Here is a 246,859-nt window from a genome sequence, read left to right on the forward strand (position 1 = left end):
AATGTTTTGACAGCCATACAAAACTGTACTTTATCATTTGCTTTATTTAATAATGATCATAACTTAATTGCATTTGTGAAATCCACTTTAAAAAGTCAAAGAATTTAACTCTAGAATTTATATTCTCTTTAAGTAGCTATTGGTACACTGGCTTTACTCCCTTAGAGAATCCCAAACAGCTCTCATTTTAACCATGTGAGGTGCATTCTACTATGGGCATACACTGAATATCACTTCATAGTATCACATTTTATTAATTACTGCATCAAAGAATTGAAAAGAATCAGCCTTTCATAACCATACTACATTTCAATTAATCATCAAAACTGGCCACATGGCTGATCGGAATTATGTAAAGTAGGAGATGCACCACATTCTGCGTAGTTCTGAACAGCAGTAATTTATACATCTCTTAATTTGTAAATTCATTTTATGATACTTTCAAAGTACTTCTAAACACAATGCTTGCATTTTAAATTAACCTTTCTCAGAAAATGATAAAACTGATTTCTCGAAGGTGTTGACGGTATTGCCTTGTAAAATGGCTCAAACAGGCACAGACAGCAGTGTTAAAAGTATAAAATGCAGATGCTTAAGATCTGAAAACATTTAGATGTCAGCGCCTCTGAAGAGAAAAGGAGTTAAGATTTCAGACGATTAACCTTTCATCAGAAAAGCGGTAGTGAAGAAAAAGGAAATTTTTCAATTGGAATCCAAAAATTCTGGCAATGCTCAGGTCAAGCAGCATTTGGGAAAAGACAAAGATCAACCCAAATTATTAAGTGTTTCTCTCTCCCCATATGCTATCTGATCTGCTGAATATTTTTAGCATTTGCACTATTTTCTCTACACAATCCCATATGATGCACGTTCAAAAGTGAAAAGCACTTCCATATCTATATGAAAGAAATCATAACCTGCATAAATCCTACATTTTTGTTTAAATGAATGATATTTACATATCATTCATGAATTCAAGACATATTGAAGTGTTTAGTGTCAAAAGATATCTTCAAAATGTAGTCAAATGATGTAATATGAAACTGGACAACCACTTGGTTTGTTATTTTTTGTAAAATATTAACTTCTTTAAGAGATTTCCAGGAGACACAAATACCAACTGTTTTTATACGAGTAATTCAAGATAAATTATAGTTTAAAAACAAACTTATTTCACAATTTTATTTTAAAAAGGCTACAGAATGCATTCATTGAGACATAATTAAATAAGTAAGGAAATGTGTACAGAATTATGGCTCCAAATTTATTTAAACTGATAGAAAACTCCCAATGTTCATAATGGTTTTGCATCACACAAATGTTGAATGTCTCCACAATCATGAGAAACAATATTTAAGATCATAAATTTTTTAAAATGACAGCTTCGCAGCTTTGAGTCTGGAGCTAAAATGCTTGCAGTTTTGTTTGTTGTCAACAGTAATTCTCTGAAATGACAATTACTGCAAAATGATAAAATTAATGAAGAAAAATTGATGTTGTTATTTTCTCATTTTCAAGGACAGAAATGAAGTCAGTGAAATTTATTTTGTCTGTACGTTGACTTGCTGTGTGTGAAATTAAACAGCTAAGTGGTTTTTGTCTAGCTTTGTCTGATTAAATATTTCTCAGTTGAAATAAACTAAGGAACTGCAAATGGGTCAAAATAAGTGATTTCTTGTTGAGATTGTGCTGTCACGTTAGATATTAATACCACCAGCACATCCTTTATCACCAAATGCTCCTATAGGAAAAGAGAATACAAAATGAATACAAAACTTGCATTTATTAACATAAAAAAATTTCAAAACTTTTTTCTCATTGCTCAACCAAGGAAGTTGCATAAAAGTCTAAATAAAAGCTTCACAATGAATGAGGAACAATATTAGTAATAGTACTTTATGAAAATAATCAACTTTTAAAAAAACATACTTTTGTATCCAGTTCTGTTGAAGGGTTTTCGACCTGAAATGTAATTCCATTTCTTTCCACAGATGCTGTCTGGCCTGCAATTTCTAGCAATTTTGTTTTTATTCCAGTATTTTTAGATTTCCAAATTTTCCTCCTGTATTTCATTCATTTTAGAAACACCTCTTCAATATGTGCATAGAAATGGTAAACTGGAAATCTGGATGACACCAATAACTTTTCACTGAAAAGTTCACCGGCACAGTTGGCGTAGCAGTTAGCACAACGTCTTTACATTGCCAATGATCGGGACCGGGGTTCAAATCCTGTGCTGCCTGTAAGGAGTTTGTGCATGTCTCCCTGTATCTGTGTTGGTTTTCCCTGGGGGCTCCAGTTTCCTCCCACCATTTGTAACATACTGGGGGTGTAGATTATTTGGGTGTAAATTAGGCGGCACGGACTCATGTGTTACCATGCTGTATGTCCAAATTTTAAAAAAAATTATATTAAAAAATTTTCTGCTTAGGGAAATTATTAGATTTTTTGCCAATTAATTAATTCTCTAATTTTACTATAGATATTTAGCTTTATGATAACTTTCAACTTGCTCTTTTCCACTAAAATAAATTTTAAAAATATTGTAAGCGTCAGATAGGAAAGAAATTGAATTTATGAGTATTTTGAACAGTGAAAATTAAAGTATCAAATTAATGGGATATAAAGATCAGAGCCATGTAGTCATACATCATGGAAACAGGCCCTGCTGGTTAAGTTACCTACCTGAGTTAACATATATTTTGGCATACAAGTCGAGTCGTGAAACCCAAAGAATCTCTCAAAAAAAATGGGGGACAACTTATCCACCAGATATACTTTTGAGACTTTAAATTCAGCTCAAAATCCAAACCATGGTTATCTGGTGTATAAGACCACCCTTGAAAAACTAACTGCAACAGATTTTCATTGAGATTTTTATTGAAAACAACACAATTAGCACCCTTCAAAATTGCTATAATTATCTGAAAACAACAACACATTTAGAACCCTTCAAATTCACTCTCAATATCATCGTCTGAAGCAAAGAGAGTGGCAAACACACCCATAGTTTAAACCAGTGGTTCTCAACCTTTTTCTTTCCACTCACATTCTTCTTCTTTCTTCTTTGGCTTGGCTTTGCGGACGAAGATTTATGGAGGGGTAATGTCTATGTCAGCTGCAGGCTCGTTTGTGGCTGACAAGTCCGATGCGGGACAGGCAGTCACGGTTGCAGTGGTTGCAAGGGAAAATTGGTTGGTTGGGGTTGGGTGTTGGGTTTTTCCTCCTTTGTCAGTGAGGTGGGCTCTGCGGTCTTCTTCAAAGGGGGTTGCTGCCCGCCGAATTGTGAGGCGCCAAGATGCACGGTTTGAGGCGATATCAGCCCACTGGCGGTGGTCAATGTGGCAGGCACCAAGAGATTTCTTTAGGCACTCACACTCACATACCACTTTAAGTAATCCCATTGGCATAGGTGCTCTGTGATTAGCAAGGGATTGCTTAAGGTGATATGTGGGTGTGTTACAGAGTTCTGTGTTGTGCATTGGCCTACGAGTTGTGTGGATTTGTGTTGGAAAGTGACAGTTTGCCTTAGAGAGCCAACGTGAAGGTGGAGGTAGACTGCTGAGAGAGTGGGAGACGGACTGGGCATGTGCAGAAAATGATCTAAAAAATTCTGGACTTAGAAGACAAACCACCACTGGATGGTGCTGTGGAGTGGAAGAAGGCTGCCCAAAACATGAATCATTGTCTGGAAGACAGTTTAGAATGTTGGGCATTTTAAAAGGGATGAACATTCCAAAGGCAGCCAGAAGGATCCGGACCAAGCCATTGTTCCTCTCTCTGCAAGCAACACAAGAAGACAACTTCGAATTTTGTGCTCTCTCTCAAAGATCTTTTGGCTTCAGTTTATCAAACAAACTGAATTTTGTTTATGATCTTTGCTTCGGTTGAGATCGAAATTTTGTGAGTCTTGTGTGTTTTGTGTTTGTTTTGTGTCTAAGTTTTTCTGTGGGCTGGTTGGAAATATAACTTAGTCTTTAATTACATGTTATATTTAGGCTGGGGAATTTATTAGTTTTATATTGTTATAGAAATTTGCTTAGTAACCAGTGGCCATTGTTATGAAAGGGGGGATTTTGAATTAAAGTTTGAAGGTGAATTTTTGTTAATAAAGTAATTGTTCATCTTTACCCCTGTGTGATATGCCTTCTTTGTGGTTGCTGGTTTGATCTTGTAACAGGGTGGAAAGAAAATGTTTGAAAACCACTGTTTTAATCATACCTAATTGACTCATTATGTGCAGTTTCATAACTCCAAAGGAAATAGGCCAATGACAATATTTTTCAAGTAAAATATTTCAGTAACAATTGGGTCTAGAGCAATGATTCTCAACCTTCCCTTCCCACTTACATACCACCTTAAGAAATCCCTTACTAATCACAGAGCACTTATGATATAGGGATTACTTAAAGTGGCATGTGAGTGAAAAATGTTGAGAACCACTTGTTTAAACAGTCATCATATGGATCCCAGTTTGTATCTGTAAGTGTCAGACTGTGGTTTCAGCTTCATCGTCAGTGTCCCACAATAAATCATTTTCCGTGCCATCAATTGCACAAAGATATCATACTTTTTAAATTATTTTATCACAGTCTCTACTTTAACTTTGTCCCATGCCTTGAGCATGAAGTTACTCACCATATCAAGTGATGCAGCATGCATTGCCCTGCCTTTTGTAAACGACTTTTCTGCACTCGACATCCATGTATTCCATTCCTCGGGCACACGGTCTTTGAATGGCTTAATCAAGCAGACATTGACGTCAAACTACCCGGGATAACCACCATGTAAGTATTATGTAGTGCTAATCTACTTTTAGAGTTCTCAGTGTACTGGCTACAAAACATATGCCAGATCAGCAAACTCCGTTCTTTACATAAAACCACCTGATTGCCTGCTCCACACATTGTCTATCCATAGCTTTACACCATTTTCATCCATCCATCCTTTTTCATGAAAATGTACAAAATATCCGCAGGAAATTTTATTTTTGGTTTAATTTTGTGTTTGAAGATTACCATGGGTCTTAACTTTAACCCGTCAGCCATGCATGATAATACTATAGTAAACCTGGTCCTTTCGTGGCCTGTACTTCTGGTTTGCACAGCTTTAACACCTTTCCATTCCATTGTTCCATTGCCTATCACGTTGAAATTCATGGGGGTTTTTGATATTTGCCAATGCAAACTGGTGTTTCTGCTGGTTCTATATAAACTGGTAAAAACTTACAACTTTATGATCAAGATCTTTTGGTAGTTTCTGTGCAATTTTTGTTTTTTGGCATAAAATACCAGATTTTTCCTGTTCATGAAACAATTGTTCCAGCTTACTGTGGCCTCAAAATCATCACTGAGGACTGGATGTGACTTGGCCCATTGCAGTGCAAATATTTCGGGAGATTATGTAGCAATCTTGCCTCTGTTCACGTACCCATTCTGCAACATAATTTTCCTTTCCAACTCTGGCCAACAAGTGATTCCTTTTCTCAAAGAAGATTGCCTTTTTGGTATTTTTCTTAAAGTCTCTTCTTTCTTCCTCCAATCTCTCACCAACTTCTCATGAACATCAAATTTTCTTGCAGAAGTGCAGTTGTTGGCTTCCTTGGCCATTTTTATCATTTTCAACTTAAAGCTCGCTTCGTAATTTTGTCACTTGCTGCATTGTGTTGCTGGATGCTCCATGATGGCAATTACCTTCAGCAGATCAATCTGCACGATCTATGGGGGTCAACATATACCCTGGTCAACGGGCCATCACAGGCATTGCAAGTTTTGGGGGATGGATATACTATAAAACCCTTAAAATGAGGGTGTAAAAGGGGAGTTGACTTATACACCAGTCGACTTATATGTCAAAATACATGGTCATTACATTTGCCTGTGTTTGGCCCTTCTCCCTCTAAAAACCATTCTTATCCAGATACTTGTATATATGTCTTTTAAAAGCTGCAAATGGTACCACATGCCAGACACTTATCACTCTTTGTGTGGAAAAAGTTACGTCTTAGGTTCCTTTTAAATCTTTCCCCTATTTCTTTAAACCAGTGCCCTCCAGTTTTAGTCTCCCCCATGTATATCTGATCATATACACTTCATGATTTTATGAACTTCAGGGCTTGCAGGTCATCATATCCTACAAGGTAATTCTCAACATCATAAATGGCTGGGGGGGGTGGGGGGGGGGGGAAAAAAAAAAAAGTAAAAAAAAAAAATAAAAAAAAAATAAATAAATGGCTGTGATGCTTCACTCCCTGATGAGCTAAACACTTTTTATGATAATTTTGAAAAAGAGAATTGAGAGGAGTCACGTGATGGAGTAGTGGCCGGTCGGGGAACTCCAGCCCTCTCCGGAAAAGTTTTAAAAAAACACCGAAAACACAAAGGCACAAACACAAAAATTAAAATAAAGTGAAAGTAAAGGAGGGAAGAAAATGGCAGCGAAGAACGAAAAGTCGAAAGCAACGGGAAGAAGAGAAGAAGAAAAGACATCGTAAGAAGAAGGTGAAGGCCTTACCTGTCCGAGGAGGCCCGCCATGGAGAGAGAAGCCCGCTCCCTCAGGTCAGTCGAAGTCCCGAGCTCGGGACTACAAAAATGGCTCGCAGAGCCAAGCAAAAGTGCGCGATGCGCATGACAAAAAAAACACTGACAGGAGGGGGGACCAGCTGAGGAGTTGATCTCCACAGCTGAGAATGACAGCTACAACACAACAAGAAGAGAACATAGAAAACAACGAGAACAAGAAAGAAGAGAGTAAAAAGAAATCAAGGAAACAACAGATGACCAACCCAGAGGAAGAAGAAGAACATAGAGAAATGGAAGAAGAAGGGAAGGGCAAGACAATGGATATTTTTTTTTAAAGAATATATGGAATCAGTAAAAGAATGGCAATCACAAGAATTTAGTGAAATAAAAAGAAGAATTAAAAGTACAGAATAAAAAATGAATAGATTAGAGATGGTCATGTCAGATATAGGAAAAAGAGTGGACAAGGTGGAAGAATGAGAAACAGCCGTAGAAATTGAAGTAGAGGACTTAAAAAAGAAATTAGAAGAATCTAATAAAAAAGTTCAAGAGACACAAGAGCTGTTAGCTCAGAAGATAGGTATAATGGAAAATTATAATAGAAGAAATAATATAAAGATAGTGGGCCTTAAGGAAGATGAAGGCAAGAATATGAGAGAATTTATAAAAGATTGGATCCCCAGGGTCCTAGGAAGACCAGAATTACAGGAAGAAATGGAAATAGAAAGGGCACATAGAACATTAGCCCCTAAACCACAGCCACAACAAAAACCAAGATCTATTTTAGTAAAATTCCTAAGATATACAACAAGAGAAAATATATTGGAGAAAGCAATGAAGAAAATAAGAGAAGACAAAAAGCCACTGGAATACAAAGGTCAAAAATTTTTTTTCTATCCAGACATAAGTTTTGAACTCCTGAAGAAGAGAAAGGAGTTTAATACAGCAAAAACGATCCTATGGAAAAAAGGATATAAATTTATGCTAAAGTACACAGCGGTACTTAAAATAGTTATTCCAGGGCAGCAAAACAGACTATTCTCGGATCCGGAGGAAGCATGAAAATTTGCAGAACAACTACAAAACAGACAGAGAGATGAAGACGTGTAACGAGAGCAAAAATGACCATGAACTATATGTATGTGTGTATATGGGTATATATATATATACATATGTGTGTATGTATATATGTGTGTATGTATATATGTGTGTATGTATATATGTGTGTACATGAGTGTATCCGTATTTAAAAGAAAATATATAGAGTATAGATAAGAATTAATAAGGGAAAGAAAGGGAAGAGAGGAAGTAAGGATGGAATTAAGAGAGTGACCTTTATTATATATGAAAATTAAAATCTTTTCTTGGGGGGGCTGGGTGGGGAGCAGTTACAGTCACTGCGAAATCAGTTGACGCTTGCGAGTGAATTTGCAAATCCAAATGGAGAGGGGAGATGTGGTTGCCCGACAAGGGATAAAGGGCAACTCAGGAAGGGGAGGGGATAAGTGGGGTTAAAGAAATTTTAGATAGGAGAATAAGGGAAATGTTTGATGTTTTAGAAATGTTGTCTTGTAAAGTGTTCAAAACAAGAAAGCAGAAATGGATAAGAAGGAAAGGTGATGATGAGGAAACGGAAAGGAAAGATAAACAAAGTATGAAATGGCTATGTTTAACTATATGACTTTAAATATTAACAGAATACATAATCAAATCAAAAGGAAGAAACTGCTAAATTTACTGAAAAAAGAAAAAATTGATATAGCATTCGTGCAAGAAACACACTTAACTGAAATGGAGCACAAGAAATTAAAGAGAGATTGGATAGGTCATGTAACAGCAGCGTCATATAATTCAAAAGCTAGAGGAGTAGCTATATTAATCAGTAAAAATGTACCAATTAAAATAGAAGAGGAAATAATAGATCCAACAGGGAGATATATAATGATAAAATGTCAGATATATTCGGAGTTTTGGAATTTACTCAATGTTTATTCAGAAGAAATTAAAAATTTATGCAAGATATTTTTTTGAAGATAGCAGACACGCAAGGGAACATACTAATAGGAGGGGATTTCAACCTTAATTTGGATTCACACATGGATAAAACTGGGGGAAAAAATTAACAGAAAGAACAAAGTAACCAAATTTATAATTAAATCGATGCACGAAATGCAACTTTTGGATATATGGAGGAAACAACACCCAAAGGAAAAGGAATATTCATATTATTCGGGTAGACATAAAACATACTCAAGAATAGACCTATTCCTTAAGCAGGTCAACGCGGCAGGGATGCCCACTATCACCATTATTGTTTGCGCTAGCTATAGAACCACTAGCAGAATCGATAAGAAGAGATAATAATATAAAAGGAATAAAAATAAAAGACAGGGAATATAAAATCAGTCTGTTTGCGGATGATGTGATAGTGTACTTAACAGAACCAGAACTATCAATAAAAGAACTATATAAGAAATTGAAGGAATATGGAGAAGTGTCGGGATACAAGATAAACGTAAATAAAAGTGAAGCAATGCCTATGAATAACGCGGATTTCTCAAAATTTAAGGAGGAATCCCCATTCAGATGGCAAACGCAGGCAATAAGATACCTAGGTGTGCAAATAAACAAAAATCTAGGCCAATTATATAAACTCAATTACAATCCACTAATGAAAAAATTACAGGACGATTTAGAGCATTGGAAAGAGCTACCACTAACACTGATAGGAAGGATAAACTGTATTAAAATGAACATTTTTCCAAGGATACTATACTTATTTCAGGCATTGCCAATACAACTGACAGAAAAATTCTTCAAAGAGTTAAAGAAAATAATAAGGAGATTTTTATGGAGAGGGGGGAAACCGAGGATAGCACTAGACAAATTAACAGAATGGTATAAACAAGGAGGCTTACAATTGCCAAACTTCAAAAATTATTATAGAGCCGCACAATTAAGGTACCTATCAGATTTTTATCAAACAAGGGAAAAACCAGACTGGACGAGACTAGAATTAGATAAAATAGGGGAAAAGATACCTGAACACATATTATATAAATGGGACGAAAAATTGGTACAACATAGAACTTCTCCAGTATTACACCATCTCCTCAATATATGGAAGAAGATTCATGTAGAAAGAAATAAAATAAATTACCAAATACCAAAACTAATATTGACGCAAAATAAGCTACTCCCTTTTACAATAGACAACCTTGCCTTTAGAAAATGGGAAAAAAAAGGGATTAAAAGAATAGAAAATTGTTTTTCAGGAAGTAGATTCTTATCCTTTGAACAAATGAGAGATAAGTACAATATAACGGGAGATACAGCGCTGGCATATTACCAACTGAGATCCTACTTGAAAGATAAATTAGGAAGCAACTTGAGTTTACCAGAGGGAAGTAACCTTGAATATGTGATTACAGATACAATGTTAATCAAAAGATTTATAAAAAATATGTATATTAAACTGCAAGAAAAGGAAAATGAGGAAACAAATGGTAAAACTAAACAAAAATGGGAACAAGATTTAAATATAAAGATAAAAAAGGAAACATGGGAGAAGTTATGCTCTGGAACGATGAGAAATAAAATAAATACGAGGCTGCGTATGATACAATATAATTGGTTACACAGACTATACATTACACCGCAAAAGTTAAATAAATGGGACCCAACAGTATCTGATGGATGTTTTCGATGTAAAAAAGAAAGGGGAACAACAATTCATGCAATCTGGACATGTGAGAGAGTAGAAAAATTTTGGGATGATCTCAATCAGATATTAAATAAAATAACAGAAAACAATATACCAAAGAATCCAGAGATCTTTCTCCTAAGTAACATAAAAAATAAAGAATTTGGAATTGACTTGGAAGATGCACAAAAAAGATTTGTCAAGATAGCCCTAGCCGTAGCAAAAAAATGTATTATGTCAACCTGGAAATTGGAAGATAATTTGAAAATACAACAATGGTATGTAGAAATGTATAAATGTATTCCATTAGAAAAAATAACATATAGTTTAAGAGATAATATTGAAATGTTCGAACAAGTATGGGAGCCTTACATTAAATACAATAGCGAAAACCTACCGGGAACAAACATTACCTAGGTTGATGGAAGGAGAAGAAAAGAAAAGAATGGACTCAGTAGAATTTCTGGTGTATTTTTGTTGAATGACAACATTGTCTAACTGAATTAATGCAACCTAGATTGTATACCTAAAATGGATGAGAGGGGGGGTGGGTGGGGGGGTGGCTTGGGAGGAGGGAGGGGGGAGGGAGAAAAAGTCACTGTAAATGTGTGGAAAAGAAAAAGTGTATATCATGGCTATTGTGATTTATGGTGTGAAAAATAAAAAATTTAAAAAAAAATAAAAAAAAAAGAATAGACCTATTCCTGTTATCAGCTCGCATGCAAGACAGAGTAAGAAAAACAGAATATAAAGCTAGAATATTATCGGACCACTCACCCCTGATATTGACAATAGAGTTAGAGGACATCCGTCCAAGAATGTATAGATAGAGATTAAACTCCATGCTACTTAAAAGGCAGGATTTTAGAGAATTCATTGAAAGACAAATTAAAATATACTTTGAAATAAATACGGAATCAGTCAAATATAAGTTTATACTATGGGACGCAATGAAAGCGTTCATCAGAGGGCAAATAATAAGTTATGTAACCAAGATGAAGAAGGACTACAATCAGGAAACAGAGCAGTTGGAAAGGGAGATAGCAAATATAGAAAAAGAATTAGCAATGAAGGAAGACACAACTAAAAGAAGAGAATTGGCAGATAAAAAAATAAAATATGAAACACTACAAACATATAAGGTGGAGAAGAACATAATGAAGACAAAACAGAAATATTATGAACTAGGAGAAAAAACGCACAAAATTCTAGCATGGCAGCTTAAGACAGAACGAACTAAGAGAATGGTATTGGCATCAAGGAAAAAAGAAACAAATCACATATAATCCAACGGAGATTAATGAAAATTTCAAAGAATTCTACAAACAATTATACCAAACTGAAAACGAAGGGAAAGAAGACAAAATAGATGAATTTTGAACTACCAAAATTGAACTACCTAAATTACAAATAGAGGAACAAAATAAATTAACAGAACCATTTGAAATAGTAGAAATACAAGAGATAATAAAAAAACTACTGAATAATAAAACACCAGGAGAGGATGGATTCCCAATAGAATTCTATAAAACATTTAAAGATTTATTAATTCCTTCCCTCCTGGAAGTAATCAACCAGATTGATAAAACACAAAGCTTACCAGATTCATGCAAAACAGCAATAATTACAGTAATACCAAAGACAGGGAAAGATCCACTCGCACCAGCGTCATATAGACCAATATCTTTACTTAACACAGATTGTAAGATAATAGCTAAACTATTAGCAAACAGATTAGCTGACTATGTACCAAAAATAGTAAATCTAGACCAAACTGGATTTATTAAAAAAAGACGAACAACAGTCAATATTTGTAAATTTATTAACTTAATTCATGCAGTAGAAGGAAATAAAGCTCCAACAGTAGCGGTTGCTTTAGACGCAGAGAAGGCCTTTGACAGAGTAGAATGGAATTATTTATTCAAAGTACTACAAAAATTCAGTTTACCAGAGAAATATATTAATTGGATTAAAGCATTATATAAGGGGCCATTGGCGAAAGTGACAGTAAATTGATATGTATCAAAACAATTTAACTTAAGCAGATCAACAAGGCAGGGATGCCCACTATCGCCCTTATTGTTCGCGTTAGCCATAGAACCACTAGCAGAATTGATAAGAACAGAAAATAAAATAAAAGGGATAAAAATAAAAGACAAGGAATATAAAATCAGTTTATTTGCAGATGACGTTATAGTATACTTAACAGAACCAGAAATATCAATAAAAGAATTACATCAGAAATTGAAGGAATATGGAGAAGTGTCGAGATACAAGATTAACGCAAATAAAAGTGAAGCAATGCCAATGAATAATGCGGATTTCTCAAAATTTAAGAAAGAATCACCATTCAGATGGCAAATGCAAGCAATGCGATACCTAGGTATACAAATAAATAAAAACTTCGGCCATCTATATAAACTCAATTATTATCCACTAATGAAAAAATTACTGGACGACTTAGAGCATTGGAAAGACTTACCACTAACACTAATAGGAAGGATAAACTGTATTAAAATGAACATTTTCCCAAGGATACAATACCTATTTCAGGCATTGCCAATACACTTGACGGAGAAATTCTTCAAGGAGTTAAAGAAAATAATAAGGAAATTTTTATGGAAAGGGGGGAAACTGAGGATAGCACTAGATAAATTAACAGAATGGTATAAACAAGGAGGCTTACAACTGCCAAACTTTAAAAATTATTATAGAGCTGCACAATTAAGATACCTATCAGATTTTTATCAAACCAGGGAAAAGCCAGATTGGACTAGATTAGAAATAGATAAAATAGGGGAGAAGATACCCGAACATATATTATATAAATGGGATGAAAAATTGGTACAACGTAGGAATTCTCCAGTATTACATCATCTGCTCAATATTCGGAAGAAGATTCATGCAGAAAGGAATAAAACAAATTACCAACTACCAAAACTAATACTGATGCAAAATCAGCTAATCCCTTTTACAATAGATAACCTTTCCTTTAGAGAATGGGAGAAAAAAGGGATCAAAAGAATAGAAAATTGCTTTTCAGGAAATAAATTATTATCCTTTGAACAAATTAAGGATAAATATAATACAACTCACGATACAGTGTTGGCATACAACCAACTGAAATCCTACTTGAAGGACAAATTGGGAAGCAGTCTGAGGTTATCAGAGGGAAGTAATTTTGAATATGTGATTACAGACACAATGATAATCAAAAAATTTATAACAAACATGTATATTAAACTGCAAGAAAAGGAGAATGAGGAAACAAATGGTAAAACTAAACAAAAATGGGAACAAGATCTAAACATAAAGATAAAGAAGGAAACATGGGAGAAGTTATGCTCAGGAACTATGAGAAATACAATAAATACCAGGTTATGTATGATACAATATAACTGGATACACAGGCTATATATTACACCTCAAAAGTAAATAAATGGGACCCAACAGTATCTGACAGATGTTTTCGCTGTAAAAAGGAAATGGAAACAACAATTCATGCAATCTGGACATGTGAGAAAGTGAAAAAATTTTGGGAAGATCTAAACCAGATATTAAATAAAATCACAAAAAGCAATATACCAAAAAACCCAGAGATCTTCCTCCTAAGTAACATAAAAAACAAAGAATTTGGACTTGATTTGGATGGTGCACAAAAAAGATTTGTTAGGATAGCCCTAGCTGTAGCAAAAAAATGTATTATGTCAGCCTGAAAATTAGAAGATAACTGGAGAATACAACAATGGTATATAGAAATGAATAAATGTATTACATTAGAAAAAATAACATATAATTTAAGAAATAATATTACAATATTTGAACAAATATGGGAGCCAAACATGAAACACAATAGAGAAAACCTACCGGAGACATCTACCACCTAAAATGACAGAAGGAGAAGGGAATGAAAAGAATTGACTCAGTGGAATTTCTTGTTTATTTTTATTGAGTGACGACATTGTTTGACGGGTTTAATGTATCTTAGATTCTGAACTTTAAATGAATGGGAGGGGAGGTAGGGAGGGTGGGATGGGAAGAGGGAGGGGGGGTAAGAAAACGACACTGTATATATTTGAAAAGGAAAATGTATGTATCTTGATCAATGTGGTTGATAGTGTGAAAAATAAAAAATTATAAAAAAAGAAAAAGCGAATTCAACTGTATCAATGAGAATCCCTGCAGAAGCTAGTGACCCTGTGATATCTGTTTCAGAGGCCAAAGTCAGGGCATCTCAAGAGAGTGAACCCTTGCAAGGTGTAAGGACCTGATGGTGTTCCTGAAAATCTGTGTCAACCAGATGGAATGTTCTCGGACATTTTCAATCTCTTACTACTGCCATTGGAGGTTCCCACCTGCTTCAAAAGAGTCTCAATCATATCAGTGCCCAAGAGCAGGGTGACGTGCTTCAATGACTATTGTCCCAGTAGCACTCACATCAACTGTGATGAAATGCTTTGAGATTAACCTCATGACCAGAATTCTGGTCATGACCAGAATTAATATAAGACCTAGACCCACTGGAATTCATCTTTTGCTACATTTATTCCACAGCAGATGTAATCTCACTGGCTCTTCACTCAGCTTCTATACTTTCATCTGCAACTGGATCCTTGACTTCCTCATTGGCAGACCAGAGTCAGAGTAGATCAATAAAACATCTCCTCCTCACTGACAATCAGAGGCGTATCTCAACGAGGCACGGTTAGCCCACTTCTCTACTCTCTCTACACCTATGGCTGTAGGGCTAGGCACAATTCAAATGCCATCTACAAATTTGCTGATGACACCATGGTTGTCGAGAGATTCACAGATGGCAATGAAGAAGTAAACAGAAGTGAGATAGATCACTTGGTTGATTAGTTTCCCAAGAACCTTGCACTCAACATCAGTAAAACTACAAAATTGTGGAGTGCAGAAAGGGGAATCCAGGAAGAACACAAAACAGTCTTCATGGAGAAGTCAACAGTGGAAAGGGCAATAAACTTCAAATTCCTAGGTGTCAACTTTACTGAAGATCTATCCTGGGTCCATCATGTTAATGTATTCACAAAGAAGGCTCACCAGCAGCTATATTTCGTTTGGACTTTGAAAGGATTTGGTATGCCATCAAAGACGGTTTCAAATTTCTACAGATGTTTCGTGGAATGAATTCTGCAGATTGCATCACTGTCTGGTTTGGAGGTGCCAATGCACAGGACAGGAACAGGCTACAGGGGGTTGCAAACTCAGCCAGTGCCATCACAGGCATTAGTCTTCACTCATTCAGGACTTCTTTAAGAGGTGGTGCCTCAAGAAAGCAACTTCTATCATCAAGGACCCACACCACCCAGGCCATGCCCTTTTCTCACTGCTACCATCAGGAAGGAGGTACAGGAGCCTGAAGACATGCACTCAATGTTACAGAAACAGCTTCTTCCCTTCTACTATCAGATTTCTGAACTTGCACTAGTCTTTTTTTTAAATCTTGTATTTATGGAATTGTAAGTTATTGTAATTTTGCACCTTGTTCTGCACAATATTGCTGCCACACAACAAATACCATGATACATGTTCATGACAATAAACCTGATTCTGATTTGTAATAGGCTCTGATAGCTTAGTGATGAGAGCACTGGTCTTGTAAACCAAGGGCCGTGAGTTTGTTTCTCATTTCTGTGAGGGGCATTCAACAAAGTGGCAACTCTCTGTCTTCCTTACATTAGACAAAATGAAAGAATTTAATGTATGTTACATTCTGAATGAAGTATTACGTGACAATAATGGAAGCTTTACCTTTATATATATTTCAAGATATCACTATTCCTTAAGTCCTTTACTTCCATGATTTTCTACAGAGTAAATACAGATTAGAAATATTCATTTATTCTTGCCCATTACCCTTTTGCATTTAATATACTTTGATAGCATCTCGGAGGATTCTCCCTTAGCTTATGTGCCAAAGTATTCTCATGTCCTCATGATCCCTTCTAAGAGTGCTACTCCATCACTTCTGCTGCTCAAGGGATTCATCTGATTCAAGCTATGTATAGCTGATATACATCTATTATATTTCCTGATAAGAGCCTCTATATCCCTCGACAACCAGGGATCCCTAATCCTTCCAGATTTGCCTTTAGCAGATACATCCTATCCCTGAACTCTCACCATCTCACTTTTAAAAGTCTCCTTTATCACATCTCTTTATCTGCAAACAGCCTCACCCAATCAACCTTTGCAATTTCCTTTCTAAACCCAACAAAATAAGCCTTTCCTCAATTTAGCACTTAAATTGTTGACCAATCCTACCTTTTCCCATAACTACATTAAAACTAATAAAATTGTGGTCACTGCTCTCAAAGTGCTCCCTTCACTGACAGTTCAGTCACTTGCCATTCCTCATTTTCCAAGAGGAAGCTGAGTGTTGCCCCCACTGTCGTAGTGAACCTCAGATACTCCTGGACACACATAAATTCTGCTCCATTCAGGGCCTTAGCACCACGGCAGTTTTCAGAAGACCACAATCAAGCCCAACTTGAAAAATAGCACATTTTTAAAAAGGAACTAATGAAAAGACAACAAATCAATCTTTAATTAGTGTACCTTACATTAGAATATTTTTGTAAAACTGGCAAAACTACACCAATTCAATCAAGAAAAATATACACATTATGAAGGCCAGTGATATTTTCTGATTTCATCCTGTGTATTGTATTCCTACATAGCATTGATTTTCTTTCTAAAATGTTATATGAAGTGATTTTCTTGTCAGCGGTGAGCCTCCACAGTAAATCCAAACATACTTTTTTTTGGATCCAACAGTGAGGTTTGGCCCAGTATCCTACAAAATTACTATTCAAGCAGATCCTTTGTAAATACCATCAATAAAGGATGTTTGGGCATAGAACTGACCCCATCCAGCAAATAGCCTCAAACTATTTTGACAACTTGTTTAGTCTGTTATCAAATCCATCAAAAGTTTTGAATAGCAAAATAATGAGAAACACAACTGCAGATGCTAGAATCTTGATCCAACAAGGAGAAGTTGGACTCAGGTCAGGCAGCATCCTGAGGGACTGATCCAGAATAACCCCTGTAACTCATTCAAGTTGCCAAATGCAAGGCTCAATAGAATACCAACAGTCAAACTATCTGACCTTATTTGCATTTAGTGAATCTGCATCACTGAATACAATCAAGAGCAAGAATCCGTGGGTATTACTTCTAATCATTCAAACAGAATTGCTGATGCAATTGTACCTTACATCAGTCAATACCAAATCTGGTGCCCTGTTGAATTTTCCAAGAATTTAGACTTCACTGATAACTTATCCATTGAGAAACTTAAAGAACATCACTAATGGGTTAGAAATAGCAATCCCCACAATTAAAGAAGCAAATTTGTGTTTTTGAGGCATTGACCTCCACAATGTTATAACTACATGTATATAATACTCTAAATCACAATGAGAAGCAACACATTTTCTGTACTGTGTACAAATTAGAATTCTGAAAATTCTACAAAGCTTTAATCATGTTTCTTTGTAAATAAAATTTGCTTGAAAATTCATTGATTATTGGAATGCATATTATGTGATGTCAGCTATTATCAAGGAAAGTGATGCCACAAATGAGGCAAACCCTGTTTCTTTATACATATTTACAGTGTTAATTTGGCAGTTTTGAAAATACCGATTAAAGAATTTAAAAATCACATTTTTTGTGCTAATTTATGGCTAAGTTTTGAAAAAGAGTCCACAAGAGTATTAGAGTTATTTTAGGTGGCAAAATATTGAAGTATTTCAACAAGAATTTTGTGAGCAACAACTTTTGGCACACGTTCAACACATTCATTTTCAGACGAATTCGCTACCATCTATACGAACAATCTGTAACTGCACCCAAATGATTGGCCTGGATCACACTGAGCTACAACTGACAGTGAGCTACACTCACATCAACATGTTCTTGACTTTTTCATATTGAAAGACTTCTCAACCAGTGTGGTTCTGTCTACAAAAGATCTTAGAAGATGGACCATTTTAGAATTGACAAAGCAAGAAATTTAATTTTACAAGGTTGGTGTATCAATGTTCTCCTTCCTCCATTTACATTGCAACTATAAATGAAAATCAGGAAACCAAAACAGAAATGGTGTAAACACTCAGCTGGTTAGTTAGTATTAACTAGACCACATAATTTTCAAGGTTGAAACAAATTTTAAATATATCTCTATTTTAATTTGTAACAAGATTCTACCAAATGTATTCATAAGAGATGACCCACTTGATTTTAGATTAACTTACAGATTTTCAGAAATAGGTCTTCAGTGAAAGAATAAAATGCTTTTTGCTTTTAAAAGTGTCCCATTCTGTTCCTCCAATTCTTAAAGGTTGATTTAATAAATATAACCGTATGCCAACAATCATGACCATTCCTCCTGGGACTTGCGTGCTTTGCCCTTCACCCAGGTCAAAAAACTAGTTCCCACAACACTTTTAGCAGTCTCTGATGCATTTGCTACATTACGAGTTAGAACTAGATATGTAGCAAGTTATTTATATGTGCATTTCAATGTGAATCCCCAACTTTAAGCCAAGGCTAAAAGATAGGAATTTTTGATTTTGAACCATTCCTAAATATTGAGATTGCTTAATTGAAAGTCATATACCATAGGGAAAAAAAGAGTCTTTTTTATTTATTTCCAATCATTTATTTTACTCTATTAAATCACAGATGAAGTTCTCTGGTTTTTACAGATAATAGAGGATTGTATTGATATAAATAAATCTTTTCACAACTTCAGGATCTTCAGCCAATCAACTGCTTTCAAGTCACTTTTTCAAGTAAAGCCATTGTGTTCCTGCAGTCCCACAAAAATACCAGCATGCTCTGATTTATACAAGGTAATTATTTGATTGCAGGATCAATGTTTGTTTGGACAGTGATTATTCCCAATGAATAGTCTCATGATATTGTTTACATAACCAGAAGGGTCTCACTTTAACATGTTATCCACAACAGGTCATCTTTCACAGCAGTGTACCAAATTGGAGTAACAGCCTAGGCTACATGTTCAAGTCGAATGAGCATCATGTTCGGAGACAAACATGACCACCAAGCAATATCTAGTCTCCAGGACATTTTTCCATCATCGAATTTCTATTATATCTTGGCTGGTTGGTACTCCCAAGCGATCTCACAGATCAAGCCTCAGGAAAGCATCCAGGGAGATTTATGTCAGCCTCACTGGATTACTGAACGTAACACACACAGCTAAAGGTGGCTGCTATGGCAGGCTTGGGCTCGGTGGCTGAAGGCCTCACTCCAGCAACTGGTTTTTGAACGGGGAATCGCGTCCAGGATTCATGAAGGCATTTTTCATTTTAATTGTGGTGAGCTGGCCTCTTGAAAGACCTTGAGCATCAATAGCTTTGGGGAATCAGAACCAGGGATCAAGGTGGGTGCAATTGGGATGCCTCGAGCTTGGGTTCATGACTAAACCACAGGAGGTTCAGCTGTTGTGATAATATTGGAGGCGGCACCACGATCCCACAGCCTCTTGATGTCTTTGAAGGGACTCTGTTGCTTCTCTTTCTTGCTTTAAAAATGGTATAAATATTAGCTGACAACATTTTCTTTTATTAATGAATATTTAAAGTTTTTGTCCATACATGGCGTTAGTAACGAAGTTGAAGAGATACAAATATAAAAAATAAATCCATTATACATTCCATGATGGTTAAATCCCCTACTTCCTCCACCCCAGAAACCTCAAAAAAGAAAAGAACAGAAAAAGAGAAAAGGAAAACAGAAAGGATCACCAAGAAAGTGTGCCCCACCACATGGATCTCCAACAAATATTCTAATTAATTTCTTTGGATAAAGTTAACGTAAATCCTAGAAGTAGGAAAATGTCTAAAAATTTATACCTGAAATTTGTAAATACGGGCACCAAATATGCAAAAATGTCATATTTATTTCTTAAATTGTAAGTAATCTTCTCAAGGGGAATACAACTATGCATCTTGGCATTCCATCGTGCCATACCTAAATATGGCCCAGATTTCCAAGTAACTGAACTGACAACTCCTGAGCATGGTTTGATTAGTGGCTAGGTTTTGCTGAGCACAGTTACTTTATCTGCTGAGGAATTGTAATGTACAATACTTAAATGTCAACTATTTTCAACTGTTGTGAATTTGCATCTCCACATTCTGGATGTTCCAAAGATTACTATCAAACAGAAATTAAAAAGTCAATATAAGTTATAACAACCACACTGGTAATAGAGACAGAACTTTGAACTTCACACAACTTTTAAGATGTCCAATTTAACAATGACCATATGCTAGTAACAAATGATTGAGGATTAAAATTATAGTTCAATATAATTTCTTGCATCAGTTTTATCTCGAATAGACTGAAATCAGATTTATCAGATCAATGCTTTATGTATGGTGAAAATGTAGGAAGTTTCTTGCACTCTGGTCTTATCCCAATGTCAGGTCCTTTTGAGCATATTTACAACATTTTTTGGAACAAGTTACAGGAATTGTTTTTCCGCAAAGTCCAGATTTATTTTTATTAGGAAATATTGAAGGAAAAAGACCTTAATTAAAACTATCAATATACCAACTGGAATTTGTTAAATTAGCACTAGCGGTGACAAGGAAATGTTTTGCAGTTACTTTGAAATCTGATACATCTTGAGGTGTGCCAAGGTGGCATGCAGAAATTCAAAGTTATATTCCTTTGGAAAAATATTACATACAACTTAAGAAATAAATATACTATGCTTTTGCAAAATTGGCACACATATGTCCAAATATTAGGATTTAATTTGTAATAATGTTCTCTCTATGCCTCTAGACCTGTGAGATTCTCCTCTGAGTTGTAATGAAAAATTCTTATATATGTGTGTTAGACATCTCTTGGTTCAATCCTAAAAATGTCTTTTCTTCTTTTCCATGTTTATATAGCTATATTATATTTTATATGTTAACTGTTTTGAGAGAGGGATTTGGAAGGGTGGGGGGATTTGTGGTAGGGGTAAATACCATCACGTATGTAACTTTAATTTGTTTTTCCTGGAACTTGTATAACCATATGAATTTTAATTACTGCATGTATGGAAAAATTTTACATAAAATAATCAAAAAAAGAATTAAAGTTATAAACATGCCTCTTTTGCTCTAATACTAACTGTAGTTTTAAAAAAATAATTTCATGTTACACAATTTAGGCTTAGTGGCAAGTTAAACTTCATCTGAAAATACAAAAAGCATAATATTTTAACCTCCACTGTAATTTGACCCAAATTCCTATCCTTACTCTTTTATCTAAAATTTCCCTCCTTGGCCATGCCTTGATCTTTACCTCTCCATAATGATTTTAATCACTGGCAAGGTCATATGATTGCTGATTCAATACATTTTTCTCTCCATACTCAAAAAAATTCACCTTCCTTCATGAATAGACAATATTTCTGATGCAGGCCTTAGATGTGAGTTATGGAATTTTAAAAAAAGTACTCTAGCAATGAGGAGGTATTTAGAAGTCTATGCCAAAGGCAGCATTAAACCACATATTGCAAAACTTACCACACAACAGAGTTCTAGCTGCTACCACACACATCTCCAATAAACTTTGTTAAATCTTAAGATTTGGTGCAGTTTGCATATTTTCTCTGCGACTGCATGGGTTTCTTCTACTTCTCAAAAATGTACTGGCATGTAAATTTGCAACTGCAGATCGACCCTAATGTGATGGTTGACAGGAGAATTCGGGGAGTTGATGAGCACAGACTACAATGAAAAAGGTAGGATAATGGGATCAATAGAAATGCTCTGAGAACTCTCAAACATTCAAAGAGACAAATTGCCTCCTATATTGTTTGTGAATATATAAAAAAAATGAAGGATTGTTAAATCAAAAGTAATTAGAATTCCCTCGACACAAGTAAATAAGGATTTTAACCCACATCTGGCCTCCTATAATTTGAACCCCCTATTGGTCAAAGTTGCCAATATCCTTCAATAACGGATGTTAAATACATGTAATATACATGTTCAAAGCTTTCTCCCTCCAACCAATCGTCTTTTTAAGCAAATAATTATCCTTAACCCATGCATAATCTATGGGAAATTAACTCCCTTTCATACGAGATGATCCACTTGAACATGAACGTTTGTTCATGCTGACCAAAAAATATGTACCTGAAGCTCTGGCTTTGTTGATTACTGAACTTATTCTTTTAAAAGTGCACCACAAAATGACAAAAGTTTGACAGCAAAGAGTTATAACTGAAGTTAAAGCATGAATATACAAATTAAGTTATATCAAAATTATGTAAGTTAATCAAATTCTCAAGTTATTTCTAATACAATGCTGCATACATTATGGAGATGGATATTTCAGTAAGTCTAGTTCAGTGGTTTTCTAACAATAAACTCACTCAATTACTGCTCCAACTCTTAAAAAAAAAACAATGAATATAATGTTGGAAGAGAACAATGGTCAAAGGGACAAGTGATCTGTCAGCCAGTTAAATCCAACATTCCACAACATTCACACTTGGAGATCATAGATTTCAACAAAACTCAAGCTGTTCAAACCACTAGTATCAACTGCAGATCCCCCTTCTGTAGTGCCTATATATTGTACACATTAGAACAAAGAACACTACAGCACAGTACAGGCCCTTTGGTCCTCAATGTTGTAAGTTCATGGCAAAAATAAAATCCGAAACAGAAACAGTGCAAATTTGATTTCTGCCAAGAAGTAAAGCTTGAGGAGAAAAAATATTATGAAAAATGCATTGACATTCTGAAAAACATACGAAATACACACCAATCTGAACACAACTCTCATGCGTAATCCAACACACATTTTTAAACATGCATTTGTGCAATCCTTAACACAACACCCGAATAGTTTTCTCTTAATACACCAGGATCCCAACTTTGCAACTGCGTCAAATAATGAAAACCAAGTGCTGATTTTTATTTTAATGTGAGCATTCCCTAATGGCGACTTTTTCGTCTGATGTGCAAAACATGAATGTCTTCACTTCTGTATTCCTCATCTTGCCTGTCCAATGGAATCTCTTCTATTTCAAAATCATTCTGCAAAAGCTGATATGAAACAAGGGATGCTAGAAGTTAACATAGCACAATTCAAGCACAAGAGGTTATTATTTTACCACAAATCTTATTTCACGCTTTCAGACATATCAGTCAAACCTGCGTAAAGAAGCCACCTATCCTACACATTCCTGGTGACCAGACAAAATAATGTTGTTGGCAGCAAATCACCCAGCAGTTTACATTCAAAATTAAGCCATCAGATCCAGCCACGATGGGAAACCAACAAATTAGAAATAGAGAAGGCATCCAATCCAATCATCTCTAAAAGAAATTTCACTTTTGACATTTTACAAGTGATTTTTGCAAGGTTGCATCTCAGAAACAAGTAATTTTCCTCCCAAAATCATCTAATTGTTCCCAACCTTTAAATATTTCCATTTTAATAAAATGCAATTTCCATCCATATTTTTGAAATAGGCTTGCAGTGACTTCTATGTTTTAATCTCACTTCAAGGATTTCATTCCACTTTATCCCTTTGATTGTATTGATCATCTTACATTATACCCAATTTCTCCTTTCAAGGAGCCCATATGAAATAATGTCTTCACTTTCTTGAAAACCTTTATCAAATCACTGCTGAACATGTATACCTCAAGTGGAAAATATAGTTTCTCCAAGTCTACTTTCCATATTTCAACAAATCTATTTTGCATCTTATCAAAGCTTTCAAATTATTTCTAATGTTACTACAGAACACCTTTTTTTCCTGGTAAATGTTAAATTAGGTAAAGCCTTAATCTGGTTCTGAATTTGAACCTTTAGGAATTAGAGGGTTCAGGCTGATTTTGAAGTAACAAACATGAACCATAACCACATGATCAGTTGCTCTCAAGTTCCTCAGATTTAACTTCATTTTTAGTTCATACAATCGGACTTTCATTTTAAAAACACTGGTTAGGACAATAATCAGATTAGAAAAACTAAAATATCCTCATAAAACTGTTGATTTTTAATCAAAAGTTTCAAGTTTCTTCACAAGTTCAAGGCTGTCAATAACCCAATCTACTTAAGATACAATAAGATAATCATTATCCGATTAAAGAAATGCAACAGTTCTGAAGTAAAACATACCTCAAAAAATCTTCTCTCTATTTTAGGGTTGTTTCCCATTGTCCTCTCTTCATAGCATAATATGATGCAGGTCATTTTTCCTGATAGATCTTTCATAGTCCTTAGCAATGGCTCTAAAGACTGCAGGGCCATTATATTGTTTAAACAATAATTAGAACAACACAAATTTCATTTGACAAAATCTAACATTATACAAATAGGATGGCCTGAAAGCTACTGCAAGGAATAATAATTTTTAAAAATAGAGAACGAAGAACGATTGTGAGAGACTTGATTTGGGCTGTTCTAGCCCCCTAACATTGGGCAAATAATTTCATTCTTTGTCTGAAGTATCTGTAGCTCTTTCAAATAAACACAAAAAAATGCACGACTTGCATATTCAATGACACATTGAAATTTAAACTTTAAGGTATTTCATAAATTATGTTTAAAATTTCTCAACACCTAAATTTAGAACATAAGAAAATAGGAATAGCAGTAAGCCAATAGGCCCTTTAGGTTTGTCCCTTTATTTAATATGATCCTGGCTGATCTACACTGGCATCGACTCCTCTTCTGTGCCATTTCTCCATACTCCTCAATCTACCAAATATTTACCCACCTCAACTCTAAGTACTTCTCCCACCAGTGAAACATTCCTACATTTACCTCCAGGATCTTACATCTTTAAATAAGGTCAAACCTTATTCTTTTTAATTCCAAGGGCTACATGTGCAAACAATTTAGTCTCTCTTGGCAGGATAACCCTCTCATCCCACGAATTAGCCTGGTGAATCTCCTTTGTATTGCCTCCAATGTTACTATAGTACACCTTTTTTTCCTGGTAAAGTATTTAATGTTGTATTTACACTCATAAAACAGTATTATTAAATATATGACAAGTAAAATATTCATGGTACCACCTAACTTTTATAAGAACCAGTGCAACATGTTTTCTGTAATTTTTTTTACTGCAAAACAAAAAAGCACGGAGCAATCCATTTAGACATTAGTTGAGAGAAGCATCTATACATACCTGTTCATAATAAATACAATCTGCTACAAGGATGTAATCTGGGTCAGATGGAAGATCTTTCACAGTTTCACCCCTGAAAAACACACACTGAAATATTAGTATGGATATTAGAAGAAAAATACATCACTCAAACCTGATATGCATCTCTCCTCTTTTCCACCTTGATGCTTCTCAACTACTGATACTTTAAAAAAAATCAGTCTCCTGATAATATACACATGTTATAAGCAGCAATAACTTTATCTCCAAAATAAAATAATGGTTGATCTGACTGTAATCTCAACTCTACATTCCCATCAACCTGCAGTAACGTTTCATCCATTCAATTACCTATCTACCTTTGCCTTGAAAATATTCAAAGTTCTGCTTCCACCATTCTTTGTGGATAGCATCTCTGAGAAAAATATTTGTCCTAAATGAGTGAACCCTTACACTGGATTTTCCTCACATTCACTTTCAGATCCCTCAGTACCTTCTATGTTTTAATCATCACCTTTCACTCCTTTAAACTCCAGCAGACTCAATCTCAGAGTCAAATTCAATGATGAAAACACAAGGAAATACATGTTCAATTGACCATCATGCAGTCTTATGAAGCAGCACATTTCAGATTTTGTCTTTGAAAACCACATTTTACATGCAAAAGTCCTTTTTGATTTTACCACTATATTTTCTCCAGGAGAGACCAAACTAAGTTCTTAGCTCCTGACTCTACTCACTAGATACCTATGACTGTGAGGATTGGTACAAAATCTACAAATTCGTCAACAATGCTACAGTAGTAGGTTGTATAAAAAGGGGCAATGAGTCAGCTTACAGGAGGGAGAGTGAAAATTTGGCTGAATGGTTCACCAACTACAACCTTTCACTCAATGTCACCAAAACCAGGAAGGGAAAACCAGAGGTGTATGATCCAGGGATCATTCAGGCGATCAGAAGTGGAGAGGGTGAGCAAATTTAAGTTCTTAGGAGTCACCATCACAGAGGATCTTTCCTGGACCCAACACACAAGCGGCCTCGTGAAGAAAGCATGTCAGTGCCTCTACTTCCTCAGGAGTTTGTGGAGGTTTGGCATGAGATCAGAAATCCTGGCAAATTTCTACAGGTGTGTAGTAGAAAGTATGATGCCCGACTGCATTACGGTCTGGTATGGGGACACCAATACCTGAATGTAGAGCCCTGCAAAAAGGTAGTGGTCACAACCCAGGACATCAAGGGTAAAAACATCTACAGGTAACGCTGATGTCAGAGCAGCAGCAGCAAGCATTAAAGATCCACATCACCCAGCACACACCTAATTCTCACTGCTACCATCAGCAAAAAGGTGTAGGTGTCGCAAGATTTGCACCACCAGTTCAGCAACAGCATTACATTCAACAGCAACAAACTTAATCAGGGACTTATTTAAGGACTCTTTTGCACTTTTTTTTCTTCTCTCTGTATTGCAGTTTGCTTAAATGATTTATTTATTTACATGTGTACACCGTCATTTTTTTTTTTGCATTGCCAATAAGTGGTAATTCTGCCTGGCCTGAAGGAGAAAGAATCTCATGGTTGTATGTGATGTCATGCATGTATTCTGACAATAAATCTGAAATCTATTTAAACCTTCATAGTAGTTTAGAACTTCTTCTCAGAGGTTCAAAATCAAATACCCAGACACATTCCACAATGGATATAACCAACAATGTGCAATTAAACTCTTGTTTTAATTTACCAGTTCTTTGAAACAAAGCCAAGATTTTGATTTTATTTTTCCAATTCATATCACAACTATAAGTTGTAACAGTAGGAATCATTAATAGTTCGAAAAGTCCCTTAGAAACAGGAATTCCTCCACTGATGTTGACCATCTTATTTCCAGCATTTTCTCCTTTCACAAATTTGAAACAGTCTATAAAGATCCATTTATATTTGAGCTACTATAGAGGTATGTTTAAATAATTCAATAAGACAATTGTTTCATGTACCCACAATATTAAATATGAATACCTTATTTGCAAAGTGTAGAATACATGAACACTTAAAATCTGACTTGGATCCAACAAAAGGAAGAATAACATTTTAACTCAAGATTGCCATCCAATAACAAAACCAGTGACACTGGCATTTTGTCATATCAAATACTTTATTTAAAAGCAATAGCATAATAGCAAAGTTGACGAATCAGTTATTAATGAATGGGTTCATTTTTACAGTTCTTAATTTCAACCACTTTAATTTGACGGACAAAAATTTGCTAGCAAATACTTGCTCTTTGTTGCCTACAATCGTCACTGACATAGCACCCCATCAGCATTAAAACAAGCAAAATATAAAAATCCATGAGAAATACTTTGATTCGGAGGAGTCACGTGATGGAGTAGTGGCCGGACGGTGAACTCCAGCCCTCTCCAGAAAAATCGGGAAAAACAAAGAAAAACACAAAGGCACAGAAATACAAGTTAAAGAAAAGTGAGTATAAAGGTGGAAAGAAGATGGAGACAAAAGGAGAAAAATCAAAATCAACGGAAAGAAGAGAGGAAGAGAAGACAACGGAGGAAAAAGGTGAAGGCCTTACCTGTCCGAAGAGGCCCGCTGTGGAGAGAGGACCCCACTACCTCAGGTCGGTAGAAAAAGAACTACAACAATGGCTCACAGAGCCGAGTAAAAGTGCGCAACCGCGCATGCAAAAAAACACACCGACGGGAGGGGGGACCAGCTGGGGAGTCGATCTCCACAGCCGGCAACGACAGCTGCAGAACACCTGCAGCAAGAAGAGACCACAGAAGACAATGGAAATAAGAAAGAAGAAGAGGAAAGGGCATCAAAGAAACAACAGATGGCCAACCCAGAGAAAGAAGAAGAGGAAGAATACAGTGAAATAGATAAAGGGAAAGGCAAGGTAAAGGATATACTTGATCTTGTTAGAGGATACATGGAGTCATTTAAAGAATGGCAAACACAGGAATTCAATGATTTAAGAAAAAGAATAAACAACACAGAAAAGAAAATAAATAAAATGGATATGACCTTAACAGAAATGGGGAAAAAAATGGACAAGATGGAAGAACGGGCAATAGCAGCAGAAATGGAGGTAGAAGACTTAAAAAAGAAATTGGAGGAATCTAATAAAAAAACTAAAGAGACACAAGAATTACTAGCCCAAAAAATAGATATAATGGAAAATTATAACAGAAGAAATAACATAAAGATAGTGGGCCTTAAGGAAGATGAAGAAGGCAAGAATATGAGGGAGTTTATAAAAGAATGGATCCCTAAGGCCCTAGGATGTCCAGAACTACAGCAAGAAATGGAAATAGAAAGGGCACATAGAGCATTGGCCCCTAAACCACAACCACAACAAAAACCAAGATCTATTGTAGTAAAATTCCTAAGATATACTACAAGAGAAAAGGTACTGGAGAAGACAATGGCAATACAGCAAAGGCGATTTTATGGAAGAAAGGGTATAAATTTATACTAAAGCATCCAGCGGTATTGAAAATATTTATTCCAGGACAACAAAACAGACTATTCTCGGATCCAGAAGAAGCACGAAAATTTGCAGAACAATTACAAAAATAGACTGAGGGAGGAAGACGGGTAATGAGAGTTAAAATGATCACGACTGATATGTATGTGGGTAAAGACAAAAATAGACTGAGGGATGAAGACGGGTAATGAGAGTAAAAATGATCACGATTGATATGTATGCGGGTAAAGAGGTATAAGAGTGAATAGAGACAATGAGCATACATGAATGTATCTGTACTTAGAGGAAAATATAGATAGTATAGACAAGAATTAATAAGGGAAGGTAATGGAATAGAGAGAATAAGGAGGGAATTAAAAGAGGGACCTTTGTGACATATGAAAAGTGAAATCTTTTCTGGGGGAGGCGGGGTGGGGGGAAATAGCGGTCACTGCAAAATCAGTTGACGCTTGCGAGTGGATTCGCAAATCCAAAAGGAGAGGGGAGATGTGGTTGTCCGACAAGGGATAAAGGACAACTCAGGAGGTGAAGGGGAGATTGGGGATAAATAAGATAGAAATAGGAGAATAAGGAAAATGTTAGATGTTGTAGGAATGTTGTCTTATAAAGAGTTGAAAATAAGAAAACAGAAATGGAAAAGGAGGAAAGGTAATGATGGAAAAACGGAAAGAGAAGATAAACAAAATATAAAAGGGCTACGCTGAACTATATGTCTTTAAATATTAATGGAATACATAACCAAATTAAAAGGAAGAAACTACCAAATTTAAATGAATAAATGTATTCCATTAGAAAAAATAACATATTGGTTAAGAAATAATATTGAAATATTCGAACAAGTATAGGAGCCTTACATTAAATACAATAGCGAAAACCTACCGGGGACAAACATTACCTAAGTTGATGGAAGGAGAAGGAAAGAAAAGAATGGACTCAGTAGAATTTCTGGTGTAATTTTGTTGAATGACAACATTGTCTGACTGGCTTAATGCAACCTAGATTGTATACCTAAAATGGATGAGAGGGGGGGGTGGGGGGGTGGTTTGGGAGGAAAGGGGGGGGGGGGGGGAGAAAAAGTCACTGTATATGTGTGAAAAAGAAATAGTGTATATCATGGCTAATGTGATTTAGGGTGTGAAAAATAAAAAAAATTTAAAAAAAAAAAGAAAAATACTTTGATTCCCTGTCCTTTTCAGTATTTAGTTTGATTATTCAATAGAATCAAAACACTTGAGGAATCTCATTAGGCAAAACAAAGTAGATTGAAGGCCTATTCTTGGACATGATTGAGGTTAACACTGCAGTGCATTTGAATGAAAGTTTTAATTAGCCTCTACCCGAGCAACTTCAATGCAAGATTCCACATATTAATAAAGAGCAAGATGTTCTTCCTTTGTCCCAGCCACATTTAATAACTTTTAATTTATTATTTGTTGAATCCTTGTGGACGCAAGTAACAGCACCAAACTTTAAAAATGTTAATTATGTTCTTTGGTAAACACAAAAATCAAAAGATATTATGCAAATTAAAAATGAATTCTCCGACTGCCTACCCTAATAATTCCCATTTTTCAGATCAATATGCATGAAATTACCAGAGTAAAAGAATGGCTATACCTGAATACTATCTGCAAACCCCACACATGTCTAGTGTAATCGAACATGGTGCTGATCAACATATTGCTCTTTGACCATCAATCAGAACACCAATAAACCTAAATCACTTTTCATAAATCATGCCCTTGTACAAAACATCAGGGGAAGTTGCAGTCATTTCAGAAGCTCTGTTTAACTACTTACAAGGTGAAAAACCCTTTTCAAGAATGGCATTCATGGTGATTTATGAGTTAAGTTCATTTTCAGAAGAAAATAATTAAAGCATAAAAGATGGAGAAAGAAAACATTCAACTCTATCTCTAAAATATTAGTGTAAGAAAAACTATAAATGCTTAACAGCCACCTATTAAAATTATAGTACAAAATGGTACAAGTTACAGAAAGATCAGCGTGGACAGAGTCGTTGTCATACCCACGCTCCTGTTCGGCTCCGAATCATGGGTCCTCTACCAGCATCACCTACGGCTCCTAGAACGCTTCCATCAGCGCTGTCTCCGCTCTATCATCAACATTCATTGGAATGACTTCATCACCCACATCGAAGTACTCGAGCTGGCAGAGTCTGCAAGCATCGAATCCATGCTGCTGAAGATCCAACTGCGCTGGGTGGGTCACGTCTCCAGAATGGAGGACCATCGCCTTCCCAAGATCGTGTTCTATGGCGAGCTCTCCACTGGCCACCGAGACAGAGGTGCACCAAAGAAGAGGTACAAGGATTGCTTAAAGAAATCTCTTGGTGCCTGCCACATTGACCACCGCCAGTGGGCTGATCTCGCCTCCAACCGTGCATCTTGGCGCCTCACAGTTCGGCGGGCAGCAACATCCTTTGAAGAAGACCACAGAGCCCACCTCACTGACAAAAGACAAAGGAGGAAAAACCCAACACCCAACCCCAACACACCAATTTTCCCTTCCAATCGCTGCAACCATGCCTGCCTGTCCCGCATCGGACTTGTCAGTCACCAACGAGCCTGCAGCAAATGTGGACATACCCCTCCATAAATCTTCGTCCGCGAAGCCAAGCCAAAGAAAGAAGAGGTCATGTTTAATCTGCTGGCTGTGGAGTTTGCAGTTTGGCAAAGAGTATAACTTGAAATAGTAAATATAGAAAAAGAATTAGCAATGAAGGAAGATACAACTAAAAGAAGAGAATTGGCAGATAAAAAAATAAAATATGAAACACTACAAACATATAAGGTGGAGAAGAATATAATGAAGATAAAACAGAAATATTATGAACTAGGTGAAAAAACGCACAAAATCCTAGCATGGCAGCTTAAGACAGAACAAGCTAAGAAAATGGTATTGGCATCAAGGAAAAAAGACAAACAAATTACATATAATCCAAAAGAAATTAAGGAAAACTTTAGAGAATTCTATGAACAATTATACCGAACTGAAAACGAAGGGAAAGAAAGGAAAATAGATAAATTTCTAACTAAAATTGAACTACCAAAACTACAAATAGAGGAACAAAATAAATTAACAGAGCCATTTGGAATAGTAGAAATACAAGAGATAATAAAAAAAATTACCAAATAATAAGACACCAGGAGAGGATGGATTCCCAATAGAATTCTATAAAACATTTAAAGACTTATTAATTCCACCCCTCCTGGAAGTAATCAACCAGATTGATAAAACACAAAGCTTACCAGATTCATGTAAAACAGCAATAATTACAGTAATACTAAAGCAAGGGAAAGATCCACTCACACCAGCGTCATATAGACCAATATCTTTACACAGATTATAAGATAATAGCTAAACTATTAGCAAACAGATTAGCAGAGTATGTACCGAAAATGGTAAATCTAGACCAAACTGGATTTATCTAAAAAAGACGCACAACAGACAATATTTGTAAATTTATTAACTTAATTCATGCAGTAGAAGGGAATAAAGCACCAACAGTAGCAGTTGCTTTAGACGCAGAGAAGGCCTTTGACAGAGTAGAATGGAATTATTTGTTCAAAGTATTGCAAAAATTCAGTTTACCGGAGAAGTATATTAATTGGATTAAAGCATTATATAAGGGACCATTAGCGAAAGTGACAGTAAATGGACATGTATCAAAGCAATTTAACTTAAGCAGGTCAACACGGCAGGGATGCCCACTATCACCTTTATTGTTTGCGTTAGCTATAGAACCACTAGCAGAATTGATAAGAACAGAAAATAATATAAAAGGGATAAAAATAAAAGGCAAGGAATATAAAATCAGTTTATTTGCGGATGATGTTATAGTATACTTAACAGAACCAGAACTATCAATAAAAGAATTATATAAGAAATTGAAGGAATATGGAGAAGTGTCGGGTTACAAGATCAACGTAAATAAAAGTGAAGCAATGCCTATGAATAATGCGGATTTTTCAAAATTTAAGAAGGAATCACCATTTAGATGGCAAATGCAAGCAATAAGATACCTAGGTGTACAAATAAACAAAAATCTCGGCCAACTATATTAACTCAATTATTATCCACTAATGAAAAAATTACAGGACGATTTAGAGCATTGGAAAGATTTACCACTAACACTAATAGGAAGGATAAACTGTATTAAAATGAAAATTTTTCCAAGGATATTATACCTATTTCAGGCATTGCCAATACAACTGACAGAAATTCTTCAAGGAGTTAAAGAAAATAATAAGGAAATTTTTATGGAAAGGGGGGAAACCGAGGATAGCACTAGATAAATTAACAGAATGGTATAAACAAGGAGGCTTACAACTGCCAAACTTTAAAAATTATTATAGAGCCGCACAATTAAGATACCTATCAGATTTTTATCAAACAGGGGAAAAGCCAGATTGGACTAGATTAGAATTAGATAAAATAGGGGAAAAGATACCTGAACACATATTATATAAAGGGGATGAAAAATTGGTACAACATAGAAGTTCTCCAGTATTACATCATCTGCTCAATATTTGGAAGAAGATTCATGTAGAAAGAAATAAAACAAATTATCAATTACCAAAACTAATATTGACGCAAAACAAGTTACTCCCTTTTACAATAGATAACCTTTCCTTTAGAGGATGGGAGAAAAAAGGGATTAAAAGAATAGAAAATTGTTTTTCAGGAAATAGATTCTTATCCTTTGAACAAATGAAAGATAAATACAATATAACTCAAGATACAGCACTGGCATATTACCAATTGAGATCCTACTTGAAGGATAAATTAGGAAGCAGTTTGAGTTTGCCAGAGGGAAGTAACTTTGAATATGTGATTACAGATACAATGATAATCAAAAGATTTATAACAAATATGTATATTAAACTGCAAGAAAAGGAGAATGAGGAAACAAATGGTAAAACTAAACAAAAATGGGAACAGGATTTAAATATAAAGATATAAAAGGAAACATGGGAGAAGTTATGCTCTGGAACGATGAGAAATACAATAAATACGAGGTTACGTATGATACAATATAACTGGTTACACAGGCTATACATTATACCTCAAAAGTTAAATAAATGGGACCCAACAGTATCTGATAGATGTTTTCGATGTAAAAAAGAAATGGGAACAACAATTCATGCAATCTGGACATGTGAAAAAGTAGAAAAATTTTGGGAAGATCTCAATCAGATATTAAATAAAATAACAGAAAACAATATACCAAAGAATCCAGAGATCTTTCTCCTAAGTAACATAAAAAACAAAGAATTTGGAATTGATTTGGAGTTTGCACAAAAAAGATTTGTTAAGATAGCTCTAGCCGTAGCAAAAAAATGTATTATGTCAACCTGGAAATTGGAAGATAATTTGAAAATACAACAATGGTATATAGAAATGAATAAATGTATTCCATTAGAAAAAATAACATATAGTTTAAGAAATAATATTGAAATATTTGAACAAATATGGGAGCCTTATATTAAACACAATAGCGAAAACCTACCGGGGACAATCACTACCTAAGTTAACGGAAGGAAAAGGAAATGAAAAGAATGGACTCAGTGGAATTTCTGGTGTATTTTTATTGAATGACAACATTGTCTGACTGGTTTAATGTATCCTAGATGTTGTACCTTAAATGGACGGGAGGGGGGAGGTAGGGAGGGTGGGATGGGAGGGGGGGGGGGGGGAGAAAATGGCACTGTATATGTGTGAAAAGGAAAAAGTGTGTATCATGGTTAATGTGATTTATGGTGTGAAAAATAAAAAATTTTAAAAAAGAGTATAACTTGAGATAAGTATGAAATCTATGTCTACATTGACACAAACAGAGAAGGAACTAATGAAAGTATCAAAGAAAGAAATTCTATATTATACCAACAAAATGAGAAATATAAAATATCACGGCAGGTTGCTGTGGTAATTTTACCTGTGCTTTGTTTTCCCTTATTTTGATAAGTAGATGATACATCTTCTCATGAAGAATTGTGAATCTAATAATAATGACTTCAGTGAAGCAAAGAGTAACCTAAACTTTTATTTTGAATGTGCAAAAATTTGTCAAATAACAGAAAGCTTTATAAAGTTGTAAGTTAGATACATACAAACCATTTAAGTACCTTGGCTTGGACAGAACCAGTGACCAAGTGCTTATTAGCATTGATGTTAATCTCGAGCAAATCTTGCAACTCCTCAAGATCTGTGACAATGACATTTGCCCTGGAAAACAGAAATAAAATATCAGTTAATATTTCAAAATTTTCAAGATATAATTTTCAACTTTGCACAACCATAAAGTAACAATAAGATTCCAGGAATTCTGCCACAACATATTTACCTGGCAGGGGAGAATCAGTGGTCAGGATGGCCGATCTCCCAGGATGAGCCTATCCCATTACACTTCGTGATGTTCTCAAATGCGGGATATTAGACTACAAAATTCGTCTTAGTGAGGGACTGCGCTTGTGCTCAAAAAATATTTTCCTCTTTTGATTTTTCCGGATTTGAGTGAGACACTGCGAGAGCTGGCTGCTTTAAATTGGTGAGTAAAGCGCTGAACAAGTCTTTTGAGTATTTGGGATTTGAGCGAGAGTCTGCAATACCTGGCTGTTTTAAATTGATGAATAAAGTGCTGAGCAAGTCTTTTGAGTGTTCGGGATTTGAGCGAGAGTCTGCGAGACTTGGCTGCTTTAAATTGATGGGCGGTACAAGTGGAGGGGCATCGTGTGAGTGGGGCAGAGTAGGAGGGGGGGAGTTAAAGCTTTGGGTCAAGAGGCTTAGGTGAGCAGAGTCTGAGGTGAGTATCTGGTATATTTGTTCTTTCCCAAGTGAGGGCATAAAGCGTTTAAAATGACTCCTGAGACAGTGATGTGCCTCTCATTTGAGATGTGGCAGTCCTAAGAGAACTTCCCTCTCCTGGAAAGCCATATCTGCCAAAAGTGCATGCAGATGGAAGACCGTGTTAGGAATATGGAGCAGCAGCTGGAAGACCTTTCGTTCATAAGGGAGAATGAAGGAATCATAGATCTGACCTTGGCTGCCAGAAGCAGGTTGTTGGGTGACAGTCAGAGAGGAGAAAGTAAAGGTGCACACCTGTGGACATTCCTCTGGAATAATGTATAGATCTTGGATACTGTTGAGGAGGATGACCTACCAGGAGGGAGTCACGGTGGCAGGCCCTCCAGTACTGAGCCTGGCCCTGTGGTGCAGAAGGGTGGGACAGAGAAGAGGAGAGCTGTAGTCATAGGGGACTCTATAGTTAGGGGGGCAAACAAAAAGTTCTGTAGGTGGGAGAAAGACACCCGCATGGTATGTTGCCTCCCAAGTGTTAGGGTCCAGGATGTCTCTGATTGGGTCTATGGCATTCTGGTGCGAGAGGAATATCAGCTAGAAGTCGTGGTACATTTTGTTACCAACCACATAGGTAGGAAAAGGGGCATGGTCCTGAAGAGTGAATTAAGGGAGCTAGGCTGAAGAACAGGACCTCAAGGGTAGCATTCTCAGGATTGCTACCAGTGGCACGTGATAGTTGGCAGATGAATGTGTGGCTGAGGAATTTTGGTGCAGGAGTCAGGGTTTTAGATTTTTGGATCATTGGGATCTCTTCTGAGGAAGGTGGGACCTGTACAGATTGGATGGCTCATACCTGAACTCAAGGGGAAGCAATATTCTTGCGAGCAGGTTTGCTAGTGTGGTTCGGTACGGTTTAAACTAGTTTGCAAGGGGGGTACTTGTAGTACTCGGAGCGATAGGTCAGCGGAAGAAGTGCATGGAGTTAAACCAAATTTAGAGAGGCTTTGGGGAAGGAGAAGCAGAATATAGGGTATAGAGGTAGAAAGGTAGAAGAGCTAAAGTGCATATACTTGAATGCAAAAAGCTAGGAATAAGGGTGATGAATTGCAAGCTTGAATACATACACAGAACAATAATGTAGTGGCCATTACAGATTTGGCTGGCACCAGGGCAGGAATGTATAATGAATATTCCTGGAGTTCAGTGTTTTTAAAAGGGATGGGGAGGGAGGGGCGTGGGGAAAGAAGGGGTGGCATTACAGGTTAGGAATACTATTGCACCTGCGGAAAGAGTGGGTAATGTAGCAGGATCCTCCAATGAGCAGTATGGGTGGGAGTTAGGAACAGGAAGGGAGCAGTTACCCTATTGCAGGGCTTCCCAAACTTTTTAGCTCGCGGAACCCTTTTGGAGAGTACTTAGAAATCTCTGAACCCAGTAGTTACGAACCAGAAGCCAACCAGAAGTAGAATGGCATCAATTTCTGGTTTGTGAGTGGTTGAGTTTAATTTAATTTAAATTAATTTTCTTAAATAGTAAACAATCTGACACAGTAATTGCAAAATCCCATTTCTTCAAAATTTAATTATTTTGTTTCAACTGAATATTAACCAAATTCCAAATACAAATATCACCAAACTCCCGGATCTCAAATATCCACCATCATGAACTTTCCAGAAGCAGGTTTCCAACCCGTCCCCAGCCACCCACAGGCAAAATCTCCCAAATCCTTTGATGCAGGTACCCAGCTTCCCACAGGTGGAGCTCATGATGACTCCGACGTGGGTTTGCATCCCAGCCCCTGTTGCCCAAAGGCCTGAGGTTCCAACACCTCCATCACTAACTGCAAACCCTGCCAACCAGGTGCTGGAGCCACTGTCGCCTCTGCCAGTGAACCCGACTGCAAACATACCATACCCCTGACACCTCTATCGATGCAGGTCCCAGTCCTGACCAAAACCATTCCAGTGCCCACGCCAACTCCATCACCAGTTCCCACACCAACGTCAGCGGAAAGTGGGGTGAGGGAGCAAGCGAATGAGCCAGGGGTGGTGGGGAAGGGAGCGAGTGAATGAGCAGGGGTGGAGGGAGGGAGCAAGCAAATGAGCCAGGGGTGGGGGGGAGGAAGAGTAAGCAAATGAGCCAAGGATGGAGGAGGGATTGGGGGAGGGAGTGAGCGAATAAGCCGGGGGTTGGGTTGGGGGTGGAGAAAGCAGTTAATATTTTTAAAATGTGGCCAGCCTCGCGCCAAAAGAAATATGAGTCTCTTTGGTTGAAAATGACTGCTCTGCTGATGTCAGGCCTCAAGACGCCATTTTGTTCTGTTAGCTTCCGAGACAACTGTTTAGAAACACAGGTAAAAAATCATTTAAATTTAAATTAAGTATAAAGTTATAACTACCCATTTCTTATGCAGAACCTATTTTGGGAAACACTGCTCTATTAGAAGTATTCTATAGGCCCCCTGATAGCAGCAGGGTTACCGAGGAGCAGATTAGGAGGCAGATTTTGGAAAGGTACAAAAATAACAGGGTTGTTATCATGAGTGATTGCAACTTCCCTAATATTGACTGGCACCTGCTTAGTACCAAAGGTTTAGATGGGGCAGAGTTTGTTAAGTGCATCCAGTACAGATTCATGTCCGTATGTTGACAGGCTGACTAGAGGGAATGCCATAATAGATCTAATATTAGGTAATGAACAGGGTCAGATCACAGATCTCTCAGTGGGTGAACATTTGGGGGACAGTGTCCACTGCTCCCTAGCCTTTAACAAGGATAGTGTCAGAGAGGTCAGGAAAACATTTAATTGGGGAAGGGCTAATTATGAAGCTATCAGGCTAGAACTTGCAGTTGTGAATTGAGATGACATTGGGAAATGTACTATGGAGATGTGGTCGATGTTTAGGAGTCTCTTGCAGGTTATTGGGGATAAATTTGTCCCGGTGAAGCAGAGAAAGAATGGTAGCGTGAATAGAGTGAAGGAACCATAGTTGAGAAGGGAGGTGTAAAATCTAGTCAGGTGGCAGAAGGCAGCATAATTAGGTTTAGGCAGCAAGGATCAGGTAGGTTGCTTGAGGAATATAGGGTAGCAAGAAAGGAGCTTAAGAGGGGGCTGAGGAGAGCAAGAATGGGACATGAGATGGTCTTGACGAGTAGGGTTAAGGAAAACCCCAAGGCATTCTTCACATATCTGAAGAACAGAATGATCTCAGGAATAAAAGTAGGACTGATTAGAGATAAAGGTGGGAAGATGTGCCTGGAGGCTTTGGAAGTGGGTCAGGTCCTCAATGAATACTTCTCTTCAGTATTCACTAAGGAGAGGGACCTTGATGACGGAGAGGACAATATAGGTGGGGTCAATGTTCTAGAACAGGGATTTCCAACGTTATCGATATCAACCCCCGGGGGGGGGGGGGGGGGTGTCGATGCGCCAGGGTAGAGGTGGGAGGGGTCGACTGAACTTTTGCAGAATAACACCTATGGCAGTGATGGCAATCCTCTCACAAGAACAAGCCTTGGTCACTGCTATATTGTATTTGGCTTCAGCCTTTGAATGTTGAGAGTGAATGGAGGAAGGACTGAGAACAGAAGAAAGATGTATGAGTTCTTTGTACCTTTGGTAGTGCCCCACCACCACCATCCCCCCACCCCCACCCCTCCCCAGTCCAGCACCTAATGGTACTGGAGGATGGGAGTCTGGTAAATGTTGTCTTGTTCAAAAAAAGATAATAGGGAAAGTCCAGGTAATTATAGACCAGAGAGCCTTATGTCTGTGGTGGGCAAGCTATTGGAAAGGATTCTTTGGATTGGGCATTTAGAGAATCATGGTCTGATCAGGAACAGTCAGCATGACTTTGTGAAGGGCAGATCGGAGGAGTCACGTGATGGAGTAGTGGCCGGACGGTGAACTCCAGCCCTCTCCAGAAAAGTCGGGAAAAACAAGAGAAAATACAAAGGCACAGAAATAAAAGTTAAAGAAAAGTGAGTATAAAGGTGGAAAGAAGATGGAGACAAAAGGAGAAAAATCAAAATCAACGGAAAGAAGAGAGGAAGAGAAGACAACGGAGGAAAAAGGTGAAGGCCTTACCTGTCCGAAGAGGCCCGCTGTGGAGAGAAGACCCCACTACCTCAGGTCGGTAGAAAGAGAACTACAACAATGGCTCACAGAGCCGAGTAAAAGTGCGCAACCGCGCATGCGCGACTCCTCGCGCATGCGCGATGCGCATGAAAAAAAACACACCGACGGGAGGGGGGACCAGCTGGGGAGTCGATCTCCACAGCCGGCAACGACAGCTGCAGAACACCTGCAGCAAGAAGAGACCACAGAAGACAATGGAAACAAGAAAGAAGAGGAGGAAAGGGCAGCAAAGAAACAACAGATGGTCAACCTAGAGGAAGAAGAAGAGGAAGAGGAAGAGTACAGGGAAATAGAAGAAGAAAAGAAAGGCAAGGTAAAGGAGGTACTTGCTCTTGTTAGAGGATACATGGAGTCATTTAAAGAATGGCAAACACAGGAATTCAATGATTTAAGAAGAAGAATAAACAACACAGAAAAGAAAATAAATAAAATGGATATGACCTTAACAGAAATGGGGAAAAAAATGGACAAGATGGAAGAACGGGCAATAGCAGCAGAAATGGAGGTAGAAGACTTAAAAAAGAAATTGGAGGAATCTAATAAAAAAACTAAAGAGACACAAGAATTACTAGCCCAAAAAATAGATATAATGGAAAATTATAACAGAAGAAATAACATAAAGATAGTGGGCCTTAAGGAAGATGAAGAAGGCAAGAATATGAGGGAGTTTATAAAAGAATGGATCCCTAAGGCCCTAGGATGTCCAGAACTACAGCAAGAAATGGAAATAGAAAGGGCACATAGAGCATTGGCCCCTAAACCACAACCACAACAAAAACCAAGATCTATTGTGAAGGGCAGATCAAGTCTCCCAAGCCTGATAGAGTTGTTTGAGGTGACCAGTCATTTTGATGAGGGCAGTGTAGTGGATGTGGTCAACGTGGATTTTAGTAAGGCATTTGACAAGGTTCCACATAGTAGGGATCCAGGGAAGCTTGGCCATGTGGCTTGTCTGTAGAAAGCAGAGGGTTATGGTGGAGGGAGTAAATTTGGATTGGAGGGTTCTATCTAGTGGAGTCCCTCAAGGATTGGTTTGTGATTTTTCTTAATGACTTGGATGAGGGGGGGGGGTGGGGGGTAGAAAGATGGGCTGGCAAGATTGCAGATGACACAAAGGTTGGTGGTGGTGTGGATAGTGTAGAGGATTGTAGAAGATTGCAGAAGGACATTGATAAACTGCAGAGCTGAGGTGAGAAGTAGCAGGTGGAGTTCAATCCGGAGAAGTGGTACACTTTGGAAGGACAAACTCCAAGGCAGAGCATAAAGTTAATGACAGGATTCTTGGGAGTGTGGAAAAGCAAAAGGATTGGGGGAGGGGGGGGGTTTCACAGATCCCCTGAAAGTTGCCTCACAGGTAGACAGGGTAGTTAAGAAAGCTTAAGGAGTGTTAGCTTTCATAAATCTAGGGTATGAGTTTGTGAAGAAGGGATTTACCAGAATGCTTCCTAGTTTAGAGTATGCATTATGAGCAAAGATTAAGGCCTTTACTCTTTGGAGAGGATGAGAGGAGACAATGATAGAGGTATTCAAGATATTAAGAGGAATAGATAGAGTGTTCAGCTGCACCTCGGTAGTAAACAGCAGCATAACCCACCATGACTACCAGCCCCCCCACATCTCCATCGGGCACACAAAACTCAAGTCTGAGAAGCAATCATCTGAGGCGCCTGCAAGCTCACACCAAGACACAAGAGCAACTTGTCCGTGAACTACTCTTTGCAGACGATGCCGCTTTAGTTGCCCATTCAGAGCCAGCTCTTCAGCGCTTGACGTCCTGCTTTGCGGAAACTGCCAAAATGTTTGGCCTGGAAGTCAGCCTGAAGAAAACTGAGGTCCTCCATCAGCCAGCTCCCCACCATGACTACCAGCCCCCACACATCTCCATCGGGCACACAAAACTCAAAACGGTCAACCAGTTTACCTATCTCGGCTGCACCATTTCATCAGATGCAAGGATCGACAACGAGATAGACAACAGACTCGCCAAGGCAAATAGCGCCTTTGGAAGACTACACAAAAGAGTCTGGAAAAACAACCAACTGAAAAACCTGACAAAGATAAGAGTATACAGAGCCGTTGTCATACCCACACTCCTGTTCGGCTCCGAATCATGGGTCCTCTACCGGCATCACCTACGGCTCCTAGAACGCTTCCACCAGCGTTGTCTCCGCTCCATCCTCAACATTCATTGGAGCGCCTTCATCCCTAACATCGAAGTACTCGAGATGGCAGAGGCCGACAGCATCGAGTCCACGCTGCTGAAGATCCAGCTGCGCTGGGTGGGTCACATCTCCAGAATGGAGGACCATCGCCTTCCCAAGATCGTGTTATATGGCGAGCTCTCCACCGGCCACCGAGACAGAGGTGCACCAAAGAAGAGGTACAAGGACTGCCTAAAGAAATCTCTTGGTGCCTGCCACATTGACCACCGCCAGTGGGCTGATATCGCCTCAAACCGTGCATCTTGGTGCCTCACAGTTCGGCGGGCAGCAACCTCCTTTGAAGAAGACCGCAGAGCTCACCTCACTGACAAAAGACAAAGGAGAAAAAAACCAACACCCAACCCCAACCCACCAATTTTCCCTTGCAACCGCTGCCACCGTGTCTGCCTGTCCCGTATCGGACTTGTCAGCCACAAACGAGCCTGCAGCTGACGTGGACATTACCCCTCTATAAATCTTTGTCCGCGAAGCCAAGCCAAAGAAGAAAGAACATACTGTAACACGTCCTTTAACACAGCGAACCAGCACAGTTGAAAGCTGGAGCAGTATTAGACCAGCAGCCCTAAAATGGTGCTGGCCAAGCAGCACAGCTAACAGATCAATAACAGGCTGGGTAAGAAGAGTATTCAAGAATGTTCTCACCCACTATTGTTATACATGCGGCTGATGACAACCAATCAAACAAACAGCAGGAACTCCAACTGTATAAAAGGAGCCTTTCCAGCCTCAATAAATCTCAGAGGTTATCCTTCAACACTGGGAGTGTGTTTGTGTTTCTTTGTAGCAATCAGCTACAACTTTATCTTAAATGGTATTGAGCTTTGAGGACTGTTGCAGTTGCACTCAACCAAAACATTAAGTATTCTATCACCCTTCAGACTTGTCGATGGTCTAAAGGCTTTAGGGCATTATGATATATGCATGTCACTTGCTACAAGATATCCTATTTGAATTCTTTGGCAGCTATAGTACGTGCATAGACTAGAGCACTGAAACAGGCCCTTTAGACCTTCTAATCTGTTTCAAACTATTATTTTACTTATCCCATCCATGAACCTATCTAATTTTTTTCTTAAAGGTCGAAATTGAGACTGCACTCACTAATTCAGTGCAGCTTGTTCCTCATTCCTACCACACTGCGTGGAAAAAGTTCCCCATAATGATCGCTTTAAACCTTTACCCTTTCATTCTTTACCTGTGTCCTCTAGTTTTTATCTCACCCAACCTCTGTGGAAAAAGCCTGTTTGCATCGGACTTGTCAGCCACAAACGAGCCTGCAGCTGACGTGGACTTTTACCCCCTCCATAAATCTTCGTCCGCGAAGCCAAGCTAAAGAAAAAGATCTATATCAAGCATCATTTTGTACACCTCTATCAGATCTCCCCTCATTCTTCAACACTCCAGGGAATAGAGTCCTAACCTGTTTAACCCTGTAATTCCTTCAGTAAGTATATCACTAGTTCTATTGAGTTTCTGGTCAATATTGATTCCCAAAACCTAGTGAAGACTTAGTGTGAATGTGGCTAAAGGCATTATACTCTCTCATATGAATGTGGCCCTAATGTTATACACCACTTATCAGCTGTTGTCAAGTTCTTGTAGATGGCACATGCACATTGGCACTGATGCACCTCAGAAAGTCTTGTGTAAATTCTTTGTTTCAGAATCTGTCTTTATTTTAGCTGACAACTAATATGTTATAACAAAAAAAAGTACCAGAAATACTGTACTTATCAGGTCAGGTTGCACCTGTGGACAGAGGGGCAGAAATGATATTTGGCCAGTGACAAAAGAAAGTAACCAAAAATATTAACTATTTTGCTCACTGCTAATTGTTTTTATTTCAAAATTACAGGATTTAATTTTTTTAAATTTTATGTAACTAATTTACACTTTAGAAAAAGGGAAGAATTATATTTGAGTGAAAACCCCAGAATGCTGGAGGAACTCAGCAGGTCTCGCAGCAGCCATAGAAGGTAAAGATAAATAAGCAAAGTTTTCAGCTTATAACATCAGCACCTAGGATGTATACTGACAAGCCACATTACACTTTTTAAAATATAATTTTAAGGCAAACCAGCAAAGTTTACATAAGACTTTGGAAGATATTGAACTAAAGAGGATTAAAATTTATTTTGAGCTGAAAACACTATCTTCTTTGATGAAAATCTTAGAGCTTTAACAGAGCTGAACCTATTCTCTATTTTCCAATGGATACATCTTTCAATCTAAATAACTGTGTTTGCTCCCACACATATATATGGAAGACTATGAGCTCTACTCATCACTAAACACAACAAACTATTACAGTGTTACCTCAATTGCCAGCTATGTTGGTATAGCAGTTAGCACAACACCTTTACAGTGCCAGTGATAGGGACCAGACCAGGGTTTGATTACCACACTGTCTGCAAGGAGTTTGTACGTTCTCCCTGTGTCTGCGGTTTCCTCCCACTGTTCAAAAACATACCAGAGGTGTAGATTAATGGGGTGTAAATTGTGTGGTACGGTTTTGTGGGCTGAAATGGTCTGTTATCGTAAGTCTGTATGTCTAAATTTAAAATTTCCAATCTTCCATACCAATCCCTTTGACTACAAGGCCATCAGGTAGTGGTCAGCATGGAAGGTCCTGCATCGCCAGTGCTCACAAACAAGCACCAGGACTTCGCATGGCTAGCAGTGAGAGGAGCTCTCCCTGTCAAATCCTTCCTGTATAACCACATCACCACTGTCCATTTATGTTGTCTTCAAGGGGACTGGTGGAGTGAAGACAGTCGCCCACCTCTTTGCAGAACACAGATTCGCCAAGAGTGTATGTGAAGTATGCAAAGCTCATCACTGTTCATCCGCAGCAGTGTGGCAGAGGACTCTCTGATGTACAGGCTGTTCCCAGGGACACACACAGAGTCAGACACACACAGAGTCAGACACACAGAACGACTGGAAGACCATCAACTCCGTGAAAGATGCACTTTGGTCTGCCCAAAACCTGTTAGTCTTTCAGCACATGCAGATGTTACATTACAGCTAAGAGACTTTGTGCAGACAACGTGAAGAAGCTGTGAGGAAGGACCACAGTCTGGAGATCTCATCACTAGGCATTGAGATTGAGGGGAAATCCCTGACATCTGAGCGGGGGGGGGGGGGGGGGGGGAGCGACAAGGTGCCTCAGGGTTGGTAATGGTGTGGTATTTAGAGAAGAGATGTAACTGTATATTTTTGGGAATGTATAGACATGATTGACGTGAAAAGACTTTGAACAGTTTTCTCTACTGTAAATAATTTATAGTGAATAAATTCTATTTTGGGGGGGAAAAAACAAACCTTAACCAATCTGGCCTAGTCTAATTTGTTTCTCATGTTCTAGGAACGGAAGTAAATGCTAAAAGTGGCCAAATTCTTGCCACTCCTCCGTAAACATTGAGCAGCATGGGCTAACGTTGGAGGTTTTGTCATGAATGATACAGGCAAAGTGGACATTACCCCAGGGTGGAGGCCATCAGCCCCACGACTCCGGTCCCAGAGCCGAGTTCCACCACGTTCTTCCCGCTAAAGACATGATGGTTGCCCTGGTAGAAGGAACTCGTTTCCAAATATTTCGCCAACACCAGCGCGGCGTCCCACACCACGAAGCCCACGCCGCCGGCGCCGCGCTGTTCAATCCAGAGGCCGGGCCCGCCGCGCCGCTCCACGGCCCGCACGAAGGACTCGGCGCCCGCCATCTCCACGAGGCCAAATATGAGGCTCACTCGATTTTGTGGGTCCTCCACAGCAGGGGAGCGAAACCCCGCTTTCAATCACGGTGACAGCCCGTTCGCCATCGGAGGAGCTCGATTCCCCCCCCCCCGCCGCCTCCGTTGCCAAGCGACGGAGGCAAGGCCTGGTCGTCGCTGTCGATCAAAAGGCCTTTGAGTGGGACCAGCGCAGGCGCGGTGGGAGATCCGCTGAGAAAGGGCAGGCGCTGAGGCTGTTCTGCCAGCTCCTCTCGTTCATGGGCAGACCGTCCGAATCGACCATTTGTTTCCAGCTCTGCCCGTTCTGAACTGGCGAGTGAGGCTGATGTGGAGACCGCCGATCCGTTCACAGATGGGCCAGAGGCTGATGGAGTCGGTCGGTGGGAGTTGGAGAGGCGGTGGGCTTCTTGCTCTCCAGCTCACGACTCAAGGCTCTCAACATCATCCCAAATACTCTTACCCTGCTTGAGGCGATGAAGGGTTTGGGTTTCACCAGAGCTTAGAGTGAAGCACAAACCTTTCAGCCTATCCTGTCCATGTCCCAACATCTACTAATCCCATTCTCCAGCATCTGTGACTGTTTGCCATACAATGGTATTTACAAGATCCAACTGCGCTGGGCAGGTCACGTCTCCAGAATGGAGGTCCATCGCCTTCCCAAGATCGTGTTATATGGCGAGCTCTCCACTGGCCACCGTGACAGAGGTGCATCAAAGAAGGACTGCCTAAAGAAATCTCTTGGTGCCTGCCACATTGACCACTGCGAGTGGGCTGATATCGCCTCAAACCGTGCATCTTGGCACTTCACAGTTCGGCGGGCAGCAACCTCCTTTGAAGAAGACCGCAGAGCCCACCTCACTGACAAAAGACAAAGGAGGAAAAACCCAACACCCAACACCAACCCACCAATTTTCCCCTGCAACCGCTGCCACCGTGTCTGCCTGTCCCGCATCGGACTTGTCAGCCACAAATGAGCCTGCAGCTGACGTGGACATTACCCCTCCATAAATCTTTGTCCGCGAAGCCAAGCCAAAGAAAAAGAAAAAACAATTATTGTAAAGGGTGGGGCCAGTATTGTGCACACTGCATTCCACCTAAAAGCTCCTTTGCGCAGGCCCGAGGACAGGTCCACGTCCTCCCCCTCAAAAGATGCACACAAACTCAAGCTAGCATGTTGGAACTTCAGAACCATGCTAGACAAGGGTGACAGCCACCGACCTGAACGTTGGTCTGCCCTCATCGCACATGAACTCCTCAGACTCGACATCGACATCGCCGCTCTCAGCGAAGTCCGCCTTGCAGATGTAGGCAGCCTCCAAGAACACGGCGCGGGCTTCACACTCTACTGGTCTGGCAAGCCTCAGGCTGAACGACACCTATATGGTGTTGGCTTCATGGTCAAGAACTCCATTGCCTCCAAACTCGAAAACCTCCCAACAGGCCACTCTAACTGGATCATGACCATGCGACTCCCCCTTCAAAACAAGCGACGTATCACTCTCATCAGTGTCTATGCTCCAACCCTTCAGGCAGAACCAGCAGAAAAGAACAAGTTCTACACTGATCTGCCAAACGTCATCCAACGCACCCCTACAGCTGACAAGGTTGTCATCCTTGGCGACTTCAACGCTCGCGTCGGCAAAGACTCAGAAACCTGGCCAGGAATCCTTGGCAAGCATGGTGTCGGCAAGTGCAACGACAACAGGCGCCTCCTGTTGGAACTCTGCGCAGAACAGTGGCTTGTCATTACTAACACCCTTTTCCAGCAGAGAGACAGCCTGAAGACTACCTGGATGCATCCCCAATCCAAACACTGGCACCTCCTGGACTACATTCTGGTGCGAGGAAGAGACAAACGAGATGTGCTTCACACCAGGGTCATGCCCAGCATGTAATGCCACACTGACCACCGGCTTGTTCGCTGCAAGCTCAACCTTCACTTCAAGCCAAAGTTCAAGAACAGTGGAGCCCTTCAGCCTGAAGAAAACTGAGGTCCTCCATCAGCCAGCTCCCCACCATGGCCACCAGCCCCCCCCACATCTCCATCGGGCACACTGAATTCAAAACGGTCAACCAGTTTACCTACGTCGGCTGCACCATTTCATCTGATGCAAGGATCGACAAAGAGATAGACAACAGACTCGCCAAGGCAAATAGCGCCTTTGGAAGACTACATAAAAGAGTGTGGCAAAACAACCACCTGAAGAAACACACAAAGATCAGCGTGTACAGAGCCGTTGTCATACCCACACTCCTGTTCACCTCCGAATCATGGGTCCTCTACCAGCATCACCTACGGCTCCTAGAACGCTTCCATCATCGCTGTCTCCGCTCTATCCTCAACATTCATTGGAATGACTTCATCACCAACATCGAAGTACTCGAGCTGGCAGAGTCCGCAAGCATCGAATCCATGCTGCTGAAGACCCAACTGCACTGGGTGGGTCACGTCTCCAGAATGGAGGACCATCGCCTTCCTAAGATCGTGTTCTATGGCGAGCTCTCCACTGGCCACTGAGACAGAGGTGCACCAAAGAAGAGGTACAAGGACTGCTTAAACAAATCTCTTGATGCCTGCCACATTGACCACTGCCAGTGGGCTGATCTCGCCTCAAACCGTGCATCTTGGCGCCTCACAGTTCGGCGGGCAGCAACCTCCTTTGAAGAAGACCGCAGAGCCCACCTCACTGACAAAAGACAAAGGAGGAAAAACCCAACACCCAACCCCAACCCACCAATTTTCACTTGTAACCGCTGCAACCGTGCCTGCCTGTCCCGCATCGGACTTGTCAGCCACAAACGAGCCTGCAGCAGACGTGGACATACCCCTCCATAAATCTTCGTCCGCAAAGCCAAGCCAAATAAGACAATTATTTCTGCTGTGTATGCACTTACACCATTAGGACTCAGAGATGTGGTGCTTTCTTATTCTTTAATGCCATCAGACTACATGGCTATTGACATCCATATACATGGGTTGACATCATTACATGGGCATCATGCTGTACAGCAGGGAGGACTTGCACCCAACACTCTTCCCCATCGTGCAATAAATGTTGAATAGGCCCTCACTACCATTACTACATTGGCCTCATGACCACTAGTGAGAATTAGGGTACTTATACTAAGTTATTATAATACAGAAAGGCACTTAACAGTAATTATGGGACATAATCCTTAAAGCGCTTGGGTAGTGGTCTTTCTCGGACTGCCTCGGTGTGGTATGCTGTACTGGTATTTGCTCCAGGCTGTTCTGGATGGGACCCATAGATAGTCGGGTCGATAGCATCTCTTCCGGCTTTCATTGGCCTCCGGGGTTTTACTTGCTGGGCTGCTTGTCGCAGTTACTAACCTACCCGTCTCTCTCCCCCCCCCCCACCCCACCCCCCCACGGCAGATCTGGTTCTACTTCCCTCCAGGTTATGAGGTAGTTTGTGGACTTTAGTGTCAGACAATGTTTGCAATTTCCACAGTCTGTCCCCCACTAGAAGAGTATGAGCCTGGGCTCAACTTTGTAGGATCACTCCTACCACCCATGGGTCTTTGTATTGTCTGTAATCTTATGCCAGTACTCTCTCGCCCACCCTCAGTGCTCTATGTAACGTTTGTGGCGATGTGGACTTTTCTAAACGGAGGCCCAGATCCGGGTGGACAGCCTTCTCCACAGGTTGCGGCCAAACATCAATTCTGCTGGAAGAATGCAGTGTGTTTCTGTACCTCAAAAGGAAATCTGCAATCTTATGAGTCCAGGAGGCATTTAGATGTTTCTTGGTTTTCATCGCCTTCTTGAATGTTTGCACAGAGCATTTTGCCTCCCCATTAGTACTTGGGTGCCGACAAAATATGTCTGATATTATTGTTGCACATAAATCTCTTAAAAGGTTCTGATGTAGAGTCCATTGTCCGTGACCAATTCATGAGGTAATCCATTTGTGGCAAACGGCCCGTAGACGTTCAATTCTAGAATCGGCTTTGATGTTTTTCATATGCAACATTACTGACCATTTGGAATGTGCTTCCACCCCTATAAGGAAAGTCTCTCCTGTGAATTGCCCCACAAAGTCTACGTGAATCCGATGCCAATGTCTGGTAGGCCATTTCCATGGGTTAGCCTCTGCCTGCGGCATTTTGGGCTGCATTGTCTGGTATATTTTTCATTCTCTGTCTATTGATGGCTACCAAATATGCATCCAGGCCGGTGTTTTAATTTGTACCATTCATGGATGGATGTGGTGCAGCTCTGGTAATATGGTGGGTTGCCATTTGGCCCGGATAATGGTACAGGTACCTCATAATAAATATTCTTCTTCAACTGATCGTTCATTGCAGCATGTGAAGTAAGTTTCCAGGTCTTATGGTATGACCTCAGATTCTGGCCATCCATTAAGGGTGAAGTATAAGACATTGCTTAATGTTGCCTTCTTTGCCAATCATCTGAGCTGTAATGGGCAATTACAATTACAATTGGTTGATACCTGCTGTTTCTGCTGTCCATTTAATAATTTCTTTTTGTTCAATTTCAGGTAGTGGGAAGCATGATAAGGCATATGCCACTGGTTGCTCACCCTTCTCTGTGATTTGGGACAATATTGCTGCCAGTCCAACTGATGAAGCATCAACAGCTAGAAGTCACTTCTTTGTTCGGGACATAGTGGATCAGAACCTCATTTGTTGACATCAATATTTCCTTTAGTCAATCAACTGTGTTTTAGTCTCCATATTCCAGTACCATTTTTGATCTTTCTTGAGTAAGCAGTTTAGGGGGCTACCTAGTGTAGACAGTTTAGGGCTATGTTTCGAATAGTGATTTATAAACCCTATAAAGGACCTGTTGGTTGGATATGGGGCTTTGCGAATGGCTTTTGTGGCCACCAGATCCATTCGTGCCCTCTCCTTGTCGATTGTAAATCCCATATTACTGAGGGCAGCATGAAGACACAGTTATCCTGTCGTAATCGTACATTAGCCTGTTGTATTGTGCTTAAGACCTCTTCAAGCTTCTTTAAGTGTTCCATGTCGTTTTGGCTCATGATGATGGTATCATCCAGGTAGCCTCCCACTGCTATTCTGTGTAGTAATTTGTTAATTGTAGCTTGAAAAATCACAGGTGTTGCTGAAATTCCGTATGGCAGGTGAACAGTCCCAGGTGGGCATTGATTGTCACATATTTTCTTGATTCTTTGTCCAACTCTATTTGTTGGTATGCCTGTGTGACATATCTAATTTTGTGTACGTTTGCCCTCAATTTAGTGCTTGGAATAGTTCTGCTTTGGGTATGAGGTGTTCTGGTACTTTTAGTGACTGATTGATGATGACTTTGATTGCCGCAAATACAAATCTCACCGTTTGTTTTCCGTATAGGTGCGATGGGCATTGCTCAATTGATGTATTCTATTGGTTCTAATATGCCTTCATCTTTTAGTTTATTTAACTCAGCTTCAAATTTTATTTTCAATGCAAATGGAAGTGTTCTGGCTTTGATGAACTTTGGTTCCACATTCTCTTTTAATTGCAGTTTGGCTTGAACCCATTTGATCTTTCCCAACTCTTGTTGGAAAACTACCGCGTAGTTATTTGACTTCTGGCTGGATGTTGCCTTCGTGGTTTATATTTAGTATTGAACCAATTTTCAGCCAGTCTAGGGGAATGTATTAGTCAGTTTCTTCCAGAAAGTGCTGGTCCCTGGGTATCTACGACGTAGTGAGATAGTGTTTTTGGTTGTTGTTGTTGCTTGTATTGTACTTTGACCGTACATTTTCCAAACACTTTGACTTTGTCTCCACTAACAAATCTCAGTATTACTCCAGTTGTTTTCACTGGAAGGTGTGGTAGCAAGTGTTGCTTTAAATGAAATGGCATTAGAGACACTTCAGCCCCTATGTCGAGCTCCATTTTCAGAGGTTCGTTTATTTTCAGCTGAATATAGACCGCTGTGTTTTTTCTGTTTAGCTCTCGGATGTGTAAGACTTTAGCTGTTCCCATCCTTGTTGCTAGGATTGCTCTCTCTCTCTCTCTCTGTCAGTGCTTGGACTTCGGCTGGGAGGTTATCATGATTTGGAGTCCACCTGTGTTTTACTGTTCCTTTAATTGGTAGACATCTAGTTTTGATATGTCTTTCTTTGTTGCAAAAGTGGCATTTGGAATTTTTGAGGAAAGTTTTCTGGGTGATGGTTGTACTTCCCATAATGGAAGGTCTGTTGGCAGAAAGACCTTGCAACCAGAAGGTCTTGATGCCCCACATCCAAATTTTTGTCTGCATTTCTGAGCTGTTACTTCGCCATCTATTACCAGTAATTTCTACTTTGCCTGGCAATCTGCCAACCCCATCACCAATCTGCTTGGACAGTTACACAACATTGCCAGGTATTCACTTACTGCCTACCCTGGCATTTGTTTCCTTTCATAGCATCATTGGCTCTCTGCCATAATTGGTGGATTGGGGCTTAAATGGTTCCCCAGAGCTGTGCATAAATCAATGTACGTCTTTGTCCCTGGGTCCTCCAGGGTCAATAGGGTTTTAAGGAGATTGAATATTATACTGAGGAAGAGGGCAAGTTTTTGGTTTACCAGAGCTTTATTAATATTATGGGCTGTGCAGTAGCGGTTAAATTGTTCTACATAATTACTCCAACTTTCAATTGCTTCGTTCAATTCTCTGAACTTTCCCTCTGCCATCTTGGCACGCTTTCGCTTTGTTCCTTTGGCAGGAACTCGTGGAGCTAATTAGGTAATCATCTTTTACCTTTATTCTTTTGTTTCCTTCCCCTGATTGGTGCATAGAGCACACGTAGGATTTGTTTCATTCCTCGTCGCCACTGTTGTGTATGCACTTAATACTATTAGGACTCAGAGACGTGGTGCTTTCTCATTCTTTAATACCATTAGATTAACATGGCTACTGACATACAGAGATATATATACATGGGTTAACATCATGACGTGGGCGTCATGCTGTACAGCAGGGAGAGCTTATATTTCAACAGTGGGAGAATTCATTCTTTCACTATCCTTTGACTATTCCTAACAGTAAATGTGGACCAATACTATATTGACAATCTTAGTGACAATATCATAAACAATCAAAGTTAGGCATATCTTAAGAATTTTAATATTTCAAAACATGGAAAAGATTTTATTGAATGTACTTGATTGAAGCTTAAGAACACAAGAAGAAAAAGACAGACAACTTTAGCAAAGATGTGTCATGGTGATTTCTCTGAAAATATTCCCTACAAACAATTTTTTTTTAATTCCAAAAGAACTTCAGGTAGAGGATGGTTCATCATTTCATTAACAAAATGCAGTCTTCAGTGTTATGTAAGAAATTCAAAGGAAATAGAAGCAGTAAGTGCCAGTTGATCTTAACTGAATATACTCTGCGACAGTTTCCACACCTCTTAATCTGGCAATACAACGTGAAAATGGGTTTATTGCCAAATCTCCCACAATCCACACCATATCCAATACTAATGTGATCTCACGTCTACTTTCCATTGGGCAACGAATGTTGCATTGTCAGCAGCAAAAATCTTGAGCATTAAAGCCTCCTTGAATGTGTTTTACTCTCTTCCAGAAGAACTTTAAAAAAAATACTGATCAGATTTTTGATGGCACCTTATTCTGCAGTTCAACAATTTTTGAATAAACTGCCATCAAAACAATGTTATATCCATTGCTTTAACAACTTCCAGAGAAAAGATACTTTGAACAATATTTTGATTAGGTTTGCAGTGGGGCAAATTCATATGGGTGCTACTGTAAGAAAAAAAACACATAACAATATGCCCAGATATATAGCTGTAAAAACCTCTAAAATGTGCAATTAAAAAAAGAGTTAAGCAACATTTCAGCAAATTACATCATTTGTGTTTAAAACACTGAACTCATCTTTTCAAAGTCCATTTTTGGAAATAGGGAAATTTAATATATAGTTTAGAAATAGAAAATTATAAATCAAGAAGTTTCTCGCTATTTTCCTTAGCTTTGCTTTCTTGGTACCATATTCTCCATATTTAGGTTTTTATTCCATGAGAAAAATCCACAGAAACATAAAATCATTCCTTTCACCTCAACAGGGGTAATTATAACAATTTAATCATATAAAAATGCTCAATCATAAAGGGAACAGTCATATAATGATTTCATTACTGGACTTGTAATTCACAGATGTGAAGTACTGTATTTCTCTAGACATAGGAAGATACTTGCAGCTGGGGAATTTGAATGTACAAATTTGAAATAAAAATAATTGACATTAAACCACTAGAATGTTATCAAAACCCATTTGATTCACCAAATGTCTTCAAGGAAATCTGTCTTTGTCGTTTGCTCTCAACTAAAATGTCCTACTTCAGATTAGAGATAGTAAAGGAATGACAAATAATACCCATCTTGCCAGCTATATCCACCTCCAATGAGCTAACCTCAGCAGAGTGGTCTAATATTTTCAGGATCAAAAATTGACCAACATAAATTTTGGTTGGATCTCTTGAATTACTTTTTACTTTTCCAAATCAAGCCAAGATATGTCCTGGCTCTGGCATTTATCTTCAGTACAACAGGACTTCCCTCAGATCTTGTGTTAATTGAAGTACATTCTGAGAGAATAACAAATAAAAGTAATTCAGAGTTACTTTAAAATGTTTGAAATACATTCTCATTCTATTAGTTTATCTTCTTAAAGATGACACATGATTGTGAATGTTTAAGTAAAAATTAAGACTGGGTAATTTATTGATCTTATTAAAGACACAGATATAAAGTACAGTTGAAAGGCCACATAACATTACATGAAAAGACCATCATTACTGCCACTTCAATAAAGCAGCTACAATGGAACTGATAAACAACAAATTCCTTCACCCTTTCATAAAACACCTGTTATTATGGCAAGTAGGCAAATTTAAGTTATAGTAACTATATATTTTTCTTAGTAAAGCTTGGAAGTGTGTGCTGGTTGAAATGCAATACTGAAAGAATTCCCTAGAAGATTTAACAAAAGGCTACAGCCGAGCCAGTTGAGTACTGAGATTTGCATCAGAAGGATTTTTTGTTGTTGATCCACAGCAGTTAAGATTCTAACTTTACATACAGGTAGAAGACTGTTCACAAAATTCACTTCAGTCTAAATAAAATAGCTGTCATTATCTGTATGTATAACATGAAAAAAACTGTACATTCACCCATCTTATTTTTGTTCTAACTCTGAGTGCTTAGATGACTTTGATCATTGAAGTTACTCATTTGCAAATTAAATCAAAAGGCACATCTGTAAAACATATGCTTACAATATTTAGTGAAAAATTCTCATTATTTTTAGTTATTACTGCTCATTTTTCACAACCTGGCTACAGTATCCTACATTCTAGTGGAGGTTAGACAACTTTTCCCATTCAAGAATTCCAAATTAGTGTTATAGTCTTTTCCCTAATATTTGGAGCAGTCAACCAATAGAACACAAGATACAAAAATCAACAATTTGAAAGAGAGGCCATATTTTATAAACTCAGTCCTTAGGTAATCTGCACCAAATATTCACTGCATTGGTAAAATAACTATAGCTCATACCATTAACTAAAATAGGTCACAAATGATCAGCATTATAACCTTCCTGATGTCTGCAAAGTTTCAGCACTTAACAAGGCCACTAGAGCTCAAATAAGTCTCAAGGATTTATCTTGTTGGCTCAGTGCAATGATTAATTCAAATAATTTAATTCAATTGTACAGTGCAAATGCAAACTTTCATTACACTTCAAGGTAATAATGATGGCACTGCAAGTCTGAGGAAAGAAAATATTACTGATCACCTGAGAGAAGATCACAACAGTAATCTGTGCTGTTGGCTGAAAGAAACAAGATGATTCAGTTTTGCTCCAATATTAGGTTCTCAATTACAGTCTCCTTGAGTGTACAGCTACTAACAATTAGAAGACAAAAAAAGCTTAAAAACAGCAAAACATTTTCTTGCCTCAGTGCCTTAATACAGTTGCCCAATTTTCCCACAGTGCTGGCAAGGACATTTAGTGTCAGTGAGGAATTTCTGCATTTTCCAGCAATGGCAGTCCACCTCTGTGCAAAGGAGGATGTGACAACTCTCGTTTGTAAGTCTTTGGTGGAAGTTTTGGCAGCTGTGGACTAGAGTTCTGTCTGGGAGGTACAGGTGGAGCAGAAGGATAAGTTGGGTTGCTGTGGTTGGAACAACGTCGCATAACCCTGGGAGAAGGTGTTGGAGGAGGAGTATTGGGGGAATTAAAGTTAGTGCTACATTCTCTGTACCAATCTTGATCCCGATGAAGGCGGCCCTTTGGTGGCGGCTGAAGATTAAATGGATCATTCATAAAGATCTCAGGAGGTCTTGTTGGTATGGGTGGAGGTGTATCAGGTAATGGATCCCTTGGAGGAGGTGGAGGTGGACTGTTCAATGACCCATCAGCGGGACCACGTAAGATAGGAATCCGAGGCAGTCGTGGTGGAATAGCAGGAGGACTATCCGGAATATTTGAACCTAGCTGTAAATAAATGAACAAAATTCATGTCAGAGATTCTTCTAATTAATTGAGAATGTTTAAATTTAAAATATTAAAATTTATACTGAAGTGATAGCTTCAATCTGGAAAGGTTCCAATGGTAACTCTGTTTTATTCCATAATGCCCAGTCCACTTCATGCAATTACCACAATTAAGTCATGTGCAGCTACAGTAAAAGCCGTAAAATCCAGATTGCTCGGGGATTGGGTCAGTCTGGATTTTCTGGGTTCTTGGGCAGCACTTTTATAATTCAAATTTAAGTTGAACAAAGAGATGAACAGGTAAAATTTTGATTGTATTATATGTAAAAAATGTTCTGTAATAAATTGTATAGAAAAAGCAAATAAATATTTAATCATCCATTTCCATGACTCTGTACATCAGTGATGCTTACACAAGCATACAAAAGCCCCCTAATTTAAAAAGTTTGAGCACTCCGGATTCTCGGGTAGTCCAGATTTCTGGACTTTTACTTTATATTTCTTTTGCAAATCATTTAACAGAACAGTAGACACAAGAGACTGCAGATACTAGAATGTAGAGTACATAACAATCTGTTGGAGAAACTCAGCTGGTTGAGCAGCATCAGTGAAGAAAGGGATTGTTAACATTTCTGGTTGACACTCTAAAATTGTGAGGGATACATATACAGAACACTGCAGAAAACATTTCCTGATGCCAGAGGTAGATAAAACTAGAGGACATAAAGTTAGGGTTAGGGACGAGATATTTACAGGGAATCTAAAGGAGAAGTTTTTCACCCTACAATGGCAAGCACCTGGAATACAATGCCCAAGGGAAACAGTTGCTTACAGCATTGAAGTATCTAGACAACTACTTTAATAGCCTAGGCAGATGGTTGAATATACATCTTGAGTAACCTCTTTAGTATTCTCTGCAAATCAAAAAAAAACCCTCGTATCCTTTTTTATCCTTTACTTTTTTTTAATATATTCTTATTCCTAATATTATCAACTAATGCATTATCTACAACATCAACTTGAGACCAAATGTATCCTGTTTCACTCACAGGCTTAACAACAGGATGGTCACTGAAAAACTTCTCTGGCATCCACAATCCCTGGCACTCTCTCCATTACTTCACCACTCTGCCCACAGTTCATTCTCATGCTTGGTGCCACATTTTAAGGATGTCAGATATAGGCATGACTTTGTCCATTGGAAAATCTGAGCCACAAAATGGATATCACAATCTAGCAGGCTGGATAAAACAAATGATGGAGTAAGGCTTCGGAGTTGAGGAAGATAGCAATATCAGAAAAGTTGCAAGATAATGAAATCAAAACGCAAGCTCAGATTGTACGACAGCTCTTCCCTTACCTTGAAATTTGCCAGGTCCAGATCGGGCTTCCTTCGTTGTGGAACAGGAGGTGGTGCAGGTAAATCTTCACCTGGCCTATGAAGACTTGAAACGGAGTGAGATTCTGGAAGTGGTTTAAAGAGCATTAAAGTGAAATCACACATCTGAAATTTTCAATTTAGCTTCCCAACATAATCCAGTAGTAACTTACATTTATAAAGCCCTTTCAGTTTTATACAAGACCTGCTTACTACAATGCAAACCCTTTGTCTTGTCCATGCCAGTTCTCAGGCAATCCTATTGGTCCCCCTCCTCTCACTTCCTGTAGTCCTAAATTTGTTCTCTAACTTTTGTTCTCTCTTTCTCACTCCTTGTGCCTCCCCAACTTGCCTTTGATTGTGTTTTTACTATGTACATACACTAAGAGGTACCTTATATTAGTTAATTAACTTACTGGAAAGTCTGAAATTTGACAGGAAACCCACAGTCAGAGTTCAAAAATGTACAAGCTCTACTTGGAAAACCATCATTGAATAATGCAGTATATGGGTCCTGGAGCTCTGAGGTAGCAATGCTAACTTTTGTGCAACTTCAATCTGAACAAGTGCTCCAAAGTAGTTTCACTGAAAGAATATTCCACCACCCTTCCAGAAATCAACTACCAGTTCCTTAGTCTTGCTGATCATGTGAAACCAAATGGGAGCAGATGGAAGAGGAATGTATTCAATTATGTCAAAAGATCTAAAACAGGATGATTGGTAACACACCATAGTCAACAAGTAATTTCTGATTTTAGTTGGATTATTTAACTTTTGTAGCTGGGAATGTAAACAAGAGAAAAAATCAATACAATGTTGTGGGAAAGGAGAGCATCGATTTGCACAAGGATATAATCAACATGGAAAAACAATTGGAAATATTATTGGGATTTTCCCTCCACTCCCCAAAAATGTGGCAAACTCGCATCGATTTTGAAAAGGGAAAAGAACCTTTTGCATTTCAGCTTGCGCAGGAGGCGGTTAAAGACACTGGGAGGTCAGCAATTTCATGAGAATGGGATACAAAGAGTGGTATTTGATCTGAATGAACACAATAGTTATAAAGTAACAGGGAACATGTGAGGGAAGATAGAGAAAGGTTCATGGAAAGGCAGGGTAGAGAGTGTGTTTACTGGCCAAGGGAAATGGAAAATAGGGGAAGCATACTTAATGGCAAAGAAATTCACAACATTCATGAAACTGGATTACTACCATTTTTTGGTTTTAATAGATTAACAAAAGGGAAACAAAACCCTCAAAATTAAGATAAGAGGAAGGCAACAATCTGCAGATGCTATTAATTTGAAATAAAAGTAGAAAATGCTGGTAAAACTCAGTGGGCCGCGCAACATCTATGGAAAGAAAAATTGAGTTAACATTCCAGATTAATATCCTTTCATCAAATCAGAGCATTTCGTAGGCATGATTTAAGATGAAGAAAAAGGGAAAGTGAAGAAAAACAGGAAAAAACTGTTATGTTGGAGATAAGGAGAAAATAGACAACTGAGATTGGTACCAAACTGAGATTGGTACCAAACTGAGATTGGTACCAAACTGAGATTGGTACCAAACTGAGATTGGTACCAAACTGAGATTGGTACCAAACTGAGATTGGTACCAAACTGAGATTGGTACCAAACTGAGATTGGTACCAAACTGAGATTGGTACCAACTGAGATTGGTACCAACTGAGTAAGGGTAGCTTATCAAAAGTGGAGGAAATAAATATATATTCTGAAATTGCAAAATAGAAAATATGATGGGCTTTCCCAGATTTTGGCATTTTCTGCTTTTGTCTCAAAATGAAGTAAATGCTCTCAACTTACTTGATGGTGGCAACAGGACTGGTGCAAAAATACTGTTGTTACCTATAAAGGGGAAATGAGAATAGTTTAGAAATGTGATCTAATAATCAAAACATGATAGCATACAAATGTTATGAGAATTGTGACCAATGCTTGGTTGGATTTCAAAACAGTGATTTAAAGAAATGTAAGGTGTTATCCTTGGAATTCTCTCTTTCAGATTCAACAAAATCCTTTAGTAAATAATAATTTGTCTACTTTTCACATGCAAATTATGTCAAGTTTATCTTGTTGAACGCAAAATGCTTTTTCATCAAACCACAAAGACATTTTACAATTGTGGACTATTTCCCACCATATTGCTAACACACAGCAGAAAGTCACCATTGGTTCCATTCTGAACTAAAAAGATTATTACATCAGCATATGATGAACAGGAAGTTAATTTCATATTTATCCATTAGTAAATACTACAACTTGAGAGAATTAACTATTTATTTAATAATCTCAAAATGGTATCAATTTTTTAAAAAACATTTAACATTTTCAATGTTTTGATAATCCTTACAAAAACCTATTTATTCATGTTTATACAAAATTGGTCAAAAATCAATAAACTAATTTTCACCAAGGAAAAGGTCACGAGGATAATAATAAAGAACATAGTAAAAATAATGCAAATGTGTTAGGACAATTGAGATCAAGAAAGAGGTAGTTGAAGAGCACTGGTGTTGAAATGGAATGCCCCAGGGCCTGATGGAATATATCCCAGGCTTTGGAAATGGCAAATGAGGAGACTGATGGGACTGGCAAAGATCTTTAGCAAAAGGTGAGGTTTTGGAGGACTGGAGAGTAGCCAATTTTGAAACTTTGTTAATGGAAATAGGGATAATCCAGGAAATGATAGGTCATATGCCTCATAGCAGTGATAGGGAAACTTATTAGAAAGTATAGGTTCTATGTATTGTTGGTAATGAATGATCAGGTGAGGAAATACCAGCATGGCTTAATGAAGGGCAGATATCTCACAAATCTGATTTTAGTTTTTTTTTCCATGTGATGAAGGTGGTTGATTGGGATCGAGCAGTGGATATTGTCTACATGGACTTCACTAAGGTATTTGAAAAGGTCCCTCACAGAAAGCTGATCCAGAAGTTACAGATCCACAGCATCCATGGTGAATTAATGATTCGGATTCGGCTAGCCATAGAAGAGATGATGGAAGTGTGTTACTCTAACAGGAAGTCCGTACGCAGTGGTGTTCCGCAGAGATCATCATTGTTTGTGATAGATACTATCCAAGTGACTTGGATGACAAACTACATGAATGATTACTTTTGCAGTTGACACCAAGATTGGTAGAAATGTGGACAGTGGGTTATCAAAGAATATAGATCAGTCATAGATAAGAGCAGGGATATGCCAACTGTTGTTTAATCCAGACAAGTCAGAGGTTTTGCAGTTTGGGAGGTCAAATGCAAGGGAAATGGCAAGGTTCCTAAAAGTATTAATGTGTTGAGAATTCATAGATTCTTAGAAGTGGCCATTATTATGTGTTCCCAGTTCATTTTCATTTGAGTGGAACTGTCAGTTTAAGACAGTCATTCCCAAAGTGGGAGGTGCCGCCCCCTGGGGGCTGTGAAAAGATCCAAAGAGTGGTGAGGGAAAAGGGGCTGAGTGAACGTTTCTGGCAAACTCAGCCCACAACACCCATCCTGCGCTATCCGTCAGGTGAGGAGGGTGGGGGTGACTGCCTGGGACGGCGACCACTTGGGACGTAAATTTACCTTTTCATATTGCTAAATAGATTGGTTTAATTTGTGAAATACATACGCTTATTTATAGCGTTAGAGTAGTTGTTATTTTAAATTTGCAGTAGATTTGCAATACCAAGAAAGAAGTAGGGATGTGTGTGCACGTGGTTGGGGGGGGGGGGGGGGGGGGGAGTGGAGAAGAAGCAGTGGCTAGGAATGTGGTCTGGAAACCACAGCTTTAAGAAAACAAATCAAGCTGCAAGCTTTGGAGATTGACTGGGCTGGCAGGCTGGGGACAGCATGTACTCAAATTCGCTATTTCTAAAGAGAGAAGAAGCGGCCCTGGAAAACACAGGTGCCGAGACCATGTGACCAACACGTTAACGAAACAGTACTTGGTTTGATCTGGGGCTAATTTAAGGATGCAGCACTTGGAGAAGCTTCTCTTTGAAGTGATACTGTACTGGTGGCCTTGGGTGGTAATATATAATTTGTCTGATTTCTCTCTGCAAGGCCAAAGGAACGGTCACTTTTGAAGGGGGATTAGGATACCATTCCGTGTGGCCAAAGGAAAGGTCACTTGTTGATGCCCATTGTGGCCAAAGGGGATGCTTAATCCTATTGTGGCAAAAGAAAAGTCACTTCTGAAGGGAACTGTTGAACTCCACTGTGGCTGAAAGAAAAGTTCACTTGAAGTAACCTGTATTTGGGTTCTGGAAGCAGAAGAAATACTGTGTTTGGATCATAACCATTGTGAAGGTCACTTTGGACAGACTCACGAAAGGGTTCTGGAGGCTTTGTGAACACCATACTTAGTTTCCCCTACATCAAGAAAAGGGGAGTTTTGACTACCACTTGTCTGAAAGGATATTTCTCAGGAAGCAACTCAACAAGTATTTTGTGAGTTTACAACAGTCTGTAACCCTGGTCTCTCCCACCTCATTCGTAATAACTTCTTTGCATTAATTTAAGAGTCTTCGAGTCAACACTGGATTTCGAACCGACTCCAGAATTGAGCCTAAGCTGTAATGGCTTGGGTACATACACACACATCTATTTCCACATAGTTGGGAGTTAAGTTAGATACCTTTAGATAAGGTGTTATATTATTGGTAATTAATAATGAAAATATTTTAAATTTAACACTGTCTTGGTAATTTTTATTGCTACTGTCTGAGTACGTAACAAAATTGGGAGCATGTCTGGGATCACATCAAATTGGGTGCTGGGTGATCAATTAATTTTCAATTTGATTGATTAGTTTTTTTTTGGAGCCAATTAAAAGGATTATGTGTGGATCAACAGCAGTGATTGACATTAATAAGTTTGCAGAATTGCAAGGGGCAAGAAAAAGTGAGTCGTTGACTATCACACAAAAGTTGAAACTGGTGGTGGTAAAAACCATTGATGAAAAAGCCAGAGATCCTGAAAGTTATAGGTGATAATAATGTAATGAAAGGGAAGTTTGGAGAGGAGGTAAAACAATTTCTCCAGAGTGAATCCTGTGAGCAGCAGTCACTAGTAGAATAAATTGAGTTGGAAAAACTTAATTGAGAGAGAAACTTTTAGATTTGAAAGTGAACAAAGAAGATTTAATGCAGAGGAAGCCAAGAAACACAATCAGTTTGAGCTAGAATTAGAAAGACTGGAGAGGGAGGAAGCGAGAAGCAAAATCGGTTTGAGCTAGAATTAGAAAAAACTTAGAAGTGAGAAGGCCATGAGGCAAAGACAGTCTGAGAAGAAATGGAAACTTGGCAGGAACCTGCTAAAATAACCCACAGGATTAAATTTGTACCAAGTAAAACCTTCCAGAGGGGTAATGTAAAATATCCATGCAAGTTAGAAAACAAATTGGGAAATGACCTTGCAGAGGATCAAGTTATCCGTGTGGTGAGGTTGACTGCCAGGCCAGTCATTGATGAAACAAATATAAATTCAGATATATATCCAGCTGTACAGTGACACGAGCTATGTCTAAAAAGAAACTTGACAGTGTAGACTGTTTGGACTAGAGTTCTGATGTTAAACCCGAGAGTAAAGATTTGTTGTTATCCCAAAAAGAGTTTATAGCGCGGCAGAACAGAGATCCTGATCTTACTGAGGTGAGAGAAAAGGCTCTTTTTGAGGAGGAAATTAAGAAGATGCCAGTTGGATATTATTTTAAGGAAGGGGTGCTAATGAGGAAGTGGAGACCACAATATTCCCTTCAATGAAGAATGGGCAATTGTTCACAAGGCTGTAGCTCCTAAAACCTATAGGGATGAAATTTTAACTTTGGCCATAGCATACCCTGTAAAGAAAACTAAAGATTATGAAGCAATTCTACTGGCCTAGTCTGAGAAAAGATGTGGTGACATTTTGCTGTCCTGTCACTTATTAGGTCTACCAGTAACTCCTTTAAAACATATTCCTGCTTTTGGCAAACCTTTTCTAAAGTTATTGTGGATTGTTTTGGCCCATTGCCCATAAAACTGGGAATAAGTATTTGCTAATTTGCTAATTGTCATGTGTATAGCTTCCAGGTTTCCAGAAGTAATATCACTTTAAAATATTAAAGCTAAAAACGTGTCAAGAGCTCTTGAGATTTTTCATTTTAGTTGGTTTACCTAAAGAGATCCAATCAGTCCAGGAAAGTAATTTTATGTAAGGACTGATTCAGCAGATCGTTTATGAATCAGGAGCTAACCAAATCACATCATCTGTGTATCATCTAGAATCTCAAGGGTCCTTAGAGATTCCACGCTACCCTCAAAACCATGATGAAGACCTATTGTGTTGAGAATAAAAAGAACTGGGATGAGGGTGTCCATTTGCTCTTGTTTGCAGTAAGAAAGTCTGTGCAAGGATCATTAGGCTTTAGCCCTTTTGAGTTGGTGTTTGGACATCAAGTTACAGGACTTTTAGTGTTGTTGAAGGAACAATGAGGTTAATGAGGATGTGCAATTGAACTTGTTAGATTATGTCTCAAAATTTAAAGATTGTTTGCAGAAAGTCTGAATTGGCCCAAGAGAATTTGAAAATGGCTCAAGGTAAAATGAAGGTCAGGTGTGATAAAAAGGCTTGAGTGAGAACTTTTAAACCGGGGATAAAGTATAAATTCTTTTCCCAACAAATTCTAATCCTCTTAGGGAAAAATTTTCAGGCCCTTATGAGGTGAATTAAGTTAACTATGTAGTTAAAACATCTGATCAGAGGCATAAAATTCAGAGTTGCTATGTCAACCTGTTAAAACCTCATTTTGAGAACTTGGCAGGTAGCAAAGTACAGCTTCACCAAAGGTGTTGGTTGTTGATAAAATTGAGTTTAGAGACCCTGAGACAGCACAAGCAAACTTTCGCGAGGGTCACTTCAAACAAAATATTGTTCTAGTTCGTCTAATTCAAGTATTTGACAGAATTTGGATAAGTTGGCTCATCTTCAGTCCAAGGAAAAGGAACAAATGAAACAGCTATTTTTAAAATTTAGGAACCCGTTTCCAGATGTGCCTAGAGAACCCCAATAACTTGACATGAAGTGGATGTCGGAGATGCCAACCTATCAAACAACATCCATATCGAATGAATGTTGAAAAGTGTAAACTGGTAGATCAAGAGAATGAATATATGTTAAAGAATGATTTTACTAGATGTTCTACCTCAAATTGTTCACCTTATATTCTGGCGCCTAAATCAGATGGGACAGTTAGATTTTGCACTGATTATAGGAAAGTTAATGCAGTAACAAAGACAGATGTTTATCCTATCTCTAGGGTGGATGATTGTGTGGACAAGGTTGGAAAGACCAAGTTTCTTACAAAGATGGACTTATTAAAAGGTTACTGGTGTGTTCCCTTATCAGACAGAAGTAGGGAAATTTCTGCGTGTGTGACCTCGTCAGGGTTATATGAATACAATATTTTGCCATTTGGAAAACTGCTCCAGGGACATTCCAAAGAATTATTAATTCTGTAACTCGCGGTTTAGATTCTAAGCAATAAATGAAAAATTTTACATCCGACTCCAAATTGTTCAAGGAAAAGCAGATAAAAGCATTGTTAGTAACTCTCATGCAAATTGTCAATGAAAAGGCCAGCCAATTAAATGAAAAGCAAAAGGAAACCCATAGGAGTGATGAAGATATTGGAAAAGCCACATGAAAAGACATACTACCAGAAATAGGAACAGGAGCAAAGACCGTAGAGCAAATTGAACTTGAACTACCTGCAGAAAGCACAAAGTGGAACAATATGCAACAAAGCCAACATGTTAGTCTCAATCTGCATGTCTACCATTTACCACATGCATCCGTACTCTAAATGTTTGCTAACATGTAAAATGCAAATTTAGAGCCCAGACAATTTACCAATTTTAGTCGAAATGCAGTTAATGAGGCATCGTTACCTTCAAATTTATTGCTGGTTAAGTGGCACCAAATATGAGAGTAAAATCAGCACATCGTTCTCTTGCCCTCTAAAATTCATTCCACTGACTCAATGAAAATTAGTTTTAGAGGCAGTGGACCAGGTGTGAAAAGTAAAAAGGCTTAACTGATCAGGGAAGAATTTCTATTCACACTAATCTTCCATTCCTACTTTCTTACAAGACGAAGTTCAGCATATTCACCTTGTTCCTCAACAACTTTTACAGGTGCACCATCAAAAGCATCAGAGTGGTAGGGAGCTCAGAAAAAGGTAGTGAATGCAGCTTAGAACATCCTATCCACAGACTCTATCTACATCTCCTGACGCCTAAGAAAGACAGCCAACATACTGAAAGACCCATCACAGCCCAGACACACTTTCTTCTATCCGGGAGAAGGCACAAGAGTGTGAAAAAGTGCAACAAGCTTAAAGAGAGTTTTTTCCTCTGCCTCTGACCCATCAGGTTCCTGAATGAATCTAGTTAGTGCCATCATACTACCCTTGCTTGATGCTAATTTATTATTTATTTCATTGTAATCCTATACTCTGTAATTTGTGCTCTATACATGGCTGTATGAATGTTAGCAATAATTTGTTAATCTGTTTGCAGAAGAACCCTTCTCAATGAACTAAGTATTTTGTGACAAATAAACAAAACACCCACATCAACTATATTTGTGAACAGATTATGGTAACAATGAAAACTAATATTTCCACTTCGGTACTGCCAAACTAAGACCTCCTGCAAATCGGAGGAACAACAGCTCATTCCATCTGGGTATCCTCCAACCAGATGGCATCAATATGACCTCCTGTTTCCATTACCCCCACCCTCATCCCTCTCTTCCCCTACATTTCCTTTCCTCCAGATCCCCACCCCAACTCTCTCTCCTGATCCCCCTGTATCCTTTCCTCCAGCTCTGCATTCAGAGCTACTTACCTTCCCCTGATAATTCCCTGCTTTTCTTCCCTGCCCTCCTATCCATATCCACCCATGGCCTCTTGGGTGTTGGCCTGTACCCCTTCTTCCCTCCCCCCCCCCCCCCCCCCGCCCAACCACCACCCCAGCCTTTATATTCAGGCACCTGCCTGCTTTTTGCTCATACCATGACAAAGGGCTCAGCCGTGAAACATTGGTAATATATCTTTTCCTCCTTGAGGTTCTGCGGGACCTGCTGAGTTTCTCCAGCACTTTTGTGTATTTTCTAGATCACAGCTTCTGCAGACTTTCTTCTTTACACCTACTTCTGAACCTACCTTCCACCAAATATTTATAGCGATCATGTTACAATTTTATTTTTTCTCCTCCATTCCAAGGTGTCTACCATTTTTCCCCAACCAAAGTGAACAAACTCAGGAAGCATTACTGCTCATTAAACTTGGGCAATCTTACGAATCAAATGTCCTATTACTAAACGACTCAGTGACAAGCCTTTTAGATGACTGGAGAGCTTAAAACGAGAAGAAACCACACAAGGATTCCAAATATCTTAGGAAAAACAAAATATAAAACACTTGAAAACTAATACCTTTATTGGAATAGGATAGAGATATTAATTAACCTCATTTTAATTTGAGGGATATTATCAAGTGGAGAAATACACTCACTCCCAGAGCTGGGCAACTCCACATCACCGAAGACACTGAGATCAGAAGATGCAGACACAGGTGGGGTTGATGGCGTATTTGGAGAGTTTGGAACAGATATTGTTGATTCATTATCAGTTTCAGGAATTCTACTAAAACTGATCTTGCGAGGCTCACGTTCTAATGGCATAGGATTTCTTAAGGTTCCAGAGGTAGAAGTATGTCTTGCAGGATTAGATCTTATTCCTGGAGATTTTAAGGAATATGAAGATTTTCTTGGCTGAAGAGAAAGGAAAAAAAGGAATATTTATCATTGAATTCTTACTCAACAATAAAATGTAATCAATTCAATAATCCTAATATTTTAATTTACTTGAAATGATGATAATGTTCATTTAATTTAGTCATTTCAGTCTTCTTCCTTACTGTTTAAGATGGTGCTTGTTTGAGTTGTATTTACTTAGTTCATTAATTTTTAAATAGTAAGAATGATACAAGATTCTAAAGATATTGCTCATCTGTTAACACTTTTTCCCCCTCATCATCTTCATTTTAATTTCAAAATTCATTTTTTAAGTACAACAACTTCAAAGATAATGTATTTGACAAAAAGGGTTGGGCAGCCTTCCTTAGGTATTCATGAGAATTATGCCGTCATAAGACAGCAGGATACATTTTTGACTTTAATTCATGGGTGGAAGTGTGGCTACGGATTACAAGCCCCATGTAGAGCAGATGTTTATGGCATGAGTTCCACTGCAGACAAATTATTAACTTCTCTAATCTAGCTATTGGTTTTAATAACATTCTCTTTGGCCCGCATTGCCACATACAAAAAAAGTGGAACTGTCTTTTAAGCTTGCACAAAATACAAAGAAATTATATTTTTGGCTAATTAGCAAACCCAAATTTCTTGTATATTCATTATGGGTAACAAGAACACTTTTTCTTACATAGACAGCATTGGAAACATTACAGAAATTGCTGGAGGTACTCAGCAGATCAAGTCACATCTGGAATTAAAACCGTTTCAAGTCTCATCCTAAATCTGCAATATCATTTTTTGTTTGATAAAGGATTAAGTTTTAGCATTCCTTGGACTAAAGTTTTATAGTTCAAAACCAACATATTTTGGCAAAGGAATCAATATCTTATAGAAAGCATACTTATGTTTTATAGTTATTGAAGTAATATGGATGAATAGTGTTGTTAAGTTTCAACTTCACAGGATTTTATGCTAACTGAAGAAATAATGATTTACTAAAATATAAGTTGTAAATAAATTCATTATGTAGTTAAATATTGTTAATGTGGAGCAAGGCAGCTCCACCTTTTATAATCAGCTCGGCCACGTCACCACTGGGGGTGTAGTTTGAGCAGGCTGGCTGCCGATTGGTTACCTCGGACGCCTGGGACCCCTGTGATCTACTGGCAGTGATTGGCCAGTTTCACCACTCTGCCAGCAGCCTATGGAAACGAGCGTTTCAGCCCACATGATGCTTTGCCGGTTGCCGCATTCAACGGTCATTTCCTATGTCGGCCTGAGCCGCGGGCCACTACAAAAGCTTATTAAAAATTGGCTTGCCATTTAAAATTTTAAGGCGAATAAATTACACAGCAATAATTCTAAAGTTTTGACAAAAAAAATGATTTTAAACTACACGATTTCTCAATAATACTTATTAACTTTGAATTTTAGGAATACTTACAAATCGTGGTGGCTGTTTGCAGTTACGTGGTTCGATTTCCAAGGATTTGTTGAACAAATAGTCTGTAAACTCCTTTTCATTCATATTTCCCATTGGATTCAGATTTTCAAAGAACTTCTATGCATCAACACAAACAACCTTCGATGTAACTTTTAGAGAACTATAGTTTAAAAAAGACTGATTTTCAAATGGCTAGAATAATCTATGATTTAAATATTTGATACTACATTAGCTACCTTTATATCTGTTTCCACTTGTAGGCAGTAGGGCTGATTTTGATACTGTTGGATTTCTCCTGTAATTTCTGCAACTTTCCTTCGTTTGCTAAAATTTATTAATTCTTTCCCACATCTTTTTAGGAAATCTGGGTTCCCTACTTCTGTCTTCAGAATGTTTGTCAAATAAATACCTTTGAATGGAATAGAAATACTTTTAAAAATCAATTTAAAATTACATTATATACTTAATAATAAAGAAAAACAAATTCACATGTACAATTGTACTAATTGTTTAAGAACTAGAGATAAAAAGAGAGCAAACCATGATTAATGCATTGTTGAATTCATTGTTGAATTCACTGTTACAGCTGGTGTAGCAGTTAGCACGACACCTTTACAGTGCCAGCTATCAGGACTTGGGTTCGAATCCTGAACTGAAAGGAGTTTGTACGTTCTCCCCATGTCTGCATGGTTTTTCCCCAGGGACTCAGCTTTCTTCCCACTATTCGAAAAGTAGCTGAGGTGTGTTGGTTAATTGGGTAGCACAGTCTCGTTTGTGAAATGGCCTGTTACCGTGCTGTATGTCTAATTTTTTTTTAAACTAGAACCAGAGATAAATAAATTGCCTACCAAAGAAAGGCACACAAGGTGGGTTTATTGACTTAAGCTTGGTTAGGTACTTCTTGAAATGATCTTGACTTAGGTCTACAGCTTCTTCTAAAACCTTTTTCTTTCTTTCAGGTAATGCCTGTGTAAAATGTAGAAAAAATACGCTGTAAACAAATATAAAAAAGTACATGCTCCTGGACCAAAAAATAAATCCTTAAAAATCAAGTCAATAATAGAAATAAATGAATGATATTCAACATGTAAATGTTATTAATTTTGCAATCTGCAGGTCAATTCCCTAGTATAAAGAGAAAAACAAATAACATTTGCATTACTGCTGGCACTAAGTACAAAGTTCAAAACCATCATCCCAATCCGCAGAATTGTGAAATGGAATGTCACAGGTGGAAATTCGGTTTGTTGCTATTTATTATTGTAAGTTATAAATAAAACTTTTAGGTGACAAGTTTAAATTTTAATTATCAAATTAATCCACATTGAGGGAGCGTCTTATTGGCCAGATTTTGCTGAGCAAGGTTTGTCTTTCATGACTGTGAATAACAAATAGAAAGTCCTGTTCAAATAAAGGTTCTTTAGTTGCACATGGAACACAAACAACTAGCACGAACCACAGGTCAAAAACGTGAGTTTACAATATGAATTAAGGAGAACAACAATTTCAATTTAAGTTGACAAGTTTTGAAAGTAAATCCTTCATTCATTATCACCCAATCCTAGTTGTAAATAAAAAGGTTCTCTTGATCAATGCTCAAGAGGGTAGGCGAAGGTTTGAAGAGAATAAAATATTGCATATTTAAATAAAACAATTTTACAGATGCAATGAGAACTCAAATCTTTCAAATCACAATTTATACTTAATGTTGGGTAACCTAAAAAAAAAATGCACAATTTTCTGAATAGTGCATTTTTCCTTTTGTTACTGTTTATTATTGCAGGTTACAGTTAGAAGAAGTTACTTGTTTACATTTTAATTGTCAAATTGAAGCTCATTGAGAGAAAGTCTCACCATCCAGATCTTGCCAAGGCTTTCTTCCATCCTTACTCTGTCCAAATTTATCAGGTCCAGGTGGAGAGAGTATATTTAGATGACCTGGACTTCAGTGATAGAGCCTAAGCAGCAAAGGGGGCTCCAAAGGGATGCTGTGGAAGCCCCAACAACAAAATTCCTCAAGGATTTCAACAGCTGGCAAAGACCCACAAACCAGCTTTGCCTCCTATCAGAGTCATTAGGGTTTCCAAGTATCTCTGACATTCAGGAACACTTCAAACAATTCAAATTAAAATAATTAAAAAATAATTAAATTAAACCTCCCACCATAAAAAAAAATAGAAATTTGCCAGCTATCACATTTCTTCCTTGCAGTCTTACAATTCTCATTCTGTCACAGATTCTTCAGGATCTTGTGAAGGATCTGACAGTCTTCAATGTCAATCTAGGATATCAAAACCAAGTCTGAGCTCCACTGCTGGACTCTATTTTGAGACTATCACGAGAATAATCCCAAATCTGCTTGCACCTACATGGGTAAATACATGTACTTCTATTTGGAAGCAGCAGCACTTTTAAAAACTGAACTGGTTCAACACAAATACAGCCACTCGATCTGTAACAAATGCACTACAGTATTCAACTGACTGCAAATAACAAATTAATTTAAAATGCATTTAGCTAAGAACAGCAGGTTTCAATTCAATGACATAAAAGTAGACAAACAATAATTCAGCAGCAAGAGATGCAAAGCAAACTAAACATTATCAATATACATTGTTCACCTCAAAAGTGTGATCCAGCCTATAAACTGGCACAGAGTTCACTGTACTGACTATCTCGAGCACACCGTTAAAATTGTTCAGCTCTTGGAATACTTGTAGAATCTCTATAATTCGACTTAACACAGCCACTCTTTCCTCAAAATTTTCTGCCTCCACTAGACACCTGAGGGGATAAGTAAAAAAAAACTCAACAAGCAGAACATCACACAAGAAACATTTTAAACTTTCAAAAGGTTCAAAGATTCCTTTTATTGTCACATAATATCAAAGGTTCCTTTTATTATCACCGAATAATACATTAAAAATGTAATATATTGATGTCTAGTTCTTCAATTTTTGTCTGCCATAAGGCGAACAAAAAGTTGCCATGAGCATTATCTGGCGCCCTTAACAATTGGAGAAAGAGAAGCAAAAGAGAGTCCCTTCAGAATCAGAGTGTCTGTGGATTCGCCTCCAGTTCAAATCACTGGCAACAGAAGCTCCAGATCCAAACCTCCATTGCAACACAGAAAGCCTTCAGCGCCTGAGGTTATTTGGAAGCCCTCCTTGCCCTCAGCATCCCAGTTCCGATACATAGTTCCCATAAGCCAGTCTCCAGTAAGCCACAGCATGTGTGGGTCCTTTGACTATGTCACCAGTAGCTCTCAACCTGTGTGAGTCCTTCAACTACAAGTTGCCAACAGCCTGTGCATGTCCTTCAGCTGCAGAGCCTCTCAATGGTCCACTGCTGTGGTGACGTTTCTGGTGTCCTGTGCCAGTCTGCTGCTCTCCTGGAGTCTGCAACCCCTCATGGTACATTGCTGAGCACAGGCAGCACCATCTTGGGCACAGATCCTGTGGTTGCAAAATTTTTTTAAAAAAACTATTAGTTCCTTTAACAGGCTGTATGGAACCATTGGCAATAGAACTGGGCAGCAGGACAGTGTGGAGCAGTGGTGTGTCGCTGCTCTCCTGGGTGCTACAGTACCACTATCATTTTTTAGTGAGATATCTTTTTGTTTTAAATTTTTTTCTCCCCAAATGCATTTTTTTTTAAATTGTATTGCAGTGGCAATTAGTAAACAAAATGAAATAATGCAGCAAGTTAAATGCTACATAGGTGCCCAATTAAGCTGTTATGCATAAAATCCTCATGTTCACATGGAACAGTTCTTTGAATACTTGAATTCTTGGAATTCAATTAAATTTTCAATAAAATTAAGATTAATAGATTATCATTGTTACCTTTAAGAAAACTATTTGTACCAGCATACCAAATCAGATATTGTATGGTAGTTTCCTTCAAGGAAGGCATTGCTCAAGGAGTTGAGGTAAATAAATCTTTGAAAGAGCTATGGTAACCTGGCCCAAAGGAGTCAAAGCCTGGGGCAGATCAGTTCTGATCATGCTGAATGGTTATATTGTCGTTCTCAATGGTGTTCTTTAGGTTAATATATAAATGGAATTAAAGTCTGACAGTTGATAATAACAGTAGGAGATCCAATAAGTACTCCAAGTCCCAAATTGTCCTAAAGTTAAAAGCTAAAGCATGTTTTCCTCCCCCCATAAAACAAATCACACAGCAACCATGGTTGACCATCACTATAATCTTGAAATGCTCAGTTAGTACTTCCAACTCATAGACTTTAAGGACAGCCACAAATTATAGTACAACAGAAATAATTCCAGAGTGGGAGAAGGGTCTTAAGCCCCAATAGAAGCCCACTCTGCTGAACGGAGAAAGATTGTGAAGAGATGTACAAAGTTCCACATACATTTGGCAAGTTATTCACAATTTTTCAAAACAATAAAATTTCCATGGTTTTCTTTCCCTGTTGAGAACAATATTTGAGTTTAGAGGTACTATTTCCAACAGATGACATGTACAATTTTCCCATGAAACAGCAGCAAAATCAAACACAGTAGTGAAGCATAACCAGACCAATACAATTATAAACAGATGTAACCACTTCAGTAGAACTTTTACAGCTGTATCGTTTGGAGGGAGTTATGCTGAGCATAGCTATGGACAGAATCTGATGCCCAGTATCGTCATTGCTTCTCCTGTTTACATGCTGCATATTGTAGTATGTATCTAGCAGTCACATGCTGCATTAAATAAAAACATCTCATCAAATAATTCATAATAATCTAATCTTTTCTGCAGCAAGAATTGAAGAATAAATGTAGCCTCAAGTTCAGCACTTGGTTTAGAAAGTCTACTGAATTATAGAACTCAAACCAAAAAGGAAATCTAGAATGCTTTTCCATAAAGTTCAGAAAATCATGAGGCTTGGGATCCATGGAATCTTGACTGTGTGGATTAAAAAAAATTGGCTTGCTGATAGAAATCAGAGCAGCAGTGAAAGAAAAGTATTCTGCCTGGAGGTCAGTGACTAGTGGAGTGCTGCAAGTATCTGATCCGAGCTGAAACTCCTGCACTTGGTGATTTTTATAAATAACCTGGATGAAGAGGCAGAAGGATAAGGTCAGTAAGTTTGCGGATGACACAAAGTTTGGAGGAGTTGATGGATGGAACTTAAGGTTGGCGAAGGTTACAAGAGGATATAGAGTTGGCAGAGTTGGGCAGGAAAGTGGCAAATGGAGCTCATTCCAGATAAACATGAGGTGCTGCATTTTGGAAGGACAAACCAGAAGGTTGAGTACAGGGTTAATGGTTGGTTATTAAAGAGTGTGGATGAACAGAGGGTCCTTGGGGTCCAAATCCATACATCCCACAAGGTCGTTGCACAGATTAATAAGAGAATTAAGGTCTATGGGATGTTGGGCTTCATTAAAAGGGGAATTGATTTTAAGAGGTCATGTTGCCACTCCTCAAATCTCTGGTGAAATTACACTTAAGAGTAATGTGTTCAGTTCTGGTCACCTCATTATAGAAAGGATGTGGACGCTATGGAGAGGGTGCAGAGGAAATTTACCAGGATGTTACCTGGATTGGAAAATAAGTCTTATGAGGCAAGGTTAGCAGAGCTGGGACTTTTCTCTTTGGAGTGTAGAAGGATGAGAGGAGACAATGGACTTCCCGACTTTTCTACTCAATGTCCCAAATGACAAAGGCAAGCATGCCAAACCCTGAATGTACCACCTTATCCACTTCTGTTGCAACTGAGAGATATGGACCTCTACCCCAAAATCTTTCTGTACATCATTGCCAAGGTTCCTGCCATTTACTGAATACCTTCCCTCTGGCGTTTGACCTCCCAAAATGCTTTCACCTCACACCTGTCTAGATTAACCTCCATTGCCATTTCTTCACCCAAATTTCTAACTATCTACATCCTGCTCTATTATTTGACTTTCTGCATCATCCATAACTCTACCAATTTTCCTGTCAACTGAAAGTTACTCATCAAACCACTCACATTTTTATCAAAATCATTTACATGCACTACAATCATATCAACTTACTTTTCAAACCATAGTGTAAGATTTGTTGTGTGACGAATCATTTTCAATAAATTAGGAGAATTCACTTCTTTGTTTTCTTTTGTCCAGACACTTCCTACAAGTTCAGATGGCTGAACAGCCCTATGAAAAAATGTAAAAAATGCCACGTAGATTTCTTAAAAGTCCACAAATACAAGAACAAGGTCAATCAAGGATTGAAAACAGTTCAGTCGATCAAACTCTTCTTTGAAATTTGTATCACTGATGTTTTGGTTATTAATAGCCTTATTAAATCAATATATTACAATTTATTTTCATTTTCTTAAAAAATAAATGAAAATATATGCAGGATGGGATAAAAATATTTTTAGTGTAATCTTTTAGCCCATTTTAATAATTCAAGTTGTGTTTACATGAATTTCCTATGACAATTCTCCTGTCTAACTGTAAATGGAACTACATTGGTACCTGGTTTAGTCCTTTCTTGGTTGCCCAATCTCAACATTCACAGGCATGTATCCCTTTGTGATTTAAATAAATATCTTCTTGGATTGCATGCTGTTGTTCTGGGATCTAACACAAACCCCTGTCATCCTCAAGTTTATGTCTCCAAGGACAGCATTGTGGCCCAGCTGGTAGAGCTGTGATTTCATAGCTCCAGCCACCCAAGTTCAACACAGAGCTCGTGTTGACAGTGAACTATGCACACTCTCCCTGTAGGTTTCCCCTGAATTCTTTCTATGGCCAAAAAATAACTAGGTTTTAAGCTAAATTGGTCATTGTAAATTGCCTGTAGTGTGAACAAGTGGTGAAGTCTAGGAGAGTTGATGGAAATGTGGTTTCATTTAATATTTTATTTGTATCAATATTATATTTTATATTTCATTATTTTATTTTAATTAGTCAATATGTTAGAGGATAAATTAGTGAGGAGTAGAACTGCTGCAAGGTGGCATGGACGTGATTAGCCAAAAATGGTCTCCATCATCATGTGGAAATAGAGTGACAGAAACCTGGTTTAAAGGTCTAGCCACTACTGGCCCACCTCCTCCAAGTGGAGAGGAGTGGGATGAGCAGTCTGATCAGTGGCACTTGGGACTGCATCCTGGCTGGCATGTTGAGAGCTGCCATTGGTGTGGATAGGCAGTAGCTGTTCCATGTGTTGGCAGGATGCCTGGAGCCTAGTCTCATTACTTACTACTGGATACGATGAAAGCTGCTGCTCTCTTCATTTGGCTCCCAGCCCCGTGAGCTAGTAACAGAAACAACTTCAGACGAAAGAGAGCCATCACATCCAAAACAGGATGATAACAGAGATAACAGGATTTCAGCACAATTGACAACATGTGAAGCAGGAGCTGCTAGTTCCCAGCAATGGCGGATTCTCACTGTGCTCTGTGCATCCCTGATCTCCATAGCTTATCACTAGCTTAGCCCTAACAGACAACTGCTCCACATCAAGCCATATGGATTGCAGGCAGATCCCATCAGATTGGAAGACAGCAAATGTCATATGATTTAAAAAAAAGAATAGGAGTAGGTAAAAGGCAGGTAACTCGTGGCCAGTTTAGCTCAACATTTGTATTGAGAAAATGCTTAAAGCTAATCATTAAGGAAGAGACAGCAATACAACTGGACATAAATTGTTACATCAGATAGATACAGCATGGATTCAGGAACAGTAGCTTACATTTAACTAACTTTCGGGAGTTATTTGCAGTGGATAGAGGGGAGCGGATGGATACGACATACTTAGATTTCCAGAAGGCATTCGTTAAGGTGCCAAAGGACTTCTGAATAAGGAGGCACATTATTGGGGTTAATGTTCTGGCATGGATTGAACCAAGAGAAGGCAGTTGTGAATAAATAATTTTTTTTTTGGGATGACAGTGATTTGTGGGGTGCCACTGAGTTTGCTGCTGGGGCTGCAATATACTGTTCACAATATACACAAATGATTTGGAGGAGGGGACCACGTGTGGCATATCCAAGTTAATTAATGACACTAAAGTGAGTAATCATGTCAATAGTCTGCAGAGAGATAAATTTAGATTAAATGAGTGGGCAAAAATCTGGAGTACAACTACAGTAAATTCTTGTACTTCACTTTTATATGTCACCTTGTGAAGACAACATGAAAATGTATAATTACCCATCTTGGTGCGATGCTCTGTTATGCATAGGGTTACACTAAAAAATCTTGTATCATTGTTAAGTCACTCACCACCTGCACATAACCTCCACCCCTCAACTTTACTAATGTATCCACAATCCTTCTAGAACTGACTGCTTGACCACTTTACAGATTCTTAACAAAATGTATCCCTATTTTTCATTGTGGAGGAAGTTATCTCAAATAATCCTGAACATATGCTGGAAATATTTAACTTTTAGGTTTTAGATTGAACCACAAAAAACTGATAGCATTAAATCTTACGTACCTAACTACTTACTATAAAAAGTATCCATTATTTTACCTGTAAAGGTCAGACTCTAAGAGCGTAAGCTGCCGTGCTATTTCAATTGGATGAAGGGTCATGAGATCAAATGTTTCGGTCTGTCCAGATCGACTAATATGCCATTCAATTTGAGGTGGTGGGTTCTCAAAAGTAATAGCGTGGCTAATTCCATTTACTTGAGTTTGTCTCTTGCGATTAATTATTTTTGTAATTGATTCTACCCACTTCTTCATGGCTTTCCCTGCAAAGATCAATTAACTTGTGTTATTCTCAGTATAACTTACCAAATAATTTCAGTTTGTATACAATTTAGCCAGGGTTGAATGCTAACTACAATGTTTAAACATTCATTAACTTCATGGATTACGATTCTGGTCTTTGTGAAATCAGGCCACTGGGAGTTTTTGAGATAATGTACTCAATATCTTATCAACAGTTACATCTTATTCACCACAGTCAACTTTATGATTCTCACAATGATAGTGAGTCCAATATTTAAATAAGCAAATCCACAGTTGTACTTCATTTCTGAACATCAGGAATACATCAAGGCATGGCTACACACAAAACTAAGTACAGTACAACTCCAATTATCCTGATTTTTTTTTTCAAAGCCGAACTGACCTCACAGGTTGAAAAAATATCCACTCGACATGAAATTAAAACGACGATAGTTCTTGTGTCAGGTAACTCCCTCATCTTGCTTTCCATTTCTTCTCTACCTTCCCCTATTGACTTTTCTCTCCAACCCTCCCTCTCAAACTGCACGCTACTGTCTCCCAGCTGCAAGCAGTTGGAAGAATCCCTTGTCCCTGCATCATCAAGGAGAGCAGGTTCTCAGGCTCAGTGGCATTCCCTCCCCTTCTCGGCGCACCAGAGCTCCCAACGCCGACTCCGAACCCTCCCCTCGGCCTACTACTGCACACACACTGGACTCTCCAGCTCCTGTGACTGGGGAGACAGGAGCCTGCCGACTCACCAGTGAGTGTTCCACCAGCCCAGGAAGCCAACGCAGGGATCAGTGGCATCGGTTGGGAGGTCTCAGTGATCGGGGATGGTATTGTAGCCAGCATTTTTTTTTGGTGAGAATTAAACATTATTTTAATGCTAAAAAAGCCTTCCCTTCTTGTTGTTTAAACATTGATACAAGTGACTTGCTGTTGCTACTGTGCTTTTTTTAAAAAAAATGACCAATTATCTGGAAAATTTTTTTATCCGAAATAGGCCAGGTCCTGACCATTTTAGATAATCAGAGTTGTAACTGTGCATGAAAAACACAAGTTAAAAGTAACAAAATCTTTTGCAGAGATTTATATTGGCAACAACTTGAGAGGAAATGGAAGTTTTAATATTACTCATTTTAAATTTGAATACTACTTCTAAATGTGTGATGTGCAACTTAAACAAAGTGGTCAACTTCCAACGCAACAACCTTGGTTTTCAGCCATACCTCGCACACTTGAAATAAATGCTTCCAGCTTATTAAGTAGCATGTTGTCTCTCTCAAAGTCATAGAAATGATGTTCTACCCAATGCCGAAAAACATTTAGCACCCTAAAAAAAATTTAAACAGAAACGCTTTAAGAACCTTGTATTCTATCCATCACAACTTTCACATGGATTTCATATTAATAGTTAAAATGCAAAACAAATTTAAGGAGAAAACCTTAGACAATGAGATTTAGAATTAGAACTGTTCTGACAAGTTTCCAAGGAACTGAACTTTGTTCACACCTTGGAGTAGCTGCTCCAAAATTCATTTGCATCACATTTTAAAAGTGGTGGTGAGAATTAATATTTGCAAATACACACATTCTAATTTAATTGTAGATCAGATCAATACTGGTTTTGAAAAACTTTCACTTCCCTCAAAAGAACTGTGCACTTTTACATTTTTGGGATATAAAGGGATCAATGCAGACTACCAAACATTAGAAAACAAATTCTTCTGCTGAATATTTATTGAAATGACTTTCAAGTTAAAATTATAGCTCAGACAAGTTTATTTTTCCTTTTGACACTTCCAGTCTACTTTTTCTGGAACTGTTCTTGGAATAAATCCTCTCCATTCAAATTGAAATCAAATCTCTGCAGATTGAACACATTAACTGCTAAATCTGAACATGCATGAAATTTCTAGATACAATTCTCAAATGCCTACAGAAGGATCATATCTTGCCTTAATATTCCATCTGCCAAATCAAACCAACTTCATCAGTAAACTTTGAGTGATTAATGCAATAGTCTAAACTTTACCCTAACTGTAATAATGATGCAGGTAACAATGCTATTAACTTGACTACATTTCATTTGAATATGCAAACACACCTGAGTTGTACTGGCTGGATATACTCCTTACGAAACCGTTTCAAATCTGCACTGACTGGCTGTTCACCTTTTTCCCTGGCGAGTCTATCTGCTTCAGTGGGCTCCGGATCAGGTATTTCAAACCTATACAAAAATCACGATTCCAGAGTTCATAAAAAATATTTAATAAAATGTATTACACGAAAGATCGTACATTTCTCTTATACAATTTAGTCAATTTACCTTTCCATTAACAAGCTCAGTAATTCTTGGGGCTTGCAGAATGAACGATAGGTCGTCAGAAAAGTGCGCACAAAATTAGGATCTGTAAATAAAGGTCAAATTGCTTAAAAGCTGCTGTGAGGTTTGCAGTGCGTGCCAAAAACATTTAGAACAAAATAATGACTCATGACAAACAGAAACTATAACAGATAACTTCAGAGGAATTGGTGGGATGCAGGATTAATTCTAACTTTAAAAATGGTGAAAACAGTACGAATGCAACCAAAACTAATTTAGCCTCTTCCCTCAAACACCCATAAATATCCATTTTGCTTGGGAAGGGGAAGTGGCAGGGTAGTGGCGACTCATTGCAGCTGAAAGCATTACAGCACAATCGTCAATCTGAATGATCAAAACATGTCACCAGTAAAATATTGCAAAATGTGTTTCTAAACGAGTTCAACGGTACAAAAATAAATAAATTTCCAATAATCACTGCTTACTGATGACCACTAGCTAAAGTGAATATTTCAATTTAACTAATGCTGTATCGGATTATAAAAGGGATTATAAACTTTGCAACTTTTCAGACCACTGCTTCCATCTGCAAATAGCTGGTGGAGAGTGCAGAGTTCCTGAACTACACCAGATAAGGATCAGAGCAGAGTTCACCATTGATGCACAAGACTGTCCCAGGACAGAAAGCTACTGATTACAAAAATGTAAGTAGTCAAGGCACGACAGAGAGGTGATGATGACCGCAAAGGAGGGTGATGTGGTGGGTGGAGGAGGGGTAAGGGGGTAGGGGTAGAAAGGCAGGAGGTTATTATCCCAAACAAAAGTGGGCCTCAGAAAAGGGTCAGTTCTTGCCATAGTCCTCACTCGATCTCTGAGGAGAGCTTTCCTTGCGCTGCTCCTTTACCATTGACCACAAATTCTAGCCCAAGAGTTATTTTTTCTCCGAGCACATCTTGATTATTTTGTCACCTGCCTCTGATTATTACAGGAAGTAAAAATAGAGAATTTAAGATTGTAGACCTTTAGACAGGTGTAAAGATTCTATTTTACTTTCACATTCCTGAAACATTTTTTTTAATGCTTTCAAGATCTCTTCAGACCAAAAAAAAACTCACTGGGATTAAAATGTGCGCCAAATTAGATACAGAAATGAACTCAAGCAGAACATGCATAGCAAAATTCACTAAATAAACAATTCTTCCAGCTAGTGTTCCCTCTTTGGATAACTAAATATCCTATTTATAAATTTAAACACATATTTGTCCAGAAACTCAGTTGAGTAAAATGTCTTTAAAAAGAGAGGGTGCACACCATCTCTGAAATTCAATTTCACTGGCTTCAATGAATTACATTTCAAAGGTCGAGTACATGTACTGTTGCCACCACACAGCTTATTTATCCGTCCCAACCAATGATGTATTTGCAGGCACGAACAGACAGTGAAAAAGGTATACTATATTTATGGTTAACTAGAATCCATCCAAAAATGTCAAGCTACATAACAACTCTACTATGCTTACCTGCATACATGTGGTATGTCAGCCTCTCGATTAACTTTAACACAGTACCTCCTTTGATAATTGGTATTCCAGACTTAGTTTGGACATTCTCTTCAAATACAATGTTCTCTTCAGAATCTTCTTCTGCAAAGTTATAAACATCTGCGCTGGGCAATCTAAGTGGCTGCTCTTTCTCCTCACATAGAAGAACCGTATCCAACATGCGTTCCAGAGTACTCCGATACTGAAGTGAAATCAAAGCAGCCATCCAATTGTTTTTATCTTCCGCAGATTTGGCAGCAAATATTGTACTGTTCTCGTCCTTTGAAAGAATTTCAAAGGCATGCTTGTACTCACAAGAATCATCTTTGTCAACAATTTGCACTTTACGCATTAAAAGTTTTTCTTTCAGCCTATACTCAACATTGCTGCAGCCAGGTAGTCTGGACTGCCCATGACTGATCCTGCAACTGATCATTAAGCCATCAAACAGAAAAATGTGTCGCTCATGCTTTGCCCCTATTCGTATTAATGTTCCTTCCATTATAAATTCATTGCAGCACTGTCCAATATCCTTCCCTTCCCATCCATCAATGTTTTTTTGTATTTCATTCATTTTCTTGATAGCAAGGTGTTTACTTTTTATCTGATGGTTGTAGAGGCGAGGTAAAGGTTCTCTATAGGACAGAAGTTTAAATGTTAGACTTTGTTATATATCACATGGATCACGGGGAAAATAGGTGGAAGCTGACATCATCAGTTTAATATGAGATAAATGTCATCAGGCTAAGTCAGAAGCAGAAGAATTCAATTAAATTGCTATCAACATCGAAGAAATTATTCACCGAAAAAGCAGCAGAAAGTAACATTTCAAAAAGCTGTTAAAATCATCACCCCTAAATGTAGTTTAGGGCAAATATATTTGTTAACGTGCAATATGCAATCTTATAAATCATACATTATCATGAACAGAATATATTTACTGGCCATATTTGTCTTTATTATGAATTTCTGGTAAATCTAAAAAGGGTGTGTCTAAATATGTCAAATGCCTACTGCTACACACAAAGTAAAATGCCAAAGTATTTATCTTACCCCGCCCTGCGTTTAGGTAGGTGCTTATTGCAGATACGCTCCATACTGCACTGAAGATTCAGCAAGGTTGTAATGGCTTGTTTCAAACACTCCCTGTCCTCTCCATCTTTACTTTTCTCCTGCAGTTGCTATTGTTTTAAAAGACAAAACAATAAAATACTTACATATAAAATGATCACCAAAGAGCCAAGCTCAGGTTTGCCAATGTGGACCTGGAAATAATCCTGTCAAGGTATTTTAAGAGACTGACACCATTTACCCATTTCATGAGAAAAAGTACAAATTAAATTTAAATTTAGATATCGAGCATGGTAACAGGCCTTTCTGACCCATTAACCTACAACCCCCATACATTTTTTGAAGGGTAGGAGGAAACCTGAGCACCCAGAAGAAACTCACGCAGACACATGGAAAACGAACAAACTATTTACATCCAGGGTCAGATTCAACTCCGGTCGCTGTAATAGCTAACCATTATGCTAACTGTGCCACATTCTTGAACTAATATCAGTTTTTATGAAAGCGAGGTAGAAAGAGACATGAAAACTCAAGTTCTAGTTACAGTGAAACCCAGCAGTATCTTCACTTGCAAACAATGAATTCTTTCACGTTTATGGAGATGGACTGTCTCAGATTTGTCACGTAAAAGCAAAAGTCACTGCAAAATGGTGGGCACTCAAAAATAGAGCATGACAGTCTTCAATATAACAGTTCCTGCTTGCTTGCTGTATTTTATATCTTAAACTGTGGGGCACAAGTTCTTTGCGAGCAGGGATTATTTTAATTAAGTTTCTCCATAGCCAAGGAGCATAAAATGTAAAGCACATGTTATAAATCATTTCAAAACTGTGACGAGTTAAAATGGGACAGAATACTAAACTTATTAGAATGGATGACTTGCACAGCCTTCACTTTTTGACTCCTGTTCTTCCTTAACCTGTCCACTCAGAAGTCAACATGGGAACCTTTCTCCTTTGATGATGAATTTACTATTACAGAATCTCAACTACTACAACGGCAGTGTGATTCCAAATATCAAGTTAAGCTTTGTCTATTCCAAAGCTCCTTTGGCACTTTTTCCTTATTTATGCTCCTCGCCTTGGTCTACCCGCTTGCCTCTCTTTTCAAGTTCTAAATATAATAATATTTTCTCACTGCTTCCAACTTTAATTTCTTTTAAATTTAGATATACAGCACAGTTACAGGCCATTTCAGCCCACAAGTCTGTGCTGCCCAATTTAAACGCAATTAACCTCCATTTCAAATGTTAGAAGGAAACAGAAGCCCCAAGACACAGACATGGGAAGAATACACAAACTCCTCACAGACAGTGTGGGATTTGAACCCCGGTCCCGATTGCTAACCATACACCAACCGTGCCGTCAATAACTTCTCCATCATGATTTTTTTCATTCTCACTAATATGGTCATTTAAATTTATTCTGCCCTCACTCTCTCTCTCTCTCTCTCTCTCTACATCCACCCTTAATTGCTTCCTCCCATAGAAACTTGCCAAACTAATTTCCAAACCATTTCCTTGGCCTCGCCATCTTGCCTTGTTTCACTCTTCCCACTTTCTCAATCATGGATGGTACCAAGTGTGGCAATGAATTCTAACCACCTTTGTCCTCTTAACCAATCTTCATTTACTGATCACACCATCCTCTTATGAAGTTTTTTGAAATTCATCTGGTTTATTCTTACCAGAGAAAGAATCATGTGTTAATGGCTTCAATTCCTGCTCCCATATCATTAAGCTAGGAACCTCATCCTTGGTCCCCTATCACCAACATCATCAGACTTGCCCTCTCTGAAATTAAGCAGAAAGAGCTTCTGAACATATATTTATGCAATTGCTATGCTACTTCTACTCCTTGACACCAACTCTACCCCTGCCATTATTCATATACTGTTGAAATCCACATCTAAGTTATCACATTGCTGTATCAGTTATTAAATCTGACACAAGAGATGGCTAAATGTAGTTAAAAGCCTATGATGCTGACCAGTCGTCTATTGTTGGCCCTCTCCTGAAGTAACTATTTAGTGAATAATCAAAATAAAATAAATAAATTAATGAATAATGAGCATCTGTGCCTGTGAATTGGCTGCACATATCAGTTGCTGAAAAAGAAATATATTACTCTATATTTGTAAGATAGACGATGACTAACCTCCAGCAATTTAGCAAGTGACTACTATTCATGGGTAACCTGACTTCACACAAAACTATGATCATCTGGATGTAGACAGCTGAGGCAAAACATCAACCTTCCCAGGTTACTCCCCCCAATACCACCTCAAACCATAATATCGGATTCACAATGTTTCCTGTATTTAGAAGCAGCTTTAGGGAAACAAATCAACACTCAATACTAGTGGAAATGGAAAAATAACAAATCAGACACTTGTGGGTTTAATATTGTAAAACAAAGTGAAACTTGCAAAGCAGAGGGATTTAATGACTAACTGCACACCAGGGCTCTTACAATAAAGGCAGGCTGGTGGAAGATTTTTTAAAGTATACAGAATGCCTATTGTATCAGCTGCAACACACAGAAAACACCACTAGACTTGGTGGGGTTTCCAGTAGAACTGTTTATTTGAATTTCGCACGCGCCCCTTTAAGGCCAACGGGAGTGCTGCCCCGCGCAGCGGAGATGTCATCATGTGGCCCGGGGCACGAGCTGTGGCCTAAGCCATGAGGCAATGAGCAAGCCCTGATGGCACCATCTTCTGCAGCTGCCCGCCAGTGCGGTGGTACAAACGGGGCCAGTTCGCTCAGAGAGATGTGCGCCGCCACAGTCTCTTATTAACAATTACTCTCTATCAACAGTCAATCTGTCAAAGTGAGCTCCACTGGATATGGATGATAAAGAATACTGATTCTTCTTGGAGACGTGTTAAACCAGTTTAGCTTCCCCCCGCACCTCTACCCACCCTACACAAATGGAAAGATGACAGAAAATATAGGATTTCAATAGGGGCAGAACATAAATAGAGTGCCATGTGTATCTGATAAGTAAAGGGCAGCTTCCATAAGAATAATGACTTGGCAACCATCCATATTAATAAACATTATAGCTCTCTGCCAGAAATACAAAGCAGTTAACTCTTCCCCACTCTTCTCAGGTAGAATGCTGATAAAAGATCCATTTTACTAAGTGTTTTGAGGCTCATTTTCTTTATCTAGCACCCTCATTCTAAATCAATCTGTTTACCTCATCGAGCTGGGTGCTTCTGTGGCCACTACAATATATTTTTCCTCCCAAAGTAAGCATTATGTGAGTGAAAGATCGATGAAAGGTCAATGTCAAATGAATACCAGTTGGAAATGCAAAAGGTTTGCATTGTTATAAGCAAGATAAACAAAGATTATTCTAAAAACCTTAAAGAGTTCTTTATCAAACCCCAGCCCAACATTTGTTACTATTAATGTTTTCTTTTCCATTTTCTTTGGCTTGGCTTCGCGGACGAAGATTTATGGAAGGGTATTGGTGTGTTAAATATACAACTGGAAGGTTACTCAACATCCGAGAAATCCCTGACTGGGATGCTTGGTGCAACTTGAGATGGCCTACTAAAGGGCCTCTGATATGCATCTGAATGTCAGCTCCAGAGATTTCTTTTGAATAGGAAAAGAGAATTCCTTTGCAAACTCAAGCAAATAAATTAATGGAAAAGGAAGCAGAATGAGCATTGTATTAGCTGGGAGGGCATAGAGTGCAGGGTGTTGGGGGAAAGGGTGGGGGGGAAGGCAAGAGTGAAGATGTTTTCTGCTCCATTTCAAAAATGGATAAATACCAAGCCCAAACATATGAGCTGTTTTATTAAGAGTTGACTCATGCAGAGAATTCAAACACTGAAGCTACTTTACAAGATGGCTTATTTATTTAGTTTTACAATTTCCACAATTAATATTTACATCAGCCCACAAAATAGGAAAGTTAGAGAATTACTAAGTTTCAAAAGATCTATAACACATCTATTATTGGAATATATTTTATGGACTTCTTTTATTCAGTGACTTAACAAAAAGAATTCACATACACAAAAATAACAGGGTAGTATGTTTCAGAGATTATTCTTTACTGGTAGCTCCCACAGTCCTTCCTTTTTGGGGCCAAAAGTTAAATCCAGCCCCAGAACAAATTTCCAGTGCCTTATCACATTTCCAGCAACTTCTGCCAAGTGATTATCAAAATAATTCCAAAACTATTTTTCATAATTTTCCATGCTTTCAATTTTGCTGTCACCAGTACAAACACCCTTCATATACTAGAGCACACATGTCAAACTCTGGCCCGCGGGCCAAATATAATTATATTTGGCCCGCAAGATCATTTCAAAAATGTATTAGAGGTGGACCGCCCTGCAGCGAGAGCCGATGCTGTTTTTTGGTAATGTCACCCCCACCATCCTCCCCCTTCATTGCACATCCTTCCCCATTGTAACACGAGAAATTGTAACGAGAAGTCTGTCGATGTCATCAGCCGGCAAGCCAGTTGGAAGGCTCCCCGCACAACCAGTCACTTCTCCCACCTGTCGAGCGGTGCGGCGGATGGGCGAGCGCCTGTGATTTCCTGTCGGCGCGACGGGCATGGCAGGCTATGCACGGCCCCCGGGCTGCGCGAGCCCCGCGCGATTGGCACCAGACGGCCTTCTACAGCGTGAGCGCACTTCTCCCGCTCGCCACGGCCTTCAATGCTTGCAGCCGCGCGGACCCCAGGGACGGCTGGTTCAGCCCTGCACGTGAAGAGAGAGATGGTGGCTGTCCGCAAAGGCTGATCGGCACCGCGCTGGGCTTGAGTGGGTGGGTAAGCAGGGGTGGGCAGAGGGTGTAGGTGAGGAGTAATGGGCAGGGGAAGTTATGGTGGTGCGAGGGGCAGTTAGAGGGAGGAATGAGTAGAAGGAGGGGTGGATAGGGAAGAGGTAAAAGGGGAGGGGCAGGGCGAGTAGGGGAGGGGTGATTAGAGGGTGAGAGACGGGTAGAGGGAGGAACAGGTTGAGGGGAGAGGCAGAGCACACATGTCAAATTTAAATTTGACATAGATTTAAATATAGGGGCGTGTATAGGATGGGGTGGGTAGAGGCAGAGCAAGTGGAGTGAGGGGTGAGTAGAGGTTGGGTAAAGGACTGGTCAGATAGAGGGATGGTGGGTCGAGGGTGAATAGAGGCCTAGAGCTACCTACTCCTGACCTGTAACATTATCCTCCTAAAGTTATATCCTAAAGTTTAACATTACATATGTTGAAAGAAGAGAAAACATGCAGATGTTGTTGAAAATTTTCTATAAATATTTAGTTCGGCCCTCGACTTAGTCCAAGTTTTTAATTTTGGCCCTCCATGAATTTGAGTTTGACACGCCTGTACTAGAAAATTCCAATCAGATTTCCCATCATATCTTGACAAGAGGCATTTTATACTTAAAAAAAAAACAATTTCTACTTTAAGACCATAAGGCATAGGGGCAGAAACAGGATACTCAACCAATCAAGTCATTCATTCATGAATTGATCCATTTTCCCACTCAGCCCCACTGGCCAGCCTTCTCCCCACTCAGCCCCACTGGCCAGCCTTCTCCCCACTCAGCCTCACTGGCCAGCCTTCTCCCCACTCAGCCCCACTGCCCAGCCTTCTCCCCACTCAGCCCCACTGCCCAGCCTTCTCCCCACTCAGCCCCACTGGCCAGCCTTCTCCCCACTCAGCCCCACTGGCCAGCCTTCTCCCCACTCAGCCCCACTGGCTAGCCTTCTCCCCACTCAGCCCCACTGCCCAGCCTTCTCCCCACTCAGCCCCACTGGCCAGCCTTCTCCCCACACAGCCCCACTGGCCAGCCTTCTCCCCACTCAGCCCCACTGCCCAGCCTTCTCCCCACTCAGCCCCACTGCCCAGCCTTCTCCCCACTCAGCCCCACTGCCCAGCCTTCTCCCAATAAGCTTTGATGCCCTGGCTAATCAAGAACCTATTAATCTGGGTCTTAAATACACCCAATGACCGACAAATGCCTGTGGCAACAAATTCCACTGACCTACCATCCTGAAGAAATTCCTGTGCATTTCTTTCTCAGTGGATGCCTTTCAGTCCTGAAGTTGTGCCCTCTTGTCCTAGACACTCCAACCTTGGGAAACAACCTTCATCATCTACATTGCCCATGTGTTTCAACATTTGAAATGTTTCAATGAGATTCACCCCCCATCCCCCTAAATTACAAGTATAGGCCAAGAGCTGCAAATGCTCCTTATATGATAATCCTTTCATTCCCAGAAACATCCAGTGAACCTCCTTTGAACCCTTTTCAACATCAGCACATCCTTTCTTAAATGAGCTTAAAACTGCTCACAATACTCCAAGTGAGGTCTCACCAGTGCCTTATAAAGTCTCATCATCACATCCCTACTCTTGTATTCTATTTCATTTACCTTTTTCACCACCGTCTCAGCATGCAAGTTTGCCTTCAGGCTATTCTGCACAACGACTCCTAGGTCCCTTTGCATTGGGCATTTTCAATTTTCTCTACATTTAAAAAATAGTCTGCCTATTTATTTTTTTTCCACCAAAGTGCATGACCGTACACTTCCCAACATTATATTTTATTTGCCACTTTTCTGCCTGTTCTCCTAATCCAAGTCCTTATGCAGCCTCCACGTTTCCTCCACACTATCTACTCCTCCACCTACCTTTTGCATCATTTGCAAACTTGGCCACAAAACCATAATCCAAATCATTAATACGCAATACAAAAAGAAGCAGCCCTTACACTGACTCCTGTGGAACACCACGTGCAACTGGCCAATCTAAATATGATCCTTGTATTCTAACTCTCTGCTTCCTGCCAATCAGCCAATGCCCTTATTTTGTTAAATAGCCTCATGTGCATTACCTTGTCAAATGCCTTTTGAAAATCCAAATACATAACATCCACTGCATCTCTCTTATGCAGCCTGCTTATCACTTCCTCAAAAAAATTCCAATAGGTTTGTCAAACAAGGTTTTTCTTGAATGCCATCTATTTTGCTTTCACGCAGGGTTTGACTTCCCCAGTCAGCAGTGCAGCATTTTTCCATTCAAAGATGTCCTCCTTCTTTTGGTATGTATTTATCCTGTACCTTCCCCATTTCTTGCAGAAACTCCATCCATTGTTGCTCTGCCCTTCCCTACTAGTGCCCCTTCCAATCTACTTTAGGCAGTTCCTCTCTCATACCACTGTAATTCCCTTTACTCCATTTAAATACCAACACTCATGATTTTATTTTCTCCTTAACCCTCAAATTGAACTCAATCATATTACGACCACTGCCCCCTAATGGTTTCTTTACCCTAAACCAGTGGTTTTCAAACTGCCCCCTAAACTCATATTCCACCTTATGCAATCCCTATTCCATAAATGCACTGTAATTAGTCTTCTTCTTTGGCTTGGCTTCGCGGACGAAGATTTATGGAGGGGGTAAATTAGTAAGGGATTGCTTAAGGTGGTATGTGAGTAGAAAGAAAGTTTGAAAAGCACTTTTTAATCGTACCTAATTGACTTATGTGCACGGTTTCAGAACTCCAAAGGGAATGGGCCAATGACAATTTTTCTCAAGCAAAATATTTCAGTAACAATTGGGTCTAACCTTTTTCCCCCACTCACATACCACCTTAAGCAATCCCTTACTAATCACAGAACGCCTATGAAATAGGGATTGCTTAAAGTGGAATATGAGTTTACGGGGGGCAGTTTTCAAACCACTGCCCTAAACTCTCAAATCACCTTGGCTGCATTACACACCACCCAATCCTGATCCCTTTGTGGGTTCATCAACAAGCTACACTAAAAAGCCATCTCGTAGGCTTTCTGCAAAATTTCATCTTTAGAGATCCAGCCCCAACCTGGTTTTCCCAGTCTACTTGGATGTTTAAATCTCCCATGACTATTATAACATTGCCCTTCTGATGTGCCTTTTCTATCTGCTGTTGCATCCCAGAAACTGTTTGAGTTCTAATATGTAACTGGCAACAGTGTCTTTTTACCCTTTCTATTTCTTCTCAACCCACAATCATTCTATATCTTCTGATCCTACATCACCTCTAATGATTTAATATTGTTCCTTACCAACAGACTCACGTCCATCCCCCCCCCCTCCCCCACCCGCTTATCTGCCTATCCTTTCAATTCATTCTGTACCCTGGGACATTCAGATTCCAATAATGTCCCTTCTTTAGCCACCACTCATGTCAGTCATTACATCATACCTGCCAATCAGTAGCTGTACAAGGTCACAGCTTTATTTCTTAAGTTACGTGCATTTAAATGCAAAACATTAAGCCCTTTATTTGTTGCATTTGACTATGTCCATTGCATTGCAACACATCCCCATATTTCCCTGTCCTTTCATACAAACTCCCTACCTGCTGTCCCTACCTATGCGCCAACCACCCCTTTCTCTACTTTGGTTCCCACCTCCCGTGAATCAAGTTTAAGCGTGCCCTTCCCCACCAACCTCAAGAGCATTCTACTCATAAGAGCAACAGTGAAGATGTTGTAAGTTTGAAATAAAATCATAAACAGAAAAATATTCAACATCTTAGACAGCAGGAATAGCAAGAGAAAAAGTGAATGTTTCAGATCAATGACATTATCAGAAGGCGAAAATGGGAAAAAAAAATCAATTTTAAAATACAGGAATGGGGAGGAGAAAAGGAAAGGGCAAGGCAAGAAAAATTATTCACAAGGGATTATATTGCAATACACATAACATTTTCTTCTCACTCTTTCCACTATCAGCATTCACGTGTTCACAAATTTAGCTCCTTTTCAATTGTACCTGGTGCTTCCCCTGGCACACTTTTCCACATACCTTCCTGAAGCAGAATTGGTCTCTTAGCTCGATGGTAATAACATTAAGATAGATATGCAATGTCAAGAGATTTTACCGATGTTACAACAGCAGTGTTACAAAGCATGATGGACAGCTCAAGGACAGGTCTTCATTTCTGGAGGGCTATGTATTTTGATTAGTAAGATTTTATCCTTATATAGCTTTGCCCACTGATTTGGGCTCAGTCTGTCAGCCAGTCCGCCAGGAGATGCCCAGCTACGTCAGTGGTGATGCCACACACCACTCTTGATGGGCAATATCCATTGCATTATTTATCTTAAAGATTAATTTTTTACAAAATTATATGCACATAAATAATTAAATAGGATGCAATTTCATCTTAAACATTTATACCAAGGCTGAAATAGTGGGCTGTCAGGAGATGGCAGCATTGGTCAGTGACCTTTGGAGGTCATTTTAAAAAAAGCCCGGAACAATAACTATTCATAATAAGCAAAACATTATATTACAATGATCTACTATAGTGGCTGGTTAAAAGGAGAAATATTTCCATTTAATTAAAGATCTTAGTGACAAGAAATTGTTCAATTTGCAATGACTCATTTAATTTTAATAATGGAAACATCTTACCTGCAACAGTTCAAAGTAATGCAAACAATGATAAATTGGGACTAAAAGTAGTTGCGGAAGCACATATTGAACAGCTTCTTTAAATCCTTCAGCAATCGACTAGAAAGCAAGATATACAATTTATTAGAAATAGACTGCTCCAAGTTGCTTAATGAGATGTAAACATAATGAAAGAACCTTGAAGACACAATAAGCCTAAATACATACATGAATGCACTCAAAAGAGGTTATAAATTCATTGACAGGTTAATACACCTTTAATACAAATGTAATTAAATATTTAAAATCATCCTTTTATATTTATACCCTTGAGCCACTTACTGAATCGGAAAATTATTCAGGTAATTTCACTACAACAGAAGGTCAATCCTCATGAAGAGCATAGCAGTTAAGTGAAGCAAAATATGAAGTTAATGCATCACTTATAATGCGGGCCTTCCATAAGAGACAGTGAATCAATAAATTATTTTTGCTTGCAGGTATACAGCAACCAAATTTTTAAAATGCAAGCAAAAAGGTATCAAAGTACATTGATCACTTGTCATCGCCAATGCACAAAACCAATTAAACTTTGCTCTTTTGGAATCTAAGACGCAAACAGGGATCATTTTTAAAAGAACATTTTGGAATTGTTTTGCAATACAAAGGCAAAAAACAACTTTTCAGGAAAACCTGGTTTTAGGATTATTTTGAGCATGTAGTAACAGTTTTAATCTACAGATTATGTTGTGGAGGAGACACTTCTTAGATGACTTCTGGTTAAGTATTTTTCTGTTGATATTGAATAAATCTCAATCTTGAAGATAAATTTCTGCAACCATTTCTCAACTTTATTAAAAAGGCCTGTACAATTTAGTGGTTGAATACTTGTAATATGAGATTTGTTCATTGATAATAGTTTATTTGAAATATTAATAGTGTAAATTTAGTTATTTGCACTACTATCTGCTTTATCTTAAGGATTAACTCTAACTCATCCTGTGTAAATGTTGCAAACAAAAATCACATGAATTGATCCCGTTTGAAACATTCAAAATTGCACCCCACAAAGTGTGGTGTGCACAAAAGTGAAAGAATGGTCAAAGGAACAAATGCCAAATTAGATGTCAGCAGTACAACAATAAAAGGTCTTTGGAATCTCAAAACAAACACAGGTATATCTCAGGAGAAAAAGAAAACCATACTCTCTCAGAATGGAACACAGAATCAAGACTCAAAAATTAATTTAACAAAATAAGAAACTTTACACAGTATCAAACTAACTCAAAGAAAAACCTGCATAATAGCTTTTGCCAACATCAGAATGCCCTAAAGCCCTCAAAAGCCAAATATTTGTAAAGACTTTCACCACTAATGTAGGGTGCACAATAGCCACTTTGCAAACAGCAAAATCTCACTAATAGCAATGTGATATTGACTAAATAAGCAACTAATGATGTCATGTTTAAAGTCAAATATTGTTCTGGAGACATAAGATATTTTGTTGCTGAGCTCCAAAATAATGCTATGGGATTGCTTTCAAGTCATGCCATTAGGTTATGGTGTACAGAAATTTAACCTTTCACCCAAAAATTACATCCCTGACTATGTGGTAAAAATCTCTATATGAAACATTCCAGCCATAACAAGTATCTCACTGGATCTCTTAAAAGTAGGAGGCTTAACTTTAATAAAACAATGACTGACATGGGGTAGGCAGGCACCTTTCTTTGCCGATGCTTAGTTTGAGGCACTAATAGAAGAGATTGGATATTTGATACCAGCTCTCTGAAGGACACCAGTTCTGTTATAGAGCATTCAGATGATCCATCCTACAAATGAAGGCTGATGCACATGCTTGGAAAAAAAGCAAGTATAGATGCATGGGAGAAGGCAGAGATGGAAAGGGTGGTTGGAATTCCCAGTTCTAACTTTGCATGTAGATCTGCAATAATCCGATAGCAAAAAGTAAAGGCCAAGTCCACAATAAAATTAATAACAGTGAAGCTTTGGCAGCAGACTGAAGCTATGCAATATATAAGGTCAAAGTTCTATTATCCAGGTCAAGCCTGACATGTAGTTGCTATCGTGGCGGCGATCGAGCCGGTGCTCCGGGCAACAAGCGCAACTAAAGGCTAGTAGCTCGCGCAGCGGCACTGGCCCCAATAAGCAAACAGGTGGGTTAACGGCAAGAGCAGCTTTAAGGCCAGTGACCCCAAAATGGCGCGGGCCTTGCTGCGCAGCCAACAGATGGGGACAGCGCTCAGGGAAGGGCATTGTTATGCAGGAAAGTACCCAGGCACGGGAAACCCACTTTTGTTATGCATGTTGTGACATCAGCCAAGGGGGGCCACAGCAGGAACAGTGCGAGTATAAAAGTCACGCCTGACCCCTAATAAAACCGAGAGCTTAACCTGACTACACTAGTGTGCGTCTTCTTTCAAGTAGCACGCGCGTGGCTACACCACTACTTTTCACCATCTCCCCTCCTGAAAATTCCCAGGATTGTTGATATTCTGCCTTGTTGTTAAGACAATGAAAGGGGCTTTTAGTTCACTTAATATTTCAGAGATTTCTAAATGAGATTCCAGGAAGCTCCACAAATAGTTACAAGATTTCCAACATTGTTCCAGTACAAGGACTAAGATCAGGTTGTGTAATACTGGATTGTGCAACATTTAGGTTTCTTCAGGTCCTGGACACATGAATGTCAGTTCCAAATAATTTCAACTTAAGGTGGTCTGCTGAACACAGTGACAAATCATTCATCATAAAATCATGAGGCCATTTGGCCCTTCAAGACTGTTAGCTCTGAACAAAAGTTGGTTAGTCCTTCTTCTCTACTTCAAATACTTAATTTCCTTTTTAAATACAACATTAATCTGCTTTCCCTTCCCTTTCCCACCCAGTTCATTCCAGATTATAACATTGTTCTTGCTAAATAAAAAAAATGTTTTTTTTTTAAATAAAATTATGCAAAGCATACACGGAACCCTTTTCCCCCAGGATAAAAAAAAGTCACATACTAGAGGACATGCATTTAAAAATGCAGAAAATTATTGAGAGTTTATAGTCAGATATGGTTTTTACACAGCCACTTCATTTGTGGCTTTTTAAGCACTACAGCTGGTGTGTAAAACACACTGACACAGAATTTGGGGGGGGCGGGGGTGTTTATTCCAGACCTGGCTTTTTTTCTGGCAGCAGAGGTAGTAATAGCACCAGAATGCTGTCTGTGTAAAAGGATAATTCGGCATTCCAGGATCAACTTAGGTAAGGATGTGGTTTTTTTTGTGTGTATTTATGGCAGCAGGGTTGGCATAGCAGTTAGCGCAACGCCTTTACAGCACCAGTAATCAGGACCAGACTGGGGTCCGAATCCTGCACTGTCTGCATGGGTTTTCTCCATGGGCTCCAGTTTCCTTCCTCCTTTCAAAATCGGAACAGGGAGTGTAGGTTAATGGGGTACAAATTGGGCAGCATGGACTCGTGGGCCGAAATGGCCCATTACCATGCTGTATGTCTAGATAAATAAACATAAATAAATAAATAGATGGATACAGTCAAAACATGCAAGTAGGACAACACGAAAAATATTTTTAATAACAATACCGCTGTCATGCTCTCTCCTGGTGGCCCACAATTATACAGCAAAGGCAGAGTCGATCTGGCTGACAGTGATTAGTTCGCTAGAGAATACCTGACCAGCAGGCACTTGGGGTTGAGCCCATCCCGGATGTCTATGCCTGCTCCCATAAATGTAAAGTCTGAAATAAGCTGGAGATGAAATGAGGTGGTGGTGAAAGTGATGCATCCTCTACTAGACTCAGTTTCATTAGGTGAGTGAAGCACTGATGTGTTGACGGGAGGAGAATGAGAGGTGATTTAATTCATAAGTACATAATTCATGGTTTTGACAGGATAGATGTGGAGTGGCTGTTAGACTTTCAAAATAGGGGTTGATCATTCATGAATAAGGTAAAAAGCATGTATCCAAGAGTACTGAATCTGGGATACTACAGAAGGAGGGTCTGAATGCTCATTTACTGAATGTATTCAAGACCGTCACTGACAGACCTTCGGATATTAAGGGAGAGATTAGAGTTAGGGAGTGGCATTATGATAGAAGACCAGCCCCTACACTGAACCCACCGTCTCAGCTGTCCCCAGGTGTCTCTAGTCACCTTGTGCTGTGGGCAAGCTGGTTTGTGGGTTTGTTCTCAGTTTGAACAACCTGAAGTCCCGCTTCCCCCAACAGTCCACCACCAGCCCCCAACAATAAATAGCAGTGATTAGAAAGAGATGGCTTAAGGTAGTATGTGAATGGAAAGAAAAAGTTTGTAAACCATTTTAATCATACCTAATTGCCTCATTATGTGCACAGTTTCATATCTCCAAAGGCAATGGGACAATTATATTATTTCTCAAGCAAAATATTCAGTAATAATTGGGTCTAGAGCAGACGTTCTCGCTCCCCCCAACTCACATACCACCTGAAGTAATCCCTTATTAATCACAGAACACCTATGTTACTTCAGGTGGTACGTGAGTGGAAAGAAGTTTGAAATCCACTGCTATAGATTAATACCTGCAGATTTTTCCACACTCTTATAAATTGTGCATGTATCTTCCCATGGTCTTTCATAAATTGTGCATGTATCTTCCCATGGTCTTTCATAAATTGTGCGCGTATTTTCCCAAGGTCTTTCATAAATTGTGTATGTGTGTGTTTTATTCCTGCTACGATTTTCCCACACTCTTCTATTCATTTTTGTGTGTTAATAAAAGTAGCGTTTGATTGCAAACCCTTGTGTCCAGACTCATCTCTCTAAACACAACAATGACCAGTGTGGGGACCGAAAGCTACACAGTGAAGATGATCACTATCAGCGTTACTCACCAATATCACCCGAATTTTAACTGGGCATACAAGACCGGGGGAATATTTTTGAGGGGGAAAAAAAGCAGGTCTAACATGCCATCAAATGTGGCATGTTATACATGACACTAGTCACAGATGCTGTGTTACACATCCCACCTCTTTTGCTCCCAGAATGCCAGCTTGCTGTGTAAAACGACACACTGACCCAGCATTATGCCGACTTTGTTCAGTTCAGTGTAAACAACCAAAGCCAGCTTAATGCAGGGTCTTTACGGCAATATCACTGGATTTCTGTGAAAAAACTAAATACTGTGTACACAAGTAGAAATGCATCTAAATTCTTACTTGCTTCAACCATATTAGGTAAACAAGATACACAATTACAATTGTACAAATTAAATTATCACAATATGCCATGGACAGAAAAAAGATAAATATAAAAGGATAGATAAATATTCACAGATGCAGAAAGTACAAAAAAAATGACATTTCAATAGTGCAGACAGATCTTTTGGTGATTGCCAAGTAATTTATGATAATGGCTGGGGTAATAGAGGGACATAGATTCAAGAGCCTTTTTCCAATTAGTATCGGAAATCATTTGGAACTGAAATTGATTTGTACAGGAGCTGAAGAAACCAGTGTTGCACAATCTAGTATTACACAACCTGATCTTAGTCCTTGTACTGGAAACCTTGTAACTATTTGTGGATCTTGATAAGTGCCTGGAATGGGTTGCGAGGGAAAGTGGTGGAAGCAGACATGATAGGAGTGTTTAAGAGACTGCCAACAGGCAGAAAGAAATTTAGTTGAATTTGGCATCATGTTTTAGCACAGACTTCATGTGCTAAAGAGCCAGTGTTGCGCTGTTCCATTTTCTATGCTCATGTCACTTATGGCTCTTTTGCCAATTACATTTATTCTATAGTCTTGGGTTCTTGATGAATCCATAAATGGTTAGTTTCTGATATGATTGTTCAAGATTCTAAATACCTTGGTCAGAAGCTATCTTGGCAACCAAGAACAATCCCAGATTTTCTATTCTATCCACATAACTGAAGTCCTTCCTCTCTGGAAGCATTACACAAAATATTTTTTCCCACCCTCTCCAAACCCTTGACATCTATCCCAAGTTGTGGAACCATAAAGTGTTCCTGTTGCAAGCGAACACATTTTATAAAAGGTGCATCATAACTTTTCATGCTCTTGAACCTTATTCATCTATTGATAAAGACCATAACTGTGAGATTGTGCATTTCTGCTTTCTCAGTTTGTCTTGTCAACTTCAACATATTGTGCACAAATGTTTCAATTCTGTTCCTGTACCCCTTTAAAATTTTATTCTTCAGTATAGGAGCAAAAGCAGATCACTTAACAACTCAAATTAACGATCGCCTCTATCCCTCCACGTTTGAAGCAGCACAGCCCTGTTCATTTCCAATTTTTCCCAATTTCTGTAAAATTGCAGTGACCTTTTCACTCTTCAACAAGATCAACAGAAGTGAGCGTTTTCCCTAAATCTGACAAATTTTATCTTTTAGAATATAAAGTTTATTAATTATTTCCAAATTCTTTGTACGGCAAAACATTTAATAATTAGGTTCAAAATAATTCAACATTTCATAAACATCCAAACTTATCCAAACATTGGATACTGCAGACAAAACTGCAGTTACACTAATCTATATTTCTCCAATATGCAAAAGCAGCTCATCATTTCATCATCTCAGTTTTGCACCTTGCTTTTTATCCCATTGTACAATTATACATTAGTACAGGTACATAACCTTTTATCCAAAATTCTGAAAACCGAAACCTCTAAAAACACGAACATTTTCTCACGGACGTTATCTGCACACCAAAGCTCGCATTTGGCACCAAAGCTCGCGTTTGGCACCAAACATGACCTGACTCGACCCACCCCCATCCAGCACCTTGTCTCAGATGTCCTACCAGTCAGACGCTCCTGCCCAGGAGCCCGAGGTCCACGCTCCTGCCCAGGAGCCCGAGGTCCACGCTCCTGCCCAGGAGCCCGAGGTCCACGCTCCTGCCCAGGAGCCCGAGGTCCACGCTCCCGCCCAGGAGCCCGAGGTCCACGCTCCTGCCCAGGAGCCCGAGGTCCACGCTCCTGCCCAGGAGCCCGAGGTCCACGCTCCTGCCCAGGAGCCCGAGGTCCACGCTCCTGCCCAGGAGCCCGAGGTCCACGCTCCTGCCCAGGAGCCCGAGGTCCACGCTCCTGCCCAGGAGCCCGAGGTCCACGCTCCTGCCCAGGAGCCCGAGGTCCACGCTCCTGCCCAGGAGCCCGAGGTCCACGCTCCTGCCCAGGAGCCCGAGGTCCACGCTCCTGCCCAGGAGCCCGAGGTCCACGCTCCTGCCCAGGAGCCCGAGGTCCACGCTCCTGCCCAGGAGCCCGAGGTCCACGCTCCTGCCCAGGAGCCCGAGGTCCACGCTCCTGCCCAGGAGCCCGAGGTCCACGCTCCTGCCCAGGAGCCCAAGGCGATTTCTTCAGTGTGGATGGCTGCTGATCCCCGACACTTTCCAAGTGCTGCCGCCACTAGTCCCCACTCCTGCCCGGGAGCCAAAGGTCCCTGCTCCTGCCCGGGAGCCCGATGATGCTGGAAGAAGTCTTTAAAAAGACTCCAAACTGAAGATGATGGTCACCATATTTTCAGGTGTTTAACTTAGTATGAGCCAGTTTATGTTTGGTTTTACTTAAAAATAAAAAGTACACTAGTAATTTTATGGTCTATCTTTATTTCACTTCATTTACCACCCTCCCACCCCACCCCCACTGCCCATAGACCCTTCTAGTTGGCTGGTGCCTTTGTTTTGCACGAATCTGAAATCAGCCCAATTACTTACGTTCCACTGTTACTATTATTCAATTATCCAAAAATTCTGAAGTTTGGAAAGTGTCTGGTCCTAAAGTTTTCAGATAAAAGATTATGTACCTGCATTTAATAAGTACTAAGGATTTTCCTTTTACTCTTGAATTCAAAAATCATTACCCAAATGTTTATCATCCCTATATATTTAGCGTGCCACTTTCTTTCACTTGAAGCTTTGACGTCCTACATTACTGCAACTCTGTTTAATAATCCAAGTTTGTAAAGTACTCTTGGTTCAACAGAGCAAGAATGAAAGAAGGCATCCATATTTTCCAGATAAGCATTTCCAATATACAGTAAAATCCCTATTATCCAGAATTCAATCAACTGGAAACTCAAACAACTGGAAAAAAATCCGAAAAAAATTAGGAAACAAATAAATGCAATGAATAAGATTGGGCAGATGGATCCCACTGTAGAGCGCTGAGACATTGTTAGACATGCGCAGGTTTGCCCCTCTGAACTAGCAATGGCCCTCTTTCACTGCCACTACTTGTGTGGAGGGGAATTGGGTTGTCAACACGAGGAAGACGCGTCAAGCTCCTGACTGGGAACCTCACCTCTTTCTGCACGAGGCTCTCCCTCCCCAATGTGAAGCGCGCTCCCCCCTCTATGACGTGCATTCTATCCGTCCCCCCACTCCACTGCAACCGGCACTCTCTTCGCCCTCTCCACTGCGACCGGCATTCTCTCCGCCCACTCCACTGCGACCGGCACTCTCTCCGCCCACTCCACTGCAACCGGCACTCTCTCCGCCCACTCCACTGCGACCGGCACTCTCGCCGCCCACTCCACTGCGACCGGCACTCTCGCCGCCCACTCTACTGCGACCGGCACTCTCTCCCACACCACTGCGATCGGCACTCTCTCCGCCCACTCCACTGCAACCGGCACTCTCTCCGCCCACTCCACTGCAACCGGCACTCTCTCCGCCCACTCCACTGCAACCGGCACTCTCTCCGCCCACTCCACTGCAACCGGCACTCTCTCCGCCCACTCCACTGCGACCGGCACTCTCTCTGCCCACTCCACTGTGACCTGCATTCCACCCCCCCCACCCCCCCACTCAATTGCTGTTTTGGGTTTAGTTTTTTTTCCCCACACATTGTGACTAATTTTTCTCCTTTTTGACTTTTTTTTAAAAATTGTGTCATTTTAATGACTACCTCGCAATTTTTGGAGCATTTCCAGATTTGCCGATGCTTTCCCTTACCTGAAATGCACCATCAATTAATTCAATTTATTTATCCCATAGTTTACTTATTTCATTACAGTAGTATCAGTGCAGCCCCCCCATTCAACCACTGATGCACCATCTGGTCCATTCATGATTAAAGGTTGTCCATCTTGCTCTACAGACAGCCTGACCTGTTGAATATTTTCATAATTCTCTTTTCATTATATGGTTATCTAGGTCATAATAAAATTCAAGTCTATACATGAAATTTATGACTATGCAGAAGCAAATAACACCAAAATTATGAGGATCAAATGATTTCAAACAAATATTGAAATTTACCATGAATCTTAACACTAACTTTAGCAGTAAATCACTGCAATGAAAGCACATTTCATTTGGTCATATGGTGTACATATGGATCTCTTGCATAATTTAATAAAGATCCTTGGCAGGAAAATTAATCCTATTTGAGCCTCAAAACTTCAATTATTTCACGTTAACAGTTACTTTTTACTCTAATCAATCTAGGAACTCTTTCTAACACCGGTTTTCACAAGTGAACAGATGCATATAATATAGCTGAATAAAAGAAGCACAACTTACTTGAAAGTAAAAGGCTACAGGAGACCTGGACATCAAGTTGTTGAAGTACTCATGAAACTGTGGAGAAAGAATGTCTTGTGCACACATTTCATATGGGTCAAATACTTGCTCCTGTGCAAAAGAAAATGGTTCATCTTTTTTCACTTTTACTAGAAAACTTTATTTAAATACCACCTATTTAGTTGTAATCAGAATATAATAAATGAGCTCTTCATTTGCAATAATATACCATTCATATCTTCAAAGTACAACTCCTCAGGATCAGATAAACCCATGGAAGTTCATTGCGTTAATTACAAGACAAAAATCCTACTGTGGCATCCTTCACATTTCTCCACAAAATTTAGTTAAAAATCATCCCCTTTAGAACTTTCTGTATTCCATGTACAAACAGAATGTTCAAATAACAAATTTGACCTAAATAAATTAATAGGTACCTCATGTTGAGCAGCTTATTCAAGAAATACACACATTGGAATTTACTTATCAGAGAAGATTTGAATTACATGGTCTACAATTATGAAAAACTCAAGGTAGAAAGTCAGTCCCTGAATGGAAAAGGAATTTTTAAACTTTAAAAAGAAAATGCACATTATGTGAACATAGCAGATGACTACCCATCTAAAATCTCTATTATGCTGGAATAATTAATGCATTGTCAAAATATTTTTTAAAAACTCACTTTTCACATACAAATCAGTATTTGCACTGTACCTCTGCCAAATCTTCAAAGCAGCTTCCAATTAATGGATGAGGGCTACTTTCATCTGTCATCTCAACAGTATCTTCCATTAAACCCAATAATTTCACAGTCAGCTCATGAATATCCAAAATGTTACTGAAGATCACATCAATGTCCTATTAGGAAACAATACACAGACTTAATATTCCTCACACATTTATTTAACTCAAGTCTAGAAAACTTTTTACACAAAGTATGATAGGTTGCCTTCAAGTTAACAAATAGTGATTAATCATGTCTTTTTTCTTCTCAGTTCTCAAATCAGCTATAATTCTAATCAGTCAGTGTAAAATATTGAATAGTGACTATAAACAACAAGCTTTGGTTTTCTTTCTCCCATTGATGCCTAGAAGCTAGTCCCACAACACAGATGATCAATCTTCTGTGCAGAAATCAAAAGGCACTGAAACACATTTCACATGTTGTTTTGTAGTCGTCTTCAGAAGGTCACTGTTGATTTTGGTTTATCTACTTTTGGATTGTGATACAAATTTTCAATGTAGTTCTAAAAACAGAACTCTTTCAGAACAAGATATACATATATGTGTGTTTTTAGGTACATTAACTTAGTTAAATAGTTCTGGAAAAATTAAGGTATGAAATATTAAGATTAACTAATGCACCTAACATTAATTCCTTGATTATAACCTACTTTTATGCTTTATAAATCCAATTTCCTCTTTCAATATTCTCTGACAACAAAGGATACCAGGCATGTTCTAGTACAGAGCAACCTCAATACCCAACAGTTTTATGCATGACCAATCTTGTCTATTTCCTTTCAAAAAGTTATTTGGTCCATAATTCTATAATCTAGATATTTTATGAATGACATTTTACACCTATTTCTTTAATACTGTTCAATTACAGCTTAAATGCATTAAATAAATAAATTTCAGAGAAATCAAACCAACATTTTTTTTAAATGGAAGTAAAGGAGTTTTTTTGTAATCATGGGTCCTCTACCGGCACCACCTACGGCTCCTAGAACGCTTCCACCAGCGTTGTCTCCGCTCCATCCTCAACATCCATTGGAGCGCTTACATCCCTAACGTCGAAGTACTCGAGATGGCAGAGGTCGACAGCATCGAGTCCACGCTGCTGAAGATCCAGCTGCGCTGGATGGGTCACGTCTCCAGAATGGAGGACCATCGCCTTCCCAAGATCGTGTTATATGGCGAGCTCTCCACTGGCCACCGTGACAGAGGTGCACCAAAGAAAAGGTACAAGGACTGCCTAAAGAAATCTCTTGGTGCCTGCCACATTGACCACCGCCAGTGGGCTGATAACGCCTCAAACCGTGCATCTTGGCGCCTCACAGTTTGGCGGGCAGCAACCTCCTTTGAAGAAGACCGCAGAGCCCACCTCACTGACAAAAGGCAAAGGAGGAAAAACCCAACACCCAACCCCAACCAAACAATTTTCCCCTGCAACCACTGCAATCGTGTCTGCCTGTCCCGCATCGGACTTGTCAGCCACAAACGAGCCTGCAGCTGACGTGGACTTTTTACCCCCTCCATAAATCTTCGTCCGCGAAGCCAAGCCAAAGAAAGAGACAAGTATATCAATGAAAAAAGATACAGGTTGTGAGAGAATACTGCTAGATTTGTACGCAGGAACCACTGCCTAATTTAGATTTGTTAAAAAATATCTGCCTTCCACACAATTTCTTGTTTCATGTCAACACATTCATTAAAAGCTTTGCTCTGCTGACAAAATCCAAGAGAATTATTTTTCCACAAACACAATTTGATTCATTTTATATTGGCAGAGAATCTAATTCTCTTGCATCATCTTATTAAGAATTCACATTTATTAGTATATTTCAAAACTTTCTTTTGATATTCTTGGCATATGCAATAAACGTGACATTTTAATTCTGTTAACAAAAAACACAGATCAAAGCTATCAGAATATCTGGGAAATAATATATAAAAAAAAGGATGGTAAATTGGAGCAATGCTTTAAACAAATCCAGAAGGGAGGAGAAGGGCTAGCTGAAAGTTTATGCAAGCAGATGTGGTGCAGCATTGAAGCAGACAAGGAACTATTGCCACAAAAGTTGGTGGAATTCCAGTGGAAAAAATTGAGGCCTTGATGGCTTGTATCCTAGAATGATGAAGGATGTCTTAAAGGAAATAGCAGAGAATATGACCATAATATTTGTAAAATTATTGGAACAGAAGTTATGCTCAAGAACTAAGGAGAGATCAAAATAGCACCTCTGCTTAGGAAGGAGAGAGACAGGTAATTATAGATAGAGCATATCCGAGCACAAGGATGTGGAACTGAGAGAGAGGTGGGTGAATGATAGGTGTCAAAGAGAGAAAAAAACAAAAGGCTACTCATAATGGAATTTGATGCTAGTGAATGAAAAGACAGTAAACATTAACCAGTAAAATAAGAGTAGAGCAAAGCACAGAAATAGATATACAAATCAAAAGATGGTACAGAGACATTTTCAAATTGAAGCATAAAAAGGAAGATAAATAATTTTAAGCGATACAAAGCCCAGTTAAGATAAATTATAATAGAAAGGATAACAGGCTTTAAGAGGAGAAACAGGGCAAACTTTGTGGAAACCTAATGGAGAGAACCAAAATTCAGTGGTGCAACTCAGGTAAGTGATCTCTGGCATCAGTTACAGTATCAAATTCACAATTTTTTTTAAAGGATATGGAATATGCAAATAACAGCAGTAAAACCGAATACTTTAAAGGAAACAGGCAAATATATTTTCAACTTTTTTTTATTTTCAAAGAGTATAAGCAACTTAGTAGATGATTCTTTCAGTGAGTGGGATGGATAACCTTTTTTTCTTAAATTTCCTACTGTTCCACATCAATTAACAATAACGCTCGACACTTTTTCCTTAACAGATGCAAATCTTTTGACAGCATTGTGTTGGGTTTAATTAGGACAAATTATGAAAGTAGTGCAGTAAATTTATCCTTGTATCTCAGTGATCAGAAATACAATATTAAATTGGTACTGATTTTAGGTACAAATTAATGAAGAATGAATGATGTGAACAGAACTATTTTACATGAAAATAAAGATTTAAAAAATTAAATAATTCAACAATTCTAGTTCACAACAAAACCTTAAAATATACTGTTTAATGCAAAGCTGACCAATTATTTCAATACTAATGATTTTTTATATTGTTATCTGTACTTAACAACTTACACGAGCAGTAAACAGCTTGCTATTCGATGCAAAAGCCTTTCTAAAGACTTTTATAATTAGGTTCAATTCACGTAGATACTGTCGTTCTTCTGCAATTTCAGCTTTAACCAAGTCGTAGTAATTCTGTTCATCAGTCACGTTTGATCCATCATCTCCCAATGACGAGAGACCAATATCATCCTGGTCAAACATGTCCATAAGCACCTTAAAATAAAATTGAGTCCAATACATTTACTGCAAGAAAAAAATTGTATGACCTTTTTTTAAAAAAAGGTTAAAATTCTACCCAAAGATTTAAATTTAAACTATCACTACATCGGAAGTTTCACTAAAGTTCAAGTTACAAGAGTATATTTAAAAGCTACACAAAAGATAAGATGGTAGCAAATATAACGGTGATTCTCATAGACATAAACCTACAAATATTATGTGAGAAATCTTAATAGTTGTGTGGAAACACATTCAACAATCATCAAGAATGCATGGAGTCTTCCTGGATTCATTAATCTTATAGTAAGGCAACAATGAAAACTGATCTGTAATGCATTGCACCCAAATATTGTGGAAATGTAATATAAAAATCCACAGGCTTCTGAAGAAAGTCAAAATACTGATGACATTTATAACAAGTTAGTAAATGAAAAAAAGAATTGGGTGTATACAAGTGCAAAGGGGGGGATTTGTTGTAGGAAGGTGGATGCTGCTAAATGAATAAACCTCTGATAGAGAGAAGATCAAATGAATGCAGAATATTCATGAAAAATGTAGCATATTGAACCTGCCTGACATTAAATGCAGATTCCCACTAGAGTAAATATACTAGACAAGTCCAAACTCCCCTCAGACTTCTGCCGTGATCTTTCTGCACTCACCATTGAACTTGCATAATGGGGAAGTATAACATTCCATAATTTCTCTGGCTCTGGAAAAGACTGCAATATCACTTCAAAAACCTCCAATTAGTTCATTCAGATGGGAATTGCGGTTACAATACTTTTTCACTTTTTCTCCTGCTCCTGCTTCCTCAGAATTCATCTGTTTATTCCTGCATCTTTCTCAGAAGTAATTGCATTGACTGGAATTTTGCTGTCACCAGCAAGCCTGATCAACATGCCAAGTACAAATTTGCCTTTTGCAGATTCATAACAGGTTCCCAAGCTGGGCTGATCCCTATGTCAAGGACCTACATGATAGCTGAAAATGCTTCATGGTTTAACCAACTGTCACATCCATCAATGAATGTTTCCAAATATCAAAATCATTAAGTAATATTCCAAAACTAGAAATGCCAATGTCAAAAATGTTTTTAAAAATTGTAAAAAAATTAAGAATACCTTTAAATAATTAATATTGTCCAAATTCAATGAATTAAAAATGGATGCAAATTACTTATTAGTTATCTTGCTTTCTTGCAATAGTTCCTTTCCATTCAACAGAATTAAGACAGTTCTTGTGCAGGTTATTACCCAGGGATTTGTGATTTAAGGAGTCTGAATTCAGAACATTGTCTGAAAAGGTGTGGCAAAGAGCAGCTGGTAGATTCAGGATATCCATGTTCTAATCACATTTGAAATTTTACCACAAAATCTGGCGCTTTGGTAAAAGCTCAAGAACTTGTGACCAGATATAACTAAACTACCATAGTTCACTGACATTTTCAAACATTATTTTCTTCAAAGAAAGTAACCTGCCTTCAATAGTTATAATCCCATGTATTAAAAATATTTAATTACTGCAATACTTTACAAAATGAATGACAAAGAATTAAGTTTGTCAATAAATCATCTGAAAAGAATGCTTCCTTTGTCCAAATGTGGTTGAAAAACTTTTTTTGAAACTATATTAATTACAAAATGTTACAAATTAAATGGTCAAAGACTACTTTTAATTATGTTTTCTTCACCACTTGTCTATTTTTGGGCTCCTCAAACAGAATTTTCATCACATAATCCATCACTCATAAAACAGGGTATAGTGTAACAAAATATTTTACAAAAAAATGCCATTTACTCCCAAGTTTGAAAAGAAAATGCCTGTGAAAAGTCCCCTCAGTAGATCAGGTCCCCTACAACTGCAGTAGTGGGCTAAAATAGGGATCTACAACCAGTCACTACACCCAAAAGTGACAAGGAGAATGCATACACTTACGTGCTTGGATAATTGAACACCAGCAGAATCAACAATACACATATTATTTAATCAATAGATAAATCAGAGGCTATTAAAGTCCAGCAATGACAGATTCAAATGTGAAATGATGATACGAGAAAAAGAGCAATTGTAAATATAATGAAAAATAAGAACTTAATTGCTCCATTAACAAGAATAGAAATAAACCTTACCATTCAACTTATGCAGTACAAGTACAATGAAGCACAGATCTAAATAAGTAACAAGAATTATATAAAATGCAAATAGGATTCAGGATCTTTAAATTACTGTAAAAGGGTTACCATATTTCACTACTGGGCGCGTGGCAAGATGGCGTAGAGTCTAGACGTGTAATCTCGACCTCTCTGGCCGGACTTTTTGGAATATTACTTAATGTATTTGATATTTGGAAACATTCATTGATGGATGTGACAGTTGGTTAAACCATGAAGCATTTTCAGCTATCATGTAGGTCCTTGACATAGGGATCAGCCCAGCTTGGGAACCTGTTATGATCTGCAAAAGGCAAATTTGTACTTGGCATGTTGATCAGGCTTGCTGGTGACAGCAAAATTCCAGTCAATGCAATTACTGCTGAGAAAGATGCAGGAATAAACAGATGAATTCTGAGGAAGCAGGAGCAGGAGAAAAAGTGAAAAAGTATTGTAACTGCAATTCCCATCTGAATGAACTAATTGGAGGTTTTTGAAGTGATATTGCAGTCTTTTCCAGAGCCAGAGAAATTATGGAATGTTATACTTCCCCATTATGCAAGTTCAATGGTGAGTGCAGAAAGATCACGGCAGAAGTCTGAGGGGAGTTTGGACTTGTCTAGTATATTTACTCTAGTGGGAATCTGCATTTGTTTTCAAGTTTAAACTTCTTAAATTTTAGTTTAAAGTATTAAGGAACTATTATGGCCATTAATGGTAAAAAGATTAAACCTCAAGTGCAGAAGAAGTTACATTTTCAAAGTACTGAAGATTTGGGGCCTAAACAACTTGCTACAGCTTCAGGTTTAATTTCTTCAGTGCCTAAACTACAAAGACTGCCTGTGGGAGCTGAAAAAAACATGTCTACTACTCACCAAGTGAAAGATAGCGCTGGAATTACCCGTTCTTTGGAGGAAGGTGCGTGTTCCCAAGAAGTGGATCCTGATTCTGGCAGCCTGACAATTTTAACGGAGGGAGCACACAGGAAGACGACGCCATTGTGTGAAATGCTTCAGGAAGCATTTCAACCTGAAGATCTCTAATTCATCCGTGATTTTTTGAAAAAACTGCGAGCTGTGGGGGGAATCCGGCGTCGACCCCCTCAGGAAGTCGGGGTGCCGTCGCTAGGAGTCCAGACCCGCAGTAAAACTGTTAAAATGCCAGTTTCCTGGTTTTGCCACTATGTTAGAGAAAGCAGGGCTGAGCTTTTCTGAATTACAATATAAGCGGTTAAATGCTGTCATCCAGCCTATAATGAATGAGTTGGCTCAAAGGATAAGTTCAGAATTGAATACAGTTAAAGTACATGTAGAAGCATCTTGTGAAGATTTTTAAAAATTTCAGTCTGCTTTTTTGGAATGTCAACAACAAGTGGCTTCTAATACAGAAGTGTTGAAGGTTGAAAAACGTTATAGAATTGCGAGAATGTGAGAAGGAGTTAGAGAGGAAAATAGACTATTTGGAGAATCAAAGTAGAAGGAATAATGTGAAAATTGTTGGTTTGCCAGAAAGTATGGAAGGACAAGATCCTCTTTGTTTCTTTACAGATTGGATCCCACAAGTACGAGGGCAAGAATTTTTTTCTGAAGGCTTGGTATTGGAAAGAGCTCATAGAACTTTAAGGAGATCATCTTTACCTGGTCAGCCACTGAGACCTGTAATAATTCGATGTTTGAATTATTTGAATAGAGAAGTAATACTTCAACTGGCGGTGCAAAATGCGAGAAAACGACAAACTCAGTTATTGATTCAGAATAGCAGAGTTTTTTTCTATCCTGATTTGAGTCAAGAGGTTATTCAACGTTGACGTCGATTTAATCCAGTTAAAGAAGTTTTGTGGCGTAAAGGTTATAAGTCTACTTTTCGCTATCTGGCAGTGTTGAAGGTGTTTCATGGAGACTATCAATCTCGGTTTTTTGAGGATGATCAAGAAGCAATGATTTTTGCTGATTCATTGCCAGATATAAGAGGACAAAGATGTAGTCCACCATTGTCTCCTAAAGAAAAATCTGGTTGTTCTGGAAATGGAAGAAATGGTAGAAATGGGAAAAACAGGAATGGAAAGAGTCCAACTTCTTTTGAAATGGGATCCCTGAGTTTGGAACCTCTTGGATGAATAGCAGAATCTTCTTATTCATATTTTACTTTTTACGTTATTATGATATTTTGAGATTTTTTGTTCGGCTGGGGAGGAAGAGATTTATTCTAGGTTCTATTAGTCATCAGCCACTGGTGGGTGATCCACACCCAAATTTTGTTTAGGGACTACTACCTTTTGGTAGTTTTTTTTTGGGGGCGGGGGGGGGGTTTTGTTAATTTTTTTTTCTTATTTTTTTTAATTTTCATTTTATCTGGCTTTTATTTTGTGATTTTTTTTTCTCCTATTGGAGGGCCTATATACGATGATTTGAGTTTTTATATGAAGATATTATTGGTCTTTAGTAATATTAGTAGATATGTTAAAGTTGAGGTTTGGTACTTTTAATGTTCGAGGTTTATACAGTTCGATTAAGTGTAACGGTGAGGGACAGCTATGGTATTGATAAGAATTCTTTGTTTCTTTATTTTTAAATTTGATCTTTGGTAAAATGTGTGTTTGGTAGCGATATGATTTTGCCTGAAATGACTAAATTTGAGACTTTTCTTATGAAGGTACCAGAGAAGGGTTATATTTCATTTATGTATTAAATGTTATAGGATGGTATGGATAAAAAGGGTTGGGATAAATTCAAATCTGAATAAGACTAAAATACTTTTAGATCTGATAATATCTTTATTGGGCAGTTTGTAACCTCTGAAAGGTTTGGGATTAGGTAAATCTCAATTTGCTTTTGTATATTTAGCATTATTTGTAGAGAAAAAAAGTATTGTTAGTATGTGGAAAGATACAAATATGATTGATATTAATAGATGGGAATATACTGCTTAATAATGGAAAAATTACATATGTTTCGTGTGATATTAGTAAGTGGTTGTAATATTCAGAATATTTACATTTTGATCTATGTTGATTAGATTTTAATATGTCTGTTTAATTTTTCCTTACTATTTTTTTCTTTCTTTATGACTCTCCTTAGGAGAGCTGGCTGAAGGGGGGGGGGGTCTTTCTTTTTTAATTTTTTCTTTTTTTTCTATAAAATATAACGTTCCTGTTTTTGGTTTATTGTTGCATATGTTATTTACTATCTGTATTTTGAACAAATAAATAAAGTTTAAAAAAAAATATTTCACTACTAAAACAGTGATGGTATAAAAAGTTACATTATTTAAATATTTAAGTTTAATAATGCTGAGATAGAGAATCAACACTCACCTTATCTGCACACATTGACACTTTAATATCCTGCTGTGAAATTTCATAATGTCGAATATTCCCAACATAGTTTCCGGCAAGTTTTAAAATATCAGCTGAAATGTACTCCAGCACAGCCACTATATAAAGGGAGATCTGATAATCCACTTTATAACCTAGCACATCCTGCAAACAAAACAGTACAGAAACTTAAGAATGAAAACAAAAACTGCAGGAAATACTCCTATCTGCCAAGACAGAAAGAGTCAATGTCCACTCCAACTAATAAAGAGCATTTTAAGAGGTACAGAATGGAAAAACAGGATAAGTAGAAGTGGTCAAGGTAGGTTAAAGCAGAAAAAAAGTGATGAGATTAGTGTAGGCCAAAACAAAAGAGTAAAGTTTAAAAAAAAGGTCAGATTTGAGATTATAAACGGCAAGCACTCTTATAAATTTGTAATGCATCTAGTCAGCAGATAAGATCCGATTCATCGCCAGTTTCTTTAAAGTTCACCCCCTCCCCAACAGTCAGTCCTCATTCTACTGATCATAGACTTTCTTAGCCTCTGTCCCTATGGTCTTGTCTCATCATCTCTCTAATTAAAGTCATGTAAAGAAACATGAAGTTTCCAATGGCATCCAAAATTTTGCCACATCAGTTTTAACAACTGCACCTTAACCATATTCACTTGTGGCTCATTTTTGTTAGGACTCCTTGGTTTTCACATAACATAATAATGCAAATAAACTTCAAATTTTGTTGCATTAACTTAATTGAAATTAATACACCAAATATGCATCTTGAACTGACTCTTTCAACACTATGCCCTTTTATCAGTTGAGACAATGGAAGTAAGAGGCCTTAAAGTTATAAACCCACACATCTTTAAAGCTACAAATCTATGCTGCCAAACTGTAAGCATTTCCGTAAGTTCACTTTAGTATTTACAGTCCTCATGAACAATTCAGTGAAGTATACAGAGAATAAAAGATTGTTTCTTAGGATCTTTTGATCAATTAAAAGATAAATACAATATGGATAATAGTACAATTTTTGCCTATTATCAATTAAAAATGTATTTGAAAAAGAGACTGGGAGCAGATTTGAGACTCCCTAAACAAAGTCAATTTGAAGATATAATAACAGATTTGTTTGTTGTTAAGAAATTTATTACTAATATAAAATTACAAGAGACTGTAAAGAAAAAGATTTATATAAATCAAAAATCCGATGAGAGAAAGATTTAAATATACAAATTCACGAGGAGATTTGGTAAAAATTATGTTATTAAAGTGTTACGAACACAGTTAGATATCAAATGGTTCAATATTTCTTCATCAATTGCATTATACTCCACACAAGTTAAATGGACTTAATCCTAATTATTCAACTAAGTGTTTTCAATGCACGAAAGAAATAGGGACTTTTTTTTTGCATTCAGTGTGGTCTTGTGAAAAAGTGGAAAGGTTTTGAAATGAACTGAGTTTATCATTAGGGCAAATTATGAAGATTAAGATACCAAAGGATTCAAGAATATTTTTACTTGGAGATATTTATGAAAAGGATTTAAAATTGAAATTGGATAAATACTAAGAAATTTTTTTTAAGTATTGCAGTAGAAACTGCAAATAAATATATAGCGATATCATGGAAAGATGATAGAGAAGTAGATGGTATAATGAGATGTGAAATTGTACACCTTTAGAAAAAAATTACTTCTAGTTTAAGAAATAGAGTTGAAAATTTTTTATAGTATTTGGAAACCATATATGGACTTTATGGAAAATTTTCCATCCACCTATCTTATTCACTCCTCTTAAATAGTAATTTTTAATAACAATTAATGATTGTATATGCTAATGTTATTGTATATTAAATGGAGGTATTTCTTTTCTTTCCTTTTCTTTCTTTTTGGTGGGGAGGGGATGGGGAGAAAAATATAAAAGTTTTTGTATAACTGGTTATGGATATTTGATTAATGTTTTTTTTTCTGTAATGATGCAAATAATTAAATCAAATTTTAAAAAAACAATTCAATGCACATGATATTTTACCAAAGGATGACCACAGATGTTTAGAAAACCCATTCCCTTGTTAAGGTGCAATGCAATGAATGTGTATAGATAGGCAAACAATAAACCAAATGAATGGCATTACACATGGCTATGGAAAGTGTCAATCAAACAAATATAAAGGAATAAATATGATATCCCCAGAACACCATCCATGGCGTCAGATTCTCCTCCATTAGAGCTCCCTACAATTTTACCATCGGAGAAAAAGTCTTTTCCTGGTGAGGTGCTCTACTAATTGTACATTGCCCTTAAGGCTTGATATTATGCTTTCTAGCAATGCATTATGCCACTAAAAGTCAAGGTCAAATCATGAGATAATCACTTTGTAATTGTTGTTCTATTTATATTGCTGCAGTAATTCTGTCAGTGCACAAATGTAAAGAGCACAAAATGCTTTAAGTCATCCTACAGGGGAAAACGCCTGGTAGATGTAGCCTAGAATCAGTCAGAGAGCCACAGCACAGAAACAGGTGCTTTGGCCCACCATGTCAATACCAAACATCAAGGGAATTTAGATGTCAAGGAAAATTACTGCAATTCAAATCCATACATTTGTAATAATTTGATCATCTATGCAACTAAAGTGTGTCAGACTGTAAAATTAGTGTTGAACTAAACTGACCCCAAATCGACATTACAAAATACTTCATAGCCTCAGAAAAGATTGTTGATCAGTTATGTGACAACCAAAATAAGCATTGAAATACTGAAGTTCATTTTTTTTTGGTACATTTCATTCTAATTAAATAAACATATCAAAAGAAATACGTACCTTTAATAAAGGATGTATTTTGTCCACTGGTAACAGAAGAGGATTTCTCCGTCTACGTTTCTCAATAGCAGACTGTGCATCAGCGATAGCCCATTTGTCAATTGGATGTGGGAAAGTCTTCTGAACACGCTCCTAATGGAAAAATAACATTAAATGAATGAATCTTGATATAATACTTGAATCATACCACATTAAATATTAGATGACTTATTGATCACCATCAAAAATTTGAACATATCTTTTACTGCAATAAATCCCAAGATTTTCCAATGTCAATAACTGGAACACTCCATTCACGTGCTCATAGCCAAAAGCATTTGCTCATGAGTGCAAAGATATTTCAATGTAAATGTTATCACAATGAATGGTTGGATTTCAGTACCAATGTAGAAGCCATGAAGCTTAGCAATTCATATAGTAAAGCCCCCTGTATCCATCACCTATGCAAATTGGTAGATGCTGGATAAGTATACTTGCTATTTGCTTGAAATAACATTGTGTGATGGGTGAACTAACTGCTAGAGGGCACCAACTTTAAACCATATTTTTAACCTGTTTATTTTCCACGATTTTTTTGCTTGAGGCTACCAGTTGCTTGAATTCTGGGGATTTTACTGTTATTCAAGTTGAATGTTGCATTGTGAAGATCATGCAATTCCAGGAAGGACCAATGCAAAGGTAAGAACATCAATGTGCAACAGGGTGCAAGTGATTCACAACGGAATATTCCTAAGTGATTCATAAATGAATATCCAGAATAATGCAAAAAAGCCCAGAAGTGATTATATTCAACTCCAGGAAGAAAATTACTTTCAATTACACAACAATGAAAAAAATAACTCCCAAAACTGAACTTTATATCAATTGTCTCCTTATTGCTTGAGCCATTAACAAAATTTACTTTCATTTTATACAAATGAACCTCTCATCTAAATCTGTGTCATTCATTAATGCTAACAAATTCACATACCATTAATGAGAATTCTGTCTACCAATATTTAAAAGGTTATTTTAATGGTGATGGAAAATCATTAGTTAAATAATTTTAAATTGTGTGGATGGAGGAAAATTTATGTCAGCTGAAATGTACTCGTATAATTTATGTAAGTGTCTACCTTAACCATGACTCATTCATGCCTTGAGATGCCATTCTACTCTAATTCCATTCTCCTACATTTGTAACATCACCATATTCCTTTTCTCTCTATGCAACTGTCCAAATGCATGTTGCACTTGTTACGATTATACCCATCTCTTCTTGTAACTAAAGCCCTCCATTTCAGGCAACACCTTGGTGAATCTCCAGCACTACCACATCCTCTCTGTAGAGGGGTGACCAGACTGCACAAAATATCCCATCTTTGCCCTAACCAATGTCTTGTATAGTTGGAACATAGTCAATATTCCTGCCTAGGAAGGCAAGCAAATGAAAGACCTTCTTTACTACTCTTTTCACATGTGCTGCTATGTTCAGGGAGCTATGAACTTGCAGCCTAAGGTTCCACTGTATATCAACACTTCCAACGACCCTGTCATTTACTGTATACGTCCGGCAGGTATTTAATTACCTAAAATGCATGAGCACATACTGTTAGGATTAAATTTCATCTTGATATTTTACAGCCTTTGAGACCTAAAGCATTTAGCACTGCAGATCAGCTGATGAACACTATGGGATGTGAAGTCTTTTCTTGCATGTGCTCTGCTCTGATTGTCGGTCACAAGCAAATGAAGTAGGGAATTCAAAACTTGAGGATCAGGACAAGTGACAGGATGAGGCAGTCATATGGGGATGTCACCATCACCTGCATTGACTTTCAGGTGGAGATGGAGAGGGAAGTTGGGAAAGAACCACCAAAAGAGCTATTGCAGAATATGGATACATAAAGAGGACCTAGATGGGTCCTGCTCTTGCCAAAACAAGGGAGAGGCCCAAGCATTATTAAAATAATCGAATTGCTTTCCAATGCATGCTTCAGATGCCGATCTGCATTCCTCCAAACTGCATCACATTATGAAATCAGATGAATGGAACACACACAAGGAAAACTAGGCAATTCATAATTAATGTGCACAAATGCAGTAAAGTAACAGGCCCTTCCAGCCCACACTCCCAAAATACACCAAATAACCGACAATCATTGTATGTACGTTTTTTTAATGGTGGGAGGAAACAGAGTACCCTGAGGAATCAGAGATTCAGGGGTGGAAAGGTTGAGCAAATTTAAGTTCTTGGGAGTCACTATCTTGGAGGATCTTTCTCGGACCCAATACATTTATGGTATTGTGAAGAAAGCACATCAGTGCCTCTACTTCCTCAGGAGTTTGTGAAAGTTTGGTATGATGTTGGAAACCGTGGCAAATTTCTACAGACGTGTGGTGGAAAGTGTGCTGACTGGCTGCATCACAGTCTGGTATGGGGACACTAATCCCCTGAGAGTAAAACCTGCAAAAGGTAGTGGTCACAACCCTGGACATCACAGGCAAAACTCTCTTCACTATCAAAAACATCTACAGGGAATACTGCCATTGCAGCAATCAGCAAGGATCCACACCACCCAGTACACACTGTTCTTGCTGATACCATCAATAGGTGCCACAAGACTTGCACCACCAGGTTTAGGAACAGCTGCTATCCCTCCACCATCAGGCACCTCAACAAAAAACCCAATCAGGGACTCATTTAAAGACTGACTTTTGCACTTCATTTTTTTCTCTCTATAATTGCACAGTTTGCTTAAATTTATTTGTTTACATATATAGGTTAAGTACTTTTTTGTACTACCAATAAGTAGTAATTCTGCCTCGCCAACTGTAAAAAGAATCTCGGGGTTATGTGATGTCGTATGTGTACTCTGACAATAAATCTGAAATACCCACAGATATGGGAAGAACGTACAAACTCCTTACAGACAGTGTCAACCTGGGTCATTGACGTGATAACAGCTTTGCACTAATCATTATGCTAACTGCGCCCCCCGATTTGAATTTCTATGCAAAATAAATCTTGAACATCCAAAGTATTCCTCTCTGCAACAGAATTTCTTGAACAAAAGGATAACCACCCATACAGCAGGCGAACCAGCGCCAGCAGTCGCAGTCAAGTCCTCAGTCAGAAACAAGCTCGGGAGATCTCAAAGTGGGGCAAAACAACGGACAGGAAGTCGACGTCACTTCTGCCCTGCACGAGTCCGGAGACCGCTGGGACCAGCATGGACCTTTTAAGGGCACGAATTTGAATCAGTAAATCAGTTAGCTTGCGACTCTACTTGACTCAGTGATACTTCCATTCACGGTGGCCAATAGCCACATTGGTGACCCCGACGGTCCCAACACAAACAATGCAAGCAACTCAACTTTTAAAAACCTTCAACTGCCAACTTTCTGGATCACTCAGCCCCTCATCTGGTTTCAATAGAGGTCCATCTCTGGGTCAGGAACATTGTCTCCGCTGAGACCACGTACTACTATGTGGTAGCGGCCCTCAACCAAGAGACGGCAGGCCAAATAATGGACTTTTTGCAGCAGCCCACAGAGGCCAGCAGGTAGGAGGCACTCAAAGCCTTGTTGGTCGGCACTTTCGGCCTCTCACTTCGTGAGCGGGCTAGGCAGTTGCTGAATATGGAAGTCCGAGGCAACCGCGCTCCGTCGGCCCTAATGACTGACATGCTGGTGCATACTCTTTAAACAGATCTTTTTGGAGCAGATGCCAGAGGACATCCACCTCCTACTAGCAAATGAGGATTTCTCCAACTTGGGGAAGATGGCCACGCACGTAGATATCCTGTGGCGCGCAAAAAGAGTCAGCGGAACAAGTGTCAGAATTAGTGCTGCGTCACGAATGAAAGCCCTACCACCCTGTGCCCCAGCAGCAAAGTCAGCAAACACCCACACCAAGAGACAACAACAGCTCTGAGGCTTGGTATTTCTACCATCAGAGGTGGAGATTCGGGGCCTGCTGATGCTGACCGCTTGTTCCAGGAAAACGACAGGGCCAGCCATCACTGATCACTATGGCAGCTGGCCAGCTGGATGGCCTCCTGTCTGCTTGGGACAGACACTCCGGGCGCAGGTTCCCAGTAGACACAGGAGCAGAAATCAGGGTCCTTCCCCTTTCCTCCACCAGGACCAGAAGGGCCAGATCAGAAGTCACGGCAGCACCATTCGCACCTACGGCACAAGCACTACCCCTTTGCAATTGAGTTCCAGCTGATTCACATGGACGTTTATGCTGGCCGCAGTATCACAACCATTGTTGAGTGCAGTCTTCCTCCACACATGCTGTTTGCTGGTGGACCTGAAGGAACAACAGCTAGTCAACACAAAGACACTTCAAATCTTTCCCCTCGGAGAGGCCAGATTGCCGGCCCCACACTCAGACTCAGTCATGTGTTTGGACAACAAATTCGCCAGGGTGTTGTCAGAGCTCCCATCCATCATCATGCCATTTTTCCATGATAGCCCCCAAACGCAGTGTGATGAACACAGGTTACCACCAGATAAGCTCCAACTAGCAATGGAGGATATGAACAAGATGGAGGAGACAGGCATCGTACAGCATTCAGACAGCCTGTGGGCCTCTCCACTCCATATGGTGCCCATGTCTGCAGGAGGCTGAATGAAATGACCATTTCTGATAGTTACCCAGTCACGCACATCCAGGACTTCACAGCCATCCTGCATGGGGCACACATCTTTTCAAAGATGACCTGGGGTATCATCACCCAGATAATATCCCAAAGACACCCATCATAACCCCTTCTGGCCTTTTCAAATTCCTTAGAATGCTATTCAGCTTTAAGAACACAGCCCAGACCTTCAAACACCTCATGGATACAGAAGGGCATGTCTTTCTGTTCATCTACCTTGGTGACATCCTGGTAGCCAGCTGCTCCCACCAGGAACACCTAGCACACCTGCGCCTACTCTGCCACTGCCTTAGTGACTATGGCCTGGCGGTCAACCTTGCTAAGTGCCAGTTTGGCATACCCACCATTGACTTCTTGGGGCACCAGATCAATTGTCACTGAGCTGTTCCCCTATCAGGGAAAGTGGAGGCCATTCACAAATTCTCCAGGGCCAACACAGTCACCACCTCTCAGCAGCCTGGATCATGCATCTCTTGTTCAGCTTGATGTCTGGCAAAACCAAACAGATATCTTGGACAGAAATTACGGCAGCTTTTGATCAAACCAAGGACATTCTAGCAAGCTGCACACCTCCAAGGGCCCAACTGGGTAGACAAACTCCCCTGGGTGCTACTGAGCATCCATACATCCCCCAATGAAGACCTGGCAGTGTCATCTGTTGAACTAGTTTACAGTGCACCGCTCATAGTACCCAGTAAATTCGTGCCTGCACCCCGTGGCCAAAAGGAGACACCAGCAGAGGTCTTGACCAGACTTCAAGAGGGACTCAGAACATTGGCTCTAGTGCCCACGTCCCACCACGGGGCAAGGCCCTCCTTCATACCTAAAGACCTGTAGAGTGAGTACGTGTTCGTCCGCCAAGGAGCGCACAGACCACTCCTGCAGAGGCTGCATGAAGGACCCTTCAAAGTGGTATGTCATAATGGGGCAACTTGTGTTTTGGATGTGGATGGCCGGGAGGAAACATTTACCATAGACCACCTCAAGCCGGCACATCTAGACACTGAGCATCCAGTCATGGTCCCATCAGGTAAGAGGGGAGGGCTGCCACATAAACCAGACAGTGTACAGAGTATGGCTTCAGTGCCTAGCCTATCATCAGTTCTGGAAGGGGGGATGGGGGTTCATGTGGCGGCTCACCCACACAGCAGGAAAACCTGCGCCAGCAGTCGCAGTCGAGTGTGCAGTCAGAAACATACTCTGGAGCTCTCAGTGCGGGGCAAAACAACAGACAGGAAGTTGACGTCACACGAGCGCTGAGACCAGCATGGACCTTTTAAACGTGAAAGTTTGAATCAGCTGGTTTGAAACTCCACTCGACGCGTTTCTTTCATTCGTGGTGGCCGATAGCCACATTCCTATTTTAATCAATTTGGGCTCGTTCTTGAAAATTTCAAATTGGTCTAAATGCACAACCAAATGAAGTCTGCGTTGACAATTTGTATCAATATAGAACTGAAGTCAGCAATTCAGATCAGTCTACTGAGAATTTGGTCTGATGATGTGAATATATTCTTCATCACCAAATAACTGAGCAGAAACTGATGTAGCTAAATGCAATACAAGAATCAATTAGCGCAGGACAAGGGCACTTCTGCAGATTAAATTATAGCATCTTCCAAAATTTAAGCAAGACAATTAGTCTGCAGAAAACAAGATCTATTACAGCTATATCCATTTGGTGAGAAATGCTCAAGGACAGATGAAGTGAAATTTGCCACCATCTTAGTCCATTGAGACATAGCAACACACAACAAATTTGAAGATATTTTACATTCATAGTCACATTGTAACAGATCCAAGAGTAAATCTAACCATTTATGTCTTGACCACAAATAAAACAAAATGTTGAAAAATAAAACAATCTGCTGGAGGAATTCAGTAGGTTTAGCAGCATCAACTGAAGAAAAAGAATGGTCAATACCTTGGGTCAGGAAAATTCCTGGCCTTTTTTTGGCCCTCCGTAAAATTCTAGGTCATTGTTTTTCCACACATCAGTTCACTCACCTGTCACAAACCAATTTTCCTGCATTTAACGTACATACCAAAATGATTTATCATCAATGCGTGCCAAATAAAGATATTCATTACAAAGGAGCAATTCATTTTTATTTTGTTCTTACCCCAACATCTTGAACCGTCCGTGGTTGTGCAACACACAACATATTTAATAACTGAAGTATCAACTCTTCTATGTAATAGAGAGCATCTTCTTTCGCTGAGAGGGTTGGATGTACCTGCCTCTGGACCTACATCATGGAACAAAACAACAACAAAAAATCATTCTAAATATTTTGTCCAACAAAACAATTTAAAGACAACTATTTTAACCATCAAAATCTCTCCCATTTTACCTTCGGATCTACAGTATTTGCTCTTGAGGAGAGAACCAAAAGGTTTCTAGCCTCCTTTCATTCATCAAACTGAGAATCAAGCACTGTTGTGGGAAGTCAACAAGTCTGACACAAAGTGAATCACCCAGTTCTCTGCCAACCATGCTAGATTTCCAGACAAATCGAAAGTACAAGAAAGTGACATACTGGAGAAAGTAATCCAAGCCACATGAGGCCCAAACAAACCAGTATTCATTAGAAGCAGTCTACAGGTGGCCTTGTAAACAGAAAAATAACTTTCATTTCAAAACAGAAATCTCATAAAAACAAGAAAATTGAGCTAGATTTTTTCCTCTGCCTGCAACACTAAAACCAAGATACCCAATCATACCAGCCAGATCGAGAGACATTCAAGCCTCAGGACTCAATGAATTATAGAATCAGAAATGAATTACCCTTTCACACCAACATGATGCAGTGCCTCAATAATCCTATTTGCATGTATTAGGACTGCATCTCTCTACACCTTTCCAATACAAATGCCTTTTAAACATACTTGCACCTGCCTCCAACTCCTCCTCTGGGAGTTCATTCCTCATGTTCATCACTCCCTGCGTGAAAACTTGCATCTTGGATTGCCTTTAAATTTCTGCCCTCTCACCTTCTAGATCTATGCTGTGAAAAAATTGACCATCTCTCCTATTTATGCCCTTCATAATTTCAATTAACCAAGAAATTCAGCCTCATATGTCCAGTGGAAAAAAAATCCAGCTGTTCAATCTCTCCTTACATTCCCAGCAACTTTATCCATTGCTACCACAACCTTCCAGCAGGATGGTGACCAGAACTATACATAGCATAATAAATATTTGTACTACTGCAGCATGACTTCCCAATTTTTAAACTTTTGTCACAACACGCAAACATCAAATTCCTCATCCATTAACGTCACCATTTTCAGGAATCCCTTCAGGTCCCTCTGTACATCAATTCTCCCAAAGCCCCTGCCATCTACTCTATGTCCTAGCAGAATTTGAACTCCCAAATTATATTACTTCAGGCCTATCTGGATTAAATTCTATGTGTCACCACTCCACCCAATTTTCCACATGCTCCAGGTCCTGCTGAATGAATGACATGGTGTCAGGTACTTGAGCACATGTACTGTTATACTGAAATGCTTGCTTATTGCAGCTATCTTCTTTCTTTGGCTTGGCTTCACGGACAAAGATTTATGGAGGGGTAATGTCCTCGTCAGCTGCAGGCTTGTTTGTGGCTGACAAGTCCGATCCGGGACAGGCAGACACGGTTGCAGCGGTTGCAAGGGAAAATTGGTGGGTTGGGGTTGGGTGTTGGTTTTTTCCTCCTTTGTCTTTTGTCAGTGAGGTGGGCTCTGCGGTCTTCTTCAAAGAAGGTTGCTGCCCGCCGAACTGTGAGGCGCCAAGATGCACGGTTTGAGGCGATATCAGCCCACTGGCGGTGGTCAATGTGGCAGGCACCAAGAGATTTCTTTAAGCAGTCCTTGTACCTCTTCTTTGGTGCACCTCTGTCTCGGTGGCCAGTGGAGAGCTCGCCATATAACACGATCTTGGGAAGACGATGGTCCTCCATTCTGGAGATGTGACCTACCCAGCGCAGTTGGATCTTTCAGCAGCTATACAGGTATGCAAAATACACCAACCAACAAGTATAGAATTACCACACGAGAGAAAGAGGACAGACAAATATTCTCAGCTGCAATTAGTGATGGTTTTAAGAGAACCTTCCTTGCTATCTATAATTCCACCAATATTACTGTCATTTAGAAACATACCCCCTAAATTAACATCATCAAATGTGTTCAGGAAAGTTTTCTCAACCATTATATAGAGGTACTAACTAGAGAGGGTGCAATGCTGGATCTCCTATTAGGGAACAAGACAGGACAGGTAACAGAGATATGTGGAAGGAATCATTTTGGGTCCTGTGATCATAATGCCATTAGTTTCAAGTTAATTATGGAGAAGGATCAGTTTGGACCTCGGGTTGAGAATCTAAATTGGAGAAAGGGTAAATTTGAGGAAATAAGAATGGATCTATAATGAATGGATTGGGACAAGTTGTTTTCCGGCAACGATATGTGAGATAAGTATCTGCATGTTCTTGTCAGGACTGAAGGCAAGGTATAGAGTACCTTGGTTTTCAAGGGATATTGGGGATCTGGTTTGGAAAAAGAGAGAGGTGTATAACAGGTACAGGCAGCATGGAGCAAATGAGGTACTTGAGGAATATAAAAATGCAAGAAAAATCTCAAGAAAGAATTCAGGAAAGCTAAAAGATATGAGGCTGCTTTGGCAGACAATGTGAATGGAAATCCTACTGGTTTCTATGGGTATATTAAGAACAAAATGATAGTAAGGGGCAAAATTAGTCCCCTTGAAGATCAGAGTGGCCAGCATTTTTTTGGAGCAAGAAGAGATAGGGTAAGATCTTATGTTTTTTTCCCCCCCTTAGTGTTAAGGAAACAGGCAGGGAGTCATGGGAAGTAAGAAAAACAAGCAGTCATAGAACCTATACAGATTATAGAGGAGGAGGTGTTTGCTGTCTTAAAGCCACTAAGGGTAGATAAATCCCCAGGGCTTGACAAGATATTCCCTCAGACTTTGAGGGAGGCTAGTGTATAAATTGCAGGGGCTCTGACAGAAATATTTAAAATGCCCCTAGTCACGGGTGTGGGGCCGGAGGATTGGAGGGTACCTCATGTTTTCCATTGTTTAAAAAAAGGATCCAAAAGTAACCCTGGATATTATAGGCCAGTGAGCCTGACATCTGTAGTAGATAAATTATTGGAAGATGTTTTAAGACATTGGATATACAACTATTTGGATAGCCATGGACTGATTTGGGATAGTCAACATGGCTTTATGTGTGGTAGATTGTGTTTAACCAATCTTATAGAGTTTTTCAAGGATGTCTACATGGATTTTAGTAAGGGCTTTGATAAAGTCCTGCATGGGAAGTTAGTCAGGAAGGTTCAAACACTAGGTATTCATGGTGAAGTAGTGAACTGGATTTGACAATGGCTGGATGGGAGAAGCCAGAGTAGTGGAGGATGATTGCTTATCACATTGGAGGCCTGTAACTAGTGGTGTGTCTCAGAGATCAGTGCTGCATCCATTGTTGTTTGTCATCTATTGTTCAGGATGAACAATGTGGTAAATTAGATTAATAAATTTGCAGATGACATTAAAATTGGAAGTGTTGTGGAGAGCAAGACTTTTCAAAGCTTGCAGAGGGATCTGGACCAGCTGGTAAAGTGGGGTGAAAAATGGCAGATGGAACTTAATACAGGAAAGTGTGAGATATTTAATTTTGGAAGGACAAACATGGTAAATGGTAGGGCACTGAGATGCAAGATAGAAGAGGGATCTGGGAATATACATACAGTACAACACCGATTGTCCGAAATTGGATTTTCAGAAATCCTCATTTATCTGAAAAATTTCTTTAATTTCAGATAAATGAGGATATTCAAAACAGTCAGAAATCCTCATTTACCTAAAAAAAAAATTTCCAGAGCCATTTCAGTTACTCGTTTCAGGTAACTCCCTCCCCTGTCTTTCCATTTCTTCTTTACCTTCCACTATTGACTTTTCTCTCCAACTCTCCCTCTCAAACTGCATGCCACTGTCTCCCAGCTGGTAGTTGTCAGAAGAATCACTTGTCCCAGCGTCATCAAGGAGAGCAGTGGGGACCTCAGTGGGGAAATGCCAGTGATCGGTGGCGGCCAGCATTTTTTTTTGGTGAGAATTAAACATTATTTTAATGTTTAAAAAGCTTTTCCTTGTTGTTTGTTGTTGTTTAAACACTGATACAAGTGACTTGTTGTTGCTACTGGGCTGTTTTTAAAAATGACAAGTTATCCAGAAAAAAAAGTTTATCTGACATAGGCCCAATCCCAACTATTTTGAATAATCGGAGTTGTACTGTACATAATTCCCTGAACGTGGCATCACCTGTGGACAGAGTTGTAAAGCAAACTTTTGGTATAGTGGCCTTCATAAATCAGAGTACAGGAGTTGGGATGTTATGTTAAAGTTGTACATGATATTGGTGAAGCTAATTTTGGAGTATTGTGTGCAGCTCTGGTCGCCTAACTACAGGAAGGATATCAATAAGATAGAGAGTGTACAGAGAAGATTTACTAGGATGTTGTCCAGTCTTCAGGGACTGAGTTACAGCGAAAGGTTAAACAGATTAGGACTTTATTCCATGGAGCGTAGAAGAATGAGGGGTGATTTGATAGAGGTATTTAAAATTATGAGCTTTTTCCATTGAGGGTGGGTGAGATTCAAACAAAAGGACATGGGTTAAAAGGAGAACGGTGAGAGTATGGAATGATCTTCCAGTTGAAATGGCAGACACAGATAATGGCAGATGCAGGCTCAATTGTAACATTTAAGGCAGTGCTTCTCAACCTTTTTCTTTCCACTCGCATACCACTTTAAGTAATCTCCATGCCAAAAGGGCTCTGCGAATCCCTGCTCTAGATCCAATTGTTACTGAAATATTTTGCTTGAGAAAAATTGAAATTGGCCCATTTCCTTTGGAGTTATGAAAACATGCACATAACAAGTCAATTAGACACAATTAAAAGTGGTTTTCAAACTTTTTCTTTCCACCCAGATACCACCTTAAGCAATCCCTTACTAATCACAGAGCACCTGTGGCATAGGGAATACTTAAAGTGGTATGTGGGTGGAAAGAAAAAGGTTAAGAACCATTGATTTAAGGGAAATTTGGACAGTTATATGGATGGGGGGGGGGGGGAACTGTGGATTGAGAGCAGGTCAGTGGGACTAGGCAAGATAAAGTAGTTCGGCACAGACTAGAGGGCCAAAGTGGCCTGTTTCTGTACTGTAATTGTTCTATTAATGTCCTGGTCATTTATATGTATATTAAAAAACAAAAGATTTCATTAATTGTTACCGATGTCCAGTCAGAAAAATAACACCCATATATCTCTGTCCTCTGCCTCTTACCACCCCATCTATTTCGAGTTTATTTTGCAAAACACACCTCAGATGTGACTAGAAGGGCCGATATGGCCTGTTTCCATACTGAAAATTGTTATATGGTTATATGTCTGACTTTCTAGGCCAGCCTACCATGGGGGACCTTGTTCCAATGTGGGACTCTAGTTCATATAAACTACGTCTTTTGCTCTGCCTTACTCAACTTTCTTGTTAAAACAAAACTCAGATTTGTGAGACATTATCTTCTCTGGTCCAAATCACACTGGACTCCTCCTAATCGGTCCCTACCTTTCCAAATGCACACAAATCATGTCCCTCACAATCTTCAACAACTTCCCTACCCTCAATGCAAGGAATTATGCAAAATTTCTCTGCCCTGAAACAAAAGCCCCAAATGATACCAATTTCTGAAAATGGAACAAAAAAATACATTTTCATGCCAAATAAAACATACAACACAACAAATATTCAAGACAACTTTAGGTGATCTTGAGCAAGTACAGCATGAAATGTCTGCAGAGATTTGTGACTACAAGTATATGCCCTTACTGAAATCTGACTAAAGCTTAACCTTTATGACCAAGTACAGTAACCAACACACTATTAAAATAGTTTTTCCTTGCCATCTCCTCCCTATCATCTTTTACCCAAAATGTTTTCCTGGGAAAGGTCCTGAAATATAAGCATTTTGTTTACAATTTTATACAACCTCTGTCAAGACAACAGATAGTCTACTATAAATTTAGTCTCGAATTCACATCATCCTACAATAATCTGCATATATACACACACCTCTGTTAATCTATAAAAACACCAATGAGCCACTTGTCACATTTGATAAGCAGGAATAGATTAGGAAATATCATTAAAGTCTGAGCTAAACAAACAATTCTCTTTAGGTTTCAAGCAGGAAAGGTAGAGATTCAACAATTTAAGAGAGCACAACTGAGGGAAATGAAGTCTTTATAATTAATATTTTTGTGAAAGGTAGGGGTGGAGAAGGTAAAGACATAGCACTGGAATAAATTCCAGGATGTGTATCCACAGATTAGAAACAGCAAGTTCTACAAATTCTAAGAGATAATAAAGAAATCTAACAAAATCTTCCAGAAACTTGGAAAGCATAACTTAATTGACCCCAGAAATTGGCTCAAAAGTAGCTGGTTAGGAGATTTCTTGTGCAAAGAAAAAAAACCCTGAATAGCCAGGAAATGTAACTGTTAGAGGTTCCCAACCCAAAACATTTACTATTTCTCTCCATGGATGCTGTTTGATCAGCTGAGTCCCTCCAGCCTCTCATTGTTCACTCATTATTGCCGCATCTACTGCTGCTGTATTTCTCTAGTTACTACCCCACAGTGAATTCTGATGGTATTCTTACTGTAAAGAGGTTTCCCTCCTCCTGCCAAAAGTTTTGTGATATCTACCATCTCTTCATCCCACACGAGTCTGTATTACCTTTGAAGTCCCCATGAAATTAAAGGTAGCTAGATTTATCTCAACTGATATGGATTTATCCACGAGGATAAGAAAGTGAATGACCTCTTCAAATTAGGATTTAAAACAAAACAGAAAAGGGAAAACAGAACACCCAGTCTCTGGATAATATCTGGAAAAATAGGTATCCATAAGCACTTGGGTTTAAACATGAACAACAAAGCAGCCAACCAATGTTGTCAACTTGTCGGCCATCCACCCCATCTCCCAAACCAATCTTCTCACATTGGCATCTATCTCTTCCATTGAGAATTAATGCTGAAATAAAAACTGGACCAAAGTGCTATTTTAAATATTGATTGTAAGCATATAAATATTGACTTTGCAATACAAATATACACAGCCATTATTTAGAAGTTTTTAAACAGTTTTCTGCTCATGACTTGATTTTGTCACTTCAAACTTGCGCTGCAGCTTCCTATGATGCAAAACATTTTTTATCTATGAAAAAATATTCACTTTTAACTAGCAGTAAAAAAATGGTTTCTGTCAGACTTTTGATGGTCTTGTGGCATTACGCTTCGGTTCAAGTACCTGATATCTGGGTGGGGGGGAAACAACTGCTCTCGAACCTACAGGTGCTAGACTTCAGGCTTCTGTACTTTCTGCCTGATAACAATGAGATAAGAGCATGGGGACTCTTATGACATTGATTGGCTTCTTGGTGCAGCATCTCGCATAAACGTCTTCGATAGACAGGAGGTCATTGTTAGTGATGGATATAGCTGTATCTTCTACTTTCTGCAGCTTTTTGCATTCCTGGGCATTTGAGTTTCCAAGCTAGGCCATGATGCAAATACTCAATGTTTTCCATAGTACACCTGTAGAGGTTTCATTGAGTATTCAAAAACGTGTTGAATTTCCTCAAACACTTTAGAAAGATGACATACTTTCTTTATGGTTCTCTTGATATGCTGGTCCGAGAGGTCCTCTTGTATGTGGATACCCTAGAACCTGAAGATACTAATCCTCTCCACTGATAAAGATAGGTCCCTTGGATTCCCCTTCCTAAAGTCCATAATCAACTCCTTCCTTGGTCTTGCTGATGTTGGGAGAAAGACTGTTGTTCTAGCACCACCCAACCAGATTCTATTTTTCCATCACACAATTTGATTTTTAAGAACAAAAAATTGATAGTGAATTTTCACTGAATTCACTGAACAGTTTGTACATATACTAATAAAAGCTTGGCAGCATTACAGAAAAAAGTCCATTTAACCATCATTCATTTCCTGGTGTGGGCTGCACTTGATGGTGCTATAATAATATTTTTGTGATTAGCATCTCAGGAGGTGCCTAGTGCCATCAGAGTTACAATCCCAGGGTTCTTGCAATGCAGAGGAGGTAAACATCAGAACACAAGTTGAAAATCAAATCATAAATTGAAATTTTCAGGTGGTCTGAAATCAAAGCAAATCAGGAAAGATAAGGGTGATATGTAGGCACAATAGGTGCCAGCAAGTTTAGGAGTGCAAAGCGATTATCTCAAGAACATGAAACAAGGTACATACATATCAATGCATACAACCCAGAGATTCTTTTTCCTGCTGGCCAGGCAGAATTAACACTTATTACTATTGCAAAAAACTGTTCAAGCCTGCTCATTCAAGAATGTCATGGGAGGTTTACCCCAGGCCTCACATCTTCTTATGTCATTGCTCCATAGTTCCCAATTCACCAATATATAAAATATGCATCTACCCCCCCCCCTCTAAATCTCATCAATGAACTAGCCTCCACAATACTTCAAGGTAGAGAATTCCAGATATTCAACACATTCTGCAAGAAATTCCTACACACATCATTTTTAAATGACTGCTCTCTTTCCTTGCAATTATTTCGATGGTTAACTTTAGACAAAACTGTACTAATGTTACCACGAGAGTCACCAGCAATATTTTGAAGACATTTTTAGGTTTGTATTTTTCCTTAGAACAGATTGGTGCTAAAGGGAAAAGTGCATTGGAAGCTCCCATTTTAAAGCCACTCAGATCCACCAAACCAAAAAAAGTGTTAATATCCTCAATTCTTGCACATCACTGCTGATATTAGAAATGCAGCTATTAAAACAATAGACACTGTTTGTAGGTTTTCCCACATCTACGCTCTGGGTTACCACGAAAACGCCAAAAGAGATGGTTAACCTGTCCAACTTAGTCATTAAGCAGCAAGTTGTATGGATAATGGCAACAGCATCTTGTGTACCAGCCTCAAATTAATGGTTGCAAGTTCCAAAAAAATATGAAAAGAAACCACGTTGCTCAAGCCAAGGCAAAGAGTTGCCCATGTCACCAAACACAGCTGCACTTCAATGAGATTGATATATGACAATTACACTGCTAGGGTACGAGATGGCATGAATCAGCATGCAACATATATTGAACAAGCCAGCTTATTAAAGATGCTGTTGCACGTTTTCCTTCATCCATTTTTCTCAAGTTTAACACCCAGGTAAATATAGTGCCATTTATCTCAGCCTCTGTATTGAACTCTCAAAGAGCACTCACATTGTGTGGGTAATATAGAGTTGGAGATGATCATACTGACAACTTAGCTGGAGTTGTCACATTCTCCTGTTTTTAGCCAGCTTGGCAATAACAAGGTTCATAATGTATTCAAACTCAGCGAAGTGCCAAGCTTAGAATCCACCAAAAAAATGCCATTGATATAAATGAATTTTCATCACTGGAAATAAAAGGATCAATCAAGTTTGAGGCAACCAGCCCTAAAAGGAGGCATCCAAAAGGAGTCAGTCCCAATATCTCTCCTCTGCTTTACATCAACTAATTTAGAAACAGACCGATAGATGAGGGGTTGAAATATCCAGTTGATACAAAAAAATGCCCTTAATCCTTTACAAAAGAAGCAGCTAAAGCAGGGCTGAGCAGCCTGCAGTCCACAGTCCAAATTTATCCTGCCCGCAACCCAATGAAAAAGTACACGTGCACCCGGCCCACTGATACAAGTAGTGCAAAAAAAAAAAAACAAAAATTGCAAAATGGAAAAAAAAGGAGGCCTGATTAGCGAGTAGACAGACGCTTGATTTGCCTAGACGGAGGCAGATTCCCCACGCCCAGCAACACCACTGCCATCTCCTGCCGGTCCAACACCATAGCGCTGCTGCTGCTGCCCCCCTATCCCATCTTCTCATTCACTCTCAGCTTAGTAAAAGGCCACAGCCAAGTACAACATGGCCACCAAGGACAGCTCTTGTGAGACCTGCTTGCCACCTGCCATAGGTGCTATTTTCCCTAGGTACGCCACTACATTTATGCAGCCCGCCGTTCAACCACTGAATCACCATTCAGACCACAAATGTTGTCTGCCCCAAGCTAAAGTATTGATAACATGGGGGAACAGGGCCCTTGCGATGGAGACAGAATTTAATGTCAGGAGCTACAAGGTACTTAAATGTCACAAGTAACCCACCCGCTGAATGGAAAATAGACCAACTACTGCTGAAGCAAAACCTCTCGACTTTGTAGAGTAACAATAAAGGTTTGGCTTTTATTACACAGTAAAACTGACAACTATTAATTTGCACAACCACAAGTCTGAGTAGTTCCACTCAGCATTCACCACTTGGCAGCAGGCTGCACTCTGGCCCCGCACTCCAAGGTCAGACAGGAAGTGGACCCTTCAGTTGATCTCCCAAATTTTTCATTATAAACATCAGAAAATTGAGCAATAGGTCTAAAGAGGTGCAAGGGGCATTCACCTATTTAACCTATTAACTGTAATGGAAATTGGTGAACGTTGAATCCACATGTAAGGAGTTGTTGATTTATAAAGACTTTGACAAGTTACAAGTTTAAAAAGTGTTGAGTTGTGCAGGCTTCGTCACTGAATATATCAAAACATGAATAGATTTTTAGCTATTAAGGGAACTGGGACAGTTGAGGTAAAAGATCAGTTGTAACCTCATTGAGGGTGTAGCATGGCACATGGGGTTGTAAAAACAAAATGCTGGAGAAGCACAGTAGGTCAAACAGTGTCCTTTATCTAGTACAGATACATAATTCATCTGCTTTAGTTTTGTCATGTTCTTCCAACAGCAAAATCTGTCCCAAGTCTACATTCAAAATTATCAGACCAAATGGAAGAATAAATACCTCAAAGGGGTTAATGCCAACTGAATGGCCCGATGCCCTTTGCAAATTCCATCGAGCAATTTTCCCCTCATCATTACAATAGGTTTTTTTCTGAAACAAATGCTGCTAATTTTGTTTTATGTCAGCTCATACATTTCAGAATTAAAGTGAACAGACATCAGCTCAATAAAGAATACATTCAAACATTTTTCAGAATAAATTTTGAAATCCCTAAAAAAAAAGGCTACTTCATTCAGACATGGAAAAAAGTTCTCAATGATTGCTTTTTAATAATTTGCATGAATTTCCAAAACTTTAAAAATGGCTGATTCTAGGTTTTTTTTAAAAATGTGAGTATGTTAACTGTATTTCATCGCCTACAAACATTCACACATCAAAATCATACAATCAGGCAGTTTTTTTTGCAATCTGCTAAAAGAAAATTCATGTTACTGGTGTTATAAAAAAATGTAAACAGCCTATAAAACAGTGTAATTTACCAGCAAATTCAAGATTAGTTAACTAAGAATCCCTCTTTCCTTCTGTAGTTTCTGTGGCTAATTACAGAGGAGCATTAAGAGAGCAAAACCAAATAAAGAAAGAGCATGTAAATTAGTGGAAAGCAGTCATGAAGTGGACCACAAACTCAAGTGCAAACCTCAAGGAGAAACAGGAAACCCTTTTGGAATCAAGAACAAAAACGTCCAGGAGGAGGAAAGTTAAAAACAAGACCTTAGCTGTAACATGTATATTATTTTCACATAATCAAAGAGAGCAGCGGAGTTGTTTTTGATCATTGGCAGAGAATTCTTTGTACCCGCTGATGTATCTTCGTCATAGAAAATCCATTAAGAAGATGGCAATGCATGTCAGAGGATTTCAAACAGCTGCCTCACTGAGAAGCTTTTCTGACAGGAGAGAATTGTGATAGAAGTAGTAGCATGACAAAGCAGAAACCACGAGGCTGTGCAATGTTTAGCGGAGAATGTGTACTGTGCCTGGAACAACTATTTTTAAGAAAATTACAAAGCTAAAAAAACAATGAAAAGCCACATAAAATTATTGTGTTATTTATTTGTTTTGCTTCAGAATGTGAAGGGGAACAAAAGTAAATTATATCCTCCAGGGAGTCAGAAAAATGCAAGGATATGCAAATGACAAAAACAGAACCTGGAAGCAGGATCAGACATTAAAATGGAACAGCAAGAAATTCTTTCCCACACTTACAGCACATTTTCTCAGAACTAACTATCTTATGCTCTAGCAATCAGTCATCAGGTTTTTCACTGTCTCCTATGTGACCTGGTGACCAGAAATGAACAGTATTCAGTGTACAGTATTGTGACTTGAGTGCTCCTTTCAAATTGATGGCCTTCAGCATTTTATTTTCATTGTTTGATTCGGAGTGAAACAGCAGGCCCTTTAAACCAATTTGCCCACCTGAGCCAGTCCCACTTGTCTGCATATCCCTCTAAAGCTTTCCTGCTCATGTAGCTGCCTAAATGCTTTCTAAATCCAATTGTAGCCATCTCCTTAGCTTCCTCTTGCAACTCGTTCTCCTTACCTACTTCTCCCGTGTGAAAAAGGTGCCACTCATTTCCTCTAGTAGATAGCCACAAGGTCACCCCTCAGCCTCCATGCTCCAAGAGAAAATGGTCCCAGCCTCACCTTACAAGTTTAACCCTCCAGTTGCAATGACATCCTCATGAATCATTTCTGCAGCCTTTCTAACTTAATGACATCCTTCCTACAGCTGAGCAGTCAGAACGGCACACAATATTCCAAGTGTTGAATTACCAGTGTCTTGTAAAATTATAATGTTGTATCTTAATTCAACACCCTTACCAAAATGAAGGTGATCTCCATCATGATGTTGCCACTTTCAGAGAACTTGGTACCTGTAATTTTAGGGTTCTGAAGAGCATTATACAACAAAAACCTATCATTTACTATACAAGTCCAGCCCTGCCAAAATACATCACTTTGCAAATTGCCCAAGTTATATTTCACCTGGCATTCCTTGGTCCACTTTCCCAGGAGATTTTAAACCAGTTTATAATTTCAAGCTGCTTTCAGGTGGAAATCGCCTGGAGAATGCGGGTCCAGAGCAGACAGTGTCTGTGAAGGGACATTCAGGTGGCAGCGCTGAAGGAGGTGTTCTGCCATCTGAAAGGTCTGAAGCAGGGAGAGGGGCCACAGAGCAAACACCGGCTCCTGAGTCCGGGCAGGGGCAGCAGTCTGACAGCTCGCCTCCCTGCTGCCTGACAGCGCCCTGGCGCGGGACCGTGTGTGCGTGTGTAAGCCCAGTACTCCCCCGCCAGCTGTCCCAGCCTCATAGTCCCACGCCGGGGGACTGTCAGGCAGCAGGGAGGGTGGTTGTCACCAGCGGGGAGGGTGGCCGTCAGTGGGTCTCCAGCTGAATGTCAACAACCTGCCCACTGCTAGGCACCTGAAAGCTGCTATCAGCTTTGCCTGCGCTGCTTTCAGGTGCAATGGGGGATTCTTGGAGCAGGATATTATACCTACAGGAGAAGGGTTAGGTAGGTAAACCTCCTGGCCGGGTTCTCCACTTTCAGGTGGCCACCCGACAGCCGCATAAGAGTAAAATAGGCTGCTTTACAGTTGGGTATTGTGGCCACCTGAAAGTGGCTTCAGATTACCATAAATATTTGAGTATAATGCAAAAAATTTTACCCCCTTTTTCCCCTCAGAAAAAGGGGGGGGGGTCGCATTATACATGGGAGTAGAATTTTTTTTTTAATTTCTGAAACTCGCAGGGTGACTCGGGCGAGCGGTAGTCGACAGCGCAACTTGGGCGGCCAGCCAGGCGAGTGGTAGTCAGCAGCACGACTCGGGTGGGCAGTAGTCAGCAGCGTGACTTTGGCGGCAGGCCGGGCGGGTGATGGGAGGGGGGGGGTCACATGAAACACATATTTTGCCGTTGCTCTAATTTCTATCCATGATGTTTTCTCCTGGAACGAAGAGAAAACGCAGTGTTTATGATGCATCATTTAAGCTGAAAGTGATCAAGTTTGCAGAAAGCAATAACAAGTGTGAAGCCTCCAGAGAATTTGACATTGCTGAGAGTAACGTCAGGCTTTGGAGGAAGCAGAAATCAGAGATAGCCCAGTTACCCATGACCAAACGTGCTCGTAGGGGAAAGCAGGCTCTGTATCCACATCTGGAGAAGGCACCGTCACCTGTTTCCATATCCAGCTTCAAGCTAAGAAACAGCAGAAAGATAGCAAATATGGAGTGAGTGGCACATTCAAGGTGTCAAATGGTTGGTGCCAGAGGTTTATAAAGAGGCACTCCCTGGCCAAACAACAGAGAACCAAGATATCACAGCTTTCCAGTGACTTAGATGACAAGATAATTAGTTTTCATGATTTTGTGATTAAGTTAAGGATGGAGCATGACTTTGATATAATATTGACAATATGGATGAAATTCCCTTGTGTTTTGATATGCCTGGTAACAGAACTATTGACAAAGTAGGTAGTAAGACGGTTTACGTAATTTTGTGCAGTTTAGCTGATGGATCCGAGTTACAGCCAATGGTAATCTTTAAGTGTAAGATCATTGCAAAAGGAGAAAAGTTCCCACCAGGCGTTCTTGTACACTGCCATCCCAAAGGGTGGATGGATGAAGAGGGCATCAAACTGTGGTTGGAGAAGGTGTGGAATAGAAGACCTGGATCTTTTTTAAAGAAACTGTCAATGTTAGTGTGGGACCAGTTTCAAGCCCATCTGACAGAACGGGTAAAGAAGCAGCTCAAGCGATTCAAGATACACCAAGCTGTTATTCCTGGTGGCTTGACAAATGTACTGCAACCCCTTGATGTCATGTTTAATAAGCCATTTAAGGACCATGTTAGAAAAGATTGGATTTCCTGGATGGCCTCAGACCAAGTGGAGAAAACAGTAGGGGGAAATCTCAAGAAGCCAGGGCTATCCACTGTTGTTTCCTGGGTGAAGCAGGCCTGGGATTCACTTCCAATTTTTTTTAAAACACAGGAATCAGCAACAAAATGGATGGGACTGAAGATGACGTTTTATGGGACGAAGCAAGTACCACCACTACTTCAGACTATGAACATGAATCTGAAGATGAAATAACAGGCAAAACAGCTGGGACACAGATGAGAAGATCAACAGAGAAGAATGGGAAGTGCTTTTTGGAGCATCTGATGACGATGAGTCTGATTTTAAAATAATGTTTTTCTTTTTAGTTACGTATATAGTTTCAACAATAAATAAATTGATTATGTTTATTATGATAATTTTGTACTTTCATTCAGCACCACTTTTCTTCCACAACCTGTCAAAGTGGCCCTTCCATGATTTTGGGCCAATAAAAAGGGTGGGGGGGGGGGGGGTCGCATTATACACAAATATTTACGGTACCTTCTCTATCCACAATGATACCAATTTTTTTTGTCTTATTTAACCATGGCAACTACATTCTAATCCAACTCATTAATGTAAATGAGGAACAGTGGTCCTAGCACTGATCCCTGCAGTACATTGTCACAAGCCTCCAATATGAAAAACAACCCACCACTACCACCCTCCGACTCCTCCCACTCAATTCATTTTGGACTGGATTAGCCATTCTTTTGTGACTATTGTCCCTTCAGACTCTGCTCAAAGATTATGTTTTGATATGCCTGGTAACAGAACTATCGACAAAGTAGGTAGTAAGACGGTTTACGTAATTTTGTGCTGTTTAGCTGATGGGTCCGAGTTACAGCCAATGGTAATCTTTAAGTGTAAGACCATTGCAAAAGTGATGCAGTGAAGTTTTGGTTACGTCTGTATTTCTATCCTACTAACTACATTTTAAAAATTATATTACGTGAGGCACAAATAAAGACAACGGGAGCCCCGTGCCATCTTGAAGATGAGTGCCCAACTCTCCAGTCAGTGCTGTCTTTATTTTAAGTCATGAGCCCTGCAGGTGAGTGGCAGGCATGGGGTGATGTCACTTCCAGTTCTGGGTGTCTGGACTGGGAGGGATTTAAAAGTGGAGGCAAGTTCAAATAAAGTGTCTTTGTTGACTAACATGTGGCTGTATTCATTTAGTAGCTCTACTGGAGTAGTCGCTACAGTTGGTGACCCCGAATGTGAGATTCAGCCGAAGCTTAAATCCGCAGCTAACATGGGCACAACAACAGCAGCTGCTGCCACAGCTGCATTTAACGCAATAGGTGTTCACTTGCCCCCTTTCTGGGCCCACCTGCCTCGAGTGTGGCTGAACCAGGCTGAGACCCAGTTCCACCTTCGTGGAATAACAGCTGAAGACATGAAGTTTTGGCACGTCATCAGGGCACCGAACGCTACTACAGCAGCTAAAGTAAGTGAATTTAATGGAAACCCGCGGCATAAAATCAATACACCAGATTCCTGCAGTTCCTTCTGGACACCCTGGAATTAACCAGGCACGAACAGGGCATGCAGCTTTTGAGTATGGAAGCGCTAGGCGACAAAAATCCATCTGATTTAATGAATGAAATGCTTGCGCTTGCAGACGGTCATTCTAATTGCTTTCGTTTTGAGACTTTATTCCTGGCGAAGCTCCCAGGACACGTCTCTATACTAATAGCAAACATGGATTTAAGCTGTCCCTATGACGTGGCCTGGGAGGCTGACAGACTCTACCGCACTCCAAGGCAAGAATCTGCCCACATACAGCTAGTGTTCTCGGCAGAAACACGTCTTGTGCCCAGTGCACCCCTGGATCTGTGGTTCAAACAAAAAGGGACGAATTGTACCAACAGGCGCCAAGAATGTTTTTACTTCCACTGATGGGGGAAAAATGCCCATAGATGCGTGCCCCCATGTGGCTACCACAGCAACAGTGGCAGGCCTGAAAAGTTGTCAGGAAACGACAGAGTCACCAGCCAGTAATGGCCTCGGCAGCTGGCACGAACGGGACTTCCATTCCCAGCTTTGGCATGCAACACGTCACAATGAAGATAGGAGAGGCAGCGTTCCATTGGAATTTCATTTTGGCTTCTGGCGCACAGCCCATCTTGGGTACAGATTTCCTACAGGCCCATGAACTGCTAGTTGACGTTAGGCAAAAGAAGCTAGTCAACACCACTACTTTCTAAACATACCCTTTGATAAGCAGCAAATGACGACTTTCCCTACTTGGGGTGCATGCTCTATGCACTAACACCTATGCTGCCTTGTTCAACGAATTTCCTGGTGCGCTCTCTCCTAAATTCAATTCCTTGACAACAACCCATGGTGCGTCCCATTACATTGACACCTTGGGCCTGCCGATTTACGCCAGGGCTCGATGTCTCCTGCCAGATAAACTACAGCAGGCTAAGGCAGAATTTACTGCCATGGAAGAATTGGGTATCATTCGGTGTTCCAACAACCCTTGGGCATCACCATTACACATGGTGCCCAAGAGCACCAGTAGGTGGAGACCCTGCAGCGACTACCGCAGGCTCAATGATATAACTACGCCTGACAGATACCCCATTCCACACATACAGAATTTCATTGCCTGCCTGCACAATTGCCATGTTTTTTCCAAGGTCAACCTCATCAAGGGACATCATCAAATCCCAGTCCATCCAGATGACATTCTCAAAATGGCCTTTTGGGCTTTTTAAATTCCTCAGGATGCCATTTGGTTTGAAGAACACCACTCAAACGTTCCAGCAGCTTATGAACACTTTGGGAAGGGATTTAGAATTTGCATCCTTATCGCCAGATCATCAACTGCACTTACGCCACCTGTTCCAATAGCTAGATGAATTCAGACTTACCGTCAACCCTAGTATATGCCAATTTGGCAGAATGACCATCAATTTCCTAGGGCACAAGATCACGGCAGGTGTGTTTCCCTTATCCACCAAAGTGGACGCCTTATGTGTTTTCTCGAAACCTACCGCAGTTAAAGGAGTGCAGAAATTTTTGGGCATGGTTAATTTCTATCACTGTTTTATTCCGGCAGCCGCTGACGTTCTTGGCCCACTATTTCAACTCCTCACCACAAAGAGTAAAGAAGTTACTTGGACCGCGGAGGTGGAGTTTGTGTTCTCAGCCACCAAAGACACTCTGGTCAACGCAGCAATGCTCACGCATCCTAATCCCACTGCTGCCCTGGCACTCACCAGACACCTCTGATACAGCAGTGGATGCGGTTCTTGAACAGTCCGTCAATGGCCATTGGCAGCCCCTAGCTTTCTTTAGCCGCCACCTATGGCCATTGGAAATGAAGTACACCGCATTTGATCGATAGGTGTTGGTATTGTACCTGGCCTCACAACAATTCCAATAAGTTTTGAAGGGCCACCATTTCATGGACCATAAGCCACTCACTTTTGCCTTTAGAAAGATGTCGAACCGTGGTTGGCCAGGCCACAACGCCACTTGTCGTACATTTCTAAATTCACTGTAGATGTGCGTCATGTTTCAGAAAAAAGCAGTCCAGTCACTGACACGCTATCCAGACTGGCAGTGCATCACATCCAGGGTGGCATCGATAACTCTTACTTGGTGAGTGCACAAGGCTTGAACCCAGATGTTCAGGCATACAGAACTGCCATTACAAACGTAGACATACAACATGTGGCACCACAACTAGGCAGACCAAGTCTGCTTTGCAACATGTCTATGGGCTAGCCCAAGCCGTTAATCCCCGCGTCTTGGAGATGCCTTCTTGACAAAGTTCACAGCCTGTCCCATTCCTCCATCAGAGCAACGGTTAAGCTCATGGCAACTAAATATGTATGGCGTGGAGTTAAGAAAGACATTGCGCAGTGGGCCTGCACGTGTACCCGCTGCCAAACTTCTAAAATTCAACAACACACCAAGATACCTCTCCAGTCTTTCCCAGCAGTGCGCCAGCATTTTGAGCATGTGCATATAGATCTGGTCGGACCACTGCCAGTGTCTCAGAACATGAGATACATCCTCACCGTCATATACTAATTCATGCGATGGCCAGAGCTCATCCCATTGCCATCCAGCAATACTGAGATATGTGCTAGACCATTCATTGTCAACTGGATCTCAAGATTCAGAGTTCCTACACACGTTACCTCAGGTTGCGAGTGCAATTCACCTCCGCATTATGAACTGCCCTTGCGTGCTTTTGTAGCATGCAACTGCATCATACCACAGCATACCACCCACAGTCCAATGGTCTTGTGGAATGTTTCCACTGGCAACTCAAGACCGCACTCAAAGCCAAACTTACCGGGCCCAATTGGGTAGACAAGTTGCCATGGGTTCTGCTGGAAGTGCGCACCGACCCAAAGGAAGACATGCCAGCATCATCTGCAGAAACTGTTTACAGTTCAGTTCTCTCGGTTCCAGATGATGTTCACTTCTCACCCGAATCCTGCCCTTCGGATCTGGATGAGCTTCAGCACCTTTGACACCACGTCGCAGTAAGAAAACTGATTCCAACCAACTAACATGGAACCTCCAAACAGCATGTGCCTCCAGCCCTCCTCCACACTGACTTTGTCTTCGTGTGTAGACAGGCCCCAGGGATGCCATTACAATGGCCTTACGATAGCCCTTTCTGGGTGATCAAAATGGATGGGGTTGTGTACACTTTATACATGGGGGGACATTCTCAACTGTTTAGTATAGACAGACTCAAACCAGCACATGATGGCCCTACTACCTGTATTGGCTGCCCCTAGCCAAGGAGACAAGGGTGTCTGCCTAAGGCGTGCGCAGTCAGTTTATCTCTTTTGGGCGATGATTCTGGGAGGGGGGTGGTGTAGCGGGATGAACAGCCACATAGCTCAGTGGGCCAAACCGTCACCAGTGTGGCTCACAGAGCAGCTGTGGTTGCTGCTCTCTCACCTGGCTGGGGGGCTGAGTGCAGCACTCAGACTGAGCCAAAGCACACTGGAGAGTTAGGGACTCACCTTCAAGATGGTGCGGGGCTCCAGTTGTCTTTATTTTAAGACACAAGCCCTGCAGGTGAGCGGCAGGCTCGGGGTGATGTCACTTTCGGTTCCGGGTGTCTGGACTGGGAGGGATTTAAAAGTGGAGGCAAATTCAAATAAAGTGTCTTTGTTGACTAACACTGTGAATGTATTCATTTAGTACCTCTACTGGAGTAGTCGCTACAATAGAAAAATTATAGCAATATAAAATTTACTTGAACACAAGCACTGTAATACTGCAACAGTCGATCTGATAACTGAGACTACTAGGTGAATAATGAGTGGAAAGCATATACAGCATGGATACCTGGGCCGATTCACATCCTGGGCGGGACAGTGCAGGATTTCATCATGTTACTCAGAACAGCACGCAATTTAAAACTTATAAATTACTTCTGTAATTTTCCATTTAATATTTTCAGACTGCAGGTAACTGAAACCGCAGATAAAGGGGACCACTATACTATTCAGAACTGATCTGGAATCGTGTGCAAAACTCTGCACACAATATATGAAAAGGGATGCTTTTGCCTCAGAAGATATGAAGCAGAATCTTATCATGCTTTCAAGGTTAAATTCAGAACAGACATTCATTAAAAAAGATTTGTATTCACTAGGATCTCTTCTTCTTCTTTCTTTGGCTTGGCTTCGCGGACGAAGACTTATGGAGGGGGTAAAAGTCCACGTCGGCTGCAGGCTCGTTTGTGGCTGACAAGTCCGATGTGGGACAGGCAGACACGGCTGCAGCGGCTGCAAGGGAAAATTGGTGGGTTGGGGTTGGGTGTTGGGTTTTTCCTCCTTTGCTTTTTGTCAGTGAGGTGGGCTCTGCGGTCTTCTTCAAAGGAGGTTGCTGCCCGCCAAACTGTGAGGCGCCAAGATGCACGGTTTGAGGCGAGATCAGCCCACTGGCGGTGGTCAATGGGGAAGGCACCAAGAGATTTCTTTAGGCAGTCCTTGTACCTTTTCTTTGGTGCACCTCTGTCACGGTGGCCAGTGGAGAGCTCGCCATATAACACGATCTTGGGAAGGCGATGGTCCTCCATTCTGGAGACGTGACCCACCCAGCGCAGCTGGATCTTCAGCAGCGTGGACTCGATGCTGTCGACCTCTGCCATCTCGAGTACTTCGACGTTAGGGATGAAAGTGCTCCAATGGATGTTGAGGATGGAGCGGAGACAACGCTGGTGGAAGCGTTCTAGGAGCCGTAGGTGATGCCGGTAGAGGACCCATGATTCGGAGACGAACAAGAGTGTGGGTATGACAACGGCTCTGTATACGCTTATCTTTGTGAGGTTTTTCAGTTGGTTGTTTTTCCAGACTCTTTTGTGTAGTCTTCCAAAGGCGCTATTTGCCTTGGCAAGTCTGTTGTCTATCTCATTGTCGATCCTTGCATCTGATGAAATGGTGCAGCCGAGATAGGTAAACTGGTTGACCCTTTTGAGTTTTGTGTGCAGTATAGGCCCCAATTTCAGCAATTCACGATTTCTAAAATGATTTTATAGACCAGATGGATTTTTTTTTTCTCCTGGTGGGCAAGTGTAGAACAAAGGATATAGCCATAATGTCAGAAATATTTATGTCTTGCTTTCCCTTTATGGAAGAAATTCCAAAATAGAGCACTGTGGCTGAATTCAAAGCATAATAAATGGTGAGTAAAATATTTTTTTATTGCAATTGAAAAGAGTGGGATCAGGAGAAACCTTTGGCTGAAGTTAGAACACAAGATGTGGCATGGTGGCAATCAGAATTTCTCAAAGGTGCACAAGGTTTTTCCATTTTTCATGGAGAGGGTGCACTGAGTATCATGGAGAGAATGTGGATGAAAGACTACAGAGATATGGGAAGAGCATGAGCAAACTCAGAAGGCATTTGAAGATCAACACTGGGACTCCTGTCAATTTCTGTTTCCTTGCGGCATTTGTACGACATGTTGTTGCACCAATTTTAGCATCCCTCACAATGCTTATCCAACACTCATTTTAAATGAAGTTTGACCAATACAGCAGGGTAATAATAAAGTGTTTAAATACAGAAATATGTAACTGATGAAAAAAATTCTTAGCTGCAAAGGGCTTAGTTAGTCCTTTTGAAAGAGACTAATTCAATGTACGTCATTTATTAACTCAAAGATCTGTGAATATTTGGAGTAGAAAACAGGAAATCCAGTGTACCTATTAAATGGAATGAAAGATCCAAGACATATTGTTGGCAGAGAACAGGTGGAATTTTCCTCTCTATATTTTACTTCATCTGAAAGTGCTTGCTGACAAATTACACTAAATTACAGAAACAGAAAGCCTTTCATTTATTGGAACATTTTTAAACCATCATGTCCAAAAAAACCTACAAGAAAATTTATGTTTATATAGCTTTGTTCATTCTCGCAAATTATTTCAAAGTGCTTCACACCTAAATGTGCTTGAAAGCAAACACTATTATAATGTAAAGGAAAATACAGCTAATTTCTAAATGGTCCTTTCATTAAAACCACCAAAAAATATACTTAATTAGGTCATTTCTTTATTATGTTGGTTTGAGAATAAACATTACTTTTGATAGTATGAGAGTTACTTATCTGTGGTATATTATACAGCCACATGAGAGACTGAAGGCTACATTAGGCACTGCAGGAGTCTACATCAGCCTTAACCGATAGTCAGCTTTCTTGTAGACATTTATTACTTCAAGCATATTTAGCAGATGGGGTAGCTGCCAAAAACTTCCTTCACAAACCAAATGTAAAAGAACTTCCTGCCTCATAACAAGAACAACAGTTTATCCATTGTGAAATACCAAAGAGTTATTTAAAGATCTACAACCCTCTGTGACAGAATGTCATTCGACTTCACAAACTTCCCCCTGCCTTTGTGGCAGTAAATACATGGAGATAGAAGTTTAATTTATCTAATGTCCATTGCATCCTAAAGACAACACAAATTGCTTCAAAGCCAAATAATTACTAGACAAATGTAGTTTTTCAAGAAAAACAATGCAGACATTTTAGCAAATAACAAACAACAAAATCCTTCCAATACAGGGAATCTTGCCTACCTTTACAATTATACAAAATCAAATACAGCCACACGAGAACTTTAAAATTATCCATACTTTTTATTTTATGTTGGTGGGGACAGAGACACAGACAAAAATTATTTAACTACAAAGCTCAAATATTTGTGACTGCTGGGTACAAAAGGGGAAAATACTCTGTTTGAATAGTATAGAGCAACAATTCTTCTTTTGTTGAAAGAAAGCTCCACTTGGTAAAATAGGAGTTCCAGTAACCCTGAATGATGCTATAGACCACTTTTTAAAAAAAAAATGGATGGGATTATCGTGAGCAGTCATTTTCAACCATGGCCCCCCTTGGGGCTCAACAGGACCCTTCCCTGTGTAGCAGTTCTTTAATTGGTTTCTTCCATATTTCTCTCCTACCAGCTACATAAAAAATAAAAATGCATTTTATCATTTCAGTCCATACACACCCCCTTAATGGGCCACGGCTTCCCAGGATGGCCTCTCGCTGATCTAGAGGTTCTCAGCCATTGTTTGCACTCCTAAGTATAGAGCAAGAGACATGCCAACTATTTGAATTAACTAAATACAATAAAATTGGAATTGTTGTGCTAATTGTTTATTAGCAACAAGTTGGTATTCAATGAACTCAGCAGTTTTAACCATTATTTATTAAACATAATATAAATCAGTTTCTTCCTGGAATAGAAATCGCATTCAAAAGCTAATCTTGTCTGTCCACAAAACTATCCAAACAAGTGATGCATAAAATACAATACACTAAAGTGCTGGAGAAACACAGCATCTATAGAAAGTAAAGGGTAACCTACATTTCAGACTGGAACCCTTTGTCGAGGTGTGAGCAAAAAGCAGGCGGACCCCTGAATTAAAAAGGTGGGAGTGGGGGGAAGGAGAGGAGGGAGGTACACAGGCAGACATGAGGTCATAGGTGGATGTAGGGGAGACAGAAGAAAAAAAAGATGGGAAGTGATGGGGTGTGCGGAGGGTAGCTGCCTGTCTTTTGCTCACACCTTGATGAAGGTCTCAAGTCCGAAACATTGGTTACCATTTACTTCCTAAAGATGCTGTGTGATCTGCTGAGTTTCTCCAGCACTTTTCTGTATTGCACTCGACTCCGCGTCTGCAGACCTTCTTGTTTAATTACATAAAATACACAGTTCAATTAATCACATGAAACTAATTCAATTGAAGTCAAAAATAATGTACCCCTTACAGAATCAATTATGGCAGTTACACAAGTCAACACCCCATGGAATAGTACATACATTATCATTATTAAAACTCAAAGCTTGCTCATGTCTTTGGCTTCTTGATAATAGTGTCTAAGGTTAAGAACTACTGCTAAAGCATGTCAAAGATTGCACAACTACTAGAAATCAAGTGACTACAGAATTTTTCCAACTATTAAAAGGTGATTAAAAAAAAAAGCAAATTCGCAATGAGACCAACAAATGGCTCTTGTTAGCTCAAGAGTATGCTCTCTGAAGTAGGGCTTTTCTTAGTAGTCACACCATTGACATTTCAACACAAGATTATGTGGTATGGTATTAGCATAAATCAGGATTTAGGAAAGAAAATGAAATGAAACCAGGATCTCAACTGGGCACCCTCAGGCTGGGATTTAAGAGCCAATCTTGCAAATTATTATTTCTCTCCTGACATGCAGCCATCATGTAACCTTCCTGGTAGAAGGGTATTGTTCTGAAATATATTATTTTTCTCTCCATACTCCCAAATTTATTTGTCTGAGCCTTGGGCTGCTGATATTTTGCCAGGATATTTGCTTACACCTGAAAATGTAACTATGCAAATTATTGAAAATTGAATTCTTTCCAACTAGCAGCAAAGTCATTTATAGAATTTTTTTTTAAATTGAAGGCACAATGTAAAACTGGTAATCATGCATTTCACAAGTTCTTTGAGAAGTAAAAATGATCAATGGGATGGATACTCAGGTTAAACTGTTTTAATTGTGTTAGGGAGAGGGTTTTATATAGCACCAACAAGTCATATTCTAAAGTTGCACCAAGAAATGTTTCAAAAACACTGGTGCCAAGTGCAGATCCGTGACTTTTGGCACCACTCCTTTGTACAAAATGATCCCATTATGTTCTCAGAATTGCAATGCTGCTTTCTCAAGAGAGAAAAGCAACACAAAAAGAATTTTAATACTTGGAGCTTCTTATCAGGTACAAATGTCCTCTTCTGACTCAAATCATTGTTCCATAAATTTCTATGGTCACAGGACAAAGTTTATACACAGTATTCCAATCTTTCCATTGAATTTCTGTCCAATCAGTACCTTTGTACTGGCAAAATGCCAAGGCTGCTATGGGGAAATTACAAACACTGAGCATAACAAAGCAATACATTTAGTTGGCATACAGATACTTAGGCCAACTTTAAATTTATATTTTCAATTGCTTAGAACCATGAAAAACATTTTTCATACAAAGATTATGCTGGTCAGGCAACTAAACAAACCTCACAAGTAATGTTAATGGTTACCCAGTGTTTCGCAGCAGAGAGAGAAAATAAATCACAACACAAATCAAAAGTGATCCAGCACCTATAGAATCATCAGGTTTAAAATTGAAACGGTCAAGCCCAACAACATTGCACACAGTGAGTCAGACTAAGTGTAGCATTTATACCAACCAGGGGAAATTGATTGGAAAGAAGATCGACGTAAAGCACAGCAACACAGAGATGGCAGCCAAAATGGAGAAATTTACACTTTTAACAGATTTAATGTTCTGCTTCAATAAACAACATTGTACATTCTTTACAAGTATAATCTTGTACCCAAATAGGCCTGCCCTGCCCTTCTCTCCAACATTCAGGGATGATTTTGGCTTCTGGGAATTTCCAACTGCTGTGGACACAGCATGTATGCGATGGCACATCATGAGTGTTGCACCACAAAAACCCTTGATCACTTGACAAGAAGACAGAATTAGTAGATTTTTTTCACTTCCTGGTGATATATTGTGCATCAGATATGTTCTTCATTACAGTTTTAATTTTAGCTTTGCTAGTGAAAATTATAGTATCCCAGAGTGCACACTTATACAGTAAACAATGGTAGAAATGTAGAACTCACTGGCATAAATTACATTTCCTAACAAGTCAACATATCACTGATTAATATCATTTTGCATGGAATTAGATTGCCAATTTTTGTTAAACAAAGCTATCAAGGTTCATGGTTTCAAGGGTCAAAATGGACTCATTCAGTGCTTGTCAGTGGAAGCTCAGAAATAAAATTCAGTGCAATTTTTCTAAGAGCTAGAAATGTACTACAGAAAGAAAGTGGCCATTTTCAAAAGAACAGAGTAACTGAACACACTCGGTTTAAATTCTGTATTTCTGCCTTCTGAAGAATGGCTAAATACCATTTCCAATTTAGAAGGCAAGTCAGAAGTTGGTTGTGCCACCAACGGTTCATTGGCAATGATGATCCTCCTCAAGTGGAACAACATCTTTTGCCCAAAAGTAGCCATTGTTCATTTTCAGAAGTCAATTACTAAACTGTAAACGCTGAAATCTACTAATTATAAGCTGACAGAATTTTGGTCGTTTAGAAATATTATTTCTGCAAGTAGAAACAAACAATTTATTCAACCCAATGTTGCACTGAAAATTATTTAATTCTTTGCAATTTAGTATCTAGTAACTTGTCCATGGCCATTTGAAACTAAAATTTAAGATAAATATCAATTTGTTTTAAATGCTGTAGCAATCTTCAAATATGTACAATAGAAACACAATGATAAAAGTTAAAATTTCCATTAAGTTTATATAGAAGTATGAAATATCCTAGTCAAGAATACTAGACAAAAACACAGTTAGATAAAGGAACAAATAAGTGGAAATAAATAAGGCATGTTTTAATGTTGCAAATCAAGTATTACTCATTTAGTTCAGAATAAAACAGGGTTTCAATTACTGATAACAAAGCTGACAATGTCAACTGCAATTTCTTTTCACCCCATCATTTGGATCGGATGACATTTACTCCAGAAACTAGTGAAATCCAAATGACTGGACACAGCCACATCAATGTCAAATGGCTATTTCACATATGCCATGTTCAATGCTTTTTTTAAAAAAATTTGTAAATTGAAGGAGAGAGGAATAGAGCAATCTTGAGACACGCAGGAAAAGCGAAGTGACGTGGATTGGAGAGGCTGGAGTGGGGGGGTGGGGGGGGGAGGGGAGTGGGAAGGTAAATTGAAGAGCACTGAAAACTAGCACCTGCATCTTGGACCACAAACAGATCTTCCACAAAGTTCAACATGCACATCATCCAAATCACTAATTTTCAGTGTGGCCTCCGCTATATTGGTGAAACTGTGTTATTGCTTCGCCAAACACCTGCACTGTCCATGGGTCTGGAAGTCTTCCTGCACCATTTCAACCCCTCAAACCATTCTGACGTAGATAGATCTGTCCTCAGCCTCTTCCATTTTCAGGGAGAAGCCAAATATAAACTTCAGGAACAACACATCAAATTCTTTCTAGGCATTCTTAAACCTAATGTCATTAACATCAATTTTTTCTTCTAATTTTAGGTGACCCCACCTTAATCTGCTTTTACTGTTTCAATCTCTTCTTTACCAACTCCTGTACTTGTCTCTCTAAATTCCACACCCTCTCCACCTTCCCAGTGGTTTCTCCCTCTACATGTCTCTCCACCTCTCACACCTTCTGTTCAATACCCTACCACTTCTTGGCTACCTCTGGCTTTTCATATCCATATTATCACCCCCTCCCCCCCTTTACTTTAGTGTCAATAAAGGGTTTAAACCCGAAATGATGACTGGCCTTTTCTATTTCTGGATCCTGCTGATCTGCTGAGTTCCTCCAGTAGCTCATTGGATGAAGCAAAGACCAGGTTAGAGACATCCTACTTTTGTGTGAATAGAGCTTGCCCTCAGCAAAAGTTGTGATGGAACAGGTTTGACAAAAAAAACACACATAGCAACAACTAGCTTCAGTGCACTTAACATCTTCAACACAGTGAGAATGGGTCTGGCAATGGCCTTGTCAATGGTCACTTTTAAGGTGAGGGTACTCTCCACTGTCGTCTTTAATAAGACCGAGCAATGGAAAACAGATCAAACGTTTTTCTGTACAACTTGGATCTATAATTATAGAGATAAGTATCAGTAGGTTACTTGATTGACACAATATAATAAGTATTTATTTATGCAGTCATCCAGCAACAACCTTATCTGGGCCTCTGAGCAAAGTAGAAATTTGATGGCACAAAGCAGTATTTTCTCAAGAGGATAGAGCATTGCTATGTATTTCCCAGAACCAAATGCCCAAGTGATCAGCCTACAAAAAAAAAGTAGTTCTGGAAACCATGTCTCTAGGAAATTGAAAAGTTAATAAAACAACAATTAACGGAGTAGGTCACATACAAACACTTTAAAACAGATCTTATTTCAAATACTGGAACTGTGCTAATATATCGGCCTCACAGCCTTTGCAAGAGCTTTGGAGAGTGCCAAAAAGATTTCACTAATGGATTGCTGTTTACAAAAAGGCAACAGATGAAAGATCTTGTTGGAGCCGCAGACTGTCTGGAACTGTTCTAAGAGGGTCATGTGGTTTAGCCAGCAAAGAGAGTCAAATAGGCTTTTTTCAAATAAGCCCTTGTGGTTCATGCAAAAGAAGAGGACTGGTTGTCTAATGTTTCACTTGGAATAAGAGAAAGAAAAAGGAACTCTGTGGTGACATGAAAGAGGTTATCATCTGGAGAACCCTGAAGGGGCAAGTTTCATCAGCAAGACACTGGAGTGGTTGATTAAAAAGGAATCAGTTGTGGATGTCCTGGAACAACAAATCTCTCTCTGAAAACCGACAAGAACCTTCCTGAGTGGTAACCATTTACCTTTCAAGCATTAAAGCCTGGTGAACTTTATAAATGTTAAATTCTGTGCACAGTATAAGAATTGTCTGCAACCCGTGAACTTGGAGGAATGAGAAGTGAGATTGGACTGTGAACCAAAGAACTTTTCTGAACATACACACACATTACATACACATGCACTTAGACTTAGAAGGGGGTTAAGGTAGATTAGTTAAGTCAATCGTGCTAAGTTAAAATGTGATTCGGTTTTCATGTTTAAAGATAATTAAAAGCAACTTTTGCTTAAGTAACCATTTGTCTTGGTGAATATCTATTACTGCTGGGTTTTTGGATCCAATGGGCTCATAACAATAGTCCCATTAACATACCTTTTTCCTCTCAAAGAAAGCATTAAAATTTATCAGGCAGTTCAGTTGTATGTATTGATTTTATATATTTTTTTAAAAAACAGGGAGCTGAAACTTAGAGCCACTCAATACAATTGAGATTTGCCAGATACATGGGATTCTTTGCACCATCATCAGATGTGATGTGTGGTATAGCCATAGGCTTAACAGAACTTGGAAACTGACAGAGCCTTTGCTCAATTGCTTTGCAATTAGACACAAAATTTTTAAAATATTCTCATTTCAGTTATTCTGCAATGAAAAATACAGTACAATTAAATTAGAACACAGGTTGAAATAAACGATATTTTAGTAAGATGAACAAGTATCTGCTTCTCTCACAACCAAAACCCTTGTAATTCTAAAAGCAATACTTTCATTAACAAGCATTTAAATTACTTAACAAATGAAATCATCCCAATACTATGAAATTACAATAATGTAACTTCTAAACCATAAAGCATTTCAAAGTATCATACATGAAGCCAACAGCTTCATAAATGAAAACATCTTGGTTTCAGCATTAAAATAGGGATCCAGCCAGACCAGAAAAACAAGTTTTGAAGATTTTAAAAAAAAAATACACTCCATGCACTTTTCAACAGGTGTGAAGCAAGCAAATCTGCAATAGCTGTGATTGTAGTTAATACACAAAAGTGCTGGAAAAACTCAATCTCCTATGGGCACTGATTAAATTATCTTAGCAGGTTATACAGTCAATATTTTGGGCTTCCCAAAACATGGGTTATACATCTTTGCTTCCTCTGGACACCTATGGGACCTGCTGAGTTTCTCCAGCACTCTTTTGTATTAGCTTTTCAACAGGTGCAGTTTAGTTTAATCCAATATAATTGAATCAAGTTTGCACACATTTGACTGGATATCAATATTTTCTTAATCTTACTCAACCAATTCCACATTCTTAGCACATTCCCAAATTTAGAATGTAATTGGCAATATGAAAGATTATGGATTATGTCGGGTTAGTAAGCAACAACCAAGGAGAAAGAGTAATAATTAGAGTAATAATTTCTCCCTCTGCTCTACATCATATTTTATGTGAAAGTTCAGATACCGTAGCCTGATGGCCTTTATTTTCCTACAATAGGATCAACTGAAACTGCAGGATTTTATTTGAACTGTACATTAAACAAGTAAATTGATGGTTGCTGCCATTTACAAAAGTCCACATTGAGAGTATAATGTAGAATGAATTAACTTTACCTTGACATTTATGTCACAGATATCCCATGGCTAATTGTATTGGGAAGGGTTGTGGCTGTCATGTGCCAGCACTGCCCCCTACTTTGTTGGAGGACACACCAGCTGCCAATCAAGGTTTGGTTCTGCCCCACCCATTAGTGCACACCTTGCTGTTAGCCACATGTAAATTACTTGGACTGTACTCTCCAGCCTGGCTGGACTTGACCTTGGGCCATTTGCTATTGGCTATTTTAATTAAATTAACCCTCCTGCCACTGAGCTATTGGCCCCCAGTAAATGATGTCCCTCTAGCACTATAAAGGTAAAATGTGCTCTTTCTTCTCTCTGCTAGCTTGGGACCACCCTGCTTCACTCCAGGCCTAGAAATGCGGAAGGGTGGAGAAACTGTTGGTAAGATGTGCACTGTTAAAAGGGTTGGGAGTGTTTAATTAGTGTCCCTTGTAGCGTAGAGCTGTGCCTGCACGGAGTCAAGGGGGGTGGTGGGGCATCATAGTGATTTTGCACTTTGGTCTGGTTCTTAATCTGTGGGACCCACACGAACCCGAATAACACTATTATGCACTCAAGACTAGTTGTTTAGCTACAAGTTATGGATCCCTCTTGCTGCTCCAGGAAAGCTCTTTCACACCATTTATTGAACAAAGCTTGTAACCCAGTTTGATAGTGTTAATATAATGAGGGATATACAACACTGTGAGGTTAGAGCTGCTATTACCAATGTGTCAAAAAAGTTCATAGCTCATGATCCCCAATTTCACATGAACATATCCCATTCATACAGCAATAAGGTAACACAAGACAATGGTGGCCTCTGTGAAAATGGAATGTTGTCTCCACAAAGACTATACAAATGACTCATTTGGAAATACTTTAATAAACAGATGTATTTACAGCATAGATTGATAAGGAGTTAGGCTCATCTTTCACTACCTGTGACATATAGCCTTCCGAGCTCAAACAATGGTGCCACTGAAATTGCCCAGTAGAGAGCTTTTTGTGCCTCTACTGTAACCAATGTTCTAACAAGTCTTCAAGACTGAAGAGAAACAATTCATCAAATGAAAGGTTCAAGCCCAAAATGTTGGTTATACATCTTTACCTTTGCAACATAAAGTACAACATTTGACTTGCTGAGTCAAACACTGTTTTTACATCAAATGAAGAAATTGAGTAGCAATCAATCAATAGGTTTCTTTACCCCTGTTCAACCTTATGACTTGTGGACTTCATGGAGTTTTACATCTATGTTATGAGGTTCCTGATCCATCCACTATTTGCTATAAATATTGCTATACCACTTTTGGTGGATTAATTATGGGAGACAGGACATCCCCAAGGATTGTATTGAAGGAATCTGATTCAAAGATGTGATTCTCTGAGAATCAAAATGTATTTAGGTTTTGCTCAATTATAGGACTGTTCTAATTCTGGAATGTCCTTTTCTCAGCAAGAAGAACTTTGCATGTGATGGGTATACCTAGTGTTCTCATCAAGAAACTCAGTTGATGCCAGATGGATCATACTAATTAATTATTATAATGCTTATTTGTAAGGATTTGCTTAAGAGTCAAATCACATTTAAATCACACAGTTTGTTTCCTTCTCAGAAGGACACCCCAATGGTTGCAAGATCACTGCTCATTTTATCTTTTCATTCCATATTTAATTAACAGAATTATGTTACCTAGATGTGTTATAGTATCAGTATCCTATGAGCATGGCTACCATGCCACTTCTGTGAACAACTCAACGCATTTCTCAAGAAAATACATCTTTTATTATTTAGAGTTGATAAGACACTTTGTAACTTTGTGAGAGTTACAATTTTGAACACATTGGCAGTCTGTGTATTTACAATGTAAATACAAGAAAATATACAAATTATCCAAGAATCAGAGCCCAATTCATCTAAGTCAACCAAGTTACTCATCTGAGCTAGTCCCCCTGCTTGAGGCCCATATCCCTCTAATCTTTTCCTCTCTATTGTTCATGGATAGAATTAAAATAAATCCCCTCTTAATTTAGGATTTGCAACCCTTCAACAAATTACTATTTAGATATTGATACCAAACATACAATTCCTTGATAGAAAATATTACCAGGTCTGGATTTCTATGAAACATTGGTACAAATGCAAGTTATGCAGAATGTCACCAATACTAATCACAAAACAATGTGTTATTTTATTGGTCACTGCCAGAGCTTTTACCCCCTACACCTTCAAGTACTCATTTAATTATCATATATACTCACATAATAATTGAATTTTTTGGTGCAATTTTTCAGGTCAAATTTATTTGGGGGGGCAGCAGGCGGGGGTCAACTTTTACACAGGTCATACTTTTAACTACATTAAGTATCTGCATCGTTGAAAGCATCAGGAGCTCAGGATCAGGTGGTGAGTCAATGTTTGGGGTGTCGGGAGCTTGGATGGGAGGGCAGCCAGAGCAAGGGTCTGCAGTCAGGGTGTTGGGAGCTCCATTGGGTAGGCAGAGCATCAGGAGCTCAGATGGTCAGCCTTAAAGGTAAATATTTAATTAAGATTATATTAGAAATACACTTGTTGACAAAATACAAATAACATTAATTATAGCAGTTTTACTATCGTGAAATATTCCAAGGTACTTCAAACAAGAATTATCAAACACAAATTTGACAACCGTAGGAAATGGCAAGGCATATTATAAAAAAGCTTTGTCAAAAAGACAATGTGTAAGAATAATTAAGCACACACCAATCCAAGTCTTCAAATACAGGGGGTGCAGATTAATAAATCTCAGTGCCAATACAGCAACAAGGAGCAGAGTTTTGCATAATTCACATACAAGGATAATAGAATGTTTGTCAGATATATTGTTGCAGAGGATGTAAATAAGTGCCCCTAGTAAAGAAAGGTGTGGAAATGTGATCAGAAGAGCATTTTGAGGTCAATTATGATTCAAAGTTGCAAGCAATCTATTATAGGAAAAAGGATAAATATCACTGAAATTAAAACAGTCTAGCAGAGGAACAGGTCCTTCAACCCACGATGTCTCTGTTGAACATGATGCACAAATTAAACTAAAACTCTGCAGAGATCAACCAGCAGCTGATTGAACTTGAAGATATCCCTCTGTTCATAGCATATGTAGAAGACTGTTAAATGGTACCATCATATCTACATCTGCCATGACTCCTCCCCCATACCAGGGATTTAATTCTGTTTTTTAAAAAATATTTTAGTATGCCTTGCATAATTTTATTAAAATCTTTCAGATATTCCCTCAGTGTCCAATGCTCCAGATGTAATGGGTGATGAGAAATTTACACAATACTCCAAGTGAGGCATTACTATGTTTATATAGCAGCAACACGAGTTTCTTACTCTTGTAGTTAATGTAACAATGAAACCAAACATCCCATTGACCTCCTTCACCACCCTATCCACTTGTGAGGGCATTTTTAAAGAATTATGGACCTGGACTCTGAGGCCCTTCTTCACAGCAATGACGCTAAGAGTCCTGCCATTAGCTGAACACATTTTCCATGCACTTGACCTCTCAAGTGCAATTACCTCATTTCCCCAATATCCGTAACTGATCTATATCTAGATAGCTCTCTACACTGTCCAAAACTTAACCACTCCACCAATTATTGTGTTATCTACAAACTTACTAACCCATCTACCTACTTTTTCCAACCAATTTATATATACACATCACAAAATCGGGGTCCACACACAGATCCTTGCAGATCAACTTTGGTCATCGACCTCCAGCCACTTTTCTAGCCTTCCCTCCATCTTCTATCAGCTAAACAATTCCAATCCAAACCAGCAATTTACTGTAGATTCCATGCATCTTTACCTTCTGGATCGGCCTACCACAAGGGACCTTATCAATTGTCAGCAACTTGAGGACAGTTTGTGTGAAAGAACAGTTTTCCAAAACATAGTTTGGAGGAAATTCCAGCAGTCAGTTTTAAAATCTGGAGTCAGGGCAAGAGATTTTTTTTTTAAAAAAAGGGAGTGGTAACATGCAGGAAATTGTCATCAGTATACACCTAAAAACAGATCTGCTTTCAGATGATATGGCTGAGGGACCCCATGTCACTGACACATAGCAAAGGAACATGGATAAATGTTTAAAGCAAGCAGCAAAAGGAGAAAGAAGTCACTGCAGTTGATTCTCTGGCTACAAATGGATGTACATCTTTATCTTTGCAACATAAAGTACAACGTTTGACTTGCCGAGTCAAACATTGTTTTTACACCAAATGAAGAAATTGAGTAGCAATCAATCAATAGGCTTCTCTACCCCTGTTCAACCTTTGGACTTCATGGAGTTTGACATCTATGTTATGAGGTTCCTGGTCCATCCACTCCTTGCTAATAAATATTGCTGTACCAAATAAGCCTCAAGTGGTGAGGAAGATGTGGTCAACAATCTTTTAAGCAAAGTGGCATGTTAGTCATCGGAAATCTCCAATCTTTTCATTTAAGATACTTCAGAAGTTAAAATTTATACTGGAAACATTGTAGTGATAATAATGGGTTCTTAAAGAAAATAAGCTTTCCAAAAGAGGTTGATTTTTTTAAAATTAGTCTCAAGTTCCGAAACAGAAATGCTGGTCAACTTTTCACTCATGAAGCACTACGGAAACTTTGGTAAAGTGGCGCTGCATGGTTAACAAATTCCCATTGTGAAAGAACCCTGATCAATGCACATTCCCAACACACTGGAGATTGACAAAATGGGCACCAATCATTTAAAATCAAACCTGGGGTGAATGAATAACACAGTCTAATTGCTCTCATGCTTACTGCACGGTTTAAAATGGGTCTTCAGAATTAAATTCTCAGCAAAACATTCAGCTTCAGATCTGTGCAGTGCTCCGAGAAGATCAGGTGGACAATGGCTACAAATGCAACAGTTTGTCTGATGCAATTTACGGCTCATTCAATGGATCAAGCAATTGCAACATAAAGTACAACGTTTGACTTGCCGAGTCAAACATTGTTTTTACATCAAATGAAGAAATTGAGTAGCAATCAATCGATGGTCCGGGTCGAGAGCAGCGACCTGGGTGAACATGCAGCACTCCATGAACCTGGCGTCCCTGCTCCACCACCGATGCCAAGAGGCGGACTGGGTGCATAATTACCTTGCCCAAGGCTGGGACAAACAGACCACGCCATTTCGGACCGTTCTCCTCGCTGAAGAAAACATAAGGCTGCTGCATGGCTTTCGGACGCAACCCTCAGCATCGGCCTCGGCTCCAAGCGACGGCGACCACACTGGAACCTCCAAATCAGACACACTTCCCCCCCCGCCTCGGTTTGTTTCCACATGAAATGATCACTCACGTCGAGTCCAGGCAGGAGTTAGCATGGCATCCCGGGGTCGGGGGGGTCGGGGGGGTTAAAACCCCTCCACGCGCCACGGCTCCAACTTCAGCCCCGCTCCCTCTGAATCAGTCTCCTCCCTGCTGACTCCAAGTCTCGGCCGGGCGAACAATAGCCTTCGGGCGAACTGCGCACTGCTCGTGATCCGCCATCGAAGAGGCGCGCGCCGTCGGCTCGCGGGAGGCCGCTCACAAGACTTGCCCGCCGGGGCCGGGCCGGGGCGGCCGCTGCAGGTCCCGGGGCTCGGCCCTCTCCGCTCGCCGCCTCATTCCCGCGGCCTGAATGCAAACTCGCGCCCCCGGGGCATCCTCTTTCCCGCAGAGGCCCGCGCGCACGCGCGGCCTGGGCGTTCCCCCCCCCCCCCTCCTCCTCCTCCTCCTCGCGCACCCCGGCCAAATGCAGAGAGCGTTCGAGGCAGCGGGCGCAAGAAGCGAACGCACGGCTTGTTGCTCGGAAGGCATCTCTCCCCCTTCGACAAAGGCATCAAGGAATTTAGTTTAATGACCAGCATTCAAATTCAGATTTATTATATGTCCTGCGTGGGCAGCAGAATGGCCACCAATTGGCGGTGCAACACGATAAACTGTGCACAAATAAAAGCATTGGAAACAGGCCACAGTTATAAACAAACTGTGCCAGACGAGCGAAAAAAATAAAATCAACAAAGTGCACAGGAGGACTTCAGTGAGAATCTGATGTTGAGGAGTCTGAGGGCGGAGGGGGTAACTGTTCCTGAACCTGATGGTGCGAGTCTTGTGGCACCTGTACCTCTTTCCTGATGGCAGCAGCGAGAACAGAGCGTGTGCTCTGTTCGCTGATGATTCCTGCTGCCTTCCGGCACCAGCGTTCCCTGTAGATGTACCCGCCGGGAGAGTTTTGCCTGTGATGCCCTGGGTTGCTCAGGGGTATTGGTGTTCCCATACTAGACCGGGAGGCAGCACTTTCCACTACACCTCTGTAGAAATTTCTCAGGGCTTTGTACCAAATCTCCGCAAACTCCTGAGGAAGTAGAGGCGCTGACGTGCTTCCTTCATGATCCCATTGGTGTGTTGGGTCCAGGAAAGATCCTCTGAGATAGTGACTCCCAAGAACCTAAATTTGCTCACACTCTCCACCTCTGATCCCCCAATGATCACTGGATTGTATATCTCTGGCTTTCCTTTCCTGAAGTCAACAATCAGCTCTTTAATTTTGGTGACATGGAGTGCAAAGTTGTTGTTGGTGCACCATTCAGCCAAGTACAATATGAATACCAATCTGCATAATCTGCTCAGTTCATTCCTGAAATTTGGCCGTCACTGAAGCCAGTCAATTCGATGAGCTGCGGGGTGGTGAAAGAAAGGGCTGAAAGCATTGACAAAGGCAATGGGATCACTAACATCCTGTGTAGACCATGTCTACCGGACGATGTGAAAAATTGCTGGGTTATCCTGCCTGAAAATGTAGGATAATGTTCATTACAAACCCACAGACTCCATGGCCATTTTCATTAAATTTCTCCACCCATTTTGACTTTCTGTTAAATTGAAATGCACTTTTCCATTTTCTCTGCCTCTGCCCTCTTTGTTCTGGCCATAAGGTGTTCCACATCACTATTTCTGAGATGCTTTCCTTTCTACCATAGTTGACCAACTCTGCTACTTGGATGGTATCTGATCAATTTTCTACTCTCCTCAGATTCCACCTTCCCTCTCCCATAAAAGAACAGAAGTCCCCAGAATCCACATTCAATGAAACATTCTCTGTAATTTTTGCAACATTTCACAAGATGCCAATCATTTCATTTTCCCCACCACTTCCCTTTCAGAATACCAAATTAACTGCTCCCTCTTAGACTTTTCATCTTCACCAGCAACTCCCTTTTTCAATGCCCTCACCCTTCATACAACTGCAGGAAATGTAATGCCTTAATATTCTATGGTCCTGATCCAGAAACTGAAACAATCTTTCCAAGCAATACAAGGATTCACATCCACTGTCTCAAATTTACTTTGCTCATCATGTAGTCTTCTCCACTTTAGAGAACCAAATGCAGATTGGGCAACTGGTTGCAGGAGCACTGCAGTTCAATCCACAGGCTTCAGTCACCTATCTCTTTAATTCTTCATCCAACTGCCACGCCAACTGATCTATCTTTGTCTTCCTTGTTCCATTTATGCCCAATGTAAATTCAATGTACAGGACCCCATCTGTCTGTAATGAAGAGATCATAGCTGGGGTGATGGGGATCATTTATTATGTTAGCTACCTTCATGAGCCAGCACCTCACATAGATAGACTTGGTTGCATCTGTCACTCTCTGCAGCATTCTACATTCCTAGTCGCTTGAGATTCTTTTGAATGTAACATTCACTCCATACAAATACGAGGCAATAATAATCTCCAACAAGAGAGAGTCTAAGTATCTTTCCATAACATTCAATGACATTTAACCTTCCTTCTTCAAAATTATGGGGCCAGAAACATTCCTTGTGCAGCCACATAAATGATGTGTCTATTACAACAGATTAGAGCCACAACAATCCAAAAGCAAAGTACTGTCGATGCTGAAAATCTGAAATCAGAACATAAAATGCAAGAAATGGTCAGGCAGCAAGTGTGGAGAGAGAAAAACAGATTCAACATCTAATGTCATACACTTGTTAGCCTAGATAAGCAACTGCAATGATTTTGTAGATAACCATGAACACACCATTCAACGCTGAATAAAATGCCAATACTGAAGACAGTTTGTCTTGGAAAGTTCCATGGTTTTGGAGCTGTAGTCATCCAGGTAAGTAGAAAGATTGCATCACACCTGTGTCTTACGGATGGTGGAGATAGGAACTAAGTTGTTAGGGTCTGGGGTTAGGGTTAGGGGTTAAGTTTAGGGTGATTCTATGGCATGGTGAGCATCGCGGTTACCACATTGTTGTTACAGTGCCAGCAACCTGGGTTCAAATCCTGCTGTGTCTGTAAGAAGTTTGTACATTCTCCCTACGTCTGTATGGGTTTCCTCTGGGTGCTCCGGTTTCCTTTCACACTTCAAAAAAGTATGGGGTTGTAGGTTAATTGGGTGGGCTGGATGGGCTTGTTACCTTGCTGTATGTCTAAATTTTTAAAAATTAATTAATTCAGTGTCCAGTCTCTGAAATGATGAAAGAAAATAATGGAAATACTCAGATCAGGCAGCATCTGTGAAGAGAGAAAGTTGACTTTTCAGATTCACAAATATTAGGCAAAACATGTTTTGAGATATATAAATAGCATGTTTCATAGTTCCTATATATAATTTTCAGATTAATACTGATGATTCATTCTTGCTGAAACTGATTCATTCTTATGGGCTCTAGTTCATATGGTGTTCTTAATAGAGGTCATTATCATTTAATCACTCTCATCTCATTGTCAAGACTTCTGCTTAGTGTAAGAGCTAAGGCCCAAAGGAGATAAGCTTGCCAAGAAAGAACAGCAGCATTTTAATGTTGCCAATAGTGAGTGGCCTTGGCTGCAGTTTAGAGATCAACAGACATAAGTAATATGCTCAGGAATGTGGCATGATCATTTATTATAAATGTGTTGCTCAAATAAAATAAAACCATCTGTGAAAAATCACAACTTTTGTTGAGCAGTGCCAATTCATAAACAGCACTTCATACAATGTATGTAAAATACTTGTTTGAAATATTCAATTAGTACAAATTTTAATGTTATGTTACCAGATATTTAATATCATTTATCATTATGTCATGGTAATTAATTTTTCCACAATGTCTTAATTAAATTAGAAATACTGATATTCTTTTAACATAATGAATTAATCTGTTACTTCAAGTGATAACCATAACAGTTATCTAAATATTTCTTCTCTGCTATATCATTTGTGCAAGCTCATTAATACAACCCTGGAGGACTGAAAGGGACATGTTTTTTTTTTGGAGAGTGAAATTTCTTTTTATTACATATTATTTTTAGTTAGAACAATATCTGGCTTAGGAGAACTCCATTCATTTACTCAATTTTAGTGGAAAATATGACACCATCAAATCTCTGCAGAGCCCTCTTTCGAGAGGAAAGTCTGAAAACATGCGTAGTAGAAGTGGTTATAAGGAGAAAATGAGTTTCCCAGGTCAAGATTTTAGACACTAAATTTGTGTTCATTGTGGAAAAGAATTGTTATTGGGTATCCTTGATAAATGCAGTATCCTAAATAGATGAATTATCATAATTGCTGGTAGAATAAACACAGAGAACACTTTCCACATGCAAAAAATAGATGAAAGAGAAAAATATTTAGCGTTTAAGCAGCTTTTAAATAGATGCACATATATGCAATGAATGGATGGCTATGGATCAAAAGAGATTTTGTTTGATTTGGCATTGTTGTCTGAACAGACATTGTGAACTGAAGGGCCTGTACCCCAGCAATTATGATAATTCATCTATTTAGGATACTGTTCTATGTTCTCTGTTATTGTGTATAGATCACTGAAATGTCAAAACAATGTTAACAGTAATTGGATTAGATGAGACTTTCAGAACAAATCAAATACCATCTTAGTATTAAATCAAATACAAATTATAATACATTTGGAGACCTTTATTGAACAGATTTGATCTAACTAGGATTATTGTGAATATTTATTATCTATCATGTATTTATTGTCTTTTGTTTAAATTCAATGAATTACTATTATATTTTTATACAAATACCTGTTCAACTGCAGCAAGTAAGATTTTCGATGCATACGTACATTGTACAATATATATGACCATAAACTCATTATAAAGATCACTGTTAGATCAAATTTGTGCCAGTAAAGGTCTCTCTATTTATAGTGAATTTGGAAAACATTCAGAGGAGAATCACAAGAATAATTACTGGATTAAAAAACTTTGGTTACTAAGATAAGATTGAAGAGCTGAATATGCTTATACTGGATTAGCAAGGACTTTGAGATGACCTTATAGATATATATAAATTAATGAAAGTACTGAATAGAATGTTGATTTTTTTTTAGTTTGATACATTTGAAAGGAAAATGCATTAAAACTGTGTAAAACAGGAATAGACTAGATGTTTTAATCAAAAGTGCAGTGAGATTCTATGTATGTTACCAGCTCATAGAGTGTTCTTCAAAAGGGTCCTAGATTAATTCTTAACTGTGAGAGAGATTGCCTAACAAAGAATGACCTGGATTGACATATAATTTGTGAAACTGGTGATAAGTTAGCTTTGAGGGAATCAGGAAGCTTTTTTCACTTTATTTCTTCTTGTATGGGTCCTGGAGTTTTCTGCAATTTTAAACCTCCAAGATAAAATTATGCTAGGAAGGTCTAGTCATGATACTCAATTATCATGGTTTCTTGGGGGGGGGGTTTGCATATATGCAAGTCTAGAATGTATTCTGCAATGCCCTAGCTTTCTCATCAAAAAATTCTAATTCAATAGTGACTTTCTGGCCTGTCAGACTTTATGTGATCACAGCCCCTCTCTGGAGGTTCAAGGATATAATGTAGACTGATTTCTGCATTAGAGAAGCTGTGTTTCATTAGTACTTATTCAAAAGGAACTGGAAACTGTGATCTGGCCAGAATTCAGCTGCTCAATCAAGATCATTGAAACAGAATAAGAAGCCATCCATTTCCTCACCGCTTGTGGAATCTTGTGTGCAGGTCACCTGTTGCATCAATGACTACATTTTAAATACTTTCATTAGACTGAAACACAGAGATGATCTGATGATTCTGGGTTTTTTTAAACAAAACATCCAGTCAAGGATAATTTACATACATATTAAATGCTTCATTAATGTTAGATAAATTTGAATTTGAGTAAGTCACACAGAGCCGAATTACATCAAGATGATGTAAAAACATGGAATATAACATGCATAAGACCATAGCAAATTACAGGCGGGCCCCAGGTTATGTAAGGGTTCTCTAAGGTAGAAAGTTCAATTTTCTATAGTAACACATCATATTGGCCTATACATTCTTACTATGATTCTTCATTTCATTGAATAATTATTCTAATAACAACCATAATTAAACTGGTGTAGTAATGAAGACTCTTAAAAACTTCTACAGGTGTACTATGGAGAGCATTCTGGTACAGAGATGTCAACGCTCAGGACAACAAAAAACTCCAGAGGGTTGTTAACTCGGCCTGTGACATCACGGGCACCAGTCTTCACTCCATCGATGACATCTACAAGAGGTGGTGTCTTAAGAAAGCAACTCCTAACCTCAAGGACCCCCACCATCCTGACCACGCCCTCCTCACTCTACTACCATTGGGAAAAAGGTACAGGAGCCTGAAGATGAGCACTCAGCCACACAAGGAGAGCTTCTTCCCCACTGCCAACTGATTCCCGAATGAACAATGAACCAATGACACGGCCTTACCTTGTCTTTTTCTTGCATTATTTTTATTTATTTTGTTTGCACTGTGACGCTGCCACAAAACAATGAATTTGTGACATGTTCATGACAATAAATTCTGATTCTGATATATACTGTTTCCAGTCATTAACAAAACATATTATTGCTATTTTTAATCTTCATTATTATTACTGTAACTTGTCTGAAAAAACCTTTGAAGATATATGGGAGAATTTGCATAAAGTCACATTTCTAATAAATTTGTAACCCAGGGAACCCCTGCATAGAAATATATATGTTTAATAAGCAAAATAAATCATTTTTTACTGAGACTCGACAACGTTCTTTTTCAAAAGGTTTGCTTCCCAAAAAAGAAAATGCGGATTTTGTTCAACATCTTCAAGATGAACGCAAAGATAATTTCAGATTTGCTGTATCATATAGGAAGTTGAAGAAACATTAGAACCATAGAACACTAAACCACAGAAAACAGCCCCTTTGGCCCTTCTTGTCAGTGCCAAAAACATCATTCCCACTGACCCTGCATCTGTTCCATAACCCTCCAGACCTCTCCTATCCATGTATCTTTGCTATTTAAAATGCAAGAGTGAGCCCATATTTACCACATCAGATGGAAGCTTATTCCACACTCCCACCACTCTCTGAGTGAAGAAGTTCTCCCTAATGTTCTCCTAAACCTTTTCCCTTTCACCCTAAAAATCTTTTATTGAATTTAACATGTTTAATTCCGAGTACTTTTGAGCCAAGCTCTCAGGTTGACTACACATGTCGCACAACAAAAGTGAGGAGCCCGTTGTTTGTCCTGGTCACCAATTTTAAAACCAAAGTAGAGCTCATATGCTTTCTTAATAAATTCAATCATTCTGTGTTTTTGAACCTTAAGCGTATACTCACCACAAATGTAACAAAATGTTTCACAGTTGTTGCGACATTGACAAGACATTTCTGCCATATTGAATCTTACTGAAGACAATAAATGCTATTAAGTACACTCACTGTTATTGCCTGAAGAACATGTGCATCAACATGTTCAATCTATAATCAATGTAATGCACAGCATTTGTATATGTGAGTTGTTTATCCTGACTAAGCATACCTAAACTAAGACAACATTTGCATTACATCTGCACTGAGTGCATGCCCAGGCATGGTTGGACTGACCAAAGCAACTTGTTTTGTGGGCAAAATACTAGTAAAATTAAAATATGACAGGATATCATAAAAAATAGGTTATAACTAAAAAAAATGGTATGAGAGGAAATTTTAAAAGTGATTTTCGTGATCAGCAGCCCAAAATCCATAAAATACATCAAAAAGTGTTCAGGAAGCAAAATATTCATTGTCCAATGCAGCAGCCTCCTTTTTCATTGGAATTAAGATACTAAGAATTCATTTTGGAAGAAAATGTAATAAACATAATAAATTTTATGTTTCACATCTGTTCATTTAATAATTCTGGTTGAAGTATAAAGAGAATTGTCATAGATTTGAATACAATGTACAAATGTACAAAATATTCTTACTTGCTTTAGCTACACAAGTCTGTAAGATACACCAACTACAATAGTATAAGTTAAATTATCACAATGTGCAAAGACAGAAAAAGAGATGATAAATATGAGGGCTGCAGAGGAGTGCTCTCCCCTCCACTCCCAATATATTCCATGGGGATCCTAACAATTTACTTGGGCATCTTCGTCCTGAACTACAAACTCCCAAGTTTTTTTCAAATCAGCTCCTCCCTCTGATCCATGCACTGCTGTTTATGTGATTTGTTCTTTATAAGAAAAGTTTATGATGTAATTTAGCCATGTAAATAACCAGCTCCACGGTCCAGAGAAACACCATCTCGTTTTCACTGTACACTGCAATGGTTATGGTAAGAAAAACAAATAAACGTGACTTGACTTGAATTGACTCCCTTTTCTAAGATCCATAATAAGCTTCTTGGTGTCATGTTGGGAAGAGTATCAAGTTCAGTGGGTTCACAGAGAGATAAGTCTAGACACAAGTGTTTCAATAACACATAACTTTTATTAACACATGGGAGACAAACAGGGGAGAATGTTAAACAGTACCTGATTGCTATTTCACTTAAGCAATGATACAGACATTCACCTCGAACCTAGGTTGGACTCCGACAATAGCCTTAATGGGGATATCTGGGAGGGAGGAGTCACAGGTTCAGGGGGCGGGCCAGCCCAGACAGCACATCTAAACACAGATGTGTGTGTGGTGCTTGGTCTTTCTGATGTTGAGAGTTCTGGCATCACCCAATCAGATCCTCCATTTCCATCCTGTACTCTGACTCATCAGATGTCATCAGTGAAATTATCACTTGCGTTGAAGCAGGATTGGGCTGTGCAATGCCTTAAATATACTGGCTATGGTCCAGGAATTTCCCTCTCACCAGTACACTTACCCTCACAATATAAAGGTGTCATTAACTTGCCCAGGCCTTCCTCCTTCCCTTGGATGTGTTTCACTTTCTGTCTTCTTGTCAGATGCCTATATATTCCTATATAGACATTGTCCTACATTGTCCTTCATAACTCCAACTATCTGGACTTTGGTGTTCTCTGTGCTCTCCCCTCCACTCCCAATATATTCCATGGGAACCCTGCTAACAATTTACTTGGGTATCTTCGTCCTAAACTACAAACTCCCAAGTTTTTTTCAAATCAGCTCCTCCCTCTGATCCGTGCAACTGCCCGGTAAGCAGTGGAGAGCTGTAATTGGCAACATAACTAAGAGAGGAATGGTTTCCATTCAGCATCCTGTTTAAAGGACAGAAGACAGCCACCTAGTCTTACAATTGAGATTCTCTGGCAATTTAAAGTTTGTGTCTGACAATACCCAAAGGAAACAGGAAGGATGATAAGGAAAGAAAAAGCTTGTCAGATACTTTAGTGAGAGATTTCAGCCCCATTCTGTGTTATCAGGCCTAACATCCAAGGACAATTTACTCTGTTCTTCCCAAAAAGGAAATAATTTCCTTGCAGACACATTAAACTGTGGATGCTGGAATCTTGAGCAAAAGCTCGTGGGCTGGAAGGCCCTGTTACCATTCTGTATGTCTAAATTAAATTAAAAATTAAATTAAATATTATTCATTGAACCATATGAAATGCGTGTGAAGAAATTGGATTTGAAAGTTAGTGGGTCCCTTCATTATGTGGAAACAATGAATACATTAGATGCTACAACTTGTTCCTTAATTGAGTAATTCCTTAAATCTCATCAAAAGTTAAATTAAACAATCCTCCAATAGGATAAAGGGTCATAAAGCTGAAATATTAACTCTTCCATACCAATAGATGTTGTTTGACCTGTTGAATATTTCCTGCCATTTTCATTTTTAATTTCAGATTTCCAGCATTTTTTCATTTGTAATCCTATAAAATGTGGCATTTGACTAATTGAATTAAAATTGAGTGAGTCTAGTATATTGAACAATTGTAATAATAGCAAGAATTAGTTGGTATACACTGTCATTTTCTTTATTCGAGTATGATGAAAATAGTAACCAAATGTTATAGGTAAATATGGAGATAAAAGTAAATACACTATCTAAGTATTATTTCAACCTATTTATTAACAGCAAGCAATATGATGACATTTTGTTCAGTTTTCTTAAGAATTTAAAATATTGGTTTAATTTTAATTATTCATTGTCTATTAAACAAACAAAACCTGCAATGTGTATTTGGTATATGCCATTATAAATGGTAAAAGTTCATTATATTTATCTGGAGGTGTTCATGAAAAGTGCAGAAAGATTAATGACCTCTTATGTTGATCAGCACTCAACATTGTTGCACAATCAGGAATTGCATCATGTTTCTGTGTAATTTTTCCCTTATCAGGCTTTACATGCACTTTAAAGATAGACAGTGGTTCAAAAGTCACTCAGCCTTCATACATTTATAATCTAACATTCTATTATATTCTGATTCGGTCATTTAATGTAGTTCTGTAATCTCAATGACGGCACCTAAAAGTAACCAATGGAAAAGAGGAGGTCAAGCAGAGGGAGGAGGATGGAGACAAGAATGTCTTGAACCTTCAAGTTCACTTCTTAAACTTATCAAAATACAAAACATCTACAGTTTGATTAAAAAAAATATTCAATCCCCCCCCCCCCCCAGTAAAATTGTAAAAGTATATGCTGTGACTTGTGCTATAAGTTCACTGTTTGATTCTTCACATGATAACTTGAAGCAATGCATGTAAACTGAAGGTAATGGTAATGGCATAGTCAAGTAAATGCCATGGAAGAAAATTTACAGCAATAAAAAAATAGGATTTGAGAGGCTTCCTTCAAACTGGAAGTTACTGAAATTCTTATTTTTGCATAATTGGCACGAATTGCATGCTGGATTATTTATATTACGTGCATGTTCAGATTTTTTTTTCAACAAATGCAATGGTTTGCCATTCACCAACATTCCAGTCTATTTTAGGTATCTTGTACCGTTGGGAATAGAAGCATAATTGAGATGTAAATGCATTCTTGAACTCAGTTAAAGGTGAGTTATAGCAATGGAAAGGTATTGAAGCAAGGTTTAATAATATCTCACATAGATTGCAAAAATTAATTTATAAACAATTTTTCAACCAATGGTATAATACATATTGAGGTCATATTTCACTGCTGACAACCCCAAACATTTCAATTAGAGCAATTACACGAGTGGAGATTGGGTGCCTTCCAATTCAGTGCCTTGTATTTCAACTGATTCTAAAATTACTGTAATCTAGTGAAACACAAAAAGTCTGCAGATACTGTGATTGTAGTAAAAATACACAGAAATGCTGGAGGAACTCACCCAGTCTCACAGTGTCCAAAGGAGGTGAAGATATACCGACATTTCAGGCCTGAGTTCTTCCTCAAAGACTGGGGAGAGAAAGGAGGGAGAATGAGAGGTGGAGTCCAGACCAACAGACAAAAGGTGTTAATTGGATATGATAAGAGGAAAGGTGGGAAATGATGTTGGCTCTGTGAAAGTAGGCAGAGGGGAAAGAGAAAAGATAGAGACAGAACAAGAGGAAAGGAGAGAGACAAAAAGATAGGGGGATTTAATAGAAACTGGAGAAGTCGATGTTAATCCCATCTAGTTGGAGAGTGCCCAGACAGATAATGAGGTGTTCTTTCTTCATTTTGTGGGTGGTCTCAGCTGGCAGTACATGAGTCCATGGACAGACATGTCAGCAAGAGAATGGGATGTGGAATTAATGTGGGTAGCCATTGGGAGATGCATGAGATAGTGGTGGACAGAGCCAAGGTGCGCAAAGAAGGTGAGGACAAGGGGAATCCCGTCCAACTTCCATCCTGACCTGAAATTCAGTTGGTCCATTTTTAGAAACACTCTCCATTTTCTCGATCTCTCAATCTCTATCTCAGGAGTCAAACACCCGACAGACACCTTCTACAAATCCACCAACTCCAACAGCTACCTCAACTACACCTCTTCACATCCTGACACCTGTAAGGGTTCCATTCCTTTCTCTTAATTCCTCCATCTCATCTGCTTCCTTGTCTTCTCAGATGACGTTTTCCATGCCAGATCATGAAAGTTGTCCTTCTTCAAACAACATGACTCTCCCTTTACCACCATCAACTCACCCCTCACCCACAAGCCCTCCATTACTCACATATCTGTCCTAGCCCCCTCCGCCACCCACGCGCAACAGGGACAGGATTCCCCTTGTCCTCACCTACCATCCCACCAGCCTGTGATCAACATATCCTCCTGCCATTTCCACCACCTACTAAGTGATCTCACGTCACATATTCCCCTCTCCTCCCTGCTCCACCTTCTGCAGAGACTGCTCCAACCACGACTCCCTTGTCCACTCCCCCCTCCTCACCAAAGGTCCCTTGGTACCTAACCCTTTGACCACAGGAGATGATCCACATGCGCCCACACCTCTTCCCTCATCACCAATCCTTCCAAGTGAAGCAACACCATGTGAATCTACTAGTGTCATCTATGGCATCCAGTGCTCCCGTTGTGGTCTCCTCTACATCGGAGAGACTGGGCACAGTCTGGAAGATCACTTTGTTAATCTCTATCTGCTGCAATTGCGTAGAATGACCACCCAATGACCACCCATTTCAATTCCCCATCCATTTCCTTGCTGACTTGTCTCTCCATGGTCTCATACACTGCTGGACTGAGACCACCCACAAATTGGAGAAACAACACCTCATCATCTGGGCACTCTCTAATTGGTTAGCATTAATATCAACTTCTCCTGTTTCTGTTAAAATACCCCCCTCATCTTTTTCCCCCCATCTCCTTTCATCTAGTTCCGCCTCTCTTCCTTTTTCCATCTGTCTTCTTTCACAGAGCCAAAATCAATTCTCACTTTTCCTATCATATCTATTTAACATCTTTTGTTTATTTATTTTTAATTATTTTATTTATTTTCAAATCAACATGAAATTCATTACATAAAAGAAACATAATCTCATCATTTGATGTTGATTTTGAGTAAGAAAAGAAAAACAAGAAAAAAGAACAAGCCCTAACTCTTGCCCCTCCCATCCACCCAGGGAAAAAAAAGGAGAGAAATAGTCAATAAAATTGAAGAGAGTAAAGAAAGAGACGAGAAAAGAAGAAAAAGGTTTCACTGAATTCATCAATCTCCTGCCAAGGGACAAATATCCCAACTTACCCGGGATCGCAGGTGGTTCCTGGATGCAGGGGGTCGAGGGTGGGGGTGGGATCATTATTAAGAATTTACACCGACGTGTTGAAGACATGGATTCCAAATATTTAGAAAAACATCATATTTTTTTCCTCAGGTTATAAGTACTTTTTTCCAGGGGAATACAAGCATATATTTCCGCTTTCCAACGAGCCGTATCTAAATGGGAATCAGATTTCCAGGTAACTGCTATACTCTTCCTGAACACTGCCGATGTGATCTTTACAAATTCTAATTGGTGTTTTGACAGCCTCATTTTAGGTCTTAGATCTGCTATATTTCCCAATACAAACAATTCCAGTATCTGTAAAAATGAAATCTTAGTGATTTGTTCTAGATTTCCCAAACCTTCCTAGAAAGGCCTCACCTTATAACATGATCAGGATGAATGCAAAATGTTTCTTTACCACATCTAAAACATTTATCTGATATTTCTGATTTTAATTTGTGTAATTTTTGCGGCACAAGGTATATTTGGTTCAAAAATTTGTCTTGCGCCAATCTATATGTTAATAGTATTGGTCTTGCTGTCCCAACATAAGTTGGACTAGCTTTTTAAAAAAAATTAATCGGTATGCCCAAATCTGTCTCCCATCTTTATTTTGGGATACCCATTTGAAGTAGGAAATGCACTTTTGAAATAATTTTCTTTGTAGTCCCATTTCGAACCAGAGTCTCTACTGCACTGCCTCCTTTTTTTTGTTGGCCTGGACTTCTCCCCCTCCCATTCTTCCCCCTTTCTCTCCCCAGTCTTTAATTCAGTTGGGAGGAAACCCACACAGATACGTACAAACTCGTTACAGACAGCGTTGGATACGAACCCAGGTCGTTGGCGCTGTAATTGCATTATGCTAACCATGATGCCCTATCATAATTTTTATAAATTTAATAATTTTGCAAATGTTATCATACCTGTGAACTCATTGTATCCATTTAGATAGTAGTTATGAGGATAACAATGGGCACAATTTGTCATTTTATTTGATATATTTCTCTTTTTTTTGTAATTGTTCAGATTTTAAAAAATTCTCAACCATTAGAAAAATACAGGCTGGTTATATTTTGTTAGTACACAGGAGGCCATTTAACCCATCAAGTCAATGCCATCTTTCTGACCATTCACATTAGTTCCAGACCCCATTTGTGACCCTGTAATCTATCCTTTTTCATGTGACTTTCAATTCCTCAATAACTCTCCTGCCAGCCACATACTTAGTACTTTACTACAGCCAATTAAGATAAGAACACCATTGGAATATGGGAGGAAATCACGTAGTCACAGAATGAATATGCAGACTCCACTATAGCAACACCCACATCAACATCAAATCTGGAAATGGAAATGTGTGGCAGAAAAACTGCTGTGGTGCTCTGCTGTCCTCTGCCATATTCCTGCAGTACAGCAACCACAAGAATAGGAACTGAATACTGAAGTAGTGTGGCTATACTTCAGCTATATACAAGGCATTGGTGAGATCATAGTGTTACGGGCCCAGAGGACCCCAAAACCCCAAGCAATAGATATTCACCAAGACAAATGATTACTTAAACAAAAGGTGCTTTTAATTATCTTCAAACATGAAAACAGAATCACACTTTAACTTATCACAATTGACTCAACCCCCTTCTAATTCTAAGCGCACGTGCATGTCGTGTGTGTGATTTCAGGAAAGTTCTTTGGTTCACAGTCCAATCTCACTTCTCATCCCTCCAAGTTCACTGGTTGCAGGAAATTCTTATACCGTGCACAGAATTTAACATTCATGAAGTTCACCAGGCTTTGGTGCTTGAAAGGTAAATGGTTACCGCTCCGGAAGATTCTTGAGTTTTCAGAAAGAGATTCATTGTACGCCGAGACCCACAATGGATTCCTTTTTTTAATCAGCCATTTCAGTGTCTTGCTGAAGAAACTTACCCCCTCAGGGTTCTCCAGATGACAACCTCTTTCTTTCAGGTCACCACGGAGTTCCTTTTCATTTCCCTTATTCCAAGTGAAACATTAGACAACCAGTTCTCTTCTCTTGCATGAACCACAAGGGCTTTGACCAGGCTGAATTAAGAACTCACAACCCATCTTCCACAAGCTTGCCAGTAGAACTGATCTCTATCTCCCTGAAAGAGAAAGCCTATTTGACTCTCTCTGCTTGCAAAACCACATGTCCCTCTTAAAACAGCAAGTTCCCCTCCAGACAATCTGTGGCTCTGACAAACTCTTTCATCTGTTGCCTTTTTGTAAAGAACAATCCATTAGTGAAGCCTCTTGGGCACTCTCCAAAGCTTTTTGCAAAGGTTGTTGGCCCCGATATGTCTAGCATGAGCAGAGCTCCAGTATTTTAAATAAAATCTGTTTTAAAGTATTTGTATGTGACCAACACTAAAATACCTGCCCCAATTTATCTCCCAAAAACATATCTATATTCTGTCACAATATTAGAAGTGCTCAGTAATATACAAATTTCCTTATTTAAGGAAGTGTTTATTCGCTGGAAGCAGACTGATTTAACTAGACTGATTTCCTCTGACAATAGTAAAACACAAAACTCTGCAGACACCATGGTTGAAGTATAAACACAAAGATAAAGATATATAGCCAACATTTTGGGCTTGAGCCCATACATCACGAAGAGTTCAAGCCTGAAACATTGGTTAAGTATCTTAATTTTGCCTCTCTCTGTTCATAAATTAATACCTAGAATCGGTGGATTGTCTTTAAGTAAATACATTGTGAAGTAAAAGTAGGAAATGCTGGAACTTCACAGCTGCTCAAGCAGTTTCTGTGCAGAAATAGTGATAATATTTTAGGTCAGTAACCTTCTGATTCGAAACATTAAGATTTTGATTCTCCAGCTACAGGTGCAACCTACTTGCTTATTATTTCCAACATTTTCTGTTTTCATTTCATATTTCTAGGTTTTTGTGTTTGTATTAATTATTTTGTTTGAACATTATCAGGTAAAATCAACCTAAATAAATCCACACCCGCTGCCAATTCTTGAAGTGAAATTGTTGATTCTAATTCCATTTTAATTTTCCCCACCCTTCTTGCATGTTTCTCTTGCAAAGTCACTTCTGGAATGTCCACCTTTCTTCACCAACACTGGACAATGATTTTTTTTTTCTTCCTGAACACGTTTGGGTGTATTTTGTGGGGTTTAGGCTGATGATCACGAAAAATACCTTGAAATTTCCCTATCCTGTATGTTGTTTTAGATGTAACCTATTTTTGTGAATCATCCAAGCTGTGCTTCAAGCAGACAAAACCAGGAAGTGCAACATGTTATTGAAAATTAATTTCCTGCATTCGCACTTGGACGTCTTCCCTGCTGATCTTGGTGGAGTCAGTGACAAACATGGTGAAAGGTTTCACCAGGTTCAGTGGCTTCAGGGCAATTGGAATCCATCAATGCTGGCTGACTATTGTTGGACACTGATAAGAGAGGCATCAGATGCATAGCACAAACAGAATCAGCAGCATTTTTAGGTCAGTTGAACCAACACAGTGTGTCAGCGTTATTATGAGATTAAACGTACTAAATTCAATAAAAGTTTATGTTTCTCCAATCACAGTGCAAACATTCATATTATGAACCATCTTACAACATAATATATTAAAAAAATTTAAATATTAGTGCACAAAAAGTAAGACAGTGTCTTTGGATCATTGGTCATTCAGGAATCTGATGGCAGTGGGGAAGAAGCTGTCCCTGTGCTGCTGAGTGCTCGTCTTTAGGTTCCTGTACCTCCTTCCTGATGGTAACAGTGGGAAAAGGACATGGCCTTGGTGTTGGGGGTCTTTGAGGATAGAGGTTGCTTTTTTAAGACATCGCCCCATGAGTGAAGTCCAGTGTTTGTGATGTTGCTGGCTGAGTTAACAACCCTCTAGAGCTTTTTTTGTCCTGAGATTTGGCACTTCATAGCAGACAGTGATGCGACCAGCCAAAATGCTCTCTTTGGTGACCTACTGAATCTCCTCAAGCACCTCACAAAGTATAGCTGCTGGTGGACCCATCAACATACAGGCTCCAGTTCAGATCCTTGACCTTCTCCACTAGTGAGCCCTTGATGAGAACTGGATCTTGGTCCCCTGACTCCCTCCTGAAATCTACAATCATCTCCTTGGTTTTGGTAATGTTGAGAACTAAGTTGTTGTTATTACACCACTCAAAGAGCTGATCTATCTCCCTCCTGTATGCATTCTCATTGCCGTTTGTGATTCTGGTGACCACTGTGGAGTCGTTGGCAAACTTGTATATAGCATTGGAATTGTGCCAGGACCCACAGTCACGGGTGTATATTTGGTAAAGCAGTGGGCTAAGCACATATCCTTGGGGTGTGCCTGTGTTGATAATCATTGAGGAGGAGATATTGCTTCCAATTTGTACTGACTGTGGTCTTCTGATGGAAAAGTAAAGGATTCAGTTGTGGGGGGTGGGGATACAGAGGCCCAGAGTTTGTAGCTTCTTGACCAGCACTGAGGGAATAATGATATTGAAGGTTGAGCTGTAGTCTATGAAGAGTAGCCATATGTATGAATTGCTGTTTTCGAGGTGATCCAGAGATGAGTGGAGAGCCAGAGATATTTCATCTGCTATGGAGCTATTGTGAAGATAGGTGAATTGAGGTGGGTCCAGATCTTTGCTTTGGTACATGCTTAATTCTGGCCATGACCAGTCTCTCAAAGCATTTGATCACAGTAGGAGTTAGTGCTACTGTGCTACTGAGCAGCTCACACTACTCTTCTTGGGCACTGGGATGATTGATGCCCTTTTAAAACAGGTGGGAACCTCTGACTGGAGCAATGAGAGGTTAAAAATGTCCATCAACACTCTGGCTAGTTGGTTGGCGTAGATTTTCAGTACCCTGCCAGGTATGCTGTCAGGACCTGACACCTTGGGAGGGTTCATTCTCTTGAATGATGATTTGACATTGTCCTCATAGGGCCTTCAGCCTTTGCAGGGATTCTAGTAGGCACTGTTTTTGATTCTTCTTCTCAAAGTGGGCATAGAAGGTGTTCAGCTCATCAGGAAATGAAGCATCACATCCTCTATGGTGTTTGCCCTCGCTTTGTAATGATCTGCACCACCTGCCATAGCTGGCGTGTATCTGTTTCAGTCTCTAGCTTCCTCTGGAATTGCCACTTTGCCTCAGAGATTGCCTTCTGCAGGACGTACCTGGTCTTCTTGTAGAGATCTAGATCCCTGGCCTTAAACGCCCTGTTCTCACCCTCAGCAGTCATCAACAAACTCAGCAAAACTCCTCAGTTCCTGCCCAATTTACCTCTGTTCATGCTCCGATTATTATCCAGTTTATTCTCTCTGCCACACTGTGCTTAACTTGCAAAAATACCTTGCAACTCACTAAAACATCTTCATTTGTATATGACAACAAACATGACACACAATATTATGAGCTGTGGCGGCCCTTCACAGTTTTCTCATGGGGCCTCACAAAATGAAGGACGAATGCAAAGATCCAGCAGGCTGCACAAGGCCCGCACCGCAGCCCTCCAATTGGCCACAACCAAAAGAACTGAACTGGCCTATCAGGGAAAGCAGATCACAAACACACCAATCAGTGCTGAAAGGGTTTTGACCACACCCCTCATCTTGAGAATAAAAGCAGGGCCGTGAGCCCAATAAAGCAGTGTTATCTACATTCAACTGGGTTCGTGTAATTCTTACTGGGAACAGCGTGTTCTTTCTGAGCTAACCTGTCTGCAGCTATAACTTCTCCTGTTGCAGCTAGCTACAAACTTCTATTTTAGTAAAATAGGATTATCACTGTAAGGGATAGTATAGACACGAGAAACTGAATGGTCAGTTAATATTTACCATTTCACACAAGTACAATCACGAGTCACAGCCCACTGACAATGTGATACATTGGAAGAACTGAAGGAAGGTTTGTCACAGTCAGTTTCAAATTTGATACATTTGCAAAGCCATTGTGATTTTTGCTAAGGTATAACCATGCTGACGGCTGCAGAGAAAACAGCTTTATGAAGCAGCTCTTGTGGCCAGCTATTCTGTGGAATTCAGAGCAAAGCATGAATTGGGCCTCAGAATTGACCTGTGCCAGGAGGGACTTTTGGGAAACAAAACGCTTCATTTTGATTGTGACTAACAGTGAAGAACCCTTGGAGAGACTGCTTCATTTTAAGTGTGACTAACAGTGAAGAGAGACCGGTGGAGGCTTGCCTAAAAAAGGACCAGGAGTATTATGACCACAGCTTGTGTGGTTAGACATTTCTTCAAAGGCAACGCAAGGAGAAATCGTGAGTCTGTAGCAGCTACAACTCCAGTCGTCCCATCAGTTCAATAATTCTGGGCATCAAATTTTAAAGGCCTACACTTCAACACTGAATTTAAAAGTCTGAACTTTGAAGCAAGTGCGCACACACACACAATTCACGTAGAGTTGGGGATAGATTTAGTGTTAAGGATAGTTTAAAAGTTAAGACTATGGTTTAAGAGTTGGAAATAAAATTGGTGTTTTAAAATTAAACACTGTCTGGTTTATTGTCTATTGCTGCTTGTTATGTACGGTTCATAACACCAAAAACTTCTCTGGCTAAACACAGATTCTGCAAATGAAAAGTTAATAGATTTAAAATCCCTATTCCGCACAAATAATTTGTACAAACTTACCCCACTCCCCTTCATCAGTCTATGTAAGTTTTACATTCTGGTCATGACCTGTAGTCTCTAAATCTGTAGTGTTTCAATGGCAAAACCTTTAATTATTTTAATTATTTCTTACTCATTCTTTAATCTCCTTTAAAAATCAGAATCACTTAATCTGGTTTTCCTTTCCAATTTCCCCCTTGCTAATCATTGCAGCACATTTTAAATAAGACAATTTCCTAAACCTTTGTGGCATTCACAACAAAATTTGTAATCTGTACTCAGGATATTGTAGGATTTTGTTTCTAACAACAGTTACATCATTTCAAGCAGACGGACTGTATTTTTCAATGCCATTCACTAAAATAGGATGCTGGACAAGTTTTGAGTTTTTTTTCATTCTGTTACATTTGATTTTTTAAAACTATTTTACCCATATATAAATTTAAAATATTTTTGATGCAGAACTTTTTAGGAAGATGTTCTCAGCAATATAGATATTTAACTACTATAATCCATGGCAATCATTTGCCGTTATATTTTTGTGCCTTAAGAGCATTTAACAAATTAGCATGCCTTGTAGGCCCTCAAGACGAGGAAGATTTTTACAGAAGGAGCAAGCAAGAATAATGCCCTGCTTTGGCCAAACTTGCTAACTTAAGAGCCACATACGATAATGAAAAAAATTACCTACAGGTTTTTACTCTTCATGTCCATTCTGTTACAAAAAATTTATGTAAAAGTTAAGAACTACATGTACATAATAATATTTATTCATATAAGTAGTTTTTAAATTGCTAATTTGTTTCAATAATCAAAATGTACACATACTGTACATATTTGAGAAATAGTCAAATTTTAAGGTAAAATTTATAGGGTCGACTATTACACTCATACTACATTTAACTGTGTTAAGTACCTGCGTCGTTCTGTTAAGTACATTCCCCCCCTCCCCCACCGCTCCAACTTCTTCCATTAGGCTGAAGATAAACGTGCTTGAGAACAAGAACCTCCAGGTCCAAGGGCTACTTCTTTCTTGTTTTTAAATACATCTCTCATTGGCAAAATATGATTAAAACACTATAAAAGTCATTTAATAACTAGTTTTCTCCATTTCCTGCACTACATGTTTGTATTTTTCTCTATACCCAGTATTATTTGACTATTGTAACACTACTCCCTACTCATTTATTTTTTATTATAGCACAACCTGCAGTATGATTGGATTGTCTGGACAGCATACAAAACAAAGCTTTATACTGTTATTTGGTACATGCGACTCTCAAACAATTCAATAATGACATATATATTACAGAAATAATCAATTTTTTAGCAAGTCTATAGTAGTATTTGCTATTTGTGTTCCACTTCAGTCTCTTTCCACTTTACTTCACCTCCCCCTATCAATATAGGCATCTATATTTTCCTTAGCTTGTCTCCTCTTAAATCCATTTGTCTCAATCTCTTCAACTAATTACACTACAAAGTACTTTTTAAATACAAAATGCAAATACGCAAAGATAGTATATTTTAGTAATTTCATTTGATACCATTTCAGATCTCAGTTAATACAGTGGAACAGTAATGATCAATTTTTCCAAACTTTCATTTATTCAAATAAGGTGCCTCTAAACTTGTTTAGAAAAAGGCTGATCAAGTTAAAACTCACAATACTAACATTTTGTAACAGTTCTAATTATTTAAGTCATATTCATAAAACTATTTTAAAATCAGAATAATCTGTTGGACTCATTAAAAACAATGTTCATTGATGGTTCAGATATTCCAAACATTCTCATTTTCAACCCGAGTATAACTGTTGTAGTCAGTACAATATTTCACAAATTTTAGGCATAAAAAAACATCTACAAGGAAAATGTTTTCTCTGCTTCGTTAGCAATAATTTCTCCAATAGCTAAGGATGAGGTTGCTGCAGGTGAAGGTGCATTTCGAACATGAAGAACACAGCTCCCAATAGGTCCAGAGCCACCATCAAACACAAAGTCATCTACAAGGTTACCATCTCTGTCCAAAGCCTGTGCTCTTACTCCAGATGGGCCTCTGCAGAAACACAGCAAATCCTAGAGATTATGTACAATACATATAGAATAACTTCAAAATGGTTATGAAAAGTGACTTGCAAAGTTGTTTAATGTTTTAATCAGTTCACATATCTGATTATATCAAATAATGAGTCGTCTTCAACTTCAACTGAAAGCTGCCAAAATGCCTGAAATCATCATTAATATTTTTAATTTGAGTTGTCCTATATCATTAATTTTATACCATGTACATTAATTACTCTGTGAAATAAATTTACAAATCATTTGAAGATAATTTCATACAACTTAATCCAACAAAAAATGGTATCAAAATTGAACAGTATATTAACATATTGTGGCATTAATGTAGCAGATTTGAGAACAGTTATTTTATTCTTATTTTCTCTCTTTCCTTTTTAAATATTCTCTTGTTACCTGGACAACAGAAACATTTAAGTTGTACACTCCTGATACAATTCACTAGAATGATAGTTCCAAATACAGACCGCATAGTTTCCAACATGTGAATAGTTTGTTGAATTTCTTTCTTCTCCCCTCATTGATGGGCTACTCTTAATACCATTTGAAGAAGGCAAAGAACTTTCACAGCAATATTCCTTCAAATGCAGAATGTATGCTCTTCCATCTTATTTCTGCTTAAGCAAGGTTTCAATATATCAAAATAATTAGTGTAAAAAGAGTTTTGGTACAGTTCAATGCAAATGTGGAAAAACCATGTTTAAATTTAAAAAATTATACACATTTCTAGAGGAATCAATGTTAGAGGAAGTTTAAAATCTAGTTTTTGTTCTTGCGATTGTATCAAAATGTCAATAATTACTCTTTCTGACCATCTCTTAAAATGTTTTGGTGATGAATTAAGTTTGTCTATTCTATTGCTTCTTTCCTTTAGCTTTTTAATCAGAGCAAATTTATAGGAATAGGAACTTGATTTTGCAATATTTGCAGTTCCAGCTGTGGCTACTGGTACTTGGCCTTTGTTTACAGTAAGATTTGTCAAGCATCTCATCTCTTGCTGAGCCAACGACCTTCTAATCTTGCTTGCCTACCAAGGAATCTGGTTTCTCTTTGTATGCCAAGCCAGAATCTCCTAGCCTTTGTGTCAATGAGTGACACCTGGTGATAACAGTCCATGGTTTGTAATGAGTCTTCAATGTACTGGGGTTGCTAAATGTTGGTTATCTTATGGACAAGTGAAACTCTCCAGGGTATTGTGCACACTATTTTGAAATTTAATCCTTTACTTTAGGGTTCCCTTTCTATTAATTCATACATTCAAGGCAAAAATCACAAATTACAGAGACCACCAAATCTTGGTTCATTGGAAAACTGCAAGTGCATTGTTCATAAATTACATGTAGTGATTAAAATATACAGAGACAATCAAAGCTTTCTGCTTGTTTCACATAATCAGAACAAAAACGAATTCCTACAATCATTTGAGATACATTTCCTTTCAAAAACAATTACCACCCATTAACACAGGTGGATTATCCTAGCTCCACTACAGTTATGAGTGAAAGCAACACATTCAACAAAGACCATTGAATGGTGCTTCTTGTACCACCTAAAAGACCAAATAGTTTGTGCATGAAACTGGTCAAGAGAAAAAGCCCAATGAAGGAAATGTAAAATGGTTTTAAACTTTCTCTACTTCAGTAAGCAAAATACTGGAAAATGGAATCTAATATTGAGGAATGTGAGGTTAACCATTACGGTTGGAAAAACAGAATAATATTTAACTATCGGAAGACAGATTAGATTCAAAGATTGAAGTATCCTTGTTCAAAGTATTACGAACACCCCTTTTATTTAGTGTGTGTATCAGTTTATGGGCTAGTATCGACTGCAACCATTCAGAGCTATGAAGAGACTAGGTGGCACAACTAGTACAGACTATACCCAAATTCGATACTCTCGAGGAAGAGAAAAGACCATTTGTTGCTTTATCCAGGGACACAGGTGATGAGAGAGTCATGCGAGTGGAACACCAAAAGAAACAACATTCATTATTGACCACTAGCCATCTCGTGGAACAGTGACTGTGTGAAATGGACAATTTGGCTGATTGTTCCTGTCAGGGGAATTATTGAACCATACTGTGACCAAAGTCACTTTGACTGACTGTACTTGGGATTTGGAAGCAGGAGAATTGCTGCATCAGATCGTGATCAAAGTAACGGTCATTTTGACTGACCTGTACCTGGGTTTTGGAAGCATCGTGGAAGTCACACATTTAGTTTCCCCTATTCAAGGAAAAGTGTTGTGACATCTGTTCGTTCCAAAGGATATTCCTCTGCAAGAAACTCGACAAAGATTCTTGAGCTTTCAGCAGTCCAGTCACTAGTCGCTACCACTTCCTTCGTGATTACTTCTGAGCATCAGTTTAAAAGCCTGCATTTCGACACAGGATTTCTAAGACTGAACTTTGGAATGACTTTCCAGAATTGTGCCTAAGCTGCATGCGCGCACACATAGAATTGGGGTTGATTTAACTCATGCGTTATTAGTAGTTAGTAATAAATATATTGTTTTAAAAAAAAAACAATAAGACTGTCTATTGCCGCTGGTCTGCCACATAACAAAAGTTAGTTTTTCGATGCAAATTAAACATTGGCCTTTTTTTTGCATGGCAGATGGAATCCTTCCATCAAATGGAATATGATTCCTAGCTTCCTAATTACCCAAGAGATAATGAGCAAAGGTTGACAACTAATTCCTAATTTCAAGAGATTGAACAGAAATGACCTTGTATGATGTCTGGAATTTAGCAGAATGGGATGAGATCTCATTAAAGCACAAGATTGTGAGGCAATCCAATAGGCGGATACTAGATAGATGCTTCTCCAGGTGAAAGAGTCTTGAACACAATGACAGGATAAGGAATCCACCACTGAAAATTGAGGATTTTCTCCTGCCAGACAGTTATAAGTTTTGAAATTCTCTCATCCAGATGGCTATGTATGCTGTATCATTAAGTAGATTTATTGTCAGTGCTGATTAATATTTACACTTTGCAGGAATCAAATTCAATAGGAACTAGAAAAGGTCAAGTCTAGGCCAAAGGCCAGATAAGCCATGACTTTAATGAACAGTTGAGGGGTTCAAGAGATCACACGGATAACTGCTCCTGGTGCATGGGTCAGCAGTCTCCAGATCCCCTGGCTGCAGGGACAGTCATTCGAAGCACATCGATCACTAGCCATGACACTGCCTACAAACCAGGCGTCAGCATCAGGAGAGAACCAGAGCCACTACCATCATTCAAGAGGCTTGGAGAGGTCACCAAGGTCGGCAGGAAATCGTCAGCTAGGCACAGGCTGTGGCGAAGATCAAGACTTCTCCAGGTTGGGGGGCGTGGCAAGATGGCGTAGGGAACAGACGTGCCTTCCAGACCTCTCCTGACTCTGATTTATTGTTTTGTCTTTAAGTGCCCATTAAAGTTCTTTTAAAAGTTTATAAATAATAAGAGGTGTTGGATTAGTGCCTAATGGTTTATATGCAAAAGAGGTAAAAGAAAATGACAACAGACTGTTAAAAAACTACATTTTCCGAAATTGTCTGAGCCTACTTGTTTACAAGAAGCCAGGACTCAACGTAGAATGGATCCAGAGGAGGACATGCAGAGTTCGGCATTGAAGCTTCGTTTTAAGCCGGTGAGGCTCTCTGAAGGTCGCACTCAACAGCTTTCAGAACAAGGGGCTGGACGGGTGCCAGTGTTTCGCACGGTGGCCACTGCAGGTGTTGTTGCTGAGGCTTTGACAGTTGAATCAGCTGCGGCGTCACCAGCTGGAGAGTTAAAGAGTTGTCATTCGACTGCTACAGTGGTGGCGCTGCAAAATGCATCTTCAATTACAACGGTTTTTCCAGACATCGATTCAGTGAAGATGATTAAAGAGATTTGACTTAAAGATAACCCTGATCTTCAGTCTCCTGGCATTGCTGGGGGGACTTTGAGAGGGATTTTTATACGAAGTCAAACTGCTAGAAAAGATACTAAATTAAGGGAAGGGACAGAAGATCCCATGGTCTCTAAGGAACAGCAAGACCCCATTATGCCTGAATCTACTTCTGTTGAAATGTCTGTTAAGGATCTTGAAGATAAGATATATTCTGTATCGAGTCACTTAGCTAATTTTGTGAACCTGTTTATCTCCAAGATTAATGCGATGGCGGAAGTCATTAATGGAGCTTTTAAGCTTGAAACCATTGAAAGATTTGAAATGTGTGATCAAGGTTTAGTCGATGCACAGGATCAACTGCAAGATGAAAATAGAATAATTGAAACAATGCAGATCCAAAATAAAAATTTAGCAAAAAAGGTTGATTATTTGGAGAATCAATCTAGACGGAACAACGTGAAAATTGTTGGTTTGCCAGAAGGCACAGAAGGACCAGATCCAAGAAAATTTTTTACTGAATGGATTCCACGAGTGTTAGGACAGGATAAATTCCCTGAAGGTTTAATACTGGAACGTGCTTATAGAGTTTTAAGAAGAAATTCTTTTTCAGGACAGAATCCAAGATCTGTTTTGATCCGTTGTTTAAACTATTGTGACAGAGAGACAATTTTACGTACGGCTATTAGAAATGCCCAGCAAAATAGATCTCCTTTGATGGTTCAGAATAATCCTGTTTTCTTCTATCAAGATTTGAGTCAAGAAATTATTTTTCAACGACGCGAATTTAATTCTGTGAAAGAACGGTTGTGGAAAAAAAGACATAAGGGAACATTCAGGTATTCTGTGGTACTGAAGATTTTTTAGGATGGAAATTAGCCAAAGTTCTTTGACAATCCTAAAGAGGTTATGGACTTTGCTCAGTCTCTACCAATCATGCAGTTTCAGGAACGATGTAGTCCTTCAAGGTCTCCAAAGAGAGTAGAGATGTAAGGTGGGATCCAGTTTTTTTAAAAGAAATGGAAGCAATGGTGACCGAAGTGGTAATGTTGATTTAAAAAAATAAATCTTGTATCTTTTTTTTTGAGAAGAGTTTAAATAGTTTAAATAATGATGATAGTTTAATGAAATGGGAGTTGGGAGAGGGAACTGGGTGGGCACTAGTTTCCAGAAGTCATCAGCTATCTGTGAGTTATCTCACACCCAATATTTTGGGGGAGTTACCGCTTTGGGCGGTTTAAACAGGAGGAGGTAGTTGTGACCTCCGACCTGTTTTTTTTTCTTTTTAATTTTTGGGTTAAGAAGTGCAGGTTTTTTTTAAATTATTTTTTTTAAATAAATAATTTTTTTAAAAACTCTTTTTGTTTTCTGATTGTAATTGAGAGGGAATTAGGAGGTTTTTTTTCTCTTTTTTTGGGGTTTTTTTTTCTCTTTTTTTCTTTCTTTTTTAAGAGGATGATGTCACAGAAGATAATAAGTCAAAAATTGAGGATGTTGAATTAGATGAAGAGGAAGATGAGGGGAAAGGTGATAAGAAGAAAAAGAAGAAAACTAAGAACAAATGCATTGAGGGAGAAGAGTTTAATAAAATTAAGTTAATTTCGATAGAGAATTTTGAAGATGTTATAAATGAAGAATATGGAGAATTTTATAAGAGTTTGAACTTTTTTATTTTTTTATATAAGGGGAGGGGAAGGGAATAAAAAGTTTATCTGATTGTTTTTCTAAGGGATGTTTTTGTTCTCTCGATGAATTATAAAGGAAACTTGGTATTAATGGAAATTCTGTATTTATGTATTATTAATTATGATATTTTGTATAACAGATATGTGGTTGATATATGATTTTAATATTTGAACTTAGTTTTAAAGTGGATTTCATTTGTTAAATACATGTATTATGTTTGATTTAAATATATGTTTAAGGGTATTATTTTAGTATTGATATTTTTTTGTTGTTAGTAATTTTTTTGTTAAGTTTTATCCTTTTTTTTGTAAGTGGGGGTTCTTTCTATTTTATTTACAATATTGTTAATTAATTCTTCACTCTTTATTTTGGGGGGGAGGGTTGGACTAATTTTAAATTAGATGATTAATGTTGTGTTATAATTATTGGGGGGGTTAATTTGTGTATTTTAATGATGTAGTATTCTAATTTTTATTATCTTATATTTTATTATTTCTTTAAATGTAATTTTTATTTTATTCATGTCATAAAATTTTAAATAAAGTTAAAAAAAAAAGACTTCTCAGGTTACCAGATCTGGAAATTATTAGGGAGCACTGGCAAGCACCCTGAGGTGGAGGAGGGAGGCAGTTCCAGGGAAGTATCCACTGATTCTGTTGGGGGATAACCCTGAGAATGTCCACCTGCACATGAGAGCAGCGTGGGATCTCATAGCCAAAGAGGTAGCAAGCCGGAAAGCGCAGCTCAAGTCCTAGGGACCAGCAATTTGGATCAAGCAAAAAATTTCCTACAACCCCCTCAAAGTGAAGGCATTGGTGGCAGACATGCACTGAGATAGATACCTTTTAATCACCATCAAACCACATCGCCAGCCAGAAATAAACAGGGAGATTGGCATTGTCCCTAGAATAAAAAATTGGGGCGGGGGGTCACAATACTTTGTTTGGTGGGCAATGCATGCAAACACCCACCCTTTTGGCATTGACCCTGTTGTCAGCTTTAACCTCCCAACGGTGTACATTTTCTTTTCCAAAGAAAGTTTGACCCTCATTAATTTTATCTAGGCCTTATCATCTAATTTCTGAAAAGTAACAGAGCAAAAGTGGTCAGATAGAAACTCTTCAAGCTGATAAATTCAAATAAAACAAGAATTGTGAAAGTTGTAGGGCTTGGGGGAATATTGATAAAACCTCGCTCACTCACTTTCTATGACAATGTTCATCATTCCTGAATCAGACTGTCAGAACTTTACCACTAACACTGGGGATTTACAAAGAAAACAGTGAAGAGTTTAATTCAGAGGGCATGTTTGTGCATGTTCTTTTTAAAAAAGAATGGAGGGGGGAATGTCTCTTTACCTAGATATGCCACTGTTTACATGTGTAAATTGATTACAATTTTATTGCAATACAAATCAGTGGTAATTCTGCCTGGTGTGTAGGAAACAGAATGTGATGTCATGTATGTTCTCTGACAATCAATCTCAAATCTTAATGGTGTATTAACAACAACCTCTCACTCAATACCACCAAAACCAAGAAGATGATTGCAGACTTTAGGAAGGGGAAACCAGAGATGTATGATCTAATAATCGTTGGGGGAAATCAGAGGTGGAGAGAGTGAGCAAATTTAAATTCCTGGGAGTCACCATCTTAGAGGACCTTTCCTGGACACAACCCACTAATGTCATTGTGAAGAAAGCATGTCAGTGCCTCTACTTCCTTCAGGTTTGAGAAGGTCCAGTATGATATCAGAAACCTTGGCAAATTTCAACAGATGTGGAAAGTGTGCTGACTGGCTGCATCACGGCCTGGTGTGGGGTAATCAATATCTCTAAATGGAAAACCCAGCAAAAGGTAGTGGACACTGTCCAGTAAATCACAGGTGAAACTCTCTCCACAGCAGCAATCATCAAGGATCTGCACCACCGAGGATATTCTCTGTTCTCACTCCTGCCATCAGTAAAGAGGTGTACAGTATGTGCCAGCAGACATGTACCACCAGGTACAGGAACAGTTGCTGGAAAAACAATGCTGGAGAAACTCAGGCCAAACAGTGTCCTTTATATAGCAAAGGTAAAGGTACATAACTGACATTTCAGTTCATCAAGATATGGAAAAATGTCGGCAGGCACCCAAATAAAAAGGTAAAGGGGAGGGAGGAAGGCATGGGGGGAGGAGCATGGTCACAAAAGCAGGAGGTCATAGGTGGTGAAGGGAGGAAGGGCACAGCATCAAACAGAAGGAGGAGGTTCTATAAAACATTTAAAGAGTTATTAATTCCTCCTCTCCTGGAAGTAATGAACCAGATTGAAGAAACACAAAACATGCCAGATTCATGCAAAACACCAATAATTACACTAATACCAAAGACAGGGAAAGATCCACTAACACCAGCATCGTATAAACCAATATCTCTACTCAACTCAGATTATAAGATAATAGCTAAACTATTAGCAAACAGATTGGCCGACTGTGTACCAAAAATAGTAAAACTACATCAAACTGGATTTATTAAGAAAAGACGATCAACAGACAATATCTGTACATTCATTAACTTAATCCATGTAGTACAAGGAAACAAGACGCCAACAGTGGTGGTTGCCTTAGATGCAGAGAAAGCCTTTGACAGAGTAGAATGGAATTATTGATTCAAAGTACTACAGAGGTTCAACTACCAGAGAAATATATTAATTGGATTAAAGCATTATATAAGGGACCATTGGCGAAGGTGACAGTAAATGGATATATATCAAACCAATTTAAATTAAGCAGGTCAACTAGGCAGGGATGTCCACTATCTCCCTCACTGTTCGCATTAGCTATAGAACCTTGGAAGAACTGATAAGAACAGAAAATAAAATAAGAGGGATAAAAATAAAAGAGAAGGAATATAAAATCAGTCTATTTGCAGATGACATCATAGTATACTTAACAGAACCAGAATTATCAATAAAAGAATTACATAAGAAATTGAAGGAATATGGAGATGTATCGGGGTACAAGATAAACGCAAATAAAAGTGAAGCGATGCCAATGAACAATGCGGATTTCACAAAGTTTAAGAAAGAATCACCATTTAAATGGCAAACACAATCTGATACCTAGGTATTCAACTAGGCCATCAAGACAAATTAAATTATCAGCCATTAATGAAGAGATTACAAGATGACTTAGAACATTGGAAAGATTTACCACTAACACTGATAGGAAGGGTAAATTGCATTAAAATTAATATCTTCCCAAGGATACAATACCTATTTCAATCATTACCAATTCACCTAACAGAGAAATTCTTCAAGGAGCTAAAGAAAATAATAAGGAAATTCTTATGGAAAGGGGGGAAACCGAGGATAGCACTAGATAAATTAACAGAATGGTGCAAACAAGGGGGCTTACAGTTACCAAACTTTAAGAATTATTATAGAGCAGCACAATTAAGATACCTATCAGATTTTTATCAAACAAGGGAAAAACCAGATTGGACCAGATTAGAGCTAGATAAAATAGGGGAGAAGGTTCCTGAACATATACTATATAAGTGGGATGAAAAGCTGGTGCAACATAGGAATTCACCAGTACTGCACCATCTGCTCAACATTTGGAAGAAGATTCACATAGAAAGGAAAAAAACAAATGACCAACTACCAAAATTAATATTGACGCAAAATCAACTAATCCCTTTCACAATAGATAACCTTTCCTTTAGAGAATGGGAGAGAAAAGGGATCAAAAGAATAGAAAATTGTTTTTTGGGAAATAATTTATTATCTTTTGAACAAATGAAGTACAAATATGATATAACTCACGGTACAAAGTTTGCATACCACCAACTGAAAACCTACTTGAAGGACAAATTGGGAAGCAGGCCGAGGTTACTAGAAGGAAGCAGTTTTGAATATGTGATTACAGACAAAATGATAATTAAAAGATTTATAACAAACATATACATCAAACTGCAAGAGATAGAGAACGATGAAATAAGCTGTAAACCCAAACAAAAGTGGGAACAAGATCTAAACATAAAGATAAAGAATGAAACATGGGAAAAGCTATGCTCCAGAACTATGAGAAATACAATAAACATGAGGTTATGCATGATACAATATAATTGGTTACACCACGTCCCAAAAGTTAAATAAATGGGACCCAACAGTATCAGATAGATGTTTTTGCTGTAAGAAGGAAATGGGAACAACAGTACATGCAATTTGGGCATTTGAGAAAGTGGAAAAGTTTTGGGAAGATCTAAATCAGGTAAATAAAATCACAAAAAATAACATATCAAAAAATCCAGAGATCTTTCTTCTAAGTAATATAAGAAGTAAAGAACTTGGCCTTGATTTGGATGAAGCACAAAAAAGATTTATTATGATAGCCTTAGCTGTCGCAAAAAAAATGTATAATGTCAACCTGGAAATCAGAAGATAGCCTGAGAATACAGCAATGGTACATAGAAATGAATAAATGTATTCCATTGCAAAAAATAACATACAATTTAAGAAATAACATCACAGTATTCAAACAAATTTGGGAACCGTACATGGAACACAACAGAGAGGTCCTACCGCGAACCTCACCACCTAAAATGATAGAATGAGAAGAAGACGAAATGAACTGACCCAGTGTATAAAAGTAGATGACACAATTTTCTTGTTTATTTTCATTGTGTGATGACATTGTTTAATGGGTTTAATGGATTGAATATGTTGAACGTTTAGTGGGTGGGAAGGAGGGAGGGAAGGGAGGGGGGAAAAAGGGGAGAAAATGACACTGTGTATATTCAAGAAGGAAATGTTTATGTGTATTTTGGTCAATATGGTTCATAGTGTGAAAAATTAAAAAAAATAACAAAAAACAGAGGGAGGAGGGATGGCTAGGTGAATAGAGATGGAAAGGAGCTTGCAGCAAACAAGAATTTCAATGCATTTTTACATTGTACCTATGTGTATGACAATAAACTCTCATCTAATTCACTATTTGAGAGAATCCAAATCTGGTTGCAGTATTCTAGATGTCTAATCAAAATTTAATGCAGAGAAAGCATAGAATTTCTTTCTCCTGGCAATATAGCTCAACATCCAATTTCCCTTTGCAACATTTAGCAGTGCTGGTACATGATGTTCAATGACTTATCCATGTATCGTTCCCTAGTCGGACTCTTGAACCTTGATCACTATTTGGATGATGACCTCTTCTGACATCTATTCTGCTGGTTAAATATGTATGTATATTCCAATGTTTTTAACTGATTTTTAGTTAGGTCTGAAATATTAGGCATCATGCAAGATTTAAACATCTCTGCACCTTATCTAATCAGAACAGGTCTGAGAATGGCATAAAAAAACTAAATTTACATTTGAAGTAAAAGAGCAACACTTTTCATATTTAATTATCACAACCAACTTAAAACTTCAAAACGTACCAGGGTTTGTAAGCCAATTGGGTGCAACTGGGCGGTGGGGGCTTGTCACCATACTGAATGTCTAAATTTTAAAAAATTAAATATTTAAATATGTTCATTAGTATGCCCAATTTATGGTCTTTTTTCATATCAGAATGCTGTGGAGATGGTAATTAATTGAAGCAGCAACAGTTTATTGGTACATTGCTCATTCTTCTCCAACATTTTCCGTTTTCCTGGAGAACACTCTTAATTTAGGTCAACATTTTATAACATATTAAGTGATCTTTGTAATATAATGGAGCAAAAATATATTGATGGAGGAAACAACATATAAAAGAAGCAGGGGGGAATAAAAGTTGAAAACATCTGAGATTTAATGTGCTTCATACAATTTTGCTCCTCACCTTTTGACATCATTAACAGTCAGCTGTGGAATGTACCGCTGAAGCTGTTTCACTTGGGCACTGATGTTGATTCCTCTATACATTTCCTTTATACCAAATGCTACATGTTTCAATGCAAGTTTTTGAACCCCACTAGTAAAGAAAGAGTGAAGAGTGAGTTTTTATGCTTCTGGCAATCTCATAAATCATCTAGAACTATAGACGAGAACTCACCGTAAAGCTTGACCATAATATGACCAATCTTACTGCTTTAAAATTAAAATTTTCATTCAAAACATCTCTATCACTGCACAGATAAAATAAAATTAACATGACTTTGAAGTTTTGTTCCATTGTTAAAAACAATCCAACTCATTTTAAGCAAATCATATAGTATGTATAATCATGTTGAGGAACTTTGGGGGACATCCGATGCGCTCTAGTATTTGCCAAAGCCCTTTCCTGCTCACGGTGTCGAAGGCTTTGGTGAGGTCAACAAAGGTGATGTAGAGTCCTTTGTTTTGTTCTCTGCACTTTTCTTGGAGCTGTCTGAGGGCAAAGACCATGTCAGTAGTTCCTCTGTTTGCGCGAAAGCCACACTGTGATTCTGGGAGAATATTCTCGGCGACACTAGGTATTATTCTATTTAGTAGAATCCTAGCAAAGATTTTGCCTGCAATGGAGAGCAGCGTGATTCCCCTGTAGTTTGAGCAGTCTGATTTCTCGCCTTTGTTTTTGTACAGGGTGATGATGGTGGCATCACGAAGATCCTGAGGCAGTTTTCCTTGGTCCCAACAAAGCTTGAAAAACTCATGCAGTTTGGCATGCAGAGTTTTGCCGCCAGCCTTCCAGAACTCTGGGGGGATTCCATCCATACCTGCTGCTTTGCCACTTTTCAGTTGTTCGATTGCCTTATATGTCTCATCCAGGGTGAGGACCTCATCCAGCTCTAGCCTTAGGGGCTGTTGAGGGAGCTGGAGCAGGGCGGAATCTTGGACTGAGCGGTTGGCACTGAAAAGAGATTGGAAGTGTTCTGACCATCGGTTGAGGATGGAGTCTTGTCGCTGAGGAGGACTTTGCCGTCTGAGCTGCGCAGCGGGCTTTGGACTTGGGGTGAGGGGCCGTACACAGCCTTTAGAGCCTCGTAGAAACCCCTGAAGTCGCCAATGTCCGCGCTGAGCTGGGTTCGTTTGGCGAGGCTAGTCCACCACTCATTTTGGATTTCCCGGAGTTTGCGCTGAAGATGGCTGCATGCGCGACGGAAGGCTTGTTTCTTCGGGTCAGATACAGCAATGAGCTCTCTGAACCCTTCTCCATTAACAATGGCGTGAAGCAAGGCTGTGTTCTCGCACCAACCCTCTTTTCAATCTTCTTCAGCATGATGCTGAACCAAGCCATGAAAGACCTCAACAATGAAGACGCTGTTTACATCCGGTACCGCACGGATGGCAGTCTCTTCAATCTGAGGCGCCTGCACGCTCACACCAAGACACAAGAGAAACTTGTCTGTGAACTACTCTTTGCAGACGATGCCGCTTTAGTTGCCCATTCAGAGCCAGCTCTTCAGCGCTTGACGTCCTGCTTTGCGGAAACTGCCAAAATGTTTGGCCTGGAAGTCAGCCTGAAGAAAACTGAGGTCCTCCATCAGCCAGCTCCCCACCATGACTACCAGCCCCCCCACATCTCCATCGGGCACACAAAACTCAAAACGGTCAACCAGTTTACCTATCTCGGCTGCACCATTTCATCAGATGCAAGGATCGACAATGAGATAGACAACAGACTCGCCAAGGCAAATAGCGCCTTTGGAAGACTACACAAAAGAGTCTGGAAAAACAACCAACTGAAAAACCTCACAAAGATAAGCGTATACAGAGCCATTGTCATACCCACACTCCTGTTCGGCTCCGAATCATGGGTCCTCTACCGGCATCACCTACGGCTCCTGGAACGCTTCCACCAGCGTTGTCTCCGCTCCATCCTCAACATCCATTGGAGCGCTTTCATCCCTAACGTCGAAGTACTCGAGATGGCAGAGGTCGACAGCATCGAGTCCACGCTGCTGAAGATCCAGCTGCGCTGGGTGGGTCACGTCTCCAGAATGGAGGACCATCGCCTTCCCAAGATCGTGTTATATGGCGAGCTCTCCACTGGCCACCGTGACAGAGGTGCACCAAAGAAGAGGTACAAGGACTGCCTAAAGAAATCTCTTGGTGCCTGCCACATTGACCACCGCCAGTGGGCTGATATCGCCTCAAACCGTGCATCTTGGCGCCTCACATTTTGGCGGGCAGCAACCTCCTTTGAAGAAGACCGCAGAGCCCACCTCACTGACAAAAGGCAAAGGAGGAAAAACCCAACACCCAACCCCAACCAACCAATTTTCCCCTGCAGCCGCTGCAACCGTGTCTGCCTGTCCCGCATCGGACTTGTCAGCCACAAACGAGACTGCAGCTGACGTGCACTTTTACCCCCTCCATAAATCTTCGTCCGCGAAGCCAAGCCAAAGAGAAGATAGTATGTATATAGATGGATGAAATTATTTGCAAAAATCCATGCAAAAAGATAACAATTATTTAAAAAGTGCTTATGTCAATTAATGAAAATTAATGCTACACCTTGTTCTTTTTTCCATATTTACACTTTATCACTACTGAGCTGATACAATAAGCAGTATGAGCAAGAGATTTCCAGCGCAATGCTATTATAGCGCCAGCGACCCAAGTTTGAATCCATCTCCGTCTGTAAGGAGTTTGTACATTCTTCTCCTGTCTTCGTGGGTTTTCTCCCACCCTCCAAAACATAGAGGGGTTGAGTTTAATTTGGGTATTTGAGTGGAGCAGGGTCATGGGCCGAAAGGGCCTGTTACCATGTTGTATGTCTAAACAAATAAATATTGTCCGCTTTAGTTGATAAAAATGTTTTGATATTATACATTTCATATTTTTAATCCTCCATTCAATATAATGCAGGTATATATGCCTGCGATGGTGTGCGTACCTATAACTTACTGCATCTGCAAAATCATGCATGTCAAAATCACAAATATTGTAACCTTCACGCTTAAAAGCCAAAACAGCATTGGGTCCCAGCCAGATACTCCCATTCATTCTGGGTGTAAAGTGCACACCGAGAAAAGGAAATTTTGGGTTTGGAACCTAGAAAATAAGAGACAATTTAGATAATTCTAGTAGATATACACAAGGAAATCCATGTAAGACTTTCCATTTTGATTATTTAGTTTAATACTCACAAATTAAAAGGACCAATTTCTGACAAAAAGCAGTTATTAAATGTTGTGAAGTTTAGCAGCTTACGGACTTCTTTATTACAAAGAATGATAGCACATCCCCCCTTCCTTGTTACAATAGTTTCTTTTCTCTATAAGCTTTTATTTGAAAATAAAATCTTTCATCATTTATGTCAACAACAATCAATATGAAAAACGCAAAATTAACTCAGATGCCAGATTTAACTGCACCAGTGAATTAAACATTTCAACAGCAGATATTTACATTAACAATTTTAAGAACATGAGTATTTACAATTTAAATACAGTGCAACACCAATTATCCAAACTCAGATCTCCAAAATCCTCATTTATCTGAAATTAAAATAAAATTCAGACAAATGAGGATATCAGAAATCCTCACTTATCCAAATTTTTTCAGAGCCAACAGACCTCAGGTTGAAATTTTTTTTTTCACCTGACATGAAATTTGAACCATGATTGTCCTCGTTTCCGGTAACTCCCACCCTCTCTCTTTCCATTTCTCCTTTACCTTCCCCTATTGACTTTTCTCTCCAACTCTCCCTCTCAAACTGTGTGCTGCTGTCTCCCAGCCACAAGCACTCAGAAGAATCCCTTGTCCTGGTGTCATCAAGGAGAAACGGTAGCAGCGGGGACATTGGGCTCCTAGCAGCAGCGGGGAAGTGTCGGTGAATAGCGATGGCCAGCATTTTTTTGGGTGAGAATTAAACATTATTTTAATGCTTAAAAAGCCTTCTCTTTGTTGTTTAAACAGTTACAAATGATTTGCTGTTGCTATTGGGCTGTTTTTAAGAAGGGACCAGTTATCCAGAAAAAAACGTTTATCCGACATAAGCCCAGTCCGGACCATTTTGGATAATTAGAGTTGTATATAAATTCAATCTATACATTTCATAAGGTATGCAGTAATAGGAATTGTCCATAATATGGCTTGAAGAGAAGCACTACAAAAATAACAATAAATATTGTACTAAACTGGACAGAGTATATTTTGAAGGTAAAAAACTCAGAAATGGAGCCGAGTATGTGTGTTACATCTGGTTGAGCGTTTGCATCTTTTTGCACTGTGGACCAGAGAATGCTGTTTTGTCGGTTTTCACATGTGCAATCGGATGATAAATAAGCTTGAATTTGAGTGAGAAACTGCAATTAAGCCAAGACAGAAACTTTGGCAATTTTAGAAGGGAACACATATTTGTCTTAATAAAATAAAATTTTACAAACCTCCTCCCCACTTCACCTCAAATGTATTTCAACCATTTGAACCCAATTTCTATGTTTGTTATTCTATTAGAAAGCAAGAGATTGTAAAAATAACCAATCTTTTATAGTTCAACGGAATTTAAACAATTTGAGTCTATTGCAAATACTTACAGGATAGATGTTCCCTTTTACTAAATAGTGCTTTTCTGGTTTCAGTACCAGGTAATCTCCTCGAAAAGGCACTACACGCGGTTCATAACTACAACCAGATTTCTGTGACAGCCTGTCTGAATAGAGACCGCCACATGTCACAACATATTTGCACTGCACTGCAGTTTTCTGTTTAAAAAAACATGAGAAATATATCAAACCAATAATGTGGTGTGCTCATCTTCCCCATATTATTTTTGAGTTAACTGAATTGTAACAGAAATAATGTGTTCTTATTTATTATGAAACATAACTGATTGGATTCATACCAGCTCCCAGCAAAGTTATAACATCATTTGCATTGTTCTTCTCTTTAATTTCTCTCTCTCTCTCTCTCTCTCTCTCTCTCTCTCAAAGAGGAGTTCATTAACTCCTCTTTGATTCTATAGATTGTTACCTACCCTTTGGATTAACTTACAATAACCATTTAGAGGCCATGATTGCACCTGAGGTTAGGTTAAACCCCGGCCTCTGGAACCATGGGCAGTGGAGACAAAAGTTATATTACTGTGCTGTCAATGGCATTGCAGCCATTAGTTCTGCTGTTCATTTAACTGAGATGTTTAGAAGCATGTGAGGCAGAGTACGAATATCACAGCTTTGAACCTAACCTGCGCTCAGCTCATTCCTCTCCTTGATTATCCAGTGTTAAATGTGTGCAATCTGTCAAAATCTGCAAAAAGTAGAATTGCGATTGGCTTACTTAATTTAATTACTAATATTGACTCTCAGTCATTCAGATCTCAAATTAAAATTGCCTATTTGAGTAGAACAAAGTCCATAAAAAGTGTGGTCATATGTGGGGAAGAAAAATTATGATTTTAGCTCAAAACACACATTTTCAAAGCTGAATATACAGACATATATTACAAACCCACAAACTCCCACAACTACCTGGTCTACACTTCCTCACACTCTGTCCCTGCAAGGATTCTATCCCATTCTCTCAATTTCTCCATCTCTGCTGCATCTGCTCCTTAGATGAGGTCTTCCAGTCTAGATCTTCCAAAATGTTTGTCTTCTTCCACAAACATGGCGTCTCCTCCACCACCATCAACTCAGCCCTCACCTGCATCATCCCTATTTCCCACTCATCTGTCCTGGCCCCATCTGCTCTCAGTCATAACAAACATAGAACCCCCCTCAACCTCACCTACCACCCCATCATCCTCCACATCCAACACATTATTCTCTGGAATTTCAGGCACTTACAACAGGATCCCACCACCAGACACATCTTCCCCATCCTCCCCCCTCTGTCTTCCGTAGGGATTGCTGCCTCCATGGCTCCCTCATGCACTCATCCCTCCCCACCTATCGCACCTTCCCCCCCACACCTTTCCCTGTGCTGCAGGAGGTACCACATGCATCCACACCTCCACCCTCACCTCAGTCCGGTGCCTCAAACAGGCCTTTCAAGTGAAGCACACTTCACTTGTATATCTGCAGGACTGATTTACTTCATCCGGTCATCCCTTTGTGGCCTTCTCTACATTGGAGAGACTGGGCACAAATTGGGAGATTATTTTGCTGAGCAACTTCGCTCCAACCACAATAGTAACGGAGACCTGGCAGTACCAGCCATTTCAGTCTATGTCATACTCCCACACTCACATGTCTGTCCATGGCTTTATCCACTGTCCCACCAAGACCACCTATAAATTGGAGGAACAACTTATTTTCTGACTGGATACTCTCCAGCCAGATGGCATTAACATCGACTTTTCTGGTTTCTGCTAACTTGCTCACCTCTTACCCCTCCCCCTTTCCAGTTCTCCTCTTTCCCTTCCCCGGCCATCCCTCCTCCCCTTGATTTCTGCTGTCCCCTCCCTTCCTTCTCCACCCATCATCTCCTGCCTTGCAACCACCCCTACCCCCCTATTCTTTTGTTCGGATGCCTACCGACATTTTCCCATACCTCGATGAAGGGCTCAAGCCTGAAATGTCAGTTATGTATTTTTATGTTTGCTACATAAAGGACACTGGTTGACCTACTGAGTCTCTCCAGCTTTGTGTTAGCTTATCTAAGAAACCAAACAGGCAGAAAGACAGATATACACATCCTGTAAATATGATGTGTGTATTTGTCTGTCCATTGCTCTTATAAGCAGTCCTGAAGTAATTCAGCCATTCAGTTTCATAGTGTTTCCCAAAATATATTGTTCCTCTTGAGTGAACCGACACAGTGAACATAAACAAATGATCAAACTGAAGCTAATGCAATACAAATGCATGACCAATTTATCTCAGTGTTTCATGTCCAACATTTGGAACAACATTATATGGAGTTTCCAATCCCACATCCATTCCCTTACTAAGATTATTTATTTTCACATCTATAACATCACTATGATGTTATTCCTATCCTCATTATTGCTGAAACTTTCAATTATACCTTTGCCCTCCCCAGTCCATTGATGTCCTCTGTGGCAGTTTATGGTTCTAACCTGTGCCAAACCAGATTCACCCAGCATTCCTTTGTCCCCATGCACAATTGCTTTCATCCATCTCCCCTTTAATGACTTTCAATGACTGCATCTTCCAATGCAATGTTTATATCCTCCCATCAAAATTCTCGCCTGGCATTGAATCACACTCAATTTGCAAATCCTGAGAAGCCTTTAACTGAAAATTGTAATTCTTCAGAATTTGCTAAGCGCTTCTCTTCCCATATTTCACCAGGTCACCAGTCACTGTCTATGGGAATTTTATTCACAAATATGATTCCACTTTCTGAAATTATTTTACAAAATTTATCTACCTGGTTTACCGCTCCCTCTGTCATCCAATGATTCCTCAAAGCCCATTTTCTTAATTCTACCTTGACTGTGCAAAAACTTGCAACACTTTGCTTGAATAAAGCTCTCTGTGTACCACATATCATAATATCTGGTAACAGACATTTGCCCAAATATTTATGATTAAGTTCACATTTGCCCATATATTAATGATATTGACACAAATGTTTCCAGTAACATCATGGAGCATTCTAAAACTAAGAACATCAAGAATTAATAGATACAAAGATGCTTAATTTCTGCTTTGCTTCATCACCAACCACACCCGTATGAACATTTTCACTTACCTGACTTGGTTCTTTGCTTTGTATGGTGATATGTAAACTTGCACTACATTTTCAGCAGATTCCATATTTATCTTCTATTTTCAACTAACTGCAATTATCTTACAATTTTTCACCAGATGTTACCATGATTAGAGGGCTCAAGTTATAGGGAGAAGTTAGATAGGCTGGGACTTTATTCGCCAGAGCATAGGAGGCTGAGGGGGTGACCTAATAGAGGTTTATAAAATCATGAGGGACCTGGAAAAAGTGTATGCTCATCGTCTTTCTACCCCTGAGTGGATTATTCTATAACTAGAAATTTTAGGTGCAAGATGAGAGGGGAGAGGGCAGCCTGTTTCAGGAATATCCTGCCAAAGAAAGCTATAAAATGGGTGCAATTACAACATTCAAAAGGCATTTGGGATACATTTATAGTTAGGAAAGGCTTAGATTTAGAAGGATATGGTTAGAAAGGGCTTAGAAGGATATGGACCAAATTCAGGGAAATGGAACTATCCCAAATGCCAACCTGGTTAGCATGAACAAGTTGAACCAAATGACTTGTTCCTCACTGTGTGATTAGGACTAAAAAACATAGCAAAACACACAGAAATGCTGGAGGAACTCGGGTCTTGTAGTGTCCATAGGATATAAATATATATAATCAATGTTTCAGGCCTGAAACCTTCTTCAAAGGTACGTCATACTAGAAGAAAGAGGTGTTATTTAATCATAAGCTGCATTTTAGCAGAACTCAAAAGTCCAAAACGGAGCCCAATCTAGCTTTCTTTGATGCACATTCATTTTAAAGTGACCAATGAAAAACAAGCTTTTAAAAATACAACTTAAACTAGGAAAAATATTGCAAGTATTCATTCTATACCCTGCACAATATCAGAAGTTTAAAAATCTTTACCTTCTGACTCTTGATTGTTATTGGATACTTTAAACCTAAAAAAAAATTAATAACATTGAACTTCACATGTATGGTTCCCAAAATGATAACAATTATGCTCAAATAATGAGTCTAGCAAGTGCAAATAGCAATGCAAGTTTAACCGTTAATTAAGTTAAATGAGCTAAAATTATATTTTATAATTAATAAATATTAAGTGCAAAATATTGCTTCTGAAGAATACAGTTTCTTAAATTCATTTTCCTTGTTGGATACTTGTAATTCAGGATCAGAAATGGCACAATACTAACATACACCCATTTTGCTCTACAGTACCCGAACAAAGACTTGAACCTATTTCTCTGCAATAGTCTGACTTCACATAATTTCCACAGTAGAAATCATTTGGACTGCAAATGCATCATTTGGATAGTAAAAGTTTGTGCATAGCTTTATGCATTTAGTTTGCTGTAACTCAGGATTAGGATTGTAAATAAGTGTAAGCAAGAACATAGAACAATGCAGCACAGTACAGGTCCTTCAGCCCATGATGTTGTGCTGACCTCTGTACACGTACTACATAATCAATCTAACCCACACATGTCGAACTCTGGCCCGCGGGCCAAATTTGGCCCGCGATATAATTATATTTGGCCCGCAAAATCATATCAAAAATGTATTAGAGGTGGCCCGGTGGCCGCCGCGCCAGTATAGCGCATGCACAGTAACTGCTGTGTCCCAGGGTGAGAGAGAGAGAGAAAAATCCTGGTCCTTGAAAAGTAGTGGTGGGTGGTTTTATAAACACGCTGTCGTGTCCCCCCACCCACCCCCCCACCACAGCGCGGCCTGGCCGGTGTCAGGGGAAGCCAAGGCCGCTTCCCAGCGCCCAAAACCCCAGTAGCACAGCGTTTCTTGGAGCTGCAGATGGAGTCGGGACGCCGGAGGGAAGATTGGGGCTCCCCGCCGGGCGATGGGGGCGCCGGCCGCCAGCCGCCCTGCGCCTTCCCATCAGACCAGCGGCGGGTGCCCGGAGTACATGTGGAGAGCAAGGCTGGTCGGGCAGGTAGGGTGGAACCCCCCGCCAATCTCGGGAGTGGCGTGGGCTGGATCGGGATTAGCCGCGCTCACCTGCTCCTCCACCGCTGACCGGGATCCCAGCGCAGTCCTGAGCACGGAGACTGCCCTGGAAAGGTCCTGGGACACCGGCACGGAAAGAAAAGGGGGTCCGGGAGAAACTCAGCAGGTCAAGGGGGGTCCGGGAGAAACTCAGCAGGTCAAGGGGGGTCCGGGAGAAACTCAGCAGGTCAAGGGGGGTCCGGGAGAAACTCAGCAGTCAAAGGGGGATCCGGGAGAAACTCAGCAGGTCAAAGGGGGATCCGGGAGAAACTCAGCAGGTCAAAGGGGGGTCCGAGAGAAACTCAGCAGGTCAAGGGGGAGGGGTCCGGGAGAAACTCAGAAGGTCAAGGGGAAGGGGTCCGGGAGAAACTCAGCAGGTCAAGGGGGGTCTGGGAGAAACTCAGCAGGTCAAGGGAGGTCCGGGAGAAACTCAGCAGGTCAAAGGAGGTCCGGGAGAAACTCAACAGGTCAAGGGGGGTTCGGCAGAAACTCAGGGGGGGCCTGACCTCGCCAGGACCGTTGCCCACTCCCCCTCCCTGCCACAGGCCGACCCGCGACTCACGGTGACGGGGCCGCTGATCCGCCGAGATGCCGCCCTGCAGTGAGAGCCGATGCCCCCGCACTGTCGTTGTCCAACCCGATCGCCCGCAAACCCCGCCCTCCCGCACACAGGCCTGAGTAAGTATTATGAACTTTAATCTCAGGATAAAACGATCTTCCAATAGTTTCATGTCACAGTGATCAATATATTCCTGGTTAAAAATGGTCCTGCACCTGGATACAAGCTCATTAGGCATAAAACTTGAAAAGTGTATAAATCAAAGGATATCTGTACCAATGGAAAAAGGGCATGGCAAATAACCCTGCTAGAGTTCATGCCCACAATCAGTCACCCATTTGATTGTTTCAGGAATCATGTTATTCTCCCACATTCTCAATAGCCCTCAGATTTTACTATTCGACAGCACACTAGCAACATTTGACAAATCCTCTATAGAGAAATATTATTTATTGAATATTTTATTTCTCATTTGTTAATGCTTCTGGAAAAAGTTTATCCAAAACTATTATTAAACATTTATTTTAATAAGAAAAAGTTTAACATTACATATGTTGAAAGAAGAGAAAACATGCAGATGTTGTTGAAAATTTTCAATAAATATTTAGTTCGGCCCTCGACTTAGTCCAAGTTTTTAATTTTGGCCCTCCGTGAATTTGAGTTTGACACCCCTGATCTAACCCTTCCCTCCCTCGCAGCTATATGCCTATTGAAGAGTCTTTTAAATGACCCTATTGTATCAGCTTCTATTACCAACTGTGGCAGTGTGTTCCAGGCACCCACCATTCCGTGTTAAAACCTACCTCTGATATCTCCCTTAAACTTTCCTCCATTCATTTTAAATGGATGTCCTCTGGAATTGGTCATTTCTGCCTTGGGAAAAGGTTGCTGGCTATCCACTCTAAATATGTCTCTCATAATCTTATACACCTTTATTAAGTTACTTCTCATCCTCTGTCACTCTAAAGAGAAAAGCTCTAGCTCATTCAACCTTTCCTCACAAGACACAATCTCTCACCCTGGCAGTATCTCCTCTGCATCTTATCTAAAGCTTCTACATCCTTCCTAAATGAGGCAAACTGAACACAATACTTCATATTTGTGTTACCAGTTTATAGATCTCCAACGTAACCTCACTTCCGGCTCTTTAACTCAATCCCGACTAATAAAGGCCAGCACAACATACACCTTCCTAAATGAGGCAAACTGAACACAATACTTCATATTTGTGTTACCAGTTTATAGATCTCCAACGTAACCTCACTTCCGGCTCTTTAACTCAATCCCGACTAATAAAGGCCAGCACAACATACACCTTCTGAACCACCCTATCAACTTCCAAGCAACTTTGAGGGATCTATGAACTTGAACTCCAAGATCTCTCTGTTCCTCTACTCTGCTAAGAATCCTGCCATTAACCTTGTATTCTGCTTTCAAGTTTGATCTTCCAAACGGTATTATCTCGCACTTTTCCCCGATTAAATTCCATCTGCCACTTCTATGCTCAACTCCACATCTTGTCTATAGCCCAATGTAACTTATGATAACCTTCTATGGTATCCACAACATCTCCAACCTGTGTCACCTGAACATTTACTAAACCATCCTTCCACTTACTCATCCAGGTCATTTATATAAAAAAAAACCCACAAAGAGCAGGGGGTCCCAGAACAGATCCCTGTGGAACACCACTGTTCACCAACCTCCAGCCAGAATATGTTCGATCTACAACCACCCTCTTCCTCTTGTGGGAAAGCCAATTCCAAATCCATGCTGCCATGTTTCCATGGATCGCATGCCTCACGACTTTCTGGATGAGCCTACCACAGGCAACCTTGTCAAATGCCTTATTGAAATCCATATGCACTACATCCAATACTCTACCTTCATCAGTTTTGTAGCCTCTTCGAAACACTCATTTAAGCCTATGAAGCATGAGCTGCCTCTCATGAAGCCATGTTGACTATCCTTAATAAGACCATACTTTTCCAAATGCTTGTAAAGCAAGACTCAGTGTTTTATAATTCCCAGAATTATCCTTATTACCTTTCTTCAGCAATGGAACCACTTTTTCCATCCTTCAATCCTCTGGTCCTACTCCTATGATCAGTGAGGGTGCGAAGATTATCTTTAACTCTTTATTTGCTTTCTGTAGTAACCTGGGGAATATCTCATCTGACCCCAGAAGCTCTTTCTTAACCTCGAAGAGCCAAATGGCCTACTCCTGCACCTTTTTTTCTACGTTTCTATGACATGCTCCAGCATGTTAGTTTGTTCTTCGCAGACCATACATTCATCAAGGGTAAGAAGTAAATCAAGAAAATCTGTGGACGCCATGGTTGAAGTAAAAATCATAAAACGCTGGAGAAGCTCAGCAAGTCAAACAGTGTCCTTTATATAGCTTGGGTAGAAATACAGAACTAACGTTTCAGGTTTGAGCCCTTCATCAAGGTATGACAGAATGCCGGCAGGCATCTGAACAAAAAGGAAGCGGGGTGGCAAAGGCAGGAGATGAGAGGTGGGTGAGGGGAGGGAGGGTACAGCAGCAATGAGGGTGAGGAGGGATGGCTGGGTGGATAAGGAGGTAGGGAAGGGAGAACTGGAAAGGGGGGGAGGGGAAAGAAAAGGTGAGCAAGTTTAACAGCGGAGGAATCAATGTACATGCCATTTGGATGGAGAGTGCCCAGATGGAAGATATGTTGTTCCTCCAATCTGCGGATGGTCAGGGCAAGGTGGTGCAAAAGACCATGGACAGACATATGAGTTTGGCAGTGTGAATCAGAATTGAAATGGTTGGCTACTGGGAAGTCTTTGTGGTTGCAGACAGAGAGAGGGTGCTCAAGCGAAGCAATCTCCCAATCTGCAACCCGTCTCTCCAATGTAGAGAACGCCACAAAGAGAGCAGCGGATGCAGCAAGTCAGTCCTGTGGATACACAAGTGAAGTGTTGCTTCACTTGAAAGGCCTGTTTGGGGTCCCAGACCACGGTGAGGGAGGAGGTGTAGGCACTAGTGTTGCACCTCCTGCGTCTACAGGGGAAGATCACGTGTTGCGTCTCCTGCGGCCACAGGGGAAGACCTTCTTCAAGGTTCCTCTCCCTGATGAGCACTAAAGCAAAGTATTCATTGAAGACCTCCCTGCCTTCTCCAGGCAAGTTTTTCCTGAGTGGTCCTAACCTCACTCTAGTTATCCTGTTCTTCAAATAGATGAAGAATTTAAATCATTATTATGCTATTTAACTGCAACATAATTATTTTAAAGACTGAAGAGGATACTTGATTCATTGACATTTTCCTATTTTATTTCCAAGCTTATAGTATGTTCTTTCCAAAGAACCCCCAGCAAATCCCCATAGCAAGCACAAGGTGACTCTGTGCTCCCCATTTCTGAGACTGACATGAAATAATTCTCAGAAAATGTCCAGTCCAGATGGTGTACCTAGCCATAATCCTTAAAACCTGTGCAAAACAACTGACTTGAAATTTTGCTGACATTTTCAATCTCTCGCTGCAACAGTCTGAGGTCCCCACCTGCTTCAAAAGGACATCTTGCATACTCATGCCTATGAACAGCAAGGTGACCTACCTCAATGACTATCAGATGGTGATATTTACATCCACTGTGATAAAGGGATTTGAGAGGTTGGCAATGTAGCAAAGTAACCCTTATCTAAGGTAGGACTTAGACTCACTTCAATTTGTCATTTCGCATTCCCTCCACTCTGCGTTAGATTACCTGGACCACAAGAAAACCTACTGTTCATTAACTACAGCTCCATCTTCAACAGCATCATACAGGCAAAACATGATCAAACGAAAGGATCTGGGACTCCAAACCCTGTGCAACTGGATTTTTGACTTCCTTATTGGCAGATCCCAATCAATGCAGATCGGCAATATCACCTTCTCCTTGCTGACCATCAACATGGGCATTTCAAGGCTGTGTTCCTTGTTTCCCTGCACACTCATGACTGCATAGCCAAGTTTGGCTCTGATACAATTTGTAAATTCGCTGACAATGTTTGCCGTTATTGGCTGAATGATGGGAAATGTCAAGTCACATTATAAGACAGAGATCGAGAATCTGGTTGGCTGTGGTCACAATCTTCCTCTCAATGTCAACAGACCAAGGAGATTTTGGTTGATTTTAGGAAGATGAAGCCAAGGGTCCAGCATCTGTCTCCATCGATGTGATGATGGTGTAGAGGACTATTACCAACCATTCATTTCCTGGGTGTCCATGGGAAACCTTTCCTCCAGCACATCAAGGCAACCTTTTAGAAGGCACTTCAATGCCTCCAGTTTCCAAAATGCCTGGGTAGATTTGACGTCATCAAACACTTCCACACATATACTCTGGAAAGTACACTGACTGATTGTACACAGTCTGGTTTGGTCATTTGAGTGCCCAAGAATGCAGAAGCTAACAAACATTGTCAAGTCTATCACAGGCCTACCATCCTTTGAAGATATTTATGTGAGGCATTGCCTCAAGAAGACAGCCAATGTCATAAAAGACCTCCATCAACCTAGTCACAACTTCTTCTCCCCATTATCTTATTCAGGCCTGAAATCCAGTACCCAAGCTCAAAAAAAAGTTTTTAATCCAATGGCTTTCCTTACTACCCCATCATAAATTATTCCAACACCGCAAAAAGACTCATTTGCACTATTGAAACACCATTTTTTTTCCTTGCACAATTGTAATCAATTGTAAGGGTGGCACGGTTAGTGGAGTGATTACCACAATGCTGTTACAGCAGCAGCGACTTGGGCTCGACTCTGCTGCTGTCAGTCAGGAGTTCACATTGTTCTCCCATGTCTGTGCAGGTTTTCTCCCACCCTTCAAAATGTACAGGGTTTGGAGGTTAATTGGGTGACATGCACTTATGGGCCGGAAGGGCTTGTTACTGTGCTGTATGTTTAAATTTAAAAACTGATTGTTTATTAACTAGCTTTTAAATTTATTTTCTCTTCCTATATAATATAATCTATACTACTGGAGTTTTTAAAAAATAAACAAATGATCTATTGGGTTGAGGCAGATAAGAATTTCACTGCCTTTGTACATTGTACTTAACAACACACTCATTATCATGAGAATATTTATCAGTGTCTTTTTATTTTAGAACTTTTAGAAATGGTCTAAAACTGCTAATAGTTTAAGCTATTTCAGTGATAGGATAACAAAAATTGTGGGTTGTACTCACCATCTGTACTGCCTTCAGGGCTTTCTTTAGTACATTGGAAGTCAGTTACTTCAAACTGTGTTGCTATATTCCCACCCATTTCACAAAAATCTTTTGCATATGATAGGGCCACTTCTCTCCAATCGACAATTCCTGTGTTTGGTGAGTCCAAAGCCATCAAACCCTAGGTTACAACAAAGAAATAGAAAGTTGTATAAATGATATTCAGTGTAACTTACAATGGATTATTTCTGTGCCACCATTATCTCCCATTCCTTAGCATACATCCATTCACATTAAAACAATTTTCCTGTACAATTTAGCAATTTTTGTTTCCATCCATAAATGGTACATTAATATTTAAAGAAAACATGCAATTTCACAAATTATCTGAAATTCAAGTTAATGTTAAAGATAAATAAAATTAAAATGTGTTTTAAATTATTTTGAAAGAAAAACAAATGAAAAAAAAATCACAACAATTCAATATAAAAGGGCCCAGGCAAGAGGCTCTGACTTAAACTAATAACAAAGTTGGGTGATACTAGATTAAAAAGATGAGATATATTGAAAAGAAAAAGCTTTCTAAAATCTCCAGAGAAATGATGCTTCTCTGCAATGGGTTTGACCAGAAAACCATCAATTGCTCTACATTCAAAGAAATGATACCTTGTCCATCACTTTGTAATTGTACAACAGCATGAATCTATGCATTCCGTGGAGATGAAATTTAGAAGAACTTAAAGCAATTCTAAAAAAAAAATTACCCTACAATATGGCTCTTGCTCTTGGATTTCCTTTGCATTGATAAGCCTCAGGCCTTGGACATTGTTCTGCTGTCCACGTTTAAACAAAGCTTTTAATCTTGCAATTTCTTCTTGCTCAACAGCAACAATAAGCTATTATAAAAATCAAATTCACAAAATCAAATGTTGCATCTGAAACAAGAATAAAACTAATGTTAAACTGCTGCCAATTGATTATAAATTTAATGCTTAAAACATTAATTTTCTCTATTTAATAGAAGATATGACTGATATCATCAATAATAATTCATTCTGGTGCTTGGTAAAAATATTGCATCTCCAGCAATTTTTCCTTTAACTTTCAGATGTTGAGCATTCTTTAGACATAACAATTTCCTATTAATTCAAAACTACTTATTTAAAGTCAACTCCTTGTTTTAATACCTATCTTATTAAAGAAAAGATTTTTCAGATTGGTCTCTTGCATATTACTTCCTTTGCACACTTTTAAAAGGCTGAACCCCACGTTTCTACAATCTTTACTCAATTGAGGGATAATTCTATGTTTGCTTCCAGATTCTGGTGACTCACCAACAAACCAATCCAGGGTTACAAGATTGATCTGCTGGATCACTTACTTATGATCACTTCTGACTTTCTTTGACAATACTCTAAGGTTTATTAATTTTGTAAACACAATCTTTTCCCAAGATCGTGTTCTATGGCGAGCTCTCCACCGGCCACCGAGACAGAGGTGCAGCAAAGAAAAGGTACAAGGACTGCCTAAAGAAATCTCTTGGTGCCTGCCACATTGACCACCGCCAGTGGGCTGATGTCGCCTCAAACCGTGCATCTTGGCGCCTCAGAGTTCGGCGGGCAGCAACCTCCTTTGAAGAAGACCGCAGAGCCCACCTCACTGACAAAAGGCAAAGGAGGAAAAACCCAACATCCAACCCCAACCCACCACTTTTCCCCTGCAGCCGCTGCAACCGTGTCTGCCTGTCCCGCATCGGACTTGTCAGCCACAAACGAGCCTGCAGCTGACGTGGACTTTTACCCCCTCCATAAATCTTCGTCCGCGAAGCCAAGCCAAAGAAAGAAAAGAATTTTGTAATTAATAAACCTCAATTGGTTGAATGCTTTGATTGTTAAATATACCTACAGTGCCCCCAAATAATGTCTGGGACATAGACACTTTTTTCCTTTATTTGTCCCTATTCTTTACATTTATAATCAAACAATTTGCATGTAATTGAAGTATTTGTATACATTTTGGTTTGATTATGTAGAAATTACAGCACTTTTTATACATGTCCCCTCATTTCAGGGTGCCATAATGTTTGGGACATTTGGCTTCACAGGTATTTATGAGTATTCAGGTATGCTTAATTGGTAGATCTAGGCTTGCTTCAAAGCTTTTAATCACCTTTGTAGTTGCAATATTTCAACATGAGGAGCAGAGTTATGCCCATGAAAGTCAAATATTTAAGAATTATTTTCCAGAACTCGATAGACTCAGGATCAGTACCCATGGATTGGAGGGTAGCTAATGTTACCCCACTATTTAAAAAGGGGGGTAGAGAAAAAGCGGGGAATATAGGCCGCTGAGCCTTACATCAGTAGTGGGCAAAATGATGGAATCCATTATTAAGGATTTAATAGCGGAGCATATGACTAGCAGAGAAGGGATCGGACAGAGTCAACATGGATTTACAAAAGGTAAATCGTGCTTGACAAATCTATTGGAATTCTTTGAGATGGTGACAGGTAAAATAGATGGGGGAGAGCCAGTGGATGAGGTGCACCTAGACTTCCAAAAGGCCTTCGATAAGGTCCTGCATAAGCGACTGGCTTCCAAAATCAAGGCTCATGGGATTGGGGGCAAAGTATTGATGTGGATTGAGAACTGGCTGGCAGGTAGAACACAGAGAGTTGGGATAAATGGCTCATTTTCTGAGTGGCAGGCGGTGACCAGTGGGGTGCCACAGGGATCTGTACTGGGACCCCAGCTGTTCACAATTTACATTAATGATCTAGATGAGGGGATTGGATGTAATATCTCCAAATTTGCAGATGACACTAAGCTAGGAGGGGTTGTGTGCACGGAAGAGGGGGTCAGAAAGCTCCAGTGTGATTTGGATAAATTGAGGGACTGGGCAGATACATGGCAAATGCACTACAATGTGGATAAATGTGAGGTTGTCCACTTTGGTAATACAAACCGGAGGGCAGATTACTATTTGAATGGCAATAGATTAAGAGATGGGGAAGTGCAGAGAGACCTAGGGGTACTTGTACACCAGTCTCTGAAAGCGAGTATGCAGGTACAGCAGGCGGTTAAAAAGGCAAATGGTATGTTGGCCTTCATATCAAGAGGGTTTGAGTATAGGAACAAGGATACCTTACTGCAGCTGTACAGGGCCTTGGTGAGACCACACCTGGAGTATTGTGTGCAGTTTTGGTCACCTTATCTAAGGAAGGATGTTCTTGCAATGGAGGGAGTGCAGAGGCGATTCACCAGGCTGATACCTGGAATGGCAGGAATGACTTAGGAGGAAAGATTGCGCAAATTGGGATTGTACTCGCTGGAGTTTAGAAGATTGAGAGGGGATCTCATAGAGACATATAAAATTCTGGCAGGACTGGACAGAATGGATGCAGATGGGATGTTTCCAATGATGGGAAAATCCAGAACCCGGGGCCATGGTTTGAGGATAATAGGCAAACCATTTAGGACCAAGATGAGGAGGAATTTCTTTACCCAGAGGGTGGTGAATCTGTGGAATTCATTGCCACAGAGGGCAGTAGAGGCAGGTTCATTAAATCTATTTAAGAGGGAATTAGATCTATTTCTTCAGTATAAGGGTATTAAAGGTTACGGAGAGAAGGCGGGGACGGGGTACTGAACTTTAAGATCAGCCATGATCTCGTTGAATGGCAGAGCAGGCTCCTATCTTCTATGTTTCTACGTTTCTATAAGCCATTATGAGGCTGAAATGTAAGAATAAAACAGTAAGACATTACCCAAACCTTAGGATTACCAAAATCAACATCAGTAAGCATAAAGAGGATACTGGTGAGCTCAATAGTTGCAAAGGGACTGTATTCCAACGAAGATCTCCACTGCTGATGACAGAAGAATTCTCATCATAATGAAGAAAAATATCCAAACACATGTCCGACAGATCAGAAACATTCTTCAGGTGGCAGGTGTGGATGAATCAATGACTACTGTCCTCAGAAGACTTTATGAACAGTAATACAGAAGCTACACTGCAAGATGCAAACCATGGCAAAGGTGGTATGCTTTGGATCTTGGGCAGTTCTTTATGTCTCCACACTTTACTCTTGCTATCAATTTGCTACATGTTAATTTTGGTCTCATCTGTCCACAATACCCTTTTCCAGAATTCTGCAGGCTCTTTTAAATACTCAAAGTGTAATCTGGCCATTCTTTCTGTGGCTTGTCATCTTGTAGTGTTGCCTCTGCATTTCTGTTCATGAAGTCTTCTGAGGATAGCAGTCATTGACAAATCCACACCTGTCTTGTAAAGTCTTTCTGATCTATCGGACATACATTTGGGGATTTTTCTTCATTATCAGGCGAATTCTTCCGTTATCAGCAGTCTTCCTGTTATTACTGAGCTCACCAGTACTCTCTTTCTTCTCAATGATGTTCCAAATTGTTGATTTTGGTAATCCTTAGACTTGGGTGATGTCTCTTACTGTTTTATTCTTGTTTTTCAGCCTCATAATGGGTTCTTTTACTTTCATTGGCACATCTCTGGTCCTCCTGTAGAAAAAATGGCAAGTACAAACTCCAAAGGTGATCAATAGCTTTGAAGCAAGCCTAGCTCTCTTATACTTGCACCATTGAACCAATTAAACATAACCGAGCCGTTGTCATACCCACACTCCTGTTCGGCTCCGAATCATGGGTCCTCTACCGGCACCACCTACGGCTCCTAGAACGCTTCCACCAGCGTTGTCTCCGCTCCATCCTCAACATCCATTGGAGCGCTTACATCCCTAACGTCGAAGTACTCGAGATGGCAGAGGTCGACAGCATCGAGTCCACGCTGCTGAAGATCCAGCTGCGCTGGATGGGTCACGTCTCCAGAATGGAGGACCATCGCCTTCCCAAGATCGTGTTATATGGCGAGCTCTCCACTGGCCACCGTGACAGAGATGCACCAAAGAAAAGGTACAAGGACTGCCTAAAGAAATCTCTTGGTGCCTGCCACATTGACCACCGCCAGTGGGCTGATAACGCCTCAAACCGTGCATCTTGGCGCCTCACAGTTTGGCGGGCAGCAACCTCCTTTGAAGAAGACCGCAGAGCCCACCTCACTGACAAAAGGCAAAGGAGGAAAAACCCAACACCCAACCCCAACCAACCAATTTTCCCCTGCAACCGCTGCAATCGTGTCTGCCTGTCCCGCATCGGACTTGTCAGCCACAAACGAGCCTGCAGCTGACGTGGACTTTTTACCCCCTCCATAAATCTTCGTCCGCGAAGCCAAGCCAAAGAAAGAAAGAATCACTCACAAACAAATGTCCCAAACATTATAGTGCCCTGAAATAAGGGGACTAGGCATAAAAAGTGCTGTAATTTCTACATGGTCAAACCAAAATTTATAGAAATAACCTTGAATAAAATCTGGAAAGTGCACTTTAATCACACATAAATTGTTTGATTATAAATGTAAAACTGTGGAGCACAGGGTCAAATAAGGAAAAAGTAGTTTTGTCCCAAACATTATGGAGGGTACAATAAAATTTGTTAATCTTATTGTGGACTTGAGGAAGGGGAGGCTAAGGGATCACGCACTCATCTTCATTATTGGGTTAGTGGTGCAAAGGGTTAGCTCCTTCAAGATCCTGGGAGTCCACATATCTAAGACGTCTCTTGGAACCAGCAAATCGTAGCAAATGTGAAGAAGGCACACCACTATATCTAATTTCGAATAAGTCTGAGGAGATTATCCATGTTGTCAAATACTCTGTCAAACTTCTAAGTATACTGTGGAAAGTATATTGACTTGTTACATCATGGTCTAACTTGGTAACTCAAGTGCCCAGGAATGCAGAAGGCTGCTGAAATCGGCTAATCTGGCCAAGTCCATCATGGACAACACTATCCTCCCATCCACAAAAGACACACTCTCTAGAAGGCAGCCAACATCATAAAGGAATACCATGGCCAACGTCACAACCTCTTCTCACCGCTTCCTTCAGGCAAAAGGTACAGCACCTTGAGTTTCAAGAACAGCCTTTATCCAACAGCTACTGAATCTACCTTTTCCACCCTATGAATACTCCAAGACCACCAAAAGATCTGTCTACCCTATACCCTATTGACATTTTTTTTGCTCTAACCGAAACTGAATATTTATCAATCTCTCCTTTCATGTTTATAATCTCTTTATCTGTCTTGGCATATTGTGGTAATTTGTGTACAATTGTAGTTGGTATACTTTATATACCTATTTGGCTGGAGCAAGTAAGCATTTCAGTGCCATTGTCTAGTCTACTTGAGTATATGACAAAACTCTAACAACACTTTCCCATTTTGATAGCGTTGTGTGGTATCTGTATCAAATGTAAACTGCCATTGCTCTATTCTATTGATAATAAACCCTGATCAAAATGTTGGTTAAAAAAAATCTCCTCCTTACTATCAACATAGGTGCACTTCAAGGATGCGTGTTTAGCCCACTGCTCTACTCACTATACTTTCACGACTATGTGGCCAGATACAATTCCAATGCTATCTACAAATTTGCCGACGACACTATGGTTGTCAGCAGAATCACAAATGGTAATGAGGAAACAAACAGGAGGGAGAAAGATCAGCTTATTGAGTGATGTCACACCAATAACCTTGCGCTCAACATTAGCTAAACCAAGGAGATGATTGTGGACTTTAGGAGGGAGTTAGGAATTCACGATCCAGTCCTCATCAAGGCCTCAGTAGTTGACATATACTTTATAAGTGGGATGAAATGCTGGTGCAATATAAAAACTCACCAGTACTGCATCATTTACTTAATACATGGAAGAAGATCCACTTAGAAAGGAAAAAAAACAAATTATCAAATACCAAAATTATTATTGACGCAAAATCCGCTAATCCCTTTTACAATAGACAACCTTTCCTTTAGAGCAGGGGTGTCAAACTCAAATTCACGGAGGGCCAAAATTAAAAACTTGGACTAAGTCGAGGGCCGAACTAAATATTTATTGAAAATTTTCAACAACATCTGCATGTTTTCTTTCTTTCAACATATGTCATGTTAAACTTTAGGATATAACTTTAGGAGGATAATGTTACAGGTCAGGAGTAGGTAGCTCAAGTTCACTCTTTGCTTGACCTGAGGGAAACATATTTGGTCCCTGTGGAGATGTAGTCAGCATTCACCGGCTGTGTCCATTTTGGCCTGCATCAGGACTCAGCATTTCCTGCTCACTCCTCAGGCTCTAGGCCTCTATTCACCCTCGACCCACCATCCCTCTACCTGACCAGTCCTTTACCCAACCTCTACTCACCCCTCACTTCACTCGCTCTGCCTCTACCCACCCCATCCTATACATGCCCCTCTACTGCCTCTCCCCTCAACCTGTTCCTCCCTCTACCCGTCTCTCACCCTCTAATCACCCCTCCCCTACTCACCCTGCCCCTCCCCTTTTACCTCTTCCCTATCCACCCCTCCTTCTACTCATCCCTCCCTCTAACTGCCCCTCGCACCACCATAACTTCCCCTGCCCATTACTCCTCACCTACACCCTCTGCCCACCCATGCTTACCCACCCACTCAGGCCCAGCGTGCTGCCGATCAGCCTTTGCAGACAGCCACCATCTCTCTCTTCACGTGCAGGGCCGAACCAGCCGTCCCTGAGGACCGCGTGGGTGCAAGCGCTGAAGGCCATGGCGACTGGGAGAAGTGCACTCGTGCTGTGGAAGGGCCGTCTAGTGCCAATAGCGCGGGGCTCACGCTGCCCGGGGGCCGTGCGCAGCCTGCCATGCCCGTCGCGCCGACAGGAAATCACAGGCGCTCGCCCATCCGCCGCACCGCTCAACAGGTGGGAGAAGTGACTGGTTGTGCGGGGAGCCTTCCAACTGGCTTGCCGGCTGATGATATCGACAGACTTCTCGTGTTACAATGGGGAAGGATGTGCAATGAAGGGGGAGGATGGTGGGGGTGACATTACCAAAGAACAGCATCGGCTCTCACTGTAGGGCAGGCCACCTCTAAGACATTTTTGAAATGATCTTGCGGGCCATAGTTTGACATGTGTGCTTTAGAGAATGGGAGAGAAAAGGAATCAAAAGAACAGAAAATTGTTTTTTGGAAAATAATTTATTAACATTTGAACAGTTGAAGTACAAATATGGAATAACTCATGGTACAATGTTTGCATATCATCAAGTGAAACCTTATTTAAAGGATAAATTGGGAAACAGCTTGAGATTACCTGAAGGAAGCAGCTTTGAATATGTAATTACAGACACAATGATAATTAAAAGATTTATACCAACATGTACATTAAGCTGCAAGATAAGAAAAATGAAATAAACTATAAACCTAAGCAGAATTGCGAAAAGGATCTAAACATAAAGATAAAAAATGAAGTGTGGGAAAAGTTCTGTTCTGGAACTATGAAGAATACAATAAACACAAGGTTATGCATGATACAGTATAATTGGTTACCCAGGGTGTATATTACTCCTCAAAAATTTAAAAAATGGGATTCAACATTATCGGATAGATGTTTTCGCTGTAAGAGGAAATGGGAACAACACTACATGCAACTTGGGCATGTACGAAAGTGAAGAACTAAATCAGATACTAAATAAAATTACAAAAAATAACATACCAAAAAAACCAGAGATATTTCTTTTAAGTAACATAAGAAGTAGAGAATTAGGCCTTAAATTGGATAAAGTGCAAAAAAAATTCATTATGATAGCCTTGGCAATAGCAAGAAAATGTATAATGTCAACTTGGAAAATGGAAGAAAGCATGGAAATGGTATATGGAAATGAATAAATGTATTCCATTGGAAAAAATAACATAGTTAAAAAAAATAAAGTCACAAATTTTGAAACCAATACATGGAACATATCAGAGAGAGCTTGCCTACAACCTCCATCCCCTAGAATGAGAATGATAAGACTAAATGACTAGATTCAGTGTGTAATAAATAGGTGATGCATTTTTCTTGCTTATTTTCCTTTGTGTGAAGATATTGTTTTATGGTTTTATTATATTGTATATGTTGAATATTTATGGGTTTTGGAGGGAGGTGGGTATAGGGGAGGGAAAGAAAGGGGAAAAAAAGGAGAAAAGACCACTGTGTAAATTTAATGAGAAACGTTTGTACATATTTTGGTTGATTATGGTTCATAGTGTGAAAAATAATACAAAAAAAAAGGGCTCAGTAGTGGAGAGCTTCAACTTCAAATTCCATCTCCAAGGATCTGACTGAAGCCTCTAATGTTGATGCAATCATGAAGAAGCCTCTCCAATGACTATACTTTGTAAGTTGTTTGAGGGCATTTGGTACGACACTTAAGTCTCTCGAAAACATTTGCAGGTGTTCCGTGGAAAGCATCCTGGCTGGTTGCATCACTGTCTGGTACAGGGGTACCAAAACTCAGAACAAGAAAAAGAGTCCAGAGGGTTGTTAACTTGGCCTGCAACATCATGGGCAGCAGATTTCATTCCATCGAAGACTCCTACAAGAGGCAGTGTCTTAAGAAAGCAGCCTCTATCCTTGAGGACACACACCACAAAGATGATTCATGCCCTCTTCACTCTGCTGCCATTGGGAAAAAGGTACAGGAGCCGAAAGAAGAGCACTTAGTGGCACAAGGTCAGCTTCTTGCCTGCTGCTATCAGATTCCTGAGCAATCAATGAACTAGACACTGCCTTACTTTGACTTTTCGTGCACTGTTATTTTTGTAAGGTAGTTTATGAATGTTTGCACTGCATGCTGTCACAAAACAACAAATTTCTTGACTTGTTCCTGATAATAAATTCTGATTCTGATCAATGCAAATTATCAATGCACCACCAATGTGCTCTCAGGTGAGAGTTTGGCTTGATGTAAACCAAGAATAAAGATGATTCTTAGACATATTGGGCAGTACTTCATTTACTACTCAAGAATGGCTAGTTTACTATCCATAATCAATTCTATTTTGATCTTAATTCTACTTTGCACTGTTGGTGTAGAGGTTAGCACAATGCCATTTCAGTGCCAGTGATCGAGACCAGGATTTGAATCATGCACTGTCTGTAAGGAGATGTTACGTTCTCCCCATGTCGCAATGGGTTTTCCCTGGGGGCTCCAGTTTCCTTCCACCCTTGCAGGTTAATTGAGTGTAATTGTGCAGCATGGGCTTGTGGGCCAAAATGGCCTATTAATGCACTGTATGTCTAAATGCTATGTATTTACCTTAGTTATCCATGCTTCTGTGTTTTCGTTAATAAAGTCATGACAACTAAATAGGTGAGGGCGAGAAATCTTCAAAAGGTATATTTATCTTTTATATCTTTAATTGAGTACATGGAAATCATATTGTACTGCAAATACAACTGTTACTATGGAAATTCAAGAGAAAAACATCCAAATTGATCCAGCCTATGTGTTACATCTATATGTGCTGGTTGTTTGCAAGATAAATTGTGTATTTATAAGATAAATAGTCTTACAGTTTGCCACATACATGTTCATTGACACAGTACAACTGATCAGAGCATGAGAATGCATGGTAAAGAGAGCAGGTTGGAGTTTGGAAGATGTTTGTGCAGAACACCACCTTCTGTCTGAATCCTGATTTGACAACCAGTTTGATTTTAGTTTGTGCAATTTGGCACTGTAGTTATTTAATCATTTAATGTTTTATTCCTAATATTATCTTCCTTATTTTTTTTAACCTTTTCAAATCTTCTTTCCTTGATCTAGATCTGCTTTACCTCCTTTTGCCCACCACTGCCCATGTACATTGGCCTGCACTCGGTTTACCCATTTCTTCTAAGGGTGACACTCATCTAGCACACTTGGGAAAAGTCCACACTTTCTTTTCTCCTTTGCAAGATTATACTGTATACTGATAAGTAGTCTAATTCTCACCTCTTCAAAGGAGGCAGCTGTTACCAGAGCTGCACTCTAGAACCACATCAAACAGAAAGTAGAGAAAATGATAAAATGACAAGAGATCACATTTGCAACTTGGAGGGTATGAGAGATAAGGAACATGATTTTTGGATACACAGACTCAATAATGAGAGAGGCAGACACAAGGATTAACGATGCCAGGAGAACAAGATTAAAATAACTAATTTGAACAAAAAGCCAATATGTTGCAAAATAAAAATTGGCATGAACAAGAAAAAAACTCAGCCTTCAGGAAGAAATTTGATATTTAGGTGAGCAAAGTTCTCACATTTGATACTCTTCTTTCCATAGCAACAGTTGTATTTCCAGTACAATGTGATTTCCATGTACTCAATTAAAGATATAAAAGATAAATATATCTTTTGAAGATTTCTATGTCACACCTATCTCAAAATTTATCACCAAACCTACCTTCAGTAAATCTAACACCCTATACTCTGTCTTGGTAGTCTCCAACCAGACTACATTAACACAAACTTCTCCAATTTCCATGAACCCCCCTCTCCCATGATTCTCTCTTTCCCTATCTGTTTCCTTTCCTCCACCTCCATACCCCTTCCATCAGAGCTACCCTTCTTAGCTCTCTGCCCTCTCCCCATCACTTCTCCATTTTTTTTCCATATCCACTTATTGCTTCTTACCTGTTAGCTTACACTCTTACCCTTTTCAATAAAAAGGCGGCGTTGCTGCCTGGTTCGAACCTGGGGAGAGTTGGAAGTAGGAACGTGGCGTACCCCCAATCCTACTGCTGACAGCTCCCTGCAGGCTTTATAAACAGCTTGTTAAAGGAGCCGATGCTGTTCTATTTAAAATCCTGCAACCGCGGGGTTTGGGAGCAAGTTATTGGAACCACAGCTCCACAGCAGCCACAAGGGGTTGCAGACTCTGCAGCAGTAGTAAATTTGAGCAGGGCATGAGAAATAGGAGAAAGCAGCCCCAGTTGAGAAGTATATGATCCCAAGGACAATGATTACGGTGGCAGGCCTGTGAGAGGTTCTGTGATGAAGAGGCAGTAAAATGTTGGTGACTTGCGGGCGAGGAACTCACATAGGCTGTGGGCGACTATAGGTCATGGGCTGCTGGAGACTGGCTCATGGGAACCAGGTTTTGGAACCTGGATTTGAGAGGATGCAGAGGGCAAGGAGAGCTCCCAAAGGGCCCTAGGTGCTGAAGGCTTCCTCATCATTTGGATCTGGGCTCAGATTGTCGATGGATTGAAATGAACTGGAGTCTTGTGTGGCTGCAGAAACTGCAGGACAGCTGGAGGCGAATCCATGGACACTCGATAACTCGGGGGGGTGGAGGGGGTTCTCTTTCTCTGACTGTAAGGGGTGCCAGGCAACGCTATAGCAAATCTTTGCCTACCTTATAGCAGATTAAAGGCAATTTCATGTAATATTACATTTCAGCTTTATTACAAGACAATAAATACTATCCAATCTCTCCTCTTTCCCGATCCTTTTTATTCAGGCATATACTTGATTTTTCTTATTCTTGATGGATGGCTCAGGCCCAAAATGTTGGCTACCCTTCACTTTCTATGGATGCTGCATGACCTGCTAAATTTTTCCAGCCCCTTGGTGTACTGCTGATAAATTTATACCATTATCTACAAATGTCAGTTCTTCTTGGAGAACAGTATCCAGAAAAGATTTTATTAAATCTACACTAATATCTTCATGCCTACAATACTACTTGCTGCAATTAAAAAAAAATCATCATGTAAAATGTTAACTTAGGGTCTCAGATTCCACACCCCCTCTCCCCTGCCTAAAATTTTGGCTGCATTAACTATTTACTTCAATAATTGTCCTGAGCTGTCGATGACCACAAAATCTGATGAATTTCCTGGCATAAGGAAGAAAAATAGTGGAAAGGAAAATCTTAACTTATGGGAAGAAAATTACCTCATTTTTCAAAAAATGTTTCAAATTAAACAGATTGAATTTTCAAAGCTTTATTTAAAAATATAATCATGGCACATGCAACTTGTATGCATTTTGTACACATGTTCTCCCCTTAAGGCAACGAGAAGTAGAAATTGGTATTTCACTGTCATTCAAAAACTCCAATGAGCACAAATTATTTCTAGTGAATTGACAAACTTGCTTTGCTTGTGCATATTTTGATATCAAACATTTTCCTTAAGGATGATGATCAATTCATATACTTGAAAGGCGGCATATGTGAACATGTTGAAAATTTTTATTGAATTATGAAAATTCATAAATTCACAAATTACATGTTTCTAGAATCAAAAAGATTTATGGAGCTGAAGCAGCAAGTTAGCCCACTGTATCTATGTTTGTGGTGCAGCAGCCTTCCAACATTCTGACCTCACACGATGTCTGTGTGAAGTTGGCATGTTCTGCCAGTAACTGTGCGTTTCCTCCACATTCTAGAGATGCAAGTTGGTAGGTTAATTGGCCACGGTAAATTACCCTACTGTGTAGGCAATAGTAGGCCAAAATGTTTGGCCTGGAAGTCAGCCTGAGGAAAACTGAGGTCCTCCATCAGTCAGCTCCCCACCATGACCACCAGCCCCCCCACATCTCCATCGGGCACACAAAACTCAAAACGGTCAACCAGTTTACCTTCCTCGGCTGCACCATTTCATCTGACGCAAGGATCGACAAAGAGATAGACAACAGACTCACCAAGGCAAATAGCGCCTTTGGAAGACTACACAAAAGAGTCTGGAAAAACAACCACCTGAAGAAACACACAAAGATCAGTGTATACAGAGCCATTATCATACCCACGCTCCTGTTCGGCTCCGAATCATGGGTCCTCTACCGGCATCACCTACGGCTCCTAGAACGCTTCCATCAGTACTGTCTCCGGTCCATCCTCAACATTCATTGGAATGACTTCATCACCAACATCGAAGTACTCGAGCTGGCAGAGTCCGCAAGCATCGAATCCATGCTGCTGAAGACCCAACTGAGCTGGGTGGGTCACATCTCCAGAATGGAGGTCCGTCGCCTTCCCAAGATCGTGTTCTATGGCGAGCTCTCCACTGGCCACCGAGACAGAGGTGCACCAAAGAAGAGGTACAAGGACTGCTTAAAGAAATCTCTTGGTGCCTGCCACATTGACCACTGCCAGTGGGTTGATATCGCCTCCAACCGTGCATCTTGGCGCCTCACAGTTCGGCAGGAAGCAACCTCCTTTGAAGAAGACTGCAGAGCCCACCTCACTGACAAAAGACAAAGGAGGAAAAACCCAACCCCAACCCACCAATTTTCCCTTGCAACCGCGCCTGCCTGTCCCGCATCGGACTTGTCAGTCACCAACGAGCCTGCAGCAGACGTGGACATACCCCTCCATAAATCTTCGTCCGTGAAGCCAAGCCAAAGAAAAGAAAGAAAAAAAGGCAAGAGTGAAAACAATTGATGAGAATGTAGGGAGAATATAAAGAAAACCTTATTAATGTAGGATTAGTGCAAATGGATGGTTGACGGCTGATGAGAATTTGATGGGTTGAAGGATTTGTTTCTGTGTTGTCGCTTTCTCCATGACTCTATTAACAACTCTATTAATTTCTCTTCCCTACCCCTTATTCCTTGATTCATTTAAAATCCTGATTTGATTTCAATCAATGGTTGAGCATCCACTGAGGCAAAGGACCCATATCTGTGTAGTACAGCTCTATGACTCTGTTGTACAACCCTCTGCATAAAGAATTCGCCACTCTAAATGTAGAAATGTTCCTCATTTCAGACCTGTAAGGTAAAACATCATGAGATGGGAATGTGTAAGGAGTTACCCTGTACAGGGCTGTAACAAGAAGGGGAGGTGTCCTTGTACTCCTGTTAGGTAAAACATCATGAGATGGGAATGTGCAGGGCTGTAACAAGATGTGAATGCATCCTTGTACTTACAAGATAAGAGAGACATTGATGGATTGAGAGGCAGGAAGCTAGCAGGGAAAGGATAGCAACAGTTTTAGTCATTGGACAAGTAATGATATGATGATGTTCTAAGCACATATCCAAGGGTATAAAAAATCACCATTTTGCTGATAACGGCAGAATGCATTCTCCGACTAACATGGTTAGTCGCAAGTGTTACAATCCGGTAATAAAGAACAAAGAACCCTGATTTCGACTCAGTCTGGTGTTTGTCTCACTCATTCATGAACAAAGCAGACCTAACAGACCCAAATAAATTGTCCCTTATTTTGGGGCAGCTCTATATTCCTTTGGCAGGGAAACAGCCTTCTTATCCTGTCAGATTGTCCAAGAATTTTCAACAAGATCAATTCTCTCATTCTTTTAATTTTTTTAATCCTAAATTTATGTTCTTGGGAGGCATTATCTTGGAGGATCTTTCTTGAACCCAACACACAAATGACATGTCAGCGCCTCTACTTCTTTTCAGGAGTATGCGGAGGTTTGATATGACACCATAAACCATGGCAAATTTCTACTTGCGTGTGGTGGAAAGTGTGCTGACCAGCTGCATCACAGTTTGGTATGGAGACATCAATACCTCTGAGTGTAAAGCTCTTCAAAAGGTAGTGGACACAGCCCAGGGCATCACAATCTAAACCATCCCAACTATCAAGAACATCTACAGGGAAGGCTGCTGTTGGAGAGCACAACCAGTTATCAAGGAACCACATCACCCAGCACACATTCTATTCTTGCTACTGCCATCAGAACTCACTCCACCAGGTTCAGGAACAGCTGCTACCCTTCCACCATCAGACTCCATCGACAAATTTAATCAGGGACTCATTTAAGGACTCTTAATTTTGCACTGTATGGATTTTTATTCTCTCACAGTTTCTGCACAGTTTACATTTTTTTTAACAGTTCTTTGTTTGTTTACATATGTACATTGAGTACATTTTTTTTGCACGACCAATAAGTGGTAATTCTGCCTCACTTTGCAGGAAAAGAATCTCCGGGTTGTATGCGATGTCATGCATATACTCTCGACAATAAATTTGAAATCTAATCTAAATCTAAATACTGGAAAATTGAGGTTTAGCATTCTCTACACAAAGTTTTCTTGAGCAACAGAACAAAAGAGGAAAATGACATTCATACCGCCAGAATACTCACTTTACCACACCTTCTGTAAGGGATACCTTTCTTCTCAAAATAAGCATAGCTCAGTTCAGCACCTCGCACACAGAGTTTGGCCTTTAAAGACCCTGGCATATAGTATATTCCACTGTGAATAACCCCACTGTTGTGTCCACTCTGATGGAAAGCTGAGCAAAATTAAAAAAATTAATAGAACAGAAAGCAACAGGTTAAAATTATAAATTACATAACAAAATTAATGAATGTCATTAAAAATAGAACAACAACATTGGGCCTGTACTTTGCAAATAATACTACAGAGCACTGTAATGCTGATCCTATCACACTGGTGTACCTCAAGGCTGTGTGCTCGTGTTCACACTGCTGACCTATGACTGTAACACCAGATTCAGCACCAACCAAGTAATACAGTTTGCAGGTGACACAACAATAGTTGGCCTCATCAGCAACAATGAGTCACACGACAGACATGGAAATTTTTGTGAAATGGTGCAGGATTAACAACCACAGTCTCAAAATTGACAAGACAAAGCAGAGGATTGTGGACTTCAGGAAGACCAAAGATGACCACCCTTTACTACACATTAATAGCTTGATAGTGGAGAGAAGCACCAGGTTCCTCAGAGACCACTTAAGAAGTGACCTATCTTGGACACAAAACAGGTCCGCACTTGTCAGGAAGGCACAACAGTGACTGCACTTTCTTAGAAGACCAAGGCAAGCAAGGATGCCTGCCACCATCCTGTCAACTTTTTTTCTCTGGCCAGCTTCATCACAGTGTGGGGGGTATAGTTGCTGTAGAACATTTTTGATTGGAGATCAATCCACAGGACCAGCAGAGAGGAACACTGGGCCCCTGCCCCCCAACTCCCATTGACATGATTTACTAGGATAATTGTTGAAAGAAAGCTCACAAAAATCAGTGAGGACCCCTAACATCTTGCACACAGCATCTTCAAGCAATTGCTGTCAGGAAAGAGATACAGCAGTATCAGAGCCAGAACCACCAGGTTGAAAAGCAGCTTCTTTCCTGGGCAGTGAGAATGCTAAATGACTGTTGAATTGCTCATACAAACCCTCTGTGAACTAATTATTTATTTTAATATTTGTATATACATACCATCCAACTCCCAGGCCTACATTTCCTCACACCCTGTCCCCTGCAAGGATTCCATTCCCTTCTCTCAATGTTTCCTTCTCCGCCGTATCTGTTCCCAAGACCCTCCAACTCCCACGCCTACATTTCCTCACACCCCGTCCCCTGCAAGGATTCTGTTCCCTTCTCTCAATTTTTCCTTCTCCGCCGTATCTGTTCCCAAGACCCTCCAACTCCCACGCCTACATTTTCTCACACCCTGTCCCCTGCAAGGATTCTGTTCCCTTCTCTCAATTTTTCCTTCTCCGCCGTATCTGTTCCCAAGACCCTCCAACTCCCAGGTCGACACTTCCTCACACCCTATCCTCTGCAAGGATTCTGTTCCCTTCTCTCAATTTTTTCCTTCTCCGCTGTATCTGTTCCCAAGAGGAGGTCCTTCAATTCAGAGCTTCTGAAATGTCTACTTTCTTCCACAAACGTGGCTTCCCCTCCACCACTTAGCCGTCACCCACATCTCCTCCATTTCCCGCTCATCTGCCCCGGCCCCCTCTGCTCCCAGACACAACAAACATAGAATCCCCCTCATCCTCACCTTCCACCCCCAACACATTATCTGCCAGAATTTCCAGCACTTAGTACAGGAACCCACCACCAGACACATTTTTCCCTCTTTTCCTCCCTCTGCCTTTCGCAGGGACCACTTCCTCCATGATCCTTTGAGCGCTCATCCCTTCCCATCCATCACACCCCCGGCACTGTCCCCTGTGCCCACAGGAGATGCAACACATGCCCACACCTCGGTCCTAGGGCCAAAACAGGTTTTTCATGTGAAGCAACACTTCACTTGAACATCCAGAGGACTTATTTACTTCATCCGATGTACCTTTTGTGGCTTTCTGTACATCGGAGAGACCGGTCACAGACTGGGAGATCGCTTCACTCAGCACCTCCTCTCCATTCGCAACCACAGCAACCTCCCAGTGGCAATTCTGGGTCACACTCCCAGGCTCACATCTGTCTATAGCCTTATGTACTGTCCCACTGTCTGGGTACTCTCCAACCACGTGGCATGAACATTGACAGCTGCTTGCCTTTTCTTTCCCCTCCCTCCTATTTGTGCCTTCCCAGTTTTTTCACTCTCCCAGCCAGCCATCCTCCCTTCTTTTTCCACCTATCATCTCCTACCTTTGCCACACCCCCTTCCTACTCTTTTGTTTGATACTTGCCTGCATTTTCTCATACTTTGATGAAGGGCTCAAACCTGAAATATCAGTTATGTATCTTTGCCTTTGTTACATAAAGGATTGTTTGACCTGCTGAGTTTTTCCAGCATTTTGTGTTTTTACTGTGCATATGTATAGTTTGTTGTATGTTTGTATGTGTGTTTGCAGTATTTTATGTAGAATGCTGTTTCGGATGATAAATAAATTTAAATTTGAATTATTAAAGAATATCATTCAAAAGGAAAAGGTTAGCTTGTTCAACATGAAGGTGGACTGGGATAATCAGACGGGGGCAGGAACACAAGAGAGTGAGTTTATTGAATGTCTACGAGATACTTTCTTGGAGCAGCTAGTGGAGGAACCTACCAGGGGGAAGTCGATTCTGGACTTGGTGCTGTGCAGCGACGCAGAGTTAATAAGTGACCTCGATGTAGGGGAGCCATTAGGCAATAGTGACCATGGTATGGTTACTTTTGAGCTGCAATTAGAAAGGGAAAAAGAAAGGAAGTCGGAAGCATCTGTACTGCAGTTAAATAAAGGGGATTATGCAGCTATGAGGGAGGAGCTAGCCAAAATAAAATGGAAAGATACACTAGCTGGGAGGACAACTGGGGAAAAATGGCAGGTATATTTGGACATTTTTCACAGGATTCAGGACAAATTTATTCCAAAGTGGAGGAAAGGCTCTAGGAGATGCAAATGGCAGCCGTGGCTAACTAATGAAATCAAGTGCAATATCAAATCCAAAAGGAGTAAGTATAAGATAGCTAAGCGGAGTGGGAAGTTAGAGGATTGGGAAACCTTCAAAGAGCATCAGAGGGTAACTAAGAAAGTCATAAGAGAGGGGAAAATGAAGTACGAGAGGAAATTAGCAAATAATATAATGGAGGATAGCAAAAGCTTTTTTAAATATGTGAAGAGGAAGAAATTGGTTCGGTCCAAAATTGGTCCGGTCCAAAATTGGTCCATTAAGAATGGAAAAGGGTGGAATTATTACCGGAAACAAGGAGATGGCTGAGGAATTTAACAAATACTTTGCAACTGTCTTCACCAAGGAGGATATATGTTATGGTCAGTTAGGGGGTAGTGGTCATGCGATATCAAGAGACTTGGGGTACTTTCCTGGGGAAGTAGGGGATCTAATGGATATCCGGATCCAGAAGCAAGAGGTTGTGAGTAAATTGTTGGGACTGAGGGCTGATAAATCCCCAGGGCCTGATGGGCTGCATCCCAGGGTGCTTAAAGAAGTTGCTATGGAAATTGTGGAGGCACTGGTCGACATTTTCCAAAGTTCCATAGATTCGGGGGAGGTCCCTGAGGATTGGAGAGGGACTGATGTGGTGCCGATTTTTAAGAAGGGAGGGAGGGAGAAAACGGGAAATTATAGACCGGTCAGCCTGACGTCAGTGGTGGGGAAGATATTGGAATCTATCATAAAAGGAGTAATAGCAGAACACTTAGGCAGAAATAATAGTATAAAGGCTAGTCAGCATGGATTCCTTAAGGGTAAGTCATGCTTGACTAACCTTCTGGAATTTTTCGAGGATGTGACAAAGAGGGTGGATTTGGGAGAGCCAGTGGATGTGGTGTATTTGGATTTCCAGAAGGCCTTTGATAAGGTACTGCACGGGAGACTAGTGGGCAAGATCAGGGAGCATGGTATTGGAGGTAAGGTGCTGACAAGGATAGGAAATTGGTTAAGAAATAGGAAACTAAGGGTTGGAGTAAGCGGGTCTTTTACAGGATGGCAGGATGTGACGAGTGGAGTGCCGCAGGGATCGGTATTGGGTCCTCAGTTGTTTGTAATTTATGTAAATGATTTCGATGAGGGGATTATTAATAACATGAGCAAATTTGCAGATGACACTAAACTGGGTGGCGGTGTGGGGTGTGAGGAGGATGTCAGGAAAATGCAGAGGGACTTGGACAGGTTGGGGGAGTGGGCTGCTGAATGGAAGATGACGTTCAATGTGAGCAAATGTGAGTTATCCATTTTGGGGGCAATAATAGGAAAGCTGAGCATTATTTAAATGGAGACAAGCTAGGGAGTGGGGAGGTGCAAATGGATCTGGGTGTACTTGTTCACCGGTCACTGAAGGCTAACATGCAGGTTCAGAAAGCTGTGAAGAAGGCAAATGGCATGTTGGCTTTCATAAAGAGGGGATTGGAGTATAGGAACAGAGACGCCCTTCTGCAGTTGTACAGGGCACTGGTGAGACCCCACCTGGAGTATTGCGTCCAGTTTTGGTCTCCAATTTTGAGGAAGGACATACTAGCTATAGAGGGTGTGCAGTGCAGATTTACAAGGTTAGTTCCAGGGATGGCGGGATTGACATATGCTGAAAGGCTAGAAAAATTGGACTTGTATCCGATGGAGTTTAGAAGGATGAGGGGGGACATGATTGAGGTATACAAAATTATCAGGGGGATAGACAGGGTGAAGTCGGATTACTTGTTCCCAATGATGGGGGAGACGAGGACTAGAGGGCATAGTTTAAGAATACAGGGTAGGCCCTTTAGGACAGAGATGAGAAAACATTTTTTTTACCCAGAGAAGTGTGAATCTGTGGAATGCTCTGCCACTGAGGGTGGTAGAGGCAGATTCGCTGATTATGTTCAAAAGAGAGTTAGATAAGACTCTAGTGGACAAAGGAGTTAAGGGTTATGAGGATAAGGCTGGAAAGGGGTACTGATGGTAGTGATCAGCCATGATCTGTAAAATGGCGGTGCTGGCTCGACGGGCCGAAGGGCATACTCCAGCTCCTAATGTCTATTGTCTATTATCTCCACTATAAACTGTGACCTTAAAGGGCCCTTTCTTGCCTTTGACAAGTTTGCATTTGATGCAAGTGTACAGCTTTTAAGCTTTATGTCCTTTCTTGACAATGCATCATTTAGCCAAGCTCAAAGCTTAATACTGAAATACTTTAGCTCTTTCTCCACCCATTTACTGTACTGGGGTGTGCTGAGGTAGCAGCAAGCACAAACTCAAAAGACTGTACAATAGGCTTTATTCCAGTAAAAGTCTGAACACCATTTCAAGCCTTGGTGGCTCCCTGTGTGAATGGTTCAGGTTTATATTCAGGTCAGCTGATTGAAAGCCAGCCAGGTGGAGTCAGCTCCTTAGGCCACCTTCTTGGAGGTAGAGACTGCCCCTGCAGTAGGCTGTTAGCTGTATCACCACATCACCACATTCACCCCCTTTTCAAAATTAAGTCTTGGAGCAGGGGTGTGTAAAACAGTGCCGGGTGGTATTTAGAGATTCACGCAGTCCAGTGGCCGTCAGAGTCTCTGGGACCTTTGCGGGGTTGGCTCCTGGCCTAGGACCAGCGTAGCCGTGGCCGGCATCAGTGTGAGCAGCATGGTGTCTATCAGTATGTTTGTCCACTGGGGGGGGGGTGGCTGGATGGGTGTGGTTCGCTAGGGGTGGGGCTCTCTGGAGGGGCGGAAGGAGGATGTTGGCCCCCGAATCCTGGGTGGGCCAAGGACACCCATGGTGGGGAGGTTGGGTCAGGTAGTCATGATGCTGGGGGAGGGGCCCTGGTCGAATCGGTGTCCTCATAGCCACATAGGCATAGTTCTGATTGGCGTGGGGAAGGAGCACCTGCTCGACCTGTGGGTCAGGCTTGTGGGCCCACATGTGTTTGCGGAGGAGCACTGGTCCCGGAGATGTGAGCCAAGCTGGGAGGGAGACCCCAGTTGCTGATTTCCTGGGGAATGAGAAAAGGTGCTAGTGAGTGGTCTGATTAGTACCCATGCACAAGAGCATCCTAATGGCATGGAGTGCCTTTGGATCTCAGGGCCAGGAGGATTGCCTTCCAGATTACCCCATTTTCACGCTCCACCTGTCCGTTGCCCTTCAGGTTGTAGCTAGTCGTGAAATAAGCCACAATGCCTTGCGCTACCAGATACGCGTGCAGCTCCTCACTTATGAAGCCAGACCACCCCCCCCTCCCCCAATCACTGTGGATGAATCCCGGGTATCCAAACATGGTGAAGATCTGCATCAGTGCCCTGGTAATGGTGGCTATGGAGGTGTCAGGGCAAGGGATGGTGAAGGGAAAACGGGAGTATTCGTCTACGACTGCAAGGAAGTAGACTTTCTTGTTTGTGGAAGGCCCTTGAAGTCTATGCTAAGTCATTCAAAGGGCCAAGTGGCTTTGATGACATGGGCCTGTGGCAGGCAGAAGTGTGGTTTGTACTCCACACAGACCCTGAATGACTCGGTAATGGTACAGACTTCTTGGACAGTGAAGGGGAGGTTCCTGGACTTGATGAAATGGTGCAGACGTGTGATGCCCGGCTGACAAAGGGTGTTGTGCAGCACCTGCAGTTGGTCGGATTGCAGTGGCACAGGTCCGGGACAGGGCGTTGCGGGAGTCGTTGAACTTCCCTGGTCTGTACTGGATGTCGTAGCTGAACGTGGCCAGCTCAACTCTCCAGCGCAAGATCTTATAATTCTTGATCTTGCCCTTATGGGCGGTGCAGAACATGAAAACCACAGCTCAGTCAGTGAAACAGGTGAACCTCATTCCTGCCAGGTAGTGGCGCCAGTGGTGGACCACCTCTACGATCACCTGGGCCTCCTTTTCAATGGCGGAGTGCCCAAACTCGGAACCGTGGAGGGTCCTGGAAAAGGTCATGGGTCAGCCCTCTTGGTTGTGAGTGGCCGCGAGGGCAACATCAGAGGCATCGCACTCCACCTGAAATGGGGTGTCATTGTCCATGGGATACATCGTGGCATCACTGATGTCCTGCCTGATGTGAGCAAAAGCTGTTTGCACCTTTTTGGAGTGGGTGATTTGGTAGCTTGGGCCAGTGGACAGACCTTGTCTAAAAAACAGAGGACCCACTGGGAGAAATAGGAGAAAAGCCCAAGGGCTTTGAGCATGTAGGGGAGGGGCAGCTCCTTTAGTGGACACATGCATTCTGGGTCAGGACCAATGATACCATGTTCCACAATGTACCCTAGGATGGCAAGGCGGGTGGTGCTGAACACACACTTCTCTTTGTTGTAAGTGAGGTTCAGCTCAGCCATCCAGACAAAATCTCTCCAGGTTGTCATCATGGTCTTGCTGATCATTGCCACAGATGGTGACATTGTCCAAGTATGGGAAGGTTGGTCTTAAGCTGTGCTGATCCATCTCCCGCTGAAAAACCCCAAGTGAGACCTGGCAGAACTGGTAGAGGAGTCAGTCTGCCTCGAAGGTGGCATATGGTTTATCACGGGCGTGAATAGGGAACTAGTGGTAGGCCGACTTTAGGTCAATTGTCGAGAAGACCTTATAACAGGCTATCTCATTGACCATGTTGGCTATTCAGAGTAGGCATGCAGTTGGGTGTATTGGTTTATGGTCTGGCTATAATCAATGACCAGCCTCAATTTGCTACCCCCTTTTACCACTAGGACTTTGGCTCTCCAGAAGCCACCTCACTTCTGCTTTAATGAAGGTGCTGTCAGCCGCACAATAGCGCCTGCTCTTGGCAACTATGTGCTTGCAGTCTGACACAAGGTAGTTGAAGAGGATGGGAGGGGGGTTACCCGTAGCGTGGATTGGGGGCAGTGTACTGTGGAGTGTGAGCAGGGGGAGGGGCCCGCTGAAGGCAAGGGTAAGGTTTTGGAGATGGCACTGGAAGTCCAGCCCCAAGAGGACTGGGGCACAGAGCTGGAGTCTGAACCCTTGGTATGATTCCACTCCCCCCCAACCCCCCCTCCACCCCGTCAATTCCACTGAGCAGTGCCCAAGGGCCGTGATGGAATGGTCCTGGGCAGCAAAGGTGATGGAAAAGTTAGTGGGATAGATTTTGAGCTTTAGTGTCCAGGCCACATTTGGGTGCACGAAGCTCTCGAACAGTTGTTTTGTTATCTTCCCGTTGACAGCGATGTCCATTATTGAGCGCCCGAGTCCATGGGGAATGTCCCTTTTTGAAGTGGTGGACGCTGATCATCTCAGGTCCAAGTCACTGCTCACCAATGGACGAGGCGAGTAGCGGCCAGTGGCTTCCTTCCAGGGCGCGGGGTGCATTGGGTGTGCGATCAGGTGTGCGCCCATGTTGACTCTGTTATCCATCATTACGGTGCACACATTGTCAAGGCCCGGCTGGCCCAAGATGGCGGCGCCGGGAGGATGCACGTGGTGTCAGTGGAGTCAGGTGACATCTCTCAGGTGTTCCAACTCTAGTGCAATGATGACCAGTGCAACAGGCACATGAGAGCACCATTGCCTGAAGTTCCATCCCGATTTAAAAACAACATCTTCTGTTCCTTGATCACTGCAGTCCAAATCTGGGAATTCCTTACACAGCAGCATTGTGGAGCCTCACTACTAGATCCACAAATGCAATTACTGACAGCCAATTGCTGGCCTTGTTCACATGCCAGAAAATAAACAGTTTTAAAATTTCAATCAAAACTTTACTGCGGCAAACGCTTAAATCTAAAGCAAATTGTAATTTAAAAATGTTATTGATATGATTTCTGAGAAAATCTGAAATTTTAAAAAACAGAACATTCAGCAAGTCTGGCAACATCTGAGGAGAGAGAAATGGTTATTGTGTTACATGCAGAACTTATCCTCAGAACAGTAACTACAACTGTAAATCTCTACTCTTCCCAAAATCTCTTGATTCAATGCACTGACTGCTTCCAGGATTTTCTGTTTTTATTCCAGAGGCTTGCATTTTTGTTTAGCTCAATTAAAAAAAAAATAAAGTTTTATCCTCCAAATGTACCAAGTTCTTTTTCCTTTTCCAGTACAATGTAGGTTAATTGAGGATGCCGCTGTACAAGTTCTCTAGCAGATGCCAGTCCAACGATTCCTCCTCCAACTATGGCCACATCGTAACAACTGGAAAAGGGAAATGCAATCATAAGTCTACACATCTAAATTTTTGGGTATATTAGTTTTAAGCTCAAGGCTGTATGTTTGACATGAATATTACAACAATGACCCAACTTTTGCTGATGTGGCAGTATTCAATTTTACAACATGAAACTAACAGAAATTTCTGTATTGGGTATATACTTGGTTAAACACACAAATCCATTAAGTATTTTTGTGACTACCTGCTGCTCAACTCTCCAGCGCAAGATCTTATCATTCTTGATCTCAACAAGTTAAAATGTTGTGGGTGTGTGTGAGATAAAATACAACTCTGAAAAGTCAATCTTTAAAACTTCAACATAATTTTAGTCTTGCTTGAAAGTCTTAAATTTGTTCAGAAATAATTAAAGTACTTTAAAAAAAAATCTTCAGCCCACTTTACTCCAAATTTTTTTGATGAGATGCCTTGAGAGATTTTCTTTAAATATAAGTGACCACCAATGTACCTCCTGTGAAAAGGAGAATACAATTCCTGTCTTCCCAGGATCAAATCTTCTATTTTGAATTAAGATTTTGGAATCTGTTTTCCAAACGATGGGACTGTCCTCTTTATCTTAAAGAGACAGTTAGAAGTAGCATCCCTTTTGAAATCTATTTATTCTGTGTTCCCCTTTTGTTTAGAAGTAGCACATAACAGCACCTATTCTGGTTACTGTAATTCAACCCTGTCTTCCACAAGCTCAGTCCCAATTCTTGGAATACACATAACTATCCGTTCTATTTCTACCAAACTTCTGCCCTTTTCAAAACCACTCCATATCTATAACAAACTCTGACCTATTCTCTGTTCAAGAGGCTTTAAGTGGTTTAGTTTAAAAACAGATGCCTTCCTTCAGCAGTTCTTGAGTACTTAGATACTTCAGTTTTTAATAAAGCAAACACTCCATTGTTCTTGAATAATTAAGACCCACTTCAGATGCTGTGACTCCAAGAATGAACTCTCTTCTTTGAGTACAATGGTTCTCTGTAAATGCACTGTGACCTGTGTACAACCCTGTAACCAAGCAGCAACTTAATTTAAGACATATTTATAAGAAATATAGCTTAACGTTAACTTAAATAATATTAACACAGATCCATTACACTCACCCATAATCCACCATGCCACTGGAATGGCTCTGGGTAAGGAAGACGGCCATTGGTTCCACACTCCCGCACTGAGCCATCACTGTGAACCAGAGTGGCACACTGCAGTGGTACCCCCTCCCATCCCATTCGTGGCAGCAGCATGTTGCAACATTCCACCCCCCCAATCACCCTCCATGGCAGCAGCATGTCGCATGGTGGGGGTGGGGGGGTGTGGAGTGAATGACTGCTGGGAGCCAGAGTGGAGGATCAACTGAGAGCCGGGGATGGGGCACGACTGACTCTCAGGAGTGCGGGAACTTGGGGGGTGGTTGACAGACTAACAGCCGGGAGCGACTGACCTGGTCAGTGGGTGGGGGGGGGGGGGGGAGCGGTGGGATAAGGTGGTGGTTGTTAAGAGAAATTTACTTTAAACAGAATGGGATTCCCCATGGGGCTGCCTCACCTTAAATCACCACGTTGCCAATTTAACAGGTAAATTAGGCAGCTATCTGCCCACATGACCCAGTAATTTCACCTGGGTCCCAGGAGGGCTACCCAGATGTTGCAATTTGAAAGTGCCTAGTGATTCTGAAGGGACTCTCTTTTGATTCTCTTTCTCCGATTGTTAGTTGATGCTGGGAAATGCTCATGGCAGCTCCTTGTTTGCCTCATGACAAAAGTTAAATACATCATGTATTTTACATTTTAAATGTATTTTTATGTGACAATAAAATGAACCTTGAGCTTTTATATAACTTTATTCAATCACCTGCCTTCTACTATCACAGACTCCAGTCCTTTGACATTTTTAAAAAATTTCTAACATTGAGGGTCGTCATCTGAAAAATTAATTGTTGCTAAATACATAGAACACAAAACTATAGAACAACACAGCCAGAACAGGCCCTTCAATACACAATATTGTGCCAATCCATGTAAACCTACTCCACAATATTAATTTTTTCCAACCTCACCCATAACCCTCTTTTTTTCTACCATCCATGTGCCAGGATGTGAAGGTCCTTTTTGTTCCAACCAACTCCCTCGGCAATGTTTCCCAGGCCCCCACCACTATGCAAAAAAAACCTACCTGACATTTCCTTTAAACTTTTCTCCATTCACCTAAAACAGATACCCTCTACTATTTGCTATTGTTGCCCCAGGAAAAAAGTGCTGCTGTCCACCCTATTCAAGTAGTTCATAATCTTATATGCTTATATTAAGACATCTCTCATCCTTTGTCACTCCAAAGGGAAAAAAAAAAGACCTAACTCTGTCAACTTTGCTTCTTGAGACTCCAATATTCTCCAATTCAGGTAACATTCTGGTAAATCACCTCTGCATTCCCACCTTTCCTGAAATAAGGCAACCAGAACTGAACACAATCCAAATGTAGTCTACCCAGAGTTTTATAGACTTGCAACATTACTTCATGGCTCTTGAACTCAATTTCCCATCTAATGAAGGGCAACACACCATGCCCCTTCTTCACCACTCTTTCTACTTGCATGGCAACATTAAGAATCTCTGGACCTGGACTTCAAACTATCTCTGTTCCTCCACAGTTAAGAATTGAGAATTAAAAACAGATGGAGTGTTTTTACTTTACTTCTGGATTAAGGCTCTAGGATATGATAATGATGGATTTTAAAGGGAAGACACCTCCGATTTTTGCATGCTATTAAAACCCTCAATAAAAGCTTTACAGCGAACGATAACATTGCAGGAACTCAGCAGATCAGGTCAGTCGGTGGAAGATCTTCTGACAACATTTGGGCACATTCCGACAATGGCATGACGAGTTTGTCATAAATATACTGAGATTCAGTCCGAGATAACATTTCCCATGATTTACGAGAGAGGTGCAGAGAATATCAAATCACGGATACTGTATCCAAAAAGACTCCCCCAGAGAAATGCCGCGGGGCAGAGTTGCACGGCAAACGCCTTCGACGTTGCACTCGGGCACCTTGGTCACTGCCGATTCTACTGAACGACGCATCTCGACATCATGAGCTTCAGCTGATCATAACAGCAAGTGCTTGGCCACACACCCCAGCACCTCACTCATGCGCCCGGCCACATCCTTCCAACGCCATTACTTGCCTGAGCCTTCTCCGTCCGATGTCAGCCGTCCAGAACTCATTCAGCCGACTGCCGAACAGCCACGCAGCACAAACACGCCGAGCACCGGCGGCCATCGCGATCGCAGACCCTGGCGTCCGTCACCTTTCACCCCGCGCGAGCCGGGGCGGTTGGGAAGGGCGCCTGCGCGGTTGGGAAGGGCGCCTGCGCGGTTGAGAAGGAGGCCTGCGCGGTTGGGAAGGGCGCCTGCGCGTTGGCCGGAAGCCGCCAAGGTAAGGAAAGGGGACGCGGAGAAGGTGCTTTGGGTGGGTGGAAATTGGCGCAGATCTTGGCTTGGGCAGTGATGCAGCAAAGAGGCTGAGTGGTTCCGGTTAATTGAAGGTTTCCGCATTGGTCGTGACCCAATGCCCCAAGGGCAAGGTTGGTTGAGCTCAATCAAGACCGGGACGTTGCTGTTAAAATTCTGGGCGGGCAACGTGGGCGGGAAGGGAGGCAGTAAAGGTGCCGTGTCTGCCACCCCTCATTTTATAATGACTTGTTGGCCTGTGCTTAGCGTCTGTCACTGCCCGCATACACTTATTTCCAAATGATACGGTGAAAATTGCGGCTGTCGTGATGCGAAGATCTTTGTTTTGCAGTAGAAAACCAAACAAGATGCTATCGAGACCTTTAAGCGTCCTACGGATCTTACGCGCTGATGTTATTCAGAGGAGTTTCTGGGGATGGTTGAATGCTGTTTTCAACAAGTAAGATTAAACTAAAAGATGTTTTCCGATTAAACTCTGCCAACGTGCCTAATGAGAGGATGTCTCCTTTCAAATAGGGTGGATTATGACCGGATCAAGGCTGTTGGTCCAGACAGAGCGGCATCTGAGTGGTTGCTTCGATGTGGTGCCAGTGTGCGCTACAAAGGTTTTGATAAGTGGCAGAAAGATTACAATCACCTACCCACTGGACCAATGGACAATTTCAAAATTGAAGCAATTGATGCCACAGAATCTTGCATTATGTTCAAAGGATTTGATTACCTTGGTACTGTATTAGATTGACTTCAGTGACAGTATTACAGAATATATTGATTTAAATAATATTTCTAACCTCCTTCTGTTATATAAAGCCAAAAAGACCAATTCTTACATATACTTGACATGTTGACAACATTGTTTCCATGATAAATTGCTACATTTATATTGTGTAAACCAATCAGGTTACAATTAAAATCTACCCCTGGGTGGTGCAATACTACACTGAGAGGGTAGAATTATATTGCGATTAGAGCCGCGCAGAGTCGAAAGTGAGCTGAACTATCTGCTTTACTGATTCAAAACCACACGCTTAAAACCCTCTCCCAACAGCCCCTGTGACCTGCAGGGTGGAAATGACCTCAGCTCCCCAGCGGTAAAATTGCCCCACACCCGAAGCTTTCATAGTCAGGTCTCCTGCGGACTTGCCTGCAACTCTGTGAGCCAGTTCGCCTGTTGCGTGGGTGAGCCGCTGCATGGTTTAATAGTTAGGAATTTAACCTAGTAATATAAACCATATACATTTAAAGTTGACTAACTTTAAGAATGTTAAATATACTTGTACATTTTCAGCTATGGATAAAAATATGCCATGATTTGTGTGATTCTTCCTATTATTTGGAAGTTTATGAATGCTATTTTTCAAAAATTTTGATCTCATTCAGTTTTATTGCATGCAGCAGGCAGGTTTTACTTGTTCCCCATATTCCAGTCTGATTATACTCTCAAGCAGCCATTCTCAACCTTTTCTTGGCTCTGGCCCCCTTCCCTGTGAAGCAGTTAAGTTTAATTAGTTTCATCCATATTTCTCATTAAAAAAAATAATTTATGATTAAGGGATGTTTATGTTAGCTGAATTAATAATGTGCACTAATCCTGCTTTAATTTTTGACTGCTTTTATTCTTGGCTCCCTTTGTGCTATGCTGTTGCATATTGACTGAGTTAGTTAAGGAAATAAGCCAAGGGAATCAAAATTTAATTTAATTATCTTTGTTTTTGCTGTTAATTTAAGTTATAAATGGGTATAACTAACTACTACATTAGTAGAGGAACCAGCTTGAAGTTACTGTGATCAAGAGATTTGAATTTCTGTATTTTGTTTCATTGCAACTCCATGCATTACATATATTTTTTATTCGTACCACTTAAGTTAAAAAAAAGTTTCATCAACAGAAAACTGATGAAAAGTGAAAATGTGAAGTCGATATGCAGTATTGCACTCCTTTTGAATGATAATCATACCAGGTTGCTTCAGACTTTGCAGATCTACATTAACATCTTCCACTTTAAAGATGTTTTGAGCTAGTTTTCCTAATAGCTTTGAATTTCAAATTTGAATGTCTTATGGCTAGACTGAAAAAGCAGAGTATGTACAAAACAAAAACAAACAAGATGAAAGCATGTGGGTTATATTATAGCATGGCTTCTTCACATATGTATGTTTGATATTACCTATTGACTGTATTCTGTTTTTTTTTAATTGCTGTCACAATTTGAATAGTTTGAAATGTTGCAGAAATTATTTATTTAGAGAAAACTAAAAACTTGGTTGAGAAAAATTGTGTAAAGTAATTCTTTTAAATCTCTAAATATAACCCACAGCACTTTAAGGTTTGAAAATCTCTTGCATTCTGTGCCTTGATGAAGAATTCTAACCCAAATATCACCATTGTTCTTCTCCCACTGATGCTCCTCAGCCCACTGAGTTCCTCCAATAGATTGTTTCTGCTCCTGTATTCTATGATTTGTTCTTAATTATTTATAATCTGTGTACATGATTTCATTATAATTTAAAATTGGCAACAAAACCAAATAAATCAAGATTTAAAAAAAATAGCATTCATAAACTTCCAAATAATAATCAAATCACTGCAATTTTTTAGTGATTCATTGAAGCCACTATATTTTATCTGTAGCTAACATTTTTCAGTTATACTTAACATTCTTAAAAGGCAAACCCATCAAAAGTAAATAGTTCTGAATAAAAAGTTTATTATTTGTGAATGCTCACACAGTCTCACATTTCAGAGGTTCTGGGCCAGTCCTTGGTGAGGACACTGGTCCTTAATTTGCAAAAGCAATTGGTTGATCAAATAAAGCCATCTCCTGTTGTTTTGAGTGATCTCAATCACAAGCACGCTGTGCTCCCCATATTCCAGTCTGTTTTTACTCTAGAGCAGCCAATCTCAACCTTTTTTTTTTGACTTGGGCCCCCATAGGATTATCCTCAAAGTTTATGGGCCTCCTTCATTTAGTTGATTTATTCCATATTTATCTCCTATAACAACATAAAAAATTATGTTTTCTGTCCATAGCCCCCCCCTAAATGTGCGGTGCCCCCAGAAAGGTGGTGGGGGGGGGGGGGGATGTGCTGTATGGCCCCAGTGAGAATGACTGCTTGAAATTGTGTTTGTGTGTGTATATATATTTGTAATTAATAATTATTGTTAAAGGTCTAAAATCAGCAATTACTAATAAACATACTTTTGTCCTGGGTGAATATAACTTCATCTGGCAAACAGGATTATTTACTTAGTACCTCTTGGCAATTCACTTCTTCACATCAATCCTTCCTCACTTACCAGTCTGACATATGCGACATATTTCTTTGCTCCCCGAAATGAGGTCCATCTGAATCTGTGTTCTGCATTGGCCTCAACTGCTTGGACCTCAACTGTTCACCTCTTTAGCTAAGTTACTACTTAGCTAAGTTACTACTTAGTTCTTCTGTCCTTAATGTTTACCTTTTAGCATTTTACTTCATCTGTGCTTTTTTTTTGCCTCTGATGTGATGTGAAAGGGTAGTAGAAGAGTGCAATAATGGAGTAAGAAAGCAGGAGTTTAAAACCCCACAAAATGAAAAATAAGTGTGTGAAGCAAAGCAGGAGAATCCATGGGGAATAATCTCTAAGAGGCAAAATGGAAGATAGTGCTGGACTTAGAGTCAGGAAACTTAAATCCAAAATAATTGACCTTATATTTAATCACTTACTTTTTCATGCAGATACCCATTAAAATGGATGTTTTGGTAATATTGTAAAAGATTATTTTTTTAATGTTAATTATTTTAATTTCAGTCATCTTTAGGAAGTACTGATTGTTAATTGTATACATTTCCTTCACAACCCAACAGCAGCCTCCTGGATGTACGAAACCCACAATCATTGCTTATTTCTGCTTCTGCACCCATGGCCCTACCCTATTTTACATTTATTTTCAATTCATAGCCCCTTTGTCAGACCCAGCATTTGTCTTTGATGTTTTTAAATGAGGAAAAAAGTTACATAAATCTTGTGTTTTAAAGTCGATCATAATTATGAAAATACATTTTGACCTATAAAGATAGATATTCATTAAGAAAAGGTGAACAAATTTCTGATATTTCTCATTGGAACATTTTGTTTTAGATCACCTGGAACATGTTGAAGAAATTAAATTCCAGAAGTGTATATACATTCAAGATGAGTGCCTTGAGAGGCTAAGCAGAATAGAAAATTTGCAAAAAAGCTTGCAATGGCTAGAAATAATTTCCTGTGGAAATGTAACCGACTGTGGAATCAGAAGCCTTTGTCATCTTAAGTAAGTATTTTGAGAAATGAAATATTTATCAGAATAGCAACATTTAAATGTTGGACAACCTGCTGTCATGTTTTGATCACAAGACAGGTGAGTGTAATTCTGTATCATTATGGCTGTGTCCTTTGCTACTATTGGCATCAAATCAGTCAATCAATCTTTTTGATTGATGTGGAATTTACAAAAGGATGTCAGGAGTACCACCTCCAATACCCAAAGGTGAGTTGCAAACCAGTTTGTTACAGTGTTTGCTACATATAGGAACCAGTATATTATAAACAAAGCTAAGTGATCACAATGGCAAAGAAATTAGAACAATCTGGGCAGCCACTTTAGTGTCTTGCCGAAGAAACTTGCCCCATTATGGTTTTTCAAATGATAACCTCTTTTTCTGCAGGTCACCACAGAGTTGCTTTTTGTTTCCCTTATTTCCGGTGAAACACCCTAGCCAGCCATTTCCTCTTGTATGGATCATGTCAGGCTGAACTCAGAATTCACAACCAGTCTTCAAAATCAGGTTTTAAACAAGATGCCAGCTTGCCATGCTGCAGAAACCAGTTTTCTCACTCTCTCTCTTAGAGAAAGCCTGTTTGGTCTCCTCTCTCTGCTTACCAAAATCACATGACCTCCCTAGAACAGCAAACTGCCACCAAACAGATCGTTGTCTCCAAAAATCAATTCCTGAAAGATCTTATCAGTTCCCTGAGATAGGCCCTTCTAGTTGCACCTCCTTCTGAAAATTTCCAGCAAAGAAGTCTTTATTGTCTTTGCATACTTGTAGGCTCCACCTTAGGCATAGCTCTTGTATTTCAAATGAGATCTATTTTGAAGTGTTTGTTTGTGACCTACACTACTCCCACAATATATCTCCTTCAAAAACATATCTATATACAATATAAAATAATATAATCTGTCACAAAGGAATTTGTATGTTCTCACCGTGTCTATGTGGGTTTCCTTTAGGTGCTGCGGTTTCCTCCCACCATTCAAAACGTACTGGGAGTTGTAGGTCAATTGGGTGATGTGCTTGTGGGTTAAAGGGGCCTGTTATCATGCTGTATTTTGAAATTTAAATTTAAAAAAAATCCTGAATCAAATCTGTAATGGGCAACTCAAGAAGAAGGGTAGACCTCGGTCTTTAAGGAACTTTATGGTCCAAGCAGACAGATGTACAAAAGAGTATGAATCTATTAAATGCAGTTCAAAAATGGTATTCTAATGGTGTTTCAATTTAGAATTAATAATTTTGATATGAAATACAAATACAGTTAAATGTTGCTCTTTAAGAGGGAAGTTATATATAACATATTTAAATTGTTTTCCTTGTCTTACTGCAGAAATTTAAGGCACTTATTTTTGAGTGATCTTCCTGGCATTGAAGAAAAAGAAAGCACACTTCAAGTTTTACAGAAAGTTCTACCTACCTGCGAGTTGAAAGTTGATCTTGAGTAAAACCAGCTTTGAAATTTGTACAGTGTAAATAAATGATGTTTGCAAATTAATGGGTTGGATATGCAGGTAATTTCATAAAATCTATCAAAAAATAGCTTTAGCATTATTTAGATAGAGTTGGTGTGTTCACGCCAGAAACAAAAACCTCCAAGGTGCTTTAAACTCACTTTGAAATTAAGATTAAAAATGCAAATTGACAACCTACTAAATTTAAAAAATTGGAAAAGATCCAGACTTATGGTCAGAGTACATACATGACATCACATACAAACCCTGAGATTCTCCTGCAGGCAAGGTAGAATTACCACTAATTGGTAGTGGAGAAAAATAAAGTGTAAACAAATAAAAGAACTATGTAATATTACAAAGTTATTCTTAATTGTTGATGATCTTGCATTTCATATTTAGTTTATCCTGGCTGCTGCAGCCTCTTAGGTCATCTGACCTCTCTTGCTCCAATCAGCTTCTAGCTGGTGCCTCATGTCTTTTTTTAAAAACATTCTAACTGCTGCCATTTTCAGACTGTAACTGTAAAATTAAGTTGAGTAAAGCTTGGAAAGCAGTCACCAAGTTTTTCATTCTCGCAACAATTTACTCAAATGACAAGCATAGAGGCCCAAGTACTTAGACATCGACCCCAGGTCACTGACAGCTGCCAAGGGGTGGCGACACTGGCATATGATTTTCATGAACTACATCGATAACTATGGGGACAAGATACTGAACACTATTAGGCTGTGTGAGTTGCAAGTTTTTGAATTCTTAGAAGGATGTGAACATTTTGACTTGCTATCTCTAGTTGGATAGTTTTTATGTGAAGACTCTAAATGATGTTTTTTCTGGCTAATTAGATGATTTCTTCAGGGAGTTGGAATAGTTAAAGAGAAATTGTAGTTTTCGAGATTATAGTGTGAAGCAGTGTGGCAACGAGGCAATGCGTGACACATTCACCGCTGGCATTACTTCATCTACAATATGCCAGCATCTCTTAGAAAACAAAACACTGGACTTACAGACTGCTTATAAACCAAGCTACTGCATTAGGTGTAGCTCAATGCTATAATGATGCATACACTACCCCAGCGGCCCATGCAGCCACAGTAACCGTGAACCATTGCAGGTATGGGAGAAGGATTCTTTAGCGGGGCTGCCTGATAACCTTCCAGTTGCTCTTGAGAAACCAGCTGTGGCTGCCACTTGTAATACAAATCGGAAATGTTCCTTCTGTGGTTTTTCTTACCATTCACAGGATAACTGTCCAGCACGCGAGGCTGCTTGTTAAAAATGTGCCAAGAAGGGACATTATGTCCGGATGTGCAAATCTAAGGCCTCACCAAGCTTAGTGGCAACCGTGGTCAATTCTCAGGTATTGGCTGCACTTACTAATGTGCCACAAGGACTCGCTCAAGCCGCAACCTTTGTGACTGTGAATGGTAAAAGGTTAAGTTCTCGGTTGGATTCGTGCAGCAGTAATAGTTACATTAGGAAGAAAGTCACACGGGAACTAAAACTAAAGGTTCACCCATCCAGTCAAGACATTACTACGGCACTGAAAACTTTAAACACTCGTTCCCAAGGATACGTTGTTGTTGTTGACCTAACACTTAGTCTTAACAGCCAGTCACACACTGTCACACAACTTGGTGTATTGAAGGACCTATGTTCTGACTTAATAGGTGGCCAGAATTTCCAGCGTCAGCATCTGAGTGTGAAATTTGAATGCGGAGGACCCTTGTCTGAGCAGTGAATGGTGCTGATCATGACTGCACTGACAGCAGAAAAAATAGAAGAGCCATCCCTTTCCCCAAACTTATCACCAAGCTGTAAATCAATTGCTGTCAAATCAAGACATTTCAGCAAAGATGATTAGGACTTCATTGCAGAGGAAATTTGCCAATTACTTTCAGAAGGCATAATTGAGACATGCATATCACCATGCCGAGCCCAAGTGGTAGAGGTGAAGGATTCTCCCCAACGACACAAGAAGCAAATGTGTGTGGATTATTTATAATCAATCAATACATGGATTTGGATGCTTACCTCTTGCCAAGAATTGGCAAAATGGTGAATGAACTTGCAAAATATAGTGTGCTCTCTACCTTTGACCTGAAAAGTGCCAACCACAAAGGGTCACTGAAGGAGTCAGATAAGAAAGATACGGCATTTGAAGCCAATGGGCATTTATATCAATTTTGTATGATTCCCTTTGGAGTCACAAATGGGGTAGCCGCCTTCCAGTGACCTATGGGCAAGTTAGTTAAAGAAGAAAACTGGCAAGGTGCCCTCTCTTGTCTTGATAATGTCACTGTTACTAGACATACACAAGAGGGACATGATCAAAATGTAAAGAAATTCCTAAAGACCATCAGTCAGAGGCACCGAACACTTAATGATCCAAAGACTGTGGAGTCTGTGAATTTCATTAATGTCCTTGGATACTGTGTGGGGAATGGTGTCATTGCCCACTCCAAGAGTTTCCTTCACCAGAAAATTTGTGATCCTTAAAAAGGATACTTGGGATGTTTGCTTATAAAGCCAAATGGATTCTTGGGTTTTCTGACAAGAGTCAACCGTTGGAAATTTCTCTGTATTTACCAATGGAGGAAAAGGCCCTGAACACCTTTAACTTAGTAAGGAGAGAGTTGGAGGAAACCACCCTGCACTCGGTGGATAAAAACTTACCCTTTAAGGTCGTGTGATGCACTTGATGTGGCAATTTCTGCTGTCCTTAACCAATCAGGATGGCCTGTAGCATTCATGTTAAAGACACTACAAGGAATTGAATTGCAATACCACATTGTAGAGAAAGTGACTGCTATCATTGAGGCAGTGTTCAAATGGAGCCACTATCTGGCATAGCATCATTTTATCTTGGTTACTGATCAGAGATCAATGGCCTTTATGTTTGACAGTAAAAAACATTATATACAAATATAATGGAGGCTGGAACTTGCAGCATTTAGTTACACAATAAAATGTAATCATGGGAAAGAGAATGTGGTCCCTGATGCATTTAGTTGGGCGTACACTTGTTCAGCCTTTACTACCTCCACACTCACTGTCATTCACAGCAGACTGTCATCAAGGGATAACTCGGCTGCCACATTTTGTTAGAGCAAAGAATCTCCCCTTTTCTACAGAAGATGTCAAAAAAAACTTGTGCTTCATACAGGATCTATGCTGAATTAAAGCCTCAGTTCTACCTCCCACCAGGAGGGACTTTTATCAAAGCAACAAAAAGTATGGAATGGCTGAGTAGTTATTTCAAGGGAGCATTGCCTACAGTTTTGCGTAACTGATATCTACTTACAGTAGTTCATGTATACTCACTTTTCCCCTTTGCCTTTCCATGTCCCAATATGCGTACTACTACAGTGATCAGATGCTGGGATCTGCTACTGGAGGCATCACCTTCATGTCTAAGGATCTGAAAGATGATCTCTCCCAGAAGTGGGTTGCCACAAGTCATAGTACCCCAATCAGGAATGGACAGGTAGAGAAGTTCAATGGCATCATATGGAAGGCAGTCTGTTTGGCCCTTAGATCACATAACCTGCCTAAGAAGCATTGGGAACTGGTGCTTCCTGAGGTACTACACTCACAAGGATCGTAGTAGTGTACAGCAATAAATACCACACTCCATGAATGTTATTTTGCATTCCAACACCGCTCATCTCATGGAAATTCACTGCCCTCCTGGCTAATGACCCTTGGCTCCCAAAAACTAAGGTTTATGAGGAGAAACAAGAATGATCCACTTCTAAATCAAGTTGAACTTGACAGTAATCCAACATATGCAAACATCAGGTACTCAGATGGACAGGAGTCTACCGTGTCTGTTTGTAACTTGGCACCTTTTCCAGAAGCCCAGGCTATCTCCGCATCTCCTTTAGTGTAACAAGGTCAAAGAAATCTGGTGGTATCAATACTGGAGGAGGAGGAGAAAGATATGACATTGCCATAGTGTGGAGGATGATGAAACAGTAGCTTCACAAGAACTAAGGAGATCCAGTCGAGTACCAAAACCTCCCAATTGATATAGATGTGAGTAGTCCCATAAAGTGTTGCTTGATACTGCTAGTTTTTTTTAAAAAAGAGGGAAGAATGTAAATTACAAAGTTATTCTTAATTGTTAATGAGCTTGCATTTCATATTTAGTTGATCCTGGCTGTTGCTGCTCCTCAGGTCACCTGACCTTTTGCTCCAATCAGCTTCTAGCAGCTGCCTTGCACTTTTCTTTTAAATTCCAACTGCTGCCATTTTCAGACTTTAACTGTACAATTAAAAGTTGAGTAAAGTTTGGAAAGCAGCCACCAAGTTTTTCATTCTCACAAACTGACAGTGCAAAACACAGAAAACAAAAAGAAAATCAATAAAGTGTACAATTAAGAATCCTTAAAGGAGTCCCTGATTGAGTTTGTCATTGAGGAGTTTGATGGTGGAAGAGTAGCAGCTGTTCCTGAACCTGGTGGTGCGAGTCTTGTGGCACCTACACCTCTTTCCTGATGGCAGCATGTGCTGGGTGGTGAGAGTCTTTGATGATTGCTGCTGCTCTCTGATGGCTGTGTTCTCCGTAGATGCACTCGATAGTGCGGAGGGTTTGACTGTGATGTCCTGGGCTGTGTCCACTACCTTTTGGAGGACTTTACGCTCAGGGGTATTGGTGTTCCCATACCAGATGGTGATGCAGCCGGTCAGGACCAGAACTGCTACTTTGGCTTGGCTTCGCGGACGAAGATTTATGGAGGGGGTAAAAGTCCACGTCAGCTGCAGGCTCGTTTGTGGCTGACAAGTCCGATGCGGGACAGGCAGACACGGTTGCAGCGGCTGCAGGGGAAAATTGGTTGGTTGGGGTTGGGTGTTGAGTTTTTCCTCCTTTGCCTTTTGTCAGTGAGGTGGGCTCTGCGGTCTTCTTCAAAGGAGGTTGCTGCCCGCCAAACTGTGAGGCGCTACTACCTTTTAAGTAACTTGCTTAAATTTGCAAACCAGCCAGCAAGGTAAAAAAAAATAACTAGGCAGGTAATCAAAAACAAATGACTAAAATAATTAAAACCACCACACCAACTGAAGACAATTGCCCAAAACAGAACTGCAACTGGTTACCATTCTGATGGTTATAAGACTACATAATCTGATAGTATTTTGCATAGTCAATGAAAAACCATACCATGTGTAAATATCTAGTGATAATAGGAATAAAAGCAAAATAATAATTAAACCTTACTTATTAAGATCAAACATGACAACAATTAAATAAACCAATTAATGAACTTAAAAAAGGAAAATAAATTAATAGTTCCAGTCAAATAAGCAATGAAAGACTTAACATTTCTAATATAAAAAAAGTCCAGCATCTTTTCATTCTCAGAATACCAAGCTCCCCTCAGCCTGATAATAAAACCATGGAAGATTACCATGTCAACATTCAAATTGTCCTTAATGGCAGTCCCCAGATGTCGATATTTGTTGGATTTCTCAATATATGCTTTCCCCAAAGATTTGGTTATCTTCATATCTTATTGACATTTTAATGACAACTACATGATCTTCCTTAATCAAATACGGAATCTATAATCTTCCATCTGCATCTACGAATCTTAGTTGTTTATATATTGTAACACAACACAAACATGCTTTTTGTGCCGGAAGATTCTTATTTGTTTAACTGCAACACATCTACCAGAGACATGACCAGTGGTCTCAATTGCAATGCTACAACACTCGCAGGTCATAGTTACATTACTTTGTGCCATAGATATATTGTATAAACCTTAGCTCTCAACATCAGTGTCATGATGACATCTGACTGTTAAAGAAACTATATCCTTGAATCCAGCTATTTGTGTGCAGATTCTTCCTATAATAAGACTCCACTTCCTTGATGTGAAAGCCTTGGTCTGGAGTATAGAATGCCATTGTTAATGCACATAGATAAATGTAAAAATTCTTTTATCTTCTTAGATATCTTTTAATTTCACTAAAATATTCTGTGAGGCCTCATTTAGTACCAAGGAATAATAGAGTCGAGGTATGAAATGGGAGTTAAAAATGTCAATCTTCTGAGTTGGTCTTCAACACGACTTAGCAAGATTCTACTTCTCACCTATGGTCTGTCATCCCAACAGCTTAAGGGTTGGTTCTGGCTTCAGGATATTTTAAATTGCTGGCTGCAATTCAATTTCTGTTTATCACCTGCATTAAAAATAAATGATTTATTTTTAGGGAATAATGCAAACACTCAAGGCCTGTTTTTTTTACAACATTTTTCAAGAACCCCAAGGTTCTTTGTTAAGTCTTTGTGAGAATTACTCACAAGGGTAACATCATTGGTGAATGCCAGTTACATACAATATACATTTCCAACCCTAATTTAAAACTGCAACCATCTCGAACCAATTAACATAATAGAATATTACACTTCTAAGGATCAAGATGGGTGCAGTTCTTCACTGCTGTTTTTATATACAGATCCACTACAATGTTTATAAAATGGGTATTGACTCCCAATCAATCCAATGCTTTAATAATACTTATGGCTGATGGAGTCAAATTGCCTTGGCCAGATCAATAAATACTATTGCTAAATCCTTATTATCCTGTAAAATGAATAAAATATCCATGAATCAATTCTGTAAATCTGACGTATTTGAAATATTTATACAAGCTATAATAAAATGTTACTCCAAAGAAAAAGGCAGCGCTGCAGCTAGTGCAGACGCAAGGAGAGCAGGGAGCGGAGGCACAGCACTTCCCTGTAGGAACTTAACACCCAGTCCCACTGCTCTGCACAGGCTTTAAAGTCTGTTAAAGGAGCCGATGATATTTTACAGGATCTGGCCCCAAGATGGCAGCAGATTCCTGGGGAAGCAGCAGACCAGCAAAGGGCACCAGTAGTAGGGAAAACATCCTCCGCTGAGAAGGGGAAGATGACCCCAAGGACAGTGACAGTAGTGGACCAGTGAAAGGCTCTACAGCTGAAGGACACACACAGATGGCAAGCTGTTGGTGATTTGCAGATGAGGAATGCACACAAGCTGCTTGTTGCTGATGACGAGGTCGAGAGATTCCTGCCAGGCTGCAGGAAGCTGACTCATGGGAGTTGGGTGTTGGGCTGGGATTCAAGAGGAAGCTGAGGGCAAGGAAGTTTCTGGAAGGGCCCTGGGCTCTCAAGGCTTCCTCATCATATCGCTGGTCTGGATCTGTGTTTGGGTTGCCAAAGGTTTGAAATGAACTGAAATCTTGTGCGGCTGCAGAAGCTACGGGAGCCTAGAGGCAAATCCATGGACACTCAGTGACTCTGCGAGGTCTCGCTTTTGCTTCTCCTTCTCTGATTTTAAGGAGTGCCAGGCAATGCAAATGCTAATAGAAAATCTTACGGA

The 246,859-nt window shown here is 39.8% G+C and overlaps 4 protein-coding genes across 22 annotated transcripts; 1 reads left to right on the top strand and 3 right to left on the bottom strand.

Annotated features, from left to right (window-relative positions):
• Nucleotides 1-1,198: 1,198 nt before the first annotated feature.
• vcpkmt (valosin containing protein lysine (K) methyltransferase) lies at nucleotides 1,199-46,067 on the bottom strand. Of its 4 annotated transcripts, XM_069916595.1 has the most exons (6): nucleotides 45,579-46,065; nucleotides 35,053-35,163; nucleotides 25,440-25,512; nucleotides 24,425-24,544; nucleotides 4,639-4,740; nucleotides 1,199-1,741 (listed from the first exon to the last, which is right to left on the bottom strand). In XM_069916595.1, the coding sequence occupies exons 1-6, from the start codon at nucleotides 45,815-45,817 to the stop codon at nucleotides 1,640-1,642; spliced, it is 747 nt and encodes a 248-aa protein (XP_069772696.1). In that variant the 5' UTR covers nucleotides 45,818-46,065; the 3' UTR covers nucleotides 1,199-1,639. The 4 variants fall into 4 exon arrangements, with proteins under 4 accessions (XP_069772696.1, XP_069772698.1, XP_069772699.1 ...); XM_069916597.1 differs by lacking the exon at nucleotides 35,053-35,163 and having other exon boundaries at nucleotides 45,579-46,067; XM_069916598.1 differs by lacking the exon at nucleotides 24,425-24,544 and having other exon boundaries at nucleotides 45,579-46,066.
• An 8,465-nt stretch (nucleotides 46,068-54,532) lies between these two features.
• Nucleotides 54,533-156,760, bottom strand: sos2 (son of sevenless homolog 2 (Drosophila)). Of its 6 annotated transcripts, none has more exons than XM_069916592.1 (24): nucleotides 156,181-156,760; nucleotides 120,770-120,895; nucleotides 113,998-114,129; nucleotides 111,171-111,335; nucleotides 105,495-105,698; nucleotides 102,278-102,421; nucleotides 101,564-101,674; nucleotides 92,032-92,130; nucleotides 82,580-82,707; nucleotides 81,506-82,161; nucleotides 79,989-80,070; nucleotides 79,767-79,889; nucleotides 78,889-78,992; nucleotides 77,457-77,679; nucleotides 75,001-75,120; nucleotides 71,593-71,755; nucleotides 69,820-69,937; nucleotides 69,208-69,380; nucleotides 68,972-69,088; nucleotides 67,284-67,542; nucleotides 65,425-65,475; nucleotides 59,544-59,585; nucleotides 57,700-57,803; nucleotides 54,533-55,673 (listed from the first exon to the last, which is right to left on the bottom strand). In XM_069916592.1, exons 1-24 carry the CDS (start codon nucleotides 156,256-156,258, stop codon nucleotides 55,527-55,529), a joined length of 3,669 nt encoding a protein of 1,222 aa, XP_069772693.1. In that variant the 5' UTR covers nucleotides 156,259-156,760; the 3' UTR covers nucleotides 54,533-55,526. The 6 variants fall into 6 exon arrangements, with proteins under 6 accessions (XP_069772693.1, XP_069772692.1, XP_069772690.1 ...); XM_069916591.1 differs by having other exon boundaries at nucleotides 55,581-56,339; nucleotides 156,383-156,759; XM_069916589.1 differs by having other exon boundaries at nucleotides 55,581-56,339; nucleotides 156,181-156,759.
• Nucleotides 156,761-169,602: 12,842 nt separating this feature from the next.
• l2hgdh (L-2-hydroxyglutarate dehydrogenase) lies at nucleotides 169,603-233,640 on the bottom strand. Of its 8 annotated transcripts, XM_069916603.1 has the most exons (11): nucleotides 233,451-233,637; nucleotides 230,125-230,240; nucleotides 221,089-221,240; nucleotides 205,852-205,983; nucleotides 205,106-205,268; nucleotides 198,244-198,278; nucleotides 194,225-194,392; nucleotides 192,580-192,737; nucleotides 189,601-189,732; nucleotides 189,215-189,275; nucleotides 178,144-178,203 (listed from the first exon to the last, which is right to left on the bottom strand). In XM_069916603.1, the coding sequence occupies exons 1-10, from the start codon at nucleotides 233,543-233,545 to the stop codon at nucleotides 189,260-189,262; spliced, it is 1,167 nt and encodes a 388-aa protein (XP_069772704.1). In that variant the 5' UTR covers nucleotides 233,546-233,637; the 3' UTR covers nucleotides 178,144-178,203; nucleotides 189,215-189,259. The 8 variants fall into 8 exon arrangements, with proteins under 8 accessions (XP_069772701.1, XP_069772700.1, XP_069772703.1 ...); XM_069916600.1 differs by lacking the exons at nucleotides 178,144-178,203; nucleotides 189,215-189,275 and adding an exon at nucleotides 169,603-169,678 and having other exon boundaries at nucleotides 233,451-233,640; XM_069916599.1 differs by lacking the exon at nucleotides 189,215-189,275 and having other exon boundaries at nucleotides 177,891-178,203; nucleotides 233,451-233,634.
• On the top strand, nucleotides 233,596-239,530 carry dmac2l (distal membrane arm assembly component 2 like). Of its 4 annotated transcripts, none has more exons than XM_069916607.1 (5): nucleotides 233,596-233,701; nucleotides 234,068-234,175; nucleotides 234,253-234,461; nucleotides 237,860-238,031; nucleotides 239,366-239,530. In XM_069916607.1, the coding sequence occupies exons 2-5, from the start codon at nucleotides 234,084-234,086 to the stop codon at nucleotides 239,478-239,480; spliced, it is 588 nt and encodes a 195-aa protein (XP_069772708.1). In that variant the 5' UTR covers nucleotides 233,596-233,701; nucleotides 234,068-234,083; the 3' UTR covers nucleotides 239,481-239,530. The 4 variants fall into 4 exon arrangements, with proteins under 4 accessions (XP_069772708.1, XP_069772710.1, XP_069772709.1 ...); XM_069916609.1 differs by having other exon boundaries at nucleotides 233,606-233,701; nucleotides 234,071-234,175; XM_069916608.1 differs by lacking the exon at nucleotides 233,596-233,701 and adding an exon at nucleotides 233,708-233,849.
• Nucleotides 239,531-246,859: the final 7,329 nt, after the last annotated feature.

Source organism: Narcine bancroftii, chromosome 2 (genome assembly GCF_036971445.1).
Source record: "Narcine bancroftii isolate sNarBan1 chromosome 2, sNarBan1.hap1, whole genome shotgun sequence".
Taxonomy (NCBI): domain Eukaryota; kingdom Metazoa; phylum Chordata; class Chondrichthyes; order Torpediniformes; family Narcinidae; genus Narcine; species Narcine bancroftii.

What these genes read in the sequence shown, in the direction of transcription:
- vcpkmt (XM_069916595.1), bottom strand. Translation starts at nt 45,817, where the DNA reads ATGGCGGGCGCCGAGTCCTTCGTGCGGGCCGTGGAGCGGCGCGGCGGG. An exon ending in CAAGCCAAGGTACTTAAATG is followed by an intron (nt 25,513 to 35,052) that starts GTTTGTATGTAT and finishes TGTGTTTTTCAG; the next exon opens with GGGTGAAACTGTGAAAGATC. An exon ending in TAGAGAGAAGATTTTTTGAG is followed by an intron (nt 4,741 to 24,424) that starts GTATGTTTTACT and finishes TGCTTGATTAAG; the next exon opens with CCATTCAAAGACCGTGTGCC.
- sos2 (XM_069916589.1), bottom strand. Translation starts at nt 156,258, where the DNA reads ATGCAGCAGCCTTATGTTTTCTTCAGCGAGGAGAACGGTCCGAAATGG. An exon ending in CTGTAGCCTTTTACTTTCAA is followed by an intron (nt 92,131 to 101,563) that starts GTAAGTTGTGCT and finishes CTTGCTTTCTAG; the next exon opens with TCGATTGCTGAAGGATTTAA. An exon ending in TTAGAGTCTGACCTTTACAG is followed by an intron (nt 75,121 to 77,456) that starts GTAAAATAATGG and finishes ATTTTTTCATAG; the next exon opens with GGCTGTTCAGCCATCTGAAC.
- l2hgdh (XM_069916599.1), bottom strand. Translation starts at nt 233,545, where the DNA reads ATGGCCGCCGGTGCTCGGCGTGTTTGTGCTGCGTGGCTGTTCGGCAGT. An exon ending in ATCGGACGGAGAAGGCTCAG is followed by an intron (nt 230,241 to 233,450) that starts GCAAGTAATGGC and finishes TCCCTTTTCCAG; the next exon opens with TTGTTACGATGTGGCCATAG. An exon ending in GGAAAAGGAAAAAGAACTTG is followed by an intron (nt 221,241 to 230,124) that starts GTACATTTGGAG and finishes AATTTTGCTCAG; the next exon opens with CTTTCCATCAGAGTGGACAC.
- dmac2l (XM_069916607.1), top strand. Translation starts at nt 234,084, where the DNA reads ATGCTATCGAGACCTTTAAGCGTCCTACGGATCTTACGCGCTGATGTT. An exon ending in CAAAGGATTTGATTACCTTG is followed by an intron (nt 234,462 to 237,859) that starts GTACTGTATTAG and finishes ATTTTGTTTTAG; the next exon opens with ATCACCTGGAACATGTTGAA. An exon ending in AGAAGCCTTTGTCATCTTAA is followed by an intron (nt 238,032 to 239,365) that starts GTAAGTATTTTG and finishes GTCTTACTGCAG; the next exon opens with AAATTTAAGGCACTTATTTT.